The sequence below is a fragment of the Salvia hispanica genome, chromosome 2 (genome assembly GCF_029641045.1).
Source record: "Salvia hispanica isolate PSC_SH4W2 chromosome 2, Shi_PSC_v1, whole genome shotgun sequence".
In the NCBI taxonomy this organism is placed as follows: Eukaryota; Viridiplantae; Streptophyta; class Magnoliopsida; order Lamiales; family Lamiaceae; genus Salvia; species Salvia hispanica.
In genome coordinates, this window is record NC_142693.1 from 10,253,565 (window position 1) to 10,541,922 (window position 288,358).

At 35.6% G+C, this 288,358-nt stretch overlaps 21 protein-coding genes, 4 long non-coding RNA genes and 1 pseudogene across 39 annotated transcripts; 12 read left to right on the forward strand and 14 right to left on the reverse strand.

Moving 5' to 3' along the window:
* Positions 1–232: 232 nt before the first annotated feature.
* On the reverse strand, positions 233–6,707 carry LOC125201172 (serine/threonine-protein kinase CTR1-like). Of its 3 annotated transcripts, none has more exons than XM_089065684.1 (16): positions 6,515–6,707; positions 5,790–6,309; positions 5,421–5,719; positions 5,195–5,339; positions 4,518–4,633; positions 3,977–4,179; positions 3,293–3,676; positions 3,169–3,209; positions 2,960–3,028; positions 1,955–2,055; positions 1,775–1,859; positions 1,598–1,696; positions 1,451–1,519; positions 1,164–1,295; positions 736–830; positions 233–659 (listed from the first exon to the last, which is right to left on the reverse strand). In XM_089065684.1, exons 2-16 carry the CDS (start codon positions 6,243–6,245, stop codon positions 563–565), a joined length of 2,391 nt encoding a protein of 796 aa, XP_088921810.1. In that variant the 5' UTR covers positions 6,246–6,309; positions 6,515–6,707; the 3' UTR covers positions 233–562. The 3 variants fall into 3 exon arrangements, with proteins under 3 accessions (XP_088921810.1, XP_088921811.1, XP_047955103.2); XM_089065685.1 differs by having other exon boundaries at positions 3,293–3,667; positions 6,504–6,707; XM_048099146.2 differs by having other exon boundaries at positions 6,504–6,707.
* Positions 6,708–18,021: 11,314 nt separating this feature from the next.
* On the reverse strand, positions 18,022–25,975 carry LOC125202279 (P-loop containing nucleoside triphosphate hydrolases superfamily protein). Its single transcript, XM_048100650.2, has 27 exons — positions 25,592–25,975; positions 25,011–25,157; positions 24,784–24,936; positions 24,475–24,686; positions 24,131–24,300; positions 23,898–24,022; positions 23,661–23,697; positions 23,439–23,530; positions 23,243–23,359; positions 22,947–23,060; positions 22,752–22,835; positions 22,464–22,647; positions 22,193–22,293; positions 21,977–22,075; positions 21,778–21,891; positions 21,556–21,672; positions 21,395–21,475; positions 21,115–21,186; positions 20,944–21,037; positions 20,820–20,851; positions 20,590–20,675; positions 20,029–20,100; positions 19,714–19,941; positions 19,494–19,629; positions 19,239–19,331; positions 18,633–19,118; positions 18,022–18,538 (listed from the first exon to the last, which is right to left on the reverse strand). Exons 1-27 carry the CDS (start codon positions 25,709–25,711, stop codon positions 18,221–18,223), a joined length of 3,684 nt encoding a protein of 1,227 aa, XP_047956607.1. The 5' UTR covers positions 25,712–25,975; the 3' UTR covers positions 18,022–18,220.
* Positions 25,976–29,859: 3,884 nt separating this feature from the next.
* Positions 29,860–33,098, reverse strand: LOC125200831 (sugar transporter ERD6-like 6). Its single transcript, XM_048098622.2, has 18 exons — positions 32,870–33,098; positions 32,735–32,797; positions 32,562–32,651; positions 32,433–32,492; positions 32,291–32,356; positions 32,145–32,210; positions 31,987–32,062; positions 31,649–31,713; positions 31,475–31,567; positions 31,301–31,381; positions 31,121–31,205; positions 30,984–31,030; positions 30,845–30,907; positions 30,716–30,775; positions 30,581–30,640; positions 30,433–30,492; positions 30,210–30,324; positions 29,860–30,125 (listed from the first exon to the last, which is right to left on the reverse strand). Exons 1-18 carry the CDS (start codon positions 33,056–33,058, stop codon positions 30,013–30,015), a joined length of 1,452 nt encoding a protein of 483 aa, XP_047954579.1. The 5' UTR covers positions 33,059–33,098; the 3' UTR covers positions 29,860–30,012.
* Positions 33,099–36,086: 2,988 nt separating this feature from the next.
* LOC125200836 (uncharacterized) lies at positions 36,087–38,074 on the reverse strand. The gene is made up of 3 exons (XM_048098634.2): positions 37,907–38,074; positions 37,678–37,781; positions 36,087–36,727 (listed from the first exon to the last, which is right to left on the reverse strand). The coding sequence occupies exons 1-3, from the start codon at positions 38,041–38,043 to the stop codon at positions 36,261–36,263; spliced, it is 708 nt and encodes a 235-aa protein (XP_047954591.1). The 5' UTR covers positions 38,044–38,074; the 3' UTR covers positions 36,087–36,260.
* LOC148931548 (uncharacterized) lies at positions 36,636–38,035 on the forward strand. The gene is made up of 2 exons (XR_016135288.1): positions 36,636–36,762; positions 37,631–38,035. It is a non-coding gene; the product is annotated as an uncharacterized LOC148931548 (long non-coding RNA).
* Positions 38,075–45,001: 6,927 nt separating the features above from the next.
* LOC125202860 (LOW PSII ACCUMULATION protein (DUF1995)) lies at positions 45,002–46,749 on the forward strand. The gene is made up of 8 exons (XM_089063612.1): positions 45,002–45,146; positions 45,457–45,504; positions 45,579–45,618; positions 45,700–45,800; positions 45,881–46,073; positions 46,156–46,254; positions 46,326–46,443; positions 46,528–46,749. Exons 2-8 carry the CDS (start codon positions 45,502–45,504, stop codon positions 46,646–46,648), a joined length of 675 nt encoding a protein of 224 aa, XP_088919738.1. The 5' UTR covers positions 45,002–45,146; positions 45,457–45,501; the 3' UTR covers positions 46,649–46,749.
* Positions 46,750–49,160: 2,411 nt separating this feature from the next.
* On the forward strand, positions 49,161–52,466 carry LOC125208333 (Galactose mutarotase-like superfamily protein). The gene is made up of 10 exons (XM_048107922.2): positions 49,161–49,325; positions 49,439–49,546; positions 50,008–50,118; positions 50,379–50,430; positions 50,650–50,787; positions 50,908–51,006; positions 51,332–51,429; positions 51,845–51,952; positions 52,034–52,115; positions 52,190–52,466. The coding sequence occupies exons 1-10, from the start codon at positions 49,267–49,269 to the stop codon at positions 52,253–52,255; spliced, it is 921 nt and encodes a 306-aa protein (XP_047963879.2). The 5' UTR covers positions 49,161–49,266; the 3' UTR covers positions 52,256–52,466.
* Positions 52,467–55,381: 2,915 nt separating this feature from the next.
* On the reverse strand, positions 55,382–58,844 carry LOC125215576 (alpha/beta-Hydrolases superfamily protein). Its single transcript, XM_048117067.1, has 4 exons — positions 58,203–58,844; positions 58,017–58,119; positions 55,922–56,094; positions 55,382–55,728 (listed from the first exon to the last, which is right to left on the reverse strand). Exons 1-4 carry the CDS (start codon positions 58,781–58,783, stop codon positions 55,461–55,463), a joined length of 1,125 nt encoding a protein of 374 aa, XP_047973024.1. The 5' UTR covers positions 58,784–58,844; the 3' UTR covers positions 55,382–55,460.
* A 1,183-nt stretch (positions 58,845–60,027) lies between these two features.
* On the reverse strand, positions 60,028–67,623 carry LOC125200801 (phospholipase SGR2-like). 3 transcript variants are annotated; one of them, XM_048098573.2, is made up of 22 exons: positions 67,316–67,621; positions 66,971–67,192; positions 66,131–66,231; positions 65,845–66,018; positions 65,251–65,406; positions 64,896–64,967; positions 64,663–64,815; positions 64,050–64,100; positions 63,506–63,676; positions 63,219–63,368; positions 63,014–63,079; positions 62,234–62,908; positions 62,105–62,159; positions 61,834–61,997; positions 61,684–61,756; positions 61,430–61,532; positions 61,224–61,317; positions 61,077–61,139; positions 60,935–60,983; positions 60,737–60,840; positions 60,563–60,609; positions 60,028–60,491 (listed from the first exon to the last, which is right to left on the reverse strand). In XM_048098573.2, exons 2-22 carry the CDS (start codon positions 67,176–67,178, stop codon positions 60,287–60,289), a joined length of 2,934 nt encoding a protein of 977 aa, XP_047954530.1. In that variant the 5' UTR covers positions 67,179–67,192; positions 67,316–67,621; the 3' UTR covers positions 60,028–60,286. The 3 variants fall into 3 exon arrangements, 2 of the variants coding, with proteins under 2 accessions (XP_047954530.1, XP_047954529.1); XM_048098572.2 differs by having other exon boundaries at positions 66,971–67,196; XR_007172784.2 differs by lacking the exons at positions 60,028–60,491; positions 60,563–60,609; positions 60,737–60,840; positions 60,935–60,983 and having other exon boundaries at positions 61,095–61,139; positions 61,700–61,756; positions 66,971–67,196; positions 67,316–67,623.
* A 5,973-nt stretch (positions 67,624–73,596) lies between these two features.
* LOC125222145 (lysine-specific demethylase JMJ25-like) lies at positions 73,597–85,041 on the forward strand. 5 transcript variants are annotated; one of them, XM_048124632.2, is made up of 13 exons: positions 73,598–74,238; positions 74,319–74,434; positions 74,835–74,934; positions 75,037–75,178; positions 76,800–76,863; positions 76,945–77,713; positions 78,443–78,772; positions 78,925–79,491; positions 79,867–79,939; positions 80,023–80,108; positions 81,731–81,850; positions 82,324–82,399; positions 84,737–85,041. In XM_048124632.2, exons 1-12 carry the CDS (start codon positions 73,735–73,737, stop codon positions 82,393–82,395), a joined length of 2,943 nt encoding a protein of 980 aa, XP_047980589.1. In that variant the 5' UTR covers positions 73,598–73,734; the 3' UTR covers positions 82,396–82,399; positions 84,737–85,041. The 5 variants fall into 5 exon arrangements, 3 of the variants coding, with proteins under 3 accessions (XP_047980589.1, XP_047980581.1, XP_047980620.1); XM_048124624.2 differs by having other exon boundaries at positions 84,740–85,041; XR_007176482.2 differs by lacking the exon at positions 84,737–85,041 and having other exon boundaries at positions 73,597–74,238; positions 81,768–81,850; positions 82,324–82,404.
* Positions 85,042–96,038: 10,997 nt separating this feature from the next.
* LOC148931549 (uncharacterized) lies at positions 96,039–97,172 on the forward strand. The gene is made up of 2 exons (XR_016134949.1): positions 96,039–96,205; positions 96,945–97,172. It is a non-coding gene; the product is annotated as an uncharacterized LOC148931549 (long non-coding RNA).
* A 484-nt stretch (positions 97,173–97,656) lies between these two features.
* On the reverse strand, positions 97,657–99,691 carry LOC125219756 (uncharacterized). Of its 2 annotated transcripts, XR_007176206.2 has the most exons (4): positions 99,554–99,691; positions 99,407–99,474; positions 98,921–99,043; positions 97,657–97,881 (listed from the first exon to the last, which is right to left on the reverse strand). It is a non-coding gene; the product is annotated as an uncharacterized LOC125219756 (long non-coding RNA). The 2 variants fall into 2 exon arrangements; XR_016134857.1 differs by lacking the exon at positions 98,921–99,043.
* A 2,002-nt stretch (positions 99,692–101,693) lies between these two features.
* LOC125198274 (FAD/NAD(P)-binding oxidoreductase family protein) lies at positions 101,694–111,696 on the forward strand. Its single transcript, XM_048096657.2, has 16 exons — positions 101,694–102,093; positions 102,174–102,335; positions 103,090–103,269; positions 103,410–103,467; positions 104,181–104,231; positions 104,740–104,822; positions 105,099–105,186; positions 105,732–105,773; positions 105,860–105,934; positions 106,051–106,119; positions 106,885–107,000; positions 109,125–109,237; positions 109,476–109,555; positions 109,704–109,824; positions 110,853–110,919; positions 111,323–111,696. Exons 1-16 carry the CDS (start codon positions 101,840–101,842, stop codon positions 111,453–111,455), a joined length of 1,692 nt encoding a protein of 563 aa, XP_047952614.1. The 5' UTR covers positions 101,694–101,839; the 3' UTR covers positions 111,456–111,696.
* A 912-nt stretch (positions 111,697–112,608) lies between these two features.
* Positions 112,609–115,808, forward strand: LOC125198272 (uncharacterized). 4 transcript variants are annotated; one of them, XM_048096653.2, is made up of 9 exons: positions 112,609–112,736; positions 112,813–112,884; positions 112,978–113,052; positions 113,713–113,796; positions 114,499–114,649; positions 114,731–114,822; positions 115,310–115,351; positions 115,421–115,540; positions 115,619–115,808. In XM_048096653.2, exons 1-9 carry the CDS (start codon positions 112,698–112,700, stop codon positions 115,703–115,705), a joined length of 762 nt encoding a protein of 253 aa, XP_047952610.1. In that variant the 5' UTR covers positions 112,609–112,697; the 3' UTR covers positions 115,706–115,808. The 4 variants fall into 4 exon arrangements, with proteins under 4 accessions (XP_047952610.1, XP_047952611.1, XP_047952612.1 ...); XM_048096654.2 differs by having other exon boundaries at positions 112,612–112,736; positions 115,421–115,501; XM_048096655.2 differs by having other exon boundaries at positions 112,612–112,736; positions 114,580–114,649.
* A 4,964-nt stretch (positions 115,809–120,772) lies between these two features.
* LOC125205593 (MIP18 family protein (DUF59)) lies at positions 120,773–122,981 on the forward strand. Its single transcript, XM_048104635.2, has 5 exons — positions 120,773–120,964; positions 121,047–121,152; positions 121,242–121,341; positions 121,964–122,009; positions 122,610–122,981. Exons 1-5 carry the CDS (start codon positions 120,853–120,855, stop codon positions 122,708–122,710), a joined length of 465 nt encoding a protein of 154 aa, XP_047960592.1. The 5' UTR covers positions 120,773–120,852; the 3' UTR covers positions 122,711–122,981.
* A 6,047-nt stretch (positions 122,982–129,028) lies between these two features.
* UBP26 (ubiquitin-specific protease 26) lies at positions 129,029–141,929 on the reverse strand. The gene is made up of 14 exons (XM_048119447.2): positions 141,615–141,929; positions 140,590–141,186; positions 139,822–140,077; positions 138,443–139,194; positions 137,945–138,053; positions 136,050–136,231; positions 135,363–135,647; positions 135,084–135,288; positions 134,699–134,770; positions 134,207–134,434; positions 132,606–132,869; positions 131,411–131,552; positions 130,802–130,984; positions 129,029–129,314 (listed from the first exon to the last, which is right to left on the reverse strand). Exons 1-13 carry the CDS (start codon positions 141,698–141,700, stop codon positions 130,869–130,871), a joined length of 3,294 nt encoding a protein of 1,097 aa, XP_047975404.1. The 5' UTR covers positions 141,701–141,929; the 3' UTR covers positions 129,029–129,314; positions 130,802–130,868.
* Positions 141,930–144,637: 2,708 nt separating this feature from the next.
* Positions 144,638–145,759, reverse strand: LOC125215955 (uncharacterized). The gene is made up of 2 exons (XR_007175328.2): positions 145,455–145,759; positions 144,638–145,387 (listed from the first exon to the last, which is right to left on the reverse strand). It is a non-coding gene; the product is annotated as an uncharacterized LOC125215955 (long non-coding RNA).
* A 2,659-nt stretch (positions 145,760–148,418) lies between these two features.
* LOC125186676 (uncharacterized) lies at positions 148,419–149,495 on the forward strand. Its single transcript, XM_089064822.1, has 2 exons — positions 148,419–149,012; positions 149,169–149,495. Exons 1-2 carry the CDS (start codon positions 148,419–148,421, stop codon positions 149,493–149,495), a joined length of 921 nt encoding a protein of 306 aa, XP_088920948.1.
* Positions 149,496–161,394: 11,899 nt separating this feature from the next.
* Positions 161,395–164,522, forward strand: LOC148931550 (uncharacterized; annotated as a pseudogene).
* Positions 164,523–182,742: 18,220 nt separating this feature from the next.
* Positions 182,743–184,939, forward strand: LOC125186688 (patatin-like protein 3). The gene is made up of 5 exons (XM_089066133.1): positions 182,743–182,991; positions 183,072–183,253; positions 183,706–183,889; positions 183,968–184,135; positions 184,234–184,939. The coding sequence occupies exons 1-5, from the start codon at positions 182,809–182,811 to the stop codon at positions 184,759–184,761; spliced, it is 1,245 nt and encodes a 414-aa protein (XP_088922259.1). The 5' UTR covers positions 182,743–182,808; the 3' UTR covers positions 184,762–184,939.
* A 219-nt stretch (positions 184,940–185,158) lies between these two features.
* On the reverse strand, positions 185,159–191,241 carry LOC125201616 (peptidyl-prolyl cis-trans isomerase CYP40-like). 2 transcript variants are annotated; one of them, XR_016135036.1, is made up of 10 exons: positions 190,823–191,241; positions 189,738–190,238; positions 189,478–189,565; positions 189,323–189,375; positions 188,840–188,944; positions 187,069–187,144; positions 186,607–186,644; positions 186,465–186,534; positions 185,940–186,367; positions 185,159–185,848 (listed from the first exon to the last, which is right to left on the reverse strand). XR_016135036.1 is itself a non-coding variant. In XM_048099799.2 (9 exons), exons 1-8 carry the CDS (start codon positions 190,991–190,993, stop codon positions 186,481–186,483), a joined length of 1,086 nt encoding a protein of 361 aa, XP_047955756.1. In that variant the 5' UTR covers positions 190,994–191,241; the 3' UTR covers positions 185,159–186,367; positions 186,465–186,480. The 2 variants fall into 2 exon arrangements, 1 of the variants encoding a protein (XP_047955756.1); XM_048099799.2 differs by having other exon boundaries at positions 185,159–186,367.
* A 24,705-nt stretch (positions 191,242–215,946) lies between these two features.
* Positions 215,947–219,423, reverse strand: ASL1 (ASYMMETRIC LEAVES 2-like 1). Of its 2 annotated transcripts, XM_048119606.2 has the most exons (4): positions 219,315–219,423; positions 219,168–219,213; positions 217,982–218,847; positions 215,947–216,162 (listed from the first exon to the last, which is right to left on the reverse strand). In XM_048119606.2, the coding sequence occupies exon 3, from the start codon at positions 218,828–218,830 to the stop codon at positions 218,042–218,044; it is 789 nt and encodes a 262-aa protein (XP_047975563.1). In that variant the 5' UTR covers positions 218,831–218,847; positions 219,168–219,213; positions 219,315–219,423; the 3' UTR covers positions 215,947–216,162; positions 217,982–218,041. The 2 variants fall into 2 exon arrangements, with proteins under 2 accessions (XP_047975563.1, XP_088921975.1); XM_089065849.1 differs by lacking the exons at positions 219,168–219,213; positions 219,315–219,423 and having other exon boundaries at positions 217,982–218,869.
* Positions 219,424–224,282: 4,859 nt separating this feature from the next.
* Positions 224,283–228,371, forward strand: LOC125201914 (protein trichome berefringence-like 7). Its single transcript, XM_048100210.2, has 4 exons — positions 224,283–225,673; positions 226,858–227,016; positions 227,288–227,577; positions 228,079–228,371. The coding sequence occupies exons 1-4, from the start codon at positions 224,895–224,897 to the stop codon at positions 228,084–228,086; spliced, it is 1,236 nt and encodes a 411-aa protein (XP_047956167.1). The 5' UTR covers positions 224,283–224,894; the 3' UTR covers positions 228,087–228,371.
* A 5,170-nt stretch (positions 228,372–233,541) lies between these two features.
* LOC125219020 (Amino acid kinase family protein) lies at positions 233,542–237,994 on the reverse strand. Its single transcript, XM_048120903.2, has 7 exons — positions 237,665–237,994; positions 236,621–236,774; positions 236,493–236,546; positions 236,000–236,091; positions 234,648–234,874; positions 233,970–234,146; positions 233,542–233,857 (listed from the first exon to the last, which is right to left on the reverse strand). Exons 1-7 carry the CDS (start codon positions 237,826–237,828, stop codon positions 233,766–233,768), a joined length of 960 nt encoding a protein of 319 aa, XP_047976860.1. The 5' UTR covers positions 237,829–237,994; the 3' UTR covers positions 233,542–233,765.
* A 32,046-nt stretch (positions 237,995–270,040) lies between these two features.
* Positions 270,041–273,197, reverse strand: LOC125215406 (pentatricopeptide repeat-containing protein At5g39350-like). Its single transcript, XM_048116816.2, has one exon. It carries the CDS (start codon positions 273,139–273,141, stop codon positions 270,271–270,273), a length of 2,871 nt encoding a protein of 956 aa, XP_047972773.1. The 5' UTR covers positions 273,142–273,197; the 3' UTR covers positions 270,041–270,270.
* A 1,566-nt stretch (positions 273,198–274,763) lies between these two features.
* On the reverse strand, positions 274,764–278,027 carry LOC125215118 (uncharacterized). Its single transcript, XM_048116443.2, has 7 exons — positions 277,626–278,027; positions 276,489–277,522; positions 276,318–276,408; positions 276,083–276,240; positions 275,947–275,998; positions 275,690–275,863; positions 274,764–275,602 (listed from the first exon to the last, which is right to left on the reverse strand). Exons 2-7 carry the CDS (start codon positions 277,368–277,370, stop codon positions 275,046–275,048), a joined length of 1,914 nt encoding a protein of 637 aa, XP_047972400.1. The 5' UTR covers positions 277,371–277,522; positions 277,626–278,027; the 3' UTR covers positions 274,764–275,045.
* Positions 278,028–288,358: the final 10,331 nt, after the last annotated feature.

Below are 288,358 nucleotides of genomic sequence, written 5' to 3' on the forward strand. Positions count from 1 at the left end.
TTTTTCTATCCATCTCTCTTACTTAAATAACTGCAACCAACCCATGTCATTTCAAAACTTGTCTAATTTTTAAGGACTCGTATCATTTCAAAACTTGTCTAATTTTTAAGGACGACAGAATTATAATAAAAATATCGTAATACAGAATTCTCACATAAATAGATATATGCATTTCCTAACATCGCTGAAAATTAAAATGAGCATAAGTTTGTTAACTTCAAAAATCAGAATATCAAGATACTAAGTACTGGCTGATTTATATAGTAGTAGTAGAAGAAATAAGTGCTAGACAATTAAACCAGCAAAACAATTCCCAATCAGCTAAATAATTCATGCTGTTCCGCAACTTTTGCTTTGCGTTGCTCAAAAGATCATCAACCGAAATGAAATCAATCTATTTATAAGGTTAGATTCTGTATAGTTGACTGAAACCCATTGCTCCATATTCCCAAATGACCATCTTAAGTAAGCAAATTGGGATGAAAATATGGCTTGCCGAAAACCGCTCTAGCTAGGCATGTAACCTTAACTGTCGACGTTAAGCAGATACGTCGGTATAGTATCACGGGCCGCCCATTTGTATCAACTGGAGTGGAGATTTCAGCAGCTTCTTCAGCGTATCCACTATACTAACGAACGAGGGGCGCTCAGCAAGGTCGCTGCAATTATAAATCAATAGTCAGCAACCGATACCAAATGTAAGAAATAAAAACAAAGGTAGGAAAGAAGTATTACTCAGCCCAGCATGCCTCCATCAGAGACACCAAGACTGGGGAGGTGTTTGGTGGGATTGCAAGCCTTCGATTCTGAAAAGCAACTGCTCCAACCACCTGCGAGTTTGAAAAGAGTTGCATGGGTAATTTACCCTAGTTTGATTGACCATGCGTACATACGGTAGATTCTATTTCCGGCCCCAACTTAAACACATCCACCAAAAATAGTCATGTTTTTCATTTTGGGTTGTTCAACAATATTTAGTCTCTAAGTTTCTCTACTTCAACAGTATTTCTTTATCTCCTACTTAACCAATTTTACACTGTCGTCCACTATCAAAACATTTTTTTTACGGATGGAGGTAGGATAAGTACTATACAACATGTAGTTTATTTCTATTGTTCGCTTGATAATCCTACTCTTATCTATAGCTCAGAGTATATTATCACCTGGGCAGGGCTAAGACCGCTCCAAGGTTGTTGCATTGTGACGAGCTCCCATAAAACTACTCCAAAACTGTAAACATCAGATTTCTCATTGGAGGGCTCTCCACGAAGAAATTCAGGGGCCATCCATTCAGGCTGAAACGAGAAAAGGAGACCATTAGATGCTGATTGCACTCTACCTAGTTAGCAGCACGCATCTATCCGTGGAGATTAATACATAGAACAGACAGGGAGGTCCGACACGATTGTATGATAGAGAAATATTTATACAGAAAGAGGGAGGGACTTACGGTTCCAGCAACAGACTTTGATGAAATGAATGTATTTGCTTTGAATCTTGACAAGCCGAAATCGCACACCTAAGTCGTGTTATAGAAATATTCTTTTAGTTGCAAACTATTTTAATTGAAGCTGGGAGAGACATGATAAGGCTTTACCTTAACAGTCCAATTCCGATCAACCAACAGATTTGGTGATTTCAGGTCCCAGTGGACGATAGGTGGGTTAAGACGATGAAGATAATTGATTCCCTTAGCCTACACGCAGTTTGAACCATAATTTAATGATTTCAACAAGAGATGAATCAGAAGAACTGTACAAGATTCAAAGCGAACCACATCGAGAGCCATGCGTAGACGCCTCCTCTGATCCAATATCTCCCCAGCAGCTGGTCTGTGTATCAGCCGGAATAGACTGCCTCTGAATCACAAAAAATGAATATTGCATAGATTAAAAATTAAACAGTCTTGCTTTGTACAAAGTTAAGATGGGTGCTACGATTCAGAATAAACGACCTCGGCAAGTACTCTGTTACTATAGATAGATGCGGACGTCTTGTAACAGCTCCCATGAACAGCACAACATTAGGATGACGGACACGTTTCATGATGGCAACCTGCGAAAGAGACGAAATAGGAAATTAGAGGTTAAGTGACATTCCCATTAGAATGAAGGAAAACCAGTAAATATAGATGAATCAGAAATTGAGACAATTTTAAGTACATCGGCACATACACTTGTAGCATATTAAACTGACTATATCTAGGAGGCACATTTTACCATTTCGATCCGTCCCACAATAAGAGCAACATTTCACTTTTACCATAAATGGTAAGTAGGTCCACATTCCACTAATTCACTCCACTCACATTTTATTATAAAACCTATATAAAAAAAATGGGTCTCATATTCCAAGAATTTTTCGAACCAACTATTCTTTATATTTCTTAAAATTCGTGCCTTCACAAAATGTGACTCCTATTGTGAGACGGAGGGATTAATATTATTTCTGCCAAAGAGATAACAATCAAATATGCATAAGAAATAAAAATTATCCTGAAGCAAGTCAAATACAAGCGTATTGATTTCTTATCTGATATACTATAAAACATCGCAATATTATCAGAACACAATCATAAACAATTTTAGAGGATAAACAAGTTTATGTATTGGTTTGAGTTAACAGGACATAAATTGAAGCATATATATGCTTATTTTATGAAAATTTGAAAATAGATCTTAGCAGATTTAACAATGTATTTTAAAGCATGGGTGTGTAATTTGTGATTTAGATCACAATGATAGTATTAGGTGGTCATGGAGTTGTGGTAAAATGGGCTTTTATATAAGTGTTAACTGACAATATAAAAATTAGATACATACAATAACAAATATTCATAATTTACTTTTCTTTAAACCAAGGAAAAAGTTCACAAAATCAAAATCTTCTAAACCTCCATCATTAAGATTCAAAGAGATATTGTAAAATATGCCTAAAGAAAATTGAAAAGTATCTATACCTCCCTTAGAAACTCCTTCAATTGATCATCATGAAAATCCTGGATGGTTAGAACCTTAACTGCTACATCCTGCAGGTATACTAACATTTCAGCTACACCAAGACCTAACTACCGAAAAATATCGAGAAGGGAAAACAAACCAAAAATCAAGGGGAAAAAGCATAGATATCAATAAAACTTAAGACATCTGTTTCGCACACAATACTAACCGATCCATGCCATTCAGCCCGATGAACTGTGCCGAAAGATCCTACCAAGCGAAACAACCAGTGCATCAAAACAACAGTTTATCAACTTGTTAGTATCATTTAATACAAGAAACAACCAGAGTACCAGCTCCAACACGTTCTTTGATATGCAACTCATCCCATGCTATCTCAAGCCAATCCATTGCAAGAGAAGGCTCAATGCTTAAATATCTAGGAATCAATGAAGCATGATAATTCACATTATCATAACATTTGTTCTTAATCTGCTGCTCATCTTTGCTTTCACAGAAGGATACTTTTGGGGGTTGTCGACCAGCTTGAGCTAAAACCGCGTTTCCTGCTACAACAATCTCCTTTTTGTAAGTTTGTTTTATGATAATTCTGTCAGTTCCTGGTTTAGAATGACCATCTTCCGACACTGCAGCACCAACATCAAAAACATCCATGCTGCTCTTGTCATTTTCTACTCTTTCCGGACGGGTAACGCCCTTGTGTCCATCTGCGCGAACTGCAAGTAAGTCCTACATGTAAGTGTGCTAAATTTTTATTTAATTTAGTTAAGAATCAAATTGGTCTAATTATTGATCTTCATTCATGTTTCTGAAAGCTAGTACCTGCGAAATCTGTTTAAACTCATGCCACAACCTAAATGATCTAGATCCTATATTTCTAGGCAGAATAATTAAAATTGTTGAAGATGATAGTTGCAGATAACACAAATAAAAATATACCAGGGAGAATATGTTTATAACAATAGTTGCAAACCATATCGAGTCCTCAGAAAATGCCTGCGGCATGTAAAGCCAACCTGAACGCATAGGATTGTTACTCCCGCATGCATACTTTGATTTCACCAATTGACAATCAATCTTATTCTTCAAATCTTGCTGAAATTCTTTTATGTGAGATATTTGAAACGGAGAGGGCACAGGGGCAAGCAAATTTCCATTGATTGATGAATCGGGATCATGAATGTGCCCTGGTTGCCCAACTAGATCAACAACATATTCCCTGCTAAAACACTATTCATTAGAATGGAGTATATTCAAAACAAATATTTTGACATGATATTTCGCATGACCTATGCTTCGCAAGAGTTATCAAGGAGTAGCTTGATATGTTTCAAAACTAAATAATCAAATGTATCCTAGATTAGCATCAAGCTCATAACAATATTACTGCTGAAAGCTATTGTTAATTGAAAAACAGTCATGATCTCATGGAGTTCTGTAGCATATATATACAAAACAATCAATCTGACACCAAGAACAAAAAGTCCAACAAAATAAAGCACTCATAGAGGAAATGATGACTGATAGTAAGAAACACAAATGAAAACAAGATCTAACCTCAGAATCTTCCTTTCATCCTCAATTTTGATCAGGCATGACGATTGATAGTCAGAATCACAATATTTGCAACCTCGAGCAATCCGACAAGGCAGACCTACATAATCTGCTAGTTTCTGAAAAGAGAAGTAAGTTTTTTCTCAAAAAACTAAATTAACGAAGATGATTAGCTATCTCACATAAAATAAAATAAAAAAAGTTTATATAGTACTCCACCTGCTGCCTGCAGAGAACCCCCTTTGTTTTGTATGAGTATTTTATTTACAGATGCTAATAATACATATAAGTTGGTTAACCTTTTTCAGATCATACATTTTAGGATGGAATAACAAGATCAGTTATATGATACAAAAGATCCAACAAAACTAGGATTACATGAAGCCAACTTCACCTTCGACACTGGACTAAATCCAGGATTCATGTTCACTGAAAACATATTGAATAATCTAGGTAGACCAAAAAATGTGTGGTAAAAGTAAATGCATTTTATGCCTTTTGAGTATGACAAAATTTTGAATTTCAACCAACTTAAAATCTTAGTTCAACCAATAGACAAACTTTCAGTAGCCATTACCTTGGGAAAATGGAGTTTTCACTGTACAAAGCACTGATTGTTGAGTTAGATGATAAATTATGTGCAAGTTAAAATAAGATTAAGTGTGAACAGACATATTGACCTTGAAGAGAATAGCGCGGTGCCTGCAGAGTCCCATAGATAGGCTACCGATTGGAAGGACGATGCATTTGTACAAATCCTTAAACTTTTGATCGACCAATTTCCATCCGCAGTGAAGGTCGCCTTGTTCGGAAGGAAATGAACCCCTTCAAAATACATAAGGTATAAAGGCAATGGAAGGAAGAACACGACATCAACAACATGTGTATGTATATGAAGTTAAGTACCCCAAAGAGAGAGCAACAAGTTTTCCAAGTTCCTCAGCCAAAGTGAGGTTACTCTCAGCAGAGAAATAAATCTCCTGAGCTTTATCCTCAAGCTCCCTGAGCTGCGAGTCACCGCGACGATCCACCAAAATGACCTCCAAAGATGAATCATTGGGTTCGACACTTGAGAGAGCAATCAACGACGGCATCCTTGTAGCTTCCTCGAACTCGTTGCACATCACCCACATATATGGATCCATCCCCAATATGTTGTAGAATCCATCCGTTATTTTGTCATTGTATGACAAGCAACCACTCGCCTGAAAGTTGAGACCAAATCAATCAGATTCATACAATTTGATTACTCTGAAGAAAGTCCCCGGGCCATACCCAAAGACGGTACGAGACGGTGTCCGCATCGCGGGCGGGGTGAAGCAGAGGCTCTGTGACAAGGGCGGCCTGTTGAGTAAGGCGTTTCGCAAACATGAGCTGTAGATAGTACCCCTCTTTATACCTCTGCGCCACCCCATCCTCCTCCTCCTCCTCTTCCTTCCAATTCCCGTCCAAAGTGGTACCGGAAAACAAGCTGCCGGCGTAGCTAGTGCTCCCCTCACTCTGCAGAGGCTCAATCTCATTGCTTCGCAGTAGCCGCTCTTCCTCCTCGGAAAATCGGGACGCCTTCTCCTTGTGATTCTTGTCGGAGAGCCACTTTACGAAGGCGGCCAGCTGCTTCCCGTGAATCTTGTCGCCATCAACCACCACCTGCTGCTTATTCTCGTGATCACCCGCCGCCAACTTGCGGTCCGGAAACTGCCGCGGGAAAAAGTAAGTCGTTCGATGCGGCATCCTTTTCTGATGATCACGTGAATTATTTTTTTTAAAAAAAAGTCAAATCCTCAACAACCTGAAGCTGCACCGAAAACGACAGCGTATCGTCATTCGCCGGCGAACGACATCCAAATCACATTTTCATACACACCGAAAATTATAACAATTCACTTAACAACAATTCAACAATTGCAAACTGATAATCAGAGAACAACAAAGAGGATTGGAAACAAACGCGAATATTGGCATAAAAAAGGAAGAGGAGAAGTAACACACATATCACGCACTAATCAATGAGGAGCATGTTTGGTGGAGAGGTCTCAGACTCTTGGGTTTAAGCCCACTATTTTAAGCGCCAACTTGCGCAAACATGAATATTTTTATGGCCCCGGCTAAACTACGCCTGGGCATTGAATGCGCACCCTGCTTCGCCGTTTGCCACGTATATTTTTCAAAGGACACGTAACTCACTCACTAAATCTCAACTATAGCGTATGTTAGTTGAATCCATGCAGCATGGAGATATATATAGAGATTCATTTCTAATTAAGAACTTATTTCAGTTTTAAAATGGTTTTTAATATCTAAAAGAAAAGAAAATGCATCATATAATTTATATAATTTCAAATATGAATATAATTGAAAACTATAAATAATTAAGATTAGATTCAACTATAAATGCTTTTATTGTGTAAGAAACAAATGAAAAAATCAACTAATAATTTATATTATATGTTTCTTCGTACATTAGATAGATATTATTAATAGGGAGTGATCAATTGCTAACTCATCACTTAATTGTTAACTATATTTAATTTAAAATCATAAGAATGTAGAGATTTAGTGGTTCATAAATTGTCATGTATAATTTCATTTTATTATTATTTAAATTTAAAAAGATAAGAAGAATCACCAAATTTAGGGTTTTAGAAAAAATTGTCAATATAGTAAATAAAATATATCAATACAATTCCTTGAATATGTCAACACAATTTAGCATTGACATTGTATATGCATTGTATTGACATATAATGATAGCTATGTTGACATTATCTACTAGTCAAAAAATACGAAAATTCATGAATTTTTTTTCAAATTTTGACATCGAAATATATGCAAGTAAGATCTCGTTGGAATCCTTACAAAATTATCTTTAATGTGAAATATGTTGTATGAAAAAATAATTTAAATTGAGATATTTATACTCATTTAAATTCTAGAGATTTTTTTTAAAAGTTAGTTTTACCTAACTTTGAACTTTTTGTTAATTGACCTTAATACCTATAATTGACATTTTTATACACTGTATTGATATGTGTGGCTAAATGATCTTGTGCCTTGATTTAATGATCCAATGCATATCATTTAGTTGTAGTTAGTAATACAAGAATTAGTTTGGAATATACCGCACCCCTATTATTAATAATAGTAAATGCTTAAATTCAATAATACATAGTAATAAAAGTTAGACAGTTAAATGCAAACAAAAATACAGAATAATAGTAATAAAAACAAAACAGTTAACAAATGAAAGCAAAAATAAATGACTAAATAGCAAAATATATGCCTAAGAAATTAGAACCTGGGTCTTACACTATAAAATAGGAATATTTTACCACTAGACTATTCAGCGCTTTGAGGGTACTGTCGTACCCCCTTGTTCTTAACTCACTCCGTCACTAAATCCAGGAGGTCCAAGGAGGTCTTAAACTAACTAGAAAAGCTATTGTTGCGTGGACCAATATGCCTGGATTTCTATCGCATTGGGAATACAAATTATCGTCATTTTAATACTAGAATTTTTACTAAAAATAGACCAGAATTAGAAAATATTATAATTCTAATGGCATTAGTAATAGTGGCCTATCTTGGAGCTCAGTTCAGAATCTATCTTCATTTTCTCATGCTCCTTGCAATGAGAGCATATCTCAGAGCTTGTCTCATTTCCACATTAGCACTATTTTATATTTTCCACTTTTAATTGTTGAATAAACGAAGAAATTATGAAAGAAGTAAACTTCGTTCGGTAGAGATCATACCATTCGGGATTTCTTTATTTACATTGCAAGTCAAAGATGGTCAATCTCCTAAGAACAAACCAGGAACCTTGATCGGTTCTGACTCCAAGCCAGTCACCCCTTGCAACAACCTGTGAAGTTGAATAGTAGACAAGAAAATCAATCCTAAGAGAATCGAGTAAAGATAAATTAGAAATTCCTAGTAAATTAGAGATTACAGAACTTTGGTTCAAGTCGCACGCAGCAACTTCACCCAGGCCAAGGACCTCATCTAATCTCGACCAGCCTACCCAAAGAGAGCATCGTGGGAAACACACCAGAACCAGAAACCCTCAAGTTTCACCGACTGTGAGTCACCCAGGCCAACTCAACATTGGAACCTTCAAGCACACACACGAGAACTCTCACACAAACCGTCAGATCGTTAGATCCGCTCAGATCTCGCAGGAACATCAAAGAATGACCTCCAACACAACAGATCGAACCGGAATAATCAGATCTATGGTCAGACTCCGCAAGGTAACCGAAGATGTTGCCTTTACTTATGATTGCTCCGATCAGAACACTCAATATTAACCACATAATGACTGGAGAAGATGATCGATGGAGTTCTATAGAGAGGCGAGATAGGGTGAAAACCCTAGCCGCTAGAGAGAGACAAAACCAGAAGTGAACATACCAAAATGAGAGAGTGAGAGAGTCATCGGGTAAGTACCCTCACAGAAGAAACACACACTGAATCTAACGGCTCAAACTCACAATTCGAGTGGAGTGGCGTGTCAGCAATCGGGACACTCACGGTAAGTAAGGGTTAATGGACTTGGGCCACTAATACAAAAATGATTGGGCTGCCCATTTAACATATAAATGAGCCCAGCACACATTGGTCCAATAATCCCACGTATTCCACCTTTGGACCATACTGGGAGATACAGAGGAGAGCCTTTGTCCAGGTGTGCTTTCATCATTGCCTTCAAGGTAACCCTAGACACCAAAAAACCAAAGTTCAGTAGTTACCAGGTTGCCTCTTTGACACCAAAGGACAAAAAGATCCTTGTTTGATATTCACACAATCTAATGAAAATAATCGCAGACTGATCAAGAGGACATCAACCAACGGGCCAAGGTGACTCCTAAAACTCCAGTTATGTGTCGCCGGTGTGCAAATCAGAACAGGAGACCTTCAAAGCCTTAACCCACAATACTATTAACTAGTAAAGGAAAGTAAGGGTCGAATCCCACATAGATGAAGAGGTTTCAGCATATGTCGCGGACATTTTGGAATGGTTGTTGCCACGCAAACTAAGTGGGTTAAGTTATATCTACTTGATTGAGCGGACTGAAAAGAAATTTATCCAACTGATCAATTGGATTTAACTATGTGAAAACATGACTTAACTACTACTACTCCTGACTGATCAACTGGATTGACAAAGCGGAAAGTATACTGCGATACAGAAAGTAACGGGGAAATTGGGGAAATTGGGTTATGAAGGTATAAGCTGGACGAAGTCCAGGGTAAGGTGTTATAAGCTGGACGAAGTCCAGAAGAGAGGAGAAATGGAGGAATAAGCTGGACGAAGTCCAGAGAGAGAAAAAAAAAGAGAAAAAATATATATAAAAGGAGAAGAAAAAGGAAAAAATATATAAAAAAAAGGGGGAATAAGCTGGACGAAGTCCAGAGGGAAGTTGTCTAGAAGGCAGGAATGATAATAGCCTGACCCAAGAAAAGGAGGAACTCTCATAACCCGACGCTTCAGTGGTGTAGCATTACCTTAAGAGAGAATCGATCCTAACATCCCTGGTGAGGAATGAGTGATCGAGTGAATCCAACAATTGGGTAAGTAAAAGGCTATCTTGATAAGCTGACAGATTGACTAGGTAAAGGAAGGGAAAGGGCCTATTTGGAGGAGTGCAACCTATTGAATTGACCTTAATCTTGTGGGGACGGATGCCTAAAAGTTGAAGCTGGCTCATGTATATGTGTTTATGTGTTTGTATGTTTTTTTTCTTAATTTTTTTAAGTTTTTAATTGTGTCTAGGTCTAGGAGTGTGTCTAGGTCAAGGAGTCGGTCAGGGGATAACCTTGCTTGAAATTCGCCTTATTCTTTTTCTTTTCTTGTCTTTATACTTGAGGACAAGTATGGTTTAAGTGTGAGCAGTTTGATAAGGCTAATTTCATGCATCGGTTATATGGTGAAAAGCGTTATAATTTGCTGGGTCTAACATGTTTCCTAAGCCAGGTGTGTGATAAAATCGCTAGATCGAGGGAATGCTGAAGGAAACGGTCTAGCAAAGGAATGAAGTGAAGTGAGCAGAATTCAAAGGAAAAGAAGGCGTGACGGAGGGAGTCAGTAGCTGAGGGCAACAAAGTCTATCTATACCTCGCTGGGCCCCACTCCAACGCCTATAAATAGAAGAGCATGCAACGCACAAATCATCACTTTTCACTCTCTTTTAGCTCACACACATAACACACACTTGGGAATGGGAGATCTGGGGTAGTTCGGGTTACGAAAGGGTTCATTTCTTTAGGAAGTTTCAGTGCAACACCGTCCGCGTGTGGGCGAAGATACAATTTCTTTAAATTTCAGTTGTTTTTGCACTTTGCGGTCGAACTTCACTTTTGGGAGTCGACTTGGCTGTTGATGTTACTTGTTATCATTTCGCTTCTGTTGGTTTGCGTTTTAGTTGTGATATTTCAAGTTGATTTACGTAGATCTTGCTGTTGAGAGTTTATTTTAACAAGTTTTATGTCGATCTCTGTTTTATTTTGATGTTGTGGTACTCGATCTGGGAATTTGGTGATAGATCTGTGGTTTGTTGACTGATTGGAGGTTGTTGTTTAAATCTGAAGTGATGAAGTGTTTCTGTTGGTTGGAGTTTGTGTCGGACGCTTGGATCCGGAGTGGATTTAGCGTCTGAGGTTGGATCCAAAGTGAGAAAGGGGAGTTGTTGGATATATTTGAGTTTTCCGCTTGTTTCCTGTTTTACTTCGTCTAGCATCTGCAGATCCGTTCAGTTCTTCGTTGTTATGCATCAAATTGATTTAGATTTAGTTTGCTCTGCTCTGATTTCGTTCATGTTGTTTTTCTTATGAGTTTTTTACGCAATTTTGGTTGAAGAAGATGATGTCGCTGTTAGTTAGTACCCGAGTTAGTTATTCTGCCAGCTTTTCGTCCGTACTCTGCTTTTTCAGTCATGGTCCCCACAGTCAGTTTGTTTCCCAGGTCTAGGTAATTAGAGTAGTTTTTCTTTAGATCCAGTAATTGAGCAGTTAATTTTCTTTGCATAGTTTTCTCTGTTGCTTCGCCTAGGTCTAGTTGTTAGCGTAGCCGTTTTAAAATTTCCAAGTCAAGTTTATTTTGTTTTCCTCAACCCAAGAAAAATGCGTGGCAGCAGCCAACACCAAAAACAAGCCCAAATCCTTGAACATGATTATTACGCATCCTTCTCTGTGGGATCGATCCCTACTTCCCTATACTAGGTTTAGTAAAGTGGTTGAGGGTTTTTGAAAGAGTGCTCTGTGTGTCCGACGACCAGGATTTCCTACGACCAACGAGTTCCTAGACCGCGTGATCTAGTGGATTTGCTGGACCAAGGGAACCTGTTTATTTCCTTCTGTGCGCACCGTGAGCAAATCGAACAAAATCGTACTTTCAATAATCAAACTCGTTAACTCCAGATATAACCAAAACTCCAATAGAAAACTTCATTTCAACAACAATTCCACAAGATTTCATGTTCAATCAACAACTTAACAACTCAAAATAACAAGATTCAAATGAAAACACAACTTGCAAAAGTTTAAACTAAGGAAACTTGAAAATCACGAAAACTTAAGAACATGTAGCTGAAAACAGAAAAGAAAATAGCAATGGAACGATTGTAGCGGCTCCTCAGAGCTTGAGAACATCAAACGAACAGTGGATTCTTGCTAAAACTAGGCACCTTCTTCAAGACGGATGTGGTGTGATGAGGCTCGTTTCATGCATGTGTTCTGTGATAAAACTACACTCAATTCTGTGATCTAACGCCTAATTGTGAGCCAGGTGTGTGTGAAAGTCCGCCATATTTAAAGAATGAACTGATCAGTTGGGCGAACGAACGGATCAAGGAGAAGGAGTCAATTTGTTGGGCAAGCGGTTCAAGTCAGACTATATGGCATGCGGCAGGAGCACCCGATTAGAGGATTGAGCTCCGTCACTTGTCACGCCGTCACTTGATGGGCTTCGTCATATGGCATGCGGCAGGAGCACCCGATTAGAAGATTGAGTTCATTTTATTCATATTTTATTAATCTTTCTATCCCACTTTTTGTGGTGCATTTACTTTTCGCCAAGAGATTTTATGTAGTATTGTTTTGTAAATTAAGTGAAGGGAATAAAATAAAAGAGAGCAAAAAGTAGAAATGGTGATGTTTCTATTTTAATAAATGTGTCATTTAAAGTTGAACGTCCCAAAGAAAAATTGTACAGTATCACTTAAATTTAACCGTATATAAGGTTGGACTAACCCATATGTAATATATTTAACCAATAAATTTAATTAATAAACTATACCTATTAAAGCTATAATTATTTTGAATAATACACGGTGGATGAAGAGTAATATGTTAACATTCAAATTTATATGAACTAGTCTAGTTAATATTAATATTATTATTTTCTTTAAACTTTTCTGAAAAAGGAATCATACAAAAAAATAAAGATAAAAATAATAAATTATAAGATAAAAAAATAAAGAAAAGAGAAGACAAAAGAAGGATTTGTATTCTATTTGGAAAAAGATAAATGAATTATCTAAAGATGTATCGATAAAAGAGAATTTTTCAACTTCATTTGATCCCACAATGAAAATGAATTAGTACTCCCTTTGTTTTTTAAAAATAAAAATTCTTTTCTTTTTTAGTTTGTTTCCTATTAATAGAAACTCTCTATTTAGAAAATGGATCCAACAATCTACTTATACTAATTTTACTACTTTTTTTTCTCTCATCTTTCTTACTTTATTTATTTTTTTATTCTTTTTTTTCTTAATTTACTAATTTTTCATTAAAACTGACACCATTTCCAAAATTTCAATTAAAAATAAAGAGAGTACAAAAAATATTTAAGAATGTCTTTATAAAAGAAAATAACAATTATTTAAAGACCCCACAAAAACCTTTTGCATGATTCCGATTGAAATATCAAGACGAAGGTTCTAGTTCGGTTGTTAATCAGTGGTCCGATTAACCTTGAGCACATATAGTTATAGTTTGTGACTGGTCAACAAAAATGACCGAAAATTCAAATACCATTAAAATTTATCTAAATTATATTGTGGACCAGTGCAAATGATGAGATGGATTAACCATATTCAATACTAAAATTGGCCAATCAGCACTAGAATATTTTATAAAGGCTTAAATTATGTGTTGTTAATTTGACTTTATTAGAGATACAATTTGACAAATAAGAAAGAGGATAAGTGGATCCCTACTTTTGGTCATAGTATACACTCACAACTCCCTTATGGATACATACTAGTACAATTTATTTTTATATAGAAAAAAGCATATCTAGTGACATAACTTTTTGTGTTTTAATAACTAATCCACATAGTTGTTCATGGTGTGTTGGAATAGTTCTCTAACTAATATCAAGAGTAATTAAATAGACTTTTAATTTATATTCCTTGCTAATGGAGGTTAAAATGATTCTTCAAGTTTAATTTACTTAATTGGTAGTCGAATTATATTATTTGAGAATTGCAGTAATGTAACCAACAAATGGCACACAAAAACATATGAATATCATAGAGCATCGAGGCTCCAAGATGTTGGTATTTCATAATGAAAAATATAAAAGTTGTATGCATATACAAGTATCCTAAAACAGTTATTTGAATAGAGATTTGATATGCTAAGGGACTCTATTTGAGCGTCTGTGAGTGCCCTTCATTTTTTTTTATCTACTTCTCTTTTTACATCACCTTGCTACTACTTTTCCCCTTTTCCCTTTCTCCCGTCCATGTAACCATCCGAGAACATTGCTCCAATTCCATTTGATTTTTTAAAAATTTTGAAACTCATCTTCATAATCTTTTCCGTCATTTTTTTATCAGACTGAAGCACAATTCATCATTCTTTCTAAAAGTTAATAAAAATTGTTGAAAACATAGGCATCTAAAAGCATTTAACTTGATATTTTTATGACTTCCAATTGTTCAACATTCCATCCGGCATGCAAGAATGTTAGTATTTCAAATTGGAATTTCTATACCCATTCTTCACCTTTAATTTGCCATTACGAAGGACCATCTCATCGGAAACTTTAAGCTATTAGAAAGGAAGATAAATCTTAATTATTTCCTCTTTTGTTATTTTTAATGGTAGATTTTCTACTCCCCGAAATAAAAACTATTAGTGCCATATGCTATCTTTAAATTTGAATCTACTCAGAGCCAGAGGACTACTACTTGTAAGCATGAAAATAAACGAATTATTGTATCTATATTTTCTGTGGTTTCCAAGAAAAAGGCTTTAGACATGTATTGATGTACATTAGCTTTTTCAGAGTGAAAATTGAATTGTGGCTCAATGACATTCACCATGAAATGGAGTGTTCCCTCAGAGTCAAATCAAAGCTGTATTTTGCTGCTGCATATACACAGACAAAGATGCATATTAACTAGGAAATTTAGAATAGTGGACATTTTAAATGTGAACTTTATCAACATGGAAGACAAAGAAGGGGCTGATGTATATGCTCAAAAACTAGAAACATAATCCATTAATATGAGATTAGGCACAATATTTTCTTTGTTTCTACTACTACTATGGAGAACTCAAAATGTTCAAAAGACAAATGAATTTATTTTCAAAATATGTGCTTGACACGAAACGTTCTTTTTAAATTGGAATTGGAAGAGCAAATCCAGATTCACAATCCCATTCCATTGAATGTTTCCAGGTACAATTCTTCAAACTGCTAAGGAAAACCTTGACAACATTAATGGAAGCATAAATACAACCATCTGATTGCTAATATGACCTTTGGGATGTAGTGGGACAGTACAAAAGTTCACTCTTTTTTTTCATACCTATTGTTGTTGATGAAGCTGCTTACATGTGTTGTGTTCACATATCTAGATTTCTTTTAATGACATCCCTTGTGAACAGCAATAAAAGTAGTTGTATACACATTATGTATTGTGATAATAAGGATTACCTAAAATTATTAGACTGTATTAGTTTGATTTAAAAGTAAGCACATAATGGGAACTCCATACAAGAGAGTCATTAAATGAGCTAGAACTAGTTTGAAAATGAATCATTCCAGGCAGCATCACCACCTTCAACTTTTTGACAAACTCAAATCTATCTCACTAGTCGTAGGTTAAATGCCAAATGTTTGTTATGAGTTAGTTAATCACTCCAAAAACCTACTCTCTCTTTTACACCTTCATTTCATTGTTTCGTTTGTTCATCGATACATTCATTCAAAGTTTACATCGGGATTTTCCTGATAGAAAGATCTAGCTCTTTCAGATCGGGAGTATCCAACCATGTCCTCCAAGCTAGCATCATATGCACTGGCTTGGACGATCTCGTTTCTTTGCTTTGTGTTGGTGTATTATGTTGAAAATGTAGAATTGATTTGGATTGAAACCTCCATCTATGGAGGATGAAGAAACTGATAAAATTGGGGAAAAACTGTAGTGCGGGAGAGAAGAGCGGAAAAAGGAAAAACTTCACTAATTGACTACATTTTTGGAAGTGTTAATCTACAAATTACGGTAAGATGCCTTATATAGGCTAAGGAAAAATATAAACTACCAACTAATAACTAAACACTATCTAATAAAGAAAAACAATATCAACTAATTACAATTTATTTTTAATTTCAACATATTACCGGATTTAGATCATTTTCAGCCTGAAGGTCACCAAGAACCACCTTGCAACTCAAACCCTATCTAATTTCTTGCCCAAGCCCAATGTGCATCACTGAACTTGTATTTGGTAATTAGATCCATGCATGTTGGAAAAAAAATGAAAACAAGAAACCTATACTAAATATCATCATTATCACAAAAAGAGGTTGCATTGTAATTAGTTCCAACTTATTTCCTACTTTGTTTAACTCATGGTATTGATGTTGTATGGCACTAAATAATTTTCACAATGAACTAAATACTTTAATGTTGATTTAAACTTTATTTTTTCCATGCTATTTATGTCTATTTTTTTAGCATTAATATTTTCAAACGCCCTATTGTTACAATTTCTCTAACTCTATTTTCTTTTCCCCTCTCATATTTTCATTCTTTTTTTTTTAAATCATGTAGCTAGGCGAATTATGCAAATTTTATTATGGAAGTATTTATATATATTTTTTAAATGTTTGGTTTATCACTACTTTCATGTTTTGATTTATGTCAGTATTCGTAATTTTGTTTATTTTTGTCATACTTCCTCCGTCCACGAAGAAGAGTCTCCTTTTGTCATTTTGAGATATCCATATAAAAAGTCTTATTTCTAAAAATATTAAGTTTCTCTCTCATACTTTTTCCATTTTTTCTCATCTCTTTCCTACTTTATTTACTTTTTCTCCATATCTCTCCTATTTTACCTATTTTTTCTCCTTCTCTCTTACTTTACCAATTTCTTACTCTCTCTCTCCGACGTTACTTGCGGTATTTCTTTTCGGCACGGGATTTAAGAAAGTTGTGTTTAGTGAGTTAAATAAAGTGGAGGAGTGAATAAAGTAAGAGAGGGGAGAGAATAAAGTAAAAGAAATAATAAAGTAAGTGTGATTAGATGTTTTGTTTTTAGCTAAAAAGAGAAATGACTCAAGTAACTTGGGACAACCCAAAAAGGAATACGACTCAAGTAACGTGAGACGGAGGGAGTATTAAAACTTGTGTCGTCCACAAATGGGACTATATTTTGTGGATGGAGAGAATATTTCTTTTTACGTTAGTCCCATAAAAACAGTTCATATTTATTTATAGAAACATTTTCATACAAACAAACACTGCTAATAATGTGGGTCTCATCATTCACTAATGCGATTTCAACTACATTTTCTCATTTTCTCTTATTTAACCAATCACGCATTAAAACCCATGCCGTCCCAAATGGTATATTTCTATGCACAGATAGAGTAGCATTTTTAGAGAGATACAATATACGGTGTATATATTTTATTTTTTCAGTATAATGCATATAATGGATTTAATTATTCCATTTTATTTTGTTAACTAGTATATTTTAACCTCTAAAATTATTTTATATATATAATTGAGGTAAACATGAATAATCAAATTTTAGTCAACTGTACGACTTTCAAAAGAACTAATTTATATCTTAATTTTAATATTTTCCTTAATTTTTCCATTGATTTGGATCTGGTGGAAATTGCATAACCTAAAAGCTAAAATATATTATTAGCCTAATCTTATAGTTAGTATTTTTCATGCTTGAACATATGGCTTTTGTGAGTGATACATATTTTGGTTTCTACACAAATTAAAATCGTCAAAATCCAAGTTTATAGTAATAATTGAGAACAATGTTAGTTATAATAACTTTTTTTAAAGTTGAGTGGTTAACCAAAAATTGACAAAACTATGTTATTATTCCAACAATTTACCATAGTTTAAATTTATAAAGCTCCCAAAACTTTAATTTATTTTTGTTCAAAGAGGCATTATAACTTTATCCTTGCAACCGAATGAAGTTTTCTTCCTATATACATTTCCAGCATTGCCGTATGCTTCATGTAAAGTGAATAAATTTGAGATCGTAAAAATTATCAGTCAAATTTCAGGGCAAATCAATCCAAACTTTTCGTTGTTACACAATGTTTAGTGGGCAAACGCGAGCTTTTGCACTCTTACATTTCCTCAATAATTATCTTCTAAAGGATAGCAAAGGAGACTAGAATAGAACTGGCGGAAGCAACATGTACATACGCATCAAGAGGCTTACGTTCCCTTGTTTTCTTTCCCATTTCTTGCATTTGCTTGTCGAGGACTTCCGAGAGATGACGATGTGCAGATATCAGTTTCAACCAACTCGCTCGACTGCTCTACATTCCTCTGTTTCAGCTGATTGTTGTTTGTCAATGTAGAGCGCATTGCTCTTGGTAGTTTTAACGGAATGTCATTTTCTCCACTAGCTTTCGGTTGTTCAGGGCCGTCTCCGTTCTGAGAATGAGATACAGGTGGAGTAGCCGGCACAAGCTGGATGGCTGACTTGTGCCATTTCTTCCTAAGAGCTGGCTTTGGAATACTAGATAATCCCTGAAACATTAACAAGACAGAAGTATATATTTGCAAGACATTGTGGATTGACAAATTATACAGTTACCAAACATATCATTTGAATTACACTTACAAGGTTATTTCCAATGTCAGATAATGGCTTCCGCACGGTACCATCAGTGTTTTGGTTGGCAGGCTTTCCAGAAAGAGCAGATCCAAGCAGCATTGCACCATGAGCAGCAAGATCATGACTCATCTCTGCTTCCTCATGCAGTGACATATTTTCAGACAGATCCAGCATGTCTTTCGTATTTGCTTCCCTATTGCTGCATTTATTGGTCCCACAGCTGCACGACGAACTACAACTTCCGTTCGCAGCACGGCATTCACATCTCGAGGTTTTGCAGGAAGAATATTTGCTGCAAGTACAACATACCCCTAAATCAACCACTTTGGAAGTTCTTCTTTTCGATTGGCGTCTTTTCCTTTCTCTTGTTTGGCTCCACTCGCCATCCTCATCATCATCTAGATTTGGTTGTTCGTCATCTGATGTATCCATATCTTCTAGAAGCTCCAAATCATATGCTCCACTACTGAGAACTGTGGAGCTTCCAGTCCCCTAAATCATGTAATATCATCATTATATTGTTGAAAACAAATCATGTCAAGAAAAGGTTATTCTTTCTTAAAAATGAAGTAGAAGAAGAATGAACAAACAATGTCAACAATATATACAAACCTTAGGCCGCAAGTCATAAACATGTTTGTCATTATCACTCGTCATATTCTCAGGGCCTCCGTTTCGATTTGATAGTCTCTCCAATGACAACATCTATCAATTAAAACATGAAAACCACACTCAAACAAGTTTCGACAACTTGTAAATTTAATAAACAATAATAGAAGTCGTAAAACTAACAACAGTATTAAACATTGCCACATAGTTGCACTAAACCAGGAGTACAAAATAGTTGCAGGAAACATTGTGCCTCACCATTAAATTTTCCCGACGACTGAATTCTGCCTTCTTTAGCTCTATTTGTCTTACCAAATTAACAACTTTTTCCTTCAGGTCTCTAATTTCAGAGTCTTTTTCTCTGCAGTCAACTTCTCTATCTCTTAGCTGGCATCTGTGAATAGTTAAATATGTGAGAAGAAAGCCATCAAGCTAAGAAATTCATAAACCATTGGAAGGTTATGGCAAAATTACTTACCTAGAGGATGATGCCAAGTTAAAAAGGAAGTTCATAACATTCTTTGCTTCAGCAAGAGACCGAACTTGGTTCCACCTTCCTCTGCCACTAAATGCCCGTTCACGCTCCTCAGCTTCTGATAGTTGAGATGCCATGGAAACAAGGGTGCTTGAAGAGGTAGCAAGCATATTCTCAAGGGCAAAAATTCTGGAGTTTCTAGCACCAGGAGACATTGCTTCTGGGAACTCACTACAGTCGATGAATTAAAAAAATTATTTAGTCAATGAAACCACGGAATAATATATGAAAAAGAATACTTGGTCTGTAATTTCAGACCTGAAGTTCTGCTGCTTCTCAATCAATGCTTCTTCTTTCAGCCTTGCAAGCTCTTCAGCCATTCTAGCCCTCCTATATGTATATAGAGATCACAATAAGAATATGGGCTATATGTAAAAAATTATAGAGTGGGTGATTTTTTAAAACCTTCATCACGAGTTGTAACATATGAGATTATTGCTATTCTGGTTGCTGATATATATATGCTCAGGCTTAAAAATGGGTAACAACTTCATAATACAAAAGGTACAGTAATTAGTTACACGCCCTCCTTCCAGACAACCCTACCCCTCCAAATTGACGTCATCGCATATAAACTCTATGCATTGTCCAAAAGTGGTAACAAACAAAAAGGTTTACTGGCTGTTCCTTATGCCAAATTGCAGATATAAATAAAACTGTTCGTCTAGACCAAAATATAGAAAGCAAAACAAAATATACAAGATAAGTCATAGATGAATAAAGCTGCTAAGAAAAGAAAACAAAAACTGAAGTGCTATGATACATATTCAACTGCAAAAGTAGAATGGACATGATTAGTGGGAGTGATTGTGCACTTACTCTTTCATTTGCCGCTCATACTCTGACCGCACCTCATGCACTCCAATAGTTACCTCAAGTTCATGTTCAATAGTCTGCACTAATACCTTGAGGACGAAATAAGATATTGCGAATTATTGGATTTACACAAATTACAATAACCAACAACAAGAATGTATATGTGGTCGCAACATGCACAAATGAGAGGGGGGAAATGTTTTCCCCGCTGGTAGAGACACCTAGACACATACCGGGATTCCAGGACCTTTGTTACTTCCTACACCTGCATTAATGTCAACAGTGAAAGTTAAAATCACAATATTATAAGAATCTTTTACTATTATGCAAAATGAATATGATCAAATAGAATTGAACCAGATGTTTCACGTGATGGAGCTTTCCGAGAATCTAGCAACTCTTTAAGACGCTTTGTAGCATTTGCAGCCTCTTCAGTTTTTCTTTGCAAAACCTGACATGAAACAATTCATCATAAAATCCAGATATCCTAAATATAAAAGAATTATGACCAAGTGTAAAAATAATTACCAGCTTTTGCCTCTGGTTTAGTGCCAATAGCTTATGCATCTCATATTCATTCCTTCTTCCTTCCTTTTTTAGCTATAGAAAAGACACTTCCAAATGGTCAGTTAGTTACATAACAAATTAAAAGCATAATAAAGCAAATTCACCTCACATATTTATTCCTTAGGAATTTTGTTTTCTCTACAATGTATTGTTCAATATTAAGCAACTAGAGTGAAAAGAGAGATGCGTTTTTTAGGTAGAAGCTCAGAGTTGCTCAAAGTAACTATTAGAACAAAATTACCTGAAGCACTTCCTTTTCCCTTGATGCTTTCCACTGTCTGAATTGCTCAGATTCTTGCTTGATCTTATGTTGCAGTTGGACCTTTACACAAACAATAAAATCAGTCAGAAAGTGGAGACCAAGACTTCTATGTAAAGCAGCAAACAACATGATGAAGTAACCTTATGAGTCTTTATCCTCTGTATCTCATCATTTAGTTTTTTAGCAGCTTCATCACTCTTTTGTTTTTGTCTCAGCAATTGATTTTGAGCATCCTGTTTTTTCTTCAACTCAGCCACCTGTAGAGATAACAGAGTCATCAACAGAGCACAAGGAAACCTCAAGAAATGATGGAGTTATAACAAGAATGTTGATTTGGAAAGTCATGTTTCTTTATTATCTACCTGTTTCTCAAGAACATTCAATTTCTGAAGATACTCCTCCTTCAACTTTTGAGCACTACTATCAGAATTGGAAGGGATATTTTCACTCTTGAGCCTAAGTTCTTCGATCTCTTTCTATTAACGTGAAAGACAACAAAATTTAGATACAGGCCTCTGAATATAGATCATCATTGAACAAAAAACAGTGAAGAAACCACACCTGTTGAGTCAATATCTCATTTTGTAGTTCGTGTACTTTCTTCTCATAATGCTGTTTAAGGACTGATGTATCACCACTTGCAAAACGCTTCATTTCAGCCTAAATGAGAAAGAGATGAAAGGCAATGAGTCGGTGTATGCATGTCCAAGAAAACTGGAAATTTTATATATGAAGTTAGTAGGCCTGCAAACTTAAAATGCTGGCCAAGATACTTACCTCCTTCTGCTCAAGTTTTTTGTCCAATTCTTGCAGTTCTCTATCCAGTTGCTCCTGAATAGAAGAATGTTCAAGCTCTTTTTCCACATCTTCCACCACAACTGCAAGATGTCAGAAGATGAGATCATGCAGTAATCAATATAATTCAGCTTACTTGTAAACAACATAACTATCTAACCATTGTTAACTTGTTATAATGACACAAAAATGAAGCAGCTGCAAACAATATCTGCCAGAAACATTGAATTTTAAATAGTAGGTGGTAGCATACCATCAGTTTCTTCAGATCTGATATCAACATCCATTAACAAATTTCTTGAGTGAGTTCCATCGTCTTCCGAATAAAGAAAATCATCAGAATTTCCATGCCTTAAGTGGCTTGAACTCTGTAATCTTACTAGTTCACATTCTAGTTTTTGAATCTTAGTGACATAACTTTTCACCAAATCAAAATCCTGAGGAAATAATTTCGTCAAACAAGGAAGAAAGAACAATCCAGACTGAGTAGTCCATGAAAATGTTGATCGGATAAAAAGTTTAAGATGATTAAGAACTCAACCTTATCAGATTTGTCATTAATCTCATCAATAGGATTTCCATTTCGAATAGATTCTACTAGCATAACCAGTCTATCCTTTTCCACCTGTAATAGGATTAAGTAGATTAGTATGGATAAGACGAGTAGCATTTCTTTCATCTCCAAAAATATGTAGGCATGAGCAAAAATTCAAATTGACATCAACATAATGCCAACCTGAGCATCAATAGCTCGTTGCTTCAGATGCTCATGACTGATTCGACATTCCTGAAGTGCCTCCTGTAACTCAGTTTTACTAGCTTCAAGTAAGGATACTTTATGCTTAAGAATCTGTCAATAAAAAATTATGAAGTGAGTATTAAAGGGAAAACCAAGAAGTTGCAGTAAATTAGTAGTATTAAAAAAAGAGATAACATATATTGGTGAAAAGAAGATTTTGTAAATCGTTATGTCATGTTTTAACTCAGAAGAGTCTTGGATCAAATAAAGCATTAAATTGGTGAATATTTTACTTTAAGTTCTTCAGTGGGTGCATTTGAGTCTCCGCGAACATAAAGTAACTCTGACTGGAGTTGTTCAATTTGACTTCGCAATCTTTGCAACTCAGCTGTCGCGGGATCACGGTTGATCTACAAATTTAAACATATCAGGTTTTTAAGTTACAAACTATGATGATGAGTAGAGATGACTACTAATCTTCTAACTTACAATTGCCTTATTCTGAATATTCCTTGCACGGTTGGCATACTTCAATGTATTAAGCGTCTCCTCAGCATTTGTGTCAGCAGGGCTTACACATGCTGTTAAAATCCAAAACAATAATTTGATAACGTTGGGAGAATAGTTTATATGCCAATTTTTTCATCAATCATGAATTACAGAAATAAAGTGTTCTTCAATGAAATAATAGTAATATATGCAAAAGCATACCAATCATAATCGTTTTGCAATTGCCTCCCAGTGAATCCTGTTAAAGATGATGTACTAGTTGATCAAATATTTTACATAGAAAATATTTTTGAGACAGAACGAAGATAATTTCATTAAACACTAAATAATCAAAAATTGATATACATTACAAAGATTAAGATAATCTGCTCAAGGCATGAAGCTAATGTTGATATACTTCAAAGATATAATCGAATGGAAATATAAAAGATAGCTTGCCTGTAGTATGCGTGTTAACTTGCTATCACGATAAGGAACATGACCTCCTTCTTTGCGTTTTTTGTCATCTCCTAGAGCACTTATGACATTTCCAAGAGCCAATAGTCCTTTGTTAATGTGTATACCTATGACATGAATCAGAAATTAGAAAATTCATCTAGTGTTCAAACAACATAAAAAAATTTACATCTACATACAAATCTATAAGTCACACAACAAATAGTAAAAATTACCTTCCTGCAAACGTGATCCGTCGGCACCTGTTCGTTTAGCACGCTCAGAACCTGCTAAATCTACCAAGTGAAGCTTCGCTGTCAAAACATCATCACCAACATCATCTCTATCAGAAGAATTACTTATTCTTCTTTGTTCCATTGAGATTGTGAAGATGGCATGTGAACGGCTATAGATAAATAAGAAAATTGAGATGAGAAGCAAATCAATTGTGGTTTGAATCCATACTCACTATACATGTAAAGTATGCTTGATTAAAAAAGTGCACTGAAATGGCAGTAAGCATTTTGATAAATACATACTGCAAACTTTACAAACCAGAAATAACAAAAGAAAATGATACCTTGATTGGCTATTCATCTTTGTGCTCCCTGTGGCCCGAGATAGCGAACCCTGGAGGAGATATGAAGCCATCTCTTCCTTTGTCCTCACCTCTGACTCCGTGACCCCAGCCAATGTAATTCCTCCGCTCACCTTTTCTCTAATCTGAATGGGAACTCTTGAAGGGCCTGTAGCTTTTGGATCTAGCAAATCAAACACGTCTTCCTTGAAAACCTACAAATATCAAGATTAATTAATAACCAACTTCAAATGAAATATATTAATTAATCTAAACGAGAACTCTTGAAGTTTGCAATTTTGCACAAGGTACCTCAATAAAGGATACTCTAATCAAAAACTCGGTAGACTCTGTCATAGATTCGACTTTTGTGAAAATGGTATCCATCACTTTAGGAAGGATGGCATCTCCATGCTCTTCACCGTTATAATTTGTGCCCATAGTATAAGTCTTCCCCGAGCCGGTCTATGATCAAAATAAAAGTAATGAGCCAGCTTGTTTTCAAATTTTCTAAACTCAGGATAAGTTGTTTTGCTTACCTGGCCATAGGCAAGTACCGTTCCATTATATCCATGAAATAAGGCATCAACAAGCGGAGCAACACATTCATCAAATATTGTTGAACTCGGACATCCCCTACTACCAAATACGTTGTCAAATGTGAAAGCATGGGATCCGATTTGAACCTGGTGCACCAAAACCCATGAGTTAAAAGCTAATAGCTAAACTTTTTATACAAATTTATAAAGAGGGAGAACATAAAACCCTATCAATTTGTGTAGGTGTCAATCTGTGTTAATCAGTCCTAATCTACAACGCATATACTCAACAAAAACACAAGGATAGCTAAATTTTCGGCATACAATTCACAAATTATTAGAGGCACAACATAAATGTCATATGTGTTAATCAGTCCCAATCTATAACACATATACTCAACAGAAATTAACAAAATCACAAGCTAATAGCTAAACTTCTGGCATACAATTCACAAATTAAAAGGAGAGGCGCAACATAAAGTGTCACTAATCAATCTCAATCCATAACACATGTATTCAACAGAAATCATCAAAAACACAAGCTAATCCAAAAAAGAGAGTATATTAGTTGAACAAAAAACCTGTTTCTGCTCCGGATAAACAGTCACGCAGTCAGTGCAGCCTACAACAAGCTCGGCGGTGACGAGCGGTCTGACATTGACCGCAACCCTCACACTCTGCGACGATTCGGAGTTCTCCATCTGCGCTCTCACAGTTTACCAAAACCCCTAAGCTTCCCCACCTCCAAATCGCCCTAGAGTGAGAGAATTATTCTTCAGCCTGCTGCAATCCAAACAAAAAAAAATCTTGTTTTACAACAAAATTCCCTCGGCAACACAAAAGAAGACCCGAAGCATGTATCCGATTGTGAGGAAAATTGGTTAGATGTTGGCGAATCGGCGGTGAGAGAGAGCGAGATTGATAGCGGCTATTTCAATTTGAAATGGGGAAGGTAGAGAGACAGAGAGGATATAGTGGATTTCAAAAAAATTGAATTGTAGAAAAAGGGGGTTTGCAAATTCAAATTTCACACTCACGTGCACTCCGCGTGGTCTTCAAACGGTATTCTGCCTCTTGCTAACAAGGAAAATAATAATACTATTTTAATTAATTTCTATAATTAACCTTATTAAACGCACCAAACTCTAAATGAAACGCAACTTTAACTTTTTCTTTTCCTTTTCCTTTTCCTTTATTTTGTTTAATAAGGTTATTTTAATTATGGGATGTTTTCCATTTAATAATACTTTGTCAAACTTAATTTATAAATTAAATACTTTTAACACACCCTGATTCTAACTAATATTATATGTTTTTGTTTAAAACTTTTAATTTTATTTAGAAAAACATTATACTTGATTTGATAAAATATTACACTCGTCAACAAAAAATAGTCTCATTATTAACAGCACGAGTTTTAATGAGAAATTGATCAAGTAAGAGAAAAGAAGAGAAAAAAGGGACAAAAGGTAGATAAAGTATGGGATGAGAAAAAATTCCATAGTCAAGGAATATCAAGATGGCAATCTATTTGGTATGTCACGTCCATAAATTTTCATGCTATATTAAAAATATTATAATAAAATTAATTTCTAGATCATCTTAATAGAATTAGTTTTTTAGATTATCTTATTATTATTAAATATTTAATAATTTTAAAAAATGTATAATATTCATACAGTTAATGTCTAGCTATATAATTACGTATTTAATTTAATTTATATGGAGTACCACATAATCATTTGTATTATCAATTTAATTTATATAGAGTAATGCCAACAAATTTGACGTTATAGTTGCACTCTTTATTGGTCTACATTTTTCGATTTATAAAGAAGAAAAAAGTAATCTCCTAAAACTCTTAAAATGAGTGATGTGATTAATTTTGTTTATTAATTTACGAGTAAGATGACTCAGTGAAAACATAATTTTAAAATATTAAATAAGAGTGTATTTATTATGCATAGAATGTGCACAAACTTTCTATATAATAAGTGGTGTATATTTTATGTTTTAGAGTGTTTTATAATCTATAATTCCAACTATTTATGTTTTAGAGTGTTTAATAATCTATATATCCAGTTGGAATTGAGGTTATACATGTTTTCATTTTACAAAAGTTTATTAATGTGATATACTCAATAGGATTGTTATTTTGGTGTTCCTTGACTAGTGAATTTTTTCTCATATGGAAGAGGAGAGAAAAAGTGCTAAAGGTACAAGAGAGAAACTTTCAATTTTAAGAAATGTAATTATTTTTTGTGGACAAATGGTAAATAAGACTATTTTTCTTGGGCGGATGGAGTAAAATAAAAAGAATAAATCAACATTCATTTGCTTTCCCCGTATTTTAATTTACGAATTCAACTAAGTTTAATACTCCATCCGTCCTCCATTAATTGTCCACTTTCACTTTTTACCATAAATGATAGTAACTACATTCCGCTAACTCATTTCATTCGCATTTTGTTCTCCATCCGTCCCACCATAATTGTCATTTTATTGTGGGCACGGGTTTTAATAAATGTAAAGAAAAGTTGGTTAGAAAAGTTAGTGGAATGTGAAACCCACTTTTTATATTAGTTTATAATAAAATGTGAGTGAAATGAGTTACTGGAATTTGGGACCTACTTACCATTTATGGTAAAAATAAAAAGTGATAATTAGGATGGACCAAAATGAAAAGGAGTGACAATTATGTGGAACGGAGGGAGTATAAAACTATATATATATAAATGAGAAACATATTCCACTAATTTTTTTAATGGGTAACTGCTTTAAAGTCACCAACTTTCCATGAATTCCGGTTTTTTTTCACGAACTTTAAAAAGTTCGTGTAATGTCACGAACTTTATTGTCGGTTGTCATTTTCCCATGTCAGGTTTTCCGGTCTAATTCAAACTGTTCGTTTCCTATTAAGACAATGTCCAAATTCTTTTATCTTACCATCGTTATCTTCGCCTTTGAAATAGCTTCGCGTGGGTACCTTGTACGCCTCAATTGGCACTCAGATGAAGAAGTTATGGCCATTATGATGGTACAAGGTCGCACAAAGTTCGCAGCCTTCATCAAATGGCCATAACTTTTTCATCCTAGTTCCGATTGAGGCGTACAAGGCATCCACGCGAAGCTATTTCAAAGACGAAGATAACGATAGTAAGATAAATGAATTTGGACATTGTCTTAATAGGAAACGAACAGTTTGAATCAGACCGAAAGACCTGACATGGAAAAATGACAACCGACAATAAACATCGTGACATTACACGAACTTTTAAAAGTTCGTGGGAAAAACCGAAATTCATGGAAAGTTGGTGACTTTAAAAGCAGTTGCCCCTTCTTTTAATCTACTTTCTTTTTACATTTTTTAAAACTCGTACTAAAATTATAGTGGACAATTATTGAAATTGGTGAGTTGATATTTTAAATTTGTAAGTGAAAATATATTTCATAGTAATAAAAATAATTCTATTAAACAAAATAAAGTTGTGGGGATGAGAATACTCGCCTTAACTTTATTTGTCATCATGATTATAGTTTAGTGCCTGATTTTATATCCGAAAATTATTTTGCATTTTTCACTTCTCTATTTCATAAAAATAGATATTCTTTTCATTTTAGTTCGTGTCATAGAAATAGAATCTTTTCACTTTAGGAAACTTCTTTCCCTCGATGAGGTGGATTTTATTTTCTACTAACACAAATTTTCTTTCTATTTTTTTTGACTTTTCTAATTTTTTATTAAAAACTTATATTGTTTCAATAGTTCCTACTTTATAAAACGAAGGGGGTATCATAATGAACATTCTCGATCAATCTATTTTAGAGTTTTATGAGGTTATAATCAATTAGAGCAAATTACTCTCTCCTTCCCACAATAGGAGTCATTTTTATTATGGGCACATATTTTAAAAAATGTAAAGAACAATGAGTTGGAAAAGTTAATGGAATATAAGACCGCTTTTATATATTGGTTTTATAATAAAATATGAGTGAAGTAAGTTAGTGGAATTTGGGACCTACTTACCATTTATAGTAAAAATAAAGTGTAACTCTTATTGTGAATGGTAAATTGTAACTCTTATTATGGAATGGAGGGAGTATTTTACAGCTTCCACGACCTTTTCTTAAACTATTTATTCACTACACTTTTTAGTTAATATCTTATCAATATCTCACTAATATTCAAAAAAATGCTAAAAGTATATAAAACTATCTAAATTTTTTCCCTTATACTCTAAATAGATCCTTGATAAAATCTACCACTCATCGTTTCTGCATTAAACGTTACATCAGGAAGGCTTTTTGTGAAAGATATAACGCAATCTCTGTGACCTCAATGTAATCACATCTCACTATATAATACTCTTCTTTTCATTATGTTTACTAACTTTACGAGCACACAATTCCTTTGAGTTAGACATTGCTCCATCGCTTACTATCGTTGAGTCATACTCCCTCCGTCCCGCTTTAGCAGTCCCATTGACTTTTCTGTACTCGTTTTGTAAAAATGATAATAAATAGTTAAATTGAAGAAATAATAAAATAAAAAAGAGAATAACGTAGATAAGACTCTTCTCTACATTATTCTCTTTTTTACTTTATTATTTCTCCACTTTAACTATTTATTATCATTTTTACAAAACGAGTGCAGAAAAGTCAATGGGACTGCTAAAGCGGGACGGAGGGAGTATTTTTTTTGGATGTGCGAAGATAGTTGAATCATTTTTTTTGGCAAACACTTTATTCTCATTTGTACTTTACTCTCTCATAATTTATTATGTCTATTTTAATCTTTAACACGTATTTTTTTAATTTCATGCCAGAAAATTTTCTCGGGAATGAGCAATAAGATGAACATATTTAAGTGTATTTAAAAAATCATTACCATGTTTCAGATTAATGAAATAACTACTGTAAATAAAGAAGTGTATCTTGTCATAATTGAACTTCCAACAAACAAAACAATTTGGAGAGCAATAGTAATTGGTAACACTATATATCACCTAAAGAATCCTTGAATTTCTTCTAGTGTTTTTCCTTTGGTTTCAGGAACCCACAAAGCCACAAATGCTACAGTAAAGGCTGATACCGAGGCATAAATGACGAACGTCCCTGTCAAATTGTACCAAAACTCGATGCTTAGACAAACCTTATGCGTATAGATATATATAAGTAGAGACAAGAGAGACACAGAACCTCCACTACTCCAGGTTAACAGCAAGTTAGCTGTCATTGTAACCACTGATGCTGAGAACCAATTTGCTAATGTTGCTACACTGCCAGCAAGGCTTTTAATGCTTACTGGAAGAATCTGTGAAATACTCCTAGTTAATACTAAGAAATTAAAATGTTTGCTTTTTTTTATTCTATTCAAGGTGTAAGGAGATTGATTCAGAAGATGTTTTTTCCATTTTCATACCTCAGACATTATAACCCATGGCACAGCTCCAAGTCCAACAGAAAAACCAATCACCATAATCTGAAATATGGAAACAAAATGGTTAATGAAGTGGAGTATACTAGTTAATAGATTAGAATGTGTGTCTGATATGAGTAGTAGAGAATACCACAAGTCCAACCAATGCCAATACTTGCAAGATAGAATGAGACTTTTCAGGTAAAATATCCTGTTTGAAAATTACTAGTATATCAAAAGGTGAGGATACTAAGAATTGGATACAAAATAAAGAATTAGTAGAGACATGTAAATAGAACATAGTTGCAACAAGGAGGCTGCTGGCAGTCATTAATGAGGAGGACACCTGCACAAAAGAGTATAGTTAGCGTATCATATCGCAGAAACCAAAACAACGTAATAGTAGTGAGCGTACTATAAGAAGAATCCTGCGACCCGCTTTATCTACCAAAGCTGCGGATATCCCAGTAACAATGACCTTCAAAAATTATAGGATCTAAACTCAGCTTGCTTGCTTACTTATATTATGAAGACTATCTTATTATTCCATTTACCTGAATTGCCCCAATCCCACATGTTGCTGCTTTACCTGATGAAATCCCTGTTTATAATTGTCATAAGAAGATTTCAGCTTTGGTGATTTACAAACATATAACTCAGGATTGAATGGATTTATATCTTGAGGCCTGACCTGCAGATTGAAATATGCTACTCGAATAGAAAAGAACGCCATTAATACCACTTAATTGCTGGAGTACAAGAAGTCCAATTCCCACCTACAGGAAAGCCAATGAATCGACATGGCATGAGCAAGAAGAAACAAATATCTTTGTGTGTATGGAGAGAAATCTTTAAAGATAATGCAGAGTACCATCAAGGGATACCAATAGCGTCTTCTCTTGAGCTCTGAAAACCGAATGGCAGTTCTTTTGGTTGACGAAGCCACAGATTTCTTGACAAAACAAAGTGAGTTAACAGAATCACATGAAATGAAGTACAACTCTCTTATAAACAAATGCGAGAAAAAGAAAAAAGAGTAGCATACCTTAATTTCATTTAACTCATTTGTGATATCTGTTTCAAATCCTCGTAAAACTTGTAGAGAAGTTTCAGCATCTTCGTGTAGGCCCATTTTGGCCTAGATTTTAAACACAGTTGAATGAGATGACATGAATCTGAAGCATGACAAGGGTCTGTTTGAAGCTTGTATATCTCATACCAACCAACGAGGTGACTCGGGAATGAAAAACAGACCAGGTATCAAGAATGTGCATGGCAAAATTCCTGGACATGAAATAATCAAATTAATACATATCTAGAAGTGATATCATTTCCAAGGCTCGAGCAGATAAAGCATAGCACATACTGCAGCTAAATGTGGTATCATTCTCACAGGATCCACTCAATAGAGTCATATTAAGGAATGAGAACAAGGTAGATCATAGGAGATGCTTTCCAATAATATAGTGTGCTAATTTTGATACAAAACAATTGATTCTCTTAAGTTTCAAGATACAACTGAAGTTGGATACTAAAACAATTACACATAATACTCACCTAAAACTGCAAGAACTCTCCATGGTAAAAAAAGGCCCAAAACATACACCAGCATTATTCCGATTGTAACTGAAAGCTAAATGAGAGTAGGAAATTCGATTCAAGAATCCATTCCAAATGAAATGCAAAAGGTAAAAGCAATGCAGGAGTAAGTTAACCTGGTTTACACATCCGAGCCTTCCTCTCAGGTTTTGGGGTGATATCTCTGCTATATATACTGGCACCTTGCACATTCAAACAGGAGACTGTCATCGACTTGTACAATATTCGAATCATCTTAACCGTACGACTGATCATAAATTACCGTGTAGGAGATTATGCCCACTCCAAACCCTGCCAGCAGTCTTCCCATAAACAAGAACGATGAGTCCTGTATCAGCAAACGTCGACTAACATTCAATTTCAAGCTCCATCACAAAATGCCAAAATCAAAAACTGAAACTCACTTTTGCGAAGGAAATAGCAAGCCAACCAAGGATGTTTGGAATGGAAGCAATCATCAGTGACTGCCACAAAACAATTAAAGGATAAGGATAACAATAGAGAATCAAATTACATTATACATACATACATACCCCTTTTCTTCCGATATATTCCGCGATTTGGCCACTTGCTATTGCACCAACCATTGCCCCAACATTTGCTAAAGAACCAAATGCGGAAAACTTTGAAACATGAAAAAAGGTTAATATTAGTACTCTATATTTTTTTTAAAAATGAGAAACAATCATATGGAGTAGTATAATACCTCAGGAATAGTGAGGCGAAGATCAGAAATGATATCGGATTGAGTAGGATTGGAATATCCGCACTAGAAAAGAGAAAACATGAGAATGGAAAAAAAAAATTGGAGAATAGAGAGGCAGATAGATAGATGACTAACGGTGAAACCAAATTGGATGGGGCCGAGGGCGACGATTAGAACGCAGAGATAGACAGAGATGGATTCACGGAGGATCTGGGCGGAGGAGCTCATCATGCTGGATGATGAGCGGAGACCGGCCATTCGGTACCAGCTGCCAGTGTGCAATAGGGGCTTCCGCAGCCCATCCTCGCCCACCTCGTTGCTCATTCGCGATCACTTTTTCGATTATTTTGATTTTCTCTCTTGATTTTTGGTGGTATGGACACGAGATTGGCAAGTGCTACTCTTTTTCATGCAATGCTTTGCCATGCTAGGTTGAGCGCCAATTGTGCTGCCACTTCTCGCTTTTTTCGATTTCTTTTTTCCTCCATACACGTAAGTAAACACTTAGCTTATCAATTTTTCAACTCTAATATTCATATCATACACAATTATATCAATAACCAACCGAATTTAAACTAAAATTGTATCAAAGCGAAAAGAAAATAAAATAAGATTAAATAAAAAAAATACTCCCTCCGTCCACGAAAATTTGTCCCAGTTTTCCATTTCCGTCCGTCCCCCAAAATTTGTCCCACTTCACTTTTATCATTTTTGGTAGTGGGCCCCATATTCCACTAACTCATTCCTACTCATATTTTATTATAAAACTAATACTTTAAAAGTAGGACCCACAATCCACTAACCTTTTCAACTCACTTTCTATTACATTTCTTAAAACCCGTGCCCGGTCAAACCGGGACGAATTTTCGTGGACGGAGGGAGTAATACTTATGTATCCCAGTTTTCTATCACTTCTATTTTCATTTTGGTATGTCCCTTATTAATCGTCTAATTTCATTTTTACTAGCTTTGGTACTGAACAATACATTCCACTAACTCATTTCCTCACATATTATATTACTCCCTCCGTCCCTGATTAAGAGTCACACTTTGACCGGGCACCGGTTTTAAAAAATGTAAAGAAAAATTGATTGAAAAAATTAGTGGAATGTAGGATCATTTTTTTATATTAGTTTTATAATAAAATATGAGTGAATTGAGTTAGTGGAATGTGGGACCTATTTACTATTTATAGTAAAAATGAAATGTGACTCTTAATTAGAGACGGACAAAAATGAAAAAATGAGACTCTTAATCGGGGACGGAAGGAGTATAACTTGGAGAATGACATGAGATTTTAGGAGATGTTATTTTATGTGTTAGATGGAGAGAGAAAATAGTATACTTATATTAATGTGAGAGAGAATTTTTTTTCAAAAAAAGAAATAAGACATCTTTTGTGAGACAAACTAAAAAGGAAAGTGTGACGTCTATTATGGGACAAAGGAAGTATATAAATAGGACCCATGTATCACTTATCTTTTCAACTAACTTTTTTTTATATTTCTTAAAACTTTTGTCGGGTCAAAGTGAGACGTATGAGGTACGAGACAACGAATTTAACTATGGTCAAAATGAAAAATATTTCACTCGTATTGAAATATGTAAGACATAACGAAGTAATAATCAAATTATAAATAATTCTTACAATCATAGTAAGAACTGCGCCACATGCCGCTCTTCTCTCAAGATTTTTACTCCTCATCTTCATTATTCATCTTATTTCCCTTTCTTTCTCTATATTTATAACCCATAAAGATTTGACACTTGGAATGTAATATTTTAAAATTTACGTATTAAGTGGCTAATTGATGGAAAAATCTATGGTTCAAATTCTTCTCATAAACTATGAAGTTGGTGAAAATAAATAAATATAATATAATCATTTCTAAAATTCTACCAACTCAAATTTCATCCAAATAAAAATTACCAATTTAGTAGTCCGCCAAAATTGCTATGACCTAGACAATAGACCGTTGACTTTGCAACACAACCAAGTCAGCGGTCCAACATAATTACTCTAAGAGATCAAACTCCTAGACAATATTCAAGTGTTAAGTCGAGAATAAATTGAAAGTCGTAACTTAAAGTTGAATTGAATGAATTAACTCAAAAAGAGAGAGCAAGCCATCATCATGATCTTCAAAGTATGACCTCATGATCCATTAGAAAGCATATTATGATCTTGTTCTTCCTTTATTTTGCTTGCTAATGTGAGTTTTAGCACATATAATTTCATTTTATGAATTTATGATCGAGAATCTCTATAACATATTGGATAAATTCTTGGTGTTGGAGTGTTTTATAATGAAACACTAGTATCAGCATCCGTGCTATGCACAAACCATATAGTTATCATGTAAAAATTACACAATCTCAATAAATTAATGGAAATAAGGATCAATATCATTGCGTGATCTTTAAAATTAAAAAATGTGTAATAGCATTTAATTAGATAAATAAAACATATTTTAATGAATTAAAATATGGGGAATTTAGCATTTAGAAAATTTTTGCACAACACTCTCTTGGCTATCCTATTCATTCACATGACTTCAAAGTCATAAATTTCTTGTACAGTTGTACATTCATTCACGTTACAACAATAACGTGTTTAGAATTTGTACTTCTAACTTTAGAGTTAAGAAACTTGGATATGGGGAATTTTTCAGACGAGAGATAGAAAATTAGGAATTGTTCATAACTTTCATTATTCACCATTAATTTTTAAAATTGCAAAACGATGTTGTTTTTATTAGGTCAATAGAATGATTTTTTTTCACCTTATTTAGTTCTTTTTTGCTGAAATAAGGTATCAGTATTGATGCGCAATTTTTGAGTTCAAATAAGTTCAAATATCAAGTGTAAGATCAGGCAAGTTCAATAAAAATAACTCTAATATTATAACGATACTGCAAGAATACTACGTCGAATATAGTACTTCGAGTGTCGATCCACAGTGAAAGTAAAGATTATTTAACTCTATAGAAGATAAAACATATAAAAAAAAAGTAGTACTTTGGTTTGAAGATTTTAATTTCAAGCTCATGCAAAAATAATTAAAAGAAATAAAACGAAGATAATTAAAAGAAATAAAACGAAGATTTTAATTTCAAGATCATGTAAAAAAATTAAAAGAAATAAAATAAGCAAGACGAATTAAGAGAAGAAATTGTTACTCCAACCATTCACGGGTAAAACGGTGATAATATCCAACTCTATTTTATGAATTACTTTATGAATTACGGGACTATAAAATCAATTCTTGATGCTAGCACTGAACGTGCTCCGTTTTATACTAAAATCTAATTTAATTATACTAAAAAATACAGAGTAACATGAGATGTAGATGTAAGGATGTAAAACTGATACTACGTATTAGTTATAGTGTCAAAGTAGACAAAATTGAACTATAAACCTTTGATAATTCTACTAAAGCCGTAGAATTAGGCGTATATGCGTATATGCGTAGCTACCTAAACCAAATACTACTCTGTATATATCAACTTGCGGAAATCATGACAGTTCACATATCTGCGGTGCTTACTCCTCTCATCTTATCTCCGAAATCGCCAGCAGCTTGCGAAGCCTTTTCTTTAGCTTCCTCGTACCTCTTCTTATCCTGCTCGGACATCGAAGCCTTAGCCGATGTGTATGCGTCTTCGAGCTTCGACTTGGCATCTCCATAACTCTGGGAAGCTTTGTTATACGCATCAGAAGCTCTCTCTTTGGCCTTATCTGAGCCTGATGCGTAGGCTTTGTACGTCTTATGTTTTGCATCCCCGGCCAAATCTAAAGCCGAATCGCAGGCAACTTTGTTATATGCATCTTTATCACTTGCTGTTTTCAATAATCTGTGTGCTTGCCCTGAAGCAGATTCATAGGCATTGTTGTTCTGCTCCTCATTTGCACCAGAAGGCAAACCCCATTCCTTGGCACTGCCGACTGTATCTGAGGTGCTGCCCGCTACGTCGGAAGCATACTTGGACGTCTCTGCCCACCAATAAAAATATTGGTAGCTATGAAAAGTAAGAGCATCTCCGATTATTTACATTAAACTAAACTCAAATCCATTTTAGTATAAATGTTATATCAAAATACTATGATTTTACACTAAACTCATTTTAAAAAATATTCCCTATATTATGCATTTTTTACCCACAACATTTAACAAAGTTTTTGATTTTAGTTCTTTTTTTTTTATTTTTACTCTTAAAATAGATGGTCACACTTTCCTTTTTAGTTTGTCTCACAAAAAATATCACATTTCAATAACAAAGTTTTTGATTTTAGTTTTTTTATATTTACTCTCAAAATAGATGGTCACACTTTCCCTTTTAGTTTGTCTCACAAAAGATATCACATTTCAATAACAAAGTTTTTGATTTTAGTTTTTTTATATTTACTTTCAAAATAGATGGTCACACTTTCCCTTTTAGTTTGTCTCACAAAAGATGTTACATTTCAATTTTTAGAAAAAACTCTCTAGCACATTAATATAAATAATGACTATCACATTAATACTCCCTCCGTCCCCCATTAAGAGTCACTCTTTTCCATCTCGATCCGTCCCCAATTAAGAGTCACACTTCATTTTTACCATAAATAGTAAATAGGTCTCACATTCCACTAATTCAATTCACTCACATTTTATTATAAACCAATATAAAAAAATGGGTCTCACGTTCCACTAACTTTTTCAACCAACTTTTCTTTACATTTCTTAAAACCCGTGTCCGGTCAAAGAGTGACTCCTAATAGGGGACGGAGGGAGTATCTCCTAAAATTCAGTGTCATTCTCTAAGTATGTCATCTATAGAGTACTTTTTACTCAACAAAACAAAAATGTAATTAATTTTAGAGTATTATTGGCGCTATTTACATGTCCCATTTTAGGTTTTAATGTGCTACTGGAGACGGTCTAACAAAGGAAAAGGGGATACCGTATGCTGCGGAGCTGAGTGCGTCGGTGGACCTTGATGCAGCATCCGTTGTTTTCTCCACGACAATTTGAGCCACATTCTTGGTCTTCACCAGCCCGATCCCTCTTCACAAAAGGTGTTTTTTTTAATTACAAAACACATGAATGTAAAGCGCAAAACTTAATACTAGTATTGTTTTTTCACAAAGAAAATGAGGGAGAAGAAGAAAAGAGATAGGGGGTTTGTTTACTCGGATAATTTGTTGAGAGCCCAAGCAGTCCAAGAGCAATCCTGATCCTTGGCATTAGAAGCCTTCAACCGCTCCACACTTGCCAGACAAACCAACAACAACAAAAATAGCCTCATACACGTCATTGAATCTTTCATCAAAAATAGAGATGATGTAAGTATTCAATTTCCAAAAATTGATGGATAAATAAGAAGGCGGTTAGGTTGAAACGTGGCGGGTTGCATGATGACCAGGATTTGTGGAACGTCGCCACGTAATATCGCCAGTCATCTTCTCTTGCCATTTAGACAGCTGGTACTATATTTTAAACGTCCACGCTGAAGAAAATACAACCCTCTAATAGACAGGGCCCCAAAACCGATTGGCCTCGGGCGACCGGTTTTTGGGGCCCATTGCAGGTGGAAGGCCAAGGAAGGGGTGTCGAAACTGATGCCCGTAGATACCTGCACCCGATTTTAACTGAAATTATTGTCTCGATATCCGCTCTATACTGTGTTAGGTATCCTGCAATACCTGCATCCGACATGACAGATATTCGACCCGATCCAAAATTTTTGTTGTTTTGAAAATAATTTTTTTTTTTAATTTTTGATTGCATTATCTTAAAACCTGTTGATATAATTTAACATTTTGATGATAAAAAAGTCCACAAATCATTAGACATTGAACATCCACAATTTAATAAGTATAAGTATATGCTACTGGGGATGTATTCAGGTCAGAACGCTAAGTATAAGTAAAACTCAAAACACTTGCAGTCCATTGGATCATATGATCTAATGGTTAGATTAATGTCACGTGTCATCTAATAATGTAGAATTTTAGACTAATAATGTAGCTCGGATAATAATGTAGCATTTTAGTTTAATAATGTAGCATTTTAGTTTAGAAATGTACAGTTTTAGTCTTACAATGTACATTTCTAGTCTAATAATGTACCTCGCCTAATAATGTAGATTTTTAGTACCATAATGTAACAAATCACAGCCATCCAATCTAATGATCCAAGGGCTGTGATTTGTGCTGTGTTTTACGCTAAGATGCTGTAAGGACCATAACACACCCCTATGCTACTGTATGTATAATGCATGTGTGTTTAGCATATGCCACTGTAGGGGAGTATCAATTGCTAACTCATCATTTAATTACTAACTACAACTAATTTAAGGCCATAGAATTTTAGAAAACGTGTGGTCTACAATTTGTCACGTGTAATTTTCATTTTTATTAATAAACTAAAAAAAGATAAAAAAAAAAAAAACTCAAAATTAGGGTTTTGGATGAAAATGTCAATATAGTGTTTCGAAAATATCAACACAATGCTTTGAGAATGTCAATACAATGCTTTAAGAATGTTAACACATTGCTTATATTGACATTCTACATATATTATATGGACATATTTTATGTAGTATGTTTACATTTCTACTGTACAAAAAAATTAAAAATTTTCAATTTTTTTTTAAAATTTTGACGTCGGAACATATGCATGTAAGATATCGTTGGAATCCTTATGAAATTATATTTAATTTGATATACTCCCTCCGTCCCATTTTAGGAGCCCCGATTTACTACTTTTGGGTCTCTCACTTTAGGAGTCCCGGTTGTTATATTCCCTAATTGGTAATAGGCCTCACATTCCACTCACCTTTTTCCACTCACATTTTATTATAAAACTAATATATAAAAGTAGGACCTACATTCCACTATCTTTTTTCACCAACTTTCCTTTATATTTCTTAAAACTCATGCTGAACTCAACCGGGACTCCTAAAATGGGACGGATGGAGTATGTTATATAAATTTAAAGTTTTGGGATTTCTTTTAAAAGTTAGTTATTACTAAACATGTAGTTAATTGACATTAATACCCCTATTGATATTTTTTGGAATTAATCATATGGCCTTATTGACGTTTGTCCTTGTTCGTATTGACATTTAGGGATTGATAATCTAAGCCCTTAATTTTTGAATATCTAATGGCTATTATTTAGTTATAGTTAGCAATTAAGTTATGAGTTAACAATATAACACTCCCCTGCCACTGTATATATTAAAAAAATACATATGCTAATATTGGTATTTGTATGCAAACAAACACGTTTTACTCATACTTGAGGAAAAAAGATTAATAATAATAATATTAATATTAAAAGTTACAAAATATTAAACTAAAATCAGATAATTTTTGGGATTATTGGATATTCCAAGTGGGTATCGGGTATACCCGATACCCACAAAACCAAAAGTATGACTACCCGATCTCGACTCGTTACCCGTTTCCGTCGGGTAGTGTGTACCCGATACCCGACGGGCATCAGGTCAGGTGTGCGGGTACCCAATACCTGCTACCCGTTTCGACACCCCTACTGAGGAGGTTGTCGCGGCAAACAACCTTTGGTGCGACAGATTTTGCAGAGGCGCTATTGTGGGGCGGTTCCGCCGCAGAATCTGGCCCTGAATTTTAACTTTCAAAAAAAAATAATTTGAATTTTTTATTTTATAAATAACTCATTTCGCATCTTATTTTATCACTCATTTACTCCAATCTCTTCTCATGTTGTTCATATCTCTTATAAAAAATTCTGGTGGTCCCCTAAAAAATCCTGACGAATCTCCGATGTACCACGACGTTTCCCCAATCTACCTCAGCCTTCCCCCACGGAGCCTTCAACAGCCTATGTCAAGTTGCAGGATGAGATCTCAACTTTGCCAATGCGGGGAACTATGGCGATATGTATCGACAGGTGATGGGAACTCAAGATCTTGGTACCCTAGGAATGCATGGCTCCAACACAAACCCCAACTCTAATTTCCATGCCAACACCGACAAGTACGAGCTCTCGGACATGGAGTCATTAGGATCCCCTCCTGAGCAGGCTCCCCAAGCACACACAAGGGGTAGGGGAAGGGGGCAACAAAAGATCTTCACCCTGTCGGTCGCAAGCTCTACAGCGCCGTGGAGATGATGGTTTCAACTAGGTGTTGGGTCGACATCTCCGAGGATCCGATCTTCACGAACAACTAGAAGATCAACAAATTCTAATCGCGGATCTCTGGGATGTACCTTTCGCTGAAGCCGGCCTGGGAAAAGGAATGTAGCCCGAACCACCTCCACAAGCATTGAGCTCGAGTCAAAACGAATGTCTCCAAATTTGGCGTCGTCTACCAAAACACTACAAGGATGTGGGGCAACAACAAAAGTTTGGAAGATATCCGCAAGAAAGCCATGAAGACGCACTCGAACAACGGTATTAACCCTAATATATGTACTACAACATCTTTCTTCTCGTGAAGGATTTACATAAGTTCCAACCGGGGTATGATCCTGGTGATCCGAAAAGGACCAAGGTTAATGCTAGCGATAGCTACACCAGCAGCAACGAGGATGATGCCTTCGACTTGAACTCTCCTAGTCAATGCTAGCGATAGCTACACCAGCAGCAACGGGGATGATGCCTTCGACTTGAACTCTCCTATGGAAGAGAGTATTGGCACACAAGTTCCAACATAAGGCCGTCTATTTTGGTCAGGTTTACATAAATCTAGCGAATTTATCAAGTATTTTTCTTTATTTTGTTGAGTTACGTTGAGCTCAGTTTTTGGGATTTAAACCTCATCCATGGTATTCACTTGCTCTGTTTTAATTGTTACCTAGAGCAGTACGAAATTGTCTGAGTCCGGTCTGTTTTGCTTGTATGCTTTTTTTAACTCCATCCGTCCCACAAGAATGTGCACTTTTGGTTGAATATTGGTTTTAATGTACAATTGATGAAGCAAGAGAGGATTAGAAAGAAAAAATAATTAAAGTATTGTTAGTGGAGAATGGGTCCCACCTCAGTACCGGGATATCGAACACAAACAATATAATTGCAATTGACTATTATGTACTAAGCGTCATATACCACCTAGAGAAACAAGAGTTACTAGAAAAAAAAAACATGTAAATAAAGAAGATCTTTCACAATTATACTTAGCTAGATCTTTCAAAGGATAGATCTTTCACAATTATAGTTACACAAACAACAGTTATGATACCCTAGCACATATCATACTTAGCTAGAACGAGTCAAATAAATATTGCCTATGTGGCACAAAGTAGATCACATACACTAAAGTCGTCAATTCTAGATTTGCAACTCTCAAAAGTCAAAAGCATTTAGGCTCCTATATATTGTTCTCGCTCTCAATTAAAAGTATCATTTTAAGGAATTAATTGTAGCGTCAACTAAGCTCTTCTAATAAACAAACATCTTCTCACGATTATGTTGCAAGTCAATAGATCATTATAAAATGTACTATCACTCAAACATGAAGCATTATCCAACACTTAGAATCGAAGCAAGTAATAAACAAAACGGATACGAAAAAGTAAAATTATATAAACTAATAAAAGTTACTAACACATCCCAAGAATTCTTATAAATAGCTACTCATAGAGAAATAGAAAAAAATTATAAAATAAAGTACAAAATAAAGAAAAAGCAAACAAAGCCTAATGATTAATTGTTGTGCAATCTTTAGTCGTCTCTTACCTTGCTCCAATCTTCAAGAATGATGGATGGAATGACGGATGTAGGAATTAGGGTTGGAGAGTGGAGGAGGAGCCTTGGGGGCTCCCCGATTTTGGAGGCTATGAATGGGTTAAATATAATAAATGAGGATATGGGGTATATATAATGAATGAGGTATGGTGTCTTCCATGTAATAGTAGAGATGGAAATTTCGTGTTCCATAGGTTAAGTTTCACAATATAAATAGTTTCTTTCTTTCCTTCCTTGAATTTCAGCCTAAATTCAGCACTTGACAGCATTACGTGACGTTTGTAATGGCGATAACTTTATCCAAAGAACTCTGATTGTGATTTTCAAAGTACCATCACGAAGAACGTTCGAAGACAAAGAGAATGGAATGCAGAACGACCTAATCGGACTTCAAAATAGCTAGAAAAATGGTTAAACTAAGACTGTTGTGCATGACCGGGCCCAACGGGCCGCTGGAAAGAATCAGAACTCTCTCGATTCGTTTCAGCGACCACTGGCTTGGGTACAGCGGGCCGTTGGGTTGTGCTTCTTCTCCAACTTCAAGATTTTGACCTTTTTTATGCCCTTTTTCAGCTCTATTTTGCACATTTATTACAAAACACGTCAAAATACCAAAATGGCTAAAACATTCAAATAATGGACATGTAATGCTACTTTGATACTCAAAACGGACCTAATAATGGACTTAAAACAGTGTGAAATCCGTGCGTATGAGTTGTACGGACTAAAATGGAAAGAGTATATTTAATAAAACATAAATTACAAAGATAGAAGCCATCAAGATTAATAACAAAGAAAGAAGCCGCTGCTCAGGAATTCTTAAACCGAGATAATCCTCTAACTCCTTATTTATAGATATTTTTTTAAATGAATATTTAATTTATGTTAAAAAACATTTTCCTCTTCCTTTATTATTACAATAATAATACTTGAAAATATTTCATTGGGATGTTTTTATAATGAGTTTTCAATTTATATTCAAAAACCTTTTTACTTCCACTTCTTCCATTAGTATAACACGTGTGCCATGTACGAAATAAGATATTTTCAATTCATTAATTTTAGATTGTAAATTAATTAAAAAAATATAGAAAAATATCACTATAAAAAAATCGTAAGCAAAAAAATGTATATAATAAAAATGAACAAAATAAGTAACAAAATTTTGGTTATATGAAAAATAAAAAATATATTCGGTTTAAAATTGAAACATAATAAACATAAAATAATTGATCATAAATTATAATGTTCAAACATAAATTGTGGATATAAAAAATATCAAAATCATCTACAACAATAAATACGTTAAAGTAATAGTTAAAAAAAAAGAGTGCATAAAGTGATTGGCAATAAAACATGATGAAATAATTTGGGGTAGCAAAAAATATATTAATATATTCAAACAAAATAATCATCCTCAATCGCAAAACAGTTGAGAGATCAAATAAATAGCAAAACAAACATTATTAATACACGAACGTCATGAAATAGAAATAGAGAAGTCATATTATGACAATGTTGATGATGTTCAAAAGATTACCTCAAAAAGTGAGTCAAATTACTGCAGAAAATTCAATATTCAATGAAGATTATACTAAAAAAAACCTAGATATGTGTGGATAATAAATTACAAAATGTCATATTTATAATCTAAAAAATTACTATAAAACTTAACCCAAACCTTTCACTTTCTTCACTTAGAATAAGTTTTATATTCCTCATATCAAAACATCATAAAATATGATAAATGTTGGGGTCAGTAGATTTGGTATTATAAAAATATTAGTAATTCCTAATTAGTGAGTATATTAAAGAAATTTTAAAAGAGAGCGGAGGAGCCTAATTAATACTCCCTCCATTCCACTATAGTTGAAGCGTTTCTTTTCGGTACGAAGTTTAAGAAAAATATATTTATTGTATTAAAGTAAGAGAAAAAATAATAAAGTAGAAAAATGAATAAAGTAGATAGAATAAAGTGTGAGGAAATGAATCAATTATGAAGGAACTTTTCAAAATGAAAAAAATGATTCAGCCAAAAAAAATTATTTAAAGAGAGTAGAAGAGTTTGGAAAAGGAGTGCCTACTTTTATGAAGAAAATGAGAAAAAATCTAAGAAATTGTAAAAGAAAATGATAAAATATTTATTTATTAGTATTAATTATAATGAACCGTTCACATATTTATAATATGTATATGTATGATAAAAATATCTCTTATAAATTAAATCTGAATATAAACTAATCAAATAAAATTCTAATACAGTAACTTATAAAAATAAATATTAAGAATAGCACTAAGTTATATTCTTGTTTTATGGAGTTGATTAAATGAGAAAAAAGAAATAGTCCATCTAGATAGTACGGCGTATCCATGTCCACAAGCGAAATATTTATCCTGAATAAAATAAAATGAAAGAATGGAGAGAAATAGAAATACAATGGCATTGTTGAGTTTCCCAACCGTTTCTTGGTTTCCCGTTGTACACTCAACACCACTGGTGAGGATACAAATTCTTGAAACTTTAAGTATTAATATCGAGATAAATATCACAAATTCACGTCTTGTTTTTATTTATTGTTGTGTTAATAGTTAAATTCACGAAATCTTGCGGTTTTCAAATTTGGAGCTGGGAAGAGCGGCTCTTCCACGGAATTCGAAACCCAGTTTCCGCGTGATTATGATGAACTACTTAAGCAAGTAAGCATTGTTTATCCAATACAAGTTTTTTATTTTATCAAGTGTTGCGCCTATAACATACTATTACCTCAATAGAAGTTCACATTCACAAATTTTAAAAAATGTCAAAAAAAGTTAACGGGATATGAGTCTCACTTTTATATTAATGTTTTGTATAAAATGTGAGTGAAATGAATTACTGGAATATGAAAATTGTTTACCATTTATGCTCACTAGGACGGACTAAGATGACAGAAGTGAACTCTTATCGTAGTAATATGCATATCTTGCTTGAATCCCTCCTCTTAACAACTTTTCTAACCTTTAACAGGCTAAAGAAGCCACTGAATTTGCATTAAAGAACAAAAAACAGCTGATGGTCAGTCAATCTTGGTCTGTTCATTTTGTTTTCAAGTAGAAAAATATTACTACTATCATATTCAAAATCCTCAGGAAATAGAATTTCCTACCTCGGGTCTGGACTCTGTGCCAGGTAACTAAGTCTCCTTTTTGCCTTGCAATTAGTATTCACAAAACTCAAGTTTTGTTACAGACACAGTTTCTTCTTTGCTAGGCGATGGTGAAGGCGGTATAGAAATGACGGGGAGCTTGCAACTGATCCGTGAATACTGTGACCTTCTTGTTAGTCCTGAGAAAACCACCCGGACTAGAGTTGTAAGTATGTCTCTACAAGTACAAAATTACACATCATATATAACTTTATACTACTACTATATCTGAACAACTATTTGCAGTTCTTGCCCGAGGCCAATGAAGTCGAGTTTGCAAGAAAATCAGTTTTTGGAGGTTCTTCTCTCAAATTAGACTACTTAACAAAACCATCATTCTTTGAAGATTTTGGTTTCGTGTCCAAGGTTAAAATGGCAGACCGAGTAAAGCCCGAAGACGAACTCTTCCTAGTTGGCTATCCATACTTCAATGTTAATGGTATTGGTATTGCACATTTGGTTCATCTTTTCGTCGTAAATAAAATGGTTATTCTTATATATATATGTATGTACATAAGCAGAGATGCTGGTGGTGGAAGAACTGTACAAAGAGGCTGTAGTTGAGACGTCTCGAAATCTGATTATTTTCAATGGGGAGCTGGATAGAATAAGATCAGGCTGTATCCTTTGTATGCAAAATTGTTGTTGTTATGTAGAAGAAAATCAGTTTTTTCCCATGACAAGCTAAAAGATTATCCAGCATTCTTCTATCCAAAACTAGCTGCACTCACCCTCTCATTTTTCCCCAAGATGGAGACCGTCTATTATATTCACAACTTTAAAGGACGCAACGGGGGTGTGCTCTTCAGGTTTGGTCTCTTGCTACTATGCTACATCCTCTTGGATAGATTAAGTTTTAGTTTTATACTCTCTCTCTGTGTCTGTGTCCCCAGGTGCTATCCTGGACCATGGAGGGTTCTAAGGAAAATGAGAAACGAATACATATGTGTGCATCAACAGGAAATGATGCCATCACTCAAGGAAGTTGCCTTGGAAATTCTTCCTTCCGCATGATCTCTGACTTCATATTTCATCATTCTTTTCCCACCCTTTCTTGTTGATAATCACAACATTTTATTTATTTAGATTAATGCTCTCTTCTTGTGTTTTTTGTATATGTTTTTTTGAATATGCATGTTAAGAACACACAACACAATTGAACCGAGAAACAAATAATAATTGAGCTTTAGGGAAAATTGTTAAGAGGCAGTTTGATTATATGCCTTTCAACCATTCTTCGCTCCAAAACAGCTTGTGGTGCAGCTGTGATATATGGATGGATCACATCATGAATTTGTACTTAGCTGGGATTGTATGCTACTTCTCCAATCTTATCATGTCTGCTCTTATTGAATTTTGTGTATAAGCTTGAAGCTTTAGCAGCACCCAATCTCCAATCATGCCATACTTGTATGACTGCAAGTTAAACCTTAATAGTAATTGTATGTTCTTTTCCCTATCTCTTAAATGGATGTCAAAGCCTCTATATTAGTCTCCAGGAATACAAGGAATATGCAGTTGATGCACTATCTTTTCATGATTTGTACATTATAAATACCCTACTTCTCATCTCATTTCATCATCTTTTCACTCCAATGACACTGTCTCTTTTTTATTTTTCCCACTCCCTGCTCGAAATGAATCCCAGCGACGTTAATCTTGCAGGCACCTTAGAGCAGTACATGTTGGCCTATGGTTAGCGATATTACAAGAGGGTAATGCAGCGACGACAACAACAACATGAAGAAAATGCACCTAGGCCAATCCTCCATCTGGAGCCGGTCTTTGAGAGCATGCCTTAGCCCCCGAACGGCTAGTCGCAGACTACTTTGCTGACGAACCACGGTGGGGCCCAACTGTTTTTCACCGGCATTTTAGAATAGGGCGAGGTCTTTTCTTAAGCACTGAAAACACGTTGGAGGGGGTGATGAATACTTCTAGCAATGTCCCAATGCCAGCGGTACTCGGAATCTCGACGCTACAGAAGTGCACGATTGCATTTATCGGTTGGGTTATGGAGGCGCGAAAGAAGATCTATTTGATGCGCAAATGTTTGAAGAACTTTTGTCGTGGAGTTGTTGAGGCTTTTGGCAACACTTATTTACAAAGGGCAAACACCAACGATTGCCAATCTCTGTTGAATTTGCACGAGATTGACTCACAAATTTTCGAGTAAGATAGGAAGCATTAATTATATGCACTAGTATAGGAAGAATTGTCCGACCGCGTGGAGAGGTCAGTTCACGAGTGGGTACAAAGGCACACACCCCACGATGATTCTCAAAGTCATTGCTGACCAACGACTTTAGATGTGATATGCTTACTTCCGTGTGGTTGGGTCAAACAATGACATCGACGTCTTGAACCAGTCGCCTCTATTCAATGAAGTATGTCGTGGTAGAGGCTCGACCTTCGAATTCACAGCCAACGGCCGACCGTATTGTTTAGGGTACTACTTGGCTAAAGACATATACCCGAGGTAGCCCGTATTTTTCAAGTCGATCACTTCCCCAACGGATGAGAGGATAACTTTATTTGCTCAAAGGCAAGAGGCAGCCCGCAAGGATGTTAAGCGAGCATTTGGTGTGCTGCAATCACGTTGGGCAGTAGCGAAAGGCCCGGCATGTTTCTTCTACAAATCTTGTTTCGGTGATATCATGTATGCATGCTCCCCACAAATCTTGAACCTTTTTTTAGTTTGTTTCTCGCTGTACTTTTTTCAGCATTTTATATCATGCATGTTTTAATAATGTGTTTCTATATCTATGTTATTTGTTATTTTATTTTATTTTTTAACTTAAAAACTCAAAAAAGAGTGAAAATGATGAAATAAGACTATCTCCAATGGTACACTAAACCTAAAATAGGATAGGTAATTAGGTCTAATAGTACTCCAAAATCAATATCTTTTTTTGTATTTGAGTGAAAAATATCTATCTTAAGGTTTACACAAACCTAAACCAAAATCTTTTTCAAATTTTGTGAGTATAAAATAATATAGATAATATTCTTTTAAGTTTGAGTTTAATGTAAATGATTGAAGATGCTATAAGTTACTCCATAGATTTTAGGGTAGCTTTTGAGACTCTGGCCATGCTGTTAAAAAATGGTGAAAAATGGATTATAAAGGCACCAAGAGAGAAAGGGAAATTGAGAAGGTATATTTCTTATTTACCTTCTCAAAAAGGTAATTATACTTTCTTAGAAAGTATTGTACTCCAAGAAAAGAAGGTAAATTAAAAAGAAAAATAAAAATAACTAACATTTTACTCTATCTACCAAGAAGAGGTAAATATATTTTCTCGCAATGAAAAAAGGTATTATACCTCCCCGTACACCCTTTCTATTGGAATATGAATTTTTTTCAAAAAATAAATAAATGTGATAGTTATTTTCTTTACCTTTTCATTTACCGCGTCTCTCGGAGATGTTGTAGGCCTTTAGGCCAAACCAAACACACGTTATTTTTCAATACTATCATCGTCCCATTTTTTATTTTTTTTCGTTTGTTTTTAGTTGCGATTGTGTGATGGACAAATAAAAAAATCCTCTACAAATAAGAAAAGAGAAATATAAGTAGTAGAAATTTGTGCATCACTTAAACAAAAGAATCTGAATCAGTCTTAGCGAAGATGGTGGCGCTGCCGATGACATGCTCTTTCTCCGCCGCGACACCTCGCCGAGTCAGCCGGTGAGTTCATCCCGCATCCTCGGATATTGACGTCTACAATTTGATTGTCTTTTCTTTGCTTTAGAGAGAAAAAGAGCCACACAAAAACCCCTAAATTTTGTCTTGATTCACAGATTTTCTGGTGTAGCAATGGCTTCCGCCGGCGCCAAGGTCGAAAATGTTAAAGTTGGGCAGGGTTTGGGCGATTTGCCCAAGGTCGTTTTGACTTCTGTTCATGGAAGGTATTTTAATTTATACATTTCTTCATTCAAAATTTTATTGCTTTTGCAAATGCTACTAAAGTTTGGCCATGCTATATGCTGTTGGTTGAAACTCGGAATTGAGCTCTATTTTAAAGTTTAATACTGTCTGAAAAGATTTTCCTTAATCCTGATTGGGATATATTCACTTCATTTAATCATCCAAAACCAAAATAATCAAGCGCCTTAGAGTGTCAAAGTAGTAAGCATTGTATAAAAATGAATAATTTTGGGTTTTTTGGTGTCAGCTTTTTACAAGCTGTTATGGTTGCTTACCAGTTACCCCACAGTTTTACTCAACCTACATTACTAGTACTTACCTTGTTCTTTCAAAATGTATAGTAATGCTTGATGTTTGACCAACTCCTGAGGCCATCTTGAATATGTTCATTCAGTATTCTAGAATTTGCTAACTTTGATTATCTGTGTCCATTCTTTTTCAGTGAGGCGGAGTTGTACCTCTATGGAGGTTGTGTGACATCATGGAAAGTAGCAAATAAGGACCTCCTCTTTGTTCGGCCAGATGCTGTGTTTACTGGGCAGAAGCCCATCAGGTATGGAATGTGATGTTAAATAATGATTACTCGAAAATTTTAAAATATGTAAAAAGCAAATTCCTTATCTGATAGTATTAGTTTCATTGCTACTAGATATTTCCTTTTGCCTAAGCCCTAATCAAGCTATGTGATCTTGCATTTTGTCCAACAGGACGGTTTTCTTTCATTGTTGAGGGTTGATAATACTTGTTCTCCTTTCAACCATAAATTTGAGAATAACTAGTTAAAGTATGCTTTCTTACTTTCTTTGGAAACAGTGGAGGAATACCGCACTGCTTTCCACAGTTTGGACCTGGAGCAATTCAGCAGGTAATTCATTCTTTCTCCTTCACCCCTAAACAAAAGTTCTTTTCTGTTGTTATCTTAACTGTGTATAATTAAAGAATTTGCTGAGGCTCCAACATCTTGGTTACTGAGCTGAGAGCTATTAACATTTGAAACACGGAACTTAGTCCTGCTTTATTTATAAGACTTTCACTTGGTGTATCTTCAATGCTGAACAGAACTACTTTTAATACATGATTGCAGCATGGATTTGCGAGAAATATGAGTTGGTCCATTGTTAGTTCTGAAACTGTGAATGGAAATCCTTCTATTACTCTGGAGCTGAAAGATGGTCCATATAGCCGTGCTATGTGGGATTACAGTTTCCAGGCTCTATATAAGGTTAAAAAAATTTACTATGTTGTTTCTGGTACTAGATTTCATTTTTTTCATCTGTTAACTTTCTAAACAACATTCAATATGCTTCAGCTCAGCTTTACTCATATGCTCTCTCACTTGCAGGTTACTCTCGATAGCAATGCCCTCTCAACCGAGTTAAAAGTAACAAATACTGATGCAAAGCCTTTTTCATTTACTACTGCCCTGCATACATACTTCCGGGTAAGTATTTTCTATATTTTCTTTCTTTTTAGAGATTGGTTATCGATGTTCCATGATTACTTTAAGAAAGTAGAAGTACCAGTTAAAATTGTGTTGGGATTTCATTAACTAAAATAGCAATGATTATTGATTAACTAAAATTGTGGGTGACTTTGTCAATAATATATATAGTATTGGTTAGTTTTGGATATATAGAAATATTTCTTATCTATAACTTTACACCACAATTTTATCACTAGTTAAGATCTGTAAGTAAATTATGAAATTGTCAGGGTTAAATTTCTTATATATAGGCTTCGGTAACTGGGGCATCTCCTATATATAGGCTTCAGTAACTGGGGCATCTGTAAAAGGTTTGAAGGGCTGCAAAACGCTGAACAAAGATCCCGATCCAAAAAACCCAGTGGAGGGCAAGGAGGAAAGGTATTCACCTAATATAATCTATCAGTAATTTACTGTAGCGAACTTAGAGTTAGCAAAAATACATATTGGGGACAAAGTATATCTGGATGAAAATATAAATGCCACTAAACAAACATATAGCACCTGTAGGAATAGACTTTTACATCTTTTTGTTCGTTTATTTGAATCCTGCTAATACTAAATAAACATCACTAAATTTAGCACCATGTAAACTTTGTGATTTCTCAATTTTGGTTCTTCCAATGTTAATTTTGCTAGTGCTTTCCTTTTCCATATAGCCGGTTCTTAGGATAGTAATTTATGGTCTTAGTTGCTAGAGCAACATTTTCTCTCATCACAGTAGCACTTTCTACATTAATCAAGCAGAAGCAATATATATACAGATTACTTCCTGACCTTCACTTTGTTTTCATAGGGCTCTAGTCACATTTCCCGGATTTGTAGATTGCGTTTATCTCGAAGCACCTACGCAGCTGCAGCTTGACAATGGTTTGGGGGGTGTTATCACCATAAAGAATACAAAGTAAGTGAGATGCTTTGTCTCATTCTTTCTTTATTCCATCTTAACGCTTGCACGGTCTTGATTGTCAACTTCTGTTCACAGTTGGTCGGATGCTGTTTTGTGGAACCCGCACCTAACAATGGAATCGTGCTATAAAGATTTTGTATGTGTTGAAAATGCCAAGGTACGGGAGATCATCAGATTATTGTTTGCAGTAAAAATACAAATTTCTGATAATTTCTACTTTTCATGACTCAGATTGGAGAGGTTAAGCTAGAGCCAAATGAGTCTTGGACTGCGTCGCAGCATTTAAGCATCGTTTGAACTGCTGATAAGATCGGCCTTGGTCCCGTTCGAGCCGTACAGTGAATAAAGTCATGTGAAAAGCAGATGTATCTCTGTTTTTAACTTGTGAGTATAATTTATCTCATCTACAAAATTTCACGTTTTTGGGTGTTGTTGAATCAAACTCATGACACCAAATCAATCAAAAATGTATACTTAAGTGCCTACCAATGTTAATAATTTTCTTTCACTTGCTTCAAGAGTATTTACCAAGTAAAGGGCGTACTGAGATGTACCCGGTAATTGACTCATTGCTTACAACCGAGTAGAGGATTATTTATCTCACAAATTTAATCTGCTCAATAAAATGTAGAGAAAAAAGTAAGAAAGAGGAAAAAGTAAAGAGAATAGTAGAGAAGTGGATAGACTAAGACATAGAATAAAGTAGGAAAGGAAAAGTGAGGTCATCTTCAACCATTGTCCATTTATGTCAAACTCAAACCCATTTTTGAGTATGTCACACCAAAAAGTAGTTTTACTCTAACCATTTACACCATATTTAAGTTTACACCATTTTTGAGTATTTAGCTAACAAAATTTTAGAGTAAACAACATATTTGGTGTTATTCCATTGAAAATCCTAAAAATGGGTTTGAGTTTGGTGTATGGTTGGAGAAATTGTCTACACAAAAAATGAATTTTGGTGTATGGTTGGAGATGTTCATTATTGTCATTTAGGGAAATAATTTCTCAAAATGGAAAAATGACTCAATGGACAGAGGGAGTATTAATTTTTTGAGTAAATTATTTCTCAAAATATTAGAAAATTATTTAAATAATACTAAAACTTACCGAGTAAGCTTATTCTCATAAGCAAATAGCAAAAATATGTAAATTAGTAAAATAATTGTCCAATATATCGATCCCCATACTTGTCCAGTGATCAATAGGTTAATTTAATGGAGTAGTATTAAGTTCACCGAATACGCTTTTGATGGGACATAGATCAATAGACTAATTGATAGAATTGTTTAAAAAAATATTTGTTTTCTATATTTTTTAATAATATATAATTGCATTTGTAATTTCCCACAACAACATTTACTTTGTAATATTTATCAGTATATTTTGATAAATTATATAAATATTTATTTATTAATCTATTTATTTAGTAATAATTGTGAAGTATATAAATAGTAGTAGAACTTTTTTTTGAGAATTTATTAATAAATTTATTTGAAAATAAGATTCTAAAAAATATTGAATGGAAAGGATGGGGTGAGCATAAATTTATTTCAAATATTAAAATTGTAAAATATTAATCCCTCAATCCACCAATAGAAGGAGAATTTTGGGTTTTAAGAAATGTATAATCATCAGTTAGTTGAAAAGGTTAGTGGAAGTTGGTCATACTTTTATATTATTAGTTTTATAATAGAATGTTAGTGAAAGTGTAACACCCCAATTTTTTCTTATTCCATCCGTCTCTCATAATTTGTCACCATTTGATCCGATATGGATTTTAAGAAATGTAATAGAAAGTGGATTGAAAAAGTTAGTGGCAAGTAGGTCCCACTTTTATATATTAATTTTATAATAAAATGTGAGTGGGATTGAGTTAATGGAATATGGGATCCACTGTCAAAAATAGTAAAATTGAAAAGTGATAAAATTTTAGGGACGGACAGAAATGAAAATAAGTGACAAATTTTCAGTGATAGATGGAGTACCCTTTTTAGTTGAGCTTGAAACAACATTTATTTTCAAGCCGATCCGTTAATCTTTGTTTATTTTCAAGGCTTAAGAGAGTTTTGGACCTTCACGGTCAATCAAGAAGAATTCTAATTCGTTTTTTGAGCTACTTTACCTAAGAAGTCTTTTCCACCCAAATTAATTCTTTTCGAGCCCAAGTGAATAGTTCTTTTTAAAGCTTGAAAACTAAATCTTTTAAGCCCAAGAGTGTTTCATTTAGGGCTCAAACTAGATTGTCTCACTCCATAACCTGCGTGACTTTTTGATATCTCATTATCCAGTCAAGAGTCACAAATTGAAACCACAATTAAGAATCTAAGATCGCATGTTATTCCAACCGTCACAACAATCTATAATCTCCATATACTCCTTTCTAAATTTCCTTTTTCACACCTAAATACGCAAACAAACTTCAAGCAAGGAGACGAGAGAGTGAGCAGAGGCGTAGAGATAAGAGGGCGGCGACCAGCATGAGTCGCACAGCAGCCCCCCAGCAAGACGACGATGAACACAGAGACGGAGAGAGACCGCAGCGACGCGGTGTTATATTGGTGGACGGAGGGAGTAATGAATGGACGTAGGGTATTATACCAAAATTGAAATTGCTAGTTTTTATATGGACAAAAAAAAAAACTTATCTACTGTTCGTAAGAAGACAAAGTAACATGTCGAAACAGTATACTCACAATAGTCTCCTTTATATATCTCATTTTTTCACGACGGTTCTCTTTTATTTTATTTTTAATAAGTAGACTACACATTTTTCACTGAAATATTTTACTCACCATTATTATAAATTAATGTATAAAAATAAAGTTCACCTTCCATTAATTTTTTTAATTCACTTTCTTTCACAAAATCAAATAATTTTTTAAAACTCACAATAATCAAATACGGGATACCACCGGATGGAGTACTACCAAGAAAGCCCAAATATGCTCTGTACAACGAGTTATGCATATTTATAAATGAGATATAGGCACCTAATATCATGGAACTTTTAAAAAGTTGAGTTTTACCACGAATATTGATATTGGCAAATAATATCACGAACTTTATCTTGGGTTTTGTTATTTCCCACTAGTGAAAAAATTCCGGCTATATTAATAGGTTGAAGAACAAATTTGGAGGGTGTGTTTAAAGAAAAACTACTCTCAAAGATTGAAAATCTTGAAACTCTCGAAATTTTTGTCAAGAAATTACAAAAAAAATCCGTATCATGATATTATTTGCTGAAATTTATTCATTGATGGAAAATAATAAACTCGGTGTACAGTTCATGATATTATTTTTCAATTTCAAAATTCGTGGAAATGTCCAACTTTTAAAAAGTTCCATGATATCTCTTTATAAATAATTAAATAGATCCATTTATAAATAATATTCTTACACGTGAAATAATAGTGTTACAAATATAAAATGACGCTTGTGGTTAAAATTAATTGTTCCAAATATGAGTTGTTCTTAATAAAAATTAGTACTACTATTGGCTCTACAACTTCCCTACAAAGCTCAAACATTCTTTCAAAAAATTGTCGAGTTGAGAAGCATACACATCAGGAAATGTTCGATAATGATCCACGTGAGGAGATGAGCCAAAATCAAAAGAGAAGACGTGTTGTTTCCCATTTTTCCTCTGCTCATCTATGAATGTCTCGACTCTTCGAAATGGGATAACCTTATCTCCAGTACTATACAGATACAGTTGAGGACAAGGAGGCTGACCCGTCGAGAGGATGGATATGATCTTTCGCAGTCTCCTGTTACACAAAGCAATATAACTCTTCATGGGAGACCTTTTTCAGTCGCTTCACTACTCACGTTATGATGCAATGCAGATAGAGAGATTTATCATAATGAAACCCAAAAAACTACAGGCTACCTTACCCATGTTTAGAATTGAGCTACCTCAAACACAAACTCAATTCCTATTCATACTGAATGAGCTTTTACCTGTTTACATCAGGCAAGTTAAGAAGAAAGGAGAACAGCTTCTCAAATGCACCCAACATCAAGGTTTCAACACAAAAGGGATGTGATTTGTTCGATTGAGCTGTTTCTGTGGATGAATAAGTAGCTGAGCTGCTTTTCTTTAGCAAAGCAGTGGTAAAGCCAGCAGCCCAAACCTGAAACAATCCAAATCATTTTCTGCCAGCCACACTTCTTAGCAAAACCAATCAATAAGGTATCCATAAACCAAGGTCAAGTAAACATCACAATTCACATACCTACAAAGGGATCTTTACATAAACAATCATGCTTTAAATTTTATCCTTGACTTATTTCTAACCCACTACACCACAATCACCATTACTTAAGCACTACAGTTTACAAAATAATCAGCAACGTGTGAATCTCAAAATTCAGAGCCTGTGTCAAGTTATAAAGGGGAGCTATGCACAGGCAAGAAGGTTGGATAAGATAATATGTTATAGCTTGCTTTGTTTGTAGAAAGCTCAATCAGCAATTCAAAAACCACCATCACGATCTTTCCTTTCTTCGGTGCTGCCCTTTTTTTATGAGGGATGGAGTTGGGGTGTATAGTATAATAAAGAAAGTCTGCCCAAAGAGCTTAGCCAAGAGTGGATCCTTCCTAATGGTTTTTGTGCATGCCGCAAAGCAAGTTAGAACCCACTTCCATATAGTCCTTGCTTTATAGATGCCATACTGCCTTAGTTAGGTTCTTACCTCAGGTATTGGATTACACTAGCAGACGGAGCAGGCTCTATTCATATCATACAGGGAAGAGGCAACAATGATTAGACAAGGCAATGGACGCATACTAGACCTAGATGAGAACTAGTTTCAAAATATCATCCAATCCATACATTAAAGAACTCATCCTCAATGCCCACGACATCGGCACCTACAACGTTCCAGTCAATTGCATTGATTACCCTGTTAGCTGTGTAGAGACAACAGTTGACCCATATGTTACAACACCCACCATCTTCGCTTCATGTACCACCCTACATCACCCCTCACCCCAAGGTTCTACTTCTTATTTCGGTGACTCTGATATCTCTGGCAAGTGAAGATCCACTGGCTGGGGAGATAGTGCCACTGGTTCAATTAATTTTGTTGTACCACCACCCCCAATTATCAAGAATGGGGGGTGCACCGGGGCAAATAGGTAAAAACCTTGGGCGCGGGACAACATGGTACAATAACAGTCTAAAAATTGAATAATTCAAAACAAACAGAAGTTAGAATTACCACAATTCCAGATAATTACAACTGATTTAAGTTTGTTACTAAATTTACAGTTAAAAAACTAGTTTAAGACTATAATCAACAAAAACACTTATCTCAATCCTGTATCTGAAAATGCTTATCATAAATTACAGAACATTTGCACATATTGGTACTTAACAATTTATTAGAGTAGTAAAGACTTACAACAGCAGTTGTACACCGATTAGTGAGACCTACGCCAATTGTAATAAATGCATTTAATAGATCTATACCAGTTGTACACTAATAGTGAATACACGTTTAAAATTTTCAAATATGAACAACATATTAAGAAGGTGAGCCCCTTCATCTTCCTTAGCAGTCAACTCTAATCCTCTAAAAGCCACTGCCGAAAGTCTGACCAGACACCGCATATAACTTTCAATGCTTGCGCACTAGGGGTGGCAGTGGCTTCTTCAGCTCAATTCGTTATTTTGGCTAGGAAAACAAATGGGGAAATCTGGGGAGGTGATGAGTAGTCGATCACCAGAGGAATCGTGGACCGCTGTCGCACCAACCGGTCGAAATTAGATTTTTTTTTTCCCAATGGTTTCTGGTCCGAAACCGAGGCCTAGACTCACAAGACAAGACTAAGTCTTTGTATGTGGAGAATTGAGATTTAAGTACGAGGCCGAGTCCACCCAAACAGAAAAGATATCATAAGACTAAAGCCATGTCTAATCAACCCAAACCAAACACCTATCATCTTACACATGTTGAAAAACTAAAACTCTAAAACATCAAAACTAGGCAAAAACTATCAGTTATATGTCATCCAACAGTAACACAACAAAATGGGTGCACCAAAACAAACCTTGGGATCGATATCAGGGTCTCCTCCTGAATCCACTACACATCCTTTAATCTTCTCCAACAAATCCTGCCTATCCTTCAAATTATCAAGAATGGCACCATACCTGCGATCAAACCAAACCCTAAATTAATAACAACAAAATCCCAAACCATGAAACACCAACATCAACTATAGGACTCGACCTACGCTAGCCAGCCAGTGTTGCTGAAGGTATGGAAGATCAAGATGCGATCGCGGCCACCGTGATCGGACAGCCACGCCGCAAGCTCATCGGCAAGGCTCCGCACCCTCTCCTCCAACTTCCTCCCCAAATCGAAGGAAAGCACATCCATTACGGAAGCAACAAACGTAACGGCATGAATCCCCCTTGCGTTGTACATCTCGACGTACCGCCTCAGGTGCTTCGGCTTTGCCCCCAACCACCCAAGTATCACCACCGCGACCTCGGAATCGGTATGGCTAGCGCCGATACTGTTTCGCTGATCGATAGGTGTTGCCCCATGGGCGAAATTCCAGCGGAATGAGGAGTTTTGGTTCCCGAATAGGAGGCGATCGGCGGAGATGGAGAAATTGGGAGGCGCGGAAAAGGGAAATGGATTGAAAGAGGGGAATTTGGAGGAGTGGTGATTGTTGGAAAGGAGGGAGAGAGAAGGGAATCGGTGTGGGGAAGAGACGGATTGACGTGAAAGACGAGGGAGGTGGTAAAGGGGGAGTGAAGTGGGAGAACGGCGGTAGGAGGAGTGGAGAATGTAGGCGGAAGTCGCCATTGATTGGAATGGGGACCTTGCCTTGCTTGGAGACCCAACCCCCAAAATATATTTCAAACTTAATTTGTTTGATTAGAGATATAAATGAGAGATTCTTTAATACTCCCTCCGTCCTACAGGTACTAGTTTTCCTGATAATCCAAAATAACAAAAAATACAAAGTATTGATTCAATCCCATCCAATGTTAAGTGATGAGCTTTGTTTAGTGAATTAGTTTTCAAAATACACTAATAAAGATAAAATACTAGATAAATATTTATAAAATTTAAATACTTATTGAAACTAGAAATTTGAAAGAGTTAAAATGCAACAGAGCTAGATTTGAATTAGATTCTTTACTTGATTGAATTGATGGATGAAATGGTTACAAGATTCCCTAAACTTTTTAGGAACTGAGTCTTGTTAATGCGAATTGGTGAAACATTATTTGTAGTCTCAAATCATTGTGCTAAAAAGCAACATATACAAGGGAAAAAAGAATAGTGCTACATTTTGCGTGCCCAAGAAAATATTCAGTGGTATGTCCACTCAATAAAATTTCCTGAAAATTTGTTAGTGTATAATTAACATTTTTTAATATTATTTTTTCTTAATAAAATGTAAGAAATTCAGGTTTTTTTAAAAAAATTGAAATAACATTATTTATAACATAATAGTTAGAATAATAATTTATGAATAGAATTATCTATAGAGTTTATTAACTTTATACACTATATAATCGTTTATATTATTAGTTTAATACTACTAATTCTAAAAAATATGGAAATTTTCCTATTTATGGACGTCTACACGTACATCAATATTATACTCTATACCTAACAGTATATTCATATATTGATTGTAGTGGATATAATTTAATTAATATTGATTACGTATATCCTATAATGAAGATATTTACCCTATTACACAGTTCTATTCATAAATTGTTATTCTAACTATTATTTTTTAAAGAATATTTAATAGTATTTCATAATTTTTTTTAAAAAAATCTGAAATTTCTCACATGCTCTATTAAGAAAAAAATTGTTTATTAAAAAAAATGTTAATTACTTAATCATACGCTAACAAATTTTGGAAATTTTAATATTATAGAATATTTTAGAATTATGAGTAGATTTAAATTTACATTTGATAATTTCCATATAACGCTCTCCACTTGTCATAAATTCATTTAGTAGACATCCACGTCATATTGCCAAGTAGTATGTCTTAACCACCAAGTAGTATGTCTTGACCACTGACGGGCATAAATCCTCTTCTGTTAAATTCATCATATATACTGTCCAAAGCAAAATTTGATCGTATCAACTATCAACACATACAAGAAATTACATCCATTTAAGTGAAAGAGAAGCTAGTTTTATCTACTCTATACACGTCTGTATGTACAGTTTTATTCTCCCAAATTCATGATATATCACTTTCACCTTCTTCAACAGTCAACAACACACAGCAATCACTCAACGTAGTCGTCGCCCCGACGTCATAGGTGAAGCTGAGTATCATCTGGTCTTGATAATGTTCTTGGCTTTGTAGGAGAAATGTTTGATTGACATGTTGTCAGCAAAGGTCAAGGGAGCTTCCTCATCCTCCACCTCCCTTGGATCGGACCATCTACTCTCTCGTTGCTCGTCCGGTTCCTCCGGTATATCACGATACAAGTATCTCAACATGAAAAGAGCTGTATCTGGATCTCTCCAGTAGTTTCTGCACACAAATATACCATCAAAAACGCACTCCACATCTCCAGTGGGCAGAATAATCGCTTCACTACTTACGTGTGCGACCCAATGGCTGATATGTAAGGGTGTCGAAAAGTTTTATCCTGAAACACCAAACCAATATTAAAGAGATAAAAGACCAAACCCACGATCTGCTCTATCTTATAGAGCTCACTGAAAAGTTGAGTTACACAGGTGACCCGCTCAAGAGAGAAGGCGAAAAGTACGTACTTGCAATACATGATCGACACGCCCATCCACGGATCCTGTTAGTCTTTCCATCATAACAGACCCATAGCATCTTTCTCCATTTTCTTGCGAATTCTCACATTCATCTGCAACCAAAATTTCGACAACAAAGAAAAAAAGCCTCAGGATTGTCATAATCTACAAAGAAGCAAATGAAAAGCAGGAGGAAGATACGTTTACCGTCACTGCCATCATTGCTTCTAGGCTCACACATTGTGAGCATTTTAACCTGACCAAAGGAGCTTCCAGTAAGATTGATAGATTATATATTAAGCGAGAGATAAGATCTCTTAAACTAAAGCAATACGTCAAAAATACCCACCCTAATAGTTGTCAGTTGATCCACGAAGGCTTGAGAACGGGCGGCTACTCCTTCTTTAAATTCCTGTATGACGTTGCATGAGCACAAAGAGGCACACACCTGCAGCATCTATGGTCTAAGAAACTAGCTTTTAGTGTACTGGATTACCTGATACCCCACATATAGTCGTTTGCCACCTCGATGGTATGGAATAATAACAGGACGTTTGTTGTCATAATCTTTACAGATTAGCGGCTCTACTCTGTGTAAACAAAAGTTTTATCTTAATGAAGTTTGTTTAAAATAAAATACTACTACTATAAATAAAAATCATGTGATATACTTCTAATTAAAGTAAAAGAGTAAAACATCACCTATACGCGACAGGATCGAAAGGATGAAAAATGTTAAACATCTGACGGCATGCTGGCATTTCTTCATTAATATTTTCCTCTTCCCAATAGTGTTTCCCTTTGCCTACCAACCAAGACAGCAGAAAATATTTTAGACAAAAATTCGATTCCAGCCAACAAATCTGGCATTCAAAAGAAACATAACAATTCAACAAGAGGTGGATGAAAATATAGGAATTAGATAAAGGTATCTAAAGCTCAAAGCCAGTAAATACCAATGCCAATACGAACATTACGGAGGGAGAGGAACACTCCAAGGGGCGAGCCCACTGCAAAGAATGTATCAACCTGACATCAAAAGCAAGTGTATTCATCAGTACTCTTTAGCCCAATTAACTAAAGCATAAGAAATAACAGAAAGTCACCTTAAATTCTAATTTTGTGTATCTTATTTGTGGGGTGTAACTCTTCACAGTATCTCTACACCCATCTTGAACACTATCAGGTTCGTTTACAACACTTTTATCAGATTCGTCCACAACACTTTTATCAGGTTCGTTCACAGCACTTTTACCGTCATGTGCATCCACTGGCATTAGTTCACATCAAATGCAGGAAATCCAACTTAGTAAAACCATTCAAGATTTAACATGCTTAAATAAGTCGTATGACGCATTGAAATCACACAACGCATACCTATATCATCAATTCCTGCTTCAAATTGTTTGATTTTTGATTTAAGCAATTCAATCTGAGAGACAAGGGTAGTGTGAGAAAGAATTAACATAAGAGGGCGAGAAATGGAAAGAAAAGTAGCGCAACCACCTCTTCCCTAAGTGATTTGATCACTTCGCCTTCGCAATTATCTTTGATATTCTCACCACTTGGTTCGTCGTCACATGTTTCAATCTCACTTTTCATGCTTCTTGGGTCGTTTATCATCTCAGGGTCAGAGCATCCTCTGTAATTCAAAGAGTCGAGAGTTTGATTATGATTTTCATCTAAAGTGAAGGCATCATTTTTCTGCTGGTAGCTAGTATCATTGGTAGTTGATTCATCCGACTCTGACAATGCAGGAGGACCCAACTGATTACAAACTCCATCCACATGTTCTTCCACAAGGTTGGAATTATCTGTATCACTGACAATTCCTTCACCTCCAGAGTCCTCAACCCTCTCGTGTTTGCTGTCAGGTGATAAGTCATTCCCCACGGAACGACGTCCCTCACTTTTTTCTCGTTCCATATCTGTAATACCAACTACTATTTCACCTCCAAAGTTCGCAACACTCTCGTGATCCATGTCTGAGTTGAGGTCTTCCCCAACATCGAAGGTGGCCTTGCAGTTATGTGGTAAGTCAGTCCTCATAGAACAGTGTGTCTTGCTTTGTTCTTGTTCCTTGTACATCCACTCCATTGGGAATGGTGAACAAAGAGTATCTTGATGACAAAGGATGTCGTAAGATAGAACACTTCCCAAAGAGTGGCCATATATTGAAACCTGAAGAGTCAATACATTGATGAGCGGCCGAGTCTAAACAATAAGCTCAAACATTTAATTTGGCGTTGATATAGAGAAGGTTTCTGTTTTCATCTTGCAATATACCTTTCCATCATATCCAGGGTTCCTCTTAAGAAACTTTAGATATAATCTGTTAAGTTGGTTAGATACCTGAACAAGACATGACCACGGGAAAATTGATTTAAGAACATTTAAAAATTTGTGAGAAATTCATTCCAGCTAATATAACACACAACACACGCAGAAATTTGACAACAGAGGTGAGAAGAAGTAATAAATCAGAGGGTACCGAGTTAATAATGTCCTGACAATAGATAGGGCTCATATAGTATAAGACATCATGAACTGTTGCACTCAGCATTGTTCGTAGCCCTCGCACACCATCTAAAGTGATTTTCTCAACCGCTGCTTCACCACTGAGAGTCAAGCCCTTTCTCCACTAGTCAAAGAAAAGAAATAACAATCAATCATAATCAAGGGGCTAATAGCTTCAGGTTAGCACAATGGATGCATAACTGACAGTAAATCCAAACTAGCAAGCATTGCGTAACGAATCCAATAAGTGCACTAAAGTACCTGGCATGGAATATAAAGGACTCTTTGAGTGCCACGTTGGTGCCAAGTCAGATGCCTTTCCGCAAGGCTTGCTGTAAGGTGGCGAAAACCTCCAACATCATCCACCAAATTTGATTTCTCCAACCTTTGACCAATACCATGAACCATGAAAACTAAATGTTGCACAGGAACCTGCATATAAAAGCATGTGCCACAGAGGAACCCTTAAACGGTATCAGTTTGAGAAACAATTTTGAAGTCAATAAACAGAAAGAAAGTGTTGTTGATGAGGAACCCATAAAACCTCTTTAAACCCCTACATTCATTTCCAAGTGTTCTTGTATTGAAGCATATATTATTTATGCATATGTTTCTAAGATCTGTTTCATCAGTATGCTGAAGCTAAATGTAATGATCAAAAGAAAGTGAACCATCGCAGATAGAGATAGTGGTGCTAATCATGCTTGTTGAAAAAATGCAAGGACTTTCAATAGCGAAAGTTGGATTGACAACTGTAATTATATAAATGAAAAATACAGGATTATTATCAATTCATGCAATATACCTGTGAACAATAATCATCCATTTCCTCCTCCTTTTGTTGACGTAATTCATCCTGAACCAAATTGCAAATTATGTGATGAAATATTGTTAATTTAGCTAAGATGGTTAGGGAAGGCTTTCACATAAATTCATAAAGCAATATGCTTGTACACAGTAAAACTATGGTTTTACAAATGATCATTAGAACAATTGAATACCTCAAGCATATGAGCAATGGTGTTAAATGAAGAATGTGGAATTTGGTGTGAGGCTATGAGGAAAGGTGCTGAGTAGAATAAACCCCTCCCAGCAACTCATCTTGTTAGGTTATCATCATTTAAAATTTTAATCCTGAACTAACTGTAATGATGCAGTGAATAGTTCTCAGTGATAGAATCTTTTGGGAGAGACAAGGTATCTGTATCAGAACTAATATTTTGTCATTTACTTTGAAGCAACTAAGTACTTAATTCCCCTTTTAGATATAAAATTCATCTAAAACTGATGGGTCCAATGTGCTTGGTGTTAAACAATGCCATCAATCTACAAATATTAAGAAAGTCGTCTAAAGCAAGGAGAAAAAAGATGACCTGAAGTATTTGTACAGAAAATACAAATGTTACAATTATGGATACCTGCGTTGGTTTCTTTGACTCAGATGGAGCATACCCACGTCTTAATTTAATGCCATTATATCCAATATTTACAATGTTAGAAAATCCAGAAGAATCAACACTAAGCCAAGCTTCCCATGTATCATCTTCCCCTGTAAAAAGGGCATGCAGCCCCTGCAACCAAAAGAGTTATAAGTTATGAATTCCCTAATAACAAGTTCAGAGAAAGCTAATGCCAAAATAGATAGGCGTACTGAGGTTGAGCCTTGTAAATCAACTCGAGCAGCAAAAAGACCCGATGGTTGGAAAGTTCTTCGGTGCCAAACCTGGAAAAGAAAGCATCTCCAGCTTCATCAGTTACTCTTCTGAGACTAAATTGCCCTAAAAAATTCTGACAGACTGGGAAAGGAAGCAAAACTCATAACGAAAAATATGCTGATAAAGTTAATAGTTTTGAAAGCTTACTCAAACTGAATCACAGGAGAAATAATTATATAAAATAGGCATAGGTAACTAACTTTCAGAAATAAACAAAGTAATTATATAAGATTTATCTGCAACAGTGCAGTTAACTGACAAAAGAGAACAATACAGAGAGTTCACGAGCACCTGGCTTCGATATGCATACTCCAACTGCTCAGATACATCCTCACGGATTGGATGCCAATCAAGACCACCTTTACGAGCAAACCAATGGCCTCGTAGCACCCTTCGATTCTCTCCGTACCAATAAACAGGAAAACAATGTCGTCTGACTAAATCTACCTGCACAGATGCAATTTGTCAACATCTAGACTTTCCTATTTGTAAAGAACATTTGTCAACCATTAGGTTGAACTGGATACAGATGAAAGGAATATAGAATAAAAACATAAACAATTACTAAAATATAGTGAATGCTTGATATTCAAAATTTTTATGTTTACCCAATTTCACTTCCAAACCCAAGCACACACATGGGGGAGGAGAGGAAAGACTCTTGCGAGCTTAGTCAACATTTCATCTCATTACCCCAAAAACAGGTAAAAGAAAAAACAAATTATCAAACATCAGTTTCATATCAAATATCTAAAACAACTAGCGAATAAGCATAAAAAAACTACATGACAAAAGGAATTAATTGCAACAAACAAGAGATTGTCAAGAAAACTCATTTGAAAATGAACTATAAATTTATGAGAAGTCAACAGATGAAAGGACTACCTCATACAACCCTCCCTTTACTGGTACACCAACTCTCTCTTCTTCAGCTGTGGATAGTTGGCAATCAGGACAGTCTGAAGAAAGTTTCATGGAATCAATACCATGCTTCCCTCTAGGACCTTCACTACATTCCGCATACTCCTTCCACCAAGCAGAAAGTAACTCTTCCTCTCTCTGTGAATATAGCAGATATCAGTGAGTACAATACTCCATAAATAAACTAATTCTACAGTGATCAGCTAAAGAAATCAAGAGAACCACATTCAGAGTACGGAACTTTTCTGACCTGCAAGAAAGAAGCCTCTATTGCCAGCGAATCACGCACACCAAATCTGAAATAATCACCTTTCCCTACAACTTCAGTTCGAGGGACTGATGCGGCAAGTTCTGACAAAAAAGAAAAGTACAAAATAACAAGCTCTGGCATGATGGCAAGGCCAAGTATCTCTCTGTAAAACACACTTGAAGACCCCTTCAACCCATCCAATAAAGATTGTCACATTAGGACCATACAGAAATCAACCATCCAGCAAAAGCCACTTCGCATAAGTTTGACTTGGGTGTTACAATCCAAATTCCAAATCTATTATACTAACAACTATTGCTTATCAGCAATAACTATAATATCATACGCTGTAGATACAATTCCTTCATGTGTTAGCCAATCAAATCAGTAACGTCATAGACTAACCCCAACTCCCCAAGACTTTCCCTATTTATCAGCAATCAAATTTCACCAGGGCAGGAGCTGAATAAATATCCCATATCCCAGCCATAATTAGAACACAAAATAGAAAGAATATAAAAAATTACACTCATAATTTGATCAATCTACTTAACATGGTGAGTTATGGAAAAGCAATGGCCAAAACTTCCATTCTAAAATAAAAGATAACCAAAACCAGCACCTCAAACACTCCAAGCAAACTAAAAAATGATGCAATTTATCGATCCACTTAACACGGTCAAGTATAGAATAGCAGAGGCAAAAACATCAACTCCAATTCTAACTACACGAGATAAAAGACGAGCATAAACCAGCATTTTAAACATTCCACAACTAAACACAGAAATTACTGCAATAAGAAGGCATACATATTGAACAAGCAAAATAGCAAGAACTAACCATTTTCCGCCAACGGAACCTTACAGAAGTACCACCTAAGGTCGCCGCCATCTGAGGGGCTCCTAGTGCGGGCAAGGTACTTCTGCCTTCCCTCACACTGCTCAATCTCATGAGCCAACCTCCTTATATTCGACGGCGTATTCTTTAACATGTCTAGTGAGGTCTGCCCCACCTCGTCAGCAACATTGCCCCTCATTTCCGACGGCATTACACCACTCTATTCTAGCTAGAAACAATCAATTAGCTCGGATTAAACGACGAGTTACAGAGTCCTCCTACTGATCATCAACTGATTCCACCAATACATCAAATTTAAACAATATTGAATGAGTTGAAGAAGTTTACCAACTGCGTTTCCCCCTTTCTGTGTTTTCCTGCCGCAATTCAGCGAAATTGAGATGGCTAAACGGAGTCAACTGATTCCGTAACCCAGCGCCTAACTTCATACAACTATAAACCTAGCAATTTGAAGGATAAAACATCCAATCTCGATATCAAAATTTAGTTTAGGCATAAATTTCCTCAGCAGTAAAAAATCTACTAATAGGTTTTGGAGTTGCTTCAGCTAAACTCCAAGATGTTGAACAGTGAAGAATCGAATTGAAAGGCATCTTCTGTTATAATCCAACTTGATTTTGACGAATTAAAAGAGCTTAAATTGAAATTCCAATTATAGTTTAATAAACAGACATTTTGATTATTAAATAATTATGAAATATGGAGCACAGAGTTGGGGCGGCCGCCGCCACCAAATTCCAGAGAGCTCAATGCTATTTTTGGCAAATTAAATTAATTAAAATTATCAAATTGTTAATTTGAAAATCTTAATTATTTACAACCTCTCAACAAATACCAATAATCCGACCGGTAGTCTTATTTTTTTCACTTCGTTTATAAAAATTTATGTATTTCCAATTCGGTGAATCTTCTCTCAAACGAAATAGTACTCGCTCTATTTTATGCTAATAATATTTTAAGTATCTTCTATCATTATACTTTATTAGTACTTTTTTAGTCCTTAAAAAGTATGAATTACTTCTTGTTACGTCCATCCCCTGAAAAGTATAAATTTTATAAATTTTAAAATTTATTTTTTTCTAATAAGATGGAATGCATTTTTCACTAATAATATTTTAAAAATATTTCTTTAGATCTCTCTTATACTTTTCTAATAATGCATTAAAATTCGTATCGAAACAAATGTTACTACTTTTTTAGAGATGGAGGGAGTATTGCTTACTGAGTACTACTCTCCTCGTTACGCAATAGGAGTCATATTTAGTTATGGCACGAATTTCAGAAAAATGTAAAGAAAAGTGAGTTGAATAAGTTAGTGGAATACGGGGCTTACTTTTATTTACTTCCTCCATCCCAACTAAGTTGAGTCGTATTCTTTTTTGACACATCCCAACTAAGTTGAAATCGCTTCCTTTTTGAATAAAAAACAAAAAATCCAATCGCTCTTACCTTATTCCATCACCAACTTTAGTCTCTCTTTATCTTTCCTACCTTATTCATCTCTCTTACTTTTCAACACAATTTTTTAATCTTCGTATCCAAAAGTTTTGACTCAACTTAGTTGGAATAGAGGGAATATTAGTTTCGTAATAAAAATAGAGTGGAATAAGTTGGTGGAATGTGATGCCTACTTATCATCTATGGTAAAAGTGAAATATGATTCTTATTGTGAGACGAACAATAAATAAAACAGAATTCTTATTATTGGACGGAGGGAGCACTTTTTATAAATAAACTAATATATAAATTTAAAAGCTGCATTACACGGAATTTTGAACCCAATACATTTAACCTTAGACATTACCTTTCTTTATTACACTCTTCGTTTCTTAAAAATAGAAACTTTTAAAGCGGCACAAATTGTAATCAAAATTGATAAGATAAGAAATAGATAAAAAGAAAAATGCGTTATGAAAAATGAGTCACACCTCACTAGAGAGAAAAAAAAAAACCTTAAATAAAAAGTTTCTATCTTTAATAAACATTTTATACTATTTTTTAGAATGCAAAGGGACTGTTGAGCTATTAGTAGTAGACGAAGATAGTAAATGTCTCGGTCGAAATAGCTCAAAAACTAAACAAAATTAAAATATTGTTAAATTTAATTTGAAAATACATAAATTTCCTTCATTTAAGTTTGTCTATAACTCTCTCCGTCCCAGAAGACTATGCACTTTGAGTTTGACACTGATTTTAATATACAATAAAGAGATATAGAAAGAAAAAGTAATTAGAGTATTGTTTGTGAATAATAGGTCTCACCTCATTAGAAAGAAAAGAGTTTATGAAAATAGAAAATGCATATTTTTATGGGATGAATTATAAAAAAAGTTACATATTATTGTGAGACGGAGAGAGTATCTAGTATCTCTCAATTCAAATTTAGTTATATCTCTATTCAGTTACTCCCTTCGACCGCCATTAGAAGTCCCGGTCGCTTTTGCGCACCCGTTTTATAAAAATGATAGAAATAGTTAAAGTGAATAAATGGTAAAATAAGAGAGAGAATAATGTAGACATAACTCTTCATAACATTATTTTCTCTCTAACTTTACCATTTCTCCACTTTAACTATTTATTATTATTTTTATAAAACGAGTGCACAAAAGTGACTGGGACTCCTGATAACGAACGGAGGGAGGATTAGACAACTTCAATAGGAAATTAGATTCCAAAGATTCAGCTCTTCGAGACAATGGTTAAGAAAAGGTTTCTTTAGTAGCAACAATATATAATTTATCCGTCCTTAAAAAATACTCTCTCCGTCCCATTTTAGGAGTCTCGATTTACCATTTTTCACTTTAGTAGTCCTAGTTGGAATATTCCATAAATGGTATTAGGCCTCACATTCCACTAACCTTTTTCCACTCACATGTTATTATAAAACTAATATACAAAAGTAGGACTCATATTCCACTATCTTTCTTCACCAACTTTCCTTTACATTTCTTAAAATCCGTGCCGATCTCAACCGGAACTTCTAACTAAGTTATAGTAATAACTAATAACTAATACTCCCTCCGTCCCAGATTTGTAGTAACATTTTGCCATAAAAGTCCGTCCCACATTTGGAGTAACATTTAGAATTTAACATATTTACACATAAAATTTTACCTCATTATTCACTAAAATTACACCCAAATGTCATTATCTATATTAAATTAAATCAAAACAAAAATAAAAAAACAAAAAAGTCAAAGAGGGACCCACCTTCAACCAACTCACTTCATTTATTACACACTACATCATCTCACTTCATTTATTACACACTCCATCATCTCACTCCACTATCTCATTTCATTTATTACACACTCTACCTCTCACTTCATTAATTACACACTCCACCAATTCCTTAAAACCCGTGCCATAACTAAATGTTACTGCAAATATGGGACGGAGGGAGTATCAATTTTGTATGTTAAAAATATCAACACAAAGACATAAATTTATCAATGTTCTTGTGCTGATAAACTTATGACTTAGTGTTGATATTTAAATTTACATGTTGTAGTGATATAATTATGTCTTTGTGTTGATAATCTTAACACACTAAGTTGAAAGTTATTAGTTATTACTGTAAATTAGTTAGCACGCTAGCGCAACCCTATATCAAAAATACTTATATATATATAGAATTTTATATATATGGTACGCGCAGATGGAAAACTAATTTTTAAATATAAAAACACCACTATCTCTACTTTATTCTTTTTTCCACTTAATTTACAAAACAACGGTGAATAAAATCCCGTTTTGAATAAAATATATTCCACTTAGGCCATGTTTGGTTGGCGGTAAAGTAAAGTTGGTAAGAAAATGATTACTGGAAAAATGAATCTCGGGAATATGATTCTTAGTAACTTTACTTTCCTGTGTTTGGAAAATATCAAGATTTTAAATTTATACTTAATTTAAACACCAAACTAAAAATATACTTATTATTTTTTTATTTATAAAATATAATATTGTACAATTTTTAATAAATTATTAATTATAAATAATAATAATTATTATATTATTATATGAATTACTACGACGGATAGTTTAAATATGGATTATCCATCTTAATATATAATAATATAATAATAATTATTATTATAGTTACATGGTGTATTATACTCGTTTATAATAATAATAAATAAACTTGCACTATGACTTTACTGATTAATTATTAATTTATAAAATATAATAATTATTATTTATTATATGATTTATATTATATAATTATATTTTAATTATTTAATAAAATATTAATTTCTATTATGAATTATTATAAAATATAGTTATAATTATGATAATTTTAATTATAGTTATTTATTATATTAAAATTAAGTATGATTTATAATTTTAATTTATTTTAAAAACATTGTCATTAATAATAATAATTATTATTATTATTATAATAATATACTATATTGCTTAAACATGTAAGAATCCTAGAATTGGAAAAAAAAATACCTAAGAAAAGTTAGGATTCAGAATCCTTGAAAGTTGTACTAAATTTCTCTGTTCTCGGATTCTGATTATTTTCCCAGTTTGATTAAAAACCGAAACAAACACATGAATTAGGGGTGAGCAAAAAAACCGAAAACCGAATATCCAAACCGAAAATTTGAAATTCGATTCGGTTTTAAGATTTTGAAAATTTCGGTTTTTCGATTCGGTTCGGTTTGGAGGAAAAAAAAATCGAAAAACGAAATTATATTTTAATACATATATTATATATTATATAAATACTACTTAAAATACTCCAAACCCTAATATTCTCCTTCTTCAGCGTGTTCCGCCTCCTCTCCAGATCTACCTCCAAAGTTCACTCTGTCGCCATCTCTTCTCCATCCTCCACCTCGTCGCCTCCGTCCCATCGCCTCCGCCCTCCACCCATCTCTTCTCCACAACGTCGCCCATCTCTTCTCCACCCCGTCGCCTCCTCTCCAGATCCACCTCCAAAGTTTTGTGATTTTTTTAATTCTGGTTATAGTTTTGTAATTTTTTTGTGTGATTATGCTTATTTCGGTTTTGTGATGTTAATCATGTTATAGTTTTGTTATTTTTTTAAAAATTCTGGTTATTCGGTTATTCGGTTTTTGGTTGAAATTCCTACAATTTTGGTTTTTCGGTTTAATTCGGTTTTTTTAGTTCGATTTTCGGTTTTTCGATTCAGTTCGGTTTCAAATTTCCAATAAATTCGGTTTTTCGGGTTCGGTTCGGTTTGGGCAAAAAATCGAACCGAAACCCAAATGCTCACCCCTAACAGGAATTTAAAATTTAAGGAATCAGATTACTTTTCTAGACAGAATCCTAGCAACCAAACATGGCCTTAAAAGTAGGATGGCGGGAGTATATGCATTGATGTTCCGTGGCAGAAGAAGACATGGTGTGTCACTTGAATTACCCTAAGGCCCGCTCGATAGTCATGTTTTGCCAAGATAAAATAATTTAACATGGTATTATTACCTGTTTGGTTCGTAAAGTAATACCACCATCTAGCCCGTGTTTACCCTTTGACCCAGTGAGGTCCATATGTATTTCCATGATTTGCATTATTATTAGTTTATCTATCATCTATCACCTATCATCTACCATAATCTAAAGTGCAAGTTGAGTAAAAAGACCTTGATGTCCTTTTTGGAGGGAAATGGAAAGATGGAGTGTCTTCTATCACAAAAACAATTTTTGAAAGCAAAAAAAATTGGATAAATAATGGTCCAATAAAATGCTAGCTTCTTGAAGAAGTTTTAAACACATTTAATAAAGAAACTACCATTAATTTTTTTTATAATTAAGTTATTAAATTTATATATTAATACCCCTTATATTTGGGTTAAAATTGGAATTGTGCTAGAGAGTTTAGTTTGCCTTCCATTTATTTGGGTTAAAATTGAAATTTAATCCTTTATTGCAATATTGTTTCTCCGAATTAATTCACAAGCTAAACGACAACACAAATATGTAATGTTTACAATTTTCATCCTATATTTACTCAATCCTAAATTTTGAATAATAATGTTGAAAATTTAAATTATAGAAGTATAATTAGAAGAATTTATAGAACTATTTAATTTATATTATAATAATTGATATTGTATTTAATTGTCAGAAGTTTATTTACTGAAATTAAAAAGATGTTTAAAAATAAATGGCGAATAATTAATATATTGTTCTTCTATAGATGGAGTATTGGATAATAGTGTTGATCAATAATTTTTGTCAAATGATTAAATTTCTTTCAAAAATAAAAATTTAGTACTGTAGGATTTCCTTTGTTCCATTAGAGAAAAAAGAATTTCTAAAAAACTAGAAACTGCATATTTTTTGAAAAAAAAGAAAGAATATAATTTTTTTTTTTGTTCAATCTATTTTTTCCGTTCAATAATAGTAGAGACATCTCTTTTGACATAAAATTTTTAAAAAATAGTATGCAATGTATTAAATATAAAGATAATAAAGAACTATTAAAGAGAAAAAAGCATAAAGAAAATAAAAGAGATAAAAGTAATTAAAAAAAATATGTTTTTATTTACTAATAATAATAATAATAATGTACTAAAATGACAAAATAACTGCATAAATTCATCATGCGCGCAAGGAAGGGGTCGATAGAGCAGAGGGGATAAATAATTTCAAAATTTTCTGTATAGATATATATTGCCATTGGTATCTGTGATTTAGTAGGTTTAAATAGAGTGCAGGCGGGGTAGAAGGTTAAGTAGTGGAGCTAGGGATCCCTCCTGGCCTGCATTGAGATGGATTTGAATTTGAATTTTCCGGAAACAGCAAGTGGCGGTGAAGTAGTGGAGGTCAAAAATGATACTGACGAGAAGGAGATGAATAAAGAAGAAGCCGTGGTTAGGAAGAGAGCATCGACGCGGACGTGGTCTTTGCTGGCCACGGAGAAGATTACGAAACTGAATGACGAGGTTTACGACTGGGAATATGATAGGAAGCGGAGGACTAACAAAATTGATTCTGATGAGAATGTCCAAGGTCAAAGCCCTAAAAAAAGGCGGGGGAGAAAATGTCCAGCGATTGAGGGGGAGAAGAAGAATGTCGAGGCTGAAAGTAAAACAAAGCGGGGAAGAAAGAGGAAGGTTGTGAGCACTGGATTAGAAGGGAACGAGAAGAATGTTGAGGATCTGCGTAGGTCAGAGAGGAAGAAGAGTGGGGAGAAGAAGAATGTGAATGTTGAGGGCCAAAGCGGTGGTGGAGATGGGAGAGATTTGTTCGTTCATCAAACACATGACCAAAATGTACTTGATTCTTAGTTATCTTTTCCTCAACTAATCTAATCTGCCTATTTAACTCTCTGTCTACTCTTGATGATTTGCAGGGGAAGAAGAATGATCGCAACACTTGTCACCAGTGCAAGAGGAATGATAAAGGGGAAGTTGTTTGGTGCACCAAGTGTTGGCGTAAGCGATATTGTCTCATTTGCATAAGTAGATGGTGGGTGACTTATCAATTTGAACTGAAACTTTATCTTCTGGCTTTTATTATTTGATTATATGATCTTCTAATTGGTTGTTGTGTGGCTAAAGGTCATCTGACTTGATTTCCAAAACATGTATAAACATCATAATTTATTAAAAGAGTTTTTTTATATTGATATCTCTATTCAATGACTACATAGAATCACCATCAAATCGGAAGTTTGATTTCAACCAGTTTTGCAACATACCACACTTGCACAGTTTATATGGATCTTACCATGACAAAAATTAGTATTAGTTTGTTCTTATCTGAGATGCTAATTTGGGACTTTCAGTGTACGAGATGGAGGTTTCATACTTGCTTCTTTATTTTATATCCAGGACTCTCAACATTATGTGAACCGAACTTATCTCAGGTATCCTAAAATGCAGAAAGAGGATTTTGCTGAAGCTTGCCCAGTTTGTCGTAACAACTGCAATTGCAAGGATTGCTTGCGGCTATTTGGACCAACCAAGGTTGGTTTATGTATTTCCAACCAGCTCTATTTTATGCTGTTGGCGGCTGCTGCTGCTGCTGCTCTCTTTCTCTATGATTTATCTTTTGTAATTTGCTTGCAGCACTTGAAGGATTTGACATTGAAATTTAATGATGAAACAAAGATACAGTACTCTGAATACATGCTGCAAATGCTTCTGCCCTTCTTAAAACGATTCCATGAAGAACAATTAGCTGAGAAGGAAACGGAGGCTAAGATACATGGTATTTTTTCCAAGAAACTTATACGTATGGTGGGCAATTTTTTATAATGCAATTGCTGGGTTACTCTGGGATTTATTAGTATTCACCTCTTTGTGAGATTATGTTATGCGTTTGGTTAACACTTAGGCTTTGATAATGAACCACCAGTCTGTAGCAAGTTAGATATGTTTACATATTACCCAAATACAAAATAATATACATACATGAAATTTTTTAAGCTTTAAATGTTCATACTCTGTTTAAATCCATAGTGGAGAAGGAGATTTTGTGGAACTCTTTGAAAAGTAGAAATGAGTAACTCAACATAGTTAAGAGGCATGCACTATTTTGAGAGAACAGACATGGAAAGGTGAAATGAAGCGTAAGGGTGAGGAGACCAAACTGAACCAAGTAGTTGGGTATTGCTCGGTTTGTTTTTTATTTTATGGGTAATTTCATTTTAGATTCTTTTAATAAAATTTAATTCAAAAGAATAGACATAATTTTTACATGTTTTTTGGTTAAACCATTAAAATAAAAACTGAACTGAATAAAGTCATAAACCGGTTTCGTTTGGTTCTTCATTCAATTTTCAATCCGTTAAAGACTGGTCTTTGGCACTTTGGTTTCTCTGTTTGTATGGTTTTTTGTCCATGAACCAGTGTCAGCATAAAATGAATTTAGGCAGGGGTGCAAGTTGGAGGCAATAAAAATCGAATAAGTTCTTCCACACTGGTTGGACCAATTTGGCTTTACTAAAAGTTATACAGGTGAATGCTGTTAAGACTGTAGAATTTATTAACAAAGAATTTCTATGGAACAATAAAAATTTAAACACATGTCCTTTCACGATTGCCAAGAAGAAAAATGAGCTGGAAACACTAGTTCAATGTAATTAATTACATGTTACATGCAAATACCAAATAGTGATGCAACATTCATTGATACAGAGTGAAATGCGGCACCAATGTAAAATGTCCGCATAAGAAGCATAATACACAACCATAAAAAGGGAGAACGCACGAACTGATACATCATACTCCCATCGTTCCATAGTAGTAGTAGTCATTTTTCCATTTTGGGCGTTCCATAGTAATAGAGTCATTTCCTTTTAGTAAAAAGCAACACATTTTCCCACTCTTACTTGATTATCTCTACTTTTCCCTCGCTCCTACTTTATTATCGTTTTATTTAATACATTGCACACCTTTTACTTAATCTCTGTGCCGGAAAGAAATGCCTCTACTACTATGGAACGGAGGGAGTATATTGCAAGAAATAAAATTATGAACTAAAATGAACAATGATAATCCTCTTACTAGACCAATCCTCTAACGAGGCCCTACGGTAAAATTACCATCCTTAAAATAAACTCAATAGTTCACATCCGTCTCAAACCTCAAGGGTATATATACTACTAAGGAAATAAAGATAAGAATTACAATAACTACTGGATGTAACCACCAATGAACTCCTCATTAATTTAACCATCAAGCAATGATATCATTCATAGTTAGAAGGATTGTGGCACATCTAGTTACACTGATGTTGGTCATCTATTTGGCATCAAAGACCTTCAGAATTAATATATATTATACTATCAAATTGTTCAAATTTTTGATCAGACAGTTTGTGTGGGCAGGATTACCAATTTCAGAGATAAGACCACAACAATTGAACTTTGAGAAGAATGAACGGATATACTGGTAGCTCTTTGTACAACTATTGTCTCCTTACTACTATCCATCTCAGTTTATGAATTATCATTTATGTATGTATCTACGCAGCGACAACTGTAAAACATCTATTTTTGATTTACATCGAAGCTGCCTAAAGTGTTCCTATGATCTTTGTCTGACTTGTTGTCAAGAGCTTCGGGAGGGACGTTTACAAGGTTGTGATAAGGGAGTGTCCCCACAATATTCTGGCCACAGTCTAGGTTACTTGCATGGTGATGATGGTAGTAATGCAGATATTGTGATTAAGACAGAACCTCCTGATGGAATGGTTGAAGCTATCATCACAACAGATCTTGAGGAGACAAATTCTGAGTGGAGATCTGCAGAAAGGGGTATTATTCCATGCCCACCACCAGTGCTAGGAGGCTGTGGTGAAGGAATTCTTGAATTGAAAGGCATATTTCCAAATGATTGGGTCTCTAACTTGTTGCTGAGAGCAGAAGAATTCAACTTGGCACAAGTAACTGGAGGCTTGAATGTAAACTTTCAGAAGTGCTCTTGTGCAAAATTCTTAAGTGAGAATGTGGATGGAAGTGTATCAAGTGATACATTGCGGAAAGCAGCTTCTCGACAAGACTCAAGTGACAATTTTTTGTACTGTCCAACAGCTAAAGATCTTCTTCAGCATGATGATTTAAAGCATTTTCAATGGCATTGGTCAAAAGGTGAACCTGTGATTGTTAGTAATGTACTTGACACCACATTTGGTTTGAGCTGGGAACCCATGGTTATGTGGCGTGCCATTAGACAAAAAACGGGTGATAAACGTGGAACTCTGTTTGATGTAACTGCACTAAATTGCTTGGATTGGTGTGAGGTATGTTAACTTGTTAATCCTTTTATACCTTCAGTTTTACTACATGTTAATTGCCCCCTGCGCCCCTAACAACACTGGGATAAAATAAAAATTACTTTACTTTACTTGGTTATGCATTTTGAGAATGCACCACTAGTTTAGTTACACATTCTCAAAATGTGTAGCACCCAAATTCAGAAGCAAAAAAAAAGGTAACCCATTTTCGGAAGCTAATAGAAGATATAGTTTGAGTTGGATAATATATTGATCCCTCAGTTTTGTATATGAATGAAATATCTTATGTGCTTCAGAACAGCAGTAGATATTATTGTAAAAATGAGTCAGTCAATTAACATTAACTGCTTTTGTATCGGTCCCCAGTCAGTCATATATATTACCTATGAACATGTAGCAGTACTAGTTCAGTCAGGCTTGCAACTTGGTGCTCCTGGGCTTTTGGTGTTCTCATGACTCATTCACCAAGGCAGAATGATTTTGGCAAAATCCCTTTGATGTAGTATTGTTATTACTATCTGAATTTACATTTGAAATGCTCGGTGTTCCTATTGGTGGTTCATGTAAGGTGTTCTATTGACCTAAAATTAGTAATGAGATGTAAAATGCCATTTCCTCTTTACTACTATTATGTTGGAGGCTGTTCATGTTTTTCTTGTCCATGTTATCTGCAGATTTGCAATCTTTATTCAGGACTTTCAGGTTTTTATGTTCATTATTTTAATTGACAAGCAGGTTGACATAAACATTCACAAGTTCTTCAAAGGATATTCAGAAGGTCGTTTTGATGATTATAAATGGCCTCAGATACTCAAACTGAAAGACTGGCCTCCTGGTAACTTGTTTGAGGAGCTGTTGCCTCGTCACGGGGCTGAGTTTATTAGCTGCTTGCCTTTCAAAGACTATACTCATCCTCGCAGTGGGTACTTAAATCTTGCTACTAAACTGCCCGAGTTGTCTCTAAAACCGGATATGGGGCCAAAAACATATATTGCTTATGGAGTGGCGCAGGAGTTGGGACGGGGAGATTCTGTAACAAGCTTGCACTGTGACATGTCTGACGCAGTATGTCCCCTTGTTTGAATTTGTGATGCTTGCTACCATTTAAATGTTGTCCAGCAGATGATTGTGGACTAGTTTATTTGTTGTTGGCCATGTTTCTGAGATGTTACTTTTGTATATGTATTAAATTTTAACCTTTTGGTTCTGTCATTCAGGTGAATGTGTTGACACATGCAGAAGCAGTGGCGCTTAATCCTGAGCAGCTTCTCGATATAAAGAAACTGCAAGAGGACCATGCCAAACAAGATAAAAGGGAAATGGATGGCAATGCTAAGATATTAGATGGATGGGAAGGAGAGCTACTAAACAGTGAAAATGGAATATCCAGGTTGAACAGAAGAACTTGTTCACATGATGTGGATGAAACTAATCTGAGGAGTGAAACTAAGGAACTAAAGGCTTGTGTTATTGGAAATGGAAATACACTGGATGCGCAATCAGCTAACAGGGAAACTCTGATGTTTGAACAGAAGGATAGTGCTATGGATGATTTGTTGGAAGCTTCTGAAGCAGGTGAAAGTGGCCAAAATGAAGAATATGTAAAAGAGGAGCAGGGATATAAAAATACTTGCATGCATGGAACTGTATCAGAAAGTTTTCAAGACCCTGAGGGTGCTGCTTTGTGGGATATTTTTAGGAGAGAAGACATTCCAAAACTGGAGGAGTACACGAGAAAACACTTCAAGGAATTTAGACACATTTTCGGTAAATACTTGTCTCAGGTAATCATTCATATGTTAATGTTAATATGTTTGTCCTGCACCTATATGGTTTTGATATTTAAGGGTTAAAGGAAGAAAATAGTTCTTGATCCTTCACAACTTTACCAGAAGCTACTTAGACAAGTATGCTAGCACTTGTATTCCAATTTTCATGTACCTTTATCAGTGACATCTGTCCATAGTTTATTTTATGGATGCAATAGTATGATTTACCAGGCTGAGCCACATTTTCTTGTGTTTTCTGGTTATCTGTTACGGACTTACTGTAATAATTCTACAGATCTTTTGTCTTTTTGATAACTTTTTACTTATACTGTCCAGTATTTTCTTGATGCATAACCATATATTTCCTATTTACGAACTGTTGTCCTACAGGTTGTCCACCCTATTCACGATCAAACAGTATACTTGACAGTGGAGCATAAAAGGAAACTTAAAGAAGAATATGGTTTGTATTTCCCTTCATATTGCTAAGTAGCATGAGTAGTACACTCTTGGGGCTCATCTTATTTATTATTCACGTTTGCATAGGAATTGAACCATGGACATTTATTCAGAAAGTAGGTGATGCTGTTTTCATACCTGCTGGATGTCCTCATCAAGTTAGAAACTTAAAGGTAGATGTGTTTTTTCAACTGCTGTTATGTAGAGATCTTGTGAAAGCATTTTATTGAATGTTTAAATGTTGATTTCAAGTAGGTCACGCTTTATCCCTCCGTCCCATATAAATATGTGCACTTCCCATTTTCGCCCGTCCAACAAAAATATGCGCATTCTATTTTTGGAAAGTTATATCAATTTAATAATGCAGGTCCCACTATCCACTAACATTACTTTATCTATCATTCTCCTCTTCTCTCCTACTTCACCATACCATGCTCCTCCTCTTTCTTACTTTACTAATTTTGTCTTAATTCCCGTGTCATATGCATTGCCCATATTTTTATGGGACGGAGGGGAGTTTAACATAATGCTTCATTGCTCAAATTACTTAGTTTCCCCAGGACTTGGTGATTAAATTTGATGAAGTGCTTCAAATAGATTTTACTTTTGAAATGGGTTGGATAATTTAATGCACCTGCTATGTGATACTAGTTACTTGTGGTGTGATACTAATTATTGGGTTAATTATTTTGTGTAGAGCATTTGTTAGAGGTTGAAACCTTGAACTTGAGAAAAACCCATCGGTGATTTCAACTATATATTCTACTATTTGTTGTCGTATCTACTTGCTATTTACAAAATATTCGTATTATATCTAAATTGACACTCCATTTCAAGTTCGGTCATATATATCTACAAAATCCTACTGTAAATGATTCCATCAGGTACAGATTATTTGTTTGTATACACAAGATACACAACAATCAATTTCTAGCATTTTCCATATGTTTGGTTCTAGCAGGCTGCATGCGGTTGTTACTTGTTAGCAAAGCTGTATTGTTTCATAGGATCACCAGTGCAGTGGTACTTATAGCTTTGTTCCTAACTTCCTATGATACTTTACGAGTTTTTATCATTCTTCTCAAAGAATGATAAAGCACGAAACACCGTTTTAGCATGCAAAAGACAAAACAGAGCAATTGAATATTTTGAAGGCTAAATTTAAGAATATAATAGGATCTAGGTGCAGTTTAATAGAACATTTGCAAAGGAGTTCCACAGAAGGTAGTTTGTATTATTTAATTAATTAAGTCTTATCTTGAAGTTCTACTTGAATCAAACTTATTCTTTTTCTCAATTATAAGTGTCTCAAAGACAAACATCAATGTTGTTTAGGGTTGTATAGTGTAGATTATTGGAAAAACATTGATATGGGGCCAAAAGCATATGACTTAAGCATTTGTTTGGTTCAGATCTTGTTTGGGGCCTTAGGTTGTTTTCTCTGTTAAATTTTGGAGTAGATACGTCTCCCGTATATTGCAACTTCACATTAGTTATTTAATAAAGTTATTTTGTTTCTTATTAAGAAAATAATAGAGCCAATTGTAGGACAGAATGGAAAAAATGAACAGTTGAACTTTGTACCAAGTCGAATGCATATGAAACTACTTTCTGAGTCATTTTCTCATGTCTAGCACGGATACATATGTAATTTGTCCATTAATTAGAATTTATTTGTTATGTTGGATAGGTTGATGATGCAATAATTGTATTATTTTGCTTATAATATGTAATCGACAATTTGCATTTAATCTGCTTCCAGTAAGGCTAAAAGTTATTATCTTTCTTTTCGTAGTCATGTATAAAGGTTGCACTTGACTTCGTTTCACCAGAAAATATCAAAGAGTGTGTTAGATTGACGGAGGAATTTCGTATTCTACCACAAAATCATAGGGCTAAAGAAGACAAGTTAGAGGTATACCTTCTTAATCTTATCTTTCACTTATGTTGTTTTCTTGTATGTGTGTGTATTCATGAGCACATGTGCGAGTATGAACTTGTTCACTCATGTAGGGGCAACATTATTTAAGTGGAGAGGTAATGTATTTGTATTTTAGTTATGTTGCATTACAAGAAGAAGAGATGGTTCTTTTTTATAATGCATCTAATTTCAGTGTCGGCCACACAATACTCACTCAATTTTATTAGTTAATTCTTCCAATTCTTAAAAAATATACTATTTCGTAAAAGTTTAAAACCTATGCCTATACACATGCATGGAGATATTTGTTGCATCTATGTCTATACCCAACTGGAATGTGTATCGAGGTCTGCTTGCTATTGAATATTGATTTTATCATAAGATCTTCATAATCTTATAAACGTGTGTACTTGCACAAGTCATTGTGAGAAGATTTAAAAGCTTTGGAAATGTTAATCTACGTACAGGTGAAGAAGATCATTCTTCACGCAGTTGAAGGAGCTGTTAGGGATTTGGAGGATTTGTCAAGGCCCAGCTAGAAAGGTTTGCTTTTTCACTCTATCCTTAAAATTTATTTCAATTTCATTTGCAGAAGAATGTACTTTTTATCCATTCATATATTCCTGTCCCAAGGACTAGATAGTGTAATGTGTTGTACTCTAATACATTATTTTTCTTGAAGCCATTTGCTTAGTTCAGCAGTATTAATTGGCGCCACTTACATGGAGTTATAGGCGCAATGAACATGCCACATCTGAATAAATAGTATTCATTGTATCAGTGGAAAACTCTAGGAAAATAGTTCGAATTAGTAGGTTTGAGGTGGGTAAGGTATGATCGTGGTTGCATAATCACGAAATCTGTCATCAATATATGATTTGTTTCCACTAAGATGTTTGCGTACCAACTTCCGGGTGGAGAAAATATGGGTGTCTAAGCTCTAAGGTGGCACGTAGATAGATAGAATGGAGCTCTGGTCATACAATTTCACAACCCATCACATGAGGAGCCTTATTGTTTGAGCATTTATGACCGAAATTGTTGTGCTCCTCAAAGATGGCTAGTGGATTATCATGTTGGAACTGCAACTCAAGCACCTCTGGTATTGGTTGGACGTTTCCGGTACAATGACACCACCAAAGATGATGATATCAATCGTCCTCCTGTACATTAGGCTTGTTATGATATGGATTGTTCCATGTCCTTGCATATGCGAATTAGTTAATTATTGTTCTTTATTTGTATTTATTTCATTAAAGAGTCTTGATATTAGTAGAGTGCTAAGGATAAAGTTAGAGTTGTTTTAGGAGTCTTTATTTAATTAGGAAATAGGAATTCTATTCAAGTAAGAGTTTGTACTTTATTATTCTATACTAGTTCCTCATTGGATGAGCTACCAATCTCGAAAATTTATAGTTTTAGGATGGTAGGTTAGCTGTAGGGCCTTGTAAGAGAAATTCGTTTTTTCGTTAAGTTTCTAAATATCTAATTTATTTCATGTTTCTTCCCAATACCTCCGCCTTTACTCCTATCAATTGGTGTGGTGAACGATGGCTACCAATCGTATCACGGACGCTCGACTTGATGGATTGGAGAAGGCCGTTGAGTTGATCAACTCCAAGTTCGACAACATCTGTGCCAAGTTCAACGCTCTGGCAGCAAGGTTCGATGCCCAGGATGCCAAGTTCGATTCCATTCTGCAGGAGCTAAGGGAGCTACAGGAGGGTCGCTAGCCCGGGCCCGATCTAAAAGGGCCTCAGCATACTATTCCCAACCCAGCTCTAGAACCAAACCAGAGGCTCCCACTCCATCCACAGTGGCGTCTCCGACCACTCTTTTATCTATTTCGCCGGCTGGCCCCTTATTCAGCCCACAACCAGTGGATCGTCCACAATTGGCAGTAGCTGATCCTGTCGTTCCGCCCCTATCATGCTTCCATCTAGCACTCTGCCACGACCCCCTTGCCCCCTCCATAATAGTGTTTCGCGCAGGTGGTCTACACCCAGCAGTCTGCATCAGCCCCCTGGTTCTTTCCTGCCCCTGTTACTACTTTCTCAACCCCCATACCTGTCCAAACACTAGTTTTCACAGTGGTGTTTCCATACCTTGCTCTTTTGGGTTTTATGCAGTTCTACACGGCATGGACAGCAGTATCCTAGTTCACAATGAAGGGTCAAGTGAGGACTTGTCTTGGACCATAGACATTTGAGTTTCCATCATTGGCGAGGAGTATTTCTCAGAGAACTCTATTATTTGATTCTATTTCATTCGAGTTAATTGAGAAGCCATTTGGTTCAAGTATTATTGCTTCTATCTCTTTATCCCTATCATGATCCCACAAGTTTGTTACACAAATATTTCAATCTTCAAATGTGAAACTATGAGTCAGCCCAAACCCTTTTATCTCTATTGTACAGTCTCTTTGTAATGATTGCTGGTGCTAGTTTCTAGAAAAGTGGTGAATCTATTATAGAATGGGAACAATAATTAAAGATGTGTGTAGTTTAGTGGATCTGAGAGGACTTTTAGGGTAAAGGTTATTTCTTGTTGAAGTGTCTGCAGCATTGGTGATTTGGCAATATTATGCTTGACATTATTTCCTCATTCAGTTGCAGATCATTTTAGTGGATTTTTACTTTGAGTGTTAGCTTAGATAGATAAAAATACTCTAAAAGCTAATGCACTGACTAAATTGAAATATTATCCAGTTTCGAGCTTATTGAATCATGTACTAGTTTTTTTCATATTACTCAATATGAATTGCCAGTCGAATCTATTTCCCAAATAATTTGAAAGTAAACTGGAATCTGTTCTGGTGTGCGTGGCATTTGCTTCCTTTTATGGTCATTCTACCTGAAATTTTGAATCGAATTTCTTTAGCAGGACAAAGCATTTTGGCTGGCCTCATGGAGCTCACCAATTTTTTGGTATGTATCTTTACATACTGAATGATGATAGTACTAATTATTACTCCACTATCATTCCGTCAGTAGTTGGAACTACTTGTAATTTCAAACATAATTTGTTGCAACTCTAAATATTTTCGACTTGGATTTGGTTATATGTTATTTACCATCTTCTGCTTTCTGTCACCACATGATGTAATATGAGAATAGTCGACTCTGAATCGTTTGTTGTCTTACCCAAGTACTGTGATTCTTGAAAAATTATAGTATTATTTTTTAGGTTTTGAGCAAATAATGAATTTAATAATATATAAATTACGCACTAAATCGCAAAGGGACCAATCTTTATTTTGAATATGTTGCTGAACACGTTTTCAAGAACAGCAACTAACACACACACAAGACAAATGGTATTGTAATACCCAATAACGTCATGTTTATTTTTGAGGAACATATATGAATGTATATTTGAATGATAATGTAAGGATATCGGGGCTAATTTCATAAATGTTTACCAATTTATAGTACTTGTATCAAATTAGTCACTAAACTTTAATTATTTCAAAATGATGACTAAATTTTATATTTTGTACATCCTCCGTCCCAAGTAGTTTAGTCATTATCTTTTTTTGGCAAAATTTTTATCTAGTTTCAAACATTACTCTTCCTTACTTTATTCCTTGTATATTTTACTCTCTCCATTTTAACTTTTATCACATCAATTTCCTAATTCCCTTTCCCAAAAGAATTGCCCCAACTACTTTGGGACGGCCAGAGTATCATTTAACGTACAGTTTAATTTTTATAATTATTTATATGTAAAATGAGAATTTTAAATACTCCATTCGTCCCATAAAAATATGAGCATATGATATGACACGAAAATTAAGACAAAATTAATAATCATTTCTGAGTAAGATGAAATCTTTTAATCATTATCAATCTTGAATTATAAATGTGTAATATATATATGCGTGTGTAGCACCAGCGATTTTCGGATAATAAAATTTTTCCTATTGAATGTGATATGGTGATTTAAAATGGAATTTCTGAAAAATAATATTTAATTTCTCACGGAACGAGGAATTAAATCTTTTGGAGTTTGCACGAATAATATTCTTTGGAGTGATGAATTCTTTTAGTTCCTTTGTGAACCTTGGGAAGTAAGAACATTGAGGGATTGTGATAGTACTTGGCATAACACCAAGGGACTATGTATGATGGTTGGATTGCGCAAAGGGGAGTGCGTATGGTGATTTAATATTCATATTTGTGCAGTGCGAATTGTTGTGGTGAAGAGGAATATCTTCGATCTTCGTGGAATTTATTTAAAGTACCGTATATGAAGTACGCAGCGTGTTTTTGAATAAAGATCGATTGTAGAATTAATATTTGGAACAACACCAACTGTTAATTGCCTTCCGTTGGGCGAATTTTGTTGACGACGAATTAATTAATGTTTTCCGTGAGTGAGAGTGCGAAATATAAAATAAAACATTTGGGCTTCTCAAATATAAATAGAGTCCAACGTTTAGTACAAATTGGCCTTGGGCTTATGAACTAAAACAATTAAATAATTATGTGGAAGATGATTTAAAAAAAAAATAAAAAATCTTGAGCCCAATCTCTTGTTATTCTTCAAGCAGATTTTCACAATCTGCTCCCAACGTGAGTTGTCTTCTTCAGGAAAATGCTTCATCTTCTACTCCACTCCATAGCCGTTACTTTGCAGAATTTAAACCTGCAATCATTCACCAATTAAATCCCCATTAACCCCAATCAATACAAATTAATCACCCAATTGATTGGGACTTAACTCTCACAATCAATTCTCATACTCCCCCACCTACACTATACGTTATGCTATACTTTCTTTCTCACAATCCCAAGTTCACACAAGCTGCCAACTATAAAGAAAGAAAATAGTCAAATGCCAAATCACAAATTGTTCAATCCCCAATTTCGAGCATTGCTGCTCAAAAGGCAAGTAGACTATTGTTTTTCAATCACAGCAGGGAGGGTAATCTAGCCCGAAACCCGCGGGTCGACCCGAATAACCCGGTAAAATCATAGGGTCAGCGGGTACACGGGCTGGGTTATGCGGGCTGGCCCGGGTGGATTGCGGGTTAGCCCATGGGTTGAACATTTAAAATAAAAATATAATTAAAATTTTAGGTTATATACTTATATTAAGTACATATGATAATTACAATATTAAAAGCAACATTGATATGAAGTATATATGGTAATTATAGATGTTATTAATATGTACTCATACTTAAAGCCGCAGTACGTCTTTCCTCTCGAAGACAATGATCCGGTTGAAGTTTCAAAAGTTATTGACGTAGAAGAATGTCATTCAACTCCATAGAGTTTATTTTTTGACATACTACTAGCTATACTATCTTTTTTAACTGCTTAGAATTTTTTTTTAGGTATACAATTAAGAATGTCATTCAACTCCTTTGAAATGCATGATTTCCATTTAGTTGTAGTCAGATTAACGTGTGCTACTAATTAGCGTTGTTTATGCATTTTGTTTCAATTTTCAATTGCTATTATTTTCTTTCTCTCGATCACTTTGATAATACTTTACTATTTGCGACAATCTGTTTAATTATAAGTTAGAATATTGGATTGGATAGAAAGTAACACATACATTTTTGACCCAAATAGCCTGTGAGTTAGCTCGAAACCCGAAGATTTGGGCTAGGACCAAAAATTTATAACCAAAAAAATTCACAACCCGAATAACCCGCACCCAAATAGCCCGACAACCCGAGTGGATCACATCCCTACAACCAAACCAAGGTAATGTTTTCACACCGTCACTCTCAAATTCTCAGATTTTCATGTTTGCTAATGAAATTTACACCAACGTGATGGCCGAATTCAATTAAGAGAAACTCTCCAACCTGTAGTACCACCAATTTTGTCTTCGACAAGGTATACCCTCCCTCCTAATTCCAAGTCCTCAATCATCAATTCATATCATGATCATCATACATCACTCTCACACATGACTCAATCAACAATTGAAACTCGAAACTAAATGAACAATAACATCAATTGAACATCAACCTAATCGAACAACCGCTGTAATTACACGAAAATGCAAAAAGAGCATAATTTACAAAGGGAACTTATCTTTTCGGGTGAATCAGGGTTGTTTGGGTTGGTGGCAGAATTGTCCGGGGTTGTTTCGGGCTGTTGAGTGGTGACTAGAGGCTTTCGAATGACGACAAGTAGTGGTGGGAGAGATATCCGATGGATGGACTGACGGCGTGACAGCCTTGCGACGCGGCGGCTGGTGTGTGCGACGTCAGCGATTCCAGACCGAGGAGAGTGCAACTTGTACGGAGGGAGCAAGCTGTGAACAGCGGCGACTCCGAAGCGACGAAGGCCGCTGTCTGCAAGCGAGTCCAGCGAGGCGGCGGAGACAAGTCGTAGGCAGCGAACGTCGGGAGTGTGTGTGCAAAGGAGAGTCGGTGCCGACCGCTATTGACCGACGACAGTAGCGGTAGAGCGGTGGGCGGTCGTGGTCAGGCTGGCCGGTTGGGTTCGGAGCGACTGGACGGAGGCTGCGTCGAGTTGTTTGGGGAGAAATTGGACTGGTGATGGAGTGTAGTCGCCGATGTGAGAAAGGCGGAAGGGTACCGACGAGAATTGGTTCCTTCATTTGGAGATCTATGATTTGGGGAGAGTAAATTGAGGCGGCAAACGGCGGGAATCGGACGACACCTCTAGGTCGCCGGAGTACTGCTAGCGGTGGAAGAGAGTACACTGTCAGGGGGAGTGGAGTGAGACGGAGTGGAGGTGGCGAGATGTCGGGTTCGTCGAATTTCTGGGCGGATGAATGTGGAGAGAGGGAGTGATCGATAGTGAAGAGGGAGTATTTTTGGGTCACTTGTTGGGCTCTTTTCTTTATTTGGAGTCTTGGGCCTCTTTTAAATTGAAATCCTTGGCTGGCTACCCAATTGAAACTACGCAAAAATTGAGAAACGAGAGAAAAGACTTTAATTAGGGTGCATGCATTCTAATTACTAGTTTTCTCACGCTATATGTTGTGTTACTACCTTGTTATTTAAAGAGAATTGCTCCGTGAGACCTTAAATTCGGAACGAGGAATTACTCAAGTGCGATACCATTTTAAGCGAACAAGGTGGGCTTTCTACGTTCATGAAATATTTTGGGCTTTGTTCCCAATGATGATAAAATACTTTGACGTGAATTGAATGATTGCCACGCCGTGCTTTGGATTTTGTGGAATACCTATTGTTGTGATCTCTAGGGTGCAATTTAAGTACACAAACAAGTAATAATTCCCTAAAAATACTACTTTTGAAAGTATACAAACGTGCAATGCAGTATAAATGGTGTCGAACCCAGATGGAGGAGATTAATTGCTAAAACTAGTAAATCTAAACTAAAAAGCAGTAAAATAGTTTAATTTTGGATTTTTGATCAAGAGGCAAGTGAAGGACGAATCGAGAAAGTTAAATGCAAGGAAATCGCGATAAAGAGGGAAGATTACTCCTAGCTAGGCCTACAAATTTAGTCTGCGGGTTTCGGGTATACCCGTTCCCGACCCAATACCCGACGGATTTTGGGTATCCGAAACCCGAAATTATGGGTTCGGGTACGGGTTTGAGTAGTTAATGTTAGGATTTTTCAGGTTTAGGGTACCTGAAACCCGTATTATGGTACCTGACTAATACCCGAATAATTATGTATTTGTGATAAATATTTTTATTTAGTATAGGGCCTGTAGGATAAATCTAGAGTAAATTTATTTAATCACATGTAGATTTATGCCAAAAATTTCTTTATTTTAATATTAAGTAGTGTCTATTTGTCTAATGTCTATAATATGGAGTATATATATTTATATATATAGTCATAGAATCATAATTTAGAGAATGCTAAAGTATTAGAATTGAAGTTTAGACTAATAATAATAGTCAATAAATAGTATTATTGTGTTATTTTTAATAATTTATATTCTTATCACAATATAATTTATATAAAAGAATAAATTTGAAATACTAATTTCGGGTTTATGGGTACCCGATTAGTTAGGTTTGGGTACCCGCACCGGGTATTAGGGTACCCAAATTCACATACGGGTCGGGTATTGTGTATGATATTTTTACCCGAATTTACAGGCCTAATCCTAGCTTGTTTCGGGTCACTAGTTCACATGAATCGTAAAGTCTAATTACTTTCCATTATTTATCGGGATCGTGTTGATTTTACGCTCTCAGTAGTTGATCACTGATCGTGGAATTTTACACCTAGGATAAGCTGATCACGTCTCCTAGGCTCTACTCACCAACCTCTCACTCTTACTGTCGCATAGTAAGCTCGAGTTTGGCTTCTAAGAATGTTCAACATAGAACATCCACCCCGGACTATCACCTAATCAGTTTTAGTCTAGGGTTCCTTATCTATGTTAGCTTCCTACTCCAAATTAAAGAGACATTGAAGTTAACGCCATTACCTGATTAAGTTTCCTAGAAAAACCCAACACGGGTTGAAATAAAGACATAGATAAGAACCAAAACATGGAGTCTTGGGCCTTTGTTAAGTTGAAATCCTTGGGCGGCCGCCGAATAATCGAAACTATGCAAAAACCAAGAAACAAGATAAAAGACTTTAATTAGGGTGCGTGCATTCTAATTAGTACTCCATCTGTCCCACTACAAGTGAGACTTTTCTTTTTGGTCGTTTGTTTTGCGAAGATGATAAAAAATAGTTGAAGTGGAGAGAAAATAAAGTAAGAGAGAGAATAATATAGAAGAGGGTCGTATATACATTATTATTTAACTTACTTTATTTTATCTCTACTCTAACTATTTATTACCATTTTTGCAAAACAACGTCCGATTTGGAGTGCCTCACTTGTAGCAGGATGGAGGGAGTAGTTTTCTCGCGCTAATTGTTGTGTTACTACCCTGTTATTTAAAGGGAACTGTTCCATGAACCTTAAATTCAGAACGAGGAATTACTTAAGTGCAATATCGTTTTAAGCGAACGAAGTGAGCTTTCTTTTAAGTACCATTCATGAAATAATTTGGGCTTTGTTCCCAATGATGATAAATACTTTGACGTGAATTGAATGATTGACATGCCGTGTTTTGGATTTTGTGGATTATCTATTTGCCCTGACTTTGTGTCGGATGCCTGACTTTGCCAGAGGTTTAATCGAATTCGAGTTTAAGTGTGGGCTGCAAACCCCACTTAGACTAGTGATCACCATGTGGGGACCGTGAGCCATTTGTCGCGCATTTGGCCGGTCCAGTAACCGTCGTGGTATGTGGTCACATTCCCGGTACCGTGGATACTTTCAGATAGAGTATGGGTGATGGAAAAATGTCTGATCAGACGACTGTGATGAAATTGGAAATATTTTGTGTACTTGGGTTTTTTTTGAAAGCTAAACCCCAAGATCGCTCGAAATTGGCTTGAAAATTATTTTTATGCAAATATTTTCGGCAACTGAGTATCTTTTCAAGTACTCAGCCCTGCATGTGTTTTCCCTATGTGTAGGTTGAGCAATGAAGAGTCGTGGTGGGTGTTGAGTGAAGCCTCTAAAGTCTATGTGTTATCTGTATAGAATGGGTCGTGTCTTCATACGTGACGTCATTATTTTACTCTTGATTGCTTCCGCTAAAACTATTTATCTTTTTGAATAATGCGTTGTTCACCGAGATACTTTAAACTCGATCACTCTGATACATCCTTTTGATGATTAAATAAATTATTATTCGGTCTACTTCTGCCCAAGTATGAATTCTATTATTAAAGCTTCTATTTGCAGCACACGTTTCGTCTTTGAACATTGATTACATTACTGCGGATAGGTTGCTTGTTTGTTTGTTTGATTTTGGTTATTTTGAATTTTACTAATCTCAGTTGTAATGTTGTGGTCATTCAGTACTATCCGATGAAAAAGGTAAGAATGTGGTCAAAAGAAGGCGACCGTTCAAGACCATTTCGAAACCCATAGATGATAAGCTTTGGCTCTTTTTTTTTACATTATTGATGAAACAATGTAATCAAATGTAAAATGAAACAATGTATTCTTGATGTATCAATAAATGCGCCCTAGATTAAGTTGTGTGTTGACATTTTTTGCATGCCATCTGTTTCATTATTAAGCCACTGCCTGATACATTATCCAATAGGCAACCGAGAATAATGTATTGCATGTTTGTTAACATTGTAGTCATGCGAATAAGCTCTGGTATGCAAAGTGTTTGTGCTATACGTTACATTATTAAGCCCAATAAGTACATTATAACAGTTTTATAACTAATGTATGCTAATAATGGAAATAATGTAAACGAGATGCATCTTCATGTTGTTGTGTATATATATATTAGTCAATTGGTGATGCAACATTATGCGCTTTCAGCAGAATTATATTTTAATACATGTTGAAATAAAATATTATGTAGTTGATTTATAATCGTCCCTATTTTACATACTTATATATAGGGTCCAAGAGGGCGAGTAGTTGATGGTGCTGATGATTCTTGGGATAATTTCATTCCCATAGTAGCTAGCTAGACATTACCGAAAGGAGATGGAAGAGGAGGATATGGAGATGGAGGAAGATGATGCAAGGGACGGGGTTCGGCCAAAAAAAGAGGGAAGATATACTGAACGAAACAGAAAGACTTCACATTCTAGGAAGAAATAGTGAGACGGCTAAATAAGGGCAAGTTTAAGTGTACACCAAAGGAGATTGCGGCTGAGATGCTGAACGACGAGGTCGGCGGGGATGTATTCAAGAAGCTCTTTATTTTCATGATGGAAAATGCGGTGATAGAGACGCCCGGTGACGGAATGGTCAAGCCAAATATATTACGACACACTGATCATGCGGACGAGACATAGAATTACAATTGGTGTGGCTACCTGATTGATGTTCTTGATTATACGCATGTGAAGGGAAACTCGGTGCTAGTGCGTCGTTTACTCGTCGTTTACTCGTCCACTTGGATTCGTCGTGGTAAGCAATCTTTTACAAATTCTATGTAATGTACATGTCAGCTTGTAATAATGTAACAACAACCTAACAAAATCTTTGTTAGTCTTTGTATGTAGACAAGGTTGTGCATTGTCGAAGGACCGTCATTTGGGCATGGCCTATGATTAAAGGGTGGACCATGCAGAAGCTTCGAGACAGACAAAAACTAGAGATGGAGACGAAAAAGTTTGGGATTGGCAGTCTGGAGGATCCTTTGAATAAAGAAGAGTACCCCGAGGCGAGGAATGTCGCAAACGGCAAAAGGATGCAAATCGGCAATGTGGTGAGGGTAGTCGAAAAGATTCAAGTAAGTTAGGAGAGGAGTGGTTGGCTTCAGGTGCTCGCATGACAAATTCTATATAGGATTGGATTCATCGACTGATGCAATTACCAGCCGATGTAATGGAAAAAGACCGTTTCAGATTGGGTGCTCAAATAGGGAAGAAAATGCTAGGGGTGGTTGAACAAAGCGTTAGTAAATAAGTTTGGTTTGCGCCACATTAACCCAGACGAAAGAGCACGAAGAGGAGTATAGTCCGCCATGAATCGCTGATTTCGAAAAAATGATGCAAGCATACGATGTGGTAAAAACGATAGATGAGAAGCCAACTGTGCATTTGGAGGACCATTTTCGTAACGACAGCGGCGTTGGGAGTAGTGGGGCACAGAGAGATGTTCGACCGAACATTAGCACATAAGAAGGTCCATCATCACCTAAGGGTGCCGCACCAGAGCAGCATGATGCCACTCTTAAAGATGCTGACAACAATGAAACCGTCAACGACCCACTGGAACATGAGAATACGAAAACGAGTGAGGCCTCTGACAAAGGGAACATATGTGAGACTGAATGGACATAACAGAACAATAATGCTGCCAAAGGGAAATGCGGTAACAAAACTAGCAATGTTCAGGTCTGATTACATTTTTATTATTTAGTGAAGGTAACTGTTCATTTTATTTTCTATACCATGAAATTAAAAACATCGGATTTGCTTGCATAAATGTAAAGTCGATTGCATATATTACATTTATGTTAACTAAGTTGTTACATTACTATGCAACACATTTTACATTAATGTCACCTGCATTGTACATTATTTGCTTGCATAAATGTAAAGTCTTCCCCAATTAATAAAAGATCCCAAAACAATCAAGGTTGACAAAGGAAAATGCGTCTAACAACCGGACAATGTTCTGGTAAATGTGTTCCCTGGTTACATTATAGTAGAGTAGTTTGTCAATTATATTATGTATAATTTAATATACATAAGTTTTATTTTCTTTTAAAAAAAGACGATTGCAAAAAAAGACAAGGTAAAAGCAGTCTCAAAAGTGATAAACAAGCCCTCAAAATATGAGGTTAGTCAATATTGTGTACAAATGTAATTATGAATTATCCTTCATTGTTGGTATTACATCACCGTTGATTGCGGCCATTTGTGTTCGGGTGAATTAGGCAAGAAAAGCAACGTTAAGAACGAAGAAGAAAAAATTGACCGCGCAAAGCCTACTCTCTCCTTACATTGATAGGGCTGTGAAAATAACACAAAACCAAATCAGGTGGACAAGGAGATGTACTATTGGATCCTAGATACAAAGAACAACAATTCGTAAGTAGCAACTAATAATGTCATGACCTGTTCTATATAATGTATGCATCGATCGTGTTGTGATGTTGCAATAAATTTATGTAGGAGTGTTATTGTTTACAAAGATCGCTTCGCACAAGCAACGAAGGAAAATTTTATTTCGCTGGCACTGTTTGAGGTAGTGGCAGCCGGCACTGGCGGACACACATAGCCATGAGGAAGGGCTTAAGCCCTTCCCATTTTTTAAAAAAAATTTCTAGTAGTATAATATTATAATTTTGTTAGTAATTTGTGTGAATTAATATGCAAAAGCCCTTACCAAAATAAAAAAGTATAAGGAAATTATTATCCCATACAAAATTTGAATATATAGCCCCTGCCATGACAAATTTCTCCGTCCACCACTGGCAGCCGGAGTAGTAGACGCATGGTGTTCCTATTTGAACATCATGGAATAAAAAAAGGCTCCAAAAACAGCTACGAGGTTGTTTTTCACTACATGCCCATGTGTTAGTTTCTTCACAAACTATTCTCAACTAAACTTTATTTCTTACGAAGTTTAACATTTGAACCTCCGTATACTACAATACAGATTGAGGGTGTTGTCGATCCAGCAGAAGAGTCGGATGACCAAACTATCTTTGAAGTATTCAAGAGTAGGGTTCTCACATAAACCGCAGCCATACCAGAGTTCGAATGAGATAGCTACAAATTGGTAAGTCATGTGTGTGACATCCCTAACCCAAAACCTGCATTATTTTGCATATTACCATATTATATTGTCATGACATATTTTATTGCCGTTTATACTAAGAGATATGTCAGAGAGAATATATTTATGGTTATGATCGACTCACTATAATCGAATATATAGATAATTTTAATTTACGGAAATTACTAAATAGATGTATATATATTTTATTATAGTATAAATTAGTACATATATATACACAATAATTATGTAAATGTGTGTGGATGTGTACCATATTGTACTACTAATTATGTACGTATGTATATATATATATATATATATATATATATATATATGTATATATATATATGGGGATGTATTCAAATACTTTTCATATCTTTTGTCCTTTTTCCTTCTTAATCCTAGCCCCACGATTTTGTCATCTGACGGTTAGATTAATGCCACGTGTCATTTAATAATGCACATTTTCATTCTAATAATGCACAGCGGCTAATAATGCAACATTATAGACTAATAATGCACATTTTCATTCTAATAATGCACAGCGGCTAATAATGCAACATTATAGACTAATAATGCATTGATCACAACCATCCAATTCAAGGATCCAAGGGCTGAGATTAAGAAGGAAATAGACACTTAGGGTGCAAAGGAGCCTAACGCACCCCTATATATATATATATATATTACTACATAGGAAATGATAGTAATCTTAAATCAATATAATATAAATAATGGTAGTAACATAGCTTCAAATATAAAAATGTGTTAGTATGTACGTGTTCAGTGTTAACAGTGCCACTAATCTTGCATGACAAATGTCGAAGAAATAAACTATACAACATGCATGTTGATATTTATTTTATCATTTACCATTAGAGTTATTATTCTTTCTGTAACCGTCTTTGCATATTTATATATCATGTTTATATACACACACACGTAGAGTCAGTGAGCTTGGAAAAAAGGAAGAAGGAAAAAAGGAAAAGAAAGGAAAAGAGGAGAAGGATAATAGTTAGTAGAGGAAGATGAGAGAAATATTAGAAGAAGAAAAGAAATTAGAGTCGGAATCAGGAGCTCAATAAATTTACCTATCTTAATCAGGTGTGTATCAATCACACTTTTAATTTTACATGGTTTATGTGATTAATTGCTATGTGTTAAATTGGAGTGAATATTTGAATTATATGATGTGAGCTTGAAATGGTTATGTGTTATTTGATATTGATGGTCAAATGTGATGTGGATATGTGGTTTGTGCAAAATATATGTTTACCTATAGTATTGGAATTAATTGATGGAATATATGGTTATGTAATTGGTGCAATGGATATGTTTGATGTATCATATTGGAATCATTTGAATCATGGCATTAAAGAGAATATGTGACACTCTTGCTATGGATCTGATATACAATGGCAAAAGACCTATGGGTCATATACAATGATAATAGACCTACGGGTCAATACAAAGAGCAAAGAGGGACCTTCGTGGAAAGGTCAAATCAAAGAGGGGCCTTCGTGGAAAGGTCAAAATATGCAAAGAGGGGCCTTCGTGGAAAGGTCAAATCAAAGAGGGACCTTCGTGGAAAGGTCAAATAAATATAAGGGACCTACGGGTCGTATACAATGGAAATCCCGGGCAGATACCAGGCTTGATGTGTCACATAATAATAAATCGAACAGAGTGGCATATGCATATGTATATGGAATTGTTTCTAATATTTGTTGGTTATTGTTATATGTATTGATTAAAGAATATGTTTGATCTTGAGATGTGGAATTAAAGGTAAGGTTTATATACACTGAGTTGTGGCTCATATAAACCACTAATATTTTTTCAGGAATAAGATATCAGTGAAATTATTCGTTGACGTGGGTCATAGGAACTCCACATGTTATCAGGGTCGGCGGCTGACGCATTTTGGCAACCTTCTCCTCCTCATCATAGCATCTACATAAATGTATAGTATATAGAGTGGTGAGAGGGTCCCACTAGGTTTAGAATGTTTTAAAATATGTACTTGATAAATGTTTGTTTTTGAAATGATATAATATGTGTGTTTTATTTACATGACGAGTGGATTATTTATAAATAAATTTTGAATTTATTTATTATAAGTTTATACATCAGAAAGGATTGGGGTGTGACAATGTGAATAACATGGTAATGAATAATAATGTATTGCATGTTTGTTAACAATGTAGAGCGTATGAGCTCTATTAGGAAAAGTGTTTGTGCTATAAGTTTAGTTATTAACCCCTATTTCGTACTACGTTAGTAACAAAGATTTTATACACTAATGTATGCTAATAATTGCAATAATGCTTACGAGATACGTCTTTATGTTGTGTACATACATTATTCAGTTGGTGATATAAATAAATGATTGCATTACCGTAAGTCTTATTGTCACGGCCGTATTTTCTAAGGATAGAAAATACGGTTTATCGCGACTAGGGGAGGGTTTAAGAAGCGGGAAAGAAAATGAGAAACAAACGTATTGGTCCAAAATATTTTAATAACTGAAAACTTAGAAAAACAAAGTACTATCATTTCAACAAAGTACCAACTCTAAGGAAATAAAGACTGGAACGTAAACAATTTAAAAGTGGTTGACCCTCAATGCTAAAAGAATTTTAAAGAAAAGACACACTGCGGAAGCGTTCAAGACACGGAAAATGCCGAGTATGAAGACACGACATATCCAACGATACTAAGCAAGCCATAAATAATCCATGAATTCTGCTCAACATCCTCCCCGTCCGTCGTCGCTCAATCTGCACATTTAGAAAACAAATATGCAGGGCTGAGTACTTGATGCACTCAGTGGACACATGCCAAATCAATTTGACAAGCCATACCGAGTGATCTTGGGGGTTTTAAATGAAAAGAACCCAAGTCACTAAAAGCATTTTCACATAAATTTCGGTTGCAACCATTTTCCATCCACATCACCATCACCACCATATCTGAACATACATGACAAGGAACGTGGCCACGAACCAAGTCACTAGACCGGTCAACTCCAAAGAGATAGCGCACGATCTACTGGGTGTACACTAGTCCGAGCAGGGTTTGCGGCCCTACTGGGACCCGAATTCGATTAAACATACATGGCATAGCCACTTCAGATAGGTTCATTCAAACACAAAACATGGCAAGACGAACAATTTTCACCTCCTTTCACATAAAATAGTATTTAGGACATAGTCCTTATTTAAAACGAAAGCCCACCTCACAAGCTTACTCCTCAATCACTTCTTATTCCAACTGCCAACAACGTGCACAAGCTCACCCTTTTTAAAATAATATCGTATGCATATATATGAAAACCTCGTACTTTTCAGCTTCAATCCATTACTCAAAAATTTGCCCAACACCAATCAACTAAGCCCAACTAAAACCAAATAGGCCCAACAAAAGAATTAAAGTGGCCCATTTCTAAAGCATTACTTTGGCCAAAGTTGCAAACCAAAAAAAAATAATAATAAACCAAGCATTATCAATTTACTAGCTCTAACTTTCACTACACGTATATACTCCCTCAACACCACTTTATTTAACAACTCCCTCAACACTACACGTCAAACTCTCTATCACAAAAGAACATCAGAAAGCTTATTATAAAAAGAATTTAATGCAGAATACTCCCACATCTGCACACGTATATACTCCCCATTCCAACACATTGCAAAACAAGGTAAAAGAAGTAAAATTAGTTTTGTGTGTATAATGCCCAGCCACCACATATATGTATGTATTAGTACATTCTCGACTCTAACACATTTTTAATAAAAAGGATGGAAAGAAAAATACCTATGTATTCCCTTCTCTGACTGTCGAAAACTTCTTTTCTCTCTACTGTAACTCACGCCTTCCCTCTCCCTCTCAGTCATCGTCCACCACTTACAAAACAGAAACGAAATCCAACTCCCATATCTGAAACACATATCTCGGCTATAACTCTCTCTCCAGTTCTCCAAAATTTTCGTCCAAAATCATAAATAGGAGGTACCCATCTTTCTCTACCAAAACTCACGTCTCTCATCCTTTTCCCAAATCTAAATCTTTCATTAAAAATTCATAGTTGTTCGTTTCAAATATTTATGGGCAGGCAGATGAATTCAGAAATTTGGAATTTAAGAGAAACACAAAATGACATTCTAAGCATTAAATACCGAAGCTTTAGGAGGGAGCGTCATTCAAAAATTTCAAGGATTTCAAAAGAATTTATTCTCGTGTGCGAATATGTGATCTACGTCATGGAATGATGAGGAGATGATTTCAGATCAAAGGAGATACCTTTAGGAAGAATCAAACTTGTTAGAAAACTGGGGGAATTGAGATCACAGCTCTCTCTCGATTCAGAACTGCAATACGATGGAATTGACTACAAAATTAATATGATTATGCGAAGGTTTATTATTCAAGAGATTGAGGAGAATTTACCTTCGTGTGAAATTGAAGAAAGAACTGCAGTAGAGTTTGAAAAGGACGTGAATGTGGGATCTTATAGGCAAAATTGATAGAAATATTCATGGATTTGGTGGTTGGAGAGATTTTAGGGAGTGGAGATATTGATGAAGAGAAGAAAACGTGTAGAAAGGATTTAGGAGAAGAAATTTAGTTTGAGCGGTAATTTAATAAGAATTAGGAATAAATGGCTATATTAAAAATAGCCTAATTGAATAAGGATAAATGAGCTAGAAAAGAATAAAAATAGACAAAAGTGATAGGCCCAAAAATATATGAAATTTAGTGCTTAGATTAAATTGTGGTGTTTTATTATTTTAGTACTTTGGTGTTATTCCAAGTACTTAGACGAACGCCCAACTTTTCCATCGACGATTCTCACAATAATCTCGTCGACTATTTTCACCACACAATTAATCAACAATAAAACAAGCATTCGAAAATTCCATTCGCAACTAAACAAAACGAAGACGGTATTTTAATCAAGGTCTATCACTCGCTCGTTCCCAAAACAAAACTCATCGTGAAAAGGTACTAAAAAGACAGGCGTATGAGCTCTATTAGGAAAAGTGTTTGTGCTATAAGTTTAGTTATTAACCCCTATTTCGTACTACATTATAACAAAAATTTTATACACTAATGTATGCTAATAATTGCAATAATGCTTACGAGATACGTCTTTATGTTGTGTACATACACTATTCAGTTGGTGATATAAATAAATGATTACATTATCGTAAGTCTTATATGTCAAAAACATATCTATCACTTTTTATGCAGATTTTCTTCCCAGTTTGTGAAACCGATCGTACTACTTAATATGCATTGATAACGATGCTGCGAAAATGCATGTGATAGATAGCTCCCTTGCTAACACGCATACCTCATCAATGCCAAATATGGAGCAACACCATTGAAGTTGGTATGTCCTAAATCCTAATTGTATTCATTAATTATATTCAAATTGAGCATTTGAATAAATGGCTTGATAATGTGTTTTATATTATTTTACAGAGACATGGTTTCTCTGAAATGTTGTTGACATGTCGACAGCCAAAACTAGGAGCCACTGTCAAACGGTGTGCAATAAATGTCGTGGAAATGTCTTAGAGAAACAATGATAACTAAATACACGACGACATTTACTCGATGAGGCACATGGGAGACGTTCTTTGAATCCAAGGAGAAGGAATGGAGCTGTGGCCAGCAAAGGGCACCAAAAGTCTTGAGACAATGAGAATTAAGGTGAAAAACACCTTGATTATATCTGATACAACGCCTGGGCGAAGGTTATCCAAAAATGATATGTCTAAAGCAAAAATGATACTCAATTACCATTTTACTCAATTTAAGTACTGTTAGAGGTGCCCACGGTTCAGGACCCGACGTTTACGGTTCGGAACCGCCGGTTCCGGTTTTGGAAATTCTTTAAATGAAACCGAACCGCGAGGGTGTTTCGCGGTTACGGTTCCGGTTCCAAAACCGCCGGTTTCGGTTTCGGTTCCGAACCGACAGTTTTCCGGTGGTTTTTTATGATTTTCCACGGTTTTGAACCGCCGGTTTTTTGCGGTTCCGACTTGGTTTCACGGTTTTCCGGTGATTTCTTGCAGTTATGGTTTGGAACCGCTCCGGAACCGGCGGTTCCGGCACGGTTTCGATTCAAAATTTTTTGAACCTGAACCGAACCACGATTCAAAAATCGATGGTTTCGGTTCGGATAAATTCTCACGGTTTCAGTTTTAACCGCCGGTTCGATAAACTTTGAGCAGGTCTGTAAATAGTCACAGCCCATAGTGTACGGTAATAGTGAATATTATTCAAGTCTTCTATTATGCATGTTTCAACATAACCCCAACATAATTATCCGCCGAGAATATGAATGTCAATTTAGATATCTACGGATTTCACCTCTGAAATCTCTTCGGGTATGTGAACATGAAAATACAAATTTTCCATATCCTATACCCAAACCCGATTTCCTTTTTGAGTAAGTCTTGAATAATTGAGTCTTCGACACCCAATTTCTTAAAAAAACAAAATCAAAATCAAAATCAGTAATTTTTATCTTCTACTACTACTATAGAAGATCAAGTGGTGTAATAGATATCAGTAAACAATGCCCAAAACGACACAATATTGAGATGTGTGCTTTTTTGGCCTGCACTGCAGAGGACTGCTAACCTGAAATGAAAAAATGTTTTATAGTGTATTTTTGTGCATGACCACCTAACATCTTTTTGAGAGAGCTGAGCCTGAGCAGAGATGTGGCCAAGGCACCATACCACTTCCATCTCCGCCCAAGCATTGATCAACCAAAAATGGGACGCTCTTGTAATCGGCGCCGGCCACAATGGACTCACCGCAGCCGCCTACCTCGCCCGCTCCGGTCTCTCTGTCGCCGTCCTTGAGCGCCGCCACGTCATCGGCGGCGCCGCCGTCACTGAGGAACTCGTTCCTGGCTTCAAGTTCTCTCGCTGCAGCTACCTCCAGAGCCTTCTCCGCCCCACCGTTATTAAGTACATAATCGTAATTCGTAACCCTATTCCTACTGATTCCGCTTCAATTTGTTGATTGCTGTTGTCAATTGTGAAATCAGGGAGCTGGAGTTAGGGAGGCATGGATTGAAGTTGCTGAAGAGGAATCCAGCGTCCTTCACTCCGTGTGTGGATGGGCGTTACCTTTTGCTGGGCACTGATAAGACGCTTAACCACTCTCAGATTTCTAAATTCTCCAAGCGTGATGCTGAGGCTTATCCCCGGTATACTAGCCTAAATGTTTTGAAGTTGATAAGGGAGTAGGGTGCTTGATTATAAATTTATAGTATCAAATGTGAACAAATGCGTCAATATTATCTCAGTTGAAAGGTTTTTTTTATGCTTCCATTACTTGCATGGTTTTGGAAATTGCCATATTTTGATCTGTTTTGAGGAAATTACCTGCTTTCACTTGATTATGGAAATAAGCAGCTTTTGAACTTTTATCTCCTTTGATGAGTCAAAAGGGCTTGAGGAAATTTATCTGCTTTCCCATTATTACTTGGTTGTGAAAATTAGTAAGTTTTGATTAGCATGCATTATGCATATTATTTTCATTTTCATCAAATTTTAGCGTGACACTCTTGAGGTGATCGAACTCGTTATGATACTGAAAATACCTTCGGTGCACAGCTGATAGGAAACTATTTGAAAGTTATCTCCATCTTAGTAAATTAGCCCACAGTGCTTATCAACTTCTACAAGATGTATTAGACTGCAGAGTGCGAACTTCTTTAGGAATGCGTTTGACTATACTTGCGAAGTACTAGTTGGTTGCAGCAGCTATTCAGTGTATCCTCCTGGAAGGGTGCTGAATGTTCATTCATCTAGAACTACCACTATAATAATTGATTCAGTCATTAGGTTTCCGTATGTTTGGTTCAATTACTTTAAAATTCCATATTTCTCACATTTTTAAAGAAGTAGAAGTCATGTTTATGGCTCTTGTTTTATTTTATATATGGCACCTTTGTGTAGGTACGAGAGGGAACTAGAGAACTTCTGCAAATTCATGGATCCCCTTTTGGATTCATCTCCTCCGGAGAAACTACAAGAGGCTGCATCCTTTAATTTTCGTATGAAGGATAACCTACAGAAGTCAGTCTTTTGGGCTCAGTTGATGCAACGGGCAGTTGCCATGGGGAATAAGGAGCTTCTGTAAGAGTTCATATCAGTTTCTAACTTGTTCAATAGCGAGATCTTTGCATCTGCTTTGCTTCTGTTCAAGTAGAATTTAGTTAATACGCAGTTAAGTACAGCATCTTACCTTTCTTTACTTTTATTCGTTGAGCTTGTAGGGATTTTATGGATCTGTTGCTGTCTCCTGCATCAAAGGTCTTAAACAATTGGTTTGAGGTACTTGAAAAATGTTTGTACTAGAAGGATCTAGCAACCCTCTTTGGAGCTATGCATTTGTGAAAACACCTCATACCTTATAATTTCTGTCACGGCCAAGGTGAAAAAGCATTTTATCAGATGGAAGAATTTAGTCAGAACTTAATTTATCTTGGAGTAATGATCAAGGTTTTTGGTGGGTTGATGATGAGATAATGGGCTTCTGGTTTTGCTTGTAAATCAATATTCGATATGCTTGTTTCCCTCGTAGCAATCATAGGAGCTGTTTTTAAATTCATCTACCCTTGAGGCCTAAGATAACCAAATAACACATTAGTAACAACCTACCACTCCCTTGGGGGTGGCCAATTGGTGGAGTTACTGGAGTAGGTGAGCATGTGGCCAAACTTCACAGGATTGGATCCCATTAATGCATTTTAGGTTGACCCCCTCCGCACTGAGTTTCCATAGCCATTTTTTTTGTATGGCTTGTACGCGAATAGCACAAACCCGGGTTTGGCTGTCTGGTAGGCTGTAGCAGTTGCAGGTTTCTTTAATCAAAAGAAAGAATGGAAAAAGGATCTATTTAACTCCGACTAATAACATTTGGTCTGTGTCTAGTGTCTTGGAAAATTTGTACAGCTTTCATTTGGTAAATGAGAAAATCCTGCAGTTTGAACTTCTATTTACTTATTATTCCATCTTATGTTTTCATTATTGTATTGGTAATACAGGCTGATGTCCTCAAGGCAACACTTGCAACTGATGCAGTTATAGGGACAACAGTAAGAATTGTCTCAACTCTTATTTTCAGTACACTGGCAATTCATATGTGGTGGCTCAGTATCAATAATATTTTTAATGGTAGTGTCAGTGACTCAATTGCTATAACAAATCTTTCAGAGAGAATTTATTTCCTTTCCTTGATTGATACAGTTCATGGCACTGTGTATGTCTTATCAATATTGCATTGTTTAAGTTCCTTCTTCCTTCTGCTCTCTGGTATGTTTGTGTGTTGTTTGCTTTTTGCCTTACATTTTTTTAACTTTATTTTGTATTTTCTTTTTGCCTTTTATTTTTTTAACTTTATTTTTTATTATTCCTCTACTCCTTCCTCACCCACTACAAGATACCTGGTTCTTATACAATGCTTGTTAACTTTTCTTGGAGCAGTTAATCACTCATCCATTGTGTTTGTGACTTTGTGCTCTGTGTATGTGTTAGATACAGAGCCAAATTCAATGTGTTACAATTTCGTTTTGAGCTCCTGTCTCTTTTTTTGTTATATCCTAGGGATCTGTCAGTACACCAGGTAGTGGATATGTTCTGCTACACCATGTGATGGGAGAAACTGACGGCGATCGCGGCATTTGGTCGTGAGTATCTATGTAAACATGGTAAAATGTCACTGCATTGTTATTTTTTCGTAGTTAATAATATCAAACATATACCTGCTTGTATCCAATGTTTTCAAGGATGTTTTATATCCCATCTTCAGTTTTTCCGTGACTTCCAATTGATGCTGTATAAAAGATATATGCAAGTAAGATACCTAATGACTAAAACCTATCTTTGACATGGTCCCTCATTTTTCTTAGCATGTGGATATCGTTCATTTAGTTCCTGTAAGTTCTCATACGACAAATTATCAGGTTTGTTGAAGGTGGGATGGGTTCTGTGTCCTTGGCAATCTCAAGAGCTGCTAAAGAAGCTGGTGTTACCATAATGACAGAGACTGAAGTGAGTTTGTGAAAATTAATTATGTTAGCTTGTGCCTCCTGATCAGATACCATGTTTGCAAACTATTGTTATTTGCTTCAAAATGTACTAGTATCTCAGAGTGCTGCCATTACATCTTTTTGAAAAGTCTTAACTTATTATGCTGTTATCACTTTCAATAATGTTCCAATTATCTGACCAGAAACATAGTTTTTATCAATGCGTGCAAATTGAAAGCTTTATATTGCCGTACAGCATTGTAAGAGAGTGTTGTCATCCAGTCTTGTTCATTAACCTAGAAGAGAAAGAAGTTATAATTTGAATCTTTTCTGCTATTGTAAAATACACATTAAAGATAGCACACAGTTCTGTTTGTAGCTAGTTAGGCGAACTGAAGCAGTTTTTGTATGTTCAGTCTAACTAATCTTTGCTTTTGACAAAGTCTCAAGCTTTTTTTAGTTAGCAAGTCTGGTGGATGTTCATTTTACTAACATCATTTTGCGTTGTTTTGCTGTGCAAATAATTTTCTTTTAAGAAGTCTAAAACCGTTTCTGTTATGCTCTTAGGTATCAAAATTGATAATTGATGATTCCGGCAGAGTATCTGGAGTAAGCATGTGAATTGAATTTTATGGTTGACTATTACAAACTTTGGACACACCAATTTATATAATTGGTATGTGGACTGTGATCAGGTTTTACTTGCTGATGGTACAGAACTGCACTCTTCTGTTGTTTTATCAAATGCAACGCCATACAGGACATTTGTGGTGAAGTTTTTAATTCTCTTCTTCTGCTTATATTCCATTTTGACTAAAGGATTTTATTAAGGTAAAAGATTTGTGATCGTGGACCACAAATTTCAATAGCTTTTTTACTGACACAGGAATTTTTGCCACAAAATGTACTTCCTTATGAATTTCTTGACGCAATCAAGAACGCTGACTATAGCTCTGTAAGTCTTCTTTTCAAATAATTGATGGTAATTTGTTAAAACAAAATATGTTGCTGATAAGCATATAAGATAGGAAGCCCTAACTTAACCCAAAACCATGGTCAAAGGTAAAGGGTTGACTCCCTCTTATATGCTATTCCACACTTTCGTGTGAAAGTGTATCAATCCATCCCTCTTTTTTAACCGCACGGCCACGGATGGAACACGCCGGCTGGCAAACCCAAAGCCATGGGCCCACCATTCCCTTTGCTGCCTTTTTCCTCCGGGCCCACAGTTTTCGGTGGCACCCCTTTGGTCACACCTACGGGTAGCCCCTTTCCGTAGGACATTCGGATCCACGTTCACCGCACCAAATTGATAAGCATATAAGATAGGAAGCCTTCTTAACCCAAAACCATGGTCAAATGTAAAGGGTTGACTCCCTCTTATATGCTATTCCACACTTTCGTGTGAAACCGATTAGGGATCGTATCAGTTGCATACACAAATAAGCATATTTTCATGACTTGTTATGTTTTTAATGTGTTGCATTTGTTACCCTATAAGTGACACCCACGCAGTAGACCTCCCTATGTAAATGTGAGACGTCTCAGCTTCAGTCACTACTGCTGATATCCCCTCCCCGAACTAAAAAAAGATTAAGAAAAAAGGAAACATAGGTTGCATTCATAAAGCTTTATTTGAGTTTCTGGAAATTGTTTCTCCTTGTATATTTTCGCAACTGAAATTCAAGTGAATGAGTGATAATACTTTCATCTTGGACAGGCGACCACCAAAATTAATCTGGCTGTTGAGAAGTTACCGCAGTTTCATTGCTGTAAATTGAACAGTCCAGATGCTGGCCCGCAGCATATGGGCACAATCCACATTGGTGCGGAGAGGTATTTCCTAAATTTTCTTATTGAAGATGCTACACAGTTTCGCATGCTTGCTTTTTCTAGGGGAAGTCATTAGCACAAAAAAGGTCATCAAATTTCGAATTTACCCAAAAGAATTATATTCCATGCGATTCTATATATCAACTCATTGACGAGCCTAAATGAAGGCAACTTAAAAGCTAACATCCCTTGACATTTTTGGACCTGTTGAATGTTGATGCCAGTTTGCTTTTGTATGTTCCAGAGTAACTCTCTTCATAATAAAAACTACACTGTATTATGCTCTTGTTAATTAACAATACATCCAACTCTTTATATAGATTGAGCCAAATTGATTTCTTCCTTTCGTGAATAGTCTCTAATTGTATTACTCCCTCTGTCCGGCATTAGGAGTAGTGGTCAAGTTCGCACGGTTTTAAGAAATACAAAGGAAAGTGGGTGGAATAAAATAGTGGAGTGTGAGACCCATAATTATATACTCCCACATCCCCTAAAAATAGAAACTCTTTCCTTTTTAATCTATCCCCCAAAAATAGAAACTTTCTATTTAAGAAAATTTCTCTCTCTAATGAGGTGATACCCATGTTCCACTAACACACTTTTCTTTCTATCTCTCTCTTTCACAATTTTGCATTAAAACCCATGCCGTTGCAAGTTTCTATTTTTAGGGGACGGAGGGAGTATTAGTTTTATAATAAAACATGAGTGGATGAGTTAGTACAATGTGATGCTTACTTACTATATATAGTAAAAGTGAATTTGGACTTCCGGTACTCCTAATGCCGGACGCAGGGTGTATTTCCTTCAATCACACATATTCTTTTCATACCAACACTCCCCCTCAAGTTCAATAGCAATTTTTTCAATGCTTAACTTGCAACGATATGTTTGATAAATAGTTTATATTCATATTCAGAAGTTCTTTAATTTTCATTGCTAGTTTATGCTCGTACCATGGAGCTTCTTCATCAATTTCATTGATAGTTTAGGCTCGTATCAAGGAGCTCATTAGTTTTTGTTGAGAGTTTCGACTCGTGTCAAAGGAAAATAAGATTTGAAGGCTCGGGGCGCCAGCTGAATCGTAAATCGCCCCAAGGTGTCTGGGGTGAGCCTTCGGCTGCTAAAATTTTTAAATCAGAAAATGCTAAATCGTATTTTCCTAAAATAACTCAATCATATTAATATTGAAATCTTTTCCTTTAAATCACCAAAAATATCACCCAAAATAATACTCCCTCCGTTCCCTTATAGTTGAGTCATTTTTCCATTTTGGGAAGTTCTCTCATAGTTTAGGCATTTCTATATATAGTTTCACTTTCTCACTTTCTTTTTTTTTCTGCCTCAACTATGAGGGAACCAAGGGAGTAGTAACTTTTTCAAATCTCAAAAAATTGAAATTGTGTCCAGCTCTTCTCTTCTCAAGACATTAATTATTTCTTATTATCCTCTTCTCATTTGATTCTTCCTGATTCTACTCAAATTCTTTGAGTATAGCAAGAAAAGAAGAATTCTGTTCTGTTAGTGCGCCCTATCTCCCCGCGCTCAGGATTTTTTCATAATCGGCCTATTGCGCCCCACGCCCCTAACAACACTGTTCCAAACTCAGTTGATAATTAATTAATTTATAGTTTGATTGTAGATTTTGGTTTGCAGACTCCTCTGGCCAGCTCACTTGGCCTAGGAAATAAAAGGGTTCTTTCTCCTTACGAAAAGAACAGTCTAAGATTTATTTTTTGATCAGAAAGTGCACATCACACTTAGGTAGAGATGAGAACTCTTCTAATTGTTTAATTTCACTTTCCATAATTTATTTTCCATTCTTTGTGCTGGAGTTCTCCTACACTATACACAAACAGTGTGAAAATACAAACTTTGCCTTTTATTTGAAAGTGAAATTGCCTTAATGTTTACCCTAACAACAAGAAAAAGAAAAAGAAATTTCCTTGGTGTTCTTGTTATCTTACAGACATTGTTAATAATTATGTAAAAGATCTTTCAAATCACATTCACGACGTTGAAAGTAACTATTCGCCACTTCAAACTATGTCAGAAAATGGTTTTTTAATAGTTCTTCTAACTTATTTGTCTATGGATGATGTTGATGTCATGTTCTTTTGGCTAAAATAGGATGGAGGAGATTGAATCTGCATGTTTGGATTCTCTAAACGGGATACCTTCTCGAAGACCTATAATTGAGATGACAATTCCTTCTGCACTGGACAAGACCATTTCTCCACCTGGTACTTTAAAAGTCTCGGTGATTTATTTGGACGAGTATATTATATATGCAATCTTCATTTCTAAAGATATTTTTTTTCAATCCAGAGATTTTCTTACAATTTCAACTAGTAATAGCATGGTTTGTAATTTTCCGTTTCTCAATGTAAAATAGTTTGATTTATTTCCCAATGCTGCTACCATCTTTCTTGAATCTTCTGGCCATAACATTATAGTAAAAGTATCGACAATTCTGTACAGGAAAGCATGTGATCAACCTCTTTATTCAGTACACACCATATAAGCCTAGCGATGGCAGCTGGGAAGATTCTGAATACAGAGTAAGTCAGTTCTGTGGTTTGTATACAGATTTTGAGTTTTGCTACCTCATCTATTTTATTTCATTCGGGCATTTTCTCATAATAAAGTGTCCTCCACACCTCTATTTGGTATAAATATCCCTTTTCTAATGCTGAAGTTTTGATGCAGAGCTCATTTGCTCAAAGATGCTTCGACTTAATTGAGGAGTACGCCCCAGGCTTTAATTCATCAATCATAGGCTATGACATGTTGACTCCACCAGACCTTGAACGAGAAATTGGTTTGACAGGTACCCATTCTATTCATTGCAGGAATAAGGATGGGTATTTATACCTTCATACAAAGACAATACGTGGTTATTACATGAACTTAGAATTTGCAGATAAACATGATGGACTTTTTTAAAGTTATGCAGAACAAGATCAATACTGCGTAGACTGATTTATTGGTAGAATAAGATAAAGTGAAGGGTATTTTGAGATGAAAGAAAAAATACAACCTGTTTGTTGAAAGGAATAAATTAAAACAGAAGAACAAGTACTTGCTGAAGAACTGCAACGAAAACAAGAACGAGTACTTGCTGAATAACTGCAAAAGAAAACAGAAACTTGCAGGCCAATTTTCCCTAAGCCAAGCTTCAGTATCGAAGCATAAAGTCTAACTAAGATAACTTTTATCCTTCCTAGTGACCATGAGCCTAGAACTCAAATAATTAAAGCAAGACCGGAAACTAGGGATCTAGATCAAAAACCTAACCTATCGATTCACAATTTTTCTTCACTTGGCTGTCAAACTTCAGTACTATGCTTGTGAAGTTTAATAGTGAAATGTTGTTTCATATGCTTGTAAAATGCGTTTTACTCCTAGTATTCTATTATTAAGATTTAAGTCATGCTCATCATTTCACATTTCTGTCTTTTTACTCGAACACAATCTAATAGTCCTTACCTTACGGAGTTTGTTAGTAGTCATTACGTAAGATGAGGTTGAAATGGCACTCAGGTTAGCATATGATATGATGTTAAGTGCTTTTATGGAAAGCACCTTATATTTTGTCAAAAAACTGTTTGAATGGAAAGTTTATACTCATGACGGGCTACCATAAACCTTCGATCCTAAAATAGGCCAAGCTGGAATAGGCTTTGTTCATAGTTCATTTATAGCTACAATCAAAGGATATTAGATGTAAGATATAGGATCAGTGGTCCGTTGTGCATATATAAAGGTCCATTTAGATGATAATCACATTCTTTTCAGAGAAAAATCTGTTCACCATGTATTCTTTGCTTGATCATCCGGGGTTTGTGACTTTGGCAGGTGGAAATATCTTTCATGGTGCTATGGGACTAGATTCCTTGTTCCTCATGCGGCCTGTGAAAGGATGGTAATGTTCGTAACTCTTCATATTCTGCTTGGTCAATATAGCTCAAATGAAAACTTCTTAAATAGAGAACTGTAAGAACTATTGCACTCTACAAATATCATGAATTACTCCTAGGTTTCAGTACAGGAGTTCTCACAATAATTTTTTTTATTTGAACCATAATCGGCATACATATTAATATAGAAAAACACATGGATAAACACAAAATCTATGAACGCTAGATGAACAAAAAAAATAACACATATACAACCATATTCAACTAATGTAGCTGTTCATGTGGTATATGTATTCATGAATTTCAGGTACTTGTGTATGCATTCTCATTTCTCAGGAAAGATACTATGAATCTGTACATCTAGTTTTATTATTGGTAAAATGATGTATAATTTGGTGGTTGATGCAGTTCAAACTACAGAACTCCAGTAAAAGGTTTGTATCTATGTGGGAGTGGGGCCCATCCCGGGGGTGGCGTAATGGGTGCACCGGGGCGCAATGCTGCACTTGTTGCTATTCAAGATATCAAGGCTCAGATATGACTTATGCTACGTCGCAAGCTCACTGTGATGTGCTTCACCCTTTTGCACTGACATTTACATTGTTAGTCTTCTGAATGAGTTATTTCACACCTACAGAATTTGGGTGTTAAATATCATTTTCAATTAACTACTGTGGTGTAATATTATGCTTTGATAACATTTGTCAACATTATGTGATGATATTTGCTGCATTAAATTTGAGACCCACGAATATTAAAGTAAATCATCCGATTTTGTGCTACTGTTTAGGAATGTATGAACTTATTTATATGCAAGGTTTTTGGTTATTAGTCTAGAGAAATTTTGTCATTCATACTTTTCAATTGAACCGATAACCATCTTTCAGCTAACCTAGCCTGCCCCATCCCTTGGAACCAACAAGGGGTTTTCAATTGAACAGCTAACCTAGCCTGCCCCATCCCTTGGAACCAACAAGGGGTAGTACTTATTATTCTTTAACTCTTGGGCTCAGGAATTCCTATATTACTTAGTAAAAGCCTTTTCAATTATGTTATTAACTGATTTATGTATGGGATTCATCCACCCGTAGTTTTGTACTCACATCAGCATGGATGATAATGGTTATAAAATTTTCATCATTGTTTATTGTTATCTCGTTCATTTTGAAATTGAATATTTTTTGAATATGACTACTTATACTGGAGTGGAAGGGCTATGGATGAGCATTACACACTCAGTTTCATAGTAATGGGGATGTTTCTTTTTGGCACGGAGATTAAGAAAATTTGTGTTAGTTGAGCTAAGTAAAAGGAGAATAAAGTGGAAAATGAAAATGGTAGAGAGATGAAGAGAGAAAAAAGTAAGAGAGAGTAAAAGTAGATGTGGAAAAATGTGTTGACTTTTACTAAAAAGACTCTATTACTATGGAACGTACCATAATGGCAAAATGTCTCTATTACTATGGAATGAATGGAGTATTTTATTTTAATATTCGTTTTTTCGTTTATGCTATTCCTTCACGATGAAATCAAAACTTAATTAATCTTAGTTCTGATTATATAATGTTTAGGTATAAATTGAGAAAGAATTTGAAAATGCAAAGGAAAGGTAAAGAAATTATAATTCATCATACCAAAAAAAAGAGTAATCATGGAATATTTAATACTAATTTGTGATAATGATAGCTGTAGTAAAATGTAAGTATAGTATAAAACATGAGTAAAGTAGATATGCAAATGGAATTCATAGTTGCGTTGGCGGCATAGCTTATCCTCTACGCTAATGGACATCAGAATCCCTCCCAAAAACCAAAATTTCGAGGTTTTTCTGCTTTGATTATTTGTTTTAATCAAATAGTACTAAGTAGGAGTAACACATTCATTCTCATGTTGCTTAGATAATATTGGGTTCTTCGTCCAAGGCCCGTCGCGAGATTCTGGCGGAGATGGGCTATGATTTCACCATCCTGGTAATTTCTTCTAATATATTAGAATTTGAAACCAGATAGGGCAATGGAATTGTACAGCTGACGCTTACTTGACTTTACTCTTTTGGCATTTAGAGTGCAGATATAGATGAGAAAAGTATCAGGAAGGAAAAACCGGAAGACCTTGTGATGGCCCTAGCTGAAGCAAAGGCGCGTTTTGCTTTTTCAATCTTCTTCTCAAATACTACTATTTGATTTTATTTTCTCTTTTTTAATTACTCACTAAGATAATGTGCTTTCAACAGTAATATAATTTTAATAAATTTTGTGAAACTAAAATATTTACTTATTTCTTATAAGTATGCAGCTATACTTCATGAAAAATCCCTTTGCTCCTTATGTTCCATTGATGTCAAACTTGCATAGTATTATAGTATGAGTTTTGAAATTTTGAATCTTGTTTTCTTAAATATTCTTATTAAATGATTTTAATTCACACAAAACATACATATATGTATGTATACAGAGAAAAATGCACTTCATTTCACATTACATATTTTGTTGAAGCTTCTTGTGGATCAATAGCACTACCTTTGAACTCATCATTTACTAAAACTGTGATCTCATTATTGGATATTCTAGCAAAATTGACTTTCAAAAGGGTGTTGCTTTGCATCCTTTACTAATCTGATTTTAGGCATCAGAAATACTTTTCTTGAATGGAAGCTAAAGATAATTGGTAATAGGATAGTGCAAAGGATGTCTTTCAAGTTTTTCCATTTCAAGGATCCGAAGCTGACCTTAAACAAATTTTATCTATGTTTTTGATGCATACAGCTCAATGATGTTTCTATCGTTTTAACTTCTTAGGCTGATGCTATTATGATGAAGCTCGACAGAACTGCTCAAGTGGAGGACATATCACGCCCTACCCTGCTGATAACTGCTGATACAGTATGTTGATATTTCCTTTTAATATCAATTGATTCTATTCTACTTCTATTTCTCTATACTACTTTTTTTTTTTTTCATTTTTTCTTGAGCAGATCAATGCTAACTTGTAAGCTGTTGTATAGGGGTTTTATTTTTTGTAGAATGACGCTCTTGATTCTAGAATACAGACGAGGTTCACAAATTAATTTTAATTCTATTTTGACTCTATTTTGCTTAAAGAATTGTAAAATTGCCATGCTGATTGTTTCAAATATAATAGGAAAGTAATATAATCCACATATCTAAGTGGCAATTTATGTCAACAGTTCAATCCAAATTTCTGAAGTTCTCTAAAGTATAAAGCAAGAGAATACAGTGTGACTAAATAATTCAGTTGACCTAAACCTGCCTAAAATAACAATTACGGAGTATTCAGTTAGATAGAAAATATTTCACTCATTCAAGTAATCACTAAGTTAACATTAACATGTGAAAGTTAACCAATTTTAGGTTTGATTTTGTCTTCGTTTTCAGTATTTCACAAACCTATTTCTTTTAATCTGTTGGTTACATAAAGTCTTGGAAGGTCTCTTCATGCAATATTTTTCCTTTCTAAGTTTATATTGAATTTTGCGCATAGTTATGGGGTGCATTGTCTGTAATCTATCGTTACCTGCCTTTTTTGGTTCATTTTTGTCAAACATCATCACAAACACTGAATAGGGGCATGATTGTAATGGTATTGCCATGGTCAGGACCAGCTATTTGAAGTTAAGTCTTTATTTGCATCTAATTGGTATTAAGGTGGTGGTGTATCAAGGGACTATTAGAGAAAAGCCAACATCTGCAGAAGAAGCACGGCAGTTTATTAGAGGTTGCTTGATTAACTTTATAAAAAACTTATGGGATTTATCCTATATATTAGTTAATTCTTCTTTGTCATATTGCTTTACAGACTATTCTGGTGGTTCAGGCGAAGTTGTGGGATCAGTAGTTGTAACTAACTTGGTGACAGGTAGTAGAAAAGGAGGATGGGAGAGTGCAGAGGTACTTCTCAGATACCATTCCATTTACTCTTTTTTTTTGGTAGTACCACTAGTTTCTTCGTGTGGAGCTTTTTTTCTCATTAAATGGGATGCATTATCAAATATTAACAAGTTAAGAATCAAGATTCAGTTTTTGGTATCTTGATTTTATGCTAGAAATCAAGACCTACTACTTCTACTGAACATTGCTATTCTCACTCTTATTTTCTGTATTGGGATTGTGCTGGGCCTGTGTCAGGTTTTGCATAAGTTTTCTTTTCCTTGTGCTTGAAACATGCAATAGCTCATAGGCAAGAAAACCGAGTTGAGCATGTATGTATCATGCTGGTATTTTATCTGTAATTTGAGTAACTTGGACATTAGTGAAATAAGTTGCATTTGTGAAAATCTTTGCATGTAAAAAGTTTTTTGTGGATCATATTTTGACATGTATGAGCATGAGGTGAAACTAATTTCTGGACTAACTTAGATTTTGATTTCTAATGCAGGTTTATTTCCTAGAAATACCTGATGAAGTTATTGATAGCCTGGTAAATTGTTTGAGAAAATGTTTGAAGTAATTGTATCTTTGCTTAATTAACTATAGTAAGTTCTCTCAGATTGAGGAGGGAATAACTTTTAATGTTGCTGGAGGTTTGATGCTTGAACATCCACTGATTTTGCCTTTGGTAGACACTGTGGTCAGACTCTCTCTCTCTCTCTCTCTCTGTAGTCCAAATGTACGAACAATGCTCAAATATATATGTTGTTATAATAAATTTATCCATCACATTGTCCAACTGAATGAGTTTTTGCAGGTAGGAACTGCTGATTGTGTGATGGGACTCTCAAAAACTTTGACAGAGAAACTTATGCAGGAGGCCCTTGTTGAAACCATGGTTTAGTTAACACAAAACAAACATGGAAAGATTCACATAGTTACTATTGTTTCAACCAATTGCTCTCCGCATAAACAACTCATTTGCTAAATATTTTGCATTGTGTATATTCTGCAATGGGCTCTAATCTAATAATGACTACATTCTCAAAATTAAACATAATTTGAAATGCGAAATGAAAAGCACACTACTCCGGATGTTAATTTGAGCTAACCATTTAATTTTGGGTGGCCTTGGAATATTTTCAGTTGGGTTAATGATTTTCCTAAGCAAGACTTTAGACTAGTTGTATTAGAGCAATAATGAGTATAGTCAGATTAATTTCATAATTGGTTAGTAAAATATGAAACTTGCATCATATTGGTTACTAAATTACATTTCTTTCAAAACAAATGCTAAACTTTACACTCCTACTTTATACTAGTACTAAGTAGTGGAGTATCATTCACTTTTTAAAATTACTTTCATTATAAATGGATATTAAAATCTCAGCTAATTATCTAAACTTATTAAATAATTTTATTTTGAGAGATTGGTTCAGTTTCAGTATATGTTTGCCATCCAGAATGAATTCTTTGGATCTGACGAAAGGCAATCATTGGGATGATAGTCCAAACACTATTATCGTAGTTTTGCTCTCAGTGATTCGAAATCCTATTGAATTGAGTAGTTTATTCTTCCCAAACTCGGATAAATAATAAATTTGAGGAAGCAAAGTGGGAGATGATGCTCTAATTGTGGGAAATGATGAGGAAAGGAAACCACATCAACTCAAACTCGGCCATTGCTGCGCAAGTCACATTACTTGCAAGAAGACCAGTTTTTTTTTTTAACTTATTCATTTTGATGTTTAGTGGAGTAGCACTTTGTTTTATTGATACCATGTTTTGCTTATAAGAAAATTAGTCGTCCCAATAAATATGAAACGTTTGCTTTTCGCCACAAGATTTTATGTAGTGTTGTTTTGTGAGTTAAAGAAGAGAGAGAGAAAAGTAGAGATAAAATTATTTCTATTTTAAGAAACGTTTTATTTTTAATGGGACAATCCAAAAAGAAAAACGTTTCATTTCTAGTGGGACAGAGAGGGTATTTGTTATTAAACTTCCTTTAGGATAATCAATTTCATATTTTATTATGCTTGCATTATTAAGAAATGTGGTTTGAATATCCATCTTCGTATCATATAAAATTATTTGTAACATCACTAAATATCTACACAGTAGCACGCAACTAGTGAAGTATATATAACGAATCACCTTTTATTGAATTAAGTTTTCTTCTTCAATGTTTTTCATTAAGAAAGAAGAAAAATTACTATCCATAAAGTAGATAAATCGATTATTCAGATCCCGGTGCTTTCCACAACGGGCCTGTGGCGAGCAAGGTTACCGTTGAGTTTGCTTAGTGGGTCTGAATGTTGATTTTGACCATCTTGCATCTTTTTTTTTTTTTGTTTTTTTTGAGCAATACTCAACAAATGTGTCAAATTATCAAAATGTGTAAAATATGCAATAATTATCATAATTCACATGCTATGCGATAAAAATAGAGTCAAATCTAGACATTAAAAGCATCCAAATTTCGTGTTTATAGCATATGGAAGGACAATCAGTTCACATTAGATATACTTCCTCTGTTCCATAAAAATATGAGCATTTTCATATATGAAAATTTGTTCCCAACTCATTACCCATATAGTACATCAATTTTATTTATAACTTACACTACTATAACACACCACACCATTGTAACTCCTCAAACACTAATAATCTATCCACTAACATTATTTTAATTACCATTCTTTTCATCTTTCTTATTTTATCAATATGGTATTAATTACCATAACATTTCAAATGATTAATCCATCTCCAATCAGAAGAAGGAATCATCGACCCACTCCGTATAAATAGGGAATGGGGATCCAATTTCTCAAAAAGTCATCAGTCAGAGAAGTTCCCAAGCTTTGATATTTTCTTTTTTCGAAATTTTATGGTTTGATAAATTTCAAAAATTAGAAATTTAGATTATAATTTATTTATAATAACACACTTATTAAAATATAAAATATAAATACCACGTATTCTATTTTAACTTATCCAGTATCCATTTATTTATTTAGGAATTTATTAGGAATCCAGATTATGTAATTTTCACTGAAGTGAACTATATAAATGGTACCGATCTTTCACTTTCGCACACCTGATCTTTATTTTATGTTTTTTTTGTACCTATAAATCACATTTTTGGTACCTGATGCAATTTTCACCCCAAAATACCTCTAAACAAATTCATTCTTCCATTTGTGTCACAAAGAATATTTTGGGCATTGACAAAACTAGTACCAAAATTGATATTATAATATCTTCTCTCATTCTCCTCACTCTTTATACTATTATTATTAATCAATATTAATATTATTATTTTGATGTTATAAAATTAATAATTAATTTATTTTTTAATATCATTTAAATATACATAATCATAAATTATAGTTATATATATTTAATTATTATAGTAATATTATTATTATTATAATAGTAAAAGCTAGTAGTAATTAATAAATAACAATTATTATTTTACATTAAATTAATAACTAATCAATATTGTCTTAATCAAAATTTAAAATTGTGAATTGTATTCATAATGATAAAGAGTTGGATATTTTTAGTAGGTGTTTTAACCCTAAAATGAGTATAATTAATTTAATTAAAAATATTCAGTTAATTTATTACTTTCAATAATTAATTTAATTAGGTGTTTTGTTACTGATTTATATTATGAATGTAATTAGATGTATGTATAAAACACTAAAAAGAAAGAAGAGAAAGAAGAGAAAAAAAGAGAAAACATAAACTAGGGAGAAAAAAAGAAGAAAAAAGGAAGATAAAATAATAAAAAGAAAGAAGAAAATGAAGAAAAAAAAGAGAAAGAATAAAACGGAAGGGGCCATGCTGTGGCGTAAAACACATAAATTTTGTAATCAAACGACAACAAACTATTTAATACTTATTCAATTCATCCCACCACCCCCACCCTCCATACCCCTACCCCACGTTTTCTTTTAATTCATTTATTTTTTAGGTAACAAATTCTATTGAGAATTCTTTTTATTATTGTAATATTTTTAGTTATATTTAGTAACACTATATTTCGTATTTTATAATTCTTTTTGTAAATTGACTGTTTATTGATTGAGTTTCAATAATATGCATTTGATTTAAAAGTAAGTAATTTTTTGGCCAGCTATTTTAATATTCTCATTTTGATAATTAAATTTAAGGTGGTTTTTACTACATAAACAAATTAAAGTATACCATAAAAGAAAAGAATAAAAATATTAAGGAAAAGAAGTAAATTTATGTTAAACCACAACATACACTTTTATGTTTTCTTTTAATATTTTTTATGGAACCTCTTTTATATTTTTAATAAAAAATCTAGTTTAACTATCAAAATGACTCATAATTAAAAGATATAGAAAAAAAAAATTATATTTAACATAATATATAATAAAGAAATCCTAATAAAGAATTAAAGAATTTAGCCGTACACAGTATATATCCAAACAATGAATTAAAAGAAGAGTGAACTACATATTTAGCCTCTATATATGGCTGATCGAATGCTGGAGGTATCTATGTTTTAAAAAATGCACCAGACACCTTTACGTATGGGTATAATATCGTTTGAAGTCCTTTTTTCACTTTTTACGATCTTTTATGCCCTTCCCATCCTCCTTTTTTTTCGAAATGCCACTAAGGGCATTTCAGTCTTTACAATATTTCATCATTACTTTTCAAATTGGGATATTGACTGCATGCTTTAAGATAGTGTGTCCAGGGAGATAATTTGATATGTTTTGGTGTAGAATTCACAGTCACTATGTAAAGAGGTTTTCGTACCTTCCTAAAATAAGACTAAGCTTCCATCCTTCTTCAACATTCCTTGTCTCTCACTCTCACTCTCACTCTCTCGCCCCTCACTCTCACTCTCACCACTTTCTTGAATTAGAGACAAATTCTAAATCAGCTTTGTTGCCACACCAACACTTTTCGTAGTTAAATCTGGGCCACCTGCAACTAGTTTTGCAGACATTTGACAAGTTCACCGACTGGGTTGACATTAAAGAAGAGGAACGACAAACACAACACTAATTACTTGCAAACAAATAAGAAAAACAGAGAGAAGGTCGACAAAGAGAGAAATGAGATGTGAATTTCAGAAAAGAAGAAGATGATGTTTAGATATATCAATATTTTTGTGAACTATGAAATATGGAAAGACTGAAATGCCCTTGGAGTGGTATTTTGAAAAAAAAATGAGGGTTGAAAGGACATGAAAGACCATAAAAAGTGAAAAAGGACTTCAAATGGTATTATACTAATACGTAGAGGTGTGGTGCATTTTTTGAAACATAGGTACCTCCAGCGTTCGATCAGTCATACGTAAGAACTAATTTTGTAGTTCACTCTTAAAAGAAAACGTGGGGTAAGGGTACAGGGTAGTGGGGGTTGGGGGGTGGGGGTGGGGGTGGGGGTGGTGGGATGAATTGAATAAGTATTAAATAGTTTGCTGTCGTTTGATCAGAAAATTTAGGCGTTTTACACCACAACATGGGGGGCTGTGGTTTTAAAGGATCCCCTCCATAAAAATCACATATTTAGTTGAAATTTTCAAAAATAACCTTCTTAAAACAAATCACATATTTAATATATAGAGTTATTTTTGCCACCACATAAAAAAAATATACTACTCCCTCCGTCCCGGCTAAGATGACACATTGTTTAGCCGGCACGGGGTTTTAGGAGTTATTGGTTAAAGTGTTTAATTGTAGAGAGAAGGTGGGTGTAAGTATTAAAGTAGAGAGATAAAGAAAGATAGATATTTTAATAGGAGTGAGAAAGAGTGGTTGAGTGTATTAATTGGAGAGAGAAAGTTACCAAAAAAGGAAATGTGTCATCTTAGTTGGGATAAACTAAAAAAGAAAACGTGTCATCTTAAGCGGGACGGAGGGAGTACAGAATAAAGTTTAGGAAAGTGAAAGATCAAATGTGTTCACTCTTTTCACTATAGCGTGACTGTAGCAGTCCACAAAATTGTGAAGCTTGACTGCTAGACTTCTCTTGAGAGAGAGAAAAAAAAAGGAGAGAAGAATGACTCTAGGTCTGATCAACGCGAATCCCGTAGTTCACGCGAAGAGGGAGAGGTTCCCCCGTCTCGACGATCCTCACACCGACGACGCCGTTGATCCTCTCGAAATATACGATATCCTTTAATTTTGTATATAAATCTATGCTTTTATTTCCATTTTTCTTATATTTGTGGTCTTTGACTTGCAAATTCGCACAGTATGTAAGAGATATTAGGGATCCGGAGCATCCCTACTCTCTGGAGCAGCTCAGTGTGCTCTCCGAGGAATCTATTTCTGTTGATGAGAAGCTCGCCCGCATTTTGTTAGTAATCATAGATGGAATACAATACCACTAGTTTTTTTATTTATTTATGTGATCCTCTCCTGATTGTTATCAATTTGAATTTGTAGGATAACTTTTACCCCAACCATCCAGCATTGCAGCATGGCCACACTCATCGGTTTGTGCTTGAGGGAGAAATTGAAGGATTGTTTTCCTCCTCATTTCAAGGTCTTTCATTAATCCCTCTTTGCTAGGGTTATTCAATTTCTAATCAACTACAACATCTACTCCCATAAAAGTCACTGCCAACTCCATTTATTTGCTGATTCATCTGCTATTCTCAATAAGGTATTAACAAAATCGAACAAGCTACCCTTGTATACAAATTCAGACACTAGGAAAAACCTGTCAGACACACTTCTTTAATTTATTTTAAATCTTTATGTTTTAGTATCTATAGCTTGTTGGTGTTTCATTCGGAAATTTGCATTTTTTGGAGATACAACTATCTGATATAGTACTACTAGTTTATATGTGAATCAATTAAATTTTCAGGTTGTTACAACTCAAGTTTACTCTAAAAAGAACAAGGCACTTTCATATGGGTTAAGCAAGGCCCTTTTGCTTAAATTTTTGTAGGTTATGCATTTGAGGTAGTTACTCTGGAAAGAACAAGTCCGCTGGCTCCTTATGTGGGCTTTGCGGAATTAAAGGAGTCTTTCTTCTTACAAGAAAGACTTGTCTATGATTTACTTTGCACAAAAGGCTTATGTTCTGATTGTTTCGTTAGCTTGTGTTTATTAAATTTTGATTATCTTCTTGACTTGTATTCTCATTTGCTCCAACACAGGTAGACATAAAAGTTGCTCCTGGATCACATGCCAATGAGGAATCAGGTGAAAGTCTTCTACATCCTATTCCTTTATGGAACTGTTTAGTCTTCCTTAAGGTCTTTGTATTGGCATGCCTACTCCCGTGTGACTCCATGCGTGTAATCTGTAATCAGTATGTGAACTTTATCTATAACGTGAAAATGGTCATATGTAGTAATTATGAATATTTCTGTTGCTATAAGTCTCTGGCTGTACTGTAAATTGGCATCATATATGCGTTTACATTTGTAATTTGCAAATATCCTTGCTATGAAGTTTTTTGTTTCCTTCTGTATTGCTAAAAAGTTCCTCCAAGCAAGCATATTACATTATCAACATCCTCCTTGATGTGCAAAATTGATGGAGTCGTGCATTGACATCAGATATTCATAATGGTATTTGAAAGGGGATATTCATAATGGGATTTGGAAACGGGAGATTTAGAATATCTATAGGTAGAGGGGGCATGAAGTTAGTGGCGGGGAAATGCAGACATATGATGGTTGAAATATATAAATTGTGTTCTTATAAGTTTGGATTCTATGAGGGCATCTGTTTTTATTGATTTTGTTGCCTAAAATGCTCCAAACATATCAGAACGGTTGTCATTTCTGTCTTCTGCAGTGAATAAGCAGTTAAATGATAAAGAAAGAGTAGCAGCAGCTTTAGAGAATCCAAACCTTCGCCAACTTGTGGAAGAATGTTTGTATTCTAGTGAACTTTGAGAGGAAGAATGTTTGTATTCTGATTAACTTTGAGAGGTGGGCAATCCTCTTCTCCGAGTAAGTTGTATAGTAGTAGTAGCTAATTTGTATCTTGTCTGTGGTACTGAGCTTCATGCTGTGTTGTGTTGTGTTGTGTTGTGTTCGAGGTGTTGTTTTGTCCAAAAAATTATACTCGATAATGAGATGGTGTTCTCCACTGCAAATGTGGCCAACTCAGGCCAAGGTTATATATATTTTCTTGAGGTTAATATTGGCCTCAGGATTTAGTTTATGCACTATGCTATAATGGAAGTTTATGTTTTGGATCTTAATTCTCCAGTTTTACTCTTAGTATTCGTTTAGTTTTATTATGTGAATTTTTGGGATATTGTTTGTTGTCCCACTGTAGTTGAGTCATTTCTCTTTTTTTTTTTGACAAAAAGTACTTTACTTTCTTACTTTACTCTTTCTTCATCTCTCTACCTTTTTCTTTTCTACTTTATTCTTCTTTTACTTAGATCATCCCCATCTGTGCTCTTAGCTAAGAGCACTGAAGTGGGCCCGAACCCACTTTTACTCCTTATCTTTAGGCAAGAGCACAACACCCACATCCGTGCTCTTAGCTAAGGACAAGCTCAAGGATCCCACCATTCTATTATTCAATTTAAATACTTCAATTACTAAAAACATTTCTACATTATAAAAATACATTAAAAAATAAAAATTACATAATTAAAATTTTAAAAAATAAAAATACATAATTAACATCCTAGAAAATAAAAAAAATTCATAATTAAAATCCTACTAATTAAAAATTACATAATTAAAATTCTACAAATTAAAAATTACTCCCTCCGTCCCAGATAATCCCAGTTTTCCATTTCGGTCCGTCGCACATAATTTGTCTCACTTCACTTTTACCATTTTTTGTAGTGGACCCCATATTCCACTAACTCATTCCTATTCACATTTTATTATAAAATTAATATATAAAGGTAGGACCCACATTTCACTAACTTTTTCAACCCACTTTTCATTACAATTCTAAAAACCCGTGTCCGGTCAAAGTGACCCGAATTATCCGAGACGGAGGGAGTACATAATTAAAATCCTAAAAAATACCTCCGTGGAAGACTAGTTCTCTATCTCCAATGTTCTCTTGAGACCCCAGATCATTCCCTCATGTGTTGCAAGTTGATTGGGAGTCATGTCGGACGTATCAGTCGTATTGAGTTGACCAAAGAGGGTCCACAACGAGTTGTTCGGGGGTGGAGGTGGCACAAAGGGAGCGGGAGCGGGGGTGGATGGAGTCGGGGCGCGACGACGGTTGACCGTCGCCTTCTTCCTTCCTTGCGGCCGATGGGAACTGCTCGGGCCAGCGTCGGAGCTACCCAAGTTAGTTCCGGCAAGTTGGGTAGCCACATCATCGGAGGCGCCGTCGGATAGGGCTACCGACCTCGACCGTTTGCTGGAGGAGCTGGAAGAGGATGCTACTACGCCACCCCTATACTTCGGATGTTGGCGTACCTCCTGCCAACAATTGAGGTACTTGAACAGTTTCAACTCCAAGCTTTGGTAGGTCGCCAAGGCGGCACTGATGATGTCGAGCTCGCTCTTGCCGCGCGCTCTTCCTGTTGGTAATACCCCTGGAACTTACCGATTGCCTCGTTGCATCTGAAGATGCAATTGCGCACCATACTATCATTGCGATAGTTGGTTCCCTCCGACCGAATTTCATTGTAAAGACGAGTGATGCGCCACCAATACGTTTCCCCGGTTCAGTTCGTGCCAACATCCGGGTCTTCGGAAACTGCCAAGTAGGTTTTGAACATATGCATCATCTCATCCGGAGTGTACGGAGTGCGGGTACCCCGAGTAGGAGGAGTAGGTGTAGGAATAGAAGTAGAAGTACGAGCAGAGCTGCCGCTCCCTCCCGAACCGGATTCGGGTCCACCCGAACCCGATGGCATCTTGGTCGTCCACCGGGTAAGGCCGGTAGCCACCCGGAAGTTGAGAACCTTGGGTTTGAGGAGGGGCCGAAAATTGCGTTTCCGGACTAGAGAATGGCTCGGAGCCGAACCATTCGTGGTTCCAACCGCGGGAGCCGGAGGGGTGATTGCCGGAGCCGGACATTGTGTAGTGTGGTGGGAATTTAGATGAGAGAATATGAGAAAAAAGATGAGAGAATGTAGATGATAGAATAGATGAGAATGTGATTTTTTGTGTTGAAGTGGGATATTTATAGATGAAAATGTGAATTTTGGGAAAAAAATTGAAAAATAAACTAAAAATGGGTAGAAAACTGATATAAATTTTTAAAAACGTTTTTTTTTAATTAATTTCGAATTTTAAATAAAAGTGAATATGCCAACGGCTATGCTGTTGGCGAATTAGAAGCTGCCACGTATGCTGCTCAGCGGCACATACGTGCTCTTATTTAAGAGCAGCGCCGGGTCGCTGGCACGGACGGACGCCTCCCATCGGCGGATGAACGGTGTCCCCGCCGCTGACACGGACGGACACCGGGGCGTGCGGATGCTCTTAAGTCTTAACTCATTTAAAACAATTTTTTTAAACAGTAATTTAACAATTGTTGGTACAATAATTTTGCAATTAATTGGTGAGTAATTTAGATTATGTGAAATTTATTAATCAATTTTGATCAGTCATGAATGATTAGGGTTGTATTAGATTAATAGCATGCAAGTAATCAACTTAAGAGACGGCTACTCCAAAAATCAATTAAAAATCAAGTACAAATTCTTGCAAAACCACCCATAAAACAAAGCAAAATTCCCATTCACAATAAGGCACTGCGATTTCCGGCATTATTGTAACTCCCAAAATAATCCGGCCTTCAGTAATTTTTGTTATTTTGTTTTTAGTCTATGCTATTTTAATATTTGCATGGGTAAAGCTTATCAAAAAGAAAAGGACTAGACTAGGTAGTGGTTCGATGCATCATGAGCCTCAACCTGCTTTTAGGTTAGGTGGGAGAGTTTGACGATAGAGTACAAAGACATTACGCGAGGCATCTTCGATTCTTTGGAGAATCTTCAACTGTATGTTTAATTCATGATATATGATTTAATTCCTTTGTTTATAAATTATTTGTGTTCTAATATGTAATGTTATCTGTTTAGAAAGTGATTTGGTTAATCTCATAATCAGTCTAGTGAACTTTAAAATTGGTCCCAAGAAAATGAGGTGCGCACGTTTTAGGTTCCTGAACTCGAAAAAAAATTAAAAATACTATTTTGTTATTTTGACGTGTTTTGCGAGAAATGTGCACTATATAGCTGAAAAAGGACATTAAAAATGTCAAAATCTGGAAGCTGGAGAAGAAGTGCAACCCAGTGGCCCGCTGGATCCAAGCCAGCGGTCGCTGAAACGAGTCTCCTAAGAGGTCTGACACTTTCTAGCGGCCCGCTGGGCCCTGTCGCGCACAACAACCTCAGTTCAAACTCATTTTGCCGGCGTACGTAGAACATCTCAATCGGAAATTTGTGGAAAAAGTTATGGCCATTCTGCGAACGTCGAGCAATGCTGTCAAGTGTTGAATTTAGGCGGAAATCCTAAATTCAAGGAATGAAAGAAGATATTACTCTGTGAAGCCAAATATTTTCCTTGACCTATAGAGCACGGAACTTCCATCCCTCCTATTACGTGGAGGACACTTTTTACCAAGTTTAAATCTTTTTCAAGTCTATATATATCCCATAACCCCATTCATAATATTCAACAATTCAAAGCCTCCCTTTGAGGACCCTCTCTACTCTATATTTTAATTCTTCCATTATTCTTAGACATTGAAGCAAAAGAGGAGCATGGATACTTCAACCTTGGGTTTTGTTTTTTTATTTCATGTCTTGTACTTTAATTATTGCTCTTTAGTTCATCTGCGGATTGCTAAATAATAGAATTTTGAGGATTGATAGTAATTTTCTTTTATGTACTACTCCCTCCGTCCCGGCTTAGATGACACATTGCTTAGCCGATACGGAATTTTAGGAGTTATTGGTTAAAGTGTTTAATTGGAGAGAGAGAAGATGAGTGTAGGTATTAAATTAGAAAGATGAAGAAAGATGGATATTTTAATAGGAGTGAGAAAAAGTGGTTGAGTGTATTAATTGGAGAGAGAAAGTTACCAAAAACGGAAATGTGTCATCTTAGTTGGGACAAACTAAAAAGGAAAACGTGTCATCTTAAGCGGGACGGAGGGAGTAGTTCTTTTTATGTTTAATGTTCAGAACTTGTTGCACTTGATTATTCCTTAGCTTTTGTTCGACTAATTGGTTGTTACCTTGAATATTATCAATCTCTGATCGGTGATAGCTGTGATTGGTTTATCTTATATGTTCGTACAATGCTTATTCTATTCGAGAGTGGACATCATGCGTTGTACCCATGGGTGCCACGAGGAAGGGAAGAAGAAATGGCCAATTGATGTTGAGAAATTAATAACTTGCAAAAAGTAGTGATGCACCAGATTTATGCTGTTTTTTTGAGCTAGCCGGTTTATGATGGATACAATTTTGTTTGACTAGACTACTTCGATATTGTAAGCTAGCTGAAATTGTTTTTGAGTGATGGATAGATATGTTACTGTTGACTACACTTGGTTATTAGTTGCATAATGATTCCTTTTTTTGTTTGCAACGAAAGTACGTTAACATTGATACAATTTGTGACGGGTTATTGTGCAAAATTATGTATATGTAGAATTTAAGATACAAGACTTTGATCATACAATGCAGTTATTTTTGGATTAGAATGCAATTCTCTGTGCATTCAATAAATACATGCATATGCACCATGCGAATAATAGAATGCAACGCAGTAACGTGTGGCTCAAGACTACGTATTAAAATAATAATTCAACGACTCGATCTCCAAGTCACAAGCTTATAAAAAAAGCAACTTTTGCTTCTTGCAATTCATTTTATGATTGTTTGGAATGCAAAACAAAGTTAACGAAACAAAAAATGTAATGATATTTGAGTCGTTTGACACAAATTTAAACATGAAAAGATCCCTAATATTATAACAATGGAAAATAAAAATTGAGAAATAATAAAGTCGACCACGAAATTTAAATGACGGGCTTTAGCTCAAGAGGACAATCACGTATATGCACCGGACTGATTCAGGAAATATAATTGGTAGTTAATTATTTCGACAAATGAAAATATGCTATACAACTACAAAATAATGCATCGATATTGGAATCATAACACATTGTACATTTGCACAAAATTGCATCTATGTTGGTAATATATTGCATTGGTCCTTCAAAAGTTGCATTAACTGAAAATAATATTTGTCATTCACTAATGTGAAAAAATACCGTGAAACATAAATTACTATACAATTGGAGATATGGTAAACACCTTTTTCACGATTCAAAATTAATCGAATAAGACTTATAATTTGATTGTAACACATAAATTGGTATTGATTAAAATTGAGATTTCATTTACACTTTTACAACGATTGTATAATATCTTATCCAACTGTGGAATGTATTATTTCAACCCAAAAAATTAGGAAACTGTAACCTACCATGTATAATATCTTGCTGCAATGTAGAAGATAATTATCCATCTTCAATTTAGCAGTTTCCATAAACGAACCTAATATGCATACCAATTATACCCTTCGTGCGTGAAAGTCTAAATATTTAACCTCAATTTGAGTGGCGACGTATGAAAATCTGGGCCGACTATTACTAATATCAAATGGCTTATATTGGTGGGATGTTGTAAACTCCTAAGACAGAGTAGTACTTTTTTTAATTTAAATATATAATAATTTTTTTTATAATAAGTATAAGAATAAAAATAAAATAATCAATATAACTTTTAAATAATAAATTTAAATAGTTCCTCCGTCGTCCATCGTCCCAACTAAGTTGAGTCATTTCTTTTCTTGACAAAAAACAAAACATCTAATCAGTTTTACTTTATTTAATCACTTACTTTATACCCTATCATTCTTATTTATTCTTTTCTCCTACTTTTCAGCACAATTTCACAATCTCCGTGTCAAACATTTTAACTAATCTTAGCTGGGACGGAAGGAGTACATTTTTAAGTGAATTTGTTAAAGAATTACTAGACTAATATTTTAAATTTTTAAAAATGTAATAAAAACTGAATTAAATAATGAGGATTATCTCATTTCAGGCCAACCCTATTGGATTGCGAGCTGTTCAATTTAAGGTCATTCAGGTTGCAATTCTTTTGGATTATCAATTTTGCAAACCCACCCCTATAAAATCGTTGGGCTAATTGGGTCAATCCATGTGATTCGAGTTAAATTGGCATCTCTACCAATAGATAAAAGGAAGCAAGACGAGCATAATATATCATTCAATATCCAAAAGACGGTAGTAATACAAAATAGATTTAAATATGTAATACAATGGCCAATCCCTGTGATTGTATTCATATTATGTATCAGTCCACTGATCAAAACCTTGCCCTCAACCGCCTAATATGTGGTTATAGTCTGGTAATTTCTGACGAAACGAACAAAGCCATCTCCAGAATCTTGGTACATACATTAAAACAAGCTACTCCAGTGTTCTGCTTCCTTCTTGTCTCATTCAAGTTGAAAACGGCAGCTGAAGATATTTGACAGAACAAACAAATAAGGGACGCAAATAAGAGCTACGGAACAGTGTGATGTTATATTAAGCACTCTCTTTCCTGTTACAATGTCAATAGGCCTAATAATCTATTGAAAACTGGGGTCTAATAATCTATTATAAGCTGAATTCCAACCTATGTACAATGACTATGTTTCAAACTGTAAATGGTGCAAAACAACATTCGCACAGCATATGGAATTCTGGCTGCCAGAATCTTGAATCCAGATGTTTAATTTGGAAATGGGTTTCTACTATTTCAACTAGAAACAATTGACCTTCTCTATGGTATTGTTTAAGGCTCTATGCAATCCTACGAGTACCCGATGCATTAAGCTTTGGTGGGAATTTTAGCACACTAAACATATTGGTATTATCAAACAAGCTTCCAGAAACTTGATAGAACCCAGCACCCTAAAGCTTGCCATTAAGAAGATCGATAAATTTAATGAAGAAATGAAATAGCATCCTAATATTATCAATAGTGTAGAATTTACAATGCATGTAGCATTTAAAAAGCTGCTAGATCATAAGGATTTATGAAGGGCTCAGACATAACTTGCCAGATTACAAATGCAATTTGCATGACAAAAAAAAATCCATGTTAAGTCTGTTCTTACTGAACATTGATGGCTACTATGTTAAACTTATAAACTACAATGGCCAATTTAAAAGGGAAATATGGTTCCCAATACTGGGCAACACATTCACTAAGAACACAGTATTAGGGTTCAGCTGTACAACTCAACCAAAGAAAAAGTGATATCAATCAAATCTAAAGGAATTGTAGTATGTTTATCTTCTTCATATCAAAATATATGTATCTTTAGTAAGTACTCCCTCCGTCCCAAGGAAGATGACCCCTTCCTTGGGCGGCACGTGAATTTATGCAACTTTATTTTGTGTGTGAAGTGAAGAGGGTAAAGTAAAAGAGAGAGAGTAAAGTACAAGAGAGAGAATAAAGTAGAGATAAAGGTGTTTCCACTTTTAGTAATGGGTCATCTTGGTTGGGACAAACCAAAAAGAAAAGTGGGTCACCTTCAATGGGACTGAGGGAGTATTTATCTTTTATTCCTTGATGAGTCAGGTTTATCTTTAGCATTAGTCTTATTTTTGAAGTATTATATCTTTACAATTAGATTTATCTTTTAAGAATTAAAGTAAGAATAAGAGTCTCTGTTTTTATATAAATACCTTCTTAAGATTAGAGAGAAGGCGTCCAGAATATTAGGAAATTCAGCAATAGCTGTTAAGGCCCTCTGCGGGGTGTGGCCCTCTGCGGAGGTAGTGTTACGTTTGTATTTACTTTTTGTTTATTTAATCAAGTAGTAGGCATGAAGATATATTATTCCTAGTTTCTCATGAAGGTTTTTGTTATGTGTAAAAATTCTCGCAAATGACAATTAACAAGTGGAAAGCAAGATAGAGAAAACAAAAATCAAGTACACGTTGGAGGGTCTCACCTTCAAAACAGTGGTAAGATTTTCTTTCAGCTTCAAAATCCAAAGACAAAGCGGACCGAAATCTTTCCTAATTTAAACATGCTTCAGAGACAGCTGCCTGATGTGGAATAGTTGATGTGAGAAGTGTACCACGAAATCCCCCTTCTTCCTTTTGTATATCGAGATTTGGATCCGACAGCTCATCTACACATTAGAAAATTGAAGAGGTTCACAATAAACCATTGTTTGAGAGCATACACTTACAACTCAGGAAGGATAAGATTAAATGAACTACGATGTCGCAAAAGAACATCATCTGGTACTAGCATTGTCAAAATCAAGAGTCTGCATTTCAGGACAACTCTTCAATACAGCAGAAAGTAATTTACTTTTGTTGGGTTTACTTTACACAAGAGAAGAGGAGTTATAGTGCTAATAGCAACTAGGGAGGCCCAACTGGTGGCCAAGTTAGACACTAAATATGATTCGAAAAGCTCTATTGACTACTTGGACAAAACCTTTAAATTAAAGATCAGTTCAGCAGGAATGGAGATTAACCATACTCAATTAGTAACAGCAAGGAACTACCATAAAGGTGCTTATCAAGTGAAATGGCTGAATGTCACTTACCAGCAATGTCACGATTTTCATGAATCATTGAATCAGTCACCCACAGAATGTCTCCAGGAAAAATATTCAGGTCAGCAAGACAAGCTGTTTCTCCATCAAGTATTTTGGAGCCTTTGTGGAGTATCTGGTTTTCCTTAACAACCTACAAAACAACAAATCACATAAAAGATGTGGTGCAACTTGACAGCCATAAGCTACTTGTTGGGCTGATTTAGTAACACTAGGAGCAGCCGTTCACAAGGAACAAATGCAACTAAAACTTCCATGCCATTCGAGTTTCTAAAAAAATTAGATTACAACTGAAACCTTACCATATAATAATGAACACAAGAAACAGAAGCGGTATATATGTACAAGTTATTCATAATTTGGGCACATACTAATCTTTGGCTCTTTTTTCAATTTAGTATCATCATATCAGCAAATATATATCAAGATAATGGGTGGCATATAGAACTGTATATTTATGAGGGTGGAAATACAGTGTTTGCCTCTCACTTCCTGAATCCAGCTCCTCTATTGACACACTTAGAGAGCACTGAGGAAGCAGAATTTTATGTAGTCTTAGAAATCAAAAGTCCCCTAACATGCTTGAAATGATTTGGGGAACTGTGTTCTAGATTTTCCAACAGAAGATATATACAAGTAGCTTTACGGAACTGACCCAAATTTGTTTCAGTCAAACCAACATTACTGAAAATTTTCTTACAAACGATACAAGTCATTTGATACCATCATTGTGGAATTATAATTAGAAAATTTTCAGTTCAACTTCCCCATCTTCTAGAAATCAGTAGTTACATACCTCTTTCATCAGAGTAGTAGCAATTAGTACAAGCTATATTTCAATATATTACCAATTTAATCATCATCATAATTATACTCCCTCCGTCCACGATTTAAAGAACCCTTTTGCCATTTTGGTTTGTCCACGATTTATAGAACCATTTACTTTATTCCACTTTTAGTATGCGGATCCCACATCCCACCAACTTTTTACACTCACAATCCAATATAAAACTAATACTCTAAATGGGTCCCACATTCCACTCACTTTCTCCCTTTACTTTTCTTCACAGAGTCAAATAATTTCTTAAAACCCGTGACGAGTCAAAATGGCTCTTTAAATGGTGGATGGAGGGAGTAAGTCATAAAAGAGAAGAAACATGAGGAATAAACTCGTTAAATATCATACCCCAAAGGATTCCCATATCATCATCTTCAGCTGATATATAGACGTGGATGCAGAAACTTTCATGTTTGCAGAGTTTCCATATGATGCTTTTCTTGACCGCTTAGAAGTTCGGCGGCTTGGATCTGAAATGCTGCATGAAGCTTCCAAGATTGATTTTGGGGGTTCTTTTCCACGAACTAAACAAACACATATGTCCTCATTGAAATAATTAAGTTTCTTCATCAACTCAGTGCTTTCTCTTTCACCAATGCATTCTTCACAGACCTAAAAGAGCAGAAACATGTATACATGAATGAATGCGCAAGCATGATAACTGACAAAGGCCAGATCCTTGAAATTCTAACACTAAACGGAACATTTTCATGTGTACAACTTGATTCAATAATTACTAACACAAAAAGGTAGTTTCTGTTTTGCTAACAGGAAACATAAACCATATTTCCTACATCTTATTTTTTGTACTTATATTAATCTAGTCACAAAGTAGGATCCCAGGCTTATGCAGTCATTAGAGAAAATATGTATTGAAGCTGGACATATAATACAAAATCCAAGAGCAGACTTGGACATGGCATATTAAGTACTCCATTAGATTCAGCAGAAAGTAGAACCAGAAACCAAGAACCAACAAAATATAATACTTATACACTTCATAATACCATTTTATGCATCAAACAGCACACGATAAATCAGCCAGGTAGAGTATGTAAAAGGGTAACTGAGCCCCACATTTAACAACTTTAGTGAAAACATCCCAACTTTCAACACTATTAAATTGTTACCTAACCTTTCTAGAGTTTTTCAACACCTGGTCAACAATCCAGCATTGCCATTTGAGTTTACATCGGATTCGTGTGAGTGAATTGATCCCAAATTTGAAAATTGAGGTAGAAAACATCATAAATACTAGTCACTTTGTTGATGAAAACCTGATCTTTCTAGTGTGTTTTTCTAATCTAGCACTAGATAGAATTTCCAGCACCGTGCTGCGCTGTTGCCAGGTTCACATGAAAACTGAATTCATTGCAATATTGAAAAATTGGGCAGAGCCATAGAGAACAGTGAAAAGACAGCTGCCATCTTTTGCATAAAAACAAAAGAATAACAGAGACAAAAAATCCAGCAGTTTCCCTATGATGTTCTTCATTTAAGCACTATAAAATATAATTCATAGTTGACTGAAAAATTCTAGGGTTCAAAGAACTTTCTTGAAAAAATAAACAAGTACCAGTGGAGAAAGTGTGGAAAAATGTCATGAAATTCCAGGGCAGATAACAAACAATAGCATGGCTGGTACATGAAAGCAGAAGAGTTGGTTTAAATTTTATTTCTCGCACATAACGACATGGTTTTCTTCCTTATGCTCCTTGTGCATATTTGAATTGCATTTACATCGATGCACACCAGCATTGTCATGCCCAGAAATTGATCATGTTAGATTTGCGAGAATCCAGAAAAGTGAGGAATCAGTTTGTGATTTGTTAAGAGGGATATTTTCGAGAAATTAGTAATCAATAGGGTAAAATATCTGGCATTTCCCTAAATAATGCATCTTTGTAATCAAAATCATAAGATACCAAACATCGACAGCCCAAATTCACCTGAGGAGAAGTCTTAATGATTGGCCTCCTAGAAAGACTCATATTAACATCATCGGGCGTACTCATATGGTCCTCGGACAATTGCATCTCCTCATAAGAACCTTTCATGTTATCTCCCATACAATTACCAATCTCAATTTCTGCTGAAATACATTTGGACACTGTGCCACCCCATTCTTCACAAAGTAATCTCCAGTCATCCTCTAAAATGAGTGTTAGTCCATCTGTCTAAAGAAAAAAAATTGAAAAAAAAGCGAAGTAAGACATGTGGTATTAGATATTCAAGCAGGAATCATTAAACATATAATTTGATGGTCAGAGGATATCAGTCATGCACCAAGACTCTGCGAGACATAATATAATCTAGTTATCCAATTCCTTAAGTATGGGTATCCACATGGCCATCCATTGTCAACGAAATAAATATAAAGCAGAATAGAAGCTGAGTAAAGTTGATGGGGATAATTTTGAGGGATTACAGAAGAGTCTTACAGCAACTGACTTTTGGAAAACAAGTTCACGCTTCCATAAGAGCTCTGGTGGCCTCTCAACTAGCTTGCAATGCTGATTCACATAAAGAGTCAGGATACAGATCTATTAGATGGACTATATACTACAGTACACAAAAATAGAATGAAATCACCAACAGCCCACTTTTAAAGATCTATACTATTCACAATCTACCAGCCTAAGCCACCATTTCACACCACCAATCAATGTCCCCAAGGTTATTCCATTCATTGCCAATAACATTTTTCTTGAATTGACGGGGGCGGTGGACGAAAGTAGATACTATCATACTACAACTCTAGGGTAAATATTGTCCAAAATGCGGTAAGTGAATTGAATCAGATGCACTAGAAAAGATTCTGAGGACCTTCTCACACAGAAGCTTGTCAATAACGGTGTTCAAAATATCAAGTTCCACAGAGCAAGCACTCTTTCCACTAGCATTAATGTAGCTTCTCCACTTTGAAAGCCAATATGAGGGCAAAATATAGTATTTGGTATCTGGATGAAGAGCTATGGCTTTATTCATAGCTAATTTTTCATGATTCTGCTTCTGCTTCAACCTGAGATCTCTGCAACATACAAACAAGTAAGCCACACACAGTACTTCTAGATTCCAACTGAGTAAATTTTCTTACTAGACAACCTCAAATTTCCTTCAGAGAATGCAGCTTCTTTAAATGCAACACTGCATAAAGCACATTGTTCAGAGTCTGATGGGAAAGATGAGCAGCCTACATGGTCATCTGGCTTCACTGTTATTGCAGTTTGATGAATAAAATCCCAGAGACTCTTAGGCACTAGTAAACGTTTAGCACCAGGAGCATCTTCAGGCAAAAGTTCACCATGGATACACCTAATGGAAGCAGTAGGTCCAGAATCAGCATCGCATGGTAGGTCTATATTTTTCCTCCGGTGCCACTGCTGCAGCCTGCAAAGTAAATTGTCCTAAGTTTTGCCTCAAATTATGACATAGGGAATATAGTCAAGGATTTAATAATACTTCTGGATAATTGCAACAAGTATTTGGGAAAGCAATCCAGTATGTTTAAGAGCAGTGCCACAGGTGATAGGCCCCATCATAAATTCATGTATTCCATATTTTTTTGTTGCTCATGTTTTACGTCGCAACATTGAAGTGCAATTTTTTTATCAAGGCAAAATACTTAATTTCTAGCTTAATCCAGAAATTCCCACAAAATTTTCTTTTTAATCATAACAGATTACGCAGAACAAGTCAATAGAAATAAAGATAAGTCTAATTAAACTCAATGTATAGCGTTGAAAAATAGATTTAAAGTAGAGGAACAAATTCTCAGTAAATATCTCATACCATGACTTAGATATAAAGAACAACTCGCCATCCAAAGGCTCCCCAGAAAGTGCTGCCTCTGCAAGTTCTTTCATTAATAATCTTTGATCCCGGTAAATATTTGCACGCCTCATTTTACTACCCATCTCAAAGATGCAGTCATTGCAGTGGTCTCCCTTGGATAATGTTGGACCCCCACCATACTTGCCATAAGAATCAGATCAACAATATAAGAACAAACTCGTGTTAACAACTAACAGAAAGCCTAAACAAAATGGTCATACATCTCCATGGGTAATATAGCATAGAAATTCAGAAATGGCCAACTATCTCGTAATTACAAAATTGTTTGCTACCTTGTTGGAGCCAGTTAGCTAAGTCAATTATAGTAAGGAAAGCATGTAATTGTCGGAATCTGCACAATCACCCTCAATTACATGTGACATTCATGTAAAATATATGGTTTCACTAAATCCAATTGAGAGGTCACACTAGATGGTCCTTGTACTGCCACATTTAGAGGGATGGTGTTAATGATGTCAAGAAACGATATTGTAGGATAATAGGGAATGCTTAAGGTTCAAAGCGGTGACATTGATATTAATCTGGTTGGTGATAATCAAAGGCTCTATTGAAGATGGTTTGTACTTTTTAGTAGTTGTAACTTTTAAAATTTATGATTGGGCAATAAAAGGCCATGAAGTTGCCTTTGAGATTTAGGTCCTCCCAATCGAGGAACCTACTTCCCATTCCACCAAAAAGGTAAACATGCTTAATAATGCATTTGTCATAGCTATGTATTGTTCAACTTGCAGTTTTTCACAGAACACTGTAAAATAAATTCATTCGTTAATCAAATAATAGGAACAAATATTGCACTCAATTTTTTAACTATTAAGTTTTCGACACTATTGTACAATACATAATTATACTATAAGTCAGTTTTTCCCGATTATTAATGTTTATAACTCTACATAAGATGTACAACTAGCTAATTCATCCACCAAATAAGTTATCTACAATGAGATTTTCATATTCTTTATTCATAAAATTTAAAATAGAGATCAAGTACATGAGTCCACATAAGTTATTCATATTCAGCCTAAATGTCTTCTGTAAGTATCTTCAAAATTGAGTTATGATAAATGGTAGAATAACTATGGAAGTTTGTCGGAACTCGGAAGAGCTAGACACAGCATCTTATGAAGTTCCATGAGCTTCCCAACCATTGTTTGAAAATAATCTATCTTCTTGTTTGTTATGTTTTTAGTTTTTACAAAGTAAAGAAAGAAACGGCTTTTAATTTGCTGGACAAATAACAGACTGACTAGATCTTGAAAATCAAGATCAGACCTTTACTTGTTCAGTGATTATTAAACACTTAAATAAAAATTTCTTTTGAGACATAAGATACCCCAAAACATTAAGCAGACTTTAATATTATGTTAATCACGTTACAAGAAGCTTAAGCAACCACTAAATATTCATTTGGAATCTTACATGATATCAAAAATAAACCATTGTATGAATATACATGATCCAAGAAAAGTAAATATCGAATGATTTTACCAGTAACAGTATCTAGTTTACATATTTATTAATAAGTCGGTTTGACATGTAGATGTGCCTCTACACTAGAAATACATGATTCACTAAAACAAAAAATGTATTCCCTCCAATCCCCAAATTTAATGAAATCCTAAATTTCAATACAAATCGTTGAAATGGAATTTTTGTAGTAGATGAAACTTCATAAGAATAAATGTGCCATAGGCAATACTTTGGAAGAATGAAAAAACTGTGCAGGTAACATATAGATATTCATTGCAGATATTCATTTTAGCTAGCTGTAAAAAGGGCATCCTGCATTTGATCAGATATCTTGCTCATGCATAAGGAGGAGCATAAAATTATACCTTAGAAAATAAATCAGTCCAAGCTTCAGTTGACAAACGCTTCATATTATTAATCCTTGAAACTGGCACCTTTCCGTGCAAGCATTGTATAGATGTGTTGTCGATAGCCCTGCAAAAAATATTATCTTTTACTATGTATATCCAACTGTAATTTAAAAATTCTTTATATGCTTCCTGAGTAAAGCTTTAGTATTACGGTATAAAAAGAACAAAAAAGCAAGCAATTCCAGCCTTCAAATAAAAAAACTCTTAATATCTGAGTTACATTTTCACTGTGACTTAAAGGATTAGCTCTCCACAATGAAACAAGAGTAAATTACCAACCAACCAAGGATATTAGAAGCAGATCTCAAGAGACAGGCCAACTTAACAGATAAGGATGTAACAATCAATTGAAAATAATAGAGTCGAGAAGGATGTACCAGCCAGAAAGAGTGTTTTTAAATCAAGAGGATGCTTTACAAAAATGAGACACATGACAGGATTATTTTCACTTACGATGAAGTAACATTGTCTGCCCATTGGCGAAGCCACTCGGTCGAAACCCAGTAGTAGTGCTTCTCAATAGATAGGACAGGAGCCTCAGAAAGGACTGAGCGCACCTCCTGTCTCCGCTTCATAATACAGCTCATCTCAGCCTCCTTCTTTGATTCGTATTCTTCACAAGAAGTAAGATATACTGCATTCGATAATTCTACCTCCTTCAGAAGATGGGTTGGAAGAGCACTATCAAGTGTTTGCGAAATTGTAGAACTTTCTATTTCCATCTTGCACTTATCATCCTTAGACTTTTCTCCACCAAAACTTGAGTGCCTAAGGACGTACATCAGCATATATGCATCATTTGATGAAAACGTTTGTAAGTGATTAGCACCTTTTAATTCTGATATATGTGTCTCACTAGCGCATACATGATTTCCGTTCACAGGGACATCCACCTCTTTTGATAATACAGAGCAGTCAGCTGGCTCATTTTGCCCAGCTTTAGCCCCTGAAGTCGATGGAGAGGATCCAAATGGCTGTCTTCCTAGGTTGGACACATGTTCATCATCAAATTCCCACCACAAACCAGTGTTGTCATCCTTTATATGGGCTGTATAATGGCCACTATTAACAGCAGAGCCCTTGTGTATCAAGACAGCAGCCAAATCATATATCAAATCTGTTTGTTGACATCCTGATAACCTTGGTGCCATGTTAAGCTCTTGAGGGAAGCAAAATGCTGAAGTTATCTTTTTCTTTGTGGTTGTCTGCAAATAGAACCACAATAAACGGTAAGTACAGTTGACTGAAGAAGCCAAGTCAATGTAAAGCTATTAGCTGGAGAAACTTCACAATTGAATGGTTGCCAGGTATGACAACTTCAATATTATACAGAAGATAGACACTAATGAACCACATACACATAAGAGTATCAGCACCTGCACCTCAAGTCAACTCAATTAAAGAAAAACTCAACGACTCGAGCTGCAGTATCAAGAAGGGAATACTCTGAGGAATATTAAAACAAGGAATACTCAGGAGTGTGAAATGAGAAATGTAAAATTTAACACAGTCGAATGACTTGCGGCAAGGAATCTTCAGCAGTTAAAAGGACAATGAAGGACAAAAAGCTGTTCCAGCAAGATGATAAGAATGAACTTGGAGATGTGAACAAGATAACTGCGAGGAAATGTTTTTTATGGCAAAACACATCTTAAAAATAACAAGGAAACATTCTCAGAATTCCTGGGTGCTCCATGAACAGTATAAAGGTAGAGAAGAAATGAACAGAAGGCAGACCAATTTGAATATGAGGAATGAATGGCTAAAGGTAGAAATGAATCATGTTAGCAAGACAGTTTTATGAAATCATTACACAGTAGTAAGTAAATTACATTTGGAAGGAAAACACAACGCTTGAGCTGAAAATTTAGAACAGCAGGCAGTGACCGCAGCTTAATGCGACGGGTAGCATCAGCTCGCATGGCACATGCTTGACAGAAATACTGATTGTCTCCTTGAAGCTTCTCTATGCTAAGGTAGTCATCCAGACTCTCATCCAGGCTTTTCAAACCTTTGACATTTAACTCCAGTTCATAGAAGTCTTCAATTTTTGACGAAGCTTCAGACTCATTTCCACATTTTGAGCACCTACCTCCAAGTAAAAAAGAAAGCAAGATCATTTGTTTCATATATACAGGAAAAGTTAGAAATCTGATATAATAAACATGACTAAAATTTCAGATTAACAGTGTAGATGGTTAAGTAGGTTCCAACAAACCATTACTCAATGGAAATTTCAAAGTTCATTAGAATAAATTAATAACACTTAATAATAGCACACAGATACTCAACAAAATTGAGGAATAGTGATCAAGAGAATAAAAAACCAGCCCTTGGGTAAAGATGATGAGTGGTTTGTGGCAGTTAACAACAAATGCTTGTAGAGATTATCATTCTAACCAATAAATCTAAGTCAATGGTGCCTTTTAAAATTAAGACTATTTAAAACCTATAGTACTATGGCTACCAAATTATCTTTTTCATTTCAGGTTTAAACTCTTTATAAGAACTTCAGCCTTCAAGCCGAAGACACATGAAACTATCAGGAGAAGAAGAGAGATAGTACACAATGTGCGCACATATACCGAAAAACCTCTTACCTGGTCACATGTGAGACACCTCCACGGAAAAGGTTATGTACAATTGTTATGGCCTTGGGGGTTTTGGATCGGCTCAAACAGCGCTCGAGTAAAGAAAACAGCAACGTCAAAAACTCATGGCTATCTTGCTGAACACCGTTATCTAGTTCCAGTGTTTCAATAAATGGTGCTGAATCCACGAAGGCCATCTTACTTGAATGTAGCTGGGCAAAAAGCCTTGCAAGGTTATTGAGGACAGGCTCCCCTTCTAAAACTTCAGGATCAAGAGATAAAACACCTTGTCTGAATGATTTATTCATGTACAGGCATTGCAGGATGCTGTTGGCATAGCACGTAGCACCAAGATTTGTGAGTCCTGCTGGCGTTCCAGGGGATGCACGAAGGTCAATGGATGGGTTAGGGCCAAGGGAATATATAATTTCTGATGTTTTCTGCCACAATCCAGATTTTCGACTTCCATTAGGAGGTGGGATCAGGCCACAGAAGCAATTAGGGTTGTCCTTGGAGTTAACTCGGCATCCATGACACACTGGCTTCCATATCATGTATAGCTGGTTAATGTCATCTTCTGTGACTTCCCCATTTGCAAGTATCTTCCTATATATTCCACATCAAAAGATCAAGAACAGAAGACTTGTTACTAACAATATTTAAGCAGTGGTGTCAACTGACCCGCATCAGCACATTTATAGCATTAGTATATAGTAAATTATTTCTCAATTATATTCATTATATACGACAGTTTCAATAAGTTAACTTCAAATACAGCAGCTATCCAGAACTACAGGAAGCAAGAAAAGCTCAATTAAAACCTAAACAAGACCATCTTCCACATCACACAAAACAAAATCGATGCTAGATAATTTTTCCATCATAACATTCCTTCAAGTAGGCGTAAGCATTCAAACAAACCCTACATTGCAACTAAAAGGAACAGCAAAATTACTAATTGCACGAGAAAGTTAATATCAAAGACCACAAAACACGAAATGAATAACAATTACGAAACAAATGCAACACAAAACCTGAAAATTTCGGAGGTGGTGACCGCATTGTCGTCTACTCTACTCCTCTTATTTTTACTCCTAGTCGTTGGTCGTTGTTTCCCCATCTTCGACCTATTTTTTCCCACAATCACTCAAAATTGAAAGCCAAAAAAACCCCCCAAAATTTACATAACAGTACTTTTGATATTGAAACCGATCAGAAAAGATGCAGCCACGATTGAACGAGGTGAAACAATTCGTAGCGATCGGGATACGGAGAATCGGTTTGAAGCGAGAGAGGTTTTGGGAGTAGACTTCTCCTTTTTCCTTTTTTCCTTTTTTTTTTTTTTTTTTTTTATAATTGATTCTCTTTTGTCGATTTTGCTTTCCATTTTCACTCGAGAAAAAAGAAAGACTGGATCAGGTGCCGCCAGCTCAGCTAGTCTAAGCATACGTGCCATGCGTTTTTGGAATTCTCTGCTTCTTATTTGCCTTTTTTTTTCAATGGAGCCACAATTTTAATCTTAATCACAATTTCATTATGCTTGGTCTTAAATTGATTATGACTCATGTCCAGAATCGAAACAATAATTTCGACTTTGAAATTAATGTGAACTACGTTGAAAATAAAAAAGAAAGAATGCATATTCTCGTGGACGGAGGGAGTATATGTTTTTGTTGCATGCATGTTTATATCCATACTTTACCATACATGCATGCAACGTAGAAGTAGTAGACGATTCAATAAACCATAATAGATCAATAAATGGTGCATGCTACATCTTAACTAACATGCTGAGGTGGCAGTGAAGTTGGAAAAGGCGCGAAGTAGAGCTGAGGTAGAAGTGACGTGGAAAAGGAGCGCAAAGCGTGTGAAGAGCAGAGTATAAAAGAGATCACGGTCATTCCTTATGCGTGTGTTGTGTTGTGTTGTGTTAGATCGTGGATCTAGGGCATTGTTCTCTATATTTTCCTACGCATTGTTGTTGTTGTTTCCGTGGATTACCGATCAATATAATTCCTCTTACTTTAATCATTTATCATGTTGCATATTATCGTGTGATTCATTGAATTGTTGGTGGTTTGTGTGTTACGAGCTAAGATTGGGAAGTCACGTAGTAAAGTCGTAACAGTTTTTCACAAGATAAATATCAAGAACAAGCAGCTAATACCATGTTTATCAACAACCATCCAACCCAACCATCCATTTTTTCAATATTTAATTCATTTCTATCTCCTCTTCCACATTATAAATATTCATTCAACCCAACCATAACTATTTTTGATATGGATCCAAGTATTACAAGATCCATTTCCCAAGGAAAACCCAAATTGTAGGTGATTGATCTAATATTTTTGTGAAGTAGATTTTCTATTAATCAATAAAAGGCAATCCAACAAGAAATAAGGCAACTAAGATGAGCAAAAAAATAAATAATATTGGATAGGGTGGAAATTGGGATACATAGTCATTGATGAAGCAAGCTAAGACACTTACAACATAACTAACATGCATCCATGGATAGATCTTCAAGGGAACCACAAACCTCAAAGCATACCTCTACTTGATCCATGCTTGAACTAGTAATTGATGGAACTCACATGCTTGAACTAGCAATTGATGGATTCAAGCAACCTAAATCTAGGAATTGGATAGAAACCCTCTCCAAGAGGAAACAAAGCTCTCAAGCATCTAATTTCATCCTTGCAAAAAGAGGAAAAATACTATTTATAGCAAAGGCCCAAAATTCTAGAAAAATGGCCCACAAAATCTATGTTCGGGTGATTCACCCGGTCGGGTGAATTGCATGGTGCAAAACACCCACCCGGGTGTTCCTTCTGGAGCTCCCCGCCTTTTTCTGCACGACTTCTGTAAAACAACCATAACTCCCTCATCCGGACTCTGATTGGGGTGTGCAAGATACCCACGCTAAGCTGTTTCCAAGACGAAGACAATGGTGGCAGTTTCATAGCTTTCAGATATCATCTCGATAGGACGAATATTGATTGAAGCCAGCTGCAGTTGCACGGCTTCCATGTTCGTATCAATTTTCATGGTTTATCAATGATCACCCAATCACACTATTATATTTATTTTTATATTAATAATAATATTATTACATGAGTATTTATTATTGCATAATAAAATATAATAAAAAAAATAATAAATGACAAACTAAAAATTATAAAGACGAACAAATAAAACACATAAATTACAATAATTGAAATACGAAATAGAAAATATGTAATTGGTGCTCTTACATAAGATGAAAACTACACATTCAATTGCAATTGCCAAATTTTGCCCATATATGCTCAACCAAATCGTCTAGCAGAGTTTGTGAGCTTCTCTATTTAGAAGTTGTGCTTTATTTTTCATGTAAGAAGCTAGACTCGCAATCCTATTCGTAGAATATATGAAATCATTATTGTAGCACCACGACTTTTTCTACCTTTTTATTTGTTCTCAAAGACGTCATTTGTACAACCAATTTTTTTTAAAGCCCAAGTTCTTTATACGTTTAAAGGGCCCGACTTACGACCAATGAGAAAGATGCAAATGGAAAACCAAAGAACGAGACATGTGATGTCGACAATGGAAAAGGAATTTACATATGTGCCTAGGAAATACTCCCCCCGTCCCAAATTTATAGTCACATTTAGTTATGACACAGGTTTTAAGGAATTGGTGGAGTGTGTAATTAATGAAGTGAGATGTGAAGTGTAATTAATGAAGTGAGAGGTGGAGTGTGTAATAAATGAAATGAGATGGTGAAGTGAGATGATGGAGTGTGTAATAAATGAAGTGAGTTGGTTGAAGGTGCATCCCTTTATGACTTTTTATTTTTTTTTATTTTTGTTTTGATTTATTTTAATGTACATAATGACATTTGAGTGCAATTTTAGTGAATAATGGGGTAAAATTTTATGTCCAAATATGAAAAATTCTAAATGTGACTATAAATATGAGACAAATTTTTATGGCAAAATGTGACTATAAATCTAGGACGGAGGGAGTAATTCTTTTTGCAAGCCCAATTCTTTTATTTAGTTGAAACCACTTTGAGCCAAAAATCAGTCTTATTTATTTTTTTCAGTCCAAATATATCTCTCACTTTTCAAATCCATGGTAGTTACCTCAAATCTCTCCACCACCTTGAAAAAGAGGAATATAATCAGCCAAATCTGTTCTACGATCATCTCCAACCATACACCAAAACTCATTTTTGGTGTAGATAATTTCTCCAACCATACACCAAACTCAAACCCATTTTTGGGTTTTTCAATGGAATAACACCAAATATGGTGTTTACTCCAAAATTTTGTGAGAGAAATACTCAAAAATGGTGTAAACTTAAAGATAATGGTTGGAGTAAAACTACTTTTTAGTGTGACACATACTCAAAAATGAGTTTGAGTTTGGCGTAAATGGTTAGAGATGGCCTACGTAGAGATATTCCACAAGCTTCACAATTTACATCATTCTTTCAAAATCCTTCTAGAAAATCCGAAAAAGGAATAGATATACTCGTATTAGAAGCCACTGCAATTTCTTCCTTCCAACAAGTTTGAAACCGAGAGGATCGTGATTTCAATTTCCCTATTTGTTGGCAAATCCTTTTCTCCGAAAGTATAATTCCCCAAATTCTGAACTCTCTATTTTCTAAATTTCACAGCATACCATTCAATAGTTCACACGTTTGGAAATCCTTTAGATAACACATGAGTGGCAAAGTCCCAATCTTTAATTCCTGTTGTTGAAGTGCTTTAGCCCCTTTGAACAAAATCGACTCTCAATCCTTTCTAACAGCCTTGAATTTGAATAAAATTGATGAATACAAGTTTGAATTAAAGATTAGAAAGGGGTGGGGCACGTACCTGTTGTGTTGGAGCGCGATGGCTAGACGACCGGAGGCAGAAACGGCGGTGGTGAGGAATCGCTGCACGCCGACGACTCACGGTGGAGCTGCAAGCAAGAGGGAGTTGTAATTGGGGATGGAAGAAGAAGACATATTAGTGATCTAGGAGTATTTTATTTTAGTTGGTTTGTTTTCTCTTTTTTTGATTTAATTGTTGGAAAGTCTTGTGCTACTTTTAGTTTTAGGATTTGGGCCTTTTAAATAAATAGTACTCAATCGAAGTTCGGTAGAAGAAGTTATGACCGTTTTACCAAGACTGCGCAGAGCAGTGACATAGCTGGCGACCCGCCAGGTTCGCATGCAAACGAACCTGGCGACCCACCAGCAAAACACGAAAAAAACGCCGTAAGCAGCTGGCGACTCGCCAGCTTCGACGCATACCCAACCTGGCGACCCGCCAGCTTCGTCCGACAGTTTATTTCGGGCCCAAAGTCAACCCTAGGTATATATATGCCTAGGAAACGCCTCCAAACACAACTTACACGCCTCCTACCCCAAAAATACTACTTTTTCACCTAAAAAGAAGAGAAGAACGAGCAGAGGACGAGTATTCATTGCAAGATTGAAGACGACGCCTCCAATCCGCCCAATCCAATTCTAGGAGTTTCTACTTTTAGTTTTATTCTTGTTTAAACAATGTTTTTGAATATTTCTTTGAATATTTCTTTGTCTTTTGTGTTGAACATGAGTAGCTAAATCCTTCGTAGAGTTCTACAGGGGAGATACAATGATTCTTATGTTTAATTGATTTCCTTTTTCTATGCCTTGGCTCATGTGGTTATTTTGATTTCTTATGTGCTTATACGTTTATTTGACTGATCACCTTATAAATGCATGCGGATTTTACTACAAGAACTGAGAAGCGAGTAGTTTAATTTGAAAGAGAAGAAATTGACGTCTTTGCCAATATAATGAGAGATTTGAGCCTTTGAATGAAGCTAAGTATCTTAGGAGCTATTAGGAGTTGTTGCCTTAGTTCTAGGAAGGAGACTTCGGTTCTAGGTAGCAATCTACAAATTATATGCTTTGAGAAAAGATATAGTTTTACCTTAGTGATAGCTTAATAACCCTTGAGACCCTTTGTTGGCATAGTTAGGAAGTTAGTTGAGCATAGGATAGTTGTTATCGATCCCGTAGGATTCTACCTACTCATCCTTGATCTACATCCGTTTTCTTATTTGCTTTTAGTTCTCTAGTTATTTTTAATTGTTTTTACCTTGCTTTTAAATAGATTCAGAAAAACCAAAATTCCGATTCATTTAGATAGTAGTTGAGGTTGGTTCGTGGTAATTAGGTTGACACTCATTGTCTCTGTGGATACGATACTCTTTGCTTACTATTTGCTACATTAGCCCCGTACACTTGCGGGTATACTTGTGTTAAAAATAAGTTGAGTCAAGTTTTTGGCGCCGTTGCCGGGGACAATTTTGTGTTACTATAGCCTAATATCGTGATAAAAATTAAGATTACTAATCTAGATTTTACTTGCTTTATTTTTCTTTTTTTTCTTTTTGAGTTATTCTCACTTTTGTGTTTTTCTTTTCAGGATGTATGCTCACTCGCTCTAAGGGGCAACCATTAGTGTTATTGATCCTGAGATCGAAGCATCCAACCGAAGGAGAAACGCTCAGAGAAGGCTCAACCAAAGGCGATCACTTTCGCCTCTTAAGGGAGAACCGCCTGCTCCTGTTGCAGTAACAATGGCGGACAACGAAGAGAACAATGTACCACATCCAGATCCGGTAGTCCAACAACTCCAATTACAACTTGCAGATGTGGTGAAACAGCTGAAACAAAAAGAGGAACAACAAGCCATAGTGCCAGTGCAAAACATGTACGCTTACAGAGAGGTAGAGAGGTAGAGGACCCACCAATTGGAAACGATGGGATTGATGCCAATCATTTTGAGCTCAAGCCAGGATTGCTAAATATGGCTGAGGCTAATGCTTTTGCGGGGAAGGCCAATGAAGATCCCAACAAGCATCTTACTAAGTTTATTCAGATCAGTAACACGGTGAATCTTAATGGGGTGAGAGATGAACAAATCAGACTAAGGCTATTCCCATTTTCCTTGAGAGATGATGCTAGAGACTGGTACGACAGCATGGGGTCAGGATCTGTTAAAACGTGGGATGCCATGGTAGACTTATTTTTGGAGAAGTATTTCCCACCCAGTGAAGTTCTAAAGAGGCAAGCAGAGATAATTCAGTTCCAGATGAAGCCTCATGAGACAATCCGAGAAGCATGGGCTAGATTCAAGACACTGCTGAAAAGATGCCCCAAACATGGTCTAAGTCCGGGATACCAAGTCATAACTTTTTATAGGGGGTGTACTCCAGATGCAATGCGTGAACTGAATTGGAGCGCAGGAGGAGCACTCCTTCAATTAGGAGAGAATGATGCCATGCAAGTGATTGAGAGAGTAGCTTCCACTGATGAAGGATGGAATAATGAAAGTAACAAGTCATACAGGGTGTCCTCTGCTACAGAAGATGATAGAATAGATAGAATGCCAAAGCAGCTTGATCTCTTGACCACACAATTGGGAATTATGGAGATGAGACAGTCAGGGCCAGAGATCCAAGGAGGAGTTGAAGGTGTCAACTATGTGCACCAAGGAGGGAATAACATGAACTTCAACAACTATCGCCCCAACCAAGGGGGTGGTAACTATAACCACTATGGTAACAAGGTGCATCCCAATCTCTCCTATGGGAATCCAAACAATGCTCTGCAACCACCGCCAGGATTCACAGTGTCTAATGGGTTGGTAGAACAGCAGAAAAAGCCTACTACTGAAGATATCTTGGCAGCATTCATCAATCAGACTACCAAGTACATGGAGAAAACTGACAAGTACATGTAGAGCACTAGTCAAAGGTTGGGGAAGGTTGAAAACGACGTGCAAAGCTTGAATGTGCATATGAAGAGCATTGATACTCAGATTAGTCAAATTTCTCAAGCTGTAGGTGTCCAACATCAGCCAGGACAATTTCCAGCACAGACCATAAACAATCCCAAAGACTGCAAGGCCATACACTTGAGAGGTGGTAAAAGCTATGAAGGACCTTCCATGCCTGTAGAGGAAAAGAAGAGTACTCCAGAGGAAGATGTTAGAGCAGAAGAGAATTCCAAGGGAAAGAATAAGGTGGACATTCAGACCAAGAAAGGCGCAATGCCAGAAAAGCTGCCCCCTCCCTCCATTCCTACGACAGTTAGAGTGCCCTTCCCATTTGCGGTGAAGAAGAAGAAGTTGGATGAGCAATTCTCCAAATTTCTCGATATTTTTAGGAAGGTGCACATTAATATACCATTGGTGGAAGCTCTGCAAGAGATGCCTACGTATGCAAAGTTCCTAAAAGATGTGCTCTCCAAGAAGAAGAAGTGGATTGATTATGAGACGGTGAACATATCTGAAAATTATAGTGCGATAATTCAAAAGAAGCTACCTGCCAAGCTTAAAGATCCTGGGAGTTTCAATATCTCATGCGTTATTGGAAATGACAGACAGACAAAGGCACTGTTTGATCTGGGGGCGAGCATAAATTTGATGCCATTATCATTTTTCAGAAAGATGAAGAACGGCACTCTCAAGCCGACTACAATCACACTGCAGATGGCAGATAGATCAATCACCTATCCTAAAGGAATTGTTGAGGATGTTCTGGTGAAGGTACATGAATTCATATTTCCCGTCGATTTTGTAGTGTTAGATATGGAGGAAGACATGAATGTGCCGCTTATCCTAGGGCGCCCATTCCTAGCAACGGGAAAAGCATTGATAGATATAGCAAAGGGAGAGCTCACTCTTCATATGGGCAACAAACGACACATTTTGTCTATCTATAATGCTATGAAGACTCGTGAAGATGAGGAACATATTATGAAGATGGAGTGCAAAGCGGTGCATGTTGTAGAGGTCCAAAAGACACAAGCAATTGAGTCCACATTGGGGGATTTTTCGTTGCTCACTCTTCATATTAGTTTTGGGTTTCATTGAAATAAGTTTTCGGGCCCTGATTTAATTGTTGGGGCCAGTGTATTTAATTAATTCGTGAAATTATGCTCGGCCAAGTTTTTAGTATACGAAGACTATGGAAATTTTTCAAGGAAAAGACGAAGGATAAAATAAACACGCATATAGGGTGCGTGCATTATTTTAAGTTAATGTTTATCTCAAAGTCTAATTAGCATGTTATTTATTTTAATGCGAAAGGGTTATCTCCGCGAGTGAAGTAATATCGAAAAAGAAAACTCCAAGTTAAGGAACTAAGCAAACGTGAGCTTTCTTTTTAAATAAGGACTATGTCCTAAGTATTTTTTGGCGTAAAAAATGATGTTGTGCATATTTGTCTTGTCGTGTTTTGTTTTCTATGGAACCTATCTGATGTGGCTTTTGTCATTTATGGTTAATCGAATTCGGGTATGACTAGGGAGTGAGATCCCTAATCAGGCTAGTGTACAACTATGGGAGATCGTGCGCCATCTTTCGAGTTGGCGGGTCTAGTGAATTGGAATGTGGCCACATTCCTTGTCATCAATGGTTCAGACTTTAGATATGGTAGACATCTATGGGAAAATGACCGATTAGTCAAATTTACGATGGAAATGATTTTAGTGTCTCAGGCATTTCCAAAGTTGAAACCCTGAGGGCACTCAATGTGGAATGATAAATACTTTTTATAAAATATTTTCGGCATGAGTCCAATCAAGTACTCAGCCCTGTATATGTTTTAAAAATGTGATGACACATTTAATTTTGCAAAAATTAAATGCAATAGTGATTCTACTTTCGGAATAGATGAGCGTGATATATTCATTTTCTCTAAACCGATTTCCGGCGAGTGAGAATTTATGAATTAAAGTTTGTCATAATTATGAGTTATAAAGGAGCTATGAGATCAAACTAAGGGATTAGTTAAAAGTATTAACTATCCCACATTCGTGGGGAGAACCTTATTAAACATGTATTGATTATTACGTGTAATAATTATCGTGGACTAAGATGGGCACATGCGTACGCTGCCTCGCCGCGAGTCGCGTTGTGCACCATGTCCCTTGACCCGTGCTCAGTTCACCGAGTTCCGTGACCCATGATCCGTGACCTGCACCCCGTGTGTCGTGTGCCACATGCCATGTATCAAAAGGTCCACGAAGGACCTAACGCGTAGCAGGTGCCAAAAGGTCCACATTAGACCCAGATGCACAACGGGTGCTAAAAGGTCCACGGCGGACCCCGACGCATATCGGGTCAAAATCGGTCTAGGACCCTGACTCATAGTCGTGTGCCAAAAGGTCCCCGAATGACCCCGACGAATCGCGTGCCAAAAGGTCCAAGATGATGCATGATGTCTCTTCAGCTTCCGTTACGGCTTGTAACCTCCGACGGTTACAGTCAAGCCATCATGACACACATAATGACTGTTGACTCCATCATCACCCAATGAGGGGACAGGAAGTTGCTCCTACATTCGCAATTCTGAACGTCATTAATAATCAAAATTAAAGCAGACTGATCAATAGGACATCGACCAACTGATCCAGAGACACACTTTAAACTGAATGCAATGACTCGCAGACAGATCAAGTGGCAGAAATCTGACAGATCCTAAAAATCTATCTACGTGCCGTTAGGCGCACGAAGCAGAACGAGGAACCTTCAAAGCCTTAACTCACAGTACTATTAACTAGTAAATGGAAGTAAGGGTCGAATCCCACATAGATGAAGGTGTTTCAACATGTGTTGTGGAGACTTGGGATGACTGCTGCCACACTTAAATAGTGGGTTAAGCTTTATCCTACTTGATTGAGTAGACCGAAAAGAAATCAATATTTTCCCTAACTTGGTTCTAAATCTTGGTCTCTAAATAACCTAGGCATATCCTACATCACTTATCAATCAAGCCCTAAGTGTTGAAGGTGTTACGTACAGACGGAGTGTGAGAATGGCCGGCCGGCATCGCCCGCGACGCCTCGGGCGGCCAAGAAAAATCCGAAAGATAAAAAGGACGGCCGCTGCGAATTAAGGACGGAGTAAAGAAATTCGAGTTAAAGAATTTTAAACGAACGAGGTGGGCTTTCGGTTTAAATACGAGTTACGTGGCAAGTCTATCTTATATTGAAATTGGTGCTACGTGTGGACTTTCTATATAAGATATGATCGTGGCCTTTTCGAACTAAAGTATTTTCAAGAGCTTTCGATTTAATATATAAGTACGAGTATCATATTATGTGTCGAAAATCCTTTTAAGTGTGATTGAAATTATTATTTTTATTCCATGATGATGTGATATATGTGCTTAAAGTGGAAGTGATTGTCATGTGCTGCTATGTATAGCTTTTTGAGTGAATTGTGAATCGCTCGACTTTGCCGATATGATGTTATATGATGCTCGACTTGGTTGATATAATGTTATTCGATGCTCGGCATTGACCGATAAACATGGGTTATGTTTCAAACTGGTTTTATGAGGAAATGAGGATACAAATATTTTGTCATGCCATATTTTATCTTGAGAAATGTCTATCCGTTTTTCTAGCAAAGGGAGTGTCCCTACTAGACCAATTATATTGTAATCGAATTCGGGTCTGGGTGTGGTGAGCGTCCCACCTAGGCTAGTGTACACAACATGTGGATTAGGAGCCATCATTCGAGTTGGTCGGTCTAGTGGACTCGAAATGTGGCCACATTTCCGGTTCATGTGTAGTTTAGATGTGGTCTATGGGACCTATCTGAAGTGGTTGTTGCCACGTAAGATTAATCGAATTCGGGTCTTAGTGTGGGTAGGGTCCCTACTTTGACTAGTGTACACCATGGACCGTGAGTCATCGAGCGGGTTGGCCGGTTATTGTTTTGGGACCGTGGAAGGTGGCCACCTTCACAGCACCAGAAAGAACATAAAGAACCGATATGACAGTTTTTCAAAGAACTCAAAGATCAGTTGAAGGTTTATGATTTTGATTAAATGATTAGTCGATTGATCCTATTTTACGACCTCAGGCTTTTTTTAAGGTAAAACCCCGAACTCACTCAGTAATGGCTTGCCATGACAGTTTGATGAAAACATATTTTGGCTTGTGTTCACTGAGTACATCAAGCACTCAACCCTGCATATGTTTTAAAAATGTGCAGGTTCAACAGTGATGACGATGGGCAGTGTTCAGCAGAGACGACGTATGTTCTTTGATAGAATGATGAGTGGATGCATCGTGTCTCCATACATGATATCATTCGCTCTTGAAAGCTTCTGCTAAAATAAATTTTTTTAATTGAAACCAAGTATTATTGATCGAGTTATGTACTTTTCGAGATGATACTCTGATTTTATTCAAGTTATTTCCGTTATTTTGAGCCAAGTCCAATTATTCCTTTGTCTTCTCCATTATTCCCCGCTTCTTATATCCCTTCCCAGTCGCGATAAACCGTTCTTTCTATCTTCTAAGGGCGGGCAGATGCTATTGGGAATTATCACTAGGGGTAGAGGTGTCAAGTGGGCTGGGCCAGGCCAGGCCAGGACCACGTCGGTGCCGGGTCGGGCTGGGCCTGGGGTTTGGTTTATATAATGAGCCTAGCCCGAGCCCGAGCCCAGTTGCTAATTAGGCTGGGCCGGCCCAAATTAAAAAAAAAATCATAGGAGATGGTACTATATGTACAAATAAAACAAATGACATTTATATAATTTCATATCCAAATATTTACAAATTTGTGTATCATTAAATTATTCACACATAGTATAATTCCACAAGTAGGGATATCAATCGGGCCAGTCCAGCGAGTTTCGGGCTAACCCTATCGGGTTTCGGGTTAATCGGGTGCGGGTCAATCAGGTTGTGATTTTTTCGGGTTATAATAGTTCAATCCTACCCCTAAAAGCTCAGGTTTCAGGCTAGCCCAACGGGTTAATTGGGTTGTTACCGATAAAATTAGCATGCGATCAACCCAATATATAATGATGAAAATTAGTTATATTTATTAAATGTAAAATATTAAATTATGATAAATTTGATAATTTGAGATATATGCCTAAATTCAAACATAAACAAGAATAAATATTAATATTTGAGATTTGTTCAAAAGGAAGTATAAACATATTTCGAGAAAATTTAAAGCATGTTTTAGAAATTTATATATTTTTTAGTGAATTTGAAGTCTCTCATTTATTTATCTATTATTATATTAATAAAATTTAATATATAGTCCATCCGTCTGCGTATAGGAGTCCCATTTATTTTCGACACGGGTTTTAAGAAATGTTAAGAAAAGTGGGTGGAAGAAAGTTAGTGGAATAGAGGTCCCACTTGAATATATTAGTTTTAAATGATATATGAGTGGAATGAGTTAGTGGAATGTGGGGTCTCTTTACCATTTATGGTACTTATGAATCGGGACTCCTATTCGCGGATGGACCAAAATGGATAAACAAGATTCCTATTTGCAGACAGAGGGAGTAATTTGTATATTTAATATAAAATTGAAATTTATTTTTGTAGTTATATATATTATAAAAATAATCAATGAAGTGACGAATTATGAGTCAAATAAATAGAACAATAGAAATTTTATCGGATTTTCGGGTCTAGCCCTAACGGGTTGCGGATTAATCATGTACGGGCTAATCGGATTATAATTTTATCGAGCTATAAATTTTCAACCCTAACCCTATAAACTTGGTGAACTATTCGGGCCAGCCCACGGATTGCGGGCTGTACTGAAATCCCTATCCACAAGAATATTGATAATATATATACATGCATAAAATTAATTTATTAAAAGAATTAAGAATATAGTAATACTAAGTACATAATTGAGATTCTGTCGGGCCTAAGCCGGGCTCGGGCCGGTCTTGGATTTGTGAAAAGGCCCAATAGGAGCCCGATTAATCTAACGACCCAGCCCAAGCCCGCTCCATTTCATTGGTCGGCCCGGCCTGGGCTGGGTCGGCCCGGCCCATTTGACATCTCTAACTAGGGGGATGAGCAATCAATGCTCAAGGAGGTGGGGTCCATCAAGAAGAAGGGAAGAGGAAGGGAAGTAGAGGGCCACCGCCGCTGCAATAGAGCAAAGCACCGTCACGGGAGGCTCAATCCCAATGATGAATTCCAAGTCGACACTTCCACCCGCTTAGGAGAAATGTTCTCTTATATGAAAAACATGTCCCATACTTGGGACATTCATTGGGTGGAACAACAAGAGAATGAATTCAACCGTCGAGGTTGGACGACACAAGGGGATTGGAGGACGACATAGCAACAATTTTGGGAGAGTCAAAGGCTTCAAGATGTGCAACAACATCAACAAATAGCCAAGCTCCAAAGGATAGTTGCCGAATGAGTCGCGACATCGCCTATTTAATTGTGCCTTCGACGATCTTAGCATGCGGTAATTGAGAGCGAGTTAGAAGAGCTTAGTTGACATTACAATTAGCTCTCCTTAAAATGGTACTGTTAATTGTGAGCGAGAACATTAGGAGTCTTAGGAGCTTTTAGGAGTTATTCCCTCTGTCCCACTTTAGGAGTCCCGGTTTACCATTTTTGGGTGTCCCACTTTAGGAGTCCCGGTTGGAATATTCCAGAAATGGTATTAGGTCCCACATTCCACTAACTTTTTTTCACTCGCATTTTATTATAAAACTAATATAAAAAAGTAGGACCCACATTACACTAACCTTTTCTCACTCACATTTTATTAAAAAACTAATACTCCCTCCGTCCCATTGTAGATGACCCACTTTCCTTTTTAGTTTGTCCCAATCAAGATGACCCATTACTTAAAATGGAAATACTTTTATCTCTACTTTATTCCCTCTCTCTTACTTTACTCTCTCCTCTTACCACACAAAATATAACTGCATAAAATCCTGTGCCGCCCAAGGAAGTGGTCATCTTCCTTGGGACGGAGGGAGTATAAAAAAGTAGGACCCACATTCCACTATTTTTTTTCACCAACTTTCTTTTACATTTCTTAAAACCCGTGCCGAACTCAACCGGGACTCCTAAAGTGGGACGGAGGGAGTACAAATCTAGGATTGACGCCTCTAGTGTATGTGATCTACTTTGTGCAGCATGGACAATATTTATGCGACTCGTTCTAGTATAATATGAAGAAGCCTAATAGAGGGTTGATGCACTATTTATTAGCACTAAAAATACCTGCAAGTATACAGAGTAGATCTGGTATAGCTAAAGATCAATACCGATTGACTACCTTCTACTAAGCTTCTTTTACTATTTGGAGAAACAATGGGTTTTGAAAATTTTTTGAAAAACAAGATTACTAAAAGTGGTAAATAGCAAATTGCAACACAACCTAGAGATAAAATAGATGAGATAAAAGAATTCCAGGGATGCGCGTTCACAATTATGGTTATACAAATTTCAACTACAATACCCTAGCACAGTTTATACTTCGATAGAACGAGTCACACTAGTTATGCCCATGCGGTACAAGCGTAGATTACTAACACTAGGGTTGTCAATCCTAGATTCGTAACTCCTGAGAGCTCCTAAGACCATTGAAAAGTCCCCACTCTCAATTAACAGTGCCTATTAAGTGGATCTAACTCGCCAACCTCCTCTCACGATTATGTAGCAAGTTATATTAAATCAGCATCGAACGTGTCACTCAAACATGCAGTATTACAGAACAATTTAAGGAAGAAACAAAGTAAAAACAAAACGTATATTAAATATAAAAAGGAGTTGTATAAACCATTAAGAGTTAGAATCCTATGAATTTAGTTACACATGATAGAATAATCTAAAAACATAGTTTGAATGGAAAACAATGTAAAACAAGAACTAAAGCGATAAAACCCAAGGGTAGAATCATGTAGCCTTGATCTTCACTTGAATCCTTCTTCAACCTCTTGCACAATGAAGATCTCTCAAATATTATGCTCTAGAATTGTGAGGCAAAAAGTGTATAAAAGTGTGTCTGAATGAAGAGGTTTGAGGGGGTATATAAAGGGAGAAATTCGAATCCTATGGATATAAGGAAAAGGTTGGATAATTTTGGTAAAATCTAGAGAAAATCTAGGTAAAAACATGTGCCACGTTTTCGCAGCGAACCGCTGCACCTTGGCCGGCGGTCGCTGTGCGTTGCCCGTAGCTTCTGCCCATTTGTGTAGCGGTCGCTGCATGAGTTGTAGCGGTCGCTGCAAATTAGTCCAGTGGCTTCGGGACCTTCTCGAGTGGTCGCTGGGCGTCTTCAGATTTTTAGCACAACTTTCTCTGGAGCGGACCGCTTCAGACGTAGTGGTTGCTATGGGCCAGCGGTCGCTGCGACACACGCAGCGGGCCGCTGGGCGTCTTGAATGCTCCAGAATTCCATCTTCGACTTTTTCCTATCTTTTTAGCTCAAATATGCAAAATTTTGACAAAACATGTCAAAATACCAAAATAGATAAAACATGTAAAATGCGGACATGAATTGCGATTTAGACATTAAAAACAGACCAAATAAGGGCCCTAAAATAGTGAAGAATCCAAGCGTATCAAGGGTAGCCAATTAACAAGTATATATGCTTTAAAAAAATGATATAAAATAATGTAGAATCTTAGGATCTATGAACAACTTCAAGCCAACCAATTCCACTTGCCTTTTCATGTCACTAGAGTTGTTAGAATGGTCACTAAATTAGATTAAACACCATACCGAGGAAGTTAGGACAAAGTCTTCTTCTTTAAATGCCTAACATCTAATTCCTAAAAACATTAAAATCAAAGAGGTCTCATGAAATCTCAACTCTCCAGAGTGCTATTGAATAAAGAAAGAATTATTCTTAGTTCAAATTAATTATTTCATCTCCTGATTAATTTAGTTAATCCTAGCACATTCTAGAGGTAGTTATTTGAAAGTGCTCTTTTGCTCTTTATGTTCTCTGGTCGTTGTGGACTGCTCAAGTTGGATTGTCAAACTGATCTAGCTGGCCAAATGTATGCCTTCTACCTAGGAATGCCGGTGAGTAGATCCAATGGAAATTCAAACTGATCAACTTGACTTAATCCGACTTGAGTGATCTAAATGGAGGAACTCAGCGCGTTTCAAAACCTTAACCCACAATACTGTTAACTAGTATAGGGAAGTAAGGATCGATCCTACAGAGACAATGTGTTCTACATTTGTTGCGGACAAGATGGGAATGGCTGATGCCACACTTTACTGAGTGGGTTAAGTTAAACTACTTGGTGTGAACAAACTGGGAGACTGAACTAACTAAACTCTTCTACTTGCTAAACGGAATAAAACTCTACTTGATCAACTCATACTGCTGTTTCCTAAAATGGACAAACAGAGTCTACTGCAAAACGTACGGTAAAGTAAACCTTTTCTAACAATTTCTTCTTCCTCGCAGAATCAAAGGAAAACAGAGTATAATCAGATCCAAACATTTCCAAACACTCATGAACTAATAAACTTAACTTAATAGACTTGTAACTTCATATCTACACTAAGGAACTAAACTACATCTACGTAAATAAACTACTAACCATAATCATGCGTAACTTACGAATCGACCTAGATCTATTCCACGATGCTACGAACAACCAGATCTAAACATCCTAAACAATTTTATCCATAATTTCTCAACATCTAGACAAAAAACGTAAATCAACAGCTCAGATCCAACCAAATCAAACTGTAGCAAAACGCTTGAGCTAAGATATGCACCATAAGTCAGAAATCAAACATACTTCGGAGAGTTCATGCATGGTAAACAAACTTTCAACGTGAACCAAGATCTTAAAACTAAATTCACTGAATTAAAAATATTCAGCGTAAACTGAAGATAGACAGAACCAAAGACAGAAATTGTTTCATCACCCTTCTCGAAGCGGAATTATAGAACCAAAATCAAAGTGATAAAATCCAACACCAAACCACTACTAAACTAAACTAAAATAGGAACCAAGTGTGTATGTGATGGAAATCTAGGAGTTTGGAGTGTTGGGAGCTCCCATTTCAGGCCTAGAAGAGAGCTGAAGTCTACTAAGTGTTAAGAGCCGGAAGTTGCCTTCTTCCTCTTTCTATATTTTCATTTATAGGAAGACATGAGGTCTTGATCCCAAGGGAAACTACCTTTCAAAAAGTCATTCTAATTGGGTGCTCCTGCCCCGTGTAATGTAGTCTGACTTGAACCGGTTGCGCAACAAGTTGACTCCTTTTCCTTGATCCGTTCGTCCGCCCAACTGATCCACTCTATTTCTGAATATGGCAGACTTTCACACACACCTGGCTCACAATTAGACGTTAGATTACAGAATTGAGTGTTGTTTTATCACAGAACATATGCATGAAACGAGCCTTATCATTAATCAGTTGAACGAACAAGAAATAATTCAAACAAATGTAAGAGCAAAGCACAAAAGAATTCACTGCAAGAAAATTACTCTCTTCCTCTACCAATAATAGTCCCATTTTACCATTTTCACTCCACATTCCACTAACTTTATTATAGTTACATTTCACTATAAAACTAATACTCCCTCCATCCCACTCAAAATGACCACATTATTGAGTGGCATGAGATTTTATGATGTGTTGTTAAGTGGAATAAAGTAGAGAGGAAAAATGTAGTTGAATATTTAAATGAGGAGAGAGGAGGTTATTTCCAAAATTGGAAAGTGGTCATCTTAATTGGGACAGAGGGAGTATATAAGAGTAGGATCCACCTTCCACTAAACCTTTTCCACCCACTTTCTATCACATTTCTTAGAATTCTTGTCCGGTCAAATTTGTCCTTGTATTGGTGGACGGAGGTACTATGAAATTAGAGCATCTTCACCAATAATTCCACAAAAGGAAATTAGCTAATCATATTCATAACAAAATCCATAGACATATTCAAAGACATTGTTTTAAATAAATGTCATCAATCTTGCGATGAATACTTGTTTTGTGTTCGTTCGTCATTTCTTTCCAAGGTGAAAAAGTGCATTTTGGGGGGTGTAGGCTTCAGAATGTGTGTTGAGAAATGTGTCAGGGCCTTATTATACTTAGGGATGAAATTTAGTGCGTAGAGGCAGTCAATTTTGGCAACTCGCCGGTCTTGTTTGACATTTCCCTGCATTTCCGGCGAATTGCCGGGGGCGGTCTTTCATGCGAAGTCAGAGAATCACCAACTTTGTTTTGTGTTTTCCTAGACAATTCAAGCTGATCATTGGGTTTGCTTATGGTGCGAACTCGGTGACTCACTAACTTGTGTACGATGTTTACCTCATTTTCGACGCCAGAGCCTCCCTTTCACCTTTTAGTACCTATTTTGAACCTTTTTCACACATTATTCACAATATGGTCAAATACCAATATAATATAGTTGTAGCCACAATTACGCCTAATAATGGACAAAATACGATCAAAATCATGCAAGACTACATGTCTAAAACCTTGCAAAATGTAAGTATATTAGTAGCTTACAATTGGTGTTAGTGTTAAATTACCTAGTCAATTCAAATAAGTAGTTGAATGGATGTTAATTTAATGCAAGTTTCATTTTCTCAAATACTCGAGTTTAATTTCTTTATTGATACTTGACAACTAGTTAGTGTTGTGCCTTTAACTTTTGGAGTTAGGATAGTTCATTTTCAAATTAATCTTCATAATAAGTTTAGTTCCATGTTGATATTTGTTTTTTTTTGTTGCTTCCATAAATTAGTTATGGGTTAGTTGATTAAGGTAGGCGCTTCAGTTTATTTAGTTAGTTTGTTTAAGTCGTCGTAGCTTGTGGGCTTGTGGCATTTGTTGTTTTCCATTTTGAACTAGATTATTATGTTTTTAATTTAGTTATTCTAGCTCAGGTTCGAAAAAGTTTTACGGAGTCTTTTATTTCTTTTCTAGTGTTATGCTATCTATGTAGGTGTCATTTTAATTTCAAGTTTAAAAGTAATTTGTGTTCTGAACTTCCAAGTATTCTCAATTTTCTTCTTGAAACTATTTTTGATCTCTTCCTTATTTTAAGCTCACAATATCTAAAATTCCAGACTCGTGCTTCCAAAATGATGTCACGCACTTCTTTGTTTCAAAACCCTACAAACCACCGTCCATTTTAGGTCGTCCTCTTCCCCTGCACTTGTTGCTCATCGGAAACCAACTCTATACTGATTGGATCCTTTACCATACTCCTTTCATCCAAACTAAGTTGAATCGTAATCCTTTTTCGGATGTACCCACTAAGTTGAGTCATTTACTTTTTTGACAAAAACTAAACATTCCATTACTCTTACTTCATTTCATCAAATACATTACTCTCTTTATCTCTCCCACTTTTCAACATAATTTCTTAATCTCCATATGGCCAGTTATTATAACACCTTACGATCTTCCGGCTTGGCTATGTATGAAGGAACATTTCATGTTTCTCACGGTGTTAGTTCCTGGACCACATAATCCGAAAAATAAATTGGATATTTTTCGTGGGATAGTGGGTGTGCCTATCTGTGACATTTCGTTAAAGCAGAATTTTCAAATGCGAGCAATCTTAATGTGGACCATAAGCGATTTTCCAGCACATTACATGTTGTCTGGATGGAGTACAGCTGGAAGATTGGATTGTCCACGTTGCATGGAAAACACATATGCATTTACACTTGAGAAGAGTGGCAAAAATCATGGTTTGACAACCATCGAAAGTTTCTACCTACTAATAATCCATTTTGAAAAAATAAAAAAGCATTTCGAAAAAACAAGATGGTCTTAGTTGACCCGCCAGTACCCAAGTTAGGTGTAGAAATCTTGAATGAGATAGATACATTGAGACTGGTAAGAGTGATGGATGACTACAATGCCATGAATAAGATTGTCGCAAATCATGCTAAATCTGGATGGAGGAAAAGAAACATCTTTTGGGATCTCCAATACTGGAAGGAACAGGAACTACTGATTCGACATAATTTTGGATATGATGCATATTGAAAAGAATGTGTATGATAATGTATTCAATATCGTTCTTAATATTCAAGGGAAGACAAAAAGATACAATAAAGTCAAGAGAAGAGTTGAATCAGTATTGTGCAAGACCTGAATTAAAGCGTAACGAGATGACTGGCAAGTTTCCAAAAGTTTCATACACCCTTGATAATTATGAAAAAAAGGGTTTTATGTGAATGGATCAAAGGTCTTAAGTTTCCAAACGGATATGTGTCAAATAGGGGTAGATGTGTTGATTTGAGGAAGCTCAAGGTGTTTGGAATGAAAAGTCACAATTGTCATGTTTTAACACAATGCATACTACCTGTTGCATTTCGTGAACTTCTTTCTCAACATGTTTGGAAGTTTATCACAGAGTTAAGTCTATTTTTCAAGGACTTGATCTCCCAGGGGAAAAGAATTGAAGATATGTGCAGGCTAATAAGTGATACTATTCCGATAATTATGTGTAATTGATACGCTCGGGTTTTGCACTGTTTTAAGGCCATTCTTTGGTCCGTTTTTAATGTCAAAGTTTCATTACATGTCCATTATTTGCATATTTTATCTATTTTAGTATTTTGACATGTTTTGTGAGAAATGTGCATATTTGAGCCTAAAAAGAGTGTCAAAACGCGAAAGTAGGAAATCTGGAGCTTCAAGTAGCGTCCAGCGACCACCGCAACACTTCCGGCCCCGGCCACCGCCACAAGGAGTTAGAAGCTTCTGATTAACGCGCAGTGACCGCCGGCCAAGGTGTGGCGGTCCGCCACAGAAACGCGGTGCACGACAGCTATGTTTAAACTCAATTTTCCGGCGATCCTGAAGTCCAATGAGGACGTTCTACATGTCATTCTCTTTGTCTTCGAAAGAGCTTCGCGTTGGTACCAAGATCATCTCAATCGGGGTAGGTTCTGTGGAGAATGTTATAGCCATTCTACCAAAGTCATGCAAAACTGTCAAGTGCAGAGTGGTGGCAGAAATTTAAAGAAGGAAAGAAGATATTAAATCCTTCTCAAGCCTATATATACCCCATAATCTAATTCATAGAATTCACCCTTCCAAAGCCCCCAAAAGGTGAGCTTTCATAGCTCCTCCTTCAACCCTAATTCTTCGTCATCTTTTTGCCAATTACTTCCATAGCATAAATTTAAGAGTTCTTTATTGTGCAAGGGGTTGAAGCAAGACACATGAGATCATCAAAGAGCTATAAGGATTCAACCTTTGGGTTTTATTTGCTTTAGCACTTATGTTTATTTTGTCTTCACTTCAACTTTGTTTTTAGCTTATTCAATTATGTCTAACTAAATTCATAGGATTCTTTGGATGTGTTAGTAACTTTTATTGGTTTATACAATTTCCTATTTTCTATTTAATATCTGTTTTGTTTTTACTTTGTTTCTCTTCCCTAAGTTAATCTTGACGCTTCACGTTTGAGTGACACATTCTGTGCTGATCTAATATACATTGCTTCATAACTGTGAGAGAGTTCTAGCGAGTTAGGTCCACTTAGTAGACACTACAATTAGCTTCCTTTAAAACGACACTGTTAATTGAGAGTGAGGACATTTTAAGGTTACGTGTTAGGATTGACAACCCTAATGTTAGTAATCAACGTTTGCATCGCATGAGCATAAGCTAGGTGACTCGTCTTTTCAAAGTATAAACTGTGCTAGGGTATTGTAGTTGGAATTTGTATAACCATAATTGTGAACACACATCCCTAGAATTCTCTTATCTCTCATACTTTATCTTTGTGATTTAATTTTATTTAGTTGTTTACTTGCTTTTAATTGTTTATATTTTCAAAAATCCAAAATTCTCTTGTTTCTCTAGATAGTATTTGACGCTTAGTACATAATAGTTAGTTGCAATTATATTCCCCGTGTTCGATATCTGTTACTCTGTATACTTGCACGTATTTATAGTGCTAAAAAATAGTACATCAGTAATCTTGAGCGTATCTTCCTACCTAGTTTCTTTGACTCAATGAAGCACTTGCCAGTTCACTTGGCCGATAAAGCTCTCCTTGCTGGGCCTATTCAATTTCGATGGATGTATCCATTTGAAAGATATATATTGGTATTATTTAGATAAATATGATATAATTAATTTTTATTTTTTTACTTATATAGGATATCTTAAAAGGTTGAAAAACAATGTGAAGAACAAAGCTTGAGTTGAAGGATCCATATGCAATGTTTATCTAGTAGAAGAAATTTCTACATTTTGTTCGTATTATTTTGAGGATCACGTGAGCACAAAGATCGGGAATGAACCTCACAATTGTGGTGGAGAGAGTAGTAGTAGTTTCCCGAAGATCCGAATGTTATTTTGATTTTCAAATAAATAGGACGCCCGTTGGCAAAAATGTCTATGACATACATGGATACTAAAGAATACAATGCTGCGCACACATACATCTTACTTAATTGTATAAATGCTGCGCACACATACATCTTACTTAATTGTCCTGAGGTCACAACCACTTATCTTGAGTAAGTAATAATATCTTAAAATGTTTACCTTCAAATACATATTTGTATCCATCTAAATTGCATTCCTTTAATTTTGATAGATTGTTTGACAATCAAATGAGATGTTCAAATCCAAGGCTATCAAAGTCCAACTTAGGAAATCTTGTCGACACACAATTTTGTTGATTGGTTCCAAACGTGAACAAATATATCCGAGATCTTGCAGAAGGGCTATTAGAGGTTAAAACATATCAAAGATATGTTGTTAATGGATATAGATTTCACATAGTATCACATCAGTCACGTCGCGCCACTATGAATAGTGGAGTTTGTATTAAAGGTGAAATATTTTCCACTGATAAGATGGACTTTTATGGGCGATTGGTTGAAGTATGTGTGCTTGAATATCCTGCTATGCCAATTAAGAAGATTACACTATTCAAATGTGAGTGGTTTGATCCATCAAATTCTGGGACATTGGTTCATAAAAACTTCAAATTGATATCTATAAATCATAAGCGTAAGTATAATGAATCAAGTCATTTAAGTGTATAATTGCTCCTATCCTAGCATGAATCAAACAAATAAGGATTGGTGGGAAGTGTGTAAGGTTAAAGCAAGATTTAAGGTTGAACTCCCAATCTAGACAACGTCTATATTAACTATAGAACCACCATTTCAAGTGGATGAAATGTGTCTAACTCGGATGGATATGAACTTGGCAATAGTTTCATCCAAATGGTGGGCTAATCAATGTTGGTGATGATGGTTTTCCTTTAGATGAAGATATTATATTTTCTGATAATGAAAATATTGATGTAGAAGATGATGAAAATATTATACTTCATCCTATACTTATGCTATGTATTTATATTAATTAAATATCATAGATTGATTCTAATTGAACCACTTGTTTGTACGTATTTTAGATAAGCATTGTCGGCATGGTGGCCATAGTCATGCTAGCGAGTCCTCTCGCACAGTAGGAGCAATTCCAGCAGAAGATGTGCAGTCTCTATCTTCCGATCATGTGGATCCCGGGTGAGGATGAACTCGATGATGATGGAACCTTATTAGTTGATGTGAGGAATCATTTAGAAAGGGATCCATATACTGGGTTAATTATTGGATACAGATTATTAAATAACCTTTGTTTATTAACTAATCGATATTATTTGAATGTTAGGATATTACTTTTTCATCCTTTGTATTGGTTACTGATTATTAAATAACCTTTGTATTATAGGATATTATTAGAAAGAGATCCAGATAGTACATGAAGCAACCTTCACCAAGAGTATTTGGGGTTGGTGGTCCAATGTGTCTCCATTTTCTCCTTGATATTTTAACTAATCGATATTATTTGAATGTTATAGAGTATTGCTTATCCATCCTCAAATGTCGCGAGTGATAACCACAATATACAAGTGCATTCGAAATGACACTGGATTTAAGGGTTTGGGGATTCAATCGGAAGGCGACACCACAAGACGTCAAGGGTTGATACTTTGAAGAATTAAGAGTAAGTATTGTATATAGTACATAGAAGTTTTGTTTGGTAAAGATAAGATTCATGGGAACACGATGTGCACACACTTTGGATGACGAGGGCATCAGAGAGATACTCCAGCTTATATCAACCAATAGGAAATTGAAAGACAGGTCGGCATATGTGTCAGAAGAAATGTGGAATGGGCTACTCGAGTATTGGGAAAGAGATGATGCTAAAACCAAGTCTGAAATTGCACAGAGGGCAAGATTTTAAGAGAAAGGTGGACCCGACAATGGGGGCACATCGTGTGTTTCTGTTAAAGCTTAGAAAATGGTAAGAGACATATGCATGTGATATATCAAATTCATTATTCATATTAATATTTGTTTTATCATAATTTGACAAACATGCGAAGGAAAAGGGAATCCTTATTGGAGATTGTATGTATGACGCCTACCTGTCACTACACTTCAAGAATGGAAAATATACAACTAAGGAGGCCGAAGAGATAGATATAAGTTTATTTACAAGTTTATACTCATTTAAATGATTATTCATACAATATTTTTTGGTATTTTCACTTAATAGGCCAAGGTAAAAGAGATTCTGGCTACACAAGGTGATAGAGCCAATCTAAATGATATATTTGTCAAGAAAGTCATAGGAGGCCGCCTTGACAAGAAGAAGTGGATGCTTGGAATGGGAGTACTTGGACCAATGCTCTTGGGGAGGAAGTCTACGACTGCATCGACTACCAATCAACAACATGATGCCAAGTGGAAAAGTGAGATGCAACAAAATCTCAACAAAGAGCGTGAGCGTAGAATGAAGATGGAAAAGGATGTGAACAGGATGCAGAAGGTGGTGGATCTGTTGGTGAGCCAACAACAGTTACTCTGCTGCCCGACCTATTGATGATTATTCTACCTGATGCTAGAAGCGGAGGTTAGTTGTGATTTTGCTACTTGTGGAACAATATCTTTTTTATTGCTATTGTTTTGCAAATTCGAGTTTGCTGGTGCTATATTTAGGATCAGTCAGGAATCGATAAAAGAATTTTTGAATTCTAAGGACATCAAGAAGACTCCTTACAAATATTAAAATGCTTTTAGTGGCTATTAAAATGAATAAGACTTGATTTACACATACTCCATTTTATACCTAGAATTTGATATGTTTGTATGTTCACATGACATATATTTAAGTGTTGTGGTATTTGAGGAGCATCAAAGTAAAATGAGTTGGAGAAAACTAATTTCATTATGTTCATTTGGCTCAATATTGGTAAAGCCAATGCACCAGGTTATAGGCTGATCTCTATGTACATTGAGTAACAGTTAAATGATGTGAAATAGGAAGGGAGATTGTATTGGAAGAGAATGGTAGAACATAATAGAGAGCATTTGGAAGATAGAGTTATGATTGTAATGGAAGAGAATGATTACTCCCTCCATACCATAGCAGTAGAGGCATTTCTTTTCGGCACGGAGATTAAGTAAAGGAAGAATAAAGTAGGAAATGGAAAAAGTAGAGAGATGAAGAGAGAATAAAGTAAGTGAGAAGAAATGAGTTAACTTTTACCGAAAAGAAAAATGACTCATCTACTATGGAACGTACCAAAATGACAAAATTACTCCACTACTATAGAACTACTATAGAACGGAGAGAGTAGAACATAATAGAGAGCATTTGAAAGATAGAGTAACAATCATTTGGAAGATAGAGTAACAAAAAAATGCACATCCTATGACTTGTTTTTCATACACATTTTGCTTCCCTTGTCTTCACTAGTTGTATAGTAACAGTAGCATTTAGGACTAACAAAGAGCATTTATATGGGCTCCATGTAATTCCCAACTTCTTTTTTTTTTCTCTCTCTTTCTTTTTCAAATGCATGGTAATAAAATTTTACTTGTTTTTACTTGTAAAAGGTTTATTTTATCACTAGTTTTAATGCTAATGTATATGTGTGTGGCTTCAGGAGGTGGCTCAAAGATTTCGAAAGGAAATAGACGAGGTTCATGAGCCTTAGGAAGGAACAAGATATGTGTAGATGATAAATTTTCCAACAATAGTCTCGCCAAACATGAGACTCAGAAGGAACATGAATTGCTATTTTGTTATTAACAAAGATTTAGAATTTGCAGACATCACTCAGAAGGAACATGAATAGCTATTTTGTTATTAACTATGTTTTAGAACTTGCACTAATGCTCAATATTATTAAACTTTGGTGTCATGAGTAATTAACGAGTATTTGTATATCTTTTGTTAGTTTTACTATGAAAATTGTATTGATTTGTTTAAAAAATTATCATAACAGGGTGGGTAAATAATGAAATAAATAAAATCAAAATTAGTATAAAATATAGTGGCTGATTCATTCTGCCTCTAAACAACATTATATGTAGTGGCGGAAACAAATCCACCACTAATAATGGCTCTCTAAATCAGCCACTATTTTAAATTTCTACTGGCGTACTATATTCCATGGGTAATCTGCTAGTAAAATTTCAGTGGCGGAAACTTTTCCGCCTTTAGTGGCGTGTACTTTGTCACGGTTATGTTCCACCAGTGAATTCGCCACTAGCAGTCTCATTGACTTTTCTGCCCTATTTTTGTAAAAATTATAAAAAATAGTTAAAGATGAGAAATGGTAAATTAAGAAAAAGAATAATATAGAGAAGAGTCTTATCTACATTATTGTCTCTATTATTTTACCATTTCTCCACTTTAACTATTTTTTATCATTTTTACAAAAAGATGACAGGAAAGTCAATGGGACTGCTAAAGCGGGACGGAGGGAGTATCATACACCCTCCGTCCCAACTAAGTTCAGTCGTAATCATTTTTGGGATGTCTCAACTAAGTTGAGTCATTTACTTTTTTGACAAAAAACAAAACATTCAATTACTCTTACTTTATTTCATCATATACATTACTCTCATTATCCCTCCCACTTTTTAACATAATTTCTTAATATTAAAAAGTTGTAGATTTGAATCTCTCTTATGCTTCTGCAGACCTAACCCATCATTTGCAATTTTTCAAATATATAATGTACTCATTTGATAGGCAAATTACGTTTCTAAGACACGATTTATACTTCAAGAATCAAGTTACATTTTTAGATTAAAATCTCTCCAAACAAACATGACCATAAAATATGAAATTACTTGATATACACAAAAATTAAACGTTGGAGACTTTAATGGAATAAATTACAGAGAAAAAGGCCATAACTAACATGACCATAAATAACAAGTTAGTCACTCGAAGCAGCATCTATATTTACTTTATGAAGCACTTTATTTCCCAAAATATTATTTTCAATATTAGGCAAAGATCGCAACATCATTTAAATACAAAGATTTGGTAGGGCTCCCTACTTTCATGTTTGTGGTTATCTCCAAAAGATGTTATAGTTTACTATATCAAGGTTGTTAGTACATGGAGACAAAACCATGTGGCTCATTTTAATACAAATATAGTTTGCCATTTCATGTGATTTTGGATTGTCACGACCTCATAAAATGCTTATGTGATAATACAAGGCACTTGATTGCCTCTTCTTTTCATATTCTTGCCTAAGAATCTTTTAATGAGGAAACTTTCATTATGATGTGAGTTATTTATTTATTTCGTTAATAAGTTACTTTTCTCCCTCATGGCTCAAGATTGATTAGAAAATTTATATTAATTTTTGGTGGAAGAGTCAAATACTCCAAGTCTTGTAAATAATTATTATCTCACGAAAGACCTGCACAAATTTAAAATAAAATTTCTTTTAAGTTAATCACAAATTTTGTGTAGTATTTTGGGGAATGATGCCCTAATTTAGAATATTGTTTTCCTTTTATCAGTTTAGGTAGCCATAATTAAGTATCGGGAACTGCTCCCTCCGTTTCATAGTAAATGTCACATTTGAGAATTGGCACGAGATTTTAGGAGGTGTTATTTTGTATGTTAGATTAAGAGAGAAAATAATATATTCATATTAATGTGAGAGAAAATTTTTTCTAAAAAAGCAAATGTGAGATCTTTTGTGGGACAAACTAAAAAGGAAAGTGTGGCATCTACTATGGGAGGAGGGAGTATATTAAACCTTGAACATATGGTTAGTGAGTTTATAATTATTCTTAATCCGTTAACAATGTTATTAATAATCGAAAATTAGAATAAGAATATCACATCCTAGCAACAATTTCAAATGTATATAACTAATGGACTGGCCATTCCTTCTATGCCACCTAAGTAGTGCTATTCAAATATGGAAAAATATACGTATATAAATTATTCATATTTTCATAATTACGCAATTAAATAATCGAATTATCAAGTGGTCAATTCGGTGACCAAAAGTTGAGAGATTTTAAAAGAACAACTTGATGCCAAATACCAGTTGGCGGCGATCTTAAGGGCAAAAATGAATGAATGAAATGAAAGGCATTCTCTTTGAAAAGTTATTTGCTCGTTTTCAACACCTTTCTTTTTAGACAAACAAATTTTTTCTCAGTTCTGATGGTAATAGAAAATGATATGTAATTCCATTTCATAGTACTAAAATCCATACCATAACCCAATAGGAAAGGTGATTATTTCTCCATAATTATATGACCAAGACTTTCTACAATCATTCTCTCCATTTTAATAGTTTCGAATGTTTTCCATAAATATTTTTTCTAGGCACGATGAACAGTCGATATTTTGTTAAATAAAGACTTGTTAATATACAATTGAAAGCAAAATAAAGTACAGAGACCTTTACAGATGAAATCTAACCGAAGCACGGCTTAAGAAGTATGTTACTAACATTTTTGGACAGTCACATGTTTTAAAGTAAAATTGATACTATACGAAGAAAATAAAAAAAAAAATTATTGAAATATTGTTAATTAAATATGGATAAACAGATGAGAGTAAAATTATATATATATATATATATATATAGGGATGTATTCATATCAAAACGCTAAGTATGAGTAAAACTTAAAACACTTGCAGTCCATTGGATCGTGTGATCTAACGGTCAGATTAATGACAAGGATTAGAGGTACATAACGGAAACTGGAAAGCATTCATAATGTTCTTTTTTCCATTTAACTACAAATAAACTTTTAACATTTGTAATCGATGATATAATACTGAATTTGTGTTAAAATGACAACATCTCTTAAAGTAACAACATACCACCATTTCTAGCCAATCATTTGTACATGTGGACGAATAATAAGCTGCCATGTGGCAATCATAAAAAAGGTCAAGGGTAAATTTTCAAGGACTGCAATATCCAATACGTTAGACTGCAATTTTTCTCGTCTGCAATATCCAATATGCTAGAGTTCAATCTATAGATTGCAGTCTAGCGTTCATACTATTGCAATCGAGCGTTTACGATATTGCAGTCTAGCGTGGTGTCACAGTGTCACTTTAAGAGGTGTTGTCATTTTAAGCACTCATATTATACTCTACTCTTATATATCATTTTAAAAAGAGTAAAGTAATTTTTTGGTCCTAAACATATAGCTGATTTATGATTTTGGTCCAAAACATTCACTTTTTAAAAATTGAATCCAAAACATATGAAAATGTTGTCGAATAGGTCCTTTTTTGAAGGTTTCCGTCAACTGTGACGATCAATCGTCATTTAGTCCAATTTTGACCCGATTAGCTGATTTTAATTATTGTAGCTAATTAATTTTTTTTTTCGGATTGTTAAATGAAAATTCTGAAAATTGGGTAACATAATCATTTTTTCCAACACTTCATTTTATTCAAATTTCATCCCCCCTTTCTCCGGCTCCTTCTTCTTCTCCCCCCAAGAACCCTAATTTTTTATCTCCATCTCTGCAACAACCAAACACCTTTGAACATGGGGAGTTCGATGTGCAGCTGGAACTCCGTCGACAACAATGACGTTCGTGACTCCAGAGACCTTCAATTTAGCTACGCTTTCTGCTATTGTAAGAAGACGATGAAGCTCCGTATTGTCACCAGGCAAGGAAAACCGTTACGGGGAAGGTTTACTTTGTATGTGAGAGGAAAGAATGCAGTTTCTTCAAGTGGTGCAAGCCAAATCGTGATATCGAAGCACGGGCCTGTTCTTCATCAACCTCATTCGGTGGTGCCGATTTTGAGGATTTGGCATTGAATTTAACTGAAATCAAGGATAAAATTCAGAAATTAGTGAATGCTTTGAGCTTTGTTCTTTGTTTTGTTGTTGTTGTAACACTTTTGTGTCTGTTCAAGTAATTTGATGGAGTGTTTGAAAACCCTAATTTTTTGTTCCTATTTGAATTTTGAAGTGAACCCTTCTTATTCTTCCTAGACAAAATCGGTAGAAATCAAACTGATTCAATAATTGGAGAACCCTAATATACAAGACAAAGTAGTCCTTCATATAAATTATTTATTTCCATTTAGTCCTGAACATTTAACCACACCCAATGCAGACTTACAAGCAAAAAGTTTTTTGGAGTTGATGTTGGTTTCATACCATATGTGATTGGTTCTTCGTATGTGAATGTTTCTTCGTCGACTATGTCAATAAATTGACATCAAATTGAACAAATAAATGGACAACAAAATACAATACAAAGTGGTCCTTCATATTCAGTTTCTAGTTCAAATTGGTCCTGAACATTTACACGATAAAAAAGACATTGTCATAAGGTACTGCATCTATCTTAACACCAACAAAACTCAAACACAACCACAGCTAGTGTCGAATTACATCCACAAAAAAATATTGTCATAAGGCACTGGATCAATCTTAACACCATCAACACCTAAAAACCATACAACCCAAAAATCACCAAGTAAACATTGTATTTGTTACACAAAATGACAAACGATTGTTGAGGAAGCTCGACGGTCAACGTTTGAAGAACTAGGGTTCAATGTCTGCCTTGTTTCTTCTTCGTCGTGAGACCTAGGGTTAGAACCCACAAATCCCAACGCCGCCGACAGCCCTTGTTCGCTGCCTTGTTTGTTTTGCTTCGACGAATCAGCCGACGGACCATCTTTGGTGTCAGGTGGATGTCCATGTTTGGTCTTCCTCTTTCTCGCATATGCTTTTTTAACGTCGATGAGATGGAACGAGAGTTAGGGTAGGGTGACTTCCAACTCATGGGAACCAACAATAATCGGTCGGAATCGGGTTGTTCTTGGCCGGAATCCTAAACTAGGGTTCTTGTTATTAGGAGAGTGACGAGAGAGAAGATAGAAAAGAGAGTGAGTGACGGTTCATGTCCACTTAGTAATAATTTAGGTGAGTTTTGGAAGAGTTTCTTTTCATATTCAAAATATTAAAAATTGAATTATTTAGCAAAATACTCCTTCCGTCCCACTTTAAGAGTCCCGGTTTATCATTTTTAGGTGTCCCACTTTAGGCGCCCCGGATGGAATATTCCATAAATGGTATTAGGCCCCATATTTCACTAACATTTATCCACTCACATTTTATTATAAAACTAATATAAAAAAATAGGACACACATTCCACTATATTTTTTCACCAACTTTTCTTTATATATCTTAAAACCCATGCCGAACTCAACTGGGACTTCTAAAGTGGGACGAAGGGAGTAATTAACATAATATTAAGCTACTAATAATCTCAGATTAAATCTAATTGGGTCAAAATTGGGCTAACTGGCGGTTGACCGTCACAGTTGACGGAAATCGTCAAAAAAGGACCTATTCGACAGCCTTTTCATATGTTTTGGATTCGATTTTCAAAAAATCTATGTTTGGACTAAATCATAAATCGGCCATATATTTAGGACTAAAATAGTACTATACTATTTTAAAAATCAACTTGTGTTGAACTCAATTTTCATTTAATTACGCTTCATTGATAAATATTACTCCGTATGTCCCACAAAAGATGTCACACTTTCATTTTTAGTTTGTTCCACAAAAGACGTCACATTTCCCTTTTTGGAAAAAGTTATCTCTCATATGAATATAAAAATTATATTTTCTCTCTCCATTTAACACACAAAATAAAACCTCCTAAAATCTCGTGCCATCTCACAAGTGTGACATCTTTTGTGGGACGGAGGGAGTATTATTTGAAATCACATAAAAACTGATAAATAGTTTTCTAAAGAAAATCTTAATTTGAGGCACGGGCACCTGTCCTTTCCAATAAATAATGGAACACAATTATTATTCTTCTTAAAATTATATTCAAGAAATAGAAAATTGGTAAAAAGTAAATTTGGTGGGTTCTTTATTTTATGATAGTGCTGAAATTGTTGTCCTAAATTTATTTTTATAGTCTCCTTCGAAAAAGAAAGAATTCTGGGGTCTGTTTGTTCTACACGAATTTTTCCCAGTAAAACTAATTTGACAACTCTCTTGGAATTTCATTTTCAAGCCTTTTAACTAAATTTTTTCTCATTCTCAAGACTTCCTAACAAAAATAAAACATTTTCCTTTGTTCCATAAAAGTGAAACATATTCTAAAAATGAAAACAATATCATTCTTTTTTCTTTCTCTCCTACTTTACTTTTTTTCATTAACTTACAAAACAGCATCGTACCAAAAACTAAATGTTCCATATTTATACTTAGCTAGCAGTATTTTGTGTTGTGTCTTTTTACTTTTGTTGTTACTATAGTAATAATAGAATTATCATAACTATCATAACTACTATCCAAGAAATTTTAATTTGGGAATACGTATCAATTTCATGCATGTGGTAAGTACGTTACACTGGATTTTTTTTGCAAATCCAAGTTAACATTATTAATGTCCCAAATCTTCATCTCACTTATCTCCAACCGTATAAGCAAACAAATCGAATAAATTGCTTTCACTGACTCACAATGAAGGATTAATTTTACATTATAGTACTTTTTCACTCTTCATCGTAATTTTATAACCGTATAGTACCGATTATTTTAAATATTAGCTCGTACTTTGATTTTATAATACTCCTCTTTTTTAACTCAGATTCTTAAATATTATAAATATAATGTATCTATTTCCATTTTTACTTAATAGTTCATAGTGAGTTGATATGTCTTTAAGAATTATTCATCAAAACTAACTTTAAGGATACGGACATAAAACAATTTTAAAAGTTGAAAATTCAATAAAAGTTGTTTAAAGAGACCTGAAAACTTTTGGCCGAATTGTTAAGTGCACATTAGTGATAAATATAAAATACTATAATCATAATATTTTGAAGCTGGATCTAAATAAAAAGTGATATCGCTTACTATAAATAGCAATAGAGATAAAAGTAGTACTCCATCACACAATTCCTTAAACTAGCTAGTGCATATGGCAACGAAAATAATATTCCTTCTCACACTCATACTTGTTTGGCTAATGGTTTCTTGCTCAGAAGTACAACTTTCCGGCGTCGGAAACCGGCACGTGACTAAGGGGCGCATGAAGCAGTTCAAAGGAGAGAGGGTTTTCAAGAAAGATGGAATGAGTTATAGGAAAAAGTTATCAGCAAAAAAGAAGGTGAAAGTCAGTAACTCCAAAGCAACTTCTCCTGGTCACAGTCCAGGAATTGGACATTCTGGATAGATCATATTATATTTTTATTTTCCATGCAAAAACCTTTTGTTTGTCTTTAATTCCGAGCTGGTTTTCATATTGTGACGTTGTTCTGTATTTTCTTTTTTTTTTTTTTATCAGCTATTGTTGAAAGGGTGGTTGTAATCTACTCATATTTGGTTTGCTTGAATCTTGTAAGTATGTGTTTGGCATGTTGAGATTCCATACTATTTCTGGAGTATTTAAATATTTTCTCTTATTTTGTGACCTCAAAAAACCATTTATTTATTCTTCCAAATGCATACGTTTGATACGTGAGATGTTGTAATAGGAAAAAACTAATAAACAATTAAAGGATTACTTTGTTACCATCATATTTAAAAGTCACGTAAAATATTTAAATAAGAAGAAATGTTACTACCTTCACAATCATTAGATAAGATTATTCCAGTGAAAGAAACTTTTAATACGAGTATATTTTAGTAAAAAAATTCGTTTCATCAATATAATTCACTTTCATTTTTCACGCATTTATTGAATTTTGAAAAAACATAATTTATAGTATGCAATTTGTTGCTGCGTTCACAAACATTATATAAGATTATTTTAGTAAAAGAAAATTTTAGTAGGAGCACAATCTAGATTAAGAAAGTTTGTCAAAATTTTAGGACATCCAAATGAATGATGACTAATATATGATAGACATAATGATAAAATTCTTATTCTTTTTATTTATAAACAATTAATAAAAATCCAAATTATTTACCTTGGCAAAACAACAAACCAACGTATCCTTATATTAGAATAAGAGTGAACGACAGAACTAATACCCAGAAAATGGAGTTTTGCACCCTTTTAGTACTCAACATTAACAAATCACATTTTCAGTCAAAAAATTCTATAAAACCCAAATTTAGTCTCGATTTTTACTATTCGACCCTTTAGCCCTAGAGGGATATATTTGACCATTTAGTTTTTGATTTGAGCATCAAACTTGTGATTTTTTAATGTTTATGTACTTCTTTTGTGATTTTTCAAGGGCTAAAAATCTTTGTGGTATTATTAAATCTTTGTATATTATCTCAAAATAAATTATTTAAATCTTTATAGTGTTAGCTAAAAATGAATTATTTAAATCCTTGTAGTATTATTTAAATTATTGCATTACTATCGAAAAATTAATATGTGTTTGTATTAAAATCTCATAGTATTATTTTTATTATGCGGTATTATTTTTGACCAACTAAATGGTTTAATATTAAAATCTAATGGTATTATTTTTATTATGCGGTATTAGACTCTAATTCTATACACACGAATTTTGACCATATAAATTTTTTTTATAGTAATTATCAATGTTATCCAACGTCGGGCCAGTGACTATTCCTTGAGCTGATTTGTAGGCACCTTAATATCTCCTATAGACTTAAAACATAGACATGAAAAAGTCATGAACTTTAGGAAAAAGTCATGAACTCTGACTTTGTATGCAATAGCTACTAAAATCAGTTTCCACCTAAATAAAAGATTACTTCCTTCGTCTAAAAAAAAGGGCAATTGGTGTATGACACGGGTTTTAATGTAAAATTGGTAAAGTAAGAGAGAAGGGAAAAAAGTAAGAAAGAAGGAGAAAAAGTAAGTGAGAACTAGTGTTAGTGGAATGATGTGTAGGATTATTATTTGTTGAAAATTTTCCATAAATAAATGTGCCCTATTTTTTGTGGACGGAGAGAGTATGTGACATGTTGGAATATCTCCTAGACTAAAATGACGACGTTTTGTTTTTGAGGTGGAAAATAAGAATGTCTACATGGACCAAAAATATAACGTTCCGATTATGATACGTACGAAAAAGAAGTTAAATTAATTTAAATTTTTCGATAAAACAAAACTTCTCTATTCTCCTCTTATTGACATCTATTGTTTCCTCACAAAACTTGCCCCGATCACTGTTCCTGAAAACAAAGCCGTTCTTAGGGTTTAACTTGCTTGCCCTAAGCTCCTAAGTGCAGAATTGCGATGGAAGTTTAAAGATGGAAGAGAATTTACCCTAGTTGAGGTCAGTGGCGGATCTATTAAGGACCAAGGGGTACGAGTGTATCCCCAAAAATTTCAGAGAATATTGTACTGATGTAATGCATATGACCTATATAATAATTGGTCCAGCGGTTGCATCCTTCAATTGTAGAGCAGGAAGCGTGAGTCGGTCCACGATTTTGCATGCCACCATTTTAACCCACTTCTTTCTTACACTCTTTTATAGTAGATGTCTTAGGACTTTGTTTTTTTGTTTTTTTTTTTTTTACTCTTTGTTACATTTTCTTTTCACTCATTTGTAGCCTCTTTTTTACAATCTTTTATAGATCTATTTTGATGTTGTTTTTATTTTTATTATTATTTTTACTCTTTGTTACATTTTTTTTTCACTCATTTGTAGCTCTCTTATGGCATTGTTTTCTTAAATTTGTAATTTTTTCTTGATATAGAATCATAGTACATAAAAAATATTTTGGATATAAATATGAGAAATAATTTTTTTGAATAATTATTTTTTATATATGATAAAGTTTTTAAAGCAAAAAATTAAAAACAAAGATTTTATTTTAAAAACGGAATAAAGAAAAGAAAATCAATCACTCAGATTTTGAAGTTCTATATTGTTGTTACACTTTATTGTATCCCGGAATCAAGAATCCTAGATCTGAAAAACACTAAGACGAACCTTCTCAAGTATGGCCGAAAGATATCATTCATGAGACTCTGAAAAGTTGCTAGTGCATTTGTGAGGCCAAATGGCATGACAATGAACTCACAATGGCCATCATGAGTTCTAAAAGTAGTTTTTGGTATGTCATCTTTCTCCATCTTAGTATGATGATAACCTGCCCTTAGGTCTATTTTTGAAAATATAGCAGCATCATGTAGTTCTTCCAGAAGCTCATCAATTCAAAGGAATAGGGTATTTATCCTTCACAGTGATTTTGTTCAACCTCCTGTAATCTACACACATCCTCCAAGAACCATCTTTTTTCTTTACTAACACAACCGGAGAGGAAAAGGACTAGTGCTAGGTTGGATAAAACCTTGCTTTAGAAGATCAAAAACAATTTTTTCAATGATGTTTTTCTAAGTGCAGTGTGTCTATAAGGCCTTGAGTTTCTTGGGGAAGCACCATTAGTGAGTACAATTTGGTGATTATGGGATCTCATAGGAGGAAGTGCCTTAGGTTCTGCAAAAACAGAATCCTGACACTTCAAAATTTTTTTGTATTTCGAAGGGAATTTCCATCTCAGATCCCCCCTCCATAGCTAGTAATTTTTTTGTGTGTGTTGCCAGATTCAATAAGAATATCCACAACTTTCTTTCTCACTTTTCCAATGATTCTCATAGTTCTAAATCCTTTAGAAACCGTTCCACTAATAGCATGAATAGAAATTAGTGGATTATCATTATCATCAGTGTGTTCTCATCAACACAATCAGTCTCACCCTCCATTATTTACCAAGCAACAACATTATCCAGTTCCAGAAGATATAGTTGTTTCCTATATGACTCCTCTCAAACTTCTCATTATAGCCATAGCACAAGCCTCTTGTTCTACGATCAACCATTTCTTCCTCAGCCAACAATCGCCTACTCTTGAAGGCAGGAACAGTAGGAGTAGGCAATAAGGGTGCGTTAGGCTCTTGTCTCCAAATTTCTTAGTAGGATTAGAATAAAACCCATCCCTTCCTGAATTAGACATCTCCTGAAGTTTAGCGAGAGCATACGCATGGACCAAAGTATGGGGCATAAAAGTTTCACCTTTGTTTCATCCTAGTGAAAAAAGTTTAAAGTTTACATGAATCATACAAAAAGTTTCATTCGTATTTCAGTTTAGTACATTCCGTTATTTTTGTTTAGCCGGCGTTAACTCTTTTATCTATGTAGCGCACAAACCATAAAACAGTGATGAGAAATTTTTTGTACCAATATGAAATAATGATAATACTTTTTGTACCAACGTGAAATAATTATGATACATTTTATACTTCACATAGACAAAGGGCTAACGTTGTTTAAACAAAAATAACAGAATGTACTAAACTACAACACGAATGAAACTTTTTATATGATTTATGTAAACTTTTGCACTAATATAAAACAAAGGTGAAATAATTTGTATAAGTTATGTATTCACCCCAATATTAAAAACTTAAGTTAAGATTAGTTAATTAAAATTTTCATACTCCCTCTGTCCCTAAAAATTTGTCACATATTTCCTTTTTCGTCCGTCCCTAAAAATTTGTCACCTTTCACTTTTACCATTTTTAGTAATGGACCCACATTCCACTAACTCATTCTCACTCACATTTTATTTTAAAACTAATATATAAAAGTAGGACCCACATGTCACCAACCTTTTCAACTCACTTTCTATTACATTTCTTAAAACTCGTGCCAGGTCAAATAGTGACGAATTTTGGGGGACGGAGGGAGTAATATTTTAGCTTTAATGATTTAAAGGCAAATAGAGTAAATTGTACTCCCTCCGTCCCATAAAAGTTGAGTCGTATTCATTTTTAGTTCGTCTCAACAAAGTTGAGTCATTTCTTTTTTTAACAAAAGACAAAACATCTAATCACTTTTTTTTTATTCCATCATTTACTTTACTCTCTTATCTTTTCTACTTTTTTCATTTCTCCTATTTATTTAATATAAATTCTTAACCTCCGTGCCCAAAAGTTTTGTCTCAACTTTTATGGGACGGAGGGAGTATAGTATTTGGTATCCAAATGGGGAGAAGATTTGCGCTCAGAGGCGTCATCACTCGATAAGGAATAAGCAAACACTTATAGAGATTGGAGAGAATCTGTTGAAGAAGCCGGTTTCGAGGGTGGATGATAAGGATCTTGATTGTGTAGATCTATGTAATAACCCAAGAATTATGCCCAAAGTGTAGATCTAATAACAAAGCACAAAATAATAAAGATAGGGTGGATCTAGCCACAGAAACTAAATCCAAAATAGAGATCCATGGAAGATAAGAAATGAGAGAATGTGTATATGATGAGGAATAAGTTACAATCATAGGACCTTGACCAAAACAATGGAAACAACCCTAAGCAACTTTCATCAACTCTAATCACTCATAGGCTCCACTACTCAGTGAATACATCCCATTAATGCATACATATACTTGAATCAATCAGAAGAAAGAGACAAGCAACCTTCAGTGAAGGAATTTGGATACAATCCTCAAAGAGGAAACTCACTAAGGAGATAACTTTAATTCAATCAAAATCTTGAATGAAAAATGACATCAAAAGATATTTATACTAATGGTCCAAAATTCAAGAAAAAGGCCCACAAAATATAAGGGCTGCGTCATTTCACCCGGTCGGGTGAATTTCGTGGTGCAAAACACCCGGCTAGGTGTTCTTTCTGGAATCCGCAACATTTCACCCGGTCGGGTGGTTTTCAGGGTGAAAAACACCAGGCCGGGTGTTCCTTCTGGAGCTCCCTGCCTTTTCTACGCGGCTTAGGAAATCGGCCATAACTCTCTCCACCGGACTCCGATTGAGGCGTGCAAGGTACCCACACGAAGATCTTTCAAAGACGAAGACATTGGTGGAATTTTCAGAGGAATTGGACTTCATCGTGATAGGCTGATCACTGGTTGAATCCAGCTGTATGTAAAATCCTTGATGTACGGCTTCCATGATCGTATCAGTGGATTTGGAGATGGGCCGACCTGAGCTCGTTTGAGGAGAGGGCACTAAAGGAAACACTTTGGCTCGATCCTCCAAGTTGCTTGCCGATGAAAGGAAATTCCATCATTCCAATTGTGTTATTGTGTGATTTATATCAATCGTTTCTAGTCATCCATTAGAAACAAAATGTTAAACACATTTGGTGTTAGGTTTTGACTTTTGATATATAAAGTAAAGGATAATGGCAGAAGAGTAGAAGTTAGGAATAATATATGATAGGTGTTGCATTCTTCACACTTCAAATGAGCGTTACACCATTTCTATATTTGATGCATGGATCGGAAGAGTCCTGCAACATCTAGTTTTGACTCAGTCCTGCAACGAGTTGGAAACATGTCTCCCGTGTTTGTTTTTGCATTCCAAACCAGAGTTTCTATATATCGGGTTTGTTTCCCCGGCGGTTCGAGGCGGCAAGGAGTGATGGTGGCTGCTGTGGCTGATTCATGTTCGGCAGAGACGGGCGTTGATTTCTGGCTCCAAAGCCGTATCCGACTCCCGATGATGAGCTGTTTCTGGCGTTGATGGGTGGTGAAGCATCTTATTATTAACAATGTACATGTCTATTAGAGAAAACATATGGAGTACGTAACTTCTAATTAGGGAAAAAAATCAATCATATCTTCTAATTATCAATCTATTGATCTTGCGTGATATCTGTCGTGATTTAAAATTCTTTGATTTCTTTCCAACATGTACTAAGTACAATAGGAATATTGGTTTTACTTTATGTTATGGGGTATAGGGAAAATATAATTACTTCTAAATGTCTGATATTTTCTTATTTCGATGGACAAGTGGATCTCACATTTTACTAACTCACTGTATTCACAATTATTATAAAATTAATACGCCATCTGTCCCAATAGAAATGAAACGTTTTTCTTCTTAGATTATCCCAATAAAAATGAAACGTTTCTTAAAATGGAAACAACACTCTCTCTACTTTTTCTTCTCTATTAATTTACTCTCTCTTCATTAACTCACAAAACATCACTACATAAAATCCTGTGTCGGAAACCAAATATTGCATATTTATTGGGACGGAAGGAGTATATAAAAGAAGAGTTCACACATCACTAATATTTTACATCCACTTTTCTACACAAAATCAAACAAATTTGTAAAATTGCACTAGTCAAATTTGAACATCTATTGAGGACAGGATCGATTAGTGAAGAAATGGTTCTCCTCTCTTGGTTCAATATTTGGGGAGTACAATTTTAAAAGGCTTTAATTTTGTGGATTTTGCGTTAGTCGAACAAACTCGGATTCGGAAAGTGGAAACCATCAAAATCGAGTAGATAATACTAACATGTAATGTGAAAATTATTGCATTTTCTATATAAGAAAATTTTATTTAAAAAAGGCATACAGATTGCAACCTAGATAGAGATATAAAGTTCAAAAGACTTTAGAGATGGAATCAATTATATACTACTCCGTCCGTCCCACTTTAGGAGTCCCGGTTTATTACTTTTGGGTGTCCCACTATAGGAGTCCCGGTTGGAATATTCCATAATTGGTAATAGGCCCCACATTCCACTCACCTTTTTCCACTCACATTTTATTATAAAACTAATATAGAAAAGTAGGACCCACATTCCACTGTCTTTTTTCACCAACTTTCCTTTGTATTTCTTAAAACCCATGCCGAACTCAACCGAGACTCCTAAATTGGGACGGGGGGAGTACAATATAGCTAGAAATACTAGAAACTAAATTTGAAATCCAAAACCCAAATATGGCCGTGATGACATAAACTTGCAAATCTATATATGATATACTCCCCCCGTCCCATTAAATATGCAACATTTGTTTTTCGGCACGGTGCAGTGTTGTTTTGTTGAGTTAATGGAGAAGAAAGTAAAAAAAAAAAGAGAAGATAAAGTAGAGAGAGTATTGTTACCTTTTATAGAAACGTTTCATTTTTAATGAGACAGACCAAAAAGGAAAACGTTTCATTTCTAAGGGGGCAGAGGAAGTATATTGTAACACATGCATCGAATCACTAAAAATAGATTGGGAAAAAATTTATCCGCAAAGAATCACGAATATTTAGGTATGTAATCATCGATCGGTAGAGTGAAAAGATGATACACATACATTTATATGACCGTATGTATATACAGAATAGCTTACAACAATTATGATCACAAAAATTTACCAACATGGAGATGATGAAGTTTGTATTTGCATTAAATTATTTTGCAACTCTGCAATTGATCTTAGTATTTCCGGTGTCTAATGCTCAATCAAAAGGGAGAATGGCGACGGTGCTGAGCATAGATGGTGGCGGCATTAGAGGCATCATTCCGGGCACAATTCTGGGAAACCTCGAAGCCAAACTCCAGGTGATGATCAATAAGATATATGTTGTGTATTTTTCTTCTCATTGTTGATATTGTTGCAAGCATGATAATAAAAGGGACAGGAATTAGATGGCCCGGACGCAAGAATTGCTGATTATTTCGATGTGATTGCTGGAACGAGCACGGGCGGGTTGGTCGCCACCATGCTCACGACACCCGGTGCCAACAATCGCCCTCTCTATGCTGCCAAGGATATTGCCTCCTTCTACATACAAGAGTCCCCAAAAATCTTCCCGGAGAAAAAGTGAGGATAATACATCCGTCCTTTAAAAAAAATGACACGTTTTTTTATGCATGATTGATAAAGTAAGAGAGATAGAAAGAAAAAGTGATTTAAGTATTATTATTAGAGAATGAGTCACAACTTATTAGACTTAAAAAAGTTTCCTAAAAATAAAAAATGCATAATTTTAAAGGATGAACCAAAATGGAAATCATTACTAGCATTTTTAAAGGACGAAGGTAGTAGTACGTAAATCTCTAAATTCTACCATAAAAAAAGGTTATGCATGTGCATTAATCGAACCACATTTTGTGATTGAGATTGTGTTGAAACCCTTAGTCTTGTCTCACATCAATTTGATGATAATTATATACTGTCTATATTTTTGGATAACTATTCCCTTTTATAAGGACTTTTTAGAGTGTGAGTGGCTCATTTCTACATATTGGTTTCCCATATGGTGTGTATATCAGTCGAAACAATGTTGCGGCGTCATTTACGAAGTTGTTTGGAGGCCCAAAATATGACGGAAAGTATCTGAAATCTTTGGTTGAGGGAATATTAGGCAATCACACCATCAGCCAAACCCTAACTAATCTCGTCATTCCCTCATTTGATATCAAGCGTCTTCAGCCTGTTATCTTCTCCACCATAGATGTATGTAACATCTTTTTAATCATAAACTGCCTCTATTTTCCATCCAAAACTTAAAATGTTTTTACTTGGTAATGATAGGTGGATGGAAACCAAAATCTTCCAACCATAGTTCGACTGTCAGATGTGTGCCTCAGCACCTCGGCTGCTCCGACTTACTTACCACCGCACTATTTCGAGGCTAAAGACGCCAATGGAACGCTTCACACCTTTAATCTCATCGATGGAGGCGTAGCCGCCAATAACCCTGTGAGTGGCTAGGCCTAGTTTCTATTGCATTTATTTAAAATCATAACATAACATAACATATCATAACATAATGTATTGAATGGTTGGTGATGGGTTAGACCTTGACGGCATTAACACACATCTCGAAACAAATACTGCTGGGAAAAATGAAGGGGTTGGACATCGGACCAGCAGAGAGAAACAAGATGTTGGTTATGTCGTTGGGGGCGGGGGTAGCACAGAAGGAAGGAAAGTATAATGCTAAAGATGCGTCTAGTTGGGGGTCGCTCAGCTGGTTATTCAACAACGGAGCGACGCCCTTGATCGACATCTTCTCAGACGCTAGTGCAGATATGGTCGATTTTCATGTCTCCACCGTTTTCAAGTCATTTAGCAACTCCCAAAATTACCTGCGCATTCAGGAGGATAACTTGGCGGGAGATGCATCATCGGTTGATATTTCCACCACCAAGAATATGCAGACGCTAATGCAAGTTGGACAAGACCTGTTGAAGAAGACGGTTTCTAGTGTCGATTTGGAGACGGGCAGATCAGTTCCGGTGCAGGGCGGCCCCACCAATGAACAAGCCTTAGCGACCTTTGCAAAGATGCTTTCTGATGAAAGGAAGTTCCGACTAACTAAATGAACCATTCCTTCTAATATCTTATTTTTCTTTTTCAAGTATATAACTCAATAATTTCATGCATACACTTATATTTCATTTGTATAGTTAAGATAGGATCATCATCAAGTCAATGTAGGACAAGATTTAGAGATTTTAACATATACAAAGTTCTCTACATGCTCAAAAAAGATTTACACAATGCTAGCTAAAATTTCAACCTCATAACTGTCTATTTATCTATAGCTGTAGTTAACGTAACAATCTCAACCTTGATTCTAGTCTAACAATTTTCAAAGATCAATTTTTTGACAACTTAGTTTAACGCTTGTGGTAAATAGTTTTCTAATTCAACTCCCGCAAAATATTAACTGAAACAAATATCAGCTTATGCTGCAACCATACATATTTCAAATGGAAATACATATTAAAACGTTTATGATTACAAAGCTAAGTTCACGATGAGTGACGGGTCATTCAATCACTATTAGTCAGATGGAAGCATGCACTTAGATGCAAAAGCTTGATGGTGATAATGCAGAGCATCGAGTACGGTGATAGCAAAAAAGAAGGCGATATCAACGGCTTACTGATAGCCAAAAGTGAAGAAATGGAAAAAAGACATGGAAGATCTAAAATAGGCTTTAGAAGAAGCAATGCAGTCATGGGTAGATTCTCTGACCACTGGTCGATGAGCTCGGCAATATGCAGGAAGAGTTAAATGCTAGGAGAGACAGAGTTAGAACAGTAAATAGTGTTATGACTGAGTTTCAAGCTTAGCTGGGAACTGTGGATACATGCATGAAGTCAGCTAAGGATGCAGAGCAGAATATGCACATGCTGATCAATGAGAGAAAGAACAAGATATGCATATGATGCAGGAGGAAGAAACGGAAAAACTCAAAGCAAAGATAATTAGAAAACGAATGAGATTGCGACTGAAGAGGCGGACTCTTCAGATGATGGAACTCACAAGCAAAGAATCGCAAGCCTTTAGCACCTTAATAGCTCAAGCACTCCTCTACATTAGCAGCTCAGAGGTGGCGGATAAACTGATCCAGCTGAGTTAAGAAGAATACAGCTGGCGACGCAGCATCTATGGAGGAGGAACCTGCAGCAGAGACTTGGCATTCAGGAGCCTGCAAATCTTACATCCTCCCAACAGATTCCGCCAATGCAATAATAGAGGACAAATGACTTACAAGGAAACTTCCACGAACAACAGGCAGGAATTTTATAGAGCAAGAAATCCAATGAAACATAGACAGGATTATAAAGAAAGGCTGAAACCACCAACAGGAGTTATTATATGGAATCCACACCAGGAACCCCAAAAACTACCATAGCTTTCAAGTAAAGAAGGATTTAAAGTTTTTCAGGATAAAGACTTCCATTATACGAAGGTTAACGAAGTACTTTAAATGAACCACAACGTAAAGAATGGTGTAATCTCTCCTCTCTTCAAAAATATTCCTTTTCTTAGAAGTCTTTTTTGCTTCCATGATTATACTGCTATGTACCACAACTATGCCAAAATTTCAGTTCATAATGCAGTCTTGATTTCCACTCAAAGAAACAGCATCTACAGCATGACCAAGGAATTAAACTCATTCTTCAAGTCACCAATAACCTGCAATAGGTTTAAAACAGATGGCAAACATCTCTCAGTTATGATAACATACAGGATGGAAGAGAGCAAGAAAAATTAAACAAAAGAGCACACTTACAAGTGAAAATTCCCATTTACTGAAATATTTTCGAGAAAGCTTTTTTCTCTAGGTCAACTCTATCAGCAATCTGTGAATATCTTAACCATTAAACTTATTGAATAGATGTGATTACTTCATACAAGACTGGAATGTCACTTACCTTCTTCTTCGCAATAGCAAGCTCTTTCTTTATGCAACCTTAAAAAGGAAAAGGAAACTTATAGTTAATTGGAAGTAATCGCAATGGCACAAATGATTCACTATAAAAGCATTAAAGTTTTGTTGAATATTTGTTCTACGGTTAGCTAACCCCACAAAGGGAAACAAAAAAGACATAGAGCTGTGGAATACATATTTGGCAGCCATTACTTTATGGTTAAGAATATTTACACAAAAAATTACATTAGCATTTATGAAGTTTGTTGTGTTTTTTTTAAAGACAATGGATAATGGAAATGGTTTACAATTATTTCCTTGGCATGGTGACTTGAACCCCAGACCTATTGGCTGAGGGAAAGCATCTTATCCATTAAGTTGTTAAATACACAATTTGAATGCTAAAAGTTATCCAACAGTACTGAAAAGCAGAAAGTATTGTTCCACAAAAAGAGGATTTCCTTACCATCATTTGGTTCCAATTCTAATGCTTTTTGATAACTTTCAACAGCTGCATCAATGTTGTTCAGTGACATATATACCTGAAAGATAATTGAAAACAGCAATTTGATAGAGTGAAGGTTTGAGGAAAAGAAAATCACTGAATTAAAGGGAACGAAAATGCCCTAAACAAGGGCCACATAGTTGATAAATCACACACTGCACAAGTCCTATGCCGCAAATAATCTTTGGAAAACATAACCCTAAACTAGCGTGGAAACGCAATTAACAGTCCTAGTCCCACAGGTCCATGCAAAACCCTTAACCCCATAACCTAAAGCCTGCTTCCCCGTCCGAACAGCCTTGACCAAAAGGCTGAACTTCAGAAACTGACCTCTCATATCGACCAACTCCACCCAGGAACTATCAACTACCTAGAATCCTAACCACTATACTTACACCTAACACATACTGGTTCCATGCTTAAGGGAGGTTCCCATGCAAACTCAGCTTCCGCCCTGCCTACACTTAAGAGTGAAGAGGGAAGATATAGCAAGTGATGTGAAAAATTGTCCGTTGATGGTGAACGGAACATGTCCCTGAGGGGCTAGTCTACTTGAAATATTTGACGACGTCCGCTTAATTAGATGTTGTAGCAGAGTTATTAACAACGGAAAAGTTCACACACACACACATGGATCTATGTGTGGGTTGATGGAAATTAAATCAATATTGAAGTTTTTAAAGTAGGACTTTGAAGTTAATGGTACATTGCCTCTATTGCGTTATTGATGTTTTTTACCCTTTATGCAAAAATGCTTAGTAGTTGTGCTTGAGTGCGGTTTGCAAGGTGGACACATGTTGTGAGCCTACATGTCATCGTACTTAATTGTTCATACTGGGGGGGCATGCTATGTGGATACACATTTGTATGTCTATTTGTTTGCATGTGTATGTGTGTTCATTGTGTGTGTGTGTGTTCAGTGTGTGTGCATTCAGAGTGTGTGTGTTCAGTGTGTGTGTGTATGTGCAGAAGTTTTAAGGTTCTGCAGTAGTTTAGCTCCCCTCAAACTAGGTATATGAATAATTGTTCATTGTGATTTTTAGAATTGTCTTTGTGAATTTTGATGTAAGAACTTGGATCAATTAGTGAATTGTAATGTATGAACTTGGATTTGGATGATTGATCTCTGTGGTTGAATGTTGTGTAATTTGTGTTTGACTGTTCTTTGTGGGTTCATTATGCATCATATATTATCCACATGATTAAGAGTTTAGCACTAGACAGATTTTTAAAGGGTTATCGGTTAACCAACAGCTTGGTTCATCATTAACTAGACACATATTTTAAACGATTATTCGGTTAACCGAATAGTCGGATCACAGGTTTGGTCCACTGGTTTAGTTACGGTTCTTCAAGAGGGCTGCTATTCGGATAGGTTAACTGAATGATTCGGTCCAAAATTCTATGCACCTCGAATACACATTCAGCCCCTCTTAGCACAGTCAGTATCATAATTATGCATCAATGGGACATAAAAGACTTGATTCATTGGTGGCAACTTCAGAAGATGTGGACATGAAAAATGGTGGCACATTTAAAATTACAACAACGAGAATAATTATTCAACATGTAAGCTGCTAAATTTAACTATATACTACAAGAATGCACTTTGTGTACTACCACTATACATACTCATTACTCATTTTGATGGTGTAAAACCTTGTATTTTTTAGTTCAGAAATAGGAGCACAGATAGCTAGTACTTTCACAGATAATCAACAAGACGACCAACCTGGCCTTGACGGTAAAAAGCTTTTGCATAGTCTTTTGTTTCACGAATTGCGTATTCTACATCTAGCAATGCCCCATCAAGATCACCTAACTTCATCTTACACATCTGAAGCATGACAAGGGAAACATGAATAACAACGCGGTAATAAATGACTCGGATCAATCTAAATAAACTAATGCTCCAAGATTGTTATGTATGACATATACCTTTAAAGGAAAACAGTGGAGAAACTTAATAATTTATAAAATGGAGCCAACCTTTGATGTAATAAAACTAATATAACAGAAAAGTGTGAGCATTTTTTTCCGTTTAGTGGGCTGGGGAGGACTGGTGTTGGAGCATGAGTATTGTACTTAGTCCATGTAAATAATATAGTTACTGTTAACAGATGACAGGGTTGTATCTATTCGGTCTGGGATCCATCAGTTAGGTAAACGGTTTTGCAAAGAATCTGATAAACACACAGTAAGCCAAAAACCTTACAGAGCTGTTTGTAAGTATTTGCGACTTTATCTTCCTTAGTTGTTCACTCTGCTCTGTACAGACATGCAATAAGATACTATAAGAATGTTAATATTACACCATTTTCAAGCATTGCCTACTTTTAAGATTAGTATAGATAATAAGAGTAACATAACCTTGATCAAGATCTGGCATCTCCCAGCACAAATCCTGATATTTGATGGCCTTACGATACTTTCTTATAGCCATCTTGTAGTTTTTTTTCTGCATAATGCAAAGAGTGTATCATCAGAAATGTCAGTAAAAAATGGATTAGCATACATTCTAGGTAATCTGCTCTAACCCTAAAACTGGTTAGAAGAGCACAACAAGACATTCGAGCAAAGCTTCAAGAAGCCCATGTATAAGAATTTAGTTGTGTAATAAAATAAGATACCTTATAATGCTCATTCCCAATGACTTTGATAGATTCTATTGCAGAAAGTACCCATGAGTAACTGTCAGGTTTAGCATCAAGGTCCATCGGTGAATCAGGGTATAAATCACCATCTTTAAAGAAATCAATTGTCCCATCATCCTCTCCCTCTGGAATTTCTCCACAGTCGATAATCACAACATCAGCAGTTGAGCAGTAATCATCCGCTACTGCTTGATACTCTACTGCACGTAGCACTCCAAATCCTTTTATCAACTTACCGAAGACAACACACTTCCCATCTAGATGTGGGGCCTGGGTTGTTAGAATTGAAAATTGTGACCCATTGGTATTTGGACCATTATTGGCCATTGATAGCATCCCTTTCCTTGTGTGTTTTAGCTCAAAATTTTCATCATCAAACGTCGCTCCGTAAATGGATTCACCAACCGAGCCATTTTCGTCAGAAATTGCACCCCCTTGCACCATAAAACCTCTGATAATACTACTGAAGCGTGAACCCTGTATCAGACGCATTGCTCAGGTTGTGAAGCATGAAGGGAACAAAAGTCCATTGGAAATTTTGAACTTCGATTTCTTCTTATACATTTATCAGAATACTGGAGGAACCATTATTCAATCTTATAACCATGACTAGAAAGACCAACTAAATGTGGCAAAATCACAAAATGATTTGCTAAAAGACATAGAGATCACTTTTATACTTAGGTTTTCAACTGTTCCACCCATCAACACAAATAAAATAACACACTGAAAGCTTTAATTCGTAGGTAGAATGTTGAAGATATATCGAATATACAAAATGCAATATGATTAAAGTGTATAATGTCGAACATACAAATTGAGATTAGATAATGTATTTCAGTAGATATGGTCAACACCTTACGACAAATCAGTCCAACAATTTCAGAAGAAAACAAAACTACACCAGAAAATCAAACAAACGAGTAAGCCAAACAATAAACCCTCACAAAACTGAAATCCGAAAAGGTAGCCATCAAAGTTGATGCCGCACAAATAAAAGGAAACACAAAATGAAGGCAGTGAAAATGTATTTAAAATTGTGGCTTATTAAGTGAGAAAACCTTGTAGTGGAGAGGAACGCCGGTGACGGAGGCAAGGCCTCTCTCTCCAGTGCAGAGAGCTCTGAAATTCTCGGCGGTTATTGGCACGACGTCCTTGTACAACTCGACCACCATTCTGCCCTCCAGTTCGCCGGCGATGCTGATATCCAAGAAGCAGCGTGGATTCACCATCTCCGAAAGAGATTTAGCGCGTGGGAATGGTCGATTTGAAAATGAAATTGAGATGTGCAATGGAATGGAGCATGGGCTGGGCGTGGGAGTAACCGTCTTGCATATACATATACATATACATATAGAGACAGCTATGCGAATGAATATGCTGCGTGCAGCAATAAATGCATAGCTATAAAACCAAATTTGTATTTTCAACTCTGCTTCAAATAAAATCCGTAGTAATTTGGCAAAGAGCAGAGATTCTCTTTTCGGAAAACTTACTCATTAATGCACACCCAATACAATATTAGTATTAAATGATCTTGCACCCGGGTTTCTCTTTTTTCATTTTTATTGTTTTTAGATTCAAAACCCAACTTCATTCAAAAAAAATTACTCCCTTCCTCTGCTCCACTGAAATAATTTTTTTTGAAATGATATAAATTTTAATAAATTAATAAAATAAGAGAAATATACTAAATAAAAAAAGTGTGTTAGTGAAAAAATGAGTCTCATCCCATTAGAGAAATTATAAAAAGAAAAATTTATATTTTTAAAAGACAGATCAAAATTTAAAAAAAAAATTATTTTTTGGGGACAGAGATAGTACATTTTATTTACTCTCTGTCCCATAATAAAAATCATATTTTATTATTTTTTATTTGTCCCACAACAAGAATCTTATTTCATTTTACCATAAATGGTAAGTACGTCCTACATGTCACCAACTTATTTCACTCACATTTTATTATAAAAAAACTACTCCCTCCGTCTCACTTTAGGAGTCACATTTGAGTTCAACACGAGTTTAAAGAAATGTAAAAGAAAGTTGGTGAATGCGGGTTTTATACCATTTATGAAATATTTTAATCGGGACATCTAAAGTGAGACATCCAAAATGGTAAATCGGGACTGCTAAAATGAGACAAAGGGAGTAATATATTAACAAGACCCACATTCAATTAACTTATTCAACTCATTTTTCTTCATATTCTTAAAATTTATGCCCAAATCAAATACTCCCTCCGTCCCACCACAAGTGATCAACTTTCCATTTTGAGTTATCTCACCACAAGTGATCAATTTCCTATTTTATCTAAAAACAATACTTCAACCATTTCTTACTTCTTCATCTCCCTTACTTTATTTTCTCTTTCTTACTTTATTCCCTTTTTTATCTCTCTTACTTTTTTTATCTCTCAAACTTTATTCTTTCCACTTGAACTTAACATATATCATTTTTTTAATTCTCGTGTCCAAAAGAAATCCATCACTTGTAATAAAACGGAGGGAGTAATACTTGTATTGTGGAACGACAGGAATATCTATCTATTTATTTGAAGTGGCGTTTCGATATTTTTTTTATTTGTTCTATAATACTAATAGACACTCTATTTATTGTGGTACATTTCATTAAAATAATAGTTTGTTTTTTTTAGTATCTTTATTATCTTTGTTTAGTTCCATTTATAATCTTCTAATTTTTATTTCGTACAAGTGTGTATTATTATATTATAAACTATAAACGAAAAATTCATTAAAGTTCGAATATATTAAAAATCGGTAGAATGAAAAAAGTTTAAAACTAGTAGGTTTTGCAATAAATTACAAGTAGAATTATATTTTGCAGAAAATTATTTGTAAAGCTCATGACTAATAATGAGCTTTATCAAATGCGCACAGTAATAATAGGGCATACGACTCCAGAGCTCTTATTAAGTTTGCTTATTCCTTTTATTAATTTTTTTTTCTTTTGACCTAGGTAGTAGAACCAATTCGTAGGTCTCCTGAATTTTAGCCTAGCGCACTAGCTCAACTTTTCCGTAGGGCCTAATTGTCCAATAAAGCTCTCTGTACGGACCCATAAAAATTACTCTGTCCCTCAATAATTATTCACTTTGATTTCGGTACGTATTTTAAATAATATATAAAAAAATGAATTGAAAAAGTTAATGAAATGAGTTAATGGAATATGGGAATAGTATTATTACACGCTTTGTTCATTAATAAACTTTCTACTTTATATCATTTTTATCCGTCTACTAATAAACTCTCTATTTGCTTTTGTACGGTAATGGATCTCCCACTTCACTAACCCTATCTCATTCACATTTTATTATAAAAACTAATATATAAAATTAGGACTCAACTGCTATTGTATTGGTGGACGGAGGGAGTATTTGTTTTTATTTCATTCGTATCATAAAAAACACTAGTCTTTATCCATTTATGAAAAATTGTTCTCTCTAATAAAGTGGCCGGTTCATTCTCTATAAGAAATACTTCAATTACTTTTTTTTATGTATATCTCATATTTTACCAATTATGTATTAGAAGTCGTACTATCTATATTTTTTTTAGACCGAGGGAGTAATATTTTAAATAAGACATAATTAATACAAGTAACTTTAGTCCTTCCTTTATTTAGATAATCTCCAATCTATATCTATCTATACATGTATAAAAGTGCATTAATTTAAATTTAAAAGTGCATTAATTTAAATGAAATCATGTTTTGAAACCGACGAAATCATGTTTTGAAATGATTTCATGTTTTGAAACCGATGGTTTTTAATCTTATTCACAGAGCTTTTAAAAGTGCATTAATTTAAATTTAAATTTGATTTTAATAATTAAAATACATAAATTTTGGTCTATAAATACCAACATCCATGCTTGTGAGAATACAGTCTACATAATTGGAATTTATTTGTAAAAGAAGAAAGAAATGGGAGAGAGAGCTACTTCTCTTTTACGCTTACCTTAACTCGTCAGATCTATGTAGGAGTTGAGAACACAAATTTGAAGCAAAGACCTACTTGCAATTTTAACAAGTCAGATCATTTGCATCTAGGGCGCGATCTTTGGAGAGACGAAAGATAAGAAGTTGTAAATGATGAGTGAGTAAGTGAGTGAGACTGATAAAGAAGATGTTGAGGTCGACAACGAGCTCTCATTTGGTAGTTTCTTATCCACTTTTACATTGACTATCTAATTCAATTATTGATTTTCTTCCACAAGACAAATATTTTTCAATATGAAATTCACATTCTTTATGATCTACAGTCTAGCAATATTGCATAGGTCATCAAAGTAATATAATATAACTCCCCCCCGTCCCCAAGAGTATGAACATTCCAATTTTGGAAGTTATCTTCTCTCTAATGAAGTGAGACTCATTCTCCATTAACAATACTTACAAAACTTTCTCTATCTATCACTCTCTTACTTTACCAATAATGCATTAAAACTCGTGTCAAACCCAAAGTTCATACTCTCTGGGGATGGAGGGAGTAGTTTATATACAATGTCAAAATAATAAGTCGCGCATAGCACGGGGATTAATACTAGTAGTAATCTAAAATTCAAAATCGAATAGGCAAATAACTCCAGCATTACTCCGAAACCCATTCCATTTTGAATTTTTGAGTAAAATATTCTCATTTTTTGGTTTGCATTAATACAAACCCAAATAAATTTTTTATATTTTGTGAATTAAAAAAGTAACTGGATAGATAATATTTTGAAGATTAGTACAAATGGTTGGAATAAAATCACTATTATATGTGATATTTACACTAAAATAAGTTTGAATTTAGTATGTATGGTTAGAAATGCTCCTATAATCCTACTCTAAATTCCCTTATGCTCCATCTGTTTGCTAATAATTGTCTCATATTTTATTTTTTATCTGCCCAAAATAATTGTCTAATTTATAGATATTTCTTAAAATCGAGTTGAATCAAAGTAAATCACATACGGATTGAGTAATATTTTTGAGGGTCACGTAAATGTCATATAGTACCTTTTTTAAAAAATTTAACACCTATTAGTTATAAGAGTGAACTACGAAAATGGTCTTTGGACTATGGGTTTATCTCGTCCATAGTCCTTAGACTTTAAAAATATCACCAGTAGTCCCTGGACTAAGGATTTATCTCGAAATTGGTCCTTTTGGCTTTTTTTGGTACGAAAATACCCTTTGATATTATTTTGGGGGGTTTGGGCAATTTGGTCTTTTTACACTTTTAACATTTTAAATCTGATATTATTTTAATTATGTACTAACTTTGATATTATTTCAAAATTATCATTCTTCTTCCATTTTGTTATCCTTCACTGGATTTGTTTTTTTTATTTCAATATTAGATTTAATTTTACAAAATTTTAAATTTTAATTTTTAAATATCAATAAACTTTTTAATTATAAAAATTATTAAATAGCAAAAATTAATAGTTATAATCAATATTTGATAGTGTATAGTACTATGTAATCAATAAGGTATAACAACGCCTTAGTTTTAATCAATATTTAAATAGCTTTAATCATAAATAGATTATATAACACAATTTATTCTGAAATAAATATGCATCTAATGTAAGACTAATATAATTTTCGTTTATTAATTTGAAAACAATCAAAATTTACTAGAAAATTTCAACAAAAATACTCCTATATAAAATTTTAAGTAGGATCAAATTTTTAGTTAACTTCATAATATTTAATCACAAGCAATTATAACAACCGAACGAAGGCTAAATAGAATAACTCTTATTTTCCCATCATGATTAATATTATTTTTCTGTACTTCTTCAATTCAATTAAATATTATATTAAATAACAAAAATTAATAGTTTTAATCAATATTTATAGTGTCCATGAATTAATAGTTTTCATTAAAAAAATTTATTGATATTTAAAAATCTAAATATTAAATTTAATTTTATAAAATTAAATCTAATATTGAAATAAAAAAAATAAATTCAGTGAAGGATAACAAAATGGAAGAAGAATGATAATTTTGAAATAATATCAAAGTTAGTACATAACTAAAATAATATCAGATTTAAAATATTAAAAGTGTAAAAGACCAAATTGCCCAAACCCCCCAAAATAATATCAAAGGGTATTTTCGTACCAAAAAAGCCAAAAGGACCAATTTCGAAATAAACCCTTGGTCCAGGGACTACTGGCGATATTTTTAAAGTCCAGGGACTATGGGCGAGATAAACCCATAATCCAGGGACCATTTTTGTAGTTCACTCTAGTTATAATAACATCCCCTTAAATTTCTCTTTTTCTTGTTATTTTTCATATGTCGCATTTCTTATTCTTTTTATTCTTATTAATTATGTATATAGAATGGAAGTTTTGGAGAACGTTATAAGATTTTCATTATGAAATTTTTAATTGAATTAGAAAAATAATTAAAAAAATGATTTATTTGTGTTATAGTTACACATATAGAGAGAGTTTTCGACAAAATAATAAAATTTTCATTATGGAATTTTTAATAAAATTAGAAAAATAAAAAGATTTGATTTATGTGTGGTATAATTAGGATAATTAAAAAGTTTTCTTTATTTTTGTACTAATAATTAGGGGAAGTGGAAGTAAAAAATGTATATTTGATGACAAATTGAATGGGAAAGTGGAACTGAAAATGTTTTAAAGATAAATCGACAGAGGTTTTATTATTCATCCCATCAAATATCTTGTGAGATCACAAAGCCTCAGATCGTTTTCTATTTGTCTGACCCTTTCGTGGTGACCGCCGCATGTGTTGCGGCGGGCCGCCACTTGTTCGCTGGAGGAATCTGACATCGTGCGGCGACCGTCGGACAGGCCGCGGCAGACCACCACCTGAGCACAGTTCCCAGCGCGAATTTTTTTGAATTTTCGCCCCATCGAGCCTCTGCGCGAAATTTTTCAAAGTATGTTTTCTTTTTGGTCATTCACTCACGTCCCGACCAACTCTACAAACTTATTTCACACTTTTTGGTAAATAAGTTTGGGGGATGAAGTGGTGGACCGTGAGCCTAGGTTTTTGTTTTAGGGTTTTTAGTTTGTTTTTTGTTTTTGCTTTTAAAAATCACGTAGGTGAAATTTGTTTTCTAAAATTTTTCTTGAATCCATGTCATGAACTTAACATGAAGAACTTATAAACACACATGCTTAGGGACACACTTTAGACTGTGTTGCCGATGATATTACATTCCATCCATGTTTAAGTATGGCTTGACATTTTGATTTGATGGTTTGGTTAAAAGGTGCATAATTAGTGAATTGCTCGTTCGCCTTAAATCATGCTTATACCTTGTGAGATTTGAGCCATATATTTCTTTCTTGTGTGATTTATCTGTATTCATGTATATGTTTCTAGAACTTGCTCCTAGTCTGCCTAATTTTACATAGTGTTTAAGTTGATTTAGGAGGATGATTGGTCATCTTTTCTTTGCTACTTTTATACCTAAAATTTTCAACCCTCTCAAAATTTACAATTTTTTTCCCCTTTGGAGCCAATTTTGAGCCTTTAAGCCTTTGGAAGCCAAATAAATAGGACAATTTCTTGGGTTAGTATAGCTTTTATTATCTTTTTGTAAAGGAATAGGAGAGATAAGGAGGGAAGTATTAAAAATAGTGTGCTTAAATATAGAAAAAGTACAAGTTGTGAAATAATGAAAAATTCAAAGTATGTGCTTGATCTTAGAAAAGATGCTTATAAAAAAGAAAATAAAAAGAAAAAAGTGAGAAAGGTTGTGAAAAGAAAAAGAAAATCAAAGGTTTGGAAAGTGAGTTGAAGGAGAAAAATAAAGTGTTAAAAGTGTATTGGGTTTAGAAAAGTGGAGTCAGTTTAACTCTACTTGGGATATCTTTTTGTTTGAGTCACTTTTTAGCCAAATATTCCTCACCTACCAAAGAGTCTACATTACAACCAAAGATAAAGACCTTTCGGACTTTTGATGCTTAATCACATCTAGTAGAGGAGGGATTAGACTTTGAGCAAGCCTATGGTAAACTTTGCATGATGCATGATTTGAATGCTTATACACATTACCTTTATACACTTTGAGAATGAGAGAACACTTCCCATCTTTGAAAGTTTGCCACATGTGAGTGCTTGAATTCAAGGTGTTCCACGAGGTAGTAATGAAAGTTCACTAATAAGTCTTGCTTGATTTGATTGCGTTAATTCATGCTTAATCTATTCTTTCATCTTTTGAGGCAATTACGACGTCTAGTCCTTGTGCATTCTGTGCGTCTATTCTTGTGTCTTTATTGTTTTGTTCAAGGACAAATAAAAATGTAAGTTTGGGGGAGTTGATACGCTCGGATTTTGCACTGTTTTAAGGCCATTTGGTCCGTTTTTTATGACAAAGTCACTCTACATGTCCTTTAATTGCATATTTTATACATTTTGGTATTTTGACGTGTTTTGTGAGAAACGTGCATATTTGAGCCGAAAAAGGGAGTCAAAACGCAAAGTCAAAAAATCTGGAACTCAGACGGCGACCGACAGCGCCCGGCGGCCAATGAAGTGTAGCGGCCCGCCTCGGAAATTCAAGCTTAAAAAGGAGTCTTGTCCGGCGACCGCCGGAGGATGTGCAGTGGCCCGCCGTGAAAAGCGGCAAATCCGATTTAACCTAGATTTGGCCCAAGATTTACCATATTTTGAAGATCTTTTCCTTCTATGATGAGGAATGACTTTCCCCTATAAATAGGACCTCAAGCTTCATCAAATCAGAACTTCTTTTTGCAGCATAAATTCTCAGAGATTAAAAGCTATAGTACGTCATTGTGCAAGGAGTTGAAGAAGGATTCAAGAACATCAAGAATGACAAGAATTCAACCTACGGGTTTTATTTGCTCTAGTTTTATGTTCCAATTGTTTTCCCTTCAATCTATGTGTTTAGCTTATTCCATTATGTGTAACTAAACTCATAGGATTCTAGGGATGTGTTAGTAACGATTTTGGTTATACAATTCAGTTTTTCTATTTAATATCCGTTTTGTTTTTACTTTGTTTCTTCCCTAAGTTAATCTTGACCCTCACGTCTAAGTGACACATTCTGTGATTGATCAAACATAATTTGTTTCATAACTGTGAGAGAGTTCTAGCGAATTAGGTCCACTTAGTAGACGCTACAGTTAACTTCCTTTAAAACGACACTGTTAATTGAGAGTGAGGACTTTTCAAGGGTCTTAGATTCTTTTCGGAGTTACATGTTAGGATTGACAACCCTAATATTGTATTCAACGTTTGCATCGCATGAGCATAAGCTAGGTGACTCGTCCTATTAAAGTAATAAATGTGTTAGGGTATTGTAGTTTGGAATTTGTATAACCATAACTGTGAACGCACATCCCTGGAATTCCCCTTATCTCTATCGTTTACTCTGTGTTTTATCTGCATTAAGTTGTTATTTGCTTTCAATTGTTTTCAGTTTTCAAAAGTTTCCAAAATCTTTCGGTTCTCCAGATAGTAATTGAGTTCTAGTAGGAGATAATCACTTTGTGTTTGTTTTCCCCGTGTTCGATATCCGGTACTGACCTTTGGCTATACTATTTCTATTTTGTATACTTGCAGGTATTAATAGTGCTAAAAAATAGTGCATCAGAGTGTCGCATGCTTGTTCCCTTTTCCATCAACAAGATTTGTATATTAGTCCCACTCTCCACTACACTATTACTCAATATATGGTAAGTTTGGGGTCAAACCCACAAGAAACGGTAACTTGGACGTGAGAAAATTTACACACTAGAGTAGTTGGCCATGAAACCATGCTTCACTTTTTGGAGTTGGAACTCTAACTACCGTCGTTACCTAATATATTTAAACTAGTGGGAACTTGGACATTAGATAAACAGCTGGCTTAAACTACACAAATTAGACAACCACTAAAGAAAGGTGAAGGTACTAACTCATACAATTTATGTAAGATGAGCAAATAGATAAACACATGCATAAATTGATAAGGACAGAAATAGACACTACTTAGACAAGCAAAGTGAGATGGACAGATAATTCAGAGAAAATAGAACTAAATGTGCATGCAACTTAAGCATAGAAAGAAAATAAAAGATCACGTTATGCAGATTATATATCCTACGTATGGGACTGTACCTTGGAAATCGAAATTGTATTATCAGATTAAGAGCGAGAGAGAAAGATAGAAGGTAATGTGCAAGGATAAACTACCTAATCCTACGTATCTACATGATGCACAGAATGTTCAACACTTAAACCCATACATAGCAAGTATCGGTGAGTAAAAGAGTTGGCCATTAGCTTCATACTGAAATGATTAAAAAGCATGTAGATGATTGTATCTATGTACCCTAAACTAGGCTTACACGCTAACCCTACATGGACACCTTGAAATCGCATAAATTAAGCAAACAAAAATAAACACTATTTTTTATTGAAATCGACAACAAAGACGAATGTATTCTTCGATCCTTAAGCTACAGAGCTTAAAGAAATAAAGATGGAGAACTCAAAATTGAGAGCACTAAACTGCCCAACTACTCGAATGCAACATGACAAGAACATGAAGAGGCTTAATGAGTCAACCTGGAAGGACTAATTTCCCTTGCCGTTTATTGATCAATGTTTGAAAGATTGGCAAAATGGAAATTTCTCTCTTTTCTAGATGGGTACAATGGATATTTCCAAATACTCGTTAACCCTGTCGATCAAGAGAAGACAATTTTTACATGTCCTTTCGACAATTACACATATAGGCGCATGCCTTTCGGATTCTACAATACTCCAGGGACATTTTAGCGATGTATGATGAGTATATTCTCAGACTTAATTGAGAAATGCATCGAGATCTTCATGGACATTTCACTGCCTATGGGGATTCATTTGAGAAGAGTCTGCATGATTTAGTATTGGTGCTCGCAAGTTGCGAGAAGAAAAATCTGATCCTTAACTATGAGAAATGTCACTTCATGGTCAGTGAAAGAATTGTGCTAGGGCACATTGTATTTGGAAAAGGGATTGAAGTCGATAGGGCCAAGGTTGAGGTCATTACCAATTGGTAATGACCTCAACCTTGGCCCTATCGACTTGCAAGTTACCCTACCCAACAAATCATAAGGAAGTACGAGGATTCTTGGGCATGCAAGATTTTACAGACGACTCATCAAGGACATCAAAAATTGCCCAACCTATGACACACTTTCTGAAAAACGACATGGAGTTTGATTTCAATACATATTCCAAGAACGTCTTCCAAACATTGAAGGACAAACAGATAGTTGCACCGGTGATCAAGGCACCTGATTGGAGCAAGCCATTTGAAATCATGTGCGTTGCTAGTGATCTGATGTGAATCCACGAGTTCACACATCATTAGATCAACCCCATCAAGGACATCCATTGACCAATGACGAGGGGAATGACAAAGAAGATGCAAGAAAATTTAAGCACATTCATCCATGGAATAAGCTCCTCTGAAGAAAGTGCTCGAGTGGGGGACGACCAGAAGCTAAAAAGAGTGCTCAAGGCCTCGTGAAGGAGAGAACGGAAGCGACGCCCGTCTGGGCGTTTCTCTTGGAGTCATCCGCTCTTCACAGCGCGACTTTCGTATAATGGCCATAACTCTTTCATCCGGACTCCGATTGGGGCATTTAAGATACTCACGTGAAGCCCTTTTGAAGACGAAGACAATGTAATTGGGGGATTCCAGAGAGTTTTCCCGAATGGGTGTTTCTGAAGAAGGGAAAATGCCCGACCGAGCATTTTGTGCAACTTGCATTTTTGAACTCTTTTTTGATCTTTAATTAAACACTTTTAACTCAAAATACCCACGTCTAGGCTATTTGTCATGGCGTTTGAACTCATTTGTAACAAACAAAGTCTCAACATTGAGCATCATTCTTCATCATTGAAGATTTATCAAAATCCCTTGTGGTTGCACTTAATTTGTTGTCAGGCTTAGATTAAATGATAAGGTATGCAATTCTAGTTCTCGTGTTGCTAGTTATGTGAAGCCATTAGATTCTTGCTTTGGTGAAAGTTTTCTTGGGTTGTCTTCATTGCTTTGTAGAAGGTCCATAGGTTCCAAGAGTATCTTCTTCCTTTTCCACCATTTTTATTGTTTCATTTCTTGTTTGGTTTGTTGGGTTGTTGAAATATTTGCAAGAGCATGTTCAGGGAAAACATATGTGTCTTGAATCCCTAAGATTCACATTATGATCTAGCGGTGGGAGCAGTCATATGTCAGTGTGAAGGAAAGAAGAGCCAACGTCATCTTTTATGCTTCCGATTCTAAATCAAGCGCACAAAAATTATGAAACTACGAAGGAGTTACTCATGATCGTGTATGCATTCGAAAATCATTGTGTTCACCAACCATGCGGCCCTTAAGTATCTATTATCCAAGAAAGAGGAGGAGCCCCGACTCCTCCGAAGGGTGTTGGTGCTACAAGAGTTTGATTGGGAGGTCAAGGATAAGAAAGGGACAAAAAACAAAGTGGAAAACCATCTAAGTCGAATCGTTCAAGAAGGAGAACACACAGAGATTGATGATGCCTTTCCTAAAGAACATTTTTACATTGTACAGGAATGCATTGGTCAACTCATTGCCAAAATAACAAATAAGTGAAAAATGGAGGAAGGGCGCATCAAACAAGGAGCCATGATTCAAAGATATAGTCAACTATCTCACCACAGGAAAACTACCTTCCTCATTGTTCATATCCACTACATAACGTCTGAAAATTAGAAGTGAGAGTAAGTATCACTACCGGGACTAGGCTACTTGTGGAGGGTAGGTGTCGATCAAGTTTTTCGAATGTGTATTCCAGAGGCTAACAAGAAGAAGTTATGATGCATTGTCTCACATTACCTTATGGAGAACATTTCAGGCTGAAGAGAACAACAAGAAAAGTCCTGGACTTAGGATTCTTTTGGCCTACGATCTATAGATACTTCAAAGGATGCCCAAGGTACCAAATGATGGGAGGATCATCTGCAAGAGATAAGATGCCTCAGAACCTCCCCCCCCCCCCCCCTCCCCTCCCATCATTGACTGTGAAAATTTTGACGTATTGGGATGGACTTCATGGGGATCTGTCAAATATATAGGCAGAGTAAAATATAATTCTAAAAGAAAAGACAGAGTTAAAAAGATAGCTTGAAGCTAAATAGAAATGAAATCCAATAAGGTAAAACTTTTACCATATACTATGATGAAGATTCTTATAATTGAACCCTTCTATTTTCCCAAGAGATACCCCAAATAGTGTTTGACTATAAATTTTAGTACAAATATAAAGGATAGGATGGATCTAGCCATCAAATACTACACCCAAAAGGATTTGATGGTGAGAATAGAAATGGAAAAAGGTGTAAAGAGGGAGGATCCTCCTTGGGACCTAAGACCTCCCACAAGAAAATGAGGGCAACCTTATGTTGGTGCACGCAGCGGAAGAGCATGTAAATAAATCACATAATAATCAGATCTATTTAGCAGATTATTTAGACAAAATCTATTCGCGTAATTATCACATGTATCATGCTCATAACTTGAATTAATCATGCTTTAAGAATATTGAAAACCTAAAACATGCTTTTCTACGGAGTAGAATAATACCTAATTAATTCTCCAAAGAATTGAAGATGGCTAGCGACTTCTCCACGTGTAGCTTTAAGTACTAGACCACAAATCTTCTCTCTGGTTCCCGAACTGTACTCTAATATCAGTGTGGGCTGATCTTACTAGAATACTAGGACTTAAATAAAGAAGACAGAAGAAATCCTTTTTGGAATAGGACTCAAATTCGAAATCTCCTACAGCTGGGAGAGATCGAAATTTTCGAAAATTGCAATATGAGATATTGTGTATTTTCTGTCTCCTTTATTCTCCTATTTATATTAAGTTCCTTTTGGGCCCAGACAGGGATCTATGGAAGGCTTTGGATATGGGCTCATCCAATTTACTTTTTACTAATTAAATTGAACCCACAATTTAATATAAGTTATAATTGGAATATTACGAGCAGCCACTACAGAAGTAATATTGAACTCTCCCCATCCAAATCCGAAATTATAAGTAATCCGGGTTTCCGTTTATCTTTCATTTCCCGTGCTTAAGATTAATATGTCCATTAATTAATTAATGTCTGCTATTGACTTAATTAATTAACTTCTTATTAATTCCAAGAGTGGACTTAGCATGAAACACTCATTTATTATTCATAGAGTAATCATACTCCAACTAGCTAGGTTCCGAATAATAAAACTTAGTTTCGCGCTCCTCTTGAGGACATTATCAAACGAGACTCACCTCGTGCACGATTCAATATAATAGCAATCCTAGCACCGCTAGATATCGATCACCACTGCCCAATATATCAGGATAATTGGGCTACGAAAAACCCGCACCATTTGATAAGTCAAAGCAATGCATAATCAATACCGTATGCTCAATGCTAACCTACATTGATTAAGAAATAAATATTTATCAAGACCTCGCCTTTCAGTAGATAGCCCAAGGCAAGTCTTGCTGTTAGATCCGTTCAGTGCTATACCACACCAATGTCATCTTATTTCAGTAAGGCTTAGAAATATACGGACTGACATTGCAACCTTTCTCGATGGGTAGTCTAATTCCATCTAGGTTGTGAAATTCATATTTTTCTTTGTTTAGAACTGACCGTATTACCTTAAAGTGGACGACGCCCACAACCGGTCTACTAAAACAAAGACTTAGACTTTGTTAAGTTAACTTATACATTTAAACATGCATTAACATCCATTAAATGTAAAACATAACAACATTATGACAAAAATAATCTGTTTTATTCATTGGAAAATAAAATAAGAGTTTTACAGTATTCAATCACTCGAAACGTGATTTCTAGTATACAAACTCTAACAATCTCCCACTTATACTCAAAACACTTTCGAGTATACAAAATGTGCTAACGTCTAAATCTCCCACTTATACTGAAAGCGGATTGAGGTCTTGAATTAGTCGAACTCCCATTCCTTCAACATGGCTTTCATACGGCTTTACCGCTAACGCCTTCGTGAAAGGATCTGCCAGGTTGTTTTCTGACTCAATCTTGACCACTTGTATGTCTCCTCTCTGCACTATATCTCGAATGATATGATACTTCCTCTCTATGTGCTTGCTCGCCTTATGAGCCCGTGGTTCCCTCGAATTTGCCACAGCACCAGAGTTATCACAATAAACGGTGATGCGCTTGGGCATATTCGTAACCACACCTAAGTCCAGAAGGAAGTTCTTAAGCCATACAGCCTCCTTTGCAGCCTCCGAAGCGGCTACATACTCGGCTTCCATGGTAGAGTCTGCAATGCATTTCTGCTTTACACTCTTCCAAACTATAGCTCCACCTCCTAAGGTAAACACATATCCGGAAGTTGATTTTCTCGAATCCAGATCAGCCTGAAAGTCTGAATCTGTATATCCTAAAGGACAGAGCTCGGCTGCATTGTAAACTAGAACATAGTCCTTAGTCCGATTAAGGTACTTGAGTATGTTCTTTACGGCAGTCCAATGTCCTTGGCCGGGATTTGATTGATATCTTGCTACCATGCCAACAGCAAAGCAGATATCGGGTCTAGTACAAAGCATAGCATACATGAGACTACCAACTGCCGAGGCATATGGTATTCTTCTCATCTCTGCTATCTCAGATGCTGTCTTAGGACACATCTCTTGAGACAACTGGATGCCATGTCTAAAAGGTAGGAAACCTTTCTTGGCATCTTGCATGCTAAAGCGTCTAAGTACCGTTTCGATGTAAGATTCTTGGGATAAGCACAACATTTTCTTACCTCGGTTCCTAAGAACCTTGATACCGAGAATGTGTCCCGCATCACCCATATCTTTCATCTCGAACTGGCTGGACAACCAAGTTCGCACTGATGACAACATCTTTTTATTGTTTCCAATTAGAAGAATGTCATCTACATTCAAAACTAAGAACACAACATTTCCTTTTTCAACCTTCTTATACACGCAGCTTTCATTAGGGCATTTTTCGAATCCAAACTTTTGAACAGTTTGATCGAAACACTGGTTCCATGATCTAGATGCTTGCTTGAGACCATAAATGGCCTTCTTAAGCTTCCAAACCATGTGTTCCTTGCCCTTCACTACATAGCCTTCGGGTTGTTCCATGTAGATGGTCTCCTCAAGACTCCCGTTTAGAAACGCAGTCTTAACGTCCATCTGCCATACTTCCCAATCCATGTAAGCTGCTATAGACAAAAGTATACGGATCGATTTGAGCATGGCCACTGGGGAGAAGGTCTCATCGTAATCGATACCTTCCTTTTGGGTATACCCCTTAGCCACTAGTCTTGCCTTGAAGACTTTAACTCGTCCATCGGGTCCACGTTTACGTTTGTATATCCACTTGCTCCCAATGGCAGTACAGCCTTCGGGTAGGACAGACAAATCGTAGACGTCTTTGTCTAACATAGATTGTAGTTCCGAATCCATTGCTTTCACCCATTCGCAATGATCGACATCAGCCTGCGCCTCTGCAAAATTCCAGGGATCCAGTACATTGCTGTCCGAGGAGTGATCCATACACTCACCCAAACCAATGTATCTATCGGGCTCATGAGAGACCCTCCCACTGCGGCGCGGCACTACAATATCTGGAGTATTAGTTGAAGTTTCTGGAATTGTTGTTACACTTGGTAATTGTTCTTGGTTAATGGAAGTTGAAACTTGAGTTAGCTCTTCTAGAGCAATCTCACTGCTGGACTTATGATTCATTACATAGTCTTCCTCTAAGAATGTGGCATGAGTGCTCACAATCACTTTCTGATCTCTGAGACTATAGAATTCATAAGCTTTCGTTCCTCTAGGGTATCCTATAAACACGCAAACCTCAGTCCTAGATTCCAGCTTAGTTGGATCCTTTTCCAATACATGAGCCGGACACCCCCATACTCTGAGATGTTCTAGATTGGGCTTACGCCCATTCCACAACTCATATGGGGTAGTAGGAACAGATTTAGAAGGTAAGACGTCTAAGAGATAGTTTGCAGAAAGCAAAGCATGACCCCAAAACGAAACAGGTAACCGTGCATAACTCATCATCGATCTGACCATATTTAATAAGGTCCTATTCCTTCTTTCAGCCACGCCATTCTGCTGGGGTGTGCCCGGCGCAGTCGTTTGGGATTCAATCCCAGCTACCGATAAATAGTCCAAAAACTCGGCACTTAGGTATTCGCCTCCGCGATCAGATCGCAGGCATTTGATACTCTTACCATGTTGCGTCTCTACTTTAGCCTTAAACTCCTTGAACTTGTCAAAAGTTTCAGACTTGTAGCGCATCAAATAGATGTATCCGATTTTCGAGTAGTCATCTGTAAAGGTGACGAAATATCGAAAACCGCCCCTTGCCTCGGTTGACATTGGTCCACACACATCAGTATGAATGAGCTCAAGTACTTCTTTGGCCCTATTCCCCTTTGATCTAAAAGATCTCTTAGTCATCTTGCCTTCGAGACAGGACTCACACTTCGAAAACGGTTCCTTCTCAAGACCTTTAATAAGATCTTGATCAACCATCGCATGAATCCTTCTTTCGTTGGCATGACCAAGTCTAAGGTGCCATAAGTACGTTTCATTCATTGAAGTTGAAGGTTCTTTTCTTTTCTTAGAAATTTTCGATGTAGCATTGAGTTCTGATTTACGTTGATTAAATTGTGTAGAAGTGATCGTGTACAGATTGTTTTCCATGATACCGCGACAGATATAAGAACCATCTTTCTTAATAACGCAATTGTCATTAAAAGAAATCGAATATCCATCATAAGACAATTTAGAAACTGAAATTAAATTTCTTCTAAAAGAGGGTATCAACAAAACATTCTTCAAAATCAAAAATCTATCACTAGAAAAACGTAAATAAACGTCTCCCACTGCAACGGCCGCCACTTTCGTAGCGTCGCCCAGCTGGACCTCTATCTCACGATCATGTAGCCGTCTTGTCACCTGCATCAAGTCAGGATCAAAACATATATGATCAGTTGCTCCAGTATCAATAACCCAAGTATGAGTAGATGTCAAAGCCAAACATGACTCGACTACTAGAGCATGGTGCATACCTGTAGCCTTGCCCTTTTTAGGACAATCTGGCTTCCAATGACCTTTCTCTCCACACTTGAAGCATTTTCCAGTTTGCTTCTTGTCACCCCGCTGTTTCTTCTTTCCCTTAGCATTGTTGACTGCTACTTGGTTCGGTGCCTTTTTCTTTCCTCTTCTAGCCTTAGAGCCAGAGGAATTAGGCGCGATACTCATCATAGCTACTTTAGCTTGAACCATAAGGTCCTCCGCCGACTGAAGTTCAGTCAGCAACTCTGCTAAAGTATAATTCCGTTTGTTCATCTCAAAGTTGAGCTTGAACTGCTGGAAGCTAGGGGGAAGACTCTGAAGGATTATAGTAACCTGGGACTCGGGATCGATCGTCCCTCCCAATACCTCAATCTGGTTGAGGTGACTCATCATCTCGAGGACGTGTTGCCTCACAGACGAGCCTTCCTTCATAGACTTCGTCATGATACTCCGAAAGGCTTGAGACTTAGCCGTTCGATTCTGAGTACCAAAAAGATTTGCGAGATTTGTCATGATCTCGGCGGCAGTTTCCATGGCAGAATGCTGATGCTTGAGTACTGATGACATAGAAGCCAACATGTAGCACTTAGCCATCTCATTCGCCTTATGCCACCGTCTATGCGCATCTCGCAATGCTTGGCTGGCACTAGCAGCCGGGACAGCTGGGCGTGGAGTAGTGAGTACGAACTTGTACTCTTCTGCTGTGAGAACGATATCCAAGTTTTGTTTCCATTCGATGTAATTTTGGCCTTCGAGTTTGTTTTCTTTGAGAATGGCAGAAAGAGGATTAAAAGACATCTTGACGAATTTTATTGCACTGCAAACAGAAGATTTTACTATTTGTCATAAACTTATGTAAGGAAATTGAGTAGATTAACCATAAAACTTTTCAAAATCTTACAACAGCAAAATTAATAAATTGTATCCTCCTCAGGAGGTTAATACGCATTAAAATTTCGACAATTTACTGGTCACAACACCGACATATCAATAGCTTCCTCCTCTGGAGGTTGACATGTCAAATGCTTCCTAAGCACGACCACCTGGTTTAGCATTACAGTATTTTATTTCTACAACACACTCCCATAACAATGTTCATGTGTTGATAACAAAATCAAGCTATCTCATAAATTCCGATTGAACCCTGAAACTCGCAATTCCTTAGGATTATTGTCCCTACTCTGTAGGTGGCGATAATATTAGGAATCACTTTCTAGTTCACTCTATTCATTATTTGAGAAGTCCGCCCTTATGAACTTACTGTTTTCGTAGGATTATTGTCCCTACTCTGTAGGTGGCGATAATATTAGAAAATCAGCTTCACAAAATTTGGCAGTCCAACCGATGGAGACCATATATAAACCATTAGTTCATAATTATCGCTTAGATATTTGGGTTATGGTTTTAATTAATTATCCTTTAGCCTTAAGGCAGATTAAGACTAATTAAATTCTGTTGGTATTTAATTTACTGGATAATTAAATCTTTTATAATCTTTAATATCTTAATATAGAAACTATTAATCTAGAATTTAATTCTCATTCATGTCTTACTATAAGATATATCTAAAATAAAATACATTATTTATAATCTTAATTAGACATGAAAAATCAAATTCATATAATTTCCAAGTTCAAGATTAGGAAGAATATCAATTATATTATTTAATGTATTCTTATATATATCATATCTTATAATAGATTCTAGATATATATTATAATTAGGAAACTATTAAATTATTCTTATCTATATCATCTAGGATATAAAATATTCATAGATATAGAAAATAATCCAAATATTCCTAAAATCTAGGGAAATCTTCCCAAAATGTTTTATTTCATTAAATAATATTATTTTTAATGATATCTATTAATTAAACAATTAAATAATCATTAAAATAATCTTTCGTCAATTTCTAGAGATTCGAGGTTGGCACGAATCTACACAACGAAGATACGAAGATATCCCCGGAGATTCTCGCCGGGACGGCGTGTTCGCCCCCCGACGACCGCCGGAAAACCCGCGCCTTACGGCGCGCTCTTCCTTCTCCCTTCTTCCTCCCGGCGGACAACCGCCGAGATTTCACCCTCCGTCGTCGTCGAGCCAGAAGGCGCAGCCAGAGCCACGACCTCCCGGCGATCTCCCACTGCCCGACGAGCTCGCGCGCACCAGCAGCCGGCGGCTGCTCTCGGTTGCGCCTCGCTAGGGCTGGGTCGGCTAGGGTTTCGGTATTAGGGTTAGGGTTAGGGTTTTGCGAAGAAGACCGGCGCCTCGGTGGTTCTCGGACGAGCCACCGTGCCAGGCTTCCTCCGTCCGACGCGTCTGGTGCCGCCTGGGCTCGCGGTCTCGATCGGCGGCGCGCGCGAGCCCCTGCTCGCATGCGCGTCGCCGCGTGATCGCACGTCCTCGGCTCCTGTCGCGTTGCATCGCGTTTGATCGGGGCCGGCTAGGGTTTGGCGGGCTTGGCCGGTGGCGCGCGCGAGCCCTTGCTCGCCGGCGCGTCGCCCCATGCCCGTCGCCCTCGGCTCCCACTCGATTGGCAACCCTCTTCGATCGATCATAGCGCAATTCGTCCCGGCGCAAGCGCCGACGAATCGCACATCTAGTTCGTTCGAATAATTCAAGTTCTATGATTCGAATGTTCTTGAGTTCAACATGCATAAACATAAAAAATAAAAACACAAGAACATGCTTCGTAATCAATCAAGACATGCATACATGAATTTCGCGAAATTTAAATCCAAATAATCAGAGCCAAAGACTGGCTCTGATACCAATTGTTGGTGCACGCAGCGGAAGAGCATGTAAATAAATCACATAATAATCAGATCTATTTAGCAGATTATTTAGACAAAATCTATTCGCGTAATTATCACATGTATCATGCTCATAACTTGAATTAATCATGCTTTAAGAATATTGAAAACCTAAAACATGCTTTTCTACGGAGTAGAATAATACCTAATTAATTCTCCAAAGAATTGAAGATGGCTAGCGACTTCTCCACGTGTAGCTTTAAGTACTAGACCACAAATCTTCTCTCTGGTTCCCGAACTGTACTCTAATATCAGTGTGGGCTGATCTTACTAGAATACTAGGACTTAAATAAAGAAGACAGAAGAAATCCTTTTTGGAATAGGACTCAAATTCGAAATCTCCTACAGCTGGGAGAGATCGAAATTTTCGAAAATTGCAATATGAGATATTGTGTATTTTCTGTCTCCTTTATTCTCCTATTTATATTAAGTTCCTTTTGGGCCCAGACAGGGATCTATGGAAGGCTTTGGATATGGGCTCATCCAATTTACTTTTTACTAATTAAATTGAACCCACAATTTAATATAAGTTATAATTGGAATATTACGAGCAGCCACTACAGAAGTAATATTGAACTCTCCCCATCCAAATCCGAAATTATAAGTAATCCGGGTTTCCGTTTATCTTTCATTTCCCGTGCTTAAGATTAATATGTCCATTAATTAATTAATGTCTGCTATTGACTTAATTAATTAACTTCTTATTAATTCCAAGAGTGGACTTAGCATGAAACACTCATTTATTATTCATAGAGTAATCATACTCCAACTAGCTAGGTTCCGAATAATAAAACTTAGTTTCGCGCTCCTCTTGAGGACATTATCAAACGAGACTCACCTCGTGCACGATTCAATATAATAGCAATCCTAGCACCGCTAGATATCGATCACCACTGCCCAATATATCAGGATAATTGGGCTACGAAAAACCCGCACCATTTGATAAGTCAAAGCAATGCATAATCAATACCGTATGCTCAATGCTAACCTACATTGATTAAGAAATAAATATTTATCAAGACCTCGCCTTTCAGTAGATAGCCCAAGGCAAGTCTTGCTGTTAGATCCGTTCAGTGCTATACCACACCAATGTCATCTTATTTCAGTAAGGCTTAGAAATATACGGACTGACATTGCAACCTTTCTCGATGGGTAGTCTAATTCCATCTAGGTTGTGAAATTCATATTTTTCTTTGTTTAGAACTGACCGTATTACCTTAAAGTGGACGACGCCCACAACCGGTCTACTAAAACAAAGACTTAGACTTTGTTAAGTTAACTTATACATTTAAACATGCATTAACATCCATTAAATGTAAAACATAACAACATTATGACAAAAATAATCTGTTTTATTCATTGGAAAATAAAATAAGAGTTTTACAGTATTCAATCACTCGAAACGTGATTTCTAGTATACAAACTCTAACACCTTAGTCTACTTTCATCAAGACAATCACTCCACTGACTCCACAATATATGGAACACAACCATAAATGCGTACCTTTACTTGACTTAATCTAATAGAGGAAATAAAAAACCTACTAGATAAAATCTCAAAAAGGAGATGCTCCATAGGAGTCTTTTAAGATTCAACATCAACAATCTATGGTTTAATGTCTCACAAATGATTAAATATAGGTGCGGTTGAACACACAAGAAAAAGTCTTAAAAATGGATAAATTTGGCAATGTAGTGCAAAACGCCCGTCCGAGCGTTTCCCACGCCACATTTCTCCCAGCCGTACAAGCTCTCTGCCCAAACTGTTTAAAATGCTTGCCCGGGTGTTTTTCCTCCCTTCATTCGCCCAGTCGCGTGTTCTCTCTGGAGTCACCTGCATTTCAGTGCGCGGCTTTTGTAAAACAACCATAACACTGTCCACTGGACTCCGATTGAGGCGTGCAAATTAATCACGTGAAGCTCTTTCGAAGACGAAGACAATGAATTCCTTTGTGCAGAGTTTGAACGTCATATCAATAGGCCAATTACTCTTGGAATCTAGTAGTTGCTGAAACCTTTGATGCACGGCTCCTCCCATGATCATATTGTACTATCATATTCTATAGGCAGTGGCGGATCCAGGGAAGGGAGGGTAAGGGGATGTGGTTGGCCCTCCTGGGCCCAGTTACCATGGAGCCTGACTTAAATTTTCTATAGTCGCCCCCTCCGCTACCGACGTCGCCCCGAGGAAGAAGGTAATCACCCAATGCTTTCTTAGGTAGATTTGTTCAAATTCAAGCCATATTAAATTCAGACTAACATTTAAAGTTGAATATTGTAATTTTAGTGGTAGAAAATATGCAGCTAAGAATCTCAATTAAATAAATTATTATACTTTTAGAAAACAATACAACAATATTATTAAAGACTAAATAGTTTAGAGATATCTAATTGAAATTGTGATTGTCCAGAATACTCCCTCCGTCACACAGTCACACGTTAAGTGGCATAGCTACTTTTTGGGATGTTTCACTCTAAATGACACATTTATTTACTTTTTTTCTTTTATTTTATTCTCTCCCTACTAAACTCACAAAACTATACTACTACATAAAATCCTGTATCGAAATGTTCCACTTAGAATGAGGCGGAGGGAGTATTATTAAAAAATGTCATATAGTTTAGTAGATATTAGAGAGACTGCGTGATTCGGATGGTAGAGATAAAATTTTATCCATCTATCTTTTCCTAAATGTGTTCGGTTGATTTAAGGGGAAAATATATCTATCTAAAGATGTCATATTTACATCTTAAGCCACCAACGCTACCAACTAATGATATTTAAGAAAATATAGTATACCAAAGAAATGGTGCATATTATGTCTGGTGTTCATTTGAAGCATGTTTTATGACATCTGGAATGAAACGAAGCACAGTGGTAATTTTGCCCCTTCCATTTTCCGTTCCTGGATCCATCAATTGGAAAGATAATAAATATGAAACTAACTACTCCCTCCAAACACGAAAAATAGTCTCATTTGTCATTTTGGGATGGCCACAAAAAATAGTCTCATTTTTAAATCTCGCACTTTACCTACATTTTCTCCTCTTTCATATTTTATCCACTTTTTTTTTCTCTCTGTCTCTATCTTACTTTATCCATTTATTCTCTTTCTTACTTTATTATTTTCAATTTAAAACATGTGTCATCCATAAACGAGACTATTTTTTTTTAATATAAATTGAGTATCTAAATAAATATAAGTACTATAAAAATACACGAGAAAATGAAGCCCTAATTTTCTAGCCTATGACTCCAAGAAGAATCAGTCTATTTTGTCTTCAAATTTCCGTCCGCTTGCTTGCAAACACATTTATTTAACGTAAGACATTGAAAATCATCTTCTTCAATGGGCTTTATGGGATCATATTCTTCAATGGGCTTTATGGATAACTCTTGAGCCCAAACATTTTGAATTATTCCTAATATTTTAAAAGCAATAGCAAAATTCTTAAAAGTTTTGATTTGTTCGCAATTGTTCCATGTTATTGTTTTTGGATGAAATTGAATATGAAATGACAGTCAAGAAGGTATACGTGCACATCATAAACGATAAGTTAAACTATGTTATTTGGTTAAAAACATCAATAATACATTACATAATATAGACAAACAAATTATTTGGTCTAATAATAATTGCGAATAAATTTAAATTTCATAATTTTTTCAATTGAATTTTAAGCGGTGAAACAGACTAAAATTTGACCAAACATCTAATTTTTACTACGTTTTTTATTATCTTAACGATGAAATATGTTCGAATGTTTAGTCATTTTTTTTAATTTTATAAACATGATAACATAAATAAATATATCAAAAGTGAGCGTAACAAAGATATGTTTGATTGAAAAAGCAGAGTTGTAATTGAAATTTTAGAATTAATTTGCTGGTGGTAAGAATGGATTTTGTTCTAGTGCTCGAAAATGATTTTAGTATGTTTCCCATTACTTGTATGGATAAGACGAGTTGTAGACAAGGCATCAAACCAAGATTCTATATGATTTGTGATTTTGTTTTGAATCTATAAAAAAGTACTCTCTTGTTCCACTTAAAATAATACATTTTTCTTTTCAGTTTGTTCTAAATAAGATGATACATTTTCTAAAATCTCATGCCGATCAAGAAATGTGTCATCTTAGTCGAGACGGAGGGAGTAAAAATAGACTAAGATTTCACTTTGAATTTGGCTAAAGAACTAATACAAGTGTGTGTTTCCAATATCTCAATTCATCAAATTCCAAACAAATATCTCCTTTCTATGAATGGCTAAAAGTATTCATTTAATAATTATTATTATAATAAAATCTAACACTTGTACTATTAAATAAAAATGGAAGGTTGCTTTTTTTATAAAGTTATTTATATTATGAAATTGCCGATAAGAGGAGTGTTATATTGCTAACTCAATGCTTAATTGCTAACTACAACTCAATAATAGCCATTAGATATTCAAATTAAAGGTCTAGATCATTAACTACAAAATGTCAATACGATCAACAAAAAACGTCAATAAGGCTATATGATTAATTCCAATAAAAATCAATAGGGGTATTAATGTCAAGTTAGTTATAACTAACTTTTAAAAGAAATCCCAAAACTTTAAATTCATATAACATATATCAAATTAAAGATAATTTTATAAGGATTCCAACGATATACTACATGCATATGTTCCAACGTCAAAATTTGAAAAAAAAAATCTAGAATTTTCGTATTTTTCGTACACAAATGTCAATATAAAGCATATACAATGTCAATCCTAAATTTGTGTTGACATTCTCAAAGCATTGTGTTGATATTTTCGAAACACTATATTGACATTTTCATCTAAAACCTAATTTGGCGTTTTTTTTTTAATTTTTTTCAATTTAATTAATAAAAACGAAAATTACACATGGCAAATTATAGACCACACGTTTTTTAAAATCATGTGGCCTTAAATTAGTTATAGTTAGCAATTAAATGATGAGTTAGCAATCGATCACTCCCCTTGTCAATAAAATATCAAATTAGTTGTCAAACAGGATGAATGATAGACAATATTTAGCTCCAACCCAATTAACAAGCCAACGCATCTAGTTCCGGATCAGCTCTACTCAGATTATCGATTAATCTTATGTCAACAAGATAATAATTTATAATCTTAACCCCCTAAATCCCATATATTTTCAAGCAACACTAACATCCCTGATTATATTATTGTGATGTTATTAACAAAGTTAAATATTACTGCTAGAATGCAACAGGTTGGACCGTGAAAGTTAAACTAAAAGAGGAAACTAGTATCGTAAATTTAAAATCAACGCTGCTCCTACATTTCCAATGTATGTATTCTTCCACTACAGATTGTTATATCTTTCCGAGTTCCACACAAAAATAACTAGAAAGAAAATGACTTACGTACATGTGAATACCTACAAGATTTCTCCCACGACCACCTATCTCTCTCTCTCTCTCTCACTAGTTTTGCACTGCAAAAAAATAAAGATTATAAAATTTTAGTGAAGGGAACAACAACACTTGAACGATTAATAAATGATATATATACTGGTCATTCAATTCAATCCCATTTGACAAATTAAAAACTCAATCCAATGGAAAAACAATTAACAGTAGTATTCTATGAGCAGTCATTCAATAAGACGTACTACTAAGTCATTAAATATATAAGACAACAGTGTTAATATATTTGTGTACGCTTAGAGCGTTGACTAACCCAATTAGATTCAGATCTAACAACACAAGACATAATTTTATTCCATGAGTATTTTGCATGCATCATTTATTCCGTTGTATCAAATTAAAATTTAAATGTGAATAAGAGTTGATCAAAGATGACGAAAATCCCCTAATAAAACAACACTCGCACGCAACCATAATCTCTTTCCATTTCACACGAATGCAAAAAAAATACTAAGACAACTTGAGTAGAAAAGGACAATTTATCATAGTAAAGCAGAATGATATATTCCATTTTGTTAGGTGATACAAGTCCATTTTAGTAGGCTAAACATGGAAGAAATAGGGTCTTTCAGATATAAAAGTACAGTACTATTGGTGAAAAACGTGCAGCTCGTTTTTTTATAAAGAAATACACTAATAATGGCGTGCCCAGTGAACCATTCAACTACTCACATTGGCCATTAATTGGACAAAACCTCCCTGTACAACATATTTTCAGAAGCTTCTTACACCAGGTATATTAATGCTGGTAGTATATGTAGTTAATAGTCATTTAAATTAAGAAGTTTGGTCAAATTCTAGTTAATCTTACAAAGTCTAATATCGAAATATTAGATTATGACGTTTCAATTTTATCAATTGTCTCATTTATAGGCACAATTTCGTCTTTTAAGGATGTTCAAAACAGCATTTTTCATTAGATTAAGATAAGAAAAAAGAAATACCAAGTAGTTATTTTAATGAAACACATTATACATCATCAAAAGACGACATTTTGTTTATAGATGAGGACAAATGTGAAAAATTGAAACTTTATAATTTAATATTTTAATTCTAAATTTCACAGAATTTGACCAAGCTTATGAAATCTAAGAGGATGGTTCATTTCATAACTCTTTTTAAAGTTAGAATACAATACCATTAATAAATACGTTAATATCAGTTGATATCATAAAATATAGTACTCCCTCCGTCCCACTGAAGATGATCCACTTTCCTTTTTCGTTCGTCCCAACCAAGATGACTCATTACTAAATTTGGAATTCCCTTTATCTCTACTTTATCCCCCTCTTTCTCTCAATCTACTCTCTCCACTTAACACACAAAATAAAGTTGCATAAAATCCCGTGCCGCCCAAGGAAGGGGTCATCTTCCTTGGGACGGAGGGAGTATCAATTAATAACTCAATATCATTTCGATGATCGATAAATATCAGCTAACTGATAAAGGTTGTCATTTTAAAAAAAAAAAAAAAAAACAAGGGAACACTCCCTTAACCCCAATATATAGTACATGTATATATGAACTCCCCAATTTCTTATTCAATTATTGGCAAGTGAAATACACTAGTAGGCCAGGGTATATAATCTGTCCATTTGGATGCTAACTGAAATACTGAATCCATGAGTAATATGCATAGAAGTAGGGTAGTTGAAAAGGGATGTTAGGGTTTGTATAGGTTTTGGGAGTCATGATAATTTCTGAATGTGATGGCTGTGACAAGACAATAATTCTCATAACTGATGCACTAGAAAACAGATACAAAAAGAAGTGTGTTGCATTGAATGCCCTCATCTGTCAAATGAATGCAGATATTAAATTATTTACCTGGATGGGATGTAATATCTTGTTCAAGGAATAATAAGGCTTTTGGAATTTGTCAGAAAATTAGCACTGTGGAGCACAATTGGTCATCTCCTTCTCTTCCTCCTCCTCCTTTGGTTGTTGTTGTTGCTCTTGTTGCTGTTGATGGAGATGGAGATGATGTTGTTGAGCTTGAACCTGAGCCTGAGCCTGAGCCTGCTGGTAAGGAATGGCTTCAAACTGCATTGCGCCACCGCCTTCGTTAAATCCGGTGGCGGTCACTGGCCCTCCTCCTCGGTCGTGATCAAATCCCCCGTTGAATCGCATAATATCGTTATTCTGCTCGTAGCTAAGCAGCATTTCTTCTTGTTCCCGAGCAGCCGCCGCCGCCGCCAGCTGCTCAACAAATTGTTGTTGCTGCTGCGGCGGCTGCGGAGGGAGCATGATTGTATTGTACGGCACCACCTGATATGGAGCGGCGGCGGCGTAGTTCCCGGCGAATCCGGGGTGGCTCAAAATGGGGAGCATCGCGGAGGGGCCAATATAAGTGGATAATTCCTTCTTGGCGTTCTCTAAATCGACCTGGACCTGGCGGAGCCGCTGCTGGAGGACCGAGATGAGCCCCACGCACCCGTAAACTGGGTCGCGGAGCCGGTACTCGGCCTCGTACGCCAGCGAGTTCACGGCGTCCTCGCGCTGCGCGGCGCTCAGCTCGTTGAGGAGCTTCGAGACGTTGCTGGCGCCGAACACCTTGTGCACGGTCGTGAACTTCTGAGGGTTGTCCGGCGGGAAGTAGGGCGCGAACACGCACTCCTGCGTGCACTTCCGCCGCAGGCACTTGCACGCCGCGCACGGCGAGTTTGACGACGACATTTTCCTTCTCTTCAACGCTTCGAAATCAGTGAATTTCATTCATGTTAGTACTACTAAATTGCACATGTATGCACCGAAAATTGCAATTAATTAATGGGGAATCGAAGCCGACATTTAAATAAATTAAAAGTCAATAAATGTAACCAGTTGATTAAAATTAAATCAAGCGCCTCTTTGTGTATGAACAAAGTCAGAAGATGATGGATACAATTTTTAATTGAACAAATATGAAATAATTTGTCAGATCCAAAATATTCATTAAGTTTGTGATTTGTGATTCTTCAAACAAATCATTCCAGTGATGATCAAAGAAATTGAAAGAGAAATATAATTTCACCTTATTTTTCACCTTGAACGACTCTCTCCATCGACGCTCACGGCATCTGTGAGGCAAAAAACAATAAGAAATGTAGCAATCGAAGAATAAAGAGGCAAATCAACGTAAAAAATTATGGAAAAGAGAGTACAAATTTATGGAATGAACCTTGGGCTTATTGGAGAGAGTGGAGTTTGTACAAGAATTTCTGGATCCGATCTTCAAATTTCTCAATCCCCAAAAATACAAAGAGGAAATGAAACAAGAGTAAAAGAGAGAGTATGTAAACATGTACTACTATGGAAATCATTCTATATATATACATTCATACACTACGTAATGATTTTTTAATTTAAATGTTTATGTTAGTTTATATGATAATGTTTTGGGGTTAGATTTGATTAGATTTGTATTTATATTAATTAGGATTTTCCATATCCGTGCTTCATTAAGATCGATGTTATGATTTTTTCTTATTGTACTTTCTCAAATTACTCCATGTTTCAATATTATTTGTCCAATGTTTGATAAATTATCTTTATCTAATCTTCCGATATTTTCATAGCAATATTCTGATGCGATATTTTTGACACGTAAATCTCACATGTATGATTGAATTCAATGTAAAATATTTTATTTAAGAGTACATGTTTCTACATGGATCTAAAACATAAGAGCATCTAATAGGTAAATGGAGAAGTAAAATTATATAACTATCATATTTACTCTTTTTTCATTGAAAAATTATTCTCTAAGGGGAGAGGTATTTGAGAAGGTATTATACCTTTTCCTATTTTGAAGAGGTATCTTTAACTCTATCTTTACCTCTCCATTGATGGAGAGGTAAAAATTTTAACTATCGTATTTGCCTTCTTTTTATGAAAAACCAAAGGAGAAGGTATTTGAGAAGGTATCACACTTTATATTTTTAATGCATTTTGTACAATTATTTTATGTTTAAAAAATCATTTACCTTTCTATATACCTTTTTCTTTTGGAGTATGTTTCCTTTTAGAATGGTATATTTCACTTCTAGAGTAAGTATATAGATGATATACTTCTTTTATTTATCCTTTCTTGTTGGAGATGCTCAAATAGGAATTGAGATTTTATCAGCTGGAATTATTGCCTTGTGTCGTCATAAATACTTGAAAGATTGTGTATCAATCCATAACTCATTATTTAAGCATTAAGATACTGATATTGATATGAAAAAAATATGCTTACAATTTGTGATACAAATTTATGATCTCCCTCATAAATAATAAGGCTTGATATTGATGAAAATGGTATGCGGATATGCCTACAATTTGTGACACAAATTTATATTCTCCCTCATAAATCATAATGGCGGAGGGGTAAATTACTGCAATTCATTCATTACTTTATAAAGTCTAGGGTTTTTAAATATTTGAAAACTAAACCAATTAAGGTCTTCGGAACGAAATATTTTTCATCATATATTTTAGATATTTGTATCTTATAGTATAAAATATAATTTTGACAACATGCAGTGAAGCTGGAAGACCGATTTAATTCATTTATCGAAAACAGAAGCAAGGAAAAGTGTGAGTACATTTTATAATAAATTGTGCAAAATAAGTAAATAATATTTTATGGTTTATAATTGACAAAAACTTGGTCGCACGTGGGTATTATTGGACATAAAACTATGGACTTTGGCCAAATTTTTGCATTTCCTATGAATTTTAAAATTGTTGTAAAATATTAATAAATTAACATTTTGTTTTTTATTTCCCAATAAGTAAAGGTCAATTTTGGTCCTAAACATATGACCGATATACGAATTCGGTCCAAAACATCCACTTTTTGAAAAACGGGTCCATAACAAATGAAATTCGTGTCGATCCGGTCCATTTTTAACGGTTCCGTCAATTTTTGACGATCAACTGTCGATTAGCAAAATTTTGACCCGATTAAGCTTAATCTCATATTATTAGTCATCTAATTATTGCAAATGTTTAGGGCGTACTCCCTCCGTCCCAAAAAAGTTGAGTCGTATTCCTTTTTACTCCGTCCCAACAAAGTTGAGTCATTTCATTTTTTAACAAAAGACAAAACATCTAATCACTCTTTTTTTATTCCATCATTTACTTTGCTCTCTCTTATCTTTCCTACTTTTTTCATCTCTCCTATTTATTTAATATAAATTCTTAATCTCCGTGTCCAAAAGTTTTGTCTCAACTTTTATGGGACGCAGGGAGTATTTGATATTGATAATGAAAATGTTGGACTAGTTTGACGGTATTTTATTCTATTTTTCTGCTTCATCTTCGACGAAATTGTAGTTCATAATGTTATGTGGATGTTTGAAATCCAGTTTCAGAACCTTAATATGCATTTCAACATTGTCGGAATTCAGGAACATAGATTCATGGACTTACATTCAAGATTCAAAATTCAAAATTCAAAAGTCTAAATTCAAAATCAAAATTCAATTGCTTCGTGGAAACGGCAACTGAGGTTGATGGTGACGGCTTCGTCTCGTCGATGGGCTGCTGCTGTCGCCGGAACTCCGTCAACAGTGACCTCTCTATATCCGAGAAGTCTGACGGGTTTTGGACCTAGTTGCAGAGAAAGAAAATTAGGTTTTTGATGGTGTGGGGAAGAAGAAATGAAAGAGAGGAAGAATAAAAAATATTGATTTTGATTCATGTTTTTATTTAAGGGTTTTCTATTTTACAAATATTTCAAAAATTTTTAGAAAAAAAAATGAGCTATAGTAATAAAAAATGGCTAATCCGGTCAACAAAACACTAATTAATGGTTGACCGTCGGAAATTGACGGAACAATCAAAAAGGGACCGGATTGACTCCAATTTCATTTGTTATGGATCCGTTTTTCAAAAAGTAAATGTATTGAACCAAATTCGTATATTGGTCATATGTTTAGGACCAAAATTGACATTTACTCTTTCCCAATCTAACCCAAATACGATATTTTCAGCGAAAAACTTATTCTACGTGAACAATCATGCAATGTAAGATAAAAAAAATGTCATGTCAATATTGATTTAGGAGTGCCAGGTAGGATAAAACAAACATATATTAGTTGGATATGGTGATTGACCTATAATGGAAAATAACAAACAAAATGTAAAGTTTGTGATATTTTAGATTAATTTTAAAATTCGTGGGAAATACTAAAATAATGTGATATTTTAGACCGAATCGAACCTAACCGAAATTTTGAAATTCGGTTCCGTTTTTTCGGTTCAGTTCGATTAGGGTGAAAAACAACCGAAAAACCAAACTATATTTTAAATATATTATATATTTTTATTCTATTAATTTAATATATTATATAATATATACTCTTTTAATATATTTTACATTATGTATTATATATATTCTATTAATTCTATATTATGTATATATATTTATATTCTATTAGTAGGTTTGTGTTAAAATGACAACCCCTCTTAAAGTGACACCATGACACCACTTATACAACAATATTATAAACGCTACACAACAATATTACAAACACTACACAACAATCTATAGATTGCTGTATAGTATGTCGGATATTGCTGGACAAGAAAAATTGATGTATAAAGACCAACAAATTGTTGGCCGTCTTTTTCAGATTTTTTTAATTTTTTTGCCACGTGGCACTTATTACTCGTCCACGTGTACAAATGATTGGCTAGGAATGGTGGTATGGTGTTATTTTAAGGGGTGGTGGCACCCTAACATGCCCCCTATTAGTATATATAAGTAAAATATTATATATATATATATATATACATATTAATATATACTCCATATTTTTTTTCGGTTTTTAGGTTTTTCCGGTTTTGTTCAGTTTTTTAAGTTCGATTTTTCATTTTTCGGGTTCGATTCGGTTTGGATTTTTTACTATATTCTATTTTTCAGCTTTGGTTCGGTTTGGGCAAAAAATCGAACCGAAACCCGAATGCTCACCTCTAATAAATTTCGCCCTATTTTTCGTCAAAATGAAAAAAAACAATGAAACAAATAATTTCAAGATATTAAATAGTCAAATGCTTTGACAATTATACATAAATACAAATTTAGTATTTCCTCTTTCGGTCACATTGATTTTAGCTCGTCCACTAAAATTAGTACTTTCTCCGTCACATTTTAAGTGATTGATTACTTTTCAGCATGTGCTGGGGAAAATTAGTACTCTATAAATGCTTCCACAGCGCTGACAATAGAAGGAAATGATAGCCTAATTGAATGGTGTAATAAGCACATGGAATAATGTAATAAACTATTTGATTAAAGTATGTGTAGAAGCATTTGAAGTCCTGCTGAAATGAAGTACAAACATTATCCAATAAAGTAATACATAACATTTAGGAGTGATGTACACACAAGAATAAATTATTTTTTTTAAGTGAATAAAGTAAAAACTCAGTTCAATGAACAACAACAACAACAACACAACAATAATAATAATAACAATAATAATAATATATTTCTATTTTTGGTAATTTTTTTTCTCAGATACATTTAAACCTAAATTGATGCATTTAGTTCTTTGTGGGATTACTTAAATAATGAAATATATTTGATCAAGTGGCAAATATTGATAAAGACAAAATCAACCAAATTGCTAATGATTTTATACTTTTATCGTCCTAACTAATTTGGGTCATATTCTTTTTTAGATGTCCCAACAAAATTGAGCCTTTTCTTTAAAAAAAACAAAACATCTAATCATTTTTACTTTAGTCTATCACTTACTTTACTCTCTTTTATCTCTCCTATTTCTTCCGTTCCATAGTAGTGAAGTCATTTTTATATTTCAGGACGTTCCATCATAATTGAGTCATTTCCCTATTTAACAAAGCGTAATACTTTTTCTCCCACTTACTTTATTCTCTCTACTTTTCTCTTTTCCTACTTTATTATCTTTTCACTTAATATATTTAATATATTTGTTTTAATTTTCATATAAAAAAGAAGTGATTATTATGGAATGAAATGAGTATTTTTTCTCTCTCTTCTATTTTATATTATTACTATTTAATTTATTCAATACAATTTACTAATTACTGTGTCCAATAGAAGTTACATAAATTAATTGTAGTATATTTAAATCTAGATGTTGATAGGCATATACAAAAACAAAGAGCCCGACTTACTGAGATAAAAGTTTGAATTTGATTATACTTTGATTTGTGAAATCGGATAATGTATTATGCTACCTGCTCTCTCCCCATCACCTTCTAGTGGAATCGATCTCAATTTCACATAAGGTTTTCTCTGATACTCCATTTCCCAAATGAGATGTTAAAACGAATCATTATCTATACAAATCTCCTATTTCTGCCAATTTGTGCATTATTCTCACATTCACAATGCATAACCTCTGATCTAGGAGGTATGCTTCAGATTCATTAAATAAAGAGTCTTCTTCTCTTTTATTGTAGTTTGCTCTTATTGAAGATACTTTCCAATCGGTTTTTCTTCGTCAGGAATATATCTGTTGTATGAAAATCTATTTTGGTTGGGAAATGTTGAGTTCATATACTCTGTGAATGGCATTGTCTGATTCGAGCATTGTTTCTTGTTTGGTTAATTTAGTTCATAGGGATTATTTTCCTACGCCAAATTAACTCTGCGTGGCTAAGCTCTTGGTTAATAAGTTATTCGAGAAGAGTGATTGGTTAAGGGCTAATTTGGATGAATGTTTAATTGAGGAAGCTGAGCTTCTCCTGATTGGATTGTAAAAGTATATTTCGATTAAATGTGATGATGATGGTGGTGCTTCCCAATGAGAAGATGAATAGTTTCAGTAGGAGTCTTTCCTCTAAAGTTAAACAAAGGGCTGCATATGTTTCACGGGTTTTTCGTGCTTTGGTTATTATTGGATCACTAGTTTGTTTCATGTTGGCCATTGGTTGCGGATACATGTATGTTCTGCCAAATATTGCACATGCTTTACATGATCGTGAGTACGGATTCTCCATAGATGCTTGTGATGTATTTGACGGAAAATGGGTGATGGATGACCGCTACCCCTTGTATAACGTCTCAGAGTGCCCTTTTGTAGAGCAAGGATTCAATTGCTTAGCTAATGGTAGAGTGGATGACGATTATCTCAAGTGGAGGTGGAAGCCAAAACACTGTGACATTCCAAGAGTTAACGTGCAGCTCACTTTGGAGATACTCCGAAATAAGAGAGTTGTTTTTGTTGGTGACTCTATGAGTAGAACTCAGTGGGAATCTCTGATATGTTTGCTAATGTCTGGATTGGAAGACAAGGAAAGTGTTTATGAAGTCAATGACAACATCATAACAAAGCAAGTTAGGTATTTAGGTGTACGGTTCAGTTCTTTCAACTTCACCATTGAGTTTTATCGATCAGTTTTCCTTGTGCAACACAATTGGGCACCAAGAAATGCACCAAAGAATGTTAGATCAGCATTGTTGCTGGACAAATTAGATGATATCAGTAAAGAGTGGATCAACTCAGATGTTCTGGTTTTTAACTCTGGTCAGTGGTGGGTTCCTGGGAAGCTTTTTGGGACGTAAGTTCTGTTACCTCTCCATTTTTATAGGGTACGAGTCACAGAAGTATATGCAAGAACACGTCTCGACTTCATTCATTTTTTTTATCATCTCTGATGTGCACTTGTTTTTGCATTAGAATAAATTCTTTGCACTTACTTTATGTTTTCATTATTTCAAAATTCAATTGTTTTGTGTTTGTCTCATCATGAAAGCATCAAGTGGTGAAAATCTGTGTACTTATGGCTACATTGGACAGAGAGTATATTTTTTCTTTTCCATCCATTGATGATATATCTCTTTTTGCATCATAAAGTACTCTGAAGTTCTTATATACATGATCTATTATGAGTAATTGTAGTTTATCAAATTAGTTTTCACTATCTTCTGAGCCAGAGATGGTTAGAATTTGCATAATGAACATACTTCCTATTTAAGTAGAACTGTTACTTCATTATTTTTGGGGAAGTTTCCTCTTATTATTTGTGCTTGGTGAAAATGCAATGCCTATAAATTTGGCTGTGATTTCATTACTTGGATATTGGAATTCAATTTTCCACTTTAAAAGTTTTTATATTCTTGAAACTACAGTAGCCATTATATACCAATAACTAATCTACCCAGACTACACTCTTCGTGCCAGTTGATATGCATTATAACTTGTTATATATACAATGCTGGTATAATTATTTTAATACTTTCAGGATCATTTTAAACTAAGTCATTATAGACTCCTGTATTGCTTAGGCAGGATATGCATCAACGAATCTTGAGTATCCATTCTAGTTCAAAAGTATCATCAATTATTTTCGAACATAGGCTTCATACATTGCTTAGTTTACTATTTGGAAGTATTACTTTGTTAAATAGCTATTCTAATTAACATGATCAAAACTACTCCAACTTTCTCAATTATTTGTTATACATGCAAACCATGTATGTCAGCAAACTTGTTTGTGATATATGCTATGGAAACAGTTTCATCTTGAATTATATACACACGCATATACTTATAGGTATATATATTCAGAGCTAGATTATTATCATTATATTTTCCCCATCACTTGAAATAAAATATTGTGGATGTAATGTAACACGATGTGTCTCATTCTGTGCCGCTGTTTGTGTGTATCAGTGTATGTGTTTTGAGTTTTGCATTTTGTGTGTTTGAGTTTGTGTATGATTGAATTGAGCTCTTTCACAGGGGGTGCTATTTTCAGGTTGGTGAATCACTTAAACTTGAAATGACAATTGGTACGGCCTTCCGAACAGCATTGCAGACTTGGTCATCTTGGGTGGACAGTATGATTAACCCAGAAAAGACACAAATCTTCTTCCGAACTTTTGAACCGTCTCACTGGAGGTACTTACCTCAATTGCAAACAATAACTTTTATAGTTAGTAAATTCTGATACACTTTTCAAAAGTTATAGTCAGATGTGCAGTAATGCTACAAACCTGAAACTTATTTAGTGCTTGGAACCCATTGACATTCTTTGTTAGAATAATCTGTTTTCCATCAATCTGTGATAGTTTAATTATTTTATCGGGCGTACATACAGGCATGCAGCAGTTACTTTGTTTACACTAACTTTCAATAAGAAGTGAGTTGTTTTTGTGTGCATCTGCATCAGGAATCTTACTCTGCGGCAATGCAATGTGAGTAAGTTACCTCTTCCAGATAGCGTAGGAAAGGATTTAAGTCCATTCTCTGATGCGGTGTTTGAGGTTGTGAATGGTATGGTCGCACCTGTGACTGTTCTTCATGTAACTCCCATGTCAGCATTCCGAAGTGATGCACACGTGGGGACGTGGAGTGACCGACCATCTCTATCTGATTGTAGCCACTGGTGTCTACCCGGAGTACCTGACATATGGAATGAAATACTCATTGCTTATATGTTTGGTAAAGTAAAAGCACATGGTATGCCTAACTTCCACATTCACAATTATTAATCTCTTTTTGTCGTAACTCTCTTCTTATGCATATCCTTATCCTATGAGTTGAAACAAATTTCTATGTTTCTCTTTAACATAAAACACTGAAATCGATAGATAGTTATATGACCTTGAAGCTTTAATATACATATGGTTCTAGATTTAGCAGATGTTATGTAAAATGTATATGTACTAAACCAACCTATCGATTTTGCCATATGTGGTGGTTGGTCCAAGCATTTTAACTGGAAAATGGGAGGTGTGGAACATGTCCATGCATTGAAGTACTTTCCTTTCGACCGTATACTTTATGGTTGTCGCATCCCATCGATCATATTTTTCTCATCTTGGGTAAAATAGTAACTAAGGATTATTCAATTGGCTTGTTATATCTGATCGCTTGTAGGTAGAATTGATATTGCTTCTCAACTGCAACGTTAAGTTTATGATCGATGTGTGAAAAGAAGTTGGTTTTATTCGTATGCAGATGTTTGAGTTGCGATGAACAGGGCAATTATAAAGAGTTATATTATATACTCCATACAAGACAAAGGTCTTGTAACTTTGCCTCATTGAGAGGGAGAGCCAGAGCGAGGGAGAAATAAATCAAATGAGTATGTTGGACAAAACCGAGAACTTCTTTCCCTTGTAGTGTTGTTAGCAAGTGTTCCCATTTTGGTTCATTTTGGCCATTTAACTTGATTTAGTTGTAGTACTAGTTTGTTACAAATTACCAATTTGAAATTACCAATTTGAAATTAAAAGCATACAACTTTAGCAGCGAGTGTATCGTTTACCATTGATGTTGTACTTTTTTTAAGCTCTTATTAATAGAAAATTGCGTGTTTGGAATATGGGCTACGGTTTCCATCATTGATCAAAACAAGGCAACAATTTGTCATACCATAGTTCTGTTGTAAATGCGGTAACGCACTTGGCTTCTCTTCGTCTAGCCAGTTGACTCAATTATCACATTGTTTTCATTTAGGCCAAATATTCCCCGATATTCATTCAACTAGTATCACACCCGTGTGATGCATTAAAAAACTTTCATTTGCCATGATAAATTAAAATACTTAATTGACGTGTGACGCGTGGAGAGAAGGGGACGTTACAAAACCTTTCACTTGTTAAAAACTTCAAAACTACCCTATGTTTAAAACTTAAAAAACTTTTCATCTTCTATATTAAAACTACAACAAATGTTTATAACACAATTTTATAATAATTATAATTGACAAATGAAACAGTTGGCTACAATAATGCAAATAATTTCCACACGTATATCATAAACTGCCGATTAAGATACATAAATTCAATAACTAAAATTAGTTTAAAATTAAAATATTTTTTAATGTAAAATGACAATCACATAAATATCTCAAAAACTCCCCTTATCTATAGATGTATAGATAATCAATTTATTTACAATAAAATAGTACTACTAAGCACTTACAATTATTAGTACCAATTGCCTCCATTAATTGAAAGAATGGTTTTGGTGCAGTGGGCCAGTGGTAAGGAACCTGAATTAGAGAACCAGTGGAGCAATCCTTTCGAGCTTCATAGTTAAATCTCTAATTTCTAACCTTGTAAAACATAAATCTTTATAATAATTCTTCCTAATGGAGTGTTATCCATGCCCTATGGAACTTTTAACTTATGTCTTGTTCATAGATGAAAATGTTAATTTGGACATTTGGTGAATTCATCTTTGTTAGGTGATAAAGATAAATTGCTTTTTTATGTTGATAAGAAATGTGGACACCAGGGACCTAAATTTGGAAAGATTGATGGAGAGCACTATAATTTGGAGAAAATTTGGGAAATTTTAGGAACAATATTTTTCTGGTAGTACATATAATAATGTAGTACTGTTTGACTGTAGTGACTTCATACACCTTGAACCTAGATTATCCTATAAGCTACTCTCTCCGTCCGCCATTAGGAGTCCTAGTCACTTTTGCACACTCGTTTTGTAATAATGATAATAAATAGTTAAAGTGGAGAACTGGTAAAGTAGGAGAGAGAATAACGATAAGAAGACTCTTGTCAACATTATTATCTCTCTTACTTAACCATTTCTCAACTTTAACTATTTATTATATCATTTTTATAAAATGAATGCGCAAAAGTGATCGGGACTCCTAATAGCGGACGGAGGGAGTATGAGTTAGGGTTTAAAACCACAAGTGGTAGTGACGTTATCTTTAACCAAAACAGGTCATATACGTTTTAAATTTTATCGAATAAGAGTACTTTAATTTACAAACTTGGAATCTAGGTTCAATCCATAGAACAAACAAAACCCAAAATAGTGGGCCTAATTGAAGTAGCTCCCAATCCATAGAAAATTACTTACAAACTAAATCCAAAATACAAAAGTGTCCCTCACACATGCTAGGCCCAAACTAGGTACACTGACAATATGTAAACATTTCTTTTAGCTGAGGGAACATCTTTTTAAGTCCACGAACTTTGCCAAAGTATTATTTTAGGTCCGTAAACTTTGAAAATATCATTTTAGGTCCATCAACTACGGGTTAATATTATTTGAGGTATTTTGAAATTTTTTTGGACGAAAATGCCCTTAAGACCTTCAAAGGTCAATTTGGACCATTCTTTCGTCAATCATCTTGCGTCAGAGACATAAAATCCGAAAAAATTTAACGGCAAATTTTTATATTTAAATTCAATTTAGATGTTAATTGACTCCATTTTGAAATTCATCTCCGAATAACAATCCAAATTAATAGCTATCTAATTTTAAAACAAATTAACTAAATAGAATTCACACATCACCTTTAGTAAGTTATTAAAATGCAGTTCAGATTGAAAAAATAAAATAAAGTATAAAGTCACAATTTACTATCATTACAATTAGTCATCTAATAATTGAAAAACTAACACATATTTTATATGGCAAATTTTAATTATATTTAAATTCAATTTGGATGGTAACTGAATTAAATAGGAGTAGTAAAAAAATTATTGGACTCTAGGCCTTTGACGCAAGATGAGTAGCGAAAGAATTGTCCAAATTGCCCTTTGAAGGCCTTAAGGGCATTTTCGTCCGGAAAAAGTTCAAAATACCTCAAATGATATTAACTTGTAGTTCACGAACCTAAAATGATATTTTCAAAGTTTACGGACCTAAAATGATATTTTGGCACAGTTCATGGACCTAAAAAGATGTTCCCTCTTCTTTTAAATAAAACTTGAATCTTAGTGTCTAGACCCACCCCATAATTGTTCTGTTAGCCTTTATCAAAACAAACAAAAAACGTCTAGTGTAATAGTAATACTATACTTGCAAATAAAGTTGAAACTCCAACTCCAAGCGCCCTCCACATCTCGATCCGACAATATTATGAGCGGTGTTCAATTAGGATACGCAGTGGCCCGCTAAGGAGTGGGCCGTAATCCACTGTCCTACACTTCCCAAGAACTCACTTATACCTAAGAGCATCCGCAATGGTACATAGGCCAGCAATAGGCTAGCCATTCTCTCCCCTGCCATGTCAGCAACACTAAAAAATCCACCTGCCACATCAGATTTAGGCCAGCCATAGGTCAGCCGCAATAAAAATAATTCAAAATATACTACATTTACGGAATTAAAATTACAATTAAATTACGGAATTAAATTTACGAGACATATACGGGAAAATTCATTAATTGCATTTAAAAAAGGTACATAGATAAAAAAAAATTACATTTAAAAAGGTACATAATAAAGAAAAAAAACTATCGCCGTGCAATCCTCCGTGCCCACAACTCTTCAAGTATATCCTTTTGGAGTTGAATATGAGCATCCACTTGGCGCATGTTGGCAAATTCCTTGAGGCGGCCGGCTTCATCGAGAGGTACCCCACGTCGTACACTAGGGGTGGCCGTTCCGTGGCTTGGACCGGCTTCATCGTCATTGACCCAACTAGTCAGTTGTACGCCTTTGTCTTCGACGATCATGTTGTGCAGGATAATGCAGGCGTACATTATCTGGGAAACGCATCCGACATCCCACAAACGCGTTGGACCCTTAATTGCCGCCCATCGAGACTGGAGCACACCAAATGCGCGCTCCACGTCCTTGCGCGCCGACTCCTGTCGTTCCGCAAAGTAGGCCTTCTTTTCATCATTTGTTTGTCTGATCGTCTTCACAAAGACCGGCCACCGAGGTATATCCCATCCGCCAAGTAGTAGCCCATATCATGGCGGTTGCCGTTGGCCACAAATGAGACGGCTGGACCGACGCCCTGGCACTTCTCGTTGAAGAGGGGAGACGAGTTCAGGACGTTGAGGTCGTTGTTCGACCCGGCTACCCCAAAATACGCATGCCAGATCCACAGCCGGTAATCAGCTACGGCCTCGAGGATTATCGTGGGATTCTTTGACTTGTAGCCGGTCGTGTAGGCCCCCTTCCAGGCAGTCGCACAGTTCTTCCACTCCCAATGCATACAATCTATGTTGCCTAACATCCCGGGGAACCCATACTTCTCCCCGTGCATCTGCATCAAATTCTGACAATCTTCGGGAGTAGGGCTTCGAAGGTACTGCTCACCGAAAACGCTTATCACGCCCCCACAGAAATCCTTCAGACATTTCAGGGCTGTCGACTCACCGGTGTGGAGGTACTCATCCCACATGTCTGTCGTTGCCTCCGTAGGCCAACTGCCTGATTGCCGCCGTGCACTTTTGAATAGGGGTGTGGCCGGGTCTGCCAGCCGCATCGTGCCTGAAGCGGAAACACAGATATTGACGCTCTAATGCCCCAACGATGCGCATAAACAACTCCCTGCGCATTCTAAAACGCTGCCGGAACATGTTGGCGGGAAACCGCGGGTTCTCTGAAAAGTAGTCGTCGTACAGCCGCTGATGTGCAGCTACGTGATCCCGATCAATCACTGCTCGGCGGTGGACAACTCGTGGAGGGCGAGGTATCGCCTGCTGTTCCACCCTACGCATGTACCGCTCCATCTCGCGGTTCATGTAGGCATTCATAGCCTCGTTCATCCTCTGTTCGTACTCCTCAGCATCCCCACCACTACCACCACTACCACCACCGCTACCACCCGCGTTACTCATCGCGCGATGATGCTCTTGTACAGAAAGTTAGAGAGAGAGAAAACTCGTTAAAACAAGTGGTGCAAATGAAAATGAAACGAAAATCGTGTTTATATAGGTTTGTAAAAAAAACAAAAAACAAAAATCGGCGCTGGCCGATCGGGCCGCCACAATGACGGCTAGCCGATCGGCTCGCCGGTTAGCCGCTTGCCGCCTCCAATGGTTCGGCTAGCCGATCGGCCAGCGCGAAGAATCGGCTAACCGGTCGCTAGCCGACCATTGCGGATGCTCTTAAGAAGTGTTGCAACTACATGAAAGTAGTGAGAATCAATCTTTGGCTATTCTTGCAAATCTGTCTCTATGGAATCAACTGTGTTGCCCCTCTAGCGCTAATACTACATAAACTTCTTCTAGTTTCCAATGGTTGCCGTTAGAATGATGTTAGTTTTGTGCACTCATCTAACTAGCATCATTGTTTACTTAATTACAATTTACTTAATTATTATTTAGTTAACAGTAATTATGCATATGAAGTGTTTTTTTTTATAGTATTTGTTTGTAGGATACCAATAAATATCTTTATTTTTTACTCTCCGTCCTATTAAATATATAAATTTTTTATCTTTTTAGTATAAAATTTTATGTAATTTTATTTTATGAGTTAACAAAGAAAAAATGAAGTAAAAAAGAGAAGGGAAAATAGATATGAGATGATATTTCAATTTTAGAAAATATTTTATTTTTAATGGGATAATCCAAAACGCTTCATTTTTAATGGAACATCCAAAAAGAAAAATATTTCATTTTTAATGAGAAAGATAATATATAATTCATGTGTAGTGGTAGGGGAGAGAGATTTCAGTGACTAAAATACATAAAGAAGATGTAGACCAAAATCTTAAATGTCATATTATTTACAGTGGTAAAATTAAATTGCCAGCAATCCATGAAAATGCTAAGGACCCTCAAAGTTCAATTCAACTGCAGAAAGACAGACCACTACAAGAATAACGTATACTGAGTTCTAAAGTTTTAAGCTAAAGCCAAAGATGATAAATCACATACACAAAAAGTGTCCTCTTCAAGACATTGGTTGTCAGTTGTCACCGATCATCTCTGAGTTCCTCCAATCAGTGTGCCCACATTCTCACCTCTGATGGCCTTTGATATGTTACCCGGTTTATTCAGATTAAACACCACAACTGCATCATACCAAATAGCATACTTTAGTTAAATGGAAATATCTTTTCTACTACTATATTTTCAAGGGAGTCGGAGCTTATCCATATCCATGTCTATGGAATGGAGAATTACCTGGAATGTTGTTCTCTTGACACAAAGTAATTGCAGTCATATCCATTACAGACAGTTCCTTTGAAGTTACGTCTTGGTAAGTCAGAGTTTCAAGCAGACGCGCGTTAGGATTGAACCTAGGATCATCGTCGTATACTCCATCAACATTTGTAGCTTTAAGCACCACCTCAGCATTAACTACATACAGAGAGAACTCAACCATTAGTTTTTTGCCCTTCCTAATCAAGATTAAGATCAGTACACTCATGAAATACTGACAACAAAATTATGAATTAAAAGCTAATTGACTATTAATGCACAAGCTAATTAACGAATATTGACTATTACACAACCTTCAAATTTAAAATATAAATCCTTGCGATTGCAAAACTCTCAATCCTCCAAAATTTTCAACTAGTTTCCTTCGGGGTTGCAGAGATAAATAAGACTACCGATATCTCTGATAAAATTTTGAAAACAAGAACTGCACCAGATTCTTAGCATAATATTTATTCTTCTAAAGCTGTCCATCAACTCCTTCCTACAATGTTTAGTGCTACATATTCAATTTTTTCTGCTACTTTTGCTTGTATTCCTTATTATCATGACAAGCACACCAAGTATTTCATAAATAAATAATAATCCACATCATGCGCATGTTAAAGCAATTAAGCATCAAGCTCCAAGAACAAGACTCACTCTCTGCACTGCGAAGGGCTGCAGCAGTATCTGTTGTGAAGAAGGGATTCCCAGTTCCGGCTGCAAAAATTACAACTCTTCCTTTCTCTAAATGTCTGACAGCTCGTCTTCGTATATAGGGCTCCGCAACTTCTGACATGCGAAAAGCTGTCTGGACTCTTGTTGGGATGCCGATGCTCTCCATTGTAGCTTGCAAGAATATTGCATTCATGACCGTTGCTAACATCCTTAACAGGTAAACATAAATATCTTGAGTCTCCAAAACAATTTAGAAGATCATTCCAGGTCACAAAATAAGACTTTTAATACTCCCCCCTTCCCAAAAAAATAGGGACTTTGGAGACGGCACAAGTTTTAATGTGAAATTGGCAAAGTAGGAGGATGTAGAAAGAAAAAGTAATTGAAGTATTGTTAGCGGAGAATAAGGCCCACCTTATAAGAGAGAGAAGCCTTGCCAAAAATAGAAAGGGGCTACTATTTTTGTGGGGCGTACCAAAATGGAAAAAAGATACTATTTTTGTGGGGCGTACCAAAATGGAAAAAAGAAGACTATTTTTATGGGACGGGGGAAATAAGATTTTGGGACAATTTTTTGGTTAAACAAAGGTAATAAAAACATGACTATACCAGAAGTAAAAGCCAAAACTTGACTATAGGAAAATTATAAAAGACAATCTATTCACAATTTATGAAAGATCCTACAGCTACATTTTATACTAAACCTGGAACCAGTAATTTGGCATCAACATCACTTGAATTGGGCTAAGCCGAGTAAAAAAATCTATTCAAATATGTTGCAGAGCCACATGCAAATTAAAAAATATACTATGATATAGATGGTTCACCTAAAAACAGAAGTTAATAAAGACTCCATTGATAAAATTAGAAGGCTGTACATAAATTAGCTACAATTAAAAGGTACTCCCTCTGTCCCATGTTACTTGAGTCATTTCTTTTTTGCACTCGTTTTGAAAAAATAATAACAAATAGTTAAAGTAAGAGAGAGAATAATGTAGAGAAGAGTCTTAACTATAGTATTCTCTTTTTTACTTTATTTTTTCTCCACTTTAACTATTTATTATTATTTTTTCAAAACAAGTGCGAAAAAGAAGTGACTCAAGTAACGTGGGACGGAGGGAGTATGTAACATTTGGAATTTAGTTGTGAGTTTATGGTGAAAAGGTACACTCTGGAATTGGCTCAGTATGTTTTGACCATGTTTTCTTGGTATGGTTACGATTTACTTTAAAACATTTTGGCATAAAAAGAAGATGAGGTTAAGCAACCTCAAATTTTGCAAAGCATAAAAAAACAGGCATAAAGGATATACCAATGCAAGCAATAAAAGTTACCCGATGTAATCGGCAGAAGAGCGATCAAGGCCACTGCTCCCTGTCCAAGAAGCCCCACGAAAGATATTCCCACCACCAACAACAATTGCAACCTGGAAGTTATATGAATATAAATCAAGTATCTTCACAAACCTGTTTTTGATCTACAGAATATAACCCTGCAATTTTTAAAACTAAACAAAATGGAATTTGGTTGAAATAATATAACTACCAAATGATTCTCCATAGTAAGGGTAAAGTACCCACAATCATAACTATGATATGCACAATCTACATACTATAAAACAAGGTTTAAGATTCTCTGTCTTGAGTGAAGAAAGGAAATGTTAATTGTTTATAATGCAAGACAACATAGAAAATTAAAAGGAAATGTTAATTGTTGATAATGAAAGACAACATAGAAAAGTAATGCCTACTGCCTAGGTTGAACAAAACAAAATTATATTCTAAATAAAAACAAATTACTTCCTATAAAAGGTTGATTTGGACCTACCTCAATACCAAGCCGAGTAACAGATGCAACCTCCCTTGCAATAGACATTGTTATCTGAAAAGGCACAGGTTTTATAAGCATCAAGGAGTTGCGAAAATTCTCAAACATGTTAGGCAAAATAATCCAACCTTTGGGTCGATATTTTGAGTTCGGTCACCAGCAAGTGCCTCCCCACTTACTTTCAGCAACACCCGACGCCATTTATATGTGGATTTCTGTGTGCTACTACCATTTAATGCTACACTATAAGGAGGCATAGGTATAGATGAAATCTGCGGTTGCCTACAGCAAGAAATGGACACAAAACGAACAATATTACAAGAATGTTAACAGATATTTCTCTCCCTAATGCAAGTCGAAGAATGGAATCCAAGAGTTCGAATCCTATTACAACAAGATACAAGACACATGGTGACATCATATGCTTATTCAACATGCCAACTCTGAATGATGGAACAATTATCAACTAGAAGCAAAGCGTCCAAGAGAATTGCACACTAATTAGGCAGTTGGAAAATAAAGCAAACTATGAGTCTCTCTCTCCACAAAACAAAAATGGGTAATGTTGTTAGGCATTGGTTTCGAACATGACAAAGGTTAGAGGTTTAATGACTATGTTTAGTTTACAACTTAAAAGGCATAAAAAAAAACTACAACGCTAAGAACCACTTCAGATGGGCTCAAGACAATGTCAACAGCCATGTTAGGTGCTTAGCATGTCAAGGGTACTTTGGAAACAAGCCATTCATCAAAACTAGATTTTGTTAATACGTTAATTTTCCTTTATGTGGAGCACTTAGCTAGCTTTCTATAGGGAACAAACGATAGCTGTAAGAATCAAGAAATTATGAAATTTTGATTAACAAAATTGGTAAAGCTTTTGGAAAACGTTGGAAGAGAAATGTGATACCCTACCCTTATCCCAAAAGTATATTAGCTTAACTACCATATGTTACTTGTTATCAAAACCACAAAGCAAAAAACATGTCTTCATCCAAAATAATAGCAAATGCAGAAGTTCAAATTGTGGCGCTATATCAAGATTAAGCAGTAAATTGTGTTCCATCACCAAATGCACAGTTTCAAGGAACACCAAAAACACACATTAATTATACTCCTACAAAAAAAGCAGTAAACAATAAGATAGCAAAGCAATAGAGGGGATATGAGACCTCGAGGAGAGACCCTCTTCAGCAGCACAGCAACTAACAACCAAACGCTGATAATTGGAGGAGGTGGCCGCAGAAATAAAATTAGGTTTAAAGAAACAGAAAGAGGGCGAAGTGATGGAATTGAAAGAGCTAATTGGCCGGCTGAAAGTGGTCGGAATCGTCATTCTCTGCCGCTAAAAAGATAAAGTGTTTAAGCGCAATATGTTAATGGTTGAATTGGACTACGATTCCATGAATTTTTTTGTTCAGTTACAGTGTGTTGAGTGAGTGCCGGTGCCGTTTGCCCTCCTCGACTGAGGTTTAGGCTGAGATTTTGTGTTGGATAATGTTGTTTTTGGAAATGCTTCCCATAAATATCTACACTATAACCAAAGAAAAAGGAATAAAAAATAAAAAATAAAAAATAAAATAAATAAAATAAACAAGTCCATTCTAAATTAAGATATGAATCCTTTCGTTTCCAGAAAAATACTCATTCCTTAAATAGCACGAGATTTTATACAATTTTATTTTATGTATTAAATGAAGATAGGAAAGTAAAAGATTTAAAATAAAGTATATATATATATATATATATATATATATATATATTTCTATTTTAATTAAGAATCATTTTAGTTGAGACAAACCAAAGAAGAAGTGAATCATTTTTTTTTTGGGATGAAATAGAGGTGGCGAAATGGGAAGCGGATAACGTGTAATTTCTATCCCCAACCCCGATAATGCCCGATATTATTAATATTAATCATATAATCTTCTTTCAGTACTTTATGTTAAATTATTGTTGTAAGACTTATCAAAAATAAGTATACATGGCGAATAAAAAATAAGCCATCAAAATTAATACTATAAATTGAGGAACATTGTTGGCTATTATTATTAGAAGAGTGAAAGTTTCAATATTTTTTATGTATGATGGTATATTATTTTTCTTTTTCTCTTGTAATAATCAAATCTTAATAATAGTAAAGAGTTGAAAATAACATATCGAACAATCTTAGTGATTTTATGTACCTGGCTTTTGGTTTGAAACACTTTTGATTGGAAGGTCAAACTCAGCATACTCAAATTTGAAAAATCTCACGTAATCACAGTTTAGGGTTGGGTACGAGATATCCCATACGAGTATCGGATAATCCCAATATGTTAAGGATCTGATATTGAGACATCAAATTTAGCTGAAAATTGGGTATGGGTATCCGCAGGTAACCCGTTTTATCACCCCTACAACAGAGGGAGTATAACAAAAATAACAAAATTAGTTAAAATCATAACTCATCAAACACATTATTATTTTTTTAATTTTTGGAAACAAAAATATCTTTTATCTAAAATCATAACTTATCAAACACATTATTATTATATTCTCTGTCCTATAATAGAAATTACACCTATTTTTTTTTAGTTTATTCTACAAAATAATGGCAGATCCATAGAGGGGAACAATTGTATCCAAAACAAATCCCACTAGTTGCGCAGCAGTAGAAAGTTCTTTATTGAAGATAGAGTGAACTACACAAATGGTCTCTATACTATGGGTTTATCTCGCCTATAGTCCCTGGACTTTAAAAATATCGCCAGTAGTCCCTGGACTAAGGGTTTATCTCGAAATTGGTCCTTTTGGCTTTTTTTGGTACGAAAATACCCATTGATATTATTTTGGGGGGTTTGGGCAATTTGGTCTTTTTACACTTTTAACATTTTAAATTTGATATTATTTTAGTTATGTACTAACTTTGATATTATTTCAAAATTATCATTTTTCTTCCATTTTGTTATCCTTCACTGAATTTGTTTTTTTAATTTCAATATTAGATTTAATTTTACAAAATTTTAAATTTTATTTTTTAAATATCAATAAATTTTTTTAGTTATAAAAATTATTAAATAGCAAAAATTAATAGTTATAATCAATATTTGATAGTGTATAGTACTATGTAATCAATAAGGTATGACAACGCCTTAGTTTTAATCAATATTTAAATAGCTTTAATCATAAATAGATTATATAACACAATTTATTCTGAAATAAATATGCATCTAATGTAAGACTAATATAATTTTTTTTTATTAATTTGAAAACAATCAAAATTTACTAGAAAATTTTAACAAAAATACTCCTATATAAAAATTTTAAGTAGGATCAAATTTTTAGTCAACTTCATAATATTTAATCACAAGCAATTATAACAACCGAACGGAGGCTAAATAGAATAACTCTTATTTTTCCATCATGATTAATATTATTTTTCTGTACTTCTTCAATTCAATTGAATATTATATTAAATAACAAAAATTAATAGTTTTAATCAATATTTATAGTGTCCATGAATTAATAGTTTTCATTAAAAAATTTATTGATATTTAAAAATCTAAATATTAAATTTAATTTTATAAAATTAAATTTAATATTGAAATAAAAAAAAATTCAGTGAAGGATAACAAAATGAAAGAAGAATGATAATTTTGAAATAATATCAAAGTTAGTACATAACTAAAATAATATCAGATTTAAAATGTTAAAAGTGTAAAAAGACCAAATTGCCCAAATCCCCCAAAATAATATCAAAGGGTATTTTCGTACCAAAAAAAGCCAAAAGGACCAATTTCGAGATAAACCCTTAGTCCAGGGACTACTGGCGATATTTTTAAAGTCCAGGGACTATGGGCGAGATAAACCCATAGTCCAGGGACCATTTTTGTAGTTCACTCAAGAAGATAAAAGGCGCTATGAAGTTCTTAAATCTTTATTGAAGAAAAGAGGCGCTAGGAAGTTCTTAATTCTTTATTGAAGATAGAGGCGTGGGTTCGAAATATATTAGCTCTGTGGAAGAGCATCTTCAAGGGGAGAGGTAAATGGGGAGATAAATTAATATAACTATCATGTTTATCCGTTTTGTATGAAACATCATTCTCCAAGGGGAGAGATATTTGAAAAAGGTATTATACATTTTCCCATTTTGAAGAGGTATCTTTACCTCTCTATCAATGGAGAGGTAAAATCATATAACCGCCATATTGACCTTCTTTTCATAAAAAATCATTCTCCGGGGGAACGTATTTGAGAATGTATTACATTTTATGTTGTTTTAATGCTTTTGTACTATTATTTTAATTTTTTAAAATGATATACCTTTCTATATACCTTTTATCCTTGGAATTGATTAATTTTTAAAAAGGTATATTGCACTTTTGAGAAGGTATAAACATGATATATCATTTTCATTTACCTTCTCCCCTTGGAGTTGCTCTAAGGAGTATATTTCATTCTTGTAAACCATTATTCAATTTTCTAATAAAATTCATTTTACTCATTTCTCAATTTCTTATGTGAATTACTTTTGTTATTATTTAATACATTTAATTTTTTATCTTTCGAGTTAGTAGCTTTAAAAATTTTAATCTTTTTATTTTTTAAAAACAATAGAAAGTGCTTTCAATTGCTAATACATTGAATTTTATATAAGAAAATCTATTTTAAACAATGGAAGGTAGTAATACCAACATGTAACTTTTTAAAAAAAAGAAATTCACGGTAAATTCAAATTTTGAACAAAAAAATTGAAGCTCAAACAATCACCACTAGTTCAAATACATTTCTTGAGCTTATCATCTCTTGGGGCCTCCATCTCCTCTCAGAGCATCCACGATGGTAAATAGGTTAGCCATAGGCTAGCCTATTTCTCTTTCTGCCACATCATCCAGCACTAAAATTTCTCCTGCCACATCATCAGGACAAGCAACTGGACAAGCAATAGGCTAGCCACATCATCATCACTTTTTTAAAAAAAAACTACATTTACGGAATCAAACACAAAATACGGAATTAAATTTACGACACATATACGGGAAAATTTGTTAATTTTATTTAAATAAAAAAATTACATTAACTAAAAAAAAAAAATTACATAATAAAAAAAAATTTCCGAGCTTCCACACACGAGCCCCCGCCCCACTCTACTTCTCGTCGCCACCGCCACCGGCTGCACCCCCGACATCTGAGCCCGCGTCTGATCCCCCCAACTGTGTCGTGAAGGTATCCAAATCGACCCGCATACTCCCGAGCAGTGAGTGAAGAAACCTTTTCTCCACGGGGTTAGTTGCCTCCCTCCATTCGGCCAAGATCTTGTGCATCTGTTTGCGCGTTTGTTGACGCGCGTAGAAGGCGAGCTCGGCTGCCGGCTTGCCAGCGGGGGGGGGGGGGGGGATGCCGACTGGACCTCCTGGGACCCCTGGGCGACTTTCCTCGCTGCCCGTTGCGTCCTCCTCTGACCAATCGGGCGAGTGCGGCGGGCGAAGGATGGAGGGGACGGCTCCTCTGGAACATCCTCGGGGAGGTCGTGGGAACCGCCGCTGCTGCTGCTATAATCACCGGCCTAGTTCAGCCGCTGCTTCTTCGGCCAGCCAGCATCGACACCAGCCCGGAACTTCTCGGAATCCATCAGCACCAGATAGCAGTTCCAGTAGGTGAATTCCTTATACAGCCCCGACACGGGGAAGGCGTTCTCCGCTATCCTCCTGCAATCCTCGTCAGTCTGGCCACTAGTCTTCATGCGGAGGGCGTTGGTGACTAGCCCGCAAATCGGGAGACCGCAGCCCTGATTCGCTCCCACCCCTTCCGGCACTCCTCCCCGGTGTATGCCTTCCCATGCAGGCAATTCCTCCGGTAGGCTGCTGCAATTTTAGCCCACATGTTGACGATCCTCTGATTGTTCGAAACGAGAGGATCGTTACAGACAGACACCCAAGCCTTGGACATCTCGACGTTCTCATCATCCGTCTACTTCCTTCGTACACTGTCGTCATCAGCCGGCTGCGACGACTCGCCTACCACCTTTTTCCCCTTCTTCTTCTTCGATGCACCCCGACCCTGCCCCCGCCCCCGCCCCTAACCTACTCCCTCTGTCTGAATGGGAGTGTCTCCGAATCAAACGCTCGGTAACAAATCCTCTATGGAGAAAGTGTCATCTCCAGTAAATTGAGTCTCCACTGGGGTCGATGTGTGGGAAGATGAAGTCAAAAAATCAAGAGTGGGGCGATAGACATTGTCCCCCCCCCCCCCCCGGCGTCACGGGCTGCACCCCGCCTGCTACCCTGGCATCATCTGTGGCAAAAACGTCTGGGTTGGCACGTTTTTGCTGATTTTGACTGCTTCGCGCAACCTTCGTCAAATGGCCATAACTTCTTTATCCGAGCTCCGATTGAGGCGTGCAATATACCCACGCGAAGATATTTCAAAGACGAAGATAATGGTGGTAAGATAAAAGAATTTAGATACCATCTTGATAGGCAACGAACAGTTTCAATCAGACCCTACTCCACATGTACATCTACCAACTAATATATAATAATCAAGTTTTAATGATCAATTGATAGATGATTTAAATATACAAAATAGGAGAAAACTTGGAGTATAATTAGCATCATTTGATTCACATCACATCATCTGCATCCCGGCTCCCCAACCGGGCATCATCTGCATACCGGGTTGCATGCCCGGTACCCCCTGCCCGCCGCCCTGCGGCATTATCTGCTGCCAAGGGTATATGTTGTATTACCCGCCGCCCATCTTCCCCCATCCCGCTCCCGTGGGTACCGTGGGAGTTTGAGTCCCGCTCGTCACTGGAGTTGACTCGTTGTTGTGATCCATTTCGAGTTATTGCTCTTGTACAGAAATTAAGAGAGAGAGAAAACTCGTTAAAACAAGTGGTGCGAATGAAAATGACGTTAAAATCGCGTATATATAGTGTTTCGAAAATTTAATAAAAAAATAAAAAAAATTGCGCTGGCCGATCGCTAGCCTACAATGGCGGCGAGCGGATAGGCCAGCGCATCGGCCAGCGCCCGAGAATCGGCGAGCGCTCGCCGAAATTCTCGCCGATTCCGCGCTCGCCGGTTGCAATGGTTCGGCGAGCAGACCGGCTAGCGCCGGGTATCGGCGATTATAGTGGATGCTCTCACAACTTCACTTATAAAAAATGTACAGTATTTTTTCGGGCCTCTTCCAAAGTAGGCGGTTGGAAATGCACAAACTTGAATAAACAAAAACATCAATAAGATAAAATATAATTAAACATGTGACATTCCTAACCCGATGCATGCATATTAGCATATTTTATTGTTATTTTTATTATAGAGATATTAAGCATGTTATAAAGAATATATTTTTTGTTACGATGACTAATTAGTCAAATATATATAGATAGTTTTGATTTGTTAAAATGTAGGTGTATATGTATACATATTTTATAATATAAATTAGTATTTATATATGCACAATAGTCATGTAAATATGTGTGCATGCGTGCGTCTAGTACATATATTTACATTTCATTAAAATTATGGATGCATGGAAAGTATTTTTAGTACACATTCATTTTATTACTTTTATATTTATTTAGAGTTGTACATTATAGATAACTTATATTTTGATAGAGGAAAATTAGCTTGTACACGTATTCACATATAGTTACCATAGTTGTCACCTTAAAATTCATCACACAACAAGTGTCACCTAATTAGATAATGTAAAATAGATAAGTTTTATTTAGATTTCTCAATTACTAAGTCGGCAAAATAAACCGAGACTTTTTCATGCTATTATATATACTCTATAGTAATAAGGGGAGTCAAAAATAAAAACTTGGAAGAAAATTATAATGGAAGGAAAATAAAACTAGAAGAGAGGGGCAGAGGTTTTAAATCAAGAGTCTGAATCACGACTTCGGTAAAATTGTCCGTCGAAATCAAGTGTGTATAAATCACACTTCTAATTTTATATGTGATATTTGAGTGATTGCTAATTGATGAATTTAAATGAGTAATTATATGGTGTGAAATTAGTATGGATATGTTTTATATATTATGTTGGAATTATTTAGTGGAATATGATATGGATAACTGATGGGTGCAGTGGATATGTGAGTGGTGCGGTTGATATATTTTTATATGTCATTAAAATTATTTGCATCATTGGATTAAAGATGATATGTGACAATCTTGCCCTGAGTCTGATATCAATGGAAATGAAAATAGACCTACGGGTCATACACAATGATAATAGACCTACGAGTCAATACAAAGAGTAAAGAGGGACCTTCGTGGAAAGGTCAAATTAAAGAGGGGCCTTCATGGAAAGGTCAAATCAAAGATGGGCTTTCGTGGAAAGGTCAAAATATGCAAAGAGGAGCCTTCGTGGAAATGTCAAATCAAAGAGGGACCTTTGTGGAAAGGTCAAATAATTATAAGGGACCTACGAGTCGTATACAATGGAAATCCCGGGCAGATATCAGACTTGATCTGTCACAGAATAATGAAAAGGACGGAGAGGCATATGCATATGAATATTAAATTGTTTATGATATTTATTACTTCCGGTGATATATGTTGGTGAATGATTGTGTTTGATATTTGTATGTGGAATTAAAGGTAATACTTATATACACTGAGTTGTGGCTCATATAAACCACTAATATTTTTCAGGAATAAGATATCAATGATGCGTGGGTTGATGTGAGTTACAGTTATTATAAGGGTCGGCGGCCGACGCATTTTGGCAACCTTCTCCTCCTCATCATTTTGCATGTAGATAAATGTGTAGTCTATAGAGTGGTGGGAGAGTCCCACTGCAGTTTAGAATGGTTTGAAATATATAATTGATAAGTTTTGGGTTTTGAAATTATATAATATGTGAATTTTATGTACTTGGCGCGTGGATTATTTATTTAAAATTTCTGAATATATTTGTAGTAAATGTATAAGTCATAAGGGTTGAGGTGTGACACTTATTGATCAAAACAAAGAAACGCAATCGGCCAAAATTAAAATCAAAACCAAAACAAAGAAACATGAATGAATATATGTGAAAAGAATAGAAACATCAAATTTCTAGTTTATTTAAAAATAATGTAGTGAAACCTTATCGCTCTCAAGAAGTTTTCACTTTCCTCACTTATCATAAAAATAAAATAACTTTTCACTGCTCCAAGTTTATAACCTTACATCAATATTAAGAGCATCTCCAACGGCGGACGTATGGTCGGACTTCCGCGATGGGCGACCGGGACATCCGCCATTGAAACACATCGCCTCGGATACGGACGTCCCGTGAGGACATCGGATATCCGCGCGACGGGCGGGCGGACGTCCGCCATTGTGGCATGGGTCGGACGTCACGTTCGGACGTCCGACTTAAAACTCTATAAATACGGCTCGTTGAACTTCATTTCATTCACACCACTTGTGTTGACAAGTTTCTCTCTCTAATCTACAAGTTTCATTTCTACTATAAATGGAGTACAATAGGAACGCCCCCACCATGAGCGGATCAAACACACCCACATTTCCCGCCGGAACGGGTAGAAACTTTAATGCGGGGATGAATCCCCAAATGACAGGGATGGCGAGGATGAAGGGAATTACTCCCCAAATGTTCTACAATATGTACAATTGGATGAGTCAGATGGGTGGGATGATACCCGAGGCAGCGGGGATGGGCGGTATGACGCCAAATATGGCGAGGGTGGGTGGGATGATGCTCGGGGCCTCGAGGATGGGGAGTATGGCCCCAAATATGGCGGAGATGGGTGGGACGATGCAGCACAGGAGCCCTCAGACACCTAGGGAATCTGTCTATCCCTCATATATAGATTTGTTGTCCGATGATTCCCCTAGTACTATTCCGGAGACTCAGTACGCCGACATCGAGACTTTCTCTTTTGAGGAGTTTGGGCAGGAGTTGCGGCTATCGCCGATCCGTGAGACTCCCGATGATGCGGAGCCTGCTGCAAGGGGCAAGGGTAAGGCCAGGGCAGGGGTAGGGGCAAGGGCAACGGGAAAGCCCCGAGCTCTTCCTCGCAAACAGGGGCAGAGGAGGAGGAGGGTGAGGAGGAGCGGGGGAAAAGGTCGATCTGGACCGTGTGGGAAAACGCCGCGCTTGCAAAGTCCTGGGTCGGAGTAGTCGAGGATCCCTATGTCGGGGCGAACCAGTATATTGACCGATTGTGGCATCGCATTAGTGCCTACCTCACACACAAACCGGCTGGGGCGAAGCCTCGCAGTACCGAGCAATGCCAGAAATAGTGGGATCGGTTGAGGCCTAAGCTCAGTCATTTTGCCGGCCTCTACCAAAACAACCTGCGCATGCCAACCAACGGCATGTCTGAGGAGGATGTGAAGAACTGGGCCTTGTCTCAGTACCCCGATAAAGAATTGAAGTTCAAAGATTTTGACTAATGGGAGGCCTTTCTCGTGGTCAGGGGTTCACAAAAGTTTTGTGCGGGTGTCGACTCGGGCTGGAAGCGGATGAAGATCAACTCTTTCGGTGAGTACAGCAGCAGTATTGGTTCGCACGAGCTCCCCAAATTCGAGGAAGTGTCCCCGCTACCACGATCAGACTCTCGCCGTCGTCGTCCCCCGATGGGGCAAAAGGGTGCGCAGCAGATGGCGAGGAGAAGCGGCAGCCGCAGCGGGTCCTTCCAGGTCGAATCGGAGGCCCCTGAAGCCCCAGATGAGTATGACTGTCTCGCCCGCGCGCAGCTACTGAAGACCCTGAGTCAGAACAGGCATACGTGGTATAGCACGCACAATCCTGGGTATAAAAGGATGTGCAAGGATGTGGTCGACGCATGTCGGCGCGATTTAGGAATGTCACCCATTAATGATTATGGCGTTGAGATTGGGGGCGGGGACGTCGGAGGCGGCAGCTGTTAGGTTTGGTATACTGAAAAGCATGTTTCGAGCAAGTTTCGCTCGAATAGAATCTTGCTTGTATACGTAAAACTCTATAATCCACTTTTAACCTGATTCAGTATTATTCGAGCAGTTCCGCACGAATAGAATCACTATTATTATTACATTGTGTTTGCTTGTGCATTTATAAGATGTTTTATAAACATTTAAATGCATAAGAAGTAAACAAAGTCTAAGTCTTTTGCTTAGTAGACCGGTTGTGGGCGTCGTCCACTTTAAGGTAACACGGTCAGATCTATGCAATGCTTTGCAAAAGAAAAAGAAGAATTTCACAACCTAGATAGGCTTAGACTACCTATCGTGAAAGGTTGCAATGTCAGTCCGCATATTTCTAAGCCTTACTGAAATAAGATGACATTGGTGTGGTATAGCACTGAACGGATCTAACAGCAAGACGTATCTTTATGCTATCTACTGAAAGACTAGGTCTTGATAAAATGTTATTTCTTAATCTACATATGTTAGCATTGAGCATACGGTATTGATTATGCACTACTTTGACTTATCAAATGGTGCGGGTTTTTCGTAACCCAATAATCCTGATATATTGGGTAGTGGTGATTAATATCTAGCGGTGCTAGGATTGCTATTATGTTGAAACATGCACGAGGTGAGTCTCGTTTGATAATGTCCTCAAGAGGAGCTCGAACAAGGTTTTATTATTCGGAAAACTGGCCAGTTGGAGTTTTATTACTCTATGAATAATAAATAAATGTTTCTTGCTATGTCCACTCTTGGAATTAATAAGATATTAATTAATTAAGTCCATAGCAGACATTGATTAATTAATGGACATTTATATCTTAAGCGCGGGAAATAAATAATAAAAGTGGAAACCCGGATTACTTATAATTTCGGATTTGGATGGGGAGAGTTCAATATTACTTCTGTAGTGGCTGCTCGTAATATTCCAATATAAGCTTGTATTAAATTGTGGGTTCAATTTAATTAGTAAAAAGCTAATTGGGCGAGCCCATATCCAAAACCTTCCATAGATCCCTGTCTGGGCCCAAAAGGAACTTAATATAAATAGGAGAATAAAGGAGACAGAATTATCACAATTTCATTATTTGTAATTTTCGAAAATTTCAGCTTCCCAGCTGTAGGAATTTTCGAATTCTACTCTTTTTCCCAAAAGGATTTCTTCTGTCTTCTTTATTCGAGTCCAAGTATTTTGATAAGATCAGCCCACCCTGATATCGAGATACAGTTCGGGAACCAGTCAGAAGATCCGTGGTCTAGTATTGAAGATCATCACGTGGAGAAGGCGCGAGCAATCGACGATTCTTTGGAGAATCAAATCGGTAACTCTAAACCGTAGAATTCATGTTTTAGGATTTACTTTCTATGAGCATGAATTATTTGCGTTCTAGCATGCAATTATCTGTTTAACATGTGAATTGATTAATCGCATAATCGGTCAAATAGATCCGTATCTGATTTGTTTATTTGTACAAGTCTTCCGCTGTGCAAGGGGCACCAAACCCCATCAATTGGTATCAGAGCCAATTTTTGGCTCTGATCATGTGGATTAATTTCATGTTATGTGAATTGCTTGAATGCATGAGTTTCTTCGTTGGTTTGTGTGTTTGTTTTTCTTGTCACAATAATGAAGAATCGTGTACGATTGCGTTGCCAAATTGGCAAGCCACGCCGTCGAGAATAGCCGTGATGTGCTGGAAAGTTTTTCAAATTAGATGTAATCAAAAATTAATTATTATGTAATTGACCTGTTTTGAATTACTATGTAATGATTAATTGCCATGATTACATGACTCCCACCTCTAATTGTTTGCTGCTGCACGAGAATTGCTTAATTCTCAATTTGTAATTGCGGCTGCGGTGGTTGATCATTGTTGATCGGCGGACACCGAAATTGCTGAAATTTTGACGATCGCGGGCCAGCAGAATTTGGGTTTCGAATGGGAGCTCCTTGTGGGCAGTTTCCCGGGCTCGGAAAACCACCAAGACAGCAGCCGCAGCGCAGGCAGCGTCGCAGCAGCAGCCATGAAACGAAGCGGCGGCGCTGGCAGCTGGAGTGACAGCGATGTCCCAGCAGCAGCGAGCAGCGCCGGTGGTAAACGTCGGCGGTCTTCGCGCAGTGAGAGCTCTGGATTCACCGAGTAGCAGCTGCTGCGAAGGCGACGTCGCAGCAGCGACGTCGACGCAGCAGCAGCAGCGCCGGAGAGAATCGAGCAGCAGCAACAGCAGCTCCGGAGGAGCGACGTCGATGCAGCAGCGTCGGAGACGTCAGGCTCGGAGAGCTCGCGAGACGAGTGGGAGCCCAGCAGCGGCTGCGGTTCAGTGGGAGTACGACGACGCAAGATTAGAGTTTCCATATGCGTGATGTCGTTTTGTCTCGTCTCACGACTTCGCTTTCCAAATTTAGATTAGGATTTCCAAATCCTTGGATTCAAATTTGGAAATAATTCAAGAATAATTTAGAAATAAGATTTGGATATATCTTTTGTGGATTTTATATATTATATAAGATTTAATTTTGTATTAAATCATGGATTAATTATAGATTTTATCCTTATTTTATGGATTTGTAGGGATTTAATTCCTAGATGAATCCTAGTTAAATTTGGATAATGACAATCTAATTTTTTATTTATATCCAATGGATTAATGTGGATTTATCCCTAGACAAATCCTAGTTGGATTTAGATAAAAATAATATTATTTTATTCTTATCCTATGAGTTTATTTGAATTTATTCATAGATAAATTCTAGATGGATTTGAATAGTGATAATATAATATTTTATTCTTATCTTATAGATTTATATGGATTTGTTCCTAGATAAATCATGGATAGATTTGAATGATTATAATATAATATTATCTTATTCTATGGATTTGTATGGATTTATTTCAAGATAAATCCTAGATGAATTAGGATAAACATTTATATTAATTTATTTTATCCTATAGATTTGAATAGATTTAATTCTATTAAGACAAATCTTAGATGGATTAAAATAAGAATTAATCCAAGTTATCCTTATCTTTTGGATGTATATCCTAGATAGATTAGGATAAAGATGATATATAAGAGATCCTTAATTAATTGGATTTAGATAAATTTATTTATCTAAGAAATCCTAAGTAATGTTTGATATATTCTGGATGTCTATTCTAAATAGAATTAAGATTTGTACAAATCTTGGTTGATAGGAATTTATTTTTATCTTATGGATAATGATGGAACTGATTCTATCTAGTAATACCCTAGTACGATTTAAATAATGATAATCTTAGATCAACGTTATCTTGAATTGTAGGATTTGATTTTATCGAAATAAAATCTTGAATAATCCTAAATGGATTTAGATAGTTAACTCTATCTTGATAAATCCTATCAGTAATTGGATAATTATGATCCAATATAAAACTTAATTATTTAATTAATTCTCCCTTGACTAGATTAAATAATTGTCGATAATTATCCTGTGTTTAAATGCCATGCATTAGATGGATTTATCTGTTTATTTGGTGTTTATCTATTTTAAGTGGATTATCTGCTTTATCTGCTTATGTGATAATTATGCAAAAACCATATAAAAATATCTAAGTGATGATTACAACAAGTGCGTTGTATATGGTCTCCATCGGTTGGACTGTAAAATTTTGTGAAGCTGATTTTCTAATATTATCGCCACCTACAGAGTAGGGACAATAATCCTACGAAAACAGTAAGTTCATAAGGGCAGACTTCTCACATAATAAATAGAATGAACTAGAAAGTGGTTCCCAATATTATTGCCACCTGCAGAGTGGGGACAATAATCCTAAGGAACTACGAGTTTCAGGGTTCAATCAGAATTTATGAGATAGCTTGATTTTGTTATCAACACATGAACATTGTTATGGGAGTGTGTTGTAGAAATAAAATTCTGTAATGCTAAATCTGATGGTCGCGCTTAGGCAGCATTAGGCGTGTCAACCTCCAGAGGAGGAAGCTATTGATGCGTTGGTGTTGTGACCAGTAAAATTGTCAAAATTTTAATGCGTATTAACCTCCAGAGGAGGATACAATTTATTAATTTTGCAGTTGTAAGATACATAATTGTTTTGTGGTTATTTGTGATTATGTATTGAGCATGAGTATGTGATAATAAGTTTATTTGCCAAATCTTCATTATGTCTTTTAATATTTGTCTGCGATCCTTATAGAAAGTAAACTCGAATGCCTAAATTATGTAGACCGAAAACGAAAGTGGATAAGATTCTCATAGCTGAAAGCTTGAAGTTTATACTCAAATGATTCATGTCCTCCATTTCCTCGACATAATTCCACGAAGAATGTTCAAGAATGCATTATGCATGTACTTGACAAACTCTTTGAGGAATAAGGTCAAGCTATTTTCCTTTAAGTAGCTCGACAAGTCTTGGTTAATGACAATGAAAGATGGATATCAATAGAATCTGTCAAGATGATTCGATTGGAATATCCTAAAGTGACAGAATGTTTTGAGGATCTTTTGATCACTTAAATAGTTTCTGACACAAGTCATCGCCTAAAGTAACAAGAAATGACTATAAGAAGGTTTAACTGAAAAGTAGAAAATCTTCAGAATAATAGTCGTTGTGTTACTATTAGAGGAAAGTAACATGATAGATGACGAATTCATAAAGGCTGCATTTTTCTTAAGTCCTAGTTCATTTGAACAAAAGACTAGATATGGAAATGGGAGAGCCTGGATTGTCATCAAAGTTTGTTTAAAGCGAGAAAAGATGCTTTGTGAGTTGGATTGACCTATTTTATAGAAGGACAATGACTTACATGACAATGCAACTTCTAAATAAGAGATCTTGATCCAGTTAGGTTTTTGTTGCAGTGGGAGCTATTAATGCTCAACTATTGTTTTATGGTTGATGCTTAAGGCATCATAGTATTAAAATAATATAATTGCGACAAGGTTGAGTATTCAACAACACATCAACTTCTTAATCATTGAATGATAAAGTATTTATTGCTCTTAGTCTTAAGGCCAAGAAAATACTTAGAAATTGTTCGAACTGATCTAGACTATCAAGATTTTAACATTTCGTTAAATAGCTTGACAGTTGAGAAAGTCTGTTTAATGCACTTTGAGTTAGAATCATTTGATTTTTCAAGAGATTCAGAATACTTATAGAAGTGCAACATAGAAAGACTAGCAAGTCTTAATGGTTTACACCATAAGGAGACGAGCAAAGGGTTATGATCAGTAGTGGGAGTCTAATCTCCATTAACGAATCCAAGCATTCATCTAATGAATGGGATAGTTATGTAAGAAGGAATCAAAGTCTTTCTAAGACAAGTTTGATTAAGTGATGAGTTGTACTCATTAAAATCTTATCATTGATGGGATAAACATTAAAGAAACTACCAACATCAGTACCTTCTACAAAACACGAGTTGTGGACTAGAGCGTCTCTAGTCTAGCACATCTCAAGGTGGAATGTTGTTCCAACACGTGTTGGAAAAGTGTCCAAGAAATTGGAGTTGAGTACTGAGGCATGTTTTAAGGTTTGTCCCAAATGATGTAAGGTTATAAGTTCTGTAATCTTCAAAGATATAATTCTTGTATGAAGATCAAGAGATGAACTACAAGCCTAACAGCGTGATAACTCTCAAAATAAAGAGAGAGATATCGGATTTTCCACATTACCAAGAAGTCATACCATTAGAAACTTTTGCACTAATAAAATCAACTTCAGTACCTAAGATTGTAAGAACCATATCGTAGTGGGAGCGTTCCACTGGAACACAACAAGTTCATGGGTCTAAGAGTGTCGTAAGACTCAGTCTTAGATCAACTTGAACATAATCCCTTTAACTACAATGTAGTATTGGTTCATTTGGATATTCATCTTTGAAAAGGTGATAGATTTCAAACTACAATCTAAGATAGACAACATGTTTTACAAGACTTGCAAAACTACCTATAGGCTGTGTCAGTCAGTGGGAGCTAGTATATTTGCAAGTGTAAATATGGATCTTAAATGGCTAGACAATGACAATGGGTTATGCCCAAAGAGAATTATCTTCTCGCTATCGTTGTGCCAGGATTTATTCGATCCTATTGTCTATTAGAACTTACATAAATTAGAATATATGTATTATGATTGTCAAGACAGCCTTCTATAAATAGAAGTCTTGAGGAAATCATCTACTAGAACATTCTAATAGATATGTAATTAAGGGCAAGAAACGCATGATTGGAAGCTCATATAGACCTTCGTGGTCTTAGGCAAGCATCTAAATCATAGTATATGCATTTTATCAAAATTGTCAAATATTTGGAATTTGACTTGTGTCCTTAACAGTGCTGTAAGCACAAGGAAGTTGAAAGTGCATTACATATGGAATTATTGGTACTCTACAATGATGAATCTACAAAAGTTGCAAACAACTAAGATTGGCATCTAGCGTAGGAAACTGGTTGTCTACCCAGTTAAAGATAAATGATTTAAGAGAAACTAATTACATTCTTAGCATCTAAGTCCTTTTAAGATTGCTAGAAAGAATGTTGAGATTCTCTTAGGAATCCTATATCTACACATTGCTTGGAACATTTAAGCATTAGAAATTCCATGAAAAGGTTTATACCTTTCAAGGTGGAATTGTCTTGTCTCTAGTCAAGTGTCATTTGACGCTTAGTGAGATCAAGAATTATGAGACTAGTTTCGGAGATAGTTGTCTCATGTATGCTATAGTGTGTACTAAGTTTGATATTAGTTGTGCTTTTGCATAGCAAGTATATATCATAATAACCATGGCAAAGGATTTTGATTGAGGTAATGAATATACCCTAGTGCTTGAGAAAGACTAGTAACTATATTCTAGTTTACCAGTCATTCATGTAATGTCCTTGAGGTTACACTGTCTTAGTTTTATTACTAATCAGTGATCGAGTAAGTTATCCTTTGATTATGTGTTTACCTTAGGAATATCTTCCTAATAGCTTTAATCGTAAGTTTGAGTATGCCTATGAGTATTATATTTAATTACTCTAGTGAAGGCTAACTCAAAGGACACACGAGTTTATTAAGCTAAGCAATCACATATGGGGATGATATTAATTAAAGATCAAGTACGCAGCAAAGACATTATGGTGACAAAGATATAATCAGAGAACTACCAAGCAGATTTTTCTTTCACTTAGTGAAATGAATGGTAGTTCGATATATCTAGTATCAATACCTGCTTTGTGTATAAGTGGGAGAGTTTTTGGCAGTGGGTATACTCGAAAGCATGTTTTGAGTATAAGTGGGAGATTGTTAGGTTTGGTATACTGAAAAGCATGTTTCGAGCAAGTTTCGCTCGAATAGAATCTTGCTTGTATACGTAAAACTCTATAATCCACTTTTAACCTGATTCAGTATTATTCGAGCAGTTCCGCACGAATAGAATCACTATTATTATTACATTGTGTTTGCTTGTGCATTTATAAGATGTTTTATAAACATTTAAATGCATAAGAAGTAAACAAAGTCTAAGTCTTTTGCTTAGTAGACCGGTTGTGGGCGTCGTCCACTTTAAGGTAACACGGTCAGATCTATGCAATGCTTTGCAAAAGAAAAAGAAGAATTTCACAACCTAGATAGGCTTAGACTACCTATCGTGAAAGGTTGCAATGTCAGTCCGCATATTTCTAAGCCTTACTGAAATAAGATGACATTGGTGTGGTATAGCACTGAACGGATCTAACAGCAAGACGTATCTTTATGCTATCTACTGAAAGACTAGGTCTTGATAAAATGTTATTTCTTAATCTACATATGTTAGCATTGAGCATACGGTATTGATTATGCACTACTTTGACTTATCAAATGGTGCGGGTTTTTCGTAACCCAATAATCCTGATATATTGGGTAGTGGTGATTAATATCTAGCGGTGCTAGGATTGCTATTATGTTGAAACATGCACGAGGTGAGTCTCGTTTGATAATGTCCTCAAGAGGAGCTCGAACAAGGTTTTATTATTCGGAAAACTGGCCAGTTGGAGTTTTATTACTCTATGAATAATAAATAAATGTTTCTTGCTATGTCCACTCTTGGAATTAATAAGATATTAATTAATTAAGTCCATAGCAGACATTGATTAATTAATGGACATTTATATCTTAAGCGCGGGAAATAAATAATAAAAGTGGAAACCCGGATTACTTATAATTTCGGATTTGGATGGGGAGAGTTCAATATTACTTCTGTAGTGGCTGCTCGTAATATTCCAATATAAGCTTGTATTAAATTGTGGGTTCAATTTAATTAGTAAAAAGCTAATTGGGCGAGCCCATATCCAAAACCTTCCATAGATCCCTGTCTGGGCCCAAAAGGAACTTAATATAAATAGGAGAATAAAGGAGACAGAATTATCACAATTTCATTATTTGTAATTTTCGAAAATTTCAGCTTCCCAGCTGTAGGAATTTTCGAATTCTACTCTTTTTCCCAAAAGGATTTCTTCTGTCTTCTTTATTCGAGTCCAAGTATTTTGATAAGATCAGCCCACCCTGATATCGAGATACAGTTCGGGAACCAGTCAGAAGATCCGTGGTCTAGTATTGAAGATCATCACGTGGAGAAGGCGCGAGCAATCGACGATTCTTTGGAGAATCAAATCGGTAACTCTAAACCGTAGAATTCATGTTTTAGGATTTACTTTCTATGAGCATGAATTATTTGCGTTCTAGCATGCAATTATCTGTTTAACATGTGAATTGATTAATCGCATAATCGGTCAAATAGATCCGTATCTGATTTGTTTATTTGTACAAGTCTTCCGCTGTGCAAGGGGCACCAAACCCCATCAGCAGCGGCACGGGCGACGGGGACGAGGACGAGGACGAGGAGGGGTGAGAGCCGAGGGTTGTATTTCTCGACTTTTTATGATTATGTGATTTTTAACTTAATTATGTTTTTTTTAAGCATTATGTAAAATTTTTTTAATAAAGTATTCGAATTTTCCCGTATTCCGTGTCGACATTTTAATTCCGTAAATTGAGTAATTGTGAATTTATTTTATTGCGGGAAGTCCTACATTGTGCAGTGGGATGTGAAGTTCTAGTGGAAGTCCTAGTGACGTGGCAGGAGGTTTTTGTGGGAAGTCCTAGTGGGAAGTCCGCCACCGGAGATGCTCTTAGGACGTATGGTAAGACTCAGTATGGCACAGATGTTATTGCTGTATATAAGGAGAAGAAAAAAAAGGGTCTACTAATTAATAATATACACGTTATTTGATCAAATGCAATACCTACATTAAAATTAATGAATTCTATTATTCTTTCATTTATAGGAAATATCTACATCAAAATTAACACACCCTCCGTCCCCTAAAAATAAAAATTCTTTCCTTTATGTTCCGTCCCCTAAAAAGAGAAATTTTTCCTTTCTAAGAAATATCTTTCTCTCTAATGAGGTAGGACTTAGGAGTGTAGGACTCATTTACCATTTACCCACATTTCTATCTTTCTCTTACTTTACTAATTTTACGTTAAAACCCACGCCGTTTCAAATATTTTTATTTTTAGGGGACAAAGGGAGTTAATTTTTTTATTCAATTAATTTTCGTCAACCATAGAAAAAACGGCTGGAATTTATATTTATAATATAATTACTTTATTTATGTTCTAATATGATTTTATAAAAACAATATTTTTAATGATATTTTTATTATTTTTTTCAAAACTATCCTTATTTATATATCTCTCAAAACGCACTTTTTATATATGGATAGATAGATAGATAGGTAAGCAATCTGTAATACATTGGCAAGCAACTCAACATAAGGTTCCAAGCAACAACAATACGAAATTAGAGTATTATGGTAACACTATAGTTAAAATGACAACCCAAGCAAACAATCTGCAAAACATAGGTAAGCAATTCGTGATACATAGACAAGTGAAGGGAGGGTTTTAGCACGTGTGTCGTGTGCATGTGCCCCTCCTTTCAACAAGATTTATAGTTTCCCACTTTTGCAACAAATATTGCTAAGTATAAGCGGCAAGAGAGGGGTCAAAACCCACAGAGACCACGGACCTACTCGAGATTATTTCTATGACACGGGTTTGGTGTTAGCCACCACGCCTTAAGCACTTGAGTATGGATTTAAACACTAGAGTGAGAAACTTGAACTTTGAACATGGTTAGAGAGCTTAAACTAAATCTAACTAAGAAAACATGAAATAAAATGTAATCTCGACGTCGGAGTTGTCAATTCCTCCGTCGGGACTACAGAGCTAAGCTACATGGTAACATGAAAGTAAATCAAAGCGATAAAGAAAGTAAGGATCCAACATCGGAGTGGTCAATTCCTCTGCCGAAACTATTAAATCTAACTAGAAAGCATGGTGTGAAGAAGCTTCTAAGACGGAGGCGTCAATTCCACCGTTGAAACGGCCAACACACTATAAATCTACACTAAAACATTGAAAACATGAAAATAGACCCAAGCAGTAAAGAAAGCGGTAAAGAAAGCAAGGATCCAACATTGTTGTCGTCAATTCCTCTGCCAAAACCATTAGATCTAACTAGAAAGTGAGGTGTGAAAGAGCTTCTAAGATGGAGGCGTCAATTCCATCGTCGAATCAACCATCACACTGTAAACCTGTACTAAAGTATGGAAAACATGAAATTAAATGTAATCCCAATGTTGGAGTCGTCAATTCTCCATCGAAACTACAGAGCTAAATATGTGTCTAAACATCTAAATTACCAATTATGATTAGCATCCAAGAAACATGAATAAATAAATCATCAACATGAAAGTAAATCAAAGTGGTAAAGAAAGCAAGGATCCAACATCGGAGTCGTCAATTCCTCTGCTGAAACCATTAAATCTAACTAGAAAGCATGGTGTGAAGAAGCTTCTAAGATGAAGTCGTCAATTCCATCGTCGAATCAACCAACACACAGTAAACCTGCACTAAAGTCTTGCAAACATAAAATTAAATGCAAACAAGAAATGAAATAAACCAAAGCTTCAATAAACTGGAAATAAGCGAGATCCAACGCCGGATTCGTCAATTCCTCTGCCGAACCCATTAAATCTAACTACAAAGCGAGGTGTGAAGGGGCTTCTAAGATGGGGGCGTCAATTCCATCGTCTAAACGACCCACACACCGTAAATCTACACTAAAGTCTTGAAAACATGGAATGAAATGTAATTCCGACATCGGAGTCGTCAATTCCTCCGTCGGGACAGAGCTAAGCTAAACTAAACTAAACTAAGCTAAGAGAGCTTCCTATCTAAACTAATGTAGCATTAAGTGCCGCCTTCTTCATTGTAGAAAGCTTCTATTTATAGAGCGGCTTCAACCTTCAACTCTAAGGCAACTTCTCGTCCGAGTTGACCATTTCGCCCTTGCAGTAATTTAGGGTGATCCAGTAGATACGTCTTCATGTGTGAATTCCTCTTGATCAACTCATGTCTTCATGCGGTGGCCTGATCAGCTCAGTGCTCCTCTTGATCAGCTTGTGTCTTCATGTGGCGGCCTGATTAGCTCATGTCTTCATGTGGTGGCCTAATCAGCTCAACGCTCCTCTTGATCGGCTTGTGTCTTCATGTGGTGGCCTAATCAGCTTAGTGTTCCTCTTGATCAGCTTGCCTCCAACTGATTAATTTGTCCTCAGATTTGGCCATTTTTTGCCCATTTTCCGAGTTGATCAAATTATTCCTGCATTTTGCCGCTTCAACATTTTTTTGTTCCTGCACACATAAATTCACCACTTTTTCACACATTATCAACCCAGTTAGTGTAAAATATCACTCAAAACCAATGCATAAAACGAGCCTTATCAACAAGCAATTCGACATAGGGTTCCAAGCAATCTGCAATACGAAATCACAAAAAATCAAGCAATCTGTGATACATAGGCAGGCAAGCCTGCCACGTGACAGACTAAGATTGAATATGTTCATAAATCCAAGGGTCCTTATTGGTGGTAGGTTGTCATTTAAATTTGAATTGTCATTTTAGTATTGATGGAACTGGCAGCGGAAGCGGTGTGACATGCATGGATTATCATAATTTAACAATTATTAATCACACCAATAAATCACATAATAATCAGATCTATTTAGAAGATTATTTAGACAAAATCTATCCGCGTAATTCTCACATGTATCATGCTCATAACTTGAATTAATCATGCTTCAAGAATATTGAAACCTAAAACATGCTTTTCTACGAAGCAGAAAATACCTAATTAATTCTCCAAAGAATTGAAGATGGCTAGCTGCTTCTCCACATGACGCTTTGAATACTAGACCACAAATCTTCTCTCTGGTTCCCGAACTTGCTGGGGTTTGGTGCCCCTTGCACAGCAGAAGACTTGTACAAATAAATAAATCAGACGTAAGATCTATTTGACCGATTATGCGATTAATCAACTCACATGTTAGACAGATAATTGCATGCTGGAACGCAAATAATTCATGCTCTAAGAAAGTAAATCTTAAAACATGAATTCTACGGTTTAGAGTTACCGATTTGATTCTCCAAAGAATCGTCGATTGCTCGCGCCTTCTCCACGATGATCTTCAATACTAGACCACGGATCTTCTCTCTGATTCCCGAACTGTATCTCGATATCAGGGTGGGCTGATCTCATCAAAATACTAGGACTCGAATAAAGAAGACAGAAGAAATCCTTCTCCAATTAGGAGAGAAATTCGAACTCCTCTAGGTAGAGGGAGACGAAAAATATGAGTAATAATAATGAATGATTTTTGTCTCCTTTATTCTCCTATTTATATTAAGTTCCTTTTTGGGCCCAGACAGGGATCTATGGAAGGTTTTGGATATGGGCTCGCCCAATTAGCTTTTTACTAATTAAATTGAACCCACAATTTAATACAAGCTTATATTGGAATATTACGAGCAGCCACTACAGAAGTAATATTGAACTCTCCCCATCCAAATCCGAAATTACAAGTAATCCGGGTTTCCACTTTTATTATTTATTTCCCGCGCTTAAGATATAAATGTCCATTAATTAATTAATGTCTGCTATGGACTTAATTAATTAATATCTTATTAATTCCAAGAGTGGACTTAGCAAGAAACATTTATTTATTATTCATAGAGTAATAAAACTCCAACTGGCCAGTTTTCCGAATAATAAAACCTTGTTCGAGCTCCTCTTGAGGACATTATCAAACGAGACTCACCTCGTGCATAATCAATATATCAGGATTATTGGGTTGCGAAAAATCCGCACCAATTGATAAGTCAAAGTAGTGCATAATCAATACCGTATGCTCAATGCTAACATATGTAGATTAAGAAATAGTATTTTATCAAGACCTAGTCTTTCAGTAGATAGCATAAAGACACGTCTTGCTGTTAGATCCGTTCAGTGCTATACCACACTAATGTCATCTTATTTTAGTAAGGCTTAGAAATATGCGGACTGACATTGCAACCTTTCACGATAGGTAGCCAAAGCCTATCTAGGTTGTGAAATTCTTCTTTTTCTTTTGCAAAGAATTGCATAGATCTGATCGTGTTACCTTAAAGTGGACGACGCCCACAACCGGTCTACTAAGCAAAAGAATTAGACTTTGTTTACTTCTTATGCATTTAAATGTTTGTAAAACATCTTATAAATGCACAAGTAAACACAATGTAATAATAATAGTGATTCTATTCGTGCGAGACTGCTCGAATAATACTGAATCGGGTTAAAAGTGGATTGTAGAGTTTTATGTATACAAGCAAGATTCTATTCGCACGAAACTTGCTCGAAACATGCTTTTCAGTATACAAAACCTAACAGAACTGTACTCCAATATCAGTGTGAGCTGATCTTACTAGAATACTAGGACTTAAATAAAGAAGACAGAAGAAATCCTTTTGAGAAAAGGAGTAGAATTCGAAATCTCCTTCAGCTGGGGAGTTTCGAAACTTTCAAAAATTTTGAGAAAATAAAAATGTGTTCTTTCTGTCTCCTTTATTCTCCTATTTATATTAAGTTCCTTTTGGGCCAAGACAGGGGATCTATGGAAGGTTTTGGATATGGGCTCATCCAATTTACTTTTTACTAATTAAATTGAACCCACAATTTAATATAAGTTATAATTGGAATATTACGAGCAGCCACTATAGAAGTAATATTGAACTCTCCCCATCCAAATCCGAAATTACAAGTAATCCGGGTTTCCGTTTATCTTTCATTTCCCGCGCTTAAGATAAAAATGTCCATTAATTAATTAATATCTGCTATAGACTTAATTAATTAACTTCTTATTAATTCCAAGAGTGGACTTAGCATGAAACACTTATTTATTATTCATAGAGTGATCAAACTCCAACTAGCTAGGTTCCGGATAATAAAACCTTGTTTCGCGCTCCTCTTGAGGACATTATCAAACGAGACTCAGCTCGCGCATGATTCAATATAATAGCAATCCTAGTACCGCTGATCACCACTACCCAATATATCAGGATCATTGGGTTACGAAAAACCCGCACCATTTGATAAGTCAAAATAATACATTATCAATACCGTATGCTCAATGCTAACCTACATTGATTAAGAAACAAATATTTATCAAGACATCGCCTTTCAGTAGATAGCATAAGGGCAAGTCTTGCTGTTAGATCCGTTCAGTGCTATACCACACCAATGTCATCTTATTTCAGTAAGACTTAGAAATATGCGAACTGACATTGCAACCTTTCTCGATGGATAGTCAAATTCCAACTAGGTTGTGAAATTCATCTTTTTCTTTGTTTAGAACTGACCGTGTTACCTTAAAGTGGACGACGCCCACAACCGGTCTACTAAAACAAAGACTTAGACTTTGTTAAGTTAACTTATACATTTAAACATGCATTAACATCCATTAAATGTAAAACATAACAACATTATGACAAAAATAATCTGTTTTATTCATTGGAAAATAAAATAAGAGTTTTACAGTATTCAATCACTCGAAACGTGATTTCTAGTATACAAACTCTAACAATCTCCCACTTATACTCAAAACACTTTCGAGTATACAAAATGTGCTAACGTCTAATAATTCTCCCACTTATACTGAAAGCGGATTGAGGTCTTGAATTAGTCGAACTCCCATTCCTTCAACATGGCTTTCATACGGCTTTACCGCTAATGCCTTCGTGAAAGGATCTGCTAGGTTGTTTTCTGACTTAATCTTGACCACTTTTATGTTTCCTCTCTGCACTATATCTCGAATGATATGATTCTTCCTCTCTATGTGCTTGCTCGCCTTATGAGCCCGTGGTTCCCTCGAATTTACCACAGCACCAGAATTATCACAATAAATGGTGATGCTTTTGGGCATATTCGCAACCACACCTAAGTCCAGAAGGAAGTTCTTAAGCCATACAAACTCTTTTGCAGCCTCCGAAGCGGCCACATACTCGGCTTCCATGGTAGAGTCTGCAATGCATTTCTGCTTTACACTCTTCCAAATTACAGCTCCACCTCCTAAGGTAAACACATATCCGGAAGTTGATTTTCTCGAATCTACATCAGCTTGAAAATCTGAATCTGTATATCCTAAAGGACAGAGCTCGGCTGCATTGTAAACTAGAACATAGTGCTTAGTCCGATTAAGGTACTTGAGTATGTTCTTTATGATAGTCCAATGTCCTTGGCCGGGATTTGATTGATATCTTGCTACCATGCCAACAGCAAAGCAAATATCAGGTCTAGTACAAAGCATAGCATACATGAGACTACCAACTACCGATGCATATGGTATTCTTCTCATCTCTGCTATCTCAGATGTTGTCTTAAGACACATCTCTTGAGATAAATGGATGCCATGTCTAAAAGGTAGGAAACCGTTCTTGGCATCTTGCATGCTAAAACGTCTAAGTACTGTATCGATGTAAGATTCTTGGGATAAGCACAACATTCTCTTTGCACGGTTCCTTAGAACCTTGATACCGAGAATGTGTCCTGCATCATCCATATCTTTCATCTCGAACTGGCTGGACAACCAAGTTCGCACTGATGACAACATCTTTTTATTGTTTCCAATTAGAAGAATGTACCTACATATAAAACTAAGAACACAACATTTCCTTTCTCAACCTTCTTATACACGCAGCTTTCATTAGGGCATTTTTCGAATCCAAACTTTTGAACGGTTTGATCGAAACACTGGTTCCATGATCTAGATGCTTGCTTGAGGCCATAAATGGCCTTCTTAAGCTTCCAAACCATGTGTTCATTGCCCTTTACTACATAGCCTTCGGGTTGTTCCATGTAGATGGTCTCCTCAAGACTCCCGTTTAAAAACGCAGTCTTAACGTCCATCTGCCATACTTCCCAATCCATGTAAGCTGCTATAGACAAAAGTATACGGATCAATTTGAGCATGGCCACTGGGGAGAAGGTCTCATCGTAATCGATGCCTTCCTTTTGGGTATACCCCTTAGCCACTAGTCTTGCCTTGAAGATTTTAACACGTCCATCAGGTCCATGTTTACGTTTGTATATCCACTTACTCCCAATGGCAGTATAGCCTTCGGGTAGGACAGACAAATTGTAGACGTCTTTGTCTACCATTAATTGTAGTTCCGAATCCATTGCTTTCACCCATTCGCAATGATCGACATCTGCCTGCGCCTCTGCAAGATTCCAGGGATCGAGTACATTGTTGTCCGAGGAGTGATCCATACACTCTCCCAAACCAATGTATCTTTCGGGCTCGTGAGAGACCCTCCTACTGCGACGCGGCACTACAACATCTGGAGTATTAGTTGAAATTTCTGGAATTGTTGTTACACTAGGTAATTGTTCTTGGTTAATGGAAGTTGTGACTTGAGTCAGCTCTTCTAGAGCTATCTCACTGCTGGACTTATGATTCATTACAAAGTCTTCCTCTAAGAATGTGGCATGAGTGCTCACAATTACTTTCTGATCTCGGAGACTATAGAATTCATAAGCTTTCGTTCCTCTAGGGTATCCTATAAACACACAAACCTCTGTCCTAGATTTCAGCTTAGTTGGATCGTTTTCCAATACATGGGCCGGACACCCCCACACTCTGAGATGTTCCAGATTGGGCTTTCGCCCATTCCACAACTCATATGGGGTAGTAGGAACTGATTTAGAAGGTAAGTTGTCTGAGAGATAGTTTGCTGATAGCAAAGCATGCCCCCAAAATGAAATAGGTAACCGTGCATAACTCATCATCGAGCGGACCATATTTAATAAGGTCCTGTTCCTTCTTTCAGCTACGCCATTCTGCTGGGGTGTGCCCGGCGCAGTCGTTTGGGATTGAATTCCCGCCACTGATAAGTAGTCCAAAAACTCGGCACTTAGGTATTCGCCTCCGCGATCAGATCGCAGGCATTTGATATTCTTACCATGATGCGTCTCTACTTTAGCCTTAAACTCCTTGAACTTGTCAAAAGTTTCAGACTTGTAGCGCATCAAATAGATGTATCCGATTTTCGAGTAGTCATCTGTAAAGGTGACGAAATATCGAAAACCGCCCCGTGCCTCGGTTGACATTGGTCCACACACATCAGTATGAATGAGCTCAAGTACTTCCTTGGCCCTATTCTCCTTTGACCTTAATGGTCTCTTAGTCATCTTGCTTTCAAGACAGGATTCACACTTCGAAAATGATTCCTTCTCAAGACCTTTGATAAGATCTTGATCAACCATCGCATGAATTCTTCTTTCGTTGGCATGACCAAGTCTAAGGTGCCATAAGTACGTTTCATTCATTGAACTTGAAGGTTCTTTTCTTTTCTTAGAAATTTTCGATGTAGCATTGAGTTCTGATTTACGTTGATTAAATTGTGTAGAAGTGATTGTGTACAGATTGTTTTCCATGATACCACGACAGATATAAGAACCATCTTTCTTAATAACGCAATTGTCATTAAAAGAAATCAAATATCCATTAAAAGACAATTTAGAAACTGAAATTAAATTTCTTCTAAAAGAAGGTATCAACAAAACATTCTTCAAAATCAAAAATCTATCACTAGAAAAACGTAAATAAACGTCTCCCTCTGCAACGGCCGCCACTTTCGTAGCGTCGCCCAGCTGGACTTCGATCTCACGATCATGTAACCGTCTTGTCACCTGCATTAAGTCAGGATCAAAACATATATGATCAGTTGCTCCAGTATCAATAATCCAAGTATGAGTAGATGTCGAAGCCAAACATGACTCGACTACTAGAGCATGGTGCATACCTGTAGCCTTGCCCTTCTTAGGACAATCTGGCTTCCAATGACCCTTCTCTCCACATTTGAAGCACTTTCCAGTAGGCTTCTTGTCACCCCATTGTTTCTTCTTTCCCTTAGCATTCTTAGCTGCCACTGGGTTCGGTGCCTTTTTCTTTCCTTTTCTAGGCTTAGAGCCAGAGGAATTAGGCGCCAAACTCAGCATAGCTACCTTAGCATTCTTAGCTGCCAATGGGTTCGGTGCCTCTTTCTTTCATTTTCTAGGCTTAGAGCCAGAGGAATTAGGCGCCAAACTCAGCATAGCTACTGAAAGGTTCCAGGTTCTTTCCCTAGTTTTACGTATGTAATTTGGAGTGTATCCAACTGATCAGGAAGAGATTCCCGACCCAGCTGAGTCGTTGGTACGACAACCGGGACCTGGCTTCAAACAAGTTTCCTCAACCCACTTCTACTGATTAGTATAGTGGAGGTAAGGGTCGAATCCCACAAGGATGGACACGTTTGGATAACTGCGGTGACTTTCCTGGGTGTTTTTGGTTAGCTACCACGCTTGGGTTGAGATTTTACCTAGGCAAGAAATAAAGGTGGTATTCTACTGACTAGTGGGTGTGAAAATAACAGGCATGTGGTGGTGTTCGTGGAAATAGGGGACCTGTCTCATAAGCATATGAAAAGTAGACAGTTACTAAAAGAGTAAAATTAGACTACAAGGCATATCTGGTGGCTGGGTGGCTCTCTGACAGGTCTGGACAGTACAACTGAAAAGTAGGGAACAAAAGCAAAAGTAACTTAAAAGTAAAGTGGTCCAAACTAAAGTTGATTTCGACGTTTTCTTCTTCACCAAGCATTAACAAAAATCAGATGAACACAAACACCATAACTAAAACTTAGATTCATAACTCAAACTCAAGATCCATTGATTAAAATGCTCAAACTTAAAATAAACGGTGAAACTGCAATTTTACTTCTACTGACTGACATGCAAGGCGGTGATTATAATGCAAAACGAAGACTCAAGCACGAAGATTAGACTAAAATATAACTACAACTTCAGATCGACAACTCCAGATAAGAAACACTTAGAGATTAAAAGCAACAACTAGATCTAACTTTCCTAGGCAGAATGAAGCAAACTCGAACCAAAGCGACATACGAAATAGAAACTTCATAATTTAAACGTTGGAACTTCACAAAGTACTTCAAAAGGCAACAACGATGAGTGTTTGCAACAAAACCAACGACGAAAACAGGTAAAGATTAAACTATAAAGCAAAATAACGATTGTTTTGCCACTCTGGGCGATGATACTGCTATACTACTACGGCAATTGGCTGGAACGGTGGATCGATGACTTCTCCGGCAGACTCTTGGACGTTAAGTGACCATGACTGTGGCGAGGAACGAGAGATTGGACAATGCTGAAGGACTGATCCTCTAGAGAGAATTCTACTAAGTGTGTTTTTAGAACCGAGAACTTAGAGCTCCTCACCGAACTCTAAGGAACCAACTCTAAAAGGCGAACTCTTTCTCTCTCTCCAAGTGGCTTCTTTTATAGGGAGGCTTGGCCTTGCTTTTAGGGTAGACTTCCTTCACGTTTTGACTTTTCTGCCCTTGTTAATGATCATCCCAGTTATCCTTCTTCTCCATCTCGAGCCTTTTCTCTGGCATGCATCTTGGTCAGTATTGCACCCTTCTAGCTCCCTTTTCACTTGTGTCACCTGAATCGTCTCCTACTGACTTGGATCCTTTAATCCTGCACACTTGAGCAACTGTTTTGCAGATAATACATGCATTTCATGACATACTGACCAGTAACCAAGGCTTAGAATACGACTTATCAGCTACCTTAGCTTGAACCATACGGTCCTCCGCCGACTGAAGTTCAGCCAGCAGCTCTGCCAAGGTGTAATTCCGCTTGTTCATCTTGAAATTGAGCTTGAACTGTTGGAAGCTAGGGGGAAGACTTTGAAGGATTATAGTAACCTGGGACTCGGGATCGATCGTCCCTCCCAAAACCTCAATCTAGTTGAGGTGGCTCATCATCTCGAGGACGTGTTGGCTCACAGACGAGCCTTCCTTCATAGACTTCGTCATGATACTCCGAAAGGCTTGAGACTTAGCCGTTCGATTCTGAGTACCAAAAAGATTTGCGAGATTCGTCATGATCTCGGCGGCAGTTTCCATGGCAGAATGCTGATGCTTGAGTATTGATGACATAGAAGCCAACATATAGCACTTAGCCATCTGATTCGCCTTATGCCACCGTCTATGCGCATCTCGCAGTGCTTGCGCGGCATTGGCTGCCGGCACAGCTGGGCGTGGAGTAGTGAGCACAAACTTGTACTCTTCGGCTGTGAGAACGATATCCAAGTTTTGATTCCATTCTATGTAATTTTGGCCCTCGAGTTTGTTTTCTTTGAGAATGGCAGAAAGAGGATTAAAAGACATATTGACGAATTTTATTGCACTGCAAACAGAAGAATTTACTTTTTGTCATAAACTTATGTAAGGAAATTGAGTAGATTAACCATAAAACTTTTCAAAATCTTACAACAGCAAAACTAATAATAAATCGTATCCTCCTCTGGAGGTTAATACGCATTAAAATTTTGACAATTTTACTGGTCACAACACCGACGCATCAATAGCTTCCTCCTCTGGAGGTTGACACGCCTAATGCTGCCTAAGCACGACCATCAGATTTAGCATTACAGAATTTTATTTCTACAACACACTCCCATAACAATGTTCATGTGTTGATAACAAAACCAAGCTATCTCATAAATTCTGATTGAACCCTCAAACTCGCAGTTCCTTAGGATTATTGTCCATACTCTGTAGGTGGCGATAATATTGGGAACCACTTTCTAGTTCATTCTATTTATTATGTGAGAAGTTCGCCCTTATGAACTTACTGTTTTCGTAGGATTATTGTCCCTACTCTGTAGGTGGCGATAATATTAGAAAATCAGCTTCACAAAATTTGGCAGTCCAACCGATGGAGACCATATATAAACTTTTAGTTCATAATTATCGTTTAGATATTAGGGTTATGGTTTTTCATTAATTATCCTTTAGCCTTAAGGCAGATTAAGACTAATTAAATTCTGTTGGTATTTAATTGACTGGATAATTAAATCTTTTATTAACTTTAATATCTTAGTTTAGGAATTGTTAATCTAGAATTTAATTCTTATTCATGTCTTACAATAAGATATATCTAAAATAAAGTACACTATTTATAATCTTAACTAGACATGAAAAATTAAATTCATATAATATCCAAGCTCAAGATTAGGAAGAAAACAATTTTATATTATTTAATGTAATCTTATATATATATCTATCTTAATTATAGATTCTAGATATATATTTTAATTAGAAAACTATTAAATTATTCTTATCTATATCATCTAGGATATAAAATATTCATAGATATAGAAAATAATCAAAATATTCCTAAAAGCTAGGGAAATCTTCCCAAAATATTTTATTTTATTAAATAATATTATTTTTAATGATATCTTTTAATTTATCAATTAAATAATCATTAAAATAATCTTTCGTCATTATCTCGTTGTTCAAGGTTTGCACGAATCAACGACGACGAAGCTTCGAAGACTCCTCCCGGAGACGCTCGCCGGAGCGGCAAATTCGCCGCCCGACCGTCGCCGGCAGGCCGCGCCCGAAGGCGCGCCGCTTCCTCCTCCCTTCCTCCCGACGGAAAACCGCCGAGACTCCCTTCCCCCGCCGTCGCCCGCCAGCCATGCAGCGAAGGCCGCACAGCTCCGACGATCTCCCTCTACTCCGGTGGTCTCGCGTCAACCAGCAGCCGCCGTAGTCGGCTTGGCTGCTCTCGGTTGTGCACCGCTAGGGCTAGGGTTTCGGCGGGTTAGGTTTTAGGGTTAGGGTTAGCGCGATCTCCGGTGGCTTCGCCAGCGGATCGCGACGTCGATGCTTCTCAGCCTTGAATCCGGACGAGGTTCACGATCACAGCGGCGGTGTGGACGAGCCCTCCGCTCGCGTTCACGTCGCCGCGCGTCCGATTCCTCGCTCCCACTCAATCGATGCATTCGTCGATTTGCATCGGGCGCCGCCTAGAATTGAAATCCTACTTTTTTTATGTAAAGAATATCCACATGGAATGCAATAACTTTTATTTCTATAAAATGAGATCAATTTATCAACTTCTTAACGGTGTATTAGAAAATGTACTATTATACAATGCATAACGGTGTATTAGAAAATGTACTATTATACAATGCATGAGGTGATTTCTACCGCTAATCATCTTTTTTAAGTTATTACTATAACAATTAATATCCTGTCGACTAGCTCTGGAACACAATTGTAAGTATGGTGTCATTTTTAGATAAAATTAATTTCACAAAATACTTCATTTGAGATTATTTTTTTAGCACTCGAAATTGAACCATAGACTGTAACTCTATTCAAACTATAAACCTGTATAAAATTTCCAATTTACAAGATATGAACATCAATGATCTTTCTCTCACTCAGGAATGAATACACCAAATGCATAGACTATTCCCAACAAGGAACTCAAACCTTCTCGCTCTTCTTATTGCCAATGTTACTTAAGTTATGGTCTAGCTTTTATAAGCTTCTTCAATATCACCATATACCTAAGTTCATTCACACTGCAACATCAAATTCTAACATACCACACTAATGCCAGGAGCTTTACTGAACTGGTTCTGTTCCAGCAGCAGCCTCACATCGTTGGCATCCGCCCACTTCCCCGCTGCTGCATAGATATTGTGGAGGATCACGTACGGTCCGCAATCTTTGGGGCTCATATCAAGAAGAAACCTTCCTACTTCCTCCCCAAGCTCATAATTTTCATGACTTAGACAAGCACCTAGTAAAGATGCTAGCAGGCTTCCACAACAATCCTGATGCCCCATAGTCTTCACAATCTCATACGCCTCCTCCAAGCGCCCGGCCCTACCTAGAAGATCTACCATGCACGAGTAATGCTCCGTCCCTGGCATAACCCCATCGTGTATCATACTGCCCAACACCATCCTACCTTGCTCAACGCTACCAGCATGACTACAAGCTGATAAAACGCTTATATATGTAATTCTATCAGGTTTCAAACCTAGAAGCCTCATCTCCGAGTAGAGACTCAGAGCATCCTCGCAATGGCCGTGCAGTCCGTACCCATTTATCATCACGCTCCAGGAGACGCTGTCCTTGTGTGGTAGCGAGTCGAAGAGCCTCCTAGCTGAAGCAATGCTCCCTGTTTTTGCATACATATCAATCAAGGAGTTGACAAGTGCCACATCTCTGTCAAACCCTTCTTTCACAAGATAAGCCAAGAGTGAGTTTGAGATGTTCATGTTCTTGAGGTGGAGACAAGCTGAGATGAGGTTCTGGATTGTGATCTCATCTGGCTCTATCTTGCTACGGAGCAGCTCACAAAAGAAGAAAAACACAGTATTAACCTTCTCCAATAGTATATTTGCAGATATAATGGTATTCCATAAAGAAATACTCATCCTATCTCCAATATGAAACAGAATCAAGCAAGACTTTGAGATCTTGAATCTAGCATACATGATCATAAGAGATGTAACAAGAGGAGTTTCGAGTGAAATCCGTCTCCTAACGATATAACCATGGACTGATTTACCTTGATGAACGTTCTCACACGCAGGCAACACGTTCAACAAAGTTACATAACTCGGCATTTGAATATCCTCCTTTATCATATCCCTAAACAATTCAAGGGCCTCCTTTTGCAAGCCATGAACACGATAGCCAGTTAGCATAGCATTCCAAGAGACCATACTTTTCTGTGGCATATCATTGAAGAACAGCCATGCAGCATCAATCTCTCCACAATTGATATACATGCTCACAAGAGCATTACCTAAGGAAACATCGCCTGCCAGAGCAGTTCGGACAGCATAGCCATGAATAATAGAGCCAAAAAGTGAGCTTTGATACACATGGAAAGAGGGAAGGATGCTTATCAAGGTAACCATGTCAAAGTTGCATCGTTCTTCCCTCATGTGATGGAATAAAAGCATTGCTTTCTCTAAATCTCCCTCGTCTACACATCCAGAAATCATCGTGTTCCAAGTGACAACATTTTTGAGAGCCATACTATCGAATATCCTGAAAGAGCATATCATCTCAGACCTATCAACATAAAATGCCAACAACGCGTTGACCACATTGAGGTTCCCATCAAAACCCCTCCTAACAACAAAAGCATGTGCAGATTTTCCAGCCAAGGCCACCTTGAGCTGAGAGCACGACTTGAGGAGGCTAATAACCGAGATTCCATCCGGATCAAAGCCATCTTCCGGCATGAGACGAAATGCCTCTAAACTCTGCTCATAAAAGCCATGGCCAGCATAGGCTGAAACCATTGAATTCCACAATATTAGGCTCCTTACTCTTGTGCCATGAAAAAGGAACTCGGCTGAATCCATATCCCCTAATTTGGCATATACAGACACCAAAGCTGAGACGATAGAGCATTCTTTCTTGAATCCGAACTTAACCACACAACTATGGAAAGCCCCCACACACTCGAGACTCTCACATAGGGGGAGCAAAGACACAAATGTCACCTTATCGGGCTTCATCTCATCAACGAGCATTCTCTGAAACACAGCAACAGCATTTTCTTGAACATGATTTCGCATGTAAGCAGATATCATAGCATTCCAAATTGCAACATCTTTTCTTCTTGAAGCATAAAAAATGTCTCTAGAAGCCAACAAATCCCCACAATTAGCATACATTGAGATTAATGCAGGTAGTAAAGATTCCTCCTCCATGCAGCCAAGTTTGTAAGCGAATCCATGAAGACTGACACCAACACGATCAGCTTCGATGCGTGAGCAGACAGGAAAAACAGTCGCGAGCGTGCTAGCATTCGGCTTCACACCGGCGATAATCATGTCCCTGAAAACCCTAATCACCTCATAATCAAAGCCATTAACAGAATACCCAGAAATCATCGCATTCCAAACGATCAAGTCTGGTTGAGGAATTTCATCAACCACCTTACGAGCATTCCGAATTTCCCCAATTTTGGAGTAGAAATCAAGAAGCGCGGTTTGCACAAACAGATTGTCCCCAAATCCATTTTTCAAAGTAACGGAATGCATCAAACTACCGAACCAAACATCGCGCAGAGCAGCGCATGATTTGATCACAAAAGGGAAAGTGTATTTATCCGAGGAAGATCCAGAATTTCTACATTTCTTGTACACTAAAATCACATCTTCGAACAAGCCATTGTCGCATAAGCTCCGGATGAGTAAATTCTGCAGGTAAAGGCTCGGTTTTTGGATGATTCTGAATGGCTGAAGAGCTAAATCAGGGGAACCCAGATGGCAGCAGTGATTGATGAAGTGATCAATTAAAGATTGGTTTCCGATTAATCCACGTAATATTAGGATTGAATTCAAGGCCTTCAAGTCTTGGCTTTTCCGGCAGAATGGTAATAGGGAGAGAAATTGAGCTGCGAAAGATGAAGTTTTGTGAAGTGGGCGGTTTAACATTGAGAGGTGAGATTTCAGAGAAGAGTATCGCCATGCACTTTTCTTTCCCACTCCAATGTTTAACAATGTTTTACCTATTGTAATTTACTAATTTATGAGATTTTGCCTCCTTTATGATGTGCAAATAAATGAGTATATGCATACCAAAATTTAGAAAAAATAATATTCATTTAAATCAAAAAATTTAATTAAATTATGTTCAGTCATACTATTAAATATGGAGTAAATCATAAAGTTCCAATTATACAAAACAATATTTTTGGTGATTGATTATCAAATGGAATATGTTTAATTAGAATAAGAGAAGAATGAAAAAATGAAAAAGATAATAAAACAATATTTGTTTTAACAAAACAATTAAAAGCATCACAAAAGGAAGGACGCCTTTTTATACACGGATGGGACAGTTGAAGTCTCTAATCAAACAAAGACTTCGAATTGTTTTGTTTTTAATACATTTAAATGTACAAAATAATCGTTAAATATAAAAACATAATATCATTATGATAAATAATCTATTTTATTTCTTAAAAAGAGTATTTACAATATCCAATCGCTCAAAAAAACTGATTTAAAGTATACAAAACTCTAACATTAATACGACGGGAGGTCATTCCACCCAAAAACTGATACTCACACTTATATGACATCCTTCATATTACTAATTCAAATAATCAAAACATATGGAGTACTAGAAAAATATGTTTCTTCCGTGTAATTTTAACTATGGTGTCTATCAAATAATCATATATTGATCATTCATTTCATATTTCGACATATGTTATATTAGTATGATATAAAGAATATTTGAAATCCGAAGATTCAAATAATATTCGAAATTATAAAATTTAAAATAGTCGAAGAAAATGAAATAATGTACTTGCAAGATCTTAGAAAGAAGTTTATGGAATAAGTTGTTTATAAGAATTGCTTTCTAAAACAAAGGCGCTGATTGAATATATTGAGAAAAAGAGAAAAATAATACTCTATCAATCCAAGAAAGTTGAGTAGCTTCTTTTAATCATTTTGAAAATATAAAGAGTAATAAATAATTAAAGTAGATAAATAATAAAGTTAAAGTGAGAATAATATAGAGAAGTAAATAGTTAAAGTAGATAAAAAGTAAAGTTAAAGCGAGAATAATGTAGAGAAGTCTTCTGTATATTATTCTCGCTTTAACTTTACTATTTATCTATTTTAACTATTTATAACAATTTTTTAAAAACGAGTGCAAAAAAAAGAAGCAATTCAACTTTTTTGGGACAGAAAGAGTAACATAATAACATAATATTTTATTAATCCTAAAATAATTTTATAACATAATATATTATTGTAACTTTTAAATTCTAATTTTGATTTAATGAATTTTAGTTTAATTATCAGAATTTTCTCTATTTTCTTGTTAATTGTTTTTTACTTCTCTCAACTATTTCAATATTTTATATCAAAACTAGAAATAAATATGATGTAAAACTAGTCATTTAAATTTCTAAAAATGAATCGTTTTCTATACAGAAATATAGTAAGCATTGTTCTAAATTTAGTTGGAAGTGTTGTTGTCTATTTCTTAATAAGATGAAGGGTTAGAATGTAAATATGTAACCAATTAAATAGGTAAGTTCTTACTTCTCGAAACTGGTTAAAAATGACAAAATTATCCTAAGTTTGTATACATGAATTTATGCACATTTATCATTACCCTATTTGAAAATGACTAACAATAGGAACAAATACTGCACAGCTTCTTGAATCCTATATTTAACCTAAAAGTGAAAACATATATTTCCACCATTTTCCACGCCTTTTTCATGGTTTCCTTTCCTACAACAACGTTTTTCTTCATTTTGATGTTAATATTATGATGCAATATTATCGGCCGGAGGGAGTACTATTTTCCTTTATCCCTACACTCTGACAGGCAATCCGTAATTATGGAACGTCCTAATCGTGCCATCCCAACCGCCAGTCACGAACACAAGACCCCAACATGCGGACAAAACTCGGCTGTCGCCCTTCTGTTGCTGCTGCTGATAGTGTAAGTGATTGCCACAAGCAGTCGAACACGGCTGGCACTCGCCTTCAATTGATGGAAGCTTCTCCTCGGGCCATGTGGCGGAGCCCCTAGACGAGGTATCCAAGGAAAACCAATTTGCAAGGGAGAAGCGCTCCGACTCCCACACCCTTGGTGAGGGCTCGAGGTCATCGTGTGCTAACACACTCGTTGGAGATGCACAAGTGAAACGATTTTCAGCCATGCCCGGATCCGACCGGTTTAGCACAACCGATGCACCTTTACATACGAAACTCTCACACGAACGTGTGGATTTAGCTTGCTTAGATGCTTGGATGCTCAGATCATCATAGTTCCAAATGTATAAGCGGGAGTCCTCCCCAATCGACACTATGTGCCTTCCATTCGAAGTAAACGAGGCAGACATCTGACTTCCTGACTTCGTCAAACCTGATTTTTATGAAGGAAAACCACTTTTTACAAAACATAATCTCCACAATACATCAATTTTCATAATTATTGACAAATTTTCAATACCTTTGTACTTCTGAACAACCTCTAGCCCGTCGAGAATTCGAACCCTAGAGTCCTCTGATGTTATCATCACTCGTTGAGAGTCATTATTGAGGAACTGAATGCCGGTGATTTTGTTGCAAGATGATTTCTTTCTCCCCTGGATGCTTATCTCTGCGTTTAGAATGAGCTCGTCACCTGCAAATCAAAGCAACCATGCTCAGATTCTGCAAGTAATGACACCTTATGAAGTCGAAAGCATAAACAAGTTAGGTGCACACCTGATGATTCATAGAAGCGGCAATTGCCAGAGAGAGAGCCAACGACAAAACCCTGCATACACGAAGCAAAGGAACGATGTTAGCAAACATATGGTCTATTAAACCCACTGGTTTCAGTATCAAGATTGTGTCTTACCCTTCCATTCGGCTGGTAGCAAACTGCTGTTACTAAATCCTGCACATTAGCCCATTCCTCAACTCTTTTACTCGGGATGCCCCAGATTCGGACTTTTCCATCGATGCATCCACTGATGAAGTGGCTCTCATCAACGGGATTGAATTGAACGCATGTCACTGTATTCACACAATTACTTCACAAAACGAGCCTTTCTCAAAATCAGGAACATTGGCAGTGAGAAAAGAGTCCTTACCGTAGTTGCTGTGATGGAAAACTGCGAGACATTCATCCGAGTCTGCTCGCCATAACCTAACGGTTTTATCCATGGATGACGACAGAAGATGCTACATTCAAAAATCCCTATTCAGATACAACAAAATGATTTACAAAAATAGCAAAAGCAGAGCAGTAAGATTGTTCTTACATTAGATGTGGACCAAGCAAGGTCAAGAACATCAGCCTTATGGCCCTTATGCCGTTGTAAAGGTGCTTCCTCAACACGGAATATCTTGTCTGGGATGATGACTGATGCCTGAGCCGATTTCTCATTCCTCGAAATTGGCCCCCCTTCCATATCATGACCACCAAAACAGCACTCCTCAGCCTTGGACGAGGCATCTTCCGTGGTTAAACGCCATATGCAAACCACTCCATCCACACCCCCACTTGCCAGATACTGGCCATCCGGGCTAAACCTCATAACCCTTATCAGCCCGTCGTGAGCTTGAACCACTTGCCCGGCATAGACAGCGCTGCATTCCATATACCGCTTTCGGCTCTGCTCTACCCTCACCCGGGCCATCTTCCCTTCTTCTGCAACTGACTCCGATTTCTTCGATACATTACTAAGATAACCTTTCTTCATTTTCCACGAGAAGCTTCTAAACCAGCTCATCACACTCTTCTTTTTGCCAACGGTAAGGCTCTCTATATCCACCCCACATTGCTCACCACAAGCTAGCTTCTCACTCATCTCCTCCTCCTCCACATCTAGGCTCATCTCATCCAACCAATCCAACGAAGAATAATCAACCGAACAATTTGCTTCACTGTTCGATCTCCTTCTCTCAGACAGCATACTATTATCATCCACGCCGTCACTCACCTCATCAACTCTCTCAACCTCAACCACATCCCTTTCACTTGAGCACTGAAAAAACCCCATTCTTGACAAGAAATTCCTTCTTCTTTCCCAAACACTTTGAGGCTCCCTCAACCAAACATCATAATCTGAATTCTCTCCCTCAAACACAAATTCATCACTAGTATCAAAGAAAGCCTCTTCTCCCGCTCCAAAGCTCGACATTTCTCACAGCAGTCAAAACCACACATTAAACCAATTGAATTCTTCTCTCACTCAACAATGCCATCTCCATATAAATAACACAGTACACCAACATTCACGGACCGAGTTTCACTCACAAAAACTAAGTTAAGCAGGAGAATTAATGCTAAAACCTGTAACATAATTAAATATTTCGCAAATTAGGGAAGATTACAAAACAATTCAACTTGAAAACAATGGGAGCAAAAGGGGATTATTGAAATGCATGAATTGTACCTTGAATTTCTTGCAAATCACACAAAAATAACATAATCATCACCGACCGCCCTTTGATTGTGGCGTCAATTGGCAATCAGAAACGCCCACCTCACCACCAACCTATAAATAACAATATATACACTTAATCCACGCTCTGTATTTTGAGTGACTTGGTGAAATTGGTTTGGAGGTGAAGCAAAAAGCAGTCTTTTATTTAACAAAAAAAAAAGAAAAAGAAAAATGGGTAGAGTGCTTTGAGATCTGTGAGCTAAGAGATGGGTTTTTGGCAGCGCACGAGCGGCGGAGGCAGAAGAAATTCTGATGCCAATTGCCAGCTGATGAAGGCTATGTATTGTTTCCTCTGTCAATATGCTAAAGTCAATTTCCACACAAACTCCAAAGCTTTCTTTTTCCACTTTTGAGACAAACCAGTTAAAATAGACAACAGAATTTCAAGTCAATTTCTTGGGTAAAATATTTGAAATAGATTAGACTCTTGGGAATAATTTGGATATCATTAATGTTTTGTCGTAAATTACTCTTTTGTCTCGTAAAAATTAGCATATTTTTTTGTTTCATTCAAATTCTTACGGGATGAAGGGAGTATTACTCTTTTCGTCCCACTCCAGATGTCTAAATTCTTGAGTTGTATGATATTTTAGGAGTAGTTGTTAGGTGGAACAAGTATAGAGAAAAAAAAGATAGTTAGATATTTTAATAAAGAGAGAAGAAAGAGGAATTTATTTTCAAATATAGAAAAAGTGAATATTTTAAATTGGACAAACTACAAAGAAAAAATAGACATTTTAAATGGGACATAGAGAAGAATTTTATTTTATTCAATAAGTATTAAATGATTTAGCAATTTGTTGGTAGTTATAGTGGAATTATTGGGGTAGATGGCCCAGGAAAGTACAGCCTGCCCTTTGTTGTATTTTTGTATTTATGTAAATAAAAAGTAAATGTTTTTTGAGGGGGGTAATTGCATTGCTCTATATAGAAGTGTCTATTGGGCATTGGAATAAAAGTTCTTAATTATATCCACATTAAAAAAAAAATCTCAAACTAAGAAAATAATAGTAGTAATAAAAAATGTAGATCTGATTTTTGTGGGATGTGGGAAAGAGGCTAGCTAGTAAAGCGAGGTATCAGCAAGATAGCAAGGCATTAGTTAGGAAACCTTTTTTACCATTTGGATCATCCTTTTCTTTGTTCCCTTTTAGCTTTACACAATAAATCTAGAGAGAGAATGGAGTTTTAAGCATTTATGTCGATGAACTTTGTCTTTTTCATATTAAGAGGAGAGAGATGAATGTATATGAAGAAGAAGAAGAAGCTCACATAGTCACATGGGTATCAACCATATTAATTTATTATCTCTACATAATGAACAATTCTACAACCACATACACCCAACAAACATAAAAAATAAAATAAAAAACTATCGTATTTCAATATATTTATCCTTAGTTATAATATAAAGTTTTTAAAGAAAATACAATATATTTTTCCTTAATATACTAAGTTTTTAAAGAAAACAACTGAAATGCTATTATTGATATTGTTTAATGGTTAGTTCAATTGAAAATTTACAAAAATATAAGTATGTGTAAAAAATTAGAAATAGAAGTTTTACCTCTCGAGATTATATTTGTAGCACATATGCGATTATACATTCAAAATAAATGAATACTCATCTTCATAAAGTTGGAGAATTTCATTTATTTCTTTGATATATAAATGTATACTGTATTATTTTATTGTCATAAATACACTCTCGCGCCTCTAAATTTCCATCACTATATTCACTCTATTTAGTATGGTCAATTAACAAAACTTAAGTTCAATCTTTTACACTAAAGAGGATATCACTGGTAATGTGCAATTGTATGTTGTTATGTCTAGAATCACGAATTATGAGGGTTTGAAGATTTTAGTTTATAATGATGAGGTTGATGATACTTTTTATTCTATTATTAACATTGTTTACAAATAAGTTTTTTAATTAAAAATAGAAATTTTTAAAATGATATAGAAATAAAACATGATTAAAAAAAATTTAAATAGAAAATTCTTAATTATAATAAACAGACCAAAATAGATATAATATATATTTTTAAATAACTGAGGTAGTATTTCATATACCAATACCATCTCCCAGCTAAGATATACTCCCTTAATTTAAAAATATCATAATTTCACTTCCTACCATAGATTGATAGACCAAAAACCAGAGGCACAACTGCACCCTCTCACAACTTATATATTTTCCATCTATAAATACTATATAAAACAATCCAATCAACCATAGAGAGGTAGAGTGCAAATTAAACTAACCTCACTCTTGAGTTTGATTCTTCAGTTGGCTAAATCGTATATCATGAATCCAGGCTGCTAACTCTCTATAAAGATTGTGACTTTTGTATGTGTACATGTTCTTCTGTGTATATATAAAGAGAGATATATTAATAAATAAGTGTCTATAATAAAAATAATAATGCACTTTACAACCAACTACAGATTGTAGTTACCTGGAGAAGCAAATCTCCGCTCAATCTAATCTCGATTTTCACATTCTTCAGTTAAACCAAAAAGGTGATTCTCACACATTATATGCCACAAAACTTCAACATTGTTTTTATCATCACTATACGAATCTATATTAATATAATTAAAATATAATATGTACTCAGCAAACTGAAACTTCCATTTTCCCAATTTTCCGCAATCAAGAAATTGAGATCTATCAATAAAATTCGAATAGTATAAGTATTCAATGAATTGCCACTTACTTTAAGTGTTAACTTAATTTGATATAGGGTATAGCATTATTTCAGATAAATATGAGTTGTAACTGTCTTTGTCTTACAAATTTGGGATGGCACATATTTTAATACGTGATGTTAATGTATGAGATAAATAACAGAAATTAGAATTATTGAAGTATTTTAGTAAAGAGTAAGACTCACCCCGTTAGAGAGAAAAAATTACCAAAAATAGAATTAGGCAATTATTATGGGATGAACCAAAATAAAAAGAGAATCTATTTTTATCGAACGAATGATGTATATAATTTTAAGTAGAGTTGGAATGAATGCATCAATAATTACAAAACTAAGGATTCTCTATGGAATCAAATTAACAATTCACATAAATCATACATATCGAATACGATTGATGTACATCAAGCGGAAACGTACATAGATTCAGATTTTTGACGTTGATTGATGAATTTTGTGTGGGAATCGTGACCGGTCAAAGAGTTTTGACCGCGTCATTCATGTGACGGGACATTGAATTTGTGTAATTAAATAATAGGAGTACTTAATGATCGATCTACGTTCGGAGTAGATGATCGTAGTATATTCATTTCCTCTAAACGATCCCCGGTGAGTGAGAAATAATGAATTAAAGTTGGTCACAAAACAGAGTTACACAGGAGCTATAAGAAAAACCAAGGGATTAATTTTAATCCCACATTTGTGGAGAGAGTCTCATTAAACTTGTATTTAATATGCTAAATTATTACATTTAATAAATATAGTGGCCTAAGATAGGCGGTAGAGCCCACACGCGCGCGCCGGCTAGCGTTTCTGTACTCAGTTTTCGATTACTGTATTTCCAGTTTAGTTTATTTCAATGTAATTTCTCCGTTCTTCGTTGGGTTATATTACGTCTAGCTAGCGATTCTGTACTTAGACTTTCCAACATTCTGAAGTGAGGATACTCCCTCCGTCCTCCATTAATTGGGACCGATTGACTTGACACGAGTTTTATGAAATGTAGTGGAAAGTGGGTGGAAAAAGTTAGTAAAATGTATGTCCTACTTTTCTATATTAATTTTATAATAAAATGTGAGTGAAATGAGTTAGTGGAATGTAGGGTCCATTACCAAAAGTAGTAAAAAGTAAGGGTGTAAATTAATTGAGGACGGACGAAAAAGGAAATTGATGTCAACAATGGGGGACAGAGAGAGTATTTGTTTTGCACGTGCCAATGTTTTCACAAATAATTTGTTTTGTACTACGTAGCATTGATAGGAATGAGATTCTATCGATGTATTTAAAGATTGCACTTGAAGACTATAACCTCATTATTAAAAAAAAAATGAGTTTTTGACTTTATTATAATTTTAATTTCACTTCTAATAAAATGAAAGTTATCCAAAATAGCATATACACAAATAGCCCTCATATTTTTATAAATGAGCGTATGACCCATTAATATTAATGTAATAGATCAAGTAATCCGGTCATTCGATAAATAAACATTATGTATAATCATTAGACAGATTTATTAGACCATATTAAAATTTTCCATCAAATTTTATGCGTTTCATCATAATTCATTTGTATTCATATTTAGCTAGAATGAAATTTTGGTGGACACATGACTTTTTTTCCGGCCGTGATTTAGTCTTAGTTACTAATACATCTACATATATATGAATTAGTTCAGGATAGGGATCCCCTATCATGATTTTAGATCTACAAATTCGATCGTAATTTGTTATAAAAAAATTTCTAGGTGACGTGTGACTAACATATTTGTGACTATAATTTGGATGATATGTTCTTAAAATGTACTGTAAATTTTATTGTGCATTGTATGGTAAAACTCAAAATTAATATACCAATTTACGGATAGCATCTCGAATCTCTCTTACGCGTCCTTACTCATTATCCTACTCAAACCATGAGGTTCTCGACGTCAAGACCAAAGTGTGAGATTATCAAACCATTAACATATCAAGACTACCAAACTTAAGAGATCACTCATTTATATTTCCTTTTTCAAATTTTCTATTTAATTAATGTATTATTATAAAGTCTTTTCTCTTTTCTCTTTGTTTTTTGATTTTTCAGATCACAAAGGAGAGTCGAAGCGCATGGATTACTAGATTATCTGTAAATATGTAATTCACTTGGTTACAGAAATATCAGATAAATTACTAGATAAATTCTTTATTCTTTTTATTTTTTCTATTTTTCTCTCTCCAAATTTTCAGAAACCGTAACTAGGGTTCCTTCGAAACCATCACTACTCCTCTCAGTCGATGCCTCGTCACCCCTTCCGGTGCTCCCCTCTGATCACCAACTCTCGGTGTATAGTATTGACTATTGATGCACCGTTATGAGCCGCTCATCGGCTCATGTGTAGATTGGATTATATTTTTTTTCAAAGTATTTTATTATGCAATAATGAGAATGATCGTTTACAGAGTTTTAAGAATTACTCCCTCCGTCCCGGCTAAGATGACACATTGCTTAACCGGCACGGGATTTTAGGAGTTATTGGTTAAAGTGTTTATTGGAGAGAGAGAAGATGGATGTAAGTATTAAAGTAGAGAGATAAAGAAAGATGAATATTTTAATAGGAGTGAGAAAAAGTAGTTGAGTGTATTAATTGGAGAGAGAAAGTTACCAAAAAAGGAAATGTGTCATCTTAGTTGGGACAAACTAAAAAGGAAAACGTGTCATCTTAAGCGGGACGGAGGGAGTAGAAAATAGTAGTCCTAACTAGTTTGACACTAATTTAATACTACTACCTATTATATTGTGTTTGTTGAGGTAATATATGCAACCCATTGTAGTCTATTTTAGAGGTAGTTAAGGGAAGATGGAGATCGAATTCTAGACATTTGATTAAAATATATATGGTGGTAACGATGTAAATGTCACCGAATAACTTATGAATTCTAACTTAATAAGTTTAATTTATTTGTGTTGATTGTTCCTAAATTGTGGTATACCATATACTATAACTTATTAAATTCCAAAAATTATGACTAAAGGATTTTTTTTATTTGGATTTATTATTTAGTAGTAATAATTTTATAAAAGTAAAGTTACAACTAGGTGAAATATAAATTATGGGACGGAGTATTTGTGCAGCAGTCATTGAGGTGCATATCTTGAGAAATCTTTCTTGATTTTCTTATAATTAATTATGTTTAAAAAAATAGGTGAGCACTGAGCATACTTTTCAGGTTTGTCAGGGAAAAAAAATAAGGTTTTGGGATTTCAAACACCTTTTTACGCAATTATTCATAAACCAATCAAGATTCTTTGAAAAGGTGTTCACAATAACAAAGATTCAGAGAAAAGTAAGCATAATATATACAAAAAGTATTTTGCCTAGCTGTGATTAATTATATCGTGATACGTTTCGAAACAGCTTTATTACTTCTTAAAGTGAGACAATATCTTCAAAAGTGAAAAGGATGTTAGGTTGCAAAAGTTCCAATATAGAAAAAGCTTCAAGCCTTCAATTAGTCTGAATATTTAGAGATAACAAATCAAATTCCAAAAGTTAGTGTTATTGGAATGACTTTGAAATACCTCCGTCCCGTTAGAATGAAATATTTTTCTTTTCAGATTGTCCTAATAAAAATGAAATTTTTTTATTGAAACGTTTAAAATAGAAATAATTCTATTTTTACTTTTTCTTTCTTTTTTACTTTACTCTCTCTTCATTAACACATAAAATAATACTACATAAAATTCCGTGTTGAAAATCAAATGTTGTATATTTATTAGGACGGGGAGTAGCATTTTGCTTTTTATTGATTGGGCTGTATAATATCTATTGCATCCCGATACAAATTTTTATAAATTAAAACAACTTGTATAACTAAACAAATTAACAATCACTTTCGACCACAAAAGTCGTCACTTTTTATCTGAAACACATTATTACTTTCATTCATAACAACAATCACTCTTATTTATAATAATATTAATTTTGTTCATAACAACATATACTTTTGACAAAATGACTTTTAGTCATAAAAACAATAATTTTATTATTATAATTATTATGTATAAAAACACCAACTTTTTCTCGAATATCATCGAGAGAGAGCTTAAGTTATTCGGTACATAAACCACAACTCTTTATAATACTAAAATTGGAAAATATGATACAAATTCGTGTAATATAATTCCGTATACCATCTCCGAAGTTGTATACATAATACAAATCTATAATAATTATATTATCATACATGCATCGTACCAAACAATAGATTACACATCGTAAATATATATTTTAATACTGCATTTAAATAAGCTATGACTATAAAGAAAATGTCTCTAACGAAGTGTTGAGATATGTTTGGAAAATATATTGAAGTCAGAGAAGCGAGTCACATTTAAAAATTACTACTACTGTTTTATTGAACTTCACTTCATATTTAATTAAATTTTAGTCGAATTTCATATCGAATAATTAAAAGGACTTGATGGAAAATATTTGGAATTCATCAAACAAAGATATTTAATTTAATATTTTTAGTTTAATTATTTGCCTAATTTTCGTCAAGCAAACAAACAGACCCGTTTGTTTGGTTTGAAAAATAACTACGTATTTTATTTTTAATCTCATAGTAGGAGAATATGATTTGCATTTGACCAACCAAATCTGGGTACCAAAAAGTTGTGACATTGAATAATCCACTCACATGCTCACTCTACCTTTATGTTTTGACTTATTCCCCCAAATTACAACTACTGCAAAATATATTTATTTTCATTGACCACATATTTCATAATCAACTTAAAGTTGTTGCAAGTGCACTATGAATATCTTGAATCTATTGAATAATCCGTAGCCACAAATCCTATGTTGAATCATAAATGTACTTTTTTGGGATAAAAAAAATAGGATTGTAAAATGATACTAGAACAGTCACGTCGAACATTATATTGACAATATTATATGTGTGATTACCTTTTTAAATTTGTTAATATTCCAAATCGACGCGGTCCATCCGTTCGATTTAATAGAAAAGTTTTAAAAAGACATAAAAAGTGAATAAAATTGTGCATAGCACTACATCCAAAATTGATTGAGGTAGTCATATTAGAGCAATAATAGTCTAATTTTGCTTTTTTTAGTTCGCTGTATAAACTTGATACCTTCCAAACTTACTTCTTAACACATAATGGGAGAATTATAATGACACCGTAGTTAAAAATGACAACCTAGATAAGCAATCTGTGATACATAGACAAACAATCTATGATATGAAGGCAAACAACTCGGCGTATGATTCCAAGTAATTTGCGATACGAAATCAGAGCATTATGGTGACACCACAGTTAAGATGACAATCTAGACAAGTAATCTGCGATACATAAGCACAACTTAGCATATGGTTCCAAGCAATCTACGTTACAAAATCAGAGATAATCAAGCAATCTACGATACATAGGCAAGTAAGTCTGCCATGTGGCAACCTAATATTGAATATGTTCTTATATCTAAGGGTTTTCATTTGTGATACATTGTCATTTTAATTTTTTTTTCATTTTAATATAACCCTTAAACTGACATTCCGATTTTTTTTATTGAGATATTAAGACTGTTTGCGTTAAGGTCCAATTAATTGACAACTAATTGCAAATTGCATAAACAATCATAAGAGATTATCCTCGAGATATTGTCCTAATAAGATCCTTAGCAAAGATAGCATTATGATTAGGGTTGAGGTGAGGTTAGACTAAAATCTCCAAACCCATGTGCCTTGTATCTGTCTCACCTACTTAGTGATCTTCTCTACTAATACAAATCTCCACTTGTAAGGTTTATTAATTACAAAATCTCTAATTTGTAGTTTATAATTGCCCACAAATGGGACGTGATAAATAATCATTCAATTACGTGATTAGAGTGATGGTCGAGTTATTCATCACAAGCCTAATTATGCAAACAAAAAATGATTAAATTAGGTTATTTTGTGCATTATCACAAGCCAATATATCAATGTTTAAATCTTCTAAATATGTACACATGAAAACAGTAGCTACAAATCCATTATATATATAAACACTACTAGGTAGCAATCAGAGATTATAAACAATTATAACATGGATAAACCAATGTTGTTTTGGATTTTAATTGGATATGACATAAAAAAATTCAAAGAAAAACATTTACAAAATAATCCATATCATTAGGTAAAGTAATTATTCACTTCAAGAACAAGTTTGGAAATTTTGTTAATATGGAATAACAAATAAATTTATATTTAATTATATGGGAATCGGGGTGCGTTAAAATGACAACACTTCTTAAAGTAACACAATACCACCATTCCTAGCCAACCATTTGTACATGTGGACGAATAATCAGCTGTCATGTGGCAATCATAAAAAATGCTCAAGGGTAAATTTTCTCGGCCACCAATATCCAATATGCTACACAACAATATCCAATACGCTACACAACAATTTACAATAATTTTTTCTAGGCCAGCAATATCCAATACGCTAGATAGCAATCTATAGATTGTTGTCTATCGTTTATACTATTGCTGTGTAGCGTTTATAATATTGCTGGATACGCGATGTCACAATGTCATTTTAAGAGGTGTTGTCATTTTAACACAAACATATGTGAATCTGTTCGAATTGTTGGAATTAATTAAATGATAGATTTGAACTATAAGCCTTTAGTACATTAATTTAGTGGTTTATATTTGAGATTTTCGCAAATATTTCATCATTTCATTTTCTAGTGAAATATGTGCTGATGTGGCAGCCAATTTAATATATGTTGTTAAAACACCATTTTAAATTAATTAGACATAGTCATTTTTCTTAATATAGTATAATACACGTGTTTTAAACCAACTGCTACATCAACACGTAATTCACTGGAAAGAAAAGGATTTAATAATTGTGAAAATCTCAAAGTTAGTAACTTATTTTTCTGATTTTGCAAAAGTGTGGGACGAATCATAATTCAACCAACTTTCGTGATTTATTTGGTAATTTATCTTATAGGTGTACTATAAAATATTTGGAGCAAAGACTGAAAAAACAAAAAAAAAGAGGAGTAGTATGTTATACTACATCCGTCCTTTAAAAATACTACTAATTTTTGAAACGTCACATATTTTAATGTGTAACTAGTAAAGTAAAACATAGAAAGAGAAAAGCTAGTAAAAGTGGTATTAGATGATTGTGGAGTCCATATTATTAGTAGTGTTTTAGTTACCAAAGATAAAAGATTACATAATTTTAATGGACAGATTAAAATGAAAATAGTTGTTATTTTTAAAGGACGAAGATAGTATTATTTAGGGGTGGGGAAAAATACCGAAATACCGTACTATCATACCGAAAAATACCAACAATAACGTTTTTTCGGCATACCGCAATTTTCAGTACCGTATCATTTCAGTGCGGTATGATATCGTACCGAAATCTTTTAGTACGGTAACGATATTAATTTTTCTATACCGAATATTCAGTATATACCGTAGATTCGGTACACCGAATCCTTGTTGCATACCAAAAAATCGGTATATGTTGAAATATTATACTATAAAAATTAATATTTAATATATTTAAATATAAATAGAATTAAAAAGAAAAAATATCCCAAAATTCTACTTTTAAATATTTTGTGTATAAAATAGTTTTTTTAATTGAGGGTATTACGGTATACCATACCGTACTTCGGTATACCGTAAAAATACGATATACCACAATAACGGTTAGGTAACAGTATTAAAAATTAACCATATCGAATTTTTGGAATACCAGATTGCGGTATATTGAAATTCGGTATAATATTTTGTCATATCGCAGTTTTGTACGATATACCGTACCGTCCCACTAATATAAATTTCTAGGGCCGTTTATGTATTACCCATTTTATGGCTAACCTTTCCTATTCTAGTCTAGTCCGAGCACTAGTTATGCTTATGCACTCCCTTTTTGGGCTGGAAGTTGGGCCGAATG

Coding starts and splice junctions, on each gene's coding strand:
- LOC125215406 (XM_048116816.2), bottom strand. CDS start 273,141: ATGTTAAACCGCCCACTTCACAAAACTTCATCTTTCGCAGCTCAATTT.
- LOC125186676 (XM_089064822.1), top strand. CDS start 148,419: ATGAAGAGCATTGATACTCAGATTAGTCAAATTTCTCAAGCTGTAGGT. Junction 149,013..149,168: donor GAAATGACAGACAGACAAAG/GCACTGTTTGAT, acceptor GTTCTGGTGAAG/GTACATGAATTCATATTTCC.
- LOC125186688 (XM_089066133.1), top strand. CDS start 182,809: ATGGAGATGATGAAGTTTGTATTTGCATTAAATTATTTTGCAACTCTG. Junction 182,992..183,071: donor ACCTCGAAGCCAAACTCCAG/GTGATGATCAAT, acceptor TAAAAGGGACAG/GAATTAGATGGCCCGGACGC. Junction 183,890..183,967: donor TTATCTTCTCCACCATAGAT/GTATGTAACATC, acceptor TGGTAATGATAG/GTGGATGGAAACCAAAATCT.
- LOC125205593 (XM_048104635.2), top strand. CDS start 120,853: ATGACTCTAGGTCTGATCAACGCGAATCCCGTAGTTCACGCGAAGAGG. Junction 121,153..121,241: donor GAGAAGCTCGCCCGCATTTT/GTTAGTAATCAT, acceptor TTGAATTTGTAG/GATAACTTTTACCCCAACCA. Junction 121,342..121,963: donor GTTTTCCTCCTCATTTCAAG/GTCTTTCATTAA, acceptor GCTCCAACACAG/GTAGACATAAAAGTTGCTCC.
- LOC125198274 (XM_048096657.2), top strand. CDS start 101,840: ATGTGGCCAAGGCACCATACCACTTCCATCTCCGCCCAAGCATTGATC. Junction 105,187..105,731: donor CCATAATGACAGAGACTGAA/GTGAGTTTGTGA, acceptor TTATGCTCTTAG/GTATCAAAATTGATAATTGA. Junction 110,920..111,322: donor ATGCGGCCTGTGAAAGGATG/GTAATGTTCGTA, acceptor TGGTTGATGCAG/TTCAAACTACAGAACTCCAG.
- LOC125201616 (XM_048099799.2), bottom strand. CDS start 190,993: ATGGTGAATCCACGCTGCTTCTTGGATATCAGCATCGCCGGCGAACTG. Junction 190,239..190,822: donor GCGTTCCTCTCCACTACAAG/GTTTTCTCACTT, acceptor CGTCTGATACAG/GGTTCACGCTTCAGTAGTAT. Junction 187,145..188,839: donor CTTTTTACCGTCAAGGCCAG/GTTGGTCGTCTT, acceptor ATTATCTTTCAG/GTATATATGTCACTGAACAA.
- LOC125215576 (XM_048117067.1), bottom strand. CDS start 58,783: ATGGCGACTTCCGCCTACATTCTCCACTCCTCCTACCGCCGTTCTCCC. Junction 56,095..58,016: donor ACCCTGATATCGATCCCAAG/GTTTGTTTTGGT, acceptor GGATTGTTTCAG/GTTTGGGCTGCTGGCTTTAC. Junction 55,729..55,921: donor AACTTGCCTGATGTAAACAG/GTAAAAGCTCAT, acceptor TTTGTGTAACAG/GAGACTGCGAAAGATCATAT.
- ASL1 (XM_089065849.1), bottom strand. CDS start 218,869: ATGAAATTCACTGATTTCGAAGCGTTGAAGAGAAGGAAAATGTCGTCG.
- LOC125215118 (XM_048116443.2), bottom strand. CDS start 277,370: ATGTCGAGCTTTGGAGCGGGAGAAGAGGCTTTCTTTGATACTAGTGAT. Junction 276,409..276,488: donor TTGCTTGGTCCACATCTAAT/GTAAGAACAATC, acceptor TTTTGAATGTAG/CATCTTCTGTCGTCATCCAT. Junction 275,999..276,082: donor GCTACCAGCCGAATGGAAGG/GTAAGACACAAT, acceptor TCGTGTATGCAG/GGTTTTGTCGTTGGCTCTCT.
- UBP26 (XM_048119447.2), bottom strand. CDS start 141,700: ATGGGGAAACAACGACCAACGACTAGGAGTAAAAATAAGAGGAGTAGA. Junction 140,078..140,589: donor GGTGTCTCACATGTGACCAG/GTAAGAGGTTTT, acceptor ACTTGGAGGTAG/GTGCTCAAAATGTGGAAATG. Junction 130,985..131,410: donor TGAAAATCGTGACATTGCTG/GTAAGTGACATT, acceptor TCTAATGTGTAG/ATGAGCTGTCGGATCCAAAT.
- LOC125200801 (XM_048098573.2), bottom strand. CDS start 67,178: ATGCCGTCGGAAATGAGGGGCAATGTTGCTGACGAGGTGGGGCAGACC. Junction 63,677..64,049: donor TGGATGATTATTGTTCACAG/GTATATTGCATG, acceptor TTTTATATGCAG/GTTCCTGTGCAACATTTAGT. Junction 62,160..62,233: donor TCAAATCACTTAGGGAAGAG/GTGGTTGCGCTA, acceptor CTTGTCTCTCAG/ATTGAATTGCTTAAATCAAA.
- LOC125200831 (XM_048098622.2), bottom strand. CDS start 33,058: ATGAGCAACGAGGTGGGCGAGGATGGGCTGCGGAAGCCCCTATTGCAC. Junction 31,031..31,120: donor TAGCATATTTCAATCTGCAG/GTCAGGCCTCAA, acceptor AATTATAAACAG/GGATTTCATCAGGTAAAGCA. Junction 30,493..30,580: donor TGGCATTGGTTGGACTTGTG/GTATTCTCTACT, acceptor TCCATATTTCAG/ATTATGGTGATTGGTTTTTC.
- LOC125201172 (XM_089065684.1), bottom strand. CDS start 6,245: ATGCCGCATCGAACGACTTACTTTTTCCCGCGGCAGTTTCCGGACCGC. Junction 3,029..3,168: donor GGGCTGAATGGCATGGATCG/GTTAGTATTGTG, acceptor GTATACCTGCAG/GATGTAGCAGTTAAGGTTCT. Junction 660..735: donor ATGGAGGCATGCTGGGCTGA/GTAATACTTCTT, acceptor TTATAATTGCAG/CGACCTTGCTGAGCGCCCCT.
- LOC125200836 (XM_048098634.2), bottom strand. CDS start 38,043: ATGAAAGATTCAATGACGTGTATGAGGCTATTTTTGTTGTTGTTGGTT. Junction 37,782..37,906: donor GCTCTCAACAAATTATCCGA/GTAAACAAACCC, acceptor CCTTTTGTGAAG/AGGGATCGGGCTGGTGAAGA. Junction 36,728..37,677: donor ACTCAGCTCCGCAGCATACG/GTATCCCCTTTT, acceptor ATTGGTGGGCAG/AGACGTCCAAGTATGCTTCC.
- LOC125202279 (XM_048100650.2), bottom strand. CDS start 25,711: ATGGAGAACTCCGAATCGTCGCAGAGTGTGAGGGTTGCGGTCAATGTC. Junction 24,937..25,010: donor CGGTACTTGCCTATGGCCAG/GTAAGCAAAACA, acceptor TTTTGATCATAG/ACCGGCTCGGGGAAGACTTA. Junction 22,648..22,751: donor TTAATGACAAATCTGATAAG/GTTGAGTTCTTA, acceptor TTATTTCCTCAG/GATTTTGATTTGGTGAAAAG.
- LOC125219020 (XM_048120903.2), bottom strand. CDS start 237,828: ATGACGATTCCGACCACTTTCAGCCGGCCAATTAGCTCTTTCAATTCC. Junction 236,092..236,492: donor TTACTCGGCTTGGTATTGAG/GTAGGTCCAAAT, acceptor TATAACTTCCAG/GTTGCAATTGTTGTTGGTGG. Junction 234,147..234,647: donor AGCCCTTCGCAGTGCAGAGA/GTGAGTCTTGTT, acceptor CTCTGTATGTAG/TTAATGCTGAGGTGGTGCTT.
- LOC125222145 (XM_048124632.2), top strand. CDS start 73,735: ATGGATTTGAATTTGAATTTTCCGGAAACAGCAAGTGGCGGTGAAGTA. Junction 75,179..76,799: donor AACGGAGGCTAAGATACATG/GTATTTTTTCCA, acceptor TTGTGTGGGCAG/GATTACCAATTTCAGAGATA. Junction 79,940..80,022: donor GAAACTTAAAGAAGAATATG/GTTTGTATTTCC, acceptor ACGTTTGCATAG/GAATTGAACCATGGACATTT.
- LOC125201914 (XM_048100210.2), top strand. CDS start 224,895: ATGATGATGGTGGTGCTTCCCAATGAGAAGATGAATAGTTTCAGTAGG. Junction 225,674..226,857: donor CCTGGGAAGCTTTTTGGGAC/GTAAGTTCTGTT, acceptor GCTCTTTCACAG/GGGGTGCTATTTTCAGGTTG. Junction 227,017..227,287: donor TTTGAACCGTCTCACTGGAG/GTACTTACCTCA, acceptor CATCTGCATCAG/GAATCTTACTCTGCGGCAAT.
- LOC125202860 (XM_089063612.1), top strand. Junction 45,619..45,699: donor GGGTCTGGACTCTGTGCCAG/GTAACTAAGTCT, acceptor CTTCTTTGCTAG/GCGATGGTGAAGGCGGTATA. Junction 46,444..46,527: donor AACGGGGGTGTGCTCTTCAG/GTTTGGTCTCTT, acceptor CTGTGTCCCCAG/GTGCTATCCTGGACCATGGA.
- LOC125198272 (XM_048096653.2), top strand. CDS start 112,698: ATGGACATCAGAATCCCTCCCAAAAACCAAAATTTCGAG. Junction 113,053..113,712: donor TGGCCCTAGCTGAAGCAAAG/GCGCGTTTTGCT, acceptor TTAACTTCTTAG/GCTGATGCTATTATGATGAA. Junction 114,650..114,730: donor AGCACGGCAGTTTATTAGAG/GTTGCTTGATTA, acceptor ATTGCTTTACAG/ACTATTCTGGTGGTTCAGGC.
- LOC125208333 (XM_048107922.2), top strand. CDS start 49,267: ATGGTGGCGCTGCCGATGACATGCTCTTTCTCCGCCGCGACACCTCGC. Junction 50,788..50,907: donor GTTTCCAGGCTCTATATAAG/GTTAAAAAAATT, acceptor TCTCACTTGCAG/GTTACTCTCGATAGCAATGC. Junction 52,116..52,189: donor TATGTGTTGAAAATGCCAAG/GTACGGGAGATC, acceptor TTCATGACTCAG/ATTGGAGAGGTTAAGCTAGA.